This window comes from Lissotriton vulgaris, chromosome 4_1, assembly GCF_964263255.1.
Source record: "Lissotriton vulgaris chromosome 4_1, aLisVul1.2, whole genome shotgun sequence".
Lineage (NCBI taxonomy): Eukaryota > Metazoa > Chordata > Amphibia > Caudata > Salamandridae > Lissotriton > Lissotriton vulgaris.
Window position 1 is genome coordinate 964,859,287 of NC_141691.1, and position 288,358 is coordinate 965,147,644.

A 288,358-nucleotide genomic window follows, 5' to 3' on the forward strand; every position below is an offset into this window, starting at 1 on the left:
GGTTGCCCATTACTCCATGTTCTGTGTGCTGCTGTTGTGAATTCAGGAATTATTTTGTGCATTATGTTTTTTTCTTTTGTCAGTTTCCTTAAAGGGCACATTCCATCTTTGTGTTCCCACCACTGGCTGGCAAGGTGGTCTCCAGAGACAATCGTCCAAGCCCCATATCCAGAACCTCCAGACTCGGGCAGATTTTCTTACATCTAGCTCTTGAGAGACTGCAATTCCAATGTTAAAGACTGTTAAAGATGGATCTGCACAAGCTTTACAGAATACCATACAACAACAGACTATAGAACTGCCATCTTAGTGCAACACAAATGCAATATTCCGCCAAGCCTTGTCAGCCAGGGTGCCCCTCCAAGTTACCTTCCAGTCCCTGCAGGGGCCCAGCATTTTTAAGGATAAGATACTAATTAGTCAAAAGAGTTCCTGGACTGTTTAACTGTCCACTTTGGTTTTCAACCTACCCGACTCTCCTAAAGATAGGATTAAGTTGGATTATTTAATTAGATGTTAAACAGGAGCAGTTTTGGCCTGGGCTATATACCTTTTGCTAACCCCAGTTTTTAGGTCTCGCAGAGAGACTTATTGCCGCCGATCCACAAAGCTGACTTTTATGATCCGGATTTGTAGAAGTGCACGTGCTCGTGACCGCGCTTCTATCCCCCTGCCTTGCTCTTCAAAGGCTTGCTTGATTGGTATCGGCGGCCAGGCGCTGCAATGGTTCCGCTCCTTCCTAGACAACCGCTCCTTCTGTGTTGCCGTCCCTCCCTTCAAGTCCAGGTTCCAGCCTCTGGCCATGGGGGTTCCGCAGGGATCCTCGCTGAGTCCCACGCTGTTCAATCTCTACGTGAGACCGCTGGCTGATGTCGCAAGGCAGTGGGGCCTAACCATGGTCTCATACGCCGACGACACACAGCTGGCGGTTACTCTCAGCGGGGATGCGGAACAGGATGCCCCCAGGTTTCAGTCTGGACTGAAGGCGGTGGCCAGCTGGTTTACAGGTAACTGTCTCCAGCTTAATGCCACAAAAACAGAGGTTATGGTTGTCGGGAAGGGAGTGGAGCTCTGGGGCGATCAGTGGTGGCCTTCGGAGTTGGGCCCCACTCCGACCCCAGTGTCGGAGGTGAAGAACCTTGGGGTCTGGTTAGACGCTGGTCTTACATTTATAGGGCACACCAAAAAAATCGCAGCCTGTTGCTTCGGTCTCCTAAGAGGGTTAAGGCCGGTGCTTAAGTTCTTCGATTGCCCTACCAGACAGCTTGTGGTCCAGGCAACCATCATCTCTCGTCTGGACTACGCCAGCTCTTTGCTGGCGGGGGCTAACCAGGCTGAGCTAACCCGTCTGCAGCGGGTGCAGAACGCCGCGGCGAGAGCCATTGTTGGACTTCCTAAGTTCTGGCCGGTGTCTCATGTCATCCGCTCCCTGCACTGGCTCCCGGTTAGGAAGCGTATTCTCTTCAAGGTCTTGTGTCTGACCTTCAAAATCCTAAGAGGCATAGGCCCTGAGATCTTGGCCAACTCCATTTCCTTCTATGTCCCTACCCGCAATCTTCGATCTCAAGGTCAGGCCCTTGCTGTTGTCCCCAGATTCAGGCTCAGCAGGATGGGGGGCCGTTCCTTCAGGGTGAGAGCCGCGTCAATCTGGAACACCCTCCCAGTTGAAATTCGGCTGATAGAGGACTTGCTGTCTTTTCGTAGAGCCATAAAAACCTTCCTATTTTAGCTTTCCCTATTTTATGACTTTTCTGTGGCATTATCTCCATGTTGTGTTATGACTGCTCCGTGTCTCTGCGCCGGGATGCTCCTTCGCTGGAGTCGCTGTGCGCATAATAAATTGTTATAATATAACATAACATAACATTGCCATGACTCACAGCCCTCCCCCTCCCCAGCCAGCTTCCCCCAGGCAGTGTTCCCTCCCACCTTTCCTCCTCTGTCAAACACGCAAACACATCTCAGCAGGGACACTCACCAACTGCCTGCTTGCTTGATTGCCATGACTCACAGCCCTCCCCCTCCCCAGCCAGCTTCCCCCAGGCCGTGTTCCCTCCCACCTTTCCTCCTCTGTCAAACACGCAAACACGTCTCGGCAGGGACACTCACCAACTGCCTGGTGCTTATGAAAAGTGCTCTGATATATTCGGGTCGAGCTATTCCTGCCTATCACTCGCAGAAACACGCACACCAAATTCAAACAGCCCACAGACTCTCTCTCCCACCCCACCACACTCCCAGTCTCTCTCCATTCACGCACGTCAACACGCACACCATAGCTTCTCTCTCATTTATCTGCACGTTCTCACCCCCCCTCCCAGACTCTCTCCATTCACGCACACCATCTGCTTCTTCCTTCTACCCTCTCGAAGGTCCAGCGCACGCCTTTTGCTGAACCCACCCCTTCCTCTGTAGCACAAAAACATTCAGACGTGCACTCTTTCCAAGCATACGACTTCCTGCCTTTCAACTTGCGGCAACACGCACACGCACTTCTCTCACATTCATCTGCCCGTCCCCCCCTTCTCTAGCACGACAACATTTAGCTGTAGTAATTAAACATTTTACTACACAACCAACAGCCCCCAGATTCTTTTACATTCATGCACACCATCTGCTTCTTCCTTCTAGCCTCTCTAAGGTTCCGCGCGTGCCTTTTGCTGAGCCCACCCCTTCCTCTGTAGCACGACAACATTCAGACGTGCACTCTTTCCAAGCATACGACTTCCTGCCTTTCAACTTGCGGCAACACGCACACGCACTTATCTCATATTCATTTGCCCGTCCCCCCGCCCCTTCTCTAGCACGACAACATTTAGCTGTAGTAATTAAACATTTTACTACACTACCAACAGCCCCCAGACTCTTTTACATTCACGCACACCATCTGCTTCTTCCTTCTAGCCTCTCTAAGGTCCAGCGCTCGCCTTTTGCTGAACCCACCCCTTCCTCTGTAGCACGACAACATTCAGACGTACACTCTTTCCAAGCATACGACTTCCTGCCTTTCAACTCGCGGCAACACGCACACGCACTTATCTCACATTCATTTGACCCCCCCCCCTTCTCTAGCACGACAACATTTAGCTGTAGTAATTAAGAACGGCGAACAAACTTTTCATGTCATACAAGTTACAACATAAGTACAAAGTATGGCGCACGAATTGGATTTGGCTGTATCCGTCATTGCATCACAAGTCACAACATCAGTAAAAGTGTGGCACAATTTGAACAGGCATACACACCACCGCCAGTCAGTGCACATTCACACCATGCACACACACACACCAACAGACATCAGTGCACCCATTCACCAGGCATAGACACCACCGGACGTCATTGCATACTTTCGGCAGACACAGACACCATCAGTGATCTGTGCATGCATTCAACGGACATACACATCACCGGACTTGGGTGCACACTTCACTGTCTCTCCCTTAGTTTGTTTGTCTACTACCTTAGACATTCTTCTACATGCCCCCTACCTCCCAGGTTACTCCATTTTCAGATGCCCTCTTCTACTCGCCTTGCTTCACCGGAAAAAAAACTTTGTAGCCAAACCCAGGGTATCTTTCACTTTGTTTGCGTGGCTCATGTGTGCGAGAGCCTCAGAGAAAGGCCACAAAAGTTCTTCCTTATACTTTTCAGATCATAAGTACAAAGTGTGTCGCATGACTTGGATTTTGCTGTATACGTTATTACATGTAAAGATGAGACAAGTTTGATGCTTTTGTTAATTTACATACTTTATCTTTACTGCGCGCAAACACGCCGGCTACAGCCTCTCTGTCACTCTGCTGCGCGTTCTTTATTCCACACCCCACCTCACTCTCATGCACGTTCTTCATACTATTCTGTGGACCAGCTTTTTTTTTCAGACGGAATGGGGGCGCCGTCTGGTGAGGATACCACACCAGGATACTGGAGTGCTTCAAGCACAGCCATAAAGATTCTTATCTGTTGGTGGACATCCCCTGTGAAATGCAAATCGGAGCTAAAGGAAACGAAAACAACGGCCCATCCACAGTCACATCATAAGTAGCAAGTGTGGCGCACGGCTGGTAGTTTGCTCTTTTCGGTATTGCATCTCGATATATGATACAAGCTACATGCTTTTGAGATTTTTATTTTACTAAAAGCTAACACGCAGACGACAACCTATCTCACTTCTTCGTTCATTCCAACACCCCCTCCTCCCTCTCATGCACGGTCTCCGCTCTCAAAACACAATACGCAGGCCACATACTACTTGGTCTTTTTTTTTTCTTATTTAACACTAAAAATATTAATTTGGCCACAGATTCCTCAATAAATTTTAGGGAGAAACATGCTAACATGCACACCACAGCCTACCGATCACTCAGCTGCAAGTTCGTCCAGTCCACCTCACCCCCTCATACTCAGGCACGGTCTTTGTTCGCCAACCACAAGACTCAGGCCACAGACTTCATTACTTGCGTGCAATTCTTTTCGGTGATACAAGTCGACATTTAATACAACACTCACACCCTGACACGCTCCCTCCCTCACACATACTCTGCCTCCTCCCTCACACGCTGCCTCACTCACACGCACATGCTCCCACCCTCACATGTTCTCTCCCTCACACATACTCTGCCTCCTCCCTCACACGCTCCCTCCCTCACACACTCCCTCACTCACAGGCTCCCTCCCTCACACATACTCTGCCTCCGACCTCACATGCTCCCTCCCTTACACGCTCCCTCCCTCACACATACTCTGCCTCCTCCCTCACATGCTCCCTCCCTTACACGCTCCCTCCCTCACACATACTCTGCCTCCTCCCTCAAACGCTCCCTCCCTGACATACTCCCTCCCTCACACGCTCCCTCAGACACTCCCTCCCTCACACATACTCTGCACCCTCCCTCACACATACTCTGCATCCTCATTCATCCGCTCCCTCACTCACACGCTCCTTCCCTCACATGCTCCCTTCACTCACACGCTCCATCCCTCACACGCTCCCTCCCTCACACATACTCTGCCTCCTCCCTCACACGCTCCCTCCCTCACACGCTGCCTCATTCACACGCATATGCTCCCTCCCTCACATGTTCCCTCCCTCACACATACTCTGCCTCCTCCCTCACACGCTCCCTCCCTCACACGCTCCCTCACTCACAGGCTCCCTCCTTCACACATACTCTGCCTCCTCCCTCACATGCTCCCTCCCTTACACGCTCCCTCCCTCACACATACTCTGCCTCCTCCCTCAAACGCTCCCTCCCTGACATGCTCCCTTCCTCACACGCTCCCTCACACGCTCCCTCCCTCACACATACTCTGCACCGTCCCTCACACATACTCTGCACCCTCACTCACACGCTCCCTCACTCACACGCTCCTTCCCTCACACGCTCCCTTCACTCACACGCTCCCTCCCTCACACGCTGCCTCACTCACATGCACATGCTCCCTCCCTCACATGTTCCCTCCCTCACACATACTCTGCCTCCTCCCTCACACGCTCCCTCCCTCACACGCTCCCTCACTCACACGCTCCCTCCCTCACAGGCTCCCTCCCTCACACATACTCTGCCTCCTCCCTCACATGCTCCCTCCCTTGCACGCTCCCTCCCTCACACATACTCTGCCTCCTCCCTCACATGCTCCCTCCCTTACACGCTCCCTCCCTCACACATACTCTGCCTCCTCCCTCACATGCTCCCTCCCTCACACATACTCTGCCTCCTTCCTCACACGCTCCCTCCCTTACATGCTCCCTACCTCACACGCTCCCTCACATGCTACCTCCCTCACACATACTCTGCACCCTCCCTCACACATACTCTGCACCCTCACTCACACGCTCCCTCCCTCACACGATCCCTCCCTCACACATACTCTGCCTTCTCCCTCACACGCTCCCTCACTCACACATTCTTACTCCCTCACACATGCTTCCTCCCTCACACATGCTCCCTCCCTCTCACATACTCTGCCTCCTCCCTCACACGCTCCCTCCCTCACATGCTCCCTCCCTCACACATACTCTGCCTCCTCCTTCACACACTCCCTCCCTCACACGCTCCCTCCCTCACACGCTACCTCCCTCACATGCTACCTCCCTCACACGCTACCTCACTCACACATACTCTGCCTCCTCCCTCACACGCTCCCTCCCTGACATGCTCCCTCCCTCACACATGCTCCCTCCATCACATGCTCCCTCCCTCACACGCTCCCTCCCTCCCTCACACATTCTCTGCCTCCTCCCTCACACGCTCCCTCCCTCACATGCTCCCTTCCTCACACATACTCCGCCTACTCCCTCACATGCTCACTCCCTCACATGCTCCCTCCCTCACAAATACTCTGCCTACTCCCTCACATGCTCCCTCCCTCACATGCTCCCTCCCTCACACATACTCTGCCTCCTCCCTCACACGCTACCTCACTCACAGATACTCTGCCTCCTCTCTCACACGCTCCCTCCCTGACATGCTCCCTCCCTCACATGCTCCCTCACACGCTCCCTCCCTCACACATACTCTGCACCCTCCCTCACACATACTCTGCACCCTCACTCACACGGTCCCTCACTCACACGCTCCCTCCCTCACACGCTCCCTTCACTTACACGCTTTATCACTCACACGCTCCCTCCCTCACACATACTCTGCCTCCTCCCTCACACGCTCCCTCCCTCACACGCTCCCTCCCTCGCACGCTCCCTCCCTCGCATGCTCCCTCCCTCACACGCTCCCTCCCTCACACATGCTCCCTCCCTCACACATGCTCCCTCCCTCACACATGCTCCCTCCCTCACACATGCTCCCTCCCTCACACATGCTCCCTGTCTCACACATGCACTCTCCCTCACACATGCACTCTCCCTCAGACACCACCAGCCATCAGTGCACGCTTGCAACAGGCACACACATACACATCACCAGCCATCAGTGCACAATTCCACCCGACACACACAGATACACCACCAGCCATCATTGCACTATTTAAACAGCCATACACACCACCACCAGTCACTGCACATTCACACCATGCACACACACACACCAACAGACATCAGTGCACGCTTTCACCAGGCATACACAACACCGGCCGTCAATGCACGCTTTTATCAGGCGCACACACACACACACACACACATGCACACTTGCAACAGCCACAGACACAGAACCATCACCAGCCATCAGTGCACTATTTCACCCGGCACACACAGAAAACACCACCAGGCATCACGGCAAGATTTAAACAGGCATACACACCACCGCCGTCAGTCCACAGTTTCACCATGAACACACACACAACATCAGACATCAGTGCACGCTTTCACCAGGCATACACAACACCGGCCGTCAAGGCACGCTTTCATCATGCGCACGCACACACACGTGCACCCATGCAACAGGCACACAGACACACACATAACCAGCCATCAGTGCAGAATTTCACCCGACACACACTGATACACCACCATCCATCACTGCACGATTTGAACAGGCATACACACCACCGCCAGTCAGTGCACACACACACACACCAACAGACATCAGTGCACCCATTCACCAGGCATAGACACCACCGGACGTCATTGCATGCTTTCGGCAGACACAGACACCATCAGTGATCTGTGCATGCATTCAACGGACATACACATCACCGGACTTGGGTGCACACTGCACTGTCTCTCCCTCACTTTGTTTGTCTACTACCTTAGACATTCCTCTACATACCCCCTACCTCCCAGGTTACTCCATTTTCAGATGCCCTCTTCTATTCGCCTTGCTTCACCGGAAAAAAACCTTGAAGCCAAACCCAGGGTATCTTTCACTTTGTTTCCGTGGCTCATGTGTGCAAGAGCCTCAGAGAAAGGCCACAAAAGTTCTTCCTTATACTTTTCAGATCATAAGTACAAAGTGTTTCGCATGGCTAGGATTTTGCTGTATACGTTATTACATGTAAAGATGAGACAAGTTTGATGCTTTTGTTAATTTACATACTTTATCTTTACTGCGCGCAAACACGCCGGATACAGCCTCTCTGTCACTCTGCTGCGCGTTCTTTATTCCACCCCCCACCTCACTCTCATGCACGTTCTTCACACTATTCTGTGGACCAGCTTTTTTTTTTTAAGACGGAATGGGGGCGCCGTCTGGTGAGGATACCACACCAGGATACTGGAGTGCTTTAAGCACAGCCATAAAGATTCTTATCTGTTGGCGGACATCCCCTGTGAAATGCAAATCGGAGCTGAAGGAAACGAAAACAACGGCCCATCCACAGTCACATCATAAGTAGCAAGTGTGGCGCCCGGCTGGTACTTTGCTCTTTTCGGTATTGCATCTCGATATATGATACAAGTTACATGCTTTTGGGAGTTTTATTTTACTAAAAGCTAACACGCAGACGACAACCTATCTCACTTATTCGTCCATTCCAACACCCCCCCTCCCTCTCATGCACGGTCTTCGGTCTCCAAACACAATACGCAGGCCACATACTCCAAGGTCTCATTTTATTTTCTTATTTAACACTAAAAATATTCATTTGGCCACAGATTCCTAAATAAATTTTAGGGAGAAACATGCTAACACGCACACCACAGCCTACCGATCACTCAGCTGCACGTTCGTCCAGTCCACCTCACCCCCTCCCTCTCAGGCACGGTCTTTGTTCACCAACCACAAGACTCAGGCTACAGACTTCAATATTTCCGTGCAATTCTTTTCGGTGATACAATTCGACATTTAATACAACACTCACACCCTGACACGCTCTCTCCCTCACACATACTCTGCCTCCTCCCTCACACGCTCCCTCCCTCACACGCTGCCTCACTCACACGCACATGCTCCCTCCCTCACATGTTCCCTCCCTCACACATACTCTGCCTCCTCCCTCACACGCTCCCTAACTCACCCGCTCCTTAGGCCAGCAGAAAAGCATCATTAACAAACACCACAAGAACACTCAACACCACTACTGAAACACTACACATCAGGGAGCCTCCGCCACAACACAACTGTACAACACCACAGCATCCAAAAAGACAACACATGCATCACTAAGCGTAAATACAGCAGCATTCATCCCAACACCTGCAACACTCATCACAACACATACAACACTCAACGCAACGCAGCAAAAAAAAACACCACACTTGCATCACTACACGCAACACTCGTAGTTTTTTTGTTTTTAAATCATTGGTATATAGTCAGGTTTTGGAGTTTCTGTTGTGGCTTAAAACACTAAATCATGTATCACAATGTCCAACAGTGATAGGTCACATTTAAAACCAATCACGTGTTTTTACTTACTCAAAATTTGGCCCATCTTCCCGAATATTCACAGTAAAGAACAGCTTTTCAGAGTGCTTTAGCAACAAAAAAAGAAAAACTTTCGCTAATGCACCCTGGAAATGCCTACAGCAGTCTGCGCATGCTCAAGTGACTTCAGCATACAGGCGATCTACTTAAGTGTTCTTTAAACAAGCTCCACATCACTCATAAAATGCTTCAGACATCTCTTCGTTCGTTCGGATGTCAAACGTCCCCAGAGTCAAAGAGGACTTTTGTCCCATTATAATGCACCAGACTAGCGTGGAATAACTTACAGTACATCTAAAGCACACTGGTCATTCTAGTATCCTTCTCTCTGTCAAAGTAGCACAGTGGCTGAATTCTTTAACAAGACTCAATTACTAGTCGTGTGGCAAGGGCTTTAAGTGGGATAAAAAGAAGTGGAATCTCTCAAAGGACATGGACAATGTAAATAGGGATGTGGATAAAAAATGCACGATCTACAATATGTCCTCAGCATAGTGTGCCGCATGACTTGTACTTGGCTGTTTCTGGCATTGCATCCAGATATATGATACAACAAGTACATCATAAGAACAAGTCACAACTATTGACGTTGTTAGCTGCCTGTGTTTGTAATTTACTAAAAGATTGCTTGGAGATTGTGTCTAGCTGCTCTATTGAGGTCTGCTCTCCACCCAAGACATCAGAAGAAGTTTAATGCAGATTGGTGTCTGGCAAAAAAAAGGTCAAACTGGGGACAAGTGATCGGATTACAGCGCACATGTACAACATAGCGGGGAAAAGCCATTGTTTCAATGTAGCTCAATACACAATCTACCCCTGCTCCACAGTCTATCGTCCATCCTCCTATGCTCCCCCGTAACGCACACACAGCGCACACCACTTCGCAACACTTGCACAGCTCACACACACAGCTTCAGCAGCCAACCGACGCACGCCACGACCGCAGCAACGCCACCCACCACCACCCTCCGCGCCTGGACCCCGGTCAGCACCGAAGACACGGTCCGCATGATGAACTCCGTCCACTCCGGATCTCCGACCGACCCCTGCCCTCACCACGTCTTCAACAAAGCCGACGCTATCATCGCACCCCACCTACGGGACATCATCAACACCTCCTTCGACTCCGCCACCTTCCCTGAGAGCTGGAAGAACGCCGAACTCAGCGCGCTACTCAAGAAACCCACAGCGGACCCCACCGAACTCAAAAACTACCGCCCCATCTCGCTCCTCCCGTTTCCTGCAAAAGTCATCGAGAAGACCGTCAACAAACAGCTGGCCGCCTTCCTCGAGACGAATGGATCCCTCGACCCCTCACAGTCTGGCTTCCGAGCCAACCACAGCACCGAGACCGCCCTCATCGCCGCCACCGACGACATCCGAGCCCTGATGGACAATGGAGACACAGCGGCCCTCATCCTCCTAGACCTCTCCGCGGCATTCGACACGGTCTTCCACCGCACCCTAGTGCATCGCCTCAGCAACGTCGGAATCCAGGAGAAGGCACTGGATTGGATCATCTCCTTCCTCAACGGAAGAACGCAGAGAGTCCGCCTACCACCGTACAAGTGAGAGGCCACCGAAGTCATCTGCGGCGTCCCCCAAGGATCCTCTCTGAGCCCCACCCTCTTCAACGTCTACATGAGCCCCCTCGCGGCCATCGCACGCCAACACAACCTCAACATAATCTCCTACGCCGACGACACCCAGCTGATCCTGTCCCTGACCAACGACCCCGCCGCCGCCAGAGCCAACCTGCACGAAGGGATGAAAGAGGTAGCCGAGTGGATGACGACCAGCCGCCTGAAACTGAACTCAGACAAGACGAAGGTCCTCATCCTGGGCTCCTCGCCCTCCGCCTGGGACGACTCCTGGTGGCCCCCCGCCCTGGGCACCGCACCCAAACCGACAGACCACGCACGCAACCTGGGCTTCATCCTGGACTCCTCGCTCTCCATGACCAGACAAGTCAACGCCGTCTCCTCGTCGTGCTTCAACATCCTGCGCATGCTACGGAAGATCTTCTGGTGGATCCCCACCGAGACCAGGAAGACCGTCACCCAGGCCCTCGTCACCAGCCGACTAGACTACGGCAACTCCCTCTACGCCGGAACCACCGCCAAGCTCCAGAAGAGACTCCAGCGGATCCAGAACGCCTCAGCCAGACTCATCCTCGACATCCCACGCAACAGCCACATCTCCGGACATCTGAGAGACCTGCACTGGCTCCCCGTCAACAAGAGAATCACCTTCCGTCTCCTCACCCACGCACACAAAGCCTTACACGATCAAGGCCCGAGCTACCTCAACAACCGAATCAACTTCTACGCTCCGAAACGCCACCTCCGATCAGCCAGCCACGCCCTCGCCGCCGTCCCCCGCATCCGAAGAGCGACAACAGGAGGAAGGCCCTTCTCCTACCTGGCCGCCAAGACCTGGAACTCCCTCCCGACCGACCTGCGCCTGACCCAAGACCACCTCTCCTTCAGGAAGAAGCTGAAGACCTGGCTATTCGAGCAGTAACGGCACCCCCCCCCCCCCCCCCCCCAAGCGCCTTGAGACCCTACGGGTAAGTAGTGCGCTCTGTAAATGTCTTTGATTGATTGATTGACACCACTTCACCACACCTCACAGAACACCTTCCCTGCAGCTCAACACACAATCTGACCCTGCTTTACTTTCTACGTACTTTTAGGAAAGGCTATTTACTCTTTAATACATACTAGCAGTCAACAAAGCAATCAAGGGCACAAGCACATCACTCAGGGACACCACATCACTCACTGAGGCACACCATCAAAACAAAAAAACTCCAGTACACAACCAACCCAATAATGCACACACAGCTCTTAATACTTCGCAACACATCACAAACACACTACCATCCAGCTCAACACACAATCTGCCCATGCACAAAAAAAACTCATCCCTCCTCCGCTACTACACGCTAACGCACCCACAAGTCACACCACTTCGACACACCTCACAGAACACCTTCCCTCCAGACAAAATAAATAAAGTCTAAACAGGTAGGTAATCACAAGAGCACTAAAATTCACAGCCCTCACTCAGTGCACACAGCCATCACTCAGTGCACACAGCCATCACTCAGTGCACACAACCATCACTCAAAGTGCACACGGCCCGCAATCAGTGCACACAGCCCTCAATCACACTGCACACAAGCCTCACTCGCAGGGCACATAGCCATCACTCACACTACACACAGGCCTCACTCAGTGCATACAGCCCACACTCAGAGCACAAAAACCACACTAAGTGCACACAGACCTAACTCACAGTGAACACAGCCCTCAATAACACTACAAACATGCCTCACTCAGTGCATAAAGCCAACACTTAATGCACACAGCCCTCACTCAGTGCACACAGCCCTCACTCAGTGCACACAGCCCTCACTCAGTGCACATAGCCCTCACTCAGTGCACACAGCCCTCACTCAGTCCACACAGCCCTCACTCAGTCCACACAGCCCTCACTCAGTGCACACAGCCCTCACTCGGTGCACACAGCCCTCACTCAGTGCACTTCCCTGTCGAACGATGCACGGAACGGACAACGGAGCCGACACTCCTTACACGGGACGTGCTTTCACCAATATCGGGATTTCCAATTAAACGCAAGTAAATTGTTACGCAACGTGAGAGGATTTTGAAATATCATTGGCTGACAGGGACGTCAATCAAAATAGTACGCGATTCAAAAAAAAAAACTAGAACGCAACACTTAAATAAGTAAATATAGTTATGGGACAGTCACACATCTGCTATTTAACATTTCCCAAAATTATAAAACAATACAACAACATAAATACACAAACAACTACACACACAATAAAAACAACACATACACACACACACACACACACACAGGCACACACACCACAAACACAACTACACAACACACAAAGACACTCACACACCCACCCCCACCCCCACCCTCCCTCACACACCTTCACACCCTCACCCTCACACATCCTCACTCACCCTCACACCCTCACCCACACTCACACACACTCACACACCCTCACTCACCCTCATGTCCTCAACCTCACACCCTCAACCTTACACACCCTCACCCCCACACACCCTCACTTACCATCACCCCTCACCCTCACTACCCTCACACCCTCACCCTCACACACACTCACCCTCACATACCCTCACCCTCACACACCCTCACACACCCTCACTAATGCTTACACCCTCGCCCTCACTCACCCTCACACAACCCCACCCTCACACACCCTCACCCTCACAGACCCTCACTCACACCCACCCTCACCCCCCACCCTTACAACCCTCTCACCCTCACACACACACCCTCACACACCCTCACACTCACACAGCCTCACCCACCCCCAACCTTCCTCACACACCTTCACACCCTCACCCTCACACACCCTCACTCACCCTCACACCCTCACCCAGCCTCACACACCCTCACACCTCCTCACTAACCCTCACACCCTCACGCTCACCCACCCTCACCCACCCTCACTCACCCTCACACCCTCACCCTCACCCTCACACACCCTCACCCCCTCACCCTCACACACCCTCACCCCATCACTTACCCTCACCCCTCACCCTCACAACCCTCACACCCTCACCCTCACACACCCTCACACACCCCCACCCTCACACACCCTCACCCTCACACACCCTCACACACCCCCACCCTCACCCCCTACCCTTACAACTCTCGCACCCTCACCCTCACACCCTCACACACCCTCACACTCACACACCCTCAACCACCCCCACACTCCCTCACACACCTTCACAGCCTCACCCTCACTCACCCTCACACCCTCACCCACCCTCACACACCCTCACTCACCCTCATGCCCTCAGCCTCACACCCTCACACCCTCACCCCCCTCACCCTCACACACCCTCACTCACCCTCAGACCCCTCACCCACACAACCCTCTCACCCTCACACACCCTCACTCACCCTCACACCCCCTCACCCTCACTCACCCTCACACCCCCTCAACCTCACACCCTCACCCCCCTCATCCTCACCCCCTCACCCTCACACAGCCTCACACAGCCTCACACACCCTCACACCCCCTGACCCTCCTCCCCTCACCCTCACACACCCTCCCCCCTCACTCTCACACACCCTCACACTCACACACACTCACCCCCACCCTCACTCACCCTCACACCCTCACTCTCACACCCCTTCACCCTCACACCCTCACCCTCACACCCCTCACCCTCACACACCCTCACTGACCCTCACACCCTCACCCTCACTCACCCTCACAAAACTCTCACCCTCACACACCCTCACCCTCACAACCCTCTCACCCTCACACACCCTCACCCTCACACACCCTCACCCTCAAACACCCTCACACCACCTCACACCACCCTCGCACACCCTCACACACCCTCACTCACCCTCCCACACTCTCACACACCCTCACCAGCATAAAATAGAAAAAAATAGCATAGCATAACAAAACAAAGCATAGGATAGCAAAACAAAACATAGCACAACAGAACAAAACATAGCAAAACACAACAAAGCATAGCATAGCATAACAAAAGACAACAAAACATAGTATAGCATGACAAAACATAGCATAAGAAAACAAAGCATCTCATAACATAACAAAGCATAGCAAAATAAAACATAGCATAGTATAACAAAACATAGCATAGTATAACAAAACATAGCATAGCATAACAAAGCACAACAAAACATAGCAGAACAAAACATAGCATAACATAACAAAAAATAGCATAATAAAGCAGCATAACAAAACAGCAAAACACAACAAAACATAGCATAGCATAACAGAACACAACAAAACATAACATACATAACAAAACATAGCAAAGCATAGTAAGACATAACACAGAATAACAAAACACAACAAAACATAGCATAGCATAACAAAAATAGCATAGCATAACAAAAGAAAGCTTAGCATAGCATAGCATAACAAAACATAGCATAACAAGGCATAGCATAGCATAACAAAACATAGCATAGCAAAACATAGCATAGCATAGCATAATAAAACACACACAAAAACATAGCATAGCATAATAAAACACAACAAAGCATAGCATAGCATAACAAAACATAACAAAGGATAACAAAGCATAGCATAGCAAAACACAAGAAAACATAGCATAATATAACAAAACAACGCATAGGATAGCAACAGTAAACGTAGCATAGCATAACAAAAAAAGAATAGGATAGCAAAACAAAACATAGCATAGCATAACAAAACATAGCATAACATAACAAAACATAGCATATAAAACACAACAACACATAGCATAACAAAACATAGCAAAACACAAAAAAACATAGCATAGCTTAACAAAGCACAACAAAAAATAGCATACCAAAAAAAAACACATAATAGCATAGCAGAACATAGCATAGCATACCAAACACAACAAAACATAACATAGCATAGCATAACAAAACTTAGCATAGCAAAACAAAGCATAGCATAATAAAACACAAAACATAGCATACCATAACAAAACATAGCATAGCATAACAAAACATAGCATAGCAAAACATAGCATAGCATAACAAAACATAGCATAACAAAACACAGCAAAGCATAGCATAACAAATCTAAACATAGGATATCAAAAAATAGCATAGCATAACAAAACCAAACATAGGATAGCAAAAAAAACATAGCATAGAATACAGCATCAATCAGCAGCACCACAGCATCACTCAGGGGCACCACAATATCACTATGCTCTACCACGGCATCACTGAACGCCACAGCATCACTCGTTCGCCATCACATCATTCAGCGCCACCACAGCATCAATCTGTGCAACCATTCAACAACAACTAGTTCAAATATGTCTTCTCAATGTTTCAAGCTTTATTACAAATGTAACAAAAAAGATGTTAATATTTCACTTCTGTTCTTGGATTTTCGTCACAATAAAATACACTGAACATAATCTTCACAAAAGTTATTTACAAAACTTTAAGCTATTTCCATTATGAATTACAATAACATTTCTTTAAGTATTAATGATTAAAAAAATTAGAAGCCATTGTTATTTGTATTATCAATACATGTAAGTCACATAAATACAACACATATTGCATTACAAATGCAATAGGTGTCACATTTGCGAAACTTATAACTATTGACATTGTAAATGAAAAAGCTATTAATTTCGCTATTTTCAAAACAAAAACATAAATACAAAATTTGTCATTTGCAATACCAAAAGCTCAAACTTTCCTAATGCGAGACCTATTGCATTGCAAATGCTTGTTATGATAGTTCTTACTTCGTGTTAGCTTTCTGCCAAATGTTCAAAAGACCTGACTAAGGGAGTTTCACATAGGAGGCTTTTGGAAATTCAACAAGGTTCTCTGGATGTGTTGTCCTAAGTGACACATCTTAAGCGTTTGGCTGCAGAAACATCATGGTGGAGCAAACGTTGTTAATCTTGTTTTGAAGAGGATTGAGGGAAAGAATCATGGACTAACCTATTTACACTCCTCATCCAAATTCTCTAAATGAAGAGAGTTAGTCAGCTATATATATCAAACACTGACTGAATGAAGGAAGAATGGAAAAGGAGTTTGCAAATCATTCCTCTTTCTCTACCCCAAGAATTTCTCCACTCCAAAAAAGCCCAACTCCAATGTCAGCTTCTGAAGAACCACTGCGAATAGGGATCACCAGACGTCCTATATCTGAAGTAGTGAGACACAGACATTGAGCAATGGGGTGCTGCATTTAATGTAGTGAGTGTGCACATCTTCTACGTCAATGTCCATTGAGGCCTGTAAAGACTTCGGGAAACAAGTGAGCTCATTTGTGGGAGTTAGGTAGGTTTGGGTAACGAGTCACTTCCTCAGGTAATGTCTTCTGATCTCTCAGGAAATACTGAACATATTAATTTGTTTCTGCCTCTAATTTCCATAGTAAACATGTCTTGCTTAATCTCTACCTTGACTTTACTGGATTTAGGGTATACTGTCACATTTATGGATAAGGATTGGGCTTTCAAGAATCATTTCCCAATTCCAGCCAAAGCAAAAACAAATATTGTCAAAACGTAGATGGTGCTTTAATAGTTTTCGGTCCAGAAACCCAGTGCACCGAGCCACTTCATGTAGAGTTGTTTAATTCTCTGGAACTTCTGGAATTTGATTTAATTCCATCACCAAAACATTTGGTGATATTTGGTGTACCATGGTTGGTTCGTCACAATCCATTTTTGAGTTTTGTAACCTGGGTTTTATCCTTCAGTTCTGAATTTTGTACCCAGAATTGCCTACATTTTAGAAAAAGCGAAGATAGTAGAATGCTAACAGCCTATGAAACAATGGTGGCTAATTTGTCTTCATTTATTGAACATTATTGTTTATTTGGTGATGTATTTGAGAAAGCAAAGACTAAGTCCTTACCTCTGCAAAGCAATTGCGACTGCACTATACATTTTGTACCAGGATCTGAAATACCTCATGGTAGGATGTACCTGCTCTCCGAATTCGAGAAGACAATATTATGCTATGGTTTGGATAATAATCTAGAGAATGGCCAGATAGTTCAAGTCTCCTGTTGGGCGCCTCTTTTCTATGTGCCAAAAAAATCTATGGAATTGAGACCCTATATAGACAACAGAGAGCTGAAAGAGGTCACTACTAAAGTGCTGTAGCCTCTTCAATTTATTATGGATATCTTGGAGTCAGTAAGAGAAGCTCAAGTGTACTCAAAGTTGGATCTCAGAGGGACATATCATTTACTAAGGACAAAGCTTGGAAATGAATGGGAAATGGCATACTAGACACCGTATGGACATTTTTAATATCAGTTGATGCCCTTCGGCATGTGCAATGCCACATCCATTTTTTCAATCTTTCATGGATAATATTTTTTCAGGCCTGTTGAATCTAAAAGTGTGCTCTATCTACATCATATCTTGATAGTTTACAGGTCCTTGGAAAAACATCGACTTTATGTCCGAAATGTTCAGCAATGATTAAGAGGCCATTCTTTAACATGCAAACTGGAGAAATGCTTGCTTGAACAAACAGAAGAGGGGTACCTGAAATTAACTTGTTCTCCCAGTGGGCTTTCTATGGGTCTTAAAAAGAATCAAGCACTATTACACTTGCTTTCTCCTTCATCTGTGAAGGAAAACCAAAGTTTCCTTGGAATAGACAATGTTTATAGGCATTTAATTCAACTTTTGAGATTATTCTTGCAAGATCTCTTGATTACTAAAGAAGGAAAGCCTAAATACAGGCTTTCATTGGGATCATCAAACTGAAATGGCTTTCAGGCTTTGAAAAAAGTTTTTACATTGGCGATTGACCTTAGACCAACAGAGCCTATGAAGACATTCATAGTAGAAACTGATGTGCCTGAAAGAGCTTGGGGCTGTTTTATTGACACCTCAGGAAGATGATGGATTAGAATATCCAATCTTTTACCATTTGAGATCTTTGTCACCTTCAGGATAGAGCTATTCTGTGATAGAAAAAGAACTGTTAGCTATGATAGAGGACTGCAGGGGATGGAGACACTTTCTTCAATTTAGCTATCATCCTTTTGAGAGCTAGATAGATCATTGTAACCTCCAGTTATCATAAGCATTTAAGTGTCAGAACAGTTGACAAGCTTGTTGGGCATATTTTGTCTCCCAGTTTGATTTTGTGGGTACCTATAGTCCTTGATGCAGTAATGTTCCTGTTGATTCCCTATCCTGTCAAGTTTCCTCTCTTAAGGAAACACAACCTCAAACCCTTTTGGCTCCTAAACAAATAATATCTTTAGAAGTCTCCCTTTTAGAGGAACTCAAACAAGTGTATCTTTCACAGGGGATAGAAGAACTGAAGGAGGTTTTCTGAGCATTTCAAACTCAAGAAGCAAGGTGACCTATATTTCTTCAAGAAAGCTCTGTTTTTATAGTTTCAGACTTACAAAGATCTATATGAATTTATGTCATGACATCTTGAGTGCAGATTATCGCAACAAGAAAAATTCCCTGGATTTTATCCTGTGAAGTTTTTGGTGGATATTGAAAAAATATGTATCCTCTTACTAAGACGTATGGTCTTCTACGCCCATTGCCAGTAGCTCCCAGACCTTGGAATACCATAACAATAAATGTTTGTGAGGACTTGCCCAAATCTGAGAGTTTTACAGTAAGCATGTTAACTGTTGACCTATTTTCCAAGATTGTCCATTTTTGAACATACCAGAATATTCTGACAACATTGGTTTAAATGATTTAATATGCTGGAACGTGCACAATATAACTAAATGGGAAAGGTATGGATTTTCAAGAAGTTTTTGTGTTCTGCTAAGTTCTTCAGAAACTGCTCATATGGAACAGAAATGAGTGCGCCAAGCTATTTCTTTTGAAATTGTATGTTCTGATGGATTTTTGTATAGGCACAGACGAGTCTCAGAAATTATGTGAAATGCTCCATTCTCAGAATAACGGAATGGTGGTTGCAACTTGCCACGATTTCCTTTATTGAACTGCTAACATAGCTATAAATAGAAGATGGGAGCACACTGCTAGCCTCTCCGCCGTATCGCCCCTCTGCATTATGGGCAATGCAGTGGAAGTGTTTCAAAAAACGAGTCCAAAGTTCAAAAGTGTTTCACCACAATCGGTGCAAGTAAGTGCTTGAAGTGTAGTTATCTCTAGACACGAGACATGGCTCGTGTTTCGGGATTGTTTCCCTCATCAGAAGAGACAGTTCTGGGGTAGCAGAGCAGGCCGCCTAACATCCGTCAAAGGCCTCGTTGCCCCTCCGGCGCCAGGTGCGTCTCCAAAAGCTTGTCAGCTTGGATGGCTCACGGGAGCCACTGTAGTAGAAAGAGAAGATGGGAGCACACTGCTAGCCTCCCCGCCGTATCGCCCCTCTGCATTATGGTCAATGCAGTGCAAGTGTTTCAAAAAATGAGTCCAAAGTTCAAAAGTGTTTCACCACAATCGGTGCAAGTAAGTACTTGAAGTGTAGTTATCTCTAGACACGAGATATGGCTCATGTTTCGGGATTGTTTCCCTCATCAGTAGACACAGTTCTGGGGTAGCAGAGCAGGCCACAAAACATCCATCAAAGGCCTCGTTGCCCCTCCGGCGCGCAGGTGCATCTCCAAAAGCTTGTCAGCTTGGATGGCTCACGGGAGCCACTGTAGTAGAAATAGAAGACGGGAGCACACTGCTAGCCTCTCCGCCCTATCGCCCCTCTGCATTATGGTCAATGCAGTGCAAGTGTTTCAAAAAACGAGTCCAAAGTTCAAAAGTGTTTCACCACAAGAGAGGCTAGCAGTGTGCTCCCATCGTTGATTCCTGCTAACATGGCTATGTCTGGTTTCGAAATGACTGGTATCCTCCGATGTATTGTAATGGCAAGACTTTTTTTTATATAAGCCTGCGTGAAAGATGAGCAGCTAGAGTACATTTGGGAACTGCCCATTCAATGTCTCTTAGCCCAAGCATTAATAAATTCTCTCCATGACTGTACCCTGATTCTGTGTTTATTACAATTACAAAAATTTAGCTTTATCAACAGAACGTACTAAGCAAACTTTGGAACAATTTCTGTGATGTCTCTGTAATGCTGTATATGATAACTGGTCTTCTTCATTGCTCTATGCAACAGCACACATAGTGCAACTGGAGTACTCTTTTTTTTGTTTTTAAGGTCTTCATCCTAGAATGAGCCCTGAAGTGGTCCCTACTGGTACCAGGAGCCTCAGAATGTTTGAACCTCTAGTTTCAGAGATACTGTTAGGAGAAGGCTGTCTATAGCCAAGGACAGGTTAAAGATTCAAGGTGATGAGACCAATAGTCCTACCCCAAATTACTCAGTAGGAAATAAAGTCTTGTTATCCTGCCGTTTTTGCCACTTCATTGAAGACACCCTAAACTTGGTCCATGTTTCCCTGGTCCCTTTTCTATTGTCAAGCTCAATAATGATGTTGATGTTCTTATCTAACTTCCACATTCCTGGAGAGTTAATCCTGTGTTCCATGTCTCACAGTAAAAATCTTATATCCCTGATCGCTTTTCTCATATTAGGTTGCCTCCTCCTCCAGTGTTAGTTCAAGGGGTCCCCAAGTTTGAGGTCTCAGCAGACATTTGCAATTCTCACATTTATTGTGGGAAATTGCAGATTTTGGTGCATTGGAAGGGCTATCCAACCAGTGATAAATCTTGGAAACCAGCTACAGCTGTCCACACCGCCAACAATTTTTTCACTTGTGTTGGACTTGACCCTTTTTGCAGGGTCATTACTGAAATTTTTTACCTTCCTCCTGTATTTTGTCTGATCTGTTTTTGTTGGTTTTATGCCTCTGGGCACTTTACCACTGCTGATCAGTGCTGAAGTGCATATGCTCTCCCTAAATTGATGTATGGATTTGTGACTCCATGATTGGCTAGTTTGGTTTACTTATCAGACCCTAGCACAGTGCACTGCATGTGCCCAGGGCTTGTAAATCATATGCTGCTGGTGGGCTTGCAGCACCAGTTGTGCCACCCACAAGAGAATCCTGTCAAATGTGTATCAAGTCTGCAATTGCAGAGCCTGGGTGCAGTCTGGTACTGCCTTGTTGACTGGGCAAGTGCACCCACTTGACAGTCCCTACACCATCCCTTTTCTGCATATTAGTCACCCCTGTGGTAGGCCCTAGGGCAGGGTGCATTGTAGGTAACAGGTAGGACATGCCCTGGGGTCTGTGGCATGTCCTAAAAGTGAATTACTGCCATTTTCGTTTTTCACTGTTGCACGGCTACCCGTTCCCCATAGGCCAGAATGGGCAGTTTGAATATAACATTTTATAATCCTAACGAACTGAGGGAACCAGCTAGATATTCAAGTTTAATATGCCTGAATGATAAAATACATCTTTTAGTGAAGGTGGTTTTAACATTCTGTGTTTTTAAATACCACTTTTAGAAAGTAGGTATTTTATTGCCTAACTATCCAAACCTGCCTCTGCTAGGTTGTGTATTCCTTGTCTGGAGTTTGAGTGACAGGGGCTGGGGGATTCCAGGAAACAGGTTGAGTCAGCACAGGGCTGAATAGAGCTATCTGCATGTAGATGGGTGGGAGGAGTTGCACCTGGGACCTGAATAGGGCTGTGCCTTCCCTCCACAATGCTGGCTTCACCTCCTGTGGTGCGTCTGATGTCCCTGGCCTACACTGTCAAAGGTCATCCACTCAATCCCTTCTCACAGTCCCGCGGTTCCGGAGGAAGACATGGCGAGGTTCGAAGTTTGCGACCCTTGCTCCACTCTTTTGGAATTCCCTGCCTCCAGAGCTTAGAGCCTTAACTCTCTATCCGCAATTCCGAAAACAGCTCAAGGCTCATTTGTTTACTAAATTTTTTACTTAGTTTACCTGCAGTCTTGATTCCTTTTAACTTAGTTTCTGCCACTCCCGTCCTGATATCTGTCAGTTGTTAGCGCCATGAAACCGCTGGTGAACGTGCGCTATATAAATAATGTTAAATTCAAATTAAAATTCAAAGAAGGAGTCTTGTCAACAAAGTTCTCCAGGACTGCACAGAACTGGTTTGCACTGGGTACAGGACCCTCTGCCTTCAGAGGACAAAGAATTTGCTAGTATAAATATGGGGACCCAGACCCCAGAACTTTAGATCACTTTTGGGAAACAAGAAGAACTTTTGCTGAGGAGAGGAACCAGAGAAACTGAGGAGGAGACTATCCCTAAGCTGAGTGCTGGTTGGGGGGTTGGCCTGCAGTGGTTGCCTGACTGCCAAATAAAGGAGAAAGGACTTTGTGCTACTTTCAAATCAACTTGTAAAGGATCTCTATGAGCTCGAGATAGAGCTTGACTCCTGCTGAAGTCTCAGGGACAACAGACTTCACCAACCAGCACCCCTGCCTTCCCTTGGTGGGAATTGAAGTGCCTGCTGTTGAGCTGGGCCTTCTGAGAGAGTGCGTGTTGCTGGGAGCTGGAAGCGCGACTCAAGACGAAGAAACGTGTTGCAGCCATTGTCGTTGCGTCACCGGAGAAGAGTGTTGCCGTCGCAGCAGACGCCATCACATCACCGGAGAAGCGTGCCGTGGCTGCCGCTGTCGCCATCGCATCACCCGAAGCGCCTTGCATCACTGGAGAAGAGTGTCGCTGTCGCAGCTGACACTGTCGCATCACCAGAGAAGCGCGCTGCCACTGCTGCCGTGGCCATCTCATCACCCGAAGCGCCTCGCATTACCGGAGAAGAGTGTAGCGTCGCAGCAGATGGCGTCACATCACCGGGGAAGTAGTAAAATATTACAGGAGTGTGACCCGTAAACCATGTCGGGATCGGGGTAGAAAGATAGAACAAACAAACAGTATCCCAACAGGTATTATTTTGGAGACGATTAAACATTTATGCTGAAAGGTACAGAAATAAGGAGACTTGAATCAAACTCAGTTTTAGTTGTAATTCATCATATACTTTTTACAAGAGACACGTGGAGGCAAAATATACAGTTAAAGCAGCACTGTACGAGAGTAATCAATAACAACCCAATTGCACTTGGTGCTTAAGTATGTGCAAGTGGCATAAGTGGCGACGCAAGTGACAAAAGTGGACAGCGTGGACAGCGTGAACAGCGCAGTGTGAACAATTGTGTAAATTATATACAGTGAGTGGGATAATGTGGCTCAAGGCTAGTTTCAATTATATAAGTGACTGATTTGGGTAATTAACAATTCATAATGAGCCATTGTAGAGTATGCACCATGTTTTGCGCTGTGTTGTCGACGACGTTTCGATCCTCACCAATTGGGATCATCTTCAGGACGGGGTTGTATGGTTTTGGATGGTGCTGAAGAGATGGAAGGTATGCAGAAAATAATTTGTGCAGCCACACGGGGTGGAGGATGAGGGCGTCTTCCAGTCAATTTGGTTTATGGAGTAAACACGTGGTCGGTGAATCGAGCACCGTCAAGGGACGTTTCCTGCATCAGCGTTTGAGGCGTCCGGGGGCGGGGGTAACAGATCCTGAATGAATCGTAGCTCTGCTGGGAATTAAATCATGCGGCCGTGTGGGGTTAGTCACCGGGGAAGCGTGTCGTGGCTCAGAAGAATCGTTGAGTCGCCGCAGGCCGTCCGGCAATCATGCATCGTTGTCGCATCAAGAAGAAGGTGCCATTTTGTTTCATTGCACCGGATCTTCATCGAATCACGGCGCTGCTGTTCGCATCGCCACGGAAACGCAGTAAGAAACTGACGCATCGACTCCTCACACGGAGAAGAACAAACGCATCCCTTATCCTGCAGTAGGGACACGACGCATCACCGTTCTTGCAAGTAAGGAACCTTCCCTGCAACACTTTTGTTGTAAAGCGTTGCGCATCCAAAGGTACATTGAGCTTAAAGTGTCTCATTTCACATCTAAAGAGAACCACGCTATTTCTACCATTTTTGAAATACAGTATTGTGGATTTTTGTTGTTTGTGGTCTAGTGTTAAGTCTATACAAAAATACTTATTTTTATACTACAACTTGTGTGGTGTCCATCTGTAGTGTTGTCACTCGGTTACTGTATGTCTTTACACACTACAGCTGAGATAAGCCTGTCTGATCGTGCCAAGCTATCAAGGGGGTGAGCAGGGGTTATTTTAGGAGTGTACCCCCTTACCCTGACTAGATGCAAGGGTCCCTATTTTGTCAAAGCTACCTACCTCTGCCATCTAGAGACCCCCAAATCTAACATTGGTGGTCAGCGGTGAGGATTCTGGACTTGCATTTGTGACTCATATACAGTGATTGGTGAACACTACTAGTGAGTGCAGACCAAACGCGACCACATACATTTTGGTAGATTGTTTTTCTTGGGATTTTCTATTTTTGCCAAGAACTGCCAAGTTTAACCACCATGGATAAAGCAGCATCCATAGCATCTGTTGATTTTGATTGAGAAGAGGAGAAACTAGAATGCTACAATGTGAAACAGCTGAAGCACTTCTGTGGGAGATTTAAAGTTGCTATGACTGGTCTCTCCAAGAAGGAGGAGTTCCAAAAGGCACTGAGGACCTGGGTTGAAGCAAGGAATAGCCCTGAGAGTGAGGAGGGGGATGAAAATGAAAAGGAGCAGCTGGAAGGGCCATTGGGTCCAGGGGGGAGGAGAGCACATTCCCCAGCAGGTAGCAGTGTTTCTGCCAAGGGCCTGTCCCCAGAAGAGGACAAGGAGAAGAGTAGGATGCATGAGATAAAGCTGACCAAGCTCAAGTTGAGTGGGCAGTTAGAATTGAATTTGCAAACTAGGAAATTGGCCCTAGAGGAAAAGAGGATGCAGTTTGAGCACAAGTTGAGAATGAGGGTGCTTGATTTGGAGATCGAGAGGTTTGAGGCCATGAGTGTCTCAGCCCAGAAAAAAGAAATGTGTGTAGATCAGGAAGTGAGCTTTGCTGAGTTGGAGGTGGAAATTCATTGCGCATGGAAAATGGGAGGAGCCGGGAGCCGAGCGGACGTGGATCGTCTCGGCTCCCGGGTCACGAGCTGCTCAATCCCGGCTCTGGGCTGCTACGGCCCTTCGTTGGTGCTCACCTTTTCCCCACGTGAAGCGGAGCGAGTGGGGCTTCTGTGGAGCATCGGAGATTGCCCCGAGATAGGCGGACAGGTCCGTTGTCCGGATGAGGGTGAGGAGAGGACGGTGGCGCTCAAGATGGCGGGCGGCACCTCGCCTTCGAATCCGGCCGCCGCTGGGAGGTAGGATTGAGACCTGAGCTCCCCCGGCCTGGCCAGACTCTCGCTGACTATAGCGGCGGCTGCTGATGGGAGTTGGCGCCATCTAGCCCTGCCGGGACGGCGACACTCACCGGGGAATCATCCCAGCGCCTGCCTGACTTCAAGATGGCGGCCGGCGGCGACTTTAGAATGCCGATCGCCGCTTCCTCTGGCTCACTGCGTCCTCTGGCTCGCCCCTGCCTCTGGTCTAGCCCCGATCTGATTCCAGGCTGTCCCCCAGGGTGGGGTCCTTGCTCCATCAACTTTGCCGACTGGGCCCAGCAATACCTGCCTCCAGCCCCGAACAGCGTTCGGCAAAGCAACCTCCGAGGGGGGGGGGGCCTTGCTCGAGGGGACCCTGGCCCTCGCACCCCGCAGCGCCATCGACTACTTCTGTTGGGCACAGGTCTCCCGAACCAATCCTCCACCTTCTGCTACCTGTGGCTGTGTCCGGTACGCTGTGAGGATAGTGCCTCTGGTGAACTCTGATGGTCGCAAGCTCTCCAAGATGGCGATGCGCCTGCAGCTGGCCTCCATCTCAATCCCGGGCTCCCACCTTCTCTCCTGGACTTCTCTCCTGGACATCTCGACTTGCTTACTATCCTGAATGACACTTTGCTGCTGTTTTTCGGACCGTTTTTCGTTGGACTAGCCCTTCCCTCCATACCTTGTATCCCACCCACCCTTCCTCTATACTGTGAATGCTGCGGTTTTCGGACAGTTTTCGTTGGACTCTAGCCCTTCCCTCCATACCTTACATCCCACACACCCTTCCTCTATGCTGTGACTGCATCTTTGACCGATTGCAATAATGCTAAGCTTTGGTACTCGCTGAAGTCCTTACACCATATACCACCCCTATGCGTCTCCTAGAGCTTAACCAGTCATATCCCTTCCTATGTGTATGTAGTTGACTCTTATCACTAGTGTTTGCAGTGGACCTTTGTACTCTCTACCACCCCTATGTGACCCTTAGAGTGTTTCCAGTCATATCCCTCCCGTGTAGATAGAAGATAACTCTAACGACTAGTATCCTCTGTATTCTTAGATTGTATCCATGTGTATCCCCTCCCTGTGTTTAGAGTTATAGCTGTAACGACTAGTCGCCTGTGTGACTGTTGGAATATAGCCAGGTGTATCCCTTCCCCCGTGTGAAGAGATAACCCTATTCACTAGAACAAAAGAAATGTGCTCCTGAAATGTGTAACGTAACTGATTCTATGTAAAGTGCTTGGATAACATGTAACGGAACTGGTGCTATGTAAAGCGCTTTGATAACCTAATCGGTTCAAGTTCCTGAAATGTGTAACGTAACTGATTCTTTGGAAACTGCTGTGATAACTTGTAACGGAACTGGTGCTATGTAAAGCGCTCTGATAACCTAATCGGTTCAAGTTCGCGCTATAGAGAACTCTAAAAAAAAAAAAATAAAAAAAAAAATAAATCCCGCTCAGATGGTGGCAGTAAAATTGGGTTATCTAGTGCTGAGGGAGCAGTACATACACCCAGAGATGTGGCGCCTGACTTGAAGGAGGGGGTTAACATACACCAGGAGGTTCAAGGAAATGAGTAGCTCCAGTAGTGAGCAGTGTCCTTGAGGAAAATGGGAAAACTGACCCAGGGGTACATGGTCCTAGTGGTGGGAGGGGCACTCTACTGACTCTAGATTAGAGGTGCAGGGAGAGGGGTACCCCCCAAGGTTGAAGTCCTGGTGTGTGAGGGTGGAGACCGCCCAGAAGAGTGTGGGTTGAGTGACAGAGACAGTCAGATACTGTCTTGACAATCTCAAGAGAGTGGTGTGGAGTACATGTCCGAGGCACTGGATGGAGAGGTGAAGGATAATTTGGTTAACCCTTGGAGGGGGCTGTGTAATCCAATGGTGGGAGAGCATATTGTAAGTCCCTGTTTTCCAGAGCTATGCCAACACCTGTTGGAGAGTGAGTTCTCTGACCACAGGGAACTCACATTGAAGGTAGACCCTTTGGTGGATTCCAGAGGGTCTGGAGAGGCATTAGGGAGGGATCCTAAAAGGAGTGGCTCAGGTATCTTCCAGACCTGGGTGGTGGAAGAGGTTCAGAGTATCCCAGCAAGGTCCCGGAGTAGTGGGAGGGGTGTAGGGGCTCATATCCTGTCTCAGTGAAGACAGAGTGAGAGTGGGGCTGCGTGTCCCAAGGTGCCCGAAACCCAATCTCAGGGCCTGGATGGTTCTTTAAGGAAACACCAGGTAGGGAGTCTAGTCTGTCCTGATGGGCCACCCGTTGAGGGGGATCCCCTAGAGTCTGGTGAACTGGGAGTGGCTGTAAGCAGACCTCCATCAGTTCTGGTGTCTGGCAGTGCCACTCCTAAGTGGAAGGTGCAGATGTCCAGATTGAGGGGTGAGAGGGGGAAGGAGTGCCCAGTGGAAGAACCAGTGGATCAGGGGCCAGCCAGATGGCTGTGTCAAAGGTGAATGACCATGGTGACCCCACTTCTGTCCTAGGGGATCTCCACCCGCTGTGAGATGGACAGGGGTCGGGAGATCTGCGCCAGGCAGACTGTCACACGACACATGAGTTATGTGTCACCCTCAGAGGGGGTGGGGCATATGTGCTACCAAGGAAGTCCTGGTGCGCTAGGCAAGTGTTCAACGGCAGGGGTTGGTCCCTGCGTTAGGAAGCCAGGTTCAGGTGCTGTCTGAACTAGAGGGTTGGACCACTGTAAACAGTGTCCTGACCGGTTGGACTTTTAGGGGTACCACTCCTGATGGGAGGGTGCAGTACTCTGAAAGGGGGTGCAGAGGGAGTGAGTCATTGCCTCTGACCCCGGTTCAACCAAAGGGTTTAGACTTTAGGTTGGAGGGCCAGGTTCAGGGTGTCCCCCCTGACCCAGAAGCCCAGTTGCAGGATAGAACCCCTGAACTGGTGGGAGAATTGTGCAGGGCACCTGCTAAAGGCCCCCTGACGATTCTGGAAGGGGGTACCACTCCTAAGTGGCAGGTGCAGAAGTCCAGAGTGGGGGGTGAGGGGGGGAAGAGTTCCCAGTGGAAGAACCAGTGGGTCAGGGGCCAGCCAGAACGGCTGATTCACCAAGGAGTGACCATGGTTACACCACTTCTGTCCTGGGGGATCTTTACGCACTGTCAGATGGACAGGCGTCAGGAGATCTGCACCAAGCAGACTGTCACACAACACATGAGTTATGTTTCACCCCTGGGGAGGGCATATGTGCTCCCAATGAAGTTCTGCTGTGCCAGGCAAGTATTCATCTGCAGGGGTTTGTCCCTGGAGGGTGGGACAACTGTAAACAGTGTCCTGACTGGTTGGTCTTGTAGGGGTACAACCCCTGATGAGAGGGTGCAGTACTCTGGAAGGGGCTGCAGAGGGAGGGAGTCCTCGCCTCTGACCCTGGTTCAACTGGAGGGTTTAGACCCTAGGTTGGGGGGCCAAGTTCAGGGTGTCCCCTCTGACCTGAAAGCCCAGTTGCAGGATAGAACCCCTGAACTGGGGGCAAATTGTGCAGGACACCTGCTACAGGCCCCGTGATAATTCTGGAAGGGGGTGTGTGAGAAAGTGCCATCTTTCTTGCATTGGTATGCCCCAACTGTTTTCTGAACTGCTGATGTGCTTTGACTGAGTGTGCCCTGGGCTCTGGCCAACCAGGTACCCAGGGCCTGTGTTCCTTCCCTAAAACGGTGTTGAAACTAAAACCCAATTGGCATCTCTGGCCACCTGTCAGCCCCTAGTAAATGGTACCCTAGGTACCCAGGGCATGGTGACCAGAGAAGACCCCTGAGGGCGGCAGCACTTATTGTGCCACCCTCAGGGGCCCTGTACCCTGACACCCACACACTGCCTTTGCAGGCTGAGTGTCTAAGTACAGAACTAAACAAAGAGTCGACATGGCACACATCCCTGTGTGCCATGCCCACAGAACCCACTGCCCTGGCATACTTCAGTCACCCCTCTAGTTGGGTGTCCTATGCCAGAGGTGTGGGCACAGGTGCATGGCCCTGTGCCCCTACAGTACCCAGGGCCATTCCTGGGCACTGTAAGTGCAGTGATGCCATTAAGAGTATATGGTGCTGGGAGGTTGTGATTACGAACTCCACAGCACTATAATGGCTACACTGAAGACTGACAAGTTTGGTACCAAACTCCTCAGCACATTAAACCCGCCCTGATGCCAGTGTGGGGTTTTAATGTAAAATGCACCAGAGGGCATCTTAGAGATGCCCCTGAAAACCTAACCTACAATCCACGTCTGGGCTGAGTGGCTGCAGAGGCTGCCACACAGCAGACACGTTGCTGGACCCCTGGGTGGAGAGCCCCCGCTCTCCTGGGCCAGCAACAATGCACATCCTGGGCGAGGTGCTAGGTCTCCTCCCCCAGGATGGCCAGGGGGAAGCTTCAAAGGCATGCCACCTCTGTGAGCTTCTCCAGACCATTTGCTGTTCTCAGCAACTGGCTCCCACCGGTTCTAACGCCCACTCTGGCGGGTAGACTGGTGGGAAACCCTACGTCAGAAAGGGGGGTGTGCCAGCCTGTGCCAACCCCACCCCTCAGGTGGGAGAGGCGAGGTAAAGCACGACCCGGGCTCCGGCCATCTACAAGATGGGGAGCCCTGCCCAATCACAGCTAGGCTCCTACCCCCCTCCCACAGGAGAGGAGCTGGCTAGGGGGTGTACCCACCCCAGGACAGGGACCTATTGATCCCTGCCCTTGCCCTACCTGTAACGCCCCTAAATTTAGTATTTAGGGGCACCCTGATCCTTCCTTCCTCAGATTCCGATACGAAAACAAGAAGAAGAAGATCAATAAGAAGAAGACCCGCCGTGCAGCTGCTAACAACAGGACAACAACAACTGACTTGGCCCCAGCCCTACTGGCCTGTCGATCCTGGAACCTGCTCCTGCCTAATCCCGGCGGCTCCTGGGGACAGCCACATGGGACACCCAGAGGACCTGTCTGCCTTGACCCTCTTAAAGACTGGGACTCCAATCAGCAGAGGCTCTGCTGCAACAACACCGCTGGTGCCAGCCAGGAAGCTCCGGACCAGCCAACTCTGCACCCGCCGAGCCCGGCCCGTGCTTGAGTGATCCAAGACCACGAGGACGTCCCCCCGGCGACTGGGACCCGAAGTCCAGTGCCCAAAGACCACCCCTCCTCGATGAACCAGACGACGCCTGCAGACTCAGAACCAGGGGCCCCTACAACCGCAACCAGCAGAGAGTAAGCTTTCCAGACACCCAAAGACAGCCCTGCACCCGGCGCCCTACAGCCCCCTGTGCCTTCCTTTGGGGTACCTACCTGTGCTCCAAGATCCCAACTTACCTCTCGAAGTGGTGGCCACCCCTGAAGAGTCTCTGTTCCCGAGCCTGCAGCCTTCGTTCATTTTTGACCTTTCCCATTGAATAATATTGAGCGCCCGACGGCTCAAAAGCACCCTGCACCCAGCCGCCCGAGTTCCGCTGGCCGTGCCAATATTGCCCTATCCTACTTCCCCATTTGCCCTGAGCAAGTGACCAGGAGCCCAGCTCCCACAGCTGTGTGGCCTGCTAGCCAGCAGCCACCAACCGGAGGCCTCCTTCCCCTCATTGGATAACATTGAGCCTAACTACATCTGCACCCGGCCGCCCCTGTGCCGCTGAGGGTGAACCAACTGTACCTACCTGACCCTGGGAGACCCCTGAGTCTATGCCCAGAACCTTAACTTCACCAGCCGAGAACTCACCTGGAAACCGGTATCTCACTTATCTGCCATTGGATAACATTGTCTGGTTTGACTCAAAAAGTCTTCTAAGTGTGAAGTTTTAGAAATGTATTAAATCAACCGAATTCCGAAGTACTCACCTGTGATCAGGAGAGAAGCCAGTACTGTACCTTGTGGCCCAGTACTGAACCGCAAAAGTAATCCTCACCGGGTTTACTAGTAACCTGTATTTTCTCCATAGGAATCCATTGTCTGCTTTTCTATGAAATTTCTTGTGTGTCTACTTTTGAAAACTTGAAATATTCTTCAAAAATCATATGAAATACTGAAACGTAATGACTTACCTGTTTTAAGTTGAAACCCCAGCGCTGGACCTAGGAGCCCAGTACTGGATTACAAGAGTAACAAGATCGTACTTTACCTGCAACCTGTATTTTCCCCCATTGGATAACTTTGCCAGATTTCTGTTGAAAGGTTTCTAAGTGTGAACTTTTAAAATAGCTTTACATTCCTGAAAAATCACTGCAATAAGTAAAACGTTTTTACTAAATTGTTTTCAGCTTAGACCTCAAGACTGAATCTAGGATCCAGTCCTGGAACTGCCAAAGTAATCTACAAAGTAATCAACTGTGTTTATATAGGAAGCCCCTTTGAGCTCAATGCTAAATTGTGTGTAGAATTGTGTTACCTACCGCAACACCTGTACCTATTGTGTTTACAAAGTTTATTGCCTTTCTGCAAAGTACTAATCTGAGACCTCTCATATTGAGAACAGTATAGTTTGATACCTGTTGGTTCTAAAAATAAAACAACTGTATCTTTGATATAAAAACAATTGGGCTGGAGTTCAGTCTTTGAGTGTGTGAAACCCTGTGCTGACCGAGTGTGTACAACAAATGCTTTACACTGTCCTCTGGTACTGCCGTACTGCTAGACCAAGCTACCATTTTAGAGAGTAAGGTCACACCTGGCTTTAACCTCTGTTATACCTCTGGGGTTTGTGGATTCTATACACACTGAACCTTATTCTGGTCCAGTATATATAGAGCCACTTTGTCACAGGGTGCCACTCCAAGTGGGAGGGTGCAGAGCCCCAAGGAGGAGGACCGGGTGTGGGAGAGCCCACCCCAGTCTCTAGCCCAGCCGCCAGGTACAGGCTGGTGAATCAGTGTCAGGATATCATACCTGACCTGACAGGAGGGAGAGGGGACAAAGGGTGCCGAGCAGAGGCATAGCTAGAGCTTGTGGCGCACGGGGCTATCCTTCAGATTGACGCCCCCTGGGGGGGGTGCTGGGGAAAAAGTCAGCAAGCACCTGAAAGAGGTCCGAGAGACACGTAGTATCACCGCTAATAGTTATCTGGATCATGCAAGTTACATGCACATACATGACTCGGTCCAGGGCTAGACAGACCCCGTGCACAAGCCTACCCTGTTTGTGACATCTCACTCATAACATCACAGTTTGTGCAGGACCCTAGTCCCCTGTCCCCCATCTGCCCCGTCCATGACCTCAGCAATGGAGAAGCACCAGTGCATGAGTTTTATCCGCGTGAGCCGTAAATTAATTACAAACGACCTCCAACAGAGTGCGTTGGAGCCAAGAGTCTACAGTGAGTTCCATGGCTTTAGGAGAAGAAAAGGAAATGGCTTTTGGCCTTTACCTGGCTAGCAAGCATTAGAGAATACAATGTGGTGTCCGGGATCAAGGCGCAGTGACCTGAAGTGGCTGCTGTGTTGCTTCAGGCCCGGGCAGTGAGTCCCGAATTGATCAGGTGCTGCATGCCAAGATTTCATTTTTTTAAATAATTCCTGTGGTGTGAGGCGCACTCATTGCCCCTGGAGCCTCCCCAACTTAATTCTCACAGAGGGTACTGGCAGATAGAGATTACAAAGTCAGGTTTATGTTCAAGTAGGGAGATAGAAAAAAAAGGCAGATAGAAAGACAAAAGAAGCACAAAAATATGTTTGTAGGAGATAATCTTATAAACATCCATCAATTACCTCCATGGTCTTCGGCTTCATCTTTGCTCCCTTGTTGCTAGCCTTATCGACCAATCCAGCTTGCCTACTGCCCTTGTGCTCCTTTCACATGCTCCTGAAAAAGGGTACACTTTCAGGCCATTTGGAATAATTGATGGTCCCTAAGGATGCAGCCTCGCCTCGCCTTATGCAAGCAGAATCCAATCCACAGTCCGAGTGTGCTCCCAGCTTCAAGCAGGGGCGCAGCTATCAATGGTGCAGCTGATGCATTTGCACCGGGGCCCAGATATATGAGGGTCCCACTGAACCCTGATTATTGCTGTATTTTAGTTCCCAAACACCAGTCAGGAAGCCCATTTTCTTTGCTTGCCCTCAGGCCCATGGCACCCTTGCTGCTCACTGCCTACAACTGCAGGGTCACATTAATTGTGCATCACAACTCCATATAATGCCTCAGTTGTAAACTCCTTGCAAGGGATGGAGAGTGGACAGATGAAGGAGTGATTCTCTTGTTGAGTGTGTATTGTGAGTTTGTGAACCACCGCGATCTTGCACGTTTGTAGACAATTACAAAACCCCTCTCTGACCGTTTACCACCCTGCACATTTTTGGGCATATGCTCAAAGAAAGGGCTGGGCAACATCTTCTCCCAGGATGGGGCAGGGAATATAACGCACTCACACTTCGTGATGGTGTAATGAAAACAGGTTCTGCCTTGGAAAAAAAAGATTTCCCCTAAGAGAAAACAAGGAAGAAAGAATCGTGCAGTTGCACAATTATGCAGAATCTCCCTGCCGTGCAATTCTGTACTGACGAAACCGCAACAGTAGTAAGCCTGAAAATATGTGACTAGTGCAGCTTCCTATGTGTATGACTCCCAATATTGTGAAAGCATAGAGGTGGGCTGGCACACAGAGAAGTATGGATAAACAGAAAGGGAAGGAAAGCAAGAAAGATAGGTGATGACTTTTGTCCTGTAAGGCCTACTAATTCCATGCCGGCTGTCAGTTGTATTGTACCAGTGTTTTAAATATCGCAGCACAAAAATAGTTTTGTAGGAGATAATCTTATAACATCAATTTACCTCCATGGTCTTCCGCTTCATCATTGCTCCCTTTTTGTAGCCTTATCGAACATTCCAGCTTGCCCCTGCCCTCGCGCTCCTTTCACACACACCCTAAATGGTCCCCAGCTTTGACCTCGCGGTTTCTGCTTCCTGCAGTGATCCCACCCCCTCAGGGCAATGATTCAGACAGAAGGTAGGCATGCGCATCCACGTGACGTGCGTTGCTGCTGCGCAGCTCTTGTACCTAAAACGGCGGCCGCGATGCAGTGGCCTGCTGCGGCGGCCTTTATAATTTATTTGGGTACACTGACAGACAGTAGTGTCAGTCAGTGTCCTCAAATAAATTATGGAGGCCGCTGCAACAGGACAGTGCAGCGCCGCCGCCGCCCTCACAATAGTGCCGCCTGGGGCGGACCGCCCCCACCGCACCCCCCTAGCTACGCCGGTGGTGCCGAGCACCTGGGGCTACTGCCCCCCACTCTATGACGCCACAGAGGTTTGAGAGCCCTGAGTGGCATAAGGCCTGGGTCTCATCACTGACTACTGTCAGTGGCCACTGTGGCTTGCTGTCTGTCTGTTGGGACACACCTGTGCGCATGCTAAAGTTAGGTGCTGCACAGATGGTGTCCACGGGTGGGGAGAAGGGTTCCCCATGGGTTAGCATGGTGGGCCCTGAGAGTATGGAGAGGGATCAAAAAAGGTTCAGATTGGCGTAAAGCTGGAGTATGCCCCTGCTGTTGCGGGCCAGGGTCCATGTTCTATCACCCAAAGCAGGGAATCCAATCAAGGAAGTGATTGGTCTACCTTGCGTTTTGGCTGAAAGGGGGTTGTGTTGGACTTGGCCCTTTTTGCAGGGTTATTCCTGAAACTTTTTGCCTTCCTCCTGTATTTTGTCTGACCTGTTTTTGCTGGTTTTATGACTCTGGGCATTTTACCACTGCTGATCAGTACTAAAGTGCATATGCTCTCCCTATTGTAAATTGATGTATGGATTAGTGACTCCATGATTGGCTGGTTTGGTTTACTTATCAGACCCTAGTACAGTGCACTGCATGTGCCCAGGGCTTGTAAATCAAATGCTGCTGGTGGGCTGGCAGCACAGGTTGTGCCACCCACAGAAGCAGCCTGTAAAATGTGTCTCAGGTCTGCCATTGCAGAGCCTGGGTGCAGTCTGGTACTGCAATGTTGACTGGGCAAGTGCACCCACTTGCCAGTTCCTACACCATCCCTTTTCTGCATATTAGTCACCCCTATGGTAGGCCCAAGGGCAGGGTGCATTGTAGGTAAACGGTAGGACATGCCCTGGTGTGTGTGGCATGTCTTAATAGTGAATTACAGCCATTTTCGTTTTTCACTATTGCAAGGCTGCCCGTTCCCCTTATGCCAGAATGAGCAGTTTGATTATATCATCTTATAATCTTAACTGACTCAGGGAACCAGGTAGAAATTTGAGTTTAGTATGTCTGAACCCAGAATGATAAAATACATCTTTTAGTGTCGGTGATTTTATTATTCTGTGTTTGAAAATACCACTTTTAGAAAGTAGGTATTTTATTGCCTAACTATCCAAGCCTGCCTCTGCTAGGTTGTGTATTCCTTGTCTGGAGTTTGAGTGACAGGGGCTGGGGGATTCCAGGAGACAGGGTGAGTCAGCACAGGGCTGAATAGAGCTATCTGCATGTAGATGATTGGGAGGAGTTGCACCTGGGACCTGAATAGGGCTGTGCCTTCCCTCCACAATTCTGGCTCCACCTCCTGTGATGCTTCTGTTGTCCCTGGCCCACACTGTCAAAGGAAAGAAGGAGTCTTGTCAACAAAGCGCTCCAGGACTCCACTGAACTGGTTTGGACTGAGTACAGAACCCTCTGCATTCAGAGTACAAAAGTTTTGCTAGTATAAATATGGGACCCAGACCCCAGAACTTTAGATCACTATTGGAAAACAAGAAGAACCTTTGCTGAGAAGAGGAACCAGCGAAACTGAGGAGGAGACTATCCCTAAGCTGAGTGCTGTTTGGGGGATTGACCTGCAGTGGTTGCCTGGCTGCCATAGAAAGGAGAAAGGACTTTGTGCTACTTTCAAATCAACTTGTAAAGGATCTCCAAGGGCTTGAGATAGAGCTTGACTCCTGCTGAAGTCTCAGGGACAACAGACTTCACCAACCAGCTCTCCTGCCTTCCCTTGCTGGGAATTAAAGTGCCTACTGTTGAGCTGGGCTTTCTGAGACTGTGTGTCGCTGGGAGCTGGAAGCGCGACTCAAGCCGAAGAAACGTGTCGCTGCCGCAGCCGTTGTCATCGCATCACCGGAGAAGAGTGTCGCCATCGCAGCAGACGCCATCGCATAACTGGAGAAGCGTTCCGCTACTGCCGCGGTCGCATCACCCGAAGCGCCTCACATCATCGGAGAAGAGTGTCGCCGTCGCAGCAGATGTCGTCGCATCACTGGAGAAGCGTGTCGTAGGGCCTGTTGCGGCTCAGAAGAATCGTTGAGCCGCCACACGGCCGTTGGGCGTCCACACATCGTTGTTGCACCAAGAAGAAGACGCCATTTTGTTTCATTGCACCGGATATTCATCTCATCACGGCGCTGCGGGTTGCATCGCCATGGACACAGAGTAAGAAACGGACGCATCCCCTCCCCATGCGGAGAAGAACCGACGCATCCCCTATGCAGCAGTAGGGACCTGACGCATCACTGTTCTTGGGTGTAAGGAACCGACGCATCACCTTTCCTGCAACACTTTCATTGTATAGCGTTACGTATCCAAAGGTACATTGAACTTAAAGTGTCACATTTTACATCTAAAGAGAACTAAGCTATTTCTACCATTTTTGAAGTACAGTATTGTGGATTTTTGTTGTTTGTGGTCTTGTGTTAAGTCTATATAAAAATACTTTTTTTTATACTACAACTTTAGTGGTGTCCATCTGTAGTGTTGTCACTGGGTTACTGTATGTGGTCAAAAAGGCTTAACACACTGCCTCTGCGATAAGCCTGTCTGCTCGTACCAAGCTACCACAGGGGTGATCAGGGGTTATTTTAGTAGTGTACCCCCTTACCCTGACTAGATGCAAGGGTCCCTATTTGGTCAAAGATACCTACCTCTGCCAACTAAAGACCCCTATATCTAACAGCTTGCATCTGGATAAACCTAAAGCTTCGGAAGGGGGGTATACTGTTGGCCGCACTTGTGGGACGTGCCCTCATCAGGGACTCGGATACCCGTGCTGAGCGCGTTCCATTGGCAGGATTGGGCATGTCTATTGGACGTGCCTGAACTTCCACTCACCAGCAGCTGCTGGTCCTAGTGCAGGGTACTCCTCTTCAGTGACCATTTGGCGTGTGAATTGGGTTCCTAGGAACTCCATGCCTTCCACAAGAGGGCACATTAGTCAGAAAGTGACTAAGATGCTGGGAATAACTTCCTTGACTTTTGATTCCTTCTAGATCATTTTTCCCCCATATATTCACTCTCTGAAGTTGTCATGTGGTGCCTTGCAGTGCTCCCGGATGTTCCTGTTCCAGTTTCTTGGTTGGCCATTCCTCCGTGATCTGTATGCTGTTATTGTAGTGTTTATTTCAGGTCGTTTTTTTGTGCTTCATGGTTTTTCCTTTTGCGGTTTCCTCAGAGGGCACAGTCAAGCTTCATCTTCCTACCACTAGCTGGCAAGGTGGCTTCCGGAGATGATCGTCCATGCTTCATATCCAGAAACTCCAGACCCAGGCGGTTTTCCTTGTGTCTAGTTTGTGAGAAGGGAGGTTTGAAAGCGTGCTTTGTGACTTCCAGTTGAAACATCATCTGGAAAGTGCACATCTTCTGCCTAAGGACCTTCCGGCACAAGTGAAAACCACACATCAATCTGACTGTTCCTGTTCTCAAGGTCAATTGTCTTTCTTCATAGATTCCAAAGTTCCTGTCCCAGGATGGGGTCCTATGTCATCTGGTCAATATAGTCCTTATATACTGCTATTCTCCAGTTTGTTGGTTGTAGTCGGGCTTTAAAGATTGCCAAGTCTGTCAGTGGCGATTTCACCTTGGCTGCCATCTTTGCAGTATCCTTTGGAACTGACTGTATAGTCTTTATTAATGAGAACTCTTTTTACAGGTTCTATAGGGTGACCTCTAGCACTCTGTCAGAGCAACCGTGTTCGATTTCCCTACAGTTGCCTCCACAAAGAGGAGCCGATTGGACTGCTCGGGCTTTTAGATTTAGTAAAAAGTGCTACAGGAATGGAGATATAGTACTTCCGGTAGAGGGAACATGATCACTAACAGTACACAGGGGTAGACTCCATGGTCCTATGCTGGCTCCATGATCGCAGCAAGCTACCCTCACAGCAAGAATGGTCAGCGAACAAACCAAAAACAAATAGGCAATACAATAAATACACCCTCTGGTTGTCTAGAACAGAGTTATTGTAGCTGATGATGATTGCATTACACTCCGTGAGTGTCTGAAGGCACTGAAGATTGATGATTCTTTGCTTTCAAAATTAAATGTTCACCAAAAAATGCAAGTAGGAAAAAAAAGCATTTAGCAAACTTTTTTAATTGTACTTTTTTTTAATTGTATCATTTGATTGCTTTTTATTATGTACTGTATTGAATTATGATAAATTGAGTGGATATATGTAATAATGCCGTTTTGAAAAAATCTATATGATTTTGTTTTTAATAAATTGTTATACTGAGTATGATGAAAAACCTTTTTTAAGAAAAAATAAAAAAACATTTAGATACACCAAATGTTATGTTTTGACTCAAATGCAATGTATGGTGGGCTGTGGATATAATTGACTAAAGCAAATGTCATTGTTTACTCAAACTTGAAACACACAGAAAGGAATTTTCTTTTTTGGTTAATACAATAAATACACCCTCTGGTTGTCTAGAACAGAGTTATTGTAGCTGATGATGATTGCATTACACTCGTGAGTGTCTGAAGGCACTGAAGATTGATGATTCTTTGCTTTCAAAATTAAATGTTCACCAAAAAATGCAAGTAGGAAAAAAAACATTTAGCAAAAGTACTGTAAATTTTAGGTACCATTTCTTTGCAGCATCATTTAGTAAAATGTGTAGCTGAATGCTAATATTTCCCAAAAACATTCATAATGGAAAATCAGTGTAACGAGTTTCAATAAGGTTATGGAAATAAAAATAAACAAGCATTGGCAAAGCCAATAGGTCTAAAAATGGTAGTCAGTTTTTTGGTTTAGTCACTGCGTGACTTTTTTTGGCATGGTTTTTGTAAAACCTTACTGGTGTGGGAGCTCACTTTTATAATGAACATTGGCAAAAGAAAAACATGTTTTTGGTCTCAAAAAGCATATATTGCCACAGTAGTTCCTGGCGCTGAACAAAACTAGGTGTTTAAGGTGTTTAAATGCAAAAAATGTTGTAATATAGAACAACCTCGCTGATCGATCGTCACAAGTATATGAGAATACTCATAAATAAGGATACTTTATACCTGTTGGGGTTCCTAATTAATAATTCTTCCCCACGAAAAAACACCTTTAAAACATTGGTTTCGATATTACTTCTACCAAGACACACAGGACTACATTACCCATGATTCTATTACGTCGCATCAGGTACATTCCTAATGTGGGCGGCCACACGCTATGACACGCCGAAATGGGCGTGCCAGAGGTCTGTTTTCCAGTGAAAGTACTGGCAATCTAAAAGGAGAAACACCAGTGGTGCTGTGAGGAGTTGTATGGTAAGCTCACAACTTGTGTTTTGAAAATTCCTCCACATGAAAACCACCAGACAGAGCAGTTTGAACCCCCTCCTTTAAAAATGTGTTGATTCGTTCTACCAGGCCATTGGAAGAAGGGGAATATTACACAACAGTAAGGCGTTTAATTCCAAAATCTTGAACAAATGTCAACATCTGGTGAGATTTAAATTGTGTGCCATTGTCAGTCACCAGTTTTCTGGGTGAACCTTAAATTTCAAAAATACCTTTCAAAAATGTAATTACAGCATTAGTATCAGGTGACGAAACAAAATCAAAGTACACCCACTTAGACATGTAATCAATCAAAACTAAAAGGTGTCTTTTGTTACTGGGAAGGAGTTCGAAAGGCCCCGCAAAGTCAAGAGCAACTTTGTCCCACTGAGAATCAGGTATGGGAACCATGTGTAGATCGGGTTCAGATAATTTCCAAAGCTTATCGGAAATTAAACATAAGCTGCAATCAGAATTTTTTTTTTTTACTTGGGAATCAAGACCAGACCACCAGTAGAACTGTTTTAAATTGCGAATGGTAGCAGAAACACCCATGTGACCTTCATGATTCTTCTTGATTAACAATTCCCTAAGATTAGTGGGAGGAATTAATGAGTTATGATGAAGCAAAAACCCATTCACAGCTGATAAATCAACTGAAACTTGTGCAAAAGGTTTAACATCAAGAGAAAGATTTCTCTCATGAGGGCAACTTTGCTTGATGTGAGTAATAACTTGCAGGAGGAGGACATCCTTACCAAGTGCGGATAACCATGACTCTCTGGAAAAGGAAGAGTTCTTATCAACAGTATCCTCAATGAGTGCCACAACACACTCTAATTCATCTGCTTCAGGCAGAGAAGAATCTTTGATGGGCATTCTGGAAAGGCAATCAGCACGTCCATTTTTTCCACCAGGTGAATATTGAATAAAAAATTGTACTCCTGCCGTCTAGAAAGAATGCGCACTAGTCTGGCCGAGGCTTTACCAGTGCCATTTCCACTAAGCATGTAAATAAGAGGCTTATGATCAGTAAAAACTTTGAACTGGGTACCCCATAGATAGGTTTTGAATTTTTCAACTGCCCAGGCACAGGCAAGTGCCTCTTTTTCAATGGTACTGTAATTTACTTTTGAGGACGATAGGGAACGTGAGGCATAAGCAATGGATGTTCATAACTACCAACATATTGCGACAGAACAGCACCTAAGCCCAATTGACCAGCATCAACGGTTAAGCAACACAATTGACCAGCAGTAAAGGGTGACAAAATGGGTGCAGAAAAGATTAAAGTTTTGATCTCAGAAAAAGATTTCTGCACTTCATCAGACCAAACAAATTTTTTGCCCTTACGTAATAGGTCCCTTAAAGGCTGAACAATTAAAGCATACCCATGACTGAAACGAGAGTAGTACTCTCACAATCCAGGAAATGAATGAAGAGTGTCTTGGTTTGTGGACGGTGTGGTGTCTTTAATGGCAGAGATGAGGGACATCTTGGGACTAATACCTTGCTTGGAAATGCAATGACCAAGATAATCTAATTGATCCACCATAAACTTACATTTCTCCTTTCAGCGTGTAATGCCCACCTTCTCACAGACAGATAACACTCTTTCCAGATTAAGATTGTGTTATCATGCACACTCCTCAAATATAAGAACATCATCTTGGAGAGCTTGCACACCCGATATGTCTTCAAGAATGGTGTACATACATTTTTGGAACACACTTGCTGCAGAGGCAAGACCAAAAGGCATACGCAAGAACTTGAACGCACCAAAAGGTGTTATGAAGGTGGTGAGGTCTTGACTCTCTGCAGCAAGTGGTATCTGATGGTAAGCGGATCTAAGATCCAGCAAAGAAAAAAGTTTTGCTTTCCCCAAATTGGCTAAAAGGTCCTGTACATTAGGTAAAGGGTGACAGTCGATAATTATATTTTTATTAAGGGTGCGTAAGTCCACACAGATGCAGATCTCGCCTGTCTTTTTTTTAACTATGACAACCGGACTGACCCATTCTGGGGAGTCTGCCGCTTTAATGACGCCTTCTTTGCAAAGTTTGTCCAGGAAAAGTTTGAGATCATGTCTGACACTAAGCGGAACCGACCTCACTTTATGGACAACTGGAGAGGCATTTTCTTTAAGCTTGATCAAATGTTCAAATTGACAAATGTTACCAATGTTTTCTGAAAAAATATTTTGGAATTTGTTAACAACATTAAGTAAATTCATTTCCACATCACTTTCAATAAAGTTAATTGAATGTTCAGCCAGAACAATGGGATTCTCTGCACCAGAACTAGAATGATGCCCAACCTTGCTAAATCTTTCCAGCCTATGATATTTTTTCCCTTAATGGCCACATGGATCTTGGTTGTAATTTGTCTACCCAAACAGGACAGAACATCAATGAAATACCCTAACATAATAATATCCTGATCACCAAAAGCTTTCGGGTAAATATCTGTTTCAGACAATTGTCTCTCTTTCCACTTGTCTGCAAATAGCCAATCAGCGATATTAGTAATTGGTGCACCTGAGTCCGCCATCATTTCTATGGGGACATGAGCCACCATAGCTTGATAGAACGGGCTTTGATACTAATCTGATCAGGATTATCATCAGAAATTGTAAGTACTACTTTAGCTTAATCACGTGCACACTTATCAGGAGTGGCCTCTACTGAGCTAATTCTGAAAGTGTTTCTTGAGCTTTTACAAACTGACATGAAATGCCCCATCTTACCACCTTTGGTGCATCGCTTGAAAGAAGCAGGACAATTAGGACTATTGCCCAAATGGTTGCGAGAAACACACCTGTAACAAAATGTGTTTGGTTTTTTAAATGGCACTCTACTTTGTTTATTCCTCGCATCAATTGTGGATATATGATTGCCTTCATCTGAGATGACAATACCAAAGTATTGCTAAAAGAAGAATCATTAGACATTGCTTCAAATGAAATCATAGATCTCTCTATGCTTTTAGCCATTTCTATTGTTTCACTTAATGTGGGATCCTTACATCCCAATAATATTTCCTGTATTTTTTTGATGAACAACTGTAAACAAACTGATCTCTTAAACATGTATCTAAAACAGCACCAACATTGTAAGTTGGGACTAAATGTCTTAAAGCAGAAATGTAATCCTCCACAGACTCATCCACATTTTGCTTTCTTTTCACAAAGTTAAAACGTTCTAAAAGAACACTAGGTTCCTCTGCAAATTTTCTAGTAAGTTTAGCTAATCCTTCTGAATAAACGTTCCATCCTTCCTATGCACCTGGTGGAGTTTGAATCTGCGGTAAATTATCAAAGACTTGCTGTCCTTCAAACCCTAAATGGCCATATTGTAATGCAAACTTTCTTTTGGCATCATATTCAATAGCATCATTGGCAACAAGATATTTCTGGAACATCTTGAGCCAATGTTTCCATGGTATGACTGGTTTCCCTGGAGCAGCAAGGAAATTAGGTATAGTGAGTAAGTGATTGTTAGAAGCCATGAGGATGGAAAGCAACAAGTGTAAAAGATGCCAAGTAAAAAGTGAGCCAAATAGAATAATTAAAATAAAGTCAAATTGGTAGTGTGCCTGTCACTGAATGTGCAGGCAAGTTTGAAAGTACTGAGGAAACAGTATTAAATGCAGAATAGTGAGCCTGTCACTGAGTAGGCAGGAAATTGTAGAAAAGAAGTGTAATAAAAGGTGTGCCTGTCACTGAAACGCAGGCAATGCTTACCAGCCTGTAAATGAAACTCAGCGTAGAAGAAAGCAGAAGAAACAGTGCTTTTGATTGAAGAAACGGCAAGGTAAACTCAGGTTGCTAGGCAACCAAATTCCCCGGCAAACGTAGGAGAGTGAGGTATTCAAATCGCCCTGAATCTTCCTAAAGGCCCTCCTGAGCATTCCCGATGCGTCATCACATCAACGGAGGCACAGCCTACAGCAGGAGGTCCGTTGGACATCGACTGAGGTGCAGCTTTCAGCGGGAGGTCCGAAGAGGAGCAGGAATAATGAAGACAGCCGTGTCAATTCAGAAAAACGTCTTCAAATCATCTGAGACGGTCGGTGGGTTGTTTGGAGATCGTCCCCAAATGTTGAAGTGAAGAAATCCAGGAAGAATTCCACTTTTTAAAGTGTTTATTTATGTAATGAGCGTGGGAGAAGAAACAACCCACAACCACTCATTCTGGTGCTCTGGTCGTAACTGCCAAAGTAAACAGTTTGAGCAGGGCAGACGAGAACGCCAGAATGCGGAGTGGACATTGAATGGAAAAAGCACCCAAGGAGAGGCGCACGGGGATGACAAGTTGTTCTTAAAGAGACAAGAACAAATTGTCATTACAACACCGGGACAATGGAAGCTACTTCTTTGAAATTAAATAGATCTCATATTTACGTGACTTTGAGCTATTGGCATTGTACATGACGATGCCTTTTATTTATGCGTTAATGATAAAAATAGATAAATAAAAAGCATTGTTAGTAATCAATGAGAACTAGCTCTGGTTTAAATTGTTTGTATGTCTGCGGGTGGAGGATAACCATTAGGTTTTATGAAGGCTCTCACCCACCAACCTAGTTGGTGGCATGCTTCATCATCGGGCCCCACCCGAGGTACCGAGTGTACCTCAGGTGTGCTTTGACGCCAGATTACTGCAGAGCGGGTTTTTTGGTTCGTGAGGGTGCTGTGAATGTGCTCTGAGTGAGGTTTAAAATACTGTCCTGGGTGTCCCAAAGACTGTTTTAATGGTGGGCACCAGGCAGTCAATAAAAACAAAAGCTTTCGGACGTGCACGGTAGGCTTATGGCCTCCGACGTCCTGTGCGGTCAACTAGTTTCAGCCAGGCCTCTTCTTCTACTGGCTTTCGTCAGGACCTTATATGTGTAGGGTGTTACAGGGGTTAGTATGAGTTTGTCAGTGCCCTGTGTGTAAAGCTCACGCTACAGTGCTTATATCTGCCCTCTATCCAGTCACTTCCTCTCAGGCTTGAATGCGCTTTGGCAAGGGTTGGTCCAAAACAAGTTCAGCAAAGCTAAAGAGAGGTATGGACTGCAGAGGCTCTGAAGCCGGAGAGGGGAATTCAATATTTTGGGATTAGTAGGTAACTGGGGGTCCTAGTGGATTACAAAAAACCTGGGTCACAGAATTTAGGTAGCGTATGTGATTTTATTTTTATATATAATATCTGCACATGAAAGCGAATGCAATTAACAGCCACGTGGTCTTGGATGTACAATAACAATGTATGTGTGCTCTGGTAACACAGGCGGCAGCTCACACTTTTTTTAGGTGAACATGTTGGGTCACTAAAGCTTTTCATGTTGGTCTGCCTCCCCTGAATTCTAACTAGCGCGAAAAGCATATCAAAGTGCAGGTAGCCACAACTCTCTTTGCCTTAAATGCCTACCTCTCTGGGTGTTCCTAGAGGTGGTGTGTTTACAGAGACAGTGGCACCCCCACGCCAATGACCACTCCCCCTTGAAAAATTCTGCCCAGCAGTCACGATCCCACCCCACAGGTAGCGGGTTGTACAAAACAAAAAAAATAGACAGAGCAGAAGTGATCGCTTGGCAAAGGGCACCCTGCAATGTTTACACTGGAAGTCCCACTGTCCTATGCTAAAATGTGAGTCACCACAGGACTGCGGTTTGCACTTATTTCCACGTGTGATGCACTTGCACGAGTTCGCTTGTGCAACACAAGTATTCACTAGCATCCATAGCTGGGAAATAAACTTTGAACTCTAAATACGTTATTAGGAAACAAAAACAATAAATATAATATTAGAAATGATAACAATAAAATAGGCACTACCCAGAGCAGGTGTTAGCGTTACCCACAGTTGCCCTCAGGGGCATATTTCTGCTGTCCGAGGCAGTGGGCCCGGCTGGTCCGCCTGGGTGACCAGGGCATGGGGCTGACTGCCCCAGCTACACTGCCAGCAATCTCCTTTGTCAAGATAAGTGCCTCTCGGAGCCCCAGTCCTGATACCCGAGGCAGGGAGTGATTTTCCGCCTCTGCAGGAAGTTCGAGACATAATTAGCACTTAAGAGTGAATGTGTACTGCCAGTCTCCCATTTTCTCCTGGATGGACACACGCGCGCACTGGGCTGGGATCCGTCGCACCTTGATGATCTCCCCAGGTGAATTCTCATTTTACCTCACCAGAAACTTCTCACCTGCAGCAGGGCCACACATGTGCAGTGCTGCCGGGGACTGCGGCTCTGGTAAAGTGAGTGCACTGCCCGGCAAGTATGGAGCGCTTAGAGAAGAACGACTGTGCAGACAGCACTAGGGGACCTGCAAATATTCTTCCTATGGTCTTCTCTCTGCTCCTTTCTCTCAGTCCCATTCTCTTCCTGCCCGTTTGCATCTTATCCTCGGGCCTCTGCTCTTCCTTCACAGCTCCCCACACTTCACCTCAACTTAGTGCTCCCCTTTGCCAGTCCCCCTCCACTGTCCTCCCATGCTCGCTCCTCTGTCCTTATCTTTCTACCGCCCCCTTCCCATGCCTCCTTCTGTGCAGCACATTTGACTGTTTTTTCATATATGGGATTTGTACCTACATTTCTGTGGGTTTTCGTACATTTTTATGTTTTGTGAATACATTTGATAACTTTTTTAGCACATATGACGTCATATACTGTCTGCACAACATTGCTGCGTGCTTCAGACACGTTTGGTGTTTTATATCGGGGTTTGCTGAAGGAAAACATAACCATGGCAGGTTTATATATTATAACTTTACAATATGCTGCACAACAGCCACACTACTCTACAAAATAACTTAAATACAGTGGCAAAGCCAATAGCTCTGACTACACACTGATAAGAACTCAAAGGCGAGACCTATTGGCTATGACATGCTTGTTTTTCAAATTTTGGCAGGTAAGCTACTCTCACGTGTTGTGCAGACAGCTGGTCAGCTGTCTGTTTTTATCACGACTCGTCTGGCAATGTAGAGAGAGAGACGCAAATGCGCCTGACGGGCTAGAAACCCATTGGTGCACGTGACGAGCTATAGAAAATCGCATTAAATAAAAAATTAAAAAATTAAAAAACTTGGGCGTGCATGAAACACAGCTTTGAGCTCAGCAGGATGGGACTCGACTGAGGCAGCCTCCTCAATCAGGGTCATCCAGTTTCAGTCACTGGCTGCTGTCACGTGACTAGCCATCAGGTGACCTCTCAAGAACCCTTCGGTAAAGAAGAGCTTCATTGGTGATGTCAACGTGCGGGGTCAGCTTGCGTGACTGGGCGGAGCCGAAGGAGGAAGCAGTCTGAGCCTAAACATGCGAGCTCAGCAGCAGCGCCTTTAAAGCTCGGAGGACGGTCCTCACCGGCACTTGTTTGATTCACGGGACCCAGACTGCCGGCTGCGCTTGAGAAATGGCTTCCTGTGCACTCCCCGAGCTCTTCAAGTACGTGGACGAGCACCAGGACCTGTATGTTAAGGTGAGTGGCAGCGTGGACGCCGCGCGCTGCTTCCGTTCTCTTCTGGTTGGACGGGATTCCCAGCCGCCCTCCGCGAGCCCACTTGTTCTCGGCTATGACAAATGAACGTATCTCTGTTTGTTTGCAATTTAATAAAGTCATAACACCCCCCGATCAATGTGGGTGTGTAAAAGTGTAGTCTTTGCAGTGGGCACGCTCTCCTGCATCTTAGTAAAGCAATGCACTGGGCTATAAATTCGGATACTGGTAGCAACCGAAATTGCCATATGTCTGTTTTCCACGCTGCAAAAGCCTTATTACACCTTCTATAGTTTTAGGTATATGCACGATGATCATTTATAAGCACAATATTTTCTTTCGGAGTTGAAGGATAAAAATGTTAATTACAGATAATCAGTAGATCAGATCGCACGTTGTAGTACCTTATACGGCGTGAGTTGGTTATGCACCATCCTGTTTTAACTGTTTAGTTCACCCAAGAACCCCTACCGATGTTATCGACCTGTTGAAGAATGAAAGGCTGAGTCGGCTTTGAAACGAAGTAAACATTTGTAGGCCCTTTAGTCCTCCCACGGATGTTTGTAGCTTTGTACTAAGCTAGCTATCTATGAGTTCATGCTTTCATCTTTCGAAATGCAGTGGACTGATGTTACATTCTTCAAACGAGTGCGATTGTCTTGTAAAACTTGTAACTAGGTAAGCCAGGTTCAAGGTGGTGATGCTTAACTACTACCTGTCGACAGAGGACATTTTTTATGGTGCACCTTTGTGGAAAGGTGACGGGCCGCCCTGGACAAGTTAGAGTAATCTAGCACTTTTCTAGTGTAGAGAAGGGCTGTTGTATATGACCGGCCAGATGTTACAAAAACATAGCGTGCCCAAACTTGTCTCACATAGCTAGCCTAGGAGTGTACCGTGAATTGAGTCTACCAACTGTACAGCCTTTTTATCCTGAAAAAATACCCAACTTGCCAATCCTTTTCAGAAACTAGCCTAGCCAGCAATAAACAACCCTGTCAACGACATTCCTGCATCGTAGTGAAAGCTTCCATGGCCCCCGCCCCTCACATTTTAATTTTACAATAGTGTGTTAAAACACTCACACAACTCTGTAGGGGAACTTGTTTGCTTTAAATGAACAATCTACTCAACCCACCCCGAGCAACGCCATCACCGGGGACTGGATCCCAATAGTCAGAAATACATTAACCGTTTCTTCTTCCGGTCACCCCTTGTCTGTTGCTCCCAGGCTTCTTGCCCACCTATGAATTAGTACAGTTCACATTATTTCAGCCTCCCGGCCACGACTCCTTGTCTTTCTTTACTTAAAATAAATTCCTCGCAGCAGGGACACATCTAAGTTTCGTAACGCATCGTCTCATTCATCAATATTAGGCAAGCCTGAGATGCTTCTGCCATTCTAAATTTAAGTCGACAACAATTGCAGGCCTGTTTTATGTGTTTTTTTGTTTGCATTTTTGATACCCAGACCATTGTATGTTTCTTGAGGCAGGGTGGGGTAAGTGAAAGCTGTCTGTAATAAGACAACCGACTTATCTTCAGTAGGCACTTGTCACCTTGTATACCTTACCTATCGTCCACTCCCTAAACCCTTCAACTACTCATGTTTTCCATTCGTCCCCCAACCTAAACCATTTCACCCCAAACTCCAGATCCATCTTCCTGACACATTTCTTTAAAGCTGCATGAACCTGTTAACTCATTATCTTCCCTCGAGGGTGCCTAAATAGCTTCTTAGCCATTGGCCGTCTTATTAATATGTACTCTTTGCATTTTTTCTCAGATACAACTCCCACCACCCCCTTAATCTCAACAACTTACTGACCATTGCTTCAGATTGATCTGTCTTGTCTTCCTCCAATAAGTTAAACAGCCCTTTGCTATCCATTTATTTTACTTTCCAGTGGGGTACCCCAACCCAGCCCTACCCCTCTAAAGAACATCTAAATGAGTCATAATGTGCCAAGTTTGCCAGCCCTGTTGCACCTGCACCCCAACCAACGAGTAGACACTCAGGTGCGATTTTGATGTATTGGACGGTAACAAAGCAGTGTACTTGCAAAACACCCTTCTGCTATTAAAAACAATTTTCTTTGTGTACAGGAGTTTTCAAGGATGCCCTCTGAGTGATCTGGAATAATAACATATATTATAGATAAATGAAGATTGTTACAATATTACAAAATCACGTATACATATCCAAGAGAATAACATTCGCCCAAAACCTCTGTGGCTTTCTGTCCTGTTGTGCTGTGCTTGCCTTTACAATAGGAACTAAAAGGTTAGTCAAGCCCTCTTACTAAAATCATTTACATCTGATTGCTAAAGTATAGAGAAAGTAAAACTGTGTGCCCTGTAGCAACCAATCAGAAGCCTCTGGTTTTCCAGTCAGCGTCTGTTGTTGACTCGTCTGGGCTGATAGTAGATACGGCAGCCAAACCCTTCAGTGCTTATCCCACTGGAAGCCCTACCACCTTTACGTGAGACTGGACAGTGACTACATCTCCCATTCAGAAGACTCACCTATTTACCCTGTCATCTGGATAATCATATTGTATCCATGTTGGGCCTCTCCAGGTGGATCATAAGTCGTACCTGGTCAGGTACCTTTCATTAAAACCAAAACGAATACAACACCTGGTTTCTCATTAAGACTCTTGGGACTTTTGGTCTTCCAAGGCTTTGTCATCTTTTACAACACATAAGGTGGTGAATCCTCTCCAGCTATTGTCCCACACTGCTGATCAACTAGTTTCCCACCTCCGGTTTTGGTAAATGCACTGGAATACAATCCACCATTTCCCTGTCGCATGTTCCCATACCCCAACGTGCTATGAAACTAATGCTGGGCTGTTAGGGTGCTATACAAAAACCCCAAGTAAACTAAAAAAAAAAAAAAAAATCCAACACTGATTTTCCTACAAATGCTTATTCTATTGAAGCTTAGAGCCCTCCTGCTTTCTGTCATAATCGCAGTTCTATTGATCTCCCCATATTTCTACTCTCAGCCAACTCGGTCTTCATACCAGTCTGCTGCCTGCTTCGACATGCTAATTGCTCAGGGATTCCTGTTTCCACAGCATTCACGGAGGCATACCTTTCCAGGCGGCACTTTCCCTTGTGAATTCGCCCACACCTCGCCGCACCCGCTCCGCGGGTGCCGCAGCGCACAGGAGTGCGTGGGGCTTGGACCTTCAGGCAGCAAGGCGGTCTGGGCGTGAGGCTCGGCGGGGCTGCGAGTGTGCAGGGGACTCCAACTACCAGGAGCCCCTGCTAGACCGGGAACCACCATCCGGTCCGCTCTCCCTGCTGGCCCGCCCCCCGCCAAACACGCCCCTCTATATTACATCCTCAGACTCCCGCAGCGCGGGACGCAGCTCGGGGCGAAGACCGGGCAAAGAGCGGGCCGTTTGAGGCCGTTAGAGGCAGGTAGAGACTGGACTGGGCCGGACCATTTGATCCTACCGCTCTCCCCCACAGCCAACATCTCGTTGATTGCCTTGCATACCCATCATGGCAACCCGCGAGTTTAGAGACAGAGCGGCCAAATCCAAATTGAAAAATGGCACCTTAGACGATTTTATCACTAGGACCCACACTGCAATTGACTATGAAATAACTAAAATGCAGCATAGGGTCTCTATCGAACTAGAAGCCACCAGAAGACTGTCTGAAGAGCTAACTGCTGCCAAAAAATCCTCCTTAGGGCCCATTGCGTGGGCTAAAACACCTGAGCGCCCACATGGCACTGCTCCCACCCTGATTGTCACACACGTTGACATCCATCAGCCACAAACGGCTAGTATACCTTCATTGCAGGGGGGATCCACACCAAAATCCACCCACTCCCCACAACTTCATCTGGGTGAAACTGCTGAGCAAAAGAAGGAAGCCGAGGTAGGCCTATCCTCTACAGCGATAATCAACAACGCAATGCCACCAAAAGGAGGTAATTCCCCCACGCCACAAAATGGACTATATAACAAAAGGAAGCGCAAAAACACCTCGGCATATTCAAGGAAAAAGGCCAAAATAGCAAAGGCCCAGCTTCTAACTAAGGCACCACCTCAGGCTCCCTCAGTTCCCTCCCCAGTGTCCACTACTCACTCCTCTGAAACGAGCCCAGAAAATATTCCCCCATACTCGGTAGTCATCCAAGAAAATAATGATCTCACAATAGAAAGTGACACCACCGGAGCTCCGCTCTGTACCATCAGAGGGAAGGACGTTGAGTTCCTAACAATTGTCTGGGAAACACTTAAAAAACTTCTCTCCCCCCTTGAAGTGAGATTCACACATATAGAAACACTGCTCCTGGAAATCGAAAAAAGCATTTTAAATTTGGCATCTATTACCATGCAGAACAATAAATCCACTTGCCCGCACGGAACTTCGCCCCTCACAGCACCACCCATTCCTGCAATCCCAGCTGTTAACGCGCTGGCCCCCGCGAAGGCTAAGTCTCTGGGATCTACCAATGCTATCCCACTTCCCTCCCCTACTGTACCTTCATCTGCCACCTCTACTGCTATTTTAAAGGCCAAACCAATTCCAAAACCTCGGCGCAAGGCAAATACTAATGTTCCAACTATTAGGGTAACGATGACCACCAATCAACCGGCGGCTGAAAATCCACCGCCATCCCCATCAGCCACGCCAGGTCAAATGGTATCATCCTCGATAGGTCAGCTAAATTCGAGGCAAAATGGCCATAATTCTAACCATCTCTCATCTCAGAGAGCCAGTACTAACTACATACGCTCCAGGGGCTATGTAGATCTTCCCCCAGAGGTTAGTTCCTATGTTGTAGTGCTGACAGGGGTTACAGAATTGACGTATAACCAGCAGGAAAACTTTGCTTCCTTAAAGAACAAGGTGATCCACTGGTTCAACGTCAATAAGTCAATACCCAACCACCTAAGGAGTAAAATCCTCATGGTGCGTAGGGTACCATGGGTAGGCACCACGCAAAAGTCCAGCAGTGGCGATTGCGTGATTGTCTCCTTTGAGGATCCAAATACTGCGCATGCCATCTACTCCTGGAATAACTATAGCACAAATTCAACAATAGCAGCCAGACCCCTCACCTATTTTTTCTCACCCCGTCCCCATTCAAACCAGGGGGGGAACTGGAGAAGGATTCCGGAGAGGAACGGCACATGGGGTGGGCAAAGTCACCACTGGGCGGACGCACTTGGCGGCTGGAATGGGGTACCGATTTCCAATAGATACGGGTGTCTTGAGGAAGTGGATTGACGTCCACATCTGCCAATCATCGCACCCTCAACACCCGTCCCAACAAGCTGCCAGTTCCATTCAACGGGTCAATCATTAACTCTCACTACACTAAATGTACACATGGGTTGTTTAACTCCTCCTCCACCACCAAACCAGTCGGAGGCTCACAAACTTACAGTAGGGCCAGGTAGGCGTGACACCACGCCACCAAAGTTAGCAAAAACTGAATCCCATACGATTGACAAAGATAGCCCTCCTATATTGTATAGCCCAAAACTGAATAGCGTCCTATCGGACACTCCTCCACCTAAACAACAAGGCATACTCTCCCTACATGAATGTTCTCAGACACCAGCTACCAATAACACACCAGAGGCTCCGGGAGTAATTTCCATTCTCTCCTGGAATGTCGCAGGGTCAGCCAACAAAGTAGACATGCCTGATTGGGGGGAACTCATTGAAGGGTACGATATATGCCTTTTTCAAGAGACATGGGCAAGAGAAAAATATTCTCGGACGGGTTTTGCTACCTTTGACATCCAAGCAAAATGGGGAGGAAAGGGCCGCCCATCAGGAGGACTTTCGACCTGGGTTGGGTCCCACTTGGGTTGCAGGGCCACACACCTGGAAACCAACTCTTTGGACTTCCAGTGTGTTTCTCTTGAATGGCCAGGCAGAGGAAAAGTAACACTGATCAATATATACTCAAGACCACTGGGGGTTGCAGCCACCTCGGGACCAGTCGAGGACCTAGCGCAGTTTCTCGACTCACTTAATCTCTGCTCCCCACTAATTGTAGGTGGAGACTTTAATCATCAGTATGAACCGCTTCCCGAGCACCTGGTGGGTATATATAGTGAAGAGGACGAATTGTGGAACATCCCCACCCTGACAGACCCATTGGTCAGGGCTTGGACTCCACTTGCCACCCAAATAATGTCCCTCACGCTTAGTCACTCGCTGAGGGCTTGCAACGGCCGGATTAAAGGTGACATCCCGCCTAAACATACTTTTAATAGATTGGGCTATGAGTCACGAATTGACTACATAATGGTCTCAACCAGGGACTGGGGGAAAGTGAAAGATTTTGGTGTAATTCCCAGACTCGATAGTGACCACAATTTGCTTTCACTAAAATTTGAGCTACAGGGGCCACAAATAGTCAAGGTTGACGACAATTCCGCACTACAGGTGGACCTTGCACTATCTAGCAAGAGGCGCAGAATTAAATGGGCTAAACTGCTGGAAAACCAAAGTAACATCGGGAGACTTTATGCACTAGTCGTCCCCGCCTTGGAAAAAGTTGAGCGCTGTATGCACCACCCAGTCAGTGAATCAGAATTCGATCCCACAGGTAATCCTGGGGTATCCAATCCCCCCTTATATAAGCCGGCACAAATGATCGAACTTGGTACCATTCACTCCGAGTTATGCACTAACCTTGCAGAGGTGCTGAACCCAGTGGCCAGGTCAAATAAGTCCAAGCAGAAAAGAGCCACCTGGTTCAACGCTTCCTGCGGGCCAGCAAAAGCTGCACTACTGAAATCACTTAAAGCGCGAGACACTACAAGTGTAATCAGGGAGAAACGATTAGCCTATAAATTTGCCCTCCGTGCTGCCAAAGTAGATTGGGATGAGGGGTATTGGACTAAAATGACAGCTGCTCTTGCATGTCGAGACGCACGGACTTTCTGGCAGATCGTCAAGCACGGCTCAGCTGAACCACTTGCAGCAGTGGAGGCCAATATAGCACCCTCTGTATGGGAGGAACATTTTAAAAATCTATATAAATCACATAGTAGCGATCAGGCGATGACCCTACCCGTAGAAGTGTCGTACTCCTCCAATGATAGTGTAACCGACATGGATGGATTTAGCGTGGAGGAGATCACCATGGCAATTACGTCCCTGGCTGCTGGAAAGGCGCCGGGCCTGGACAGGCTCCCAGGCGACCTTTATAAACACGAACCAAAGATATGGGCTCCTTATCTTAGGGTGCTATTCAACTCGATCCTGAAAGGCATGCCAATCCCCCCGACCTGGCCGGGGGCAGAGATAGTCCCAATTTTTAAGAAGGGATCTCCTCTGCTCCCGGCCAACTACAGGCCAATAAGCTTGATTGACGTGTCCCAAAAACTCTTTGCAAAGCTATTGTTAAATCACCTACACGAGTGGATCAGGGATTTTAATATCCTGAGCCCTTTCCAGGCAGGTTTCAGGGAGAAGGTCTCTACCATTGACCAGGTCTTTCGGCTTGTCCTCCTCTATTGGAAAACTGTGCATTTGGAGGGTGGCAGCCTCTATACTGTATTCGTGGACCTGAGGGTGGCGTTCGACCTGGTCCCCCGGACCAAGCTATGGGAGGTCCTGGCCAAACTGGGGGTTCCTGAAGGCTTGTTGAAAATGCTAGTTCGCCTTCACAGCGCCAATTTCGCGCAGGTGAGATGTGGCAGGATGGGTGCACTGTCCGAGAGGTTCCCCGTTGGCAGGGGGGTAAGACAGGGTTGTGTGCTTGCACCGACCCTGTTTTGCCTCTATGTCAACGGGGTTATCTCTCACTTAGAGGGGTTATCTCTCACTTAGAGGGGGTACCCAACTCTGATGCCCCAAAACTGGCCGCCGAAAGGGTGCCGGCCATCATGTTTGCTGACGATACTCTGTTGCTATCAAAGTCGGCAACGGGTATCCAGCGCATCCTTGAAGGCTTCGCAGATTTCTGTGAGGCCCATGGATTGGAAATTAACTCCATCAAAACTAAATTCATGGTCCTCAATCCCCCACAGAAATTCCATTTTAGCCCCAGCATTGCACACAACAGGCTTGAGAGAGTGAAAACCTTCGAATATCTGGGCATTATGTTAAATGATAAACTAACCTGGAACACGCACCTGGAGAAGGTCCTACTTAAACTGACCCAACATTCGGGGGGCATCATGAAGCTTTTGGCGAACAATAAATCCACAATCTGGCCCATTGGTCCTCCGATGCAGATCTACAAATCACAGGCCAAGGGGGCTGCCATCTACGGGTCTGAACTTTGGGGCCACGTTAGAACATCAGACCTCTTGAAAGTGGAAAATAAATTCATCCGAAATCTTGTGGATTACCACCTAGCACTCCCCTTGTCTCCCTCAGGATGGATCTAGGTTTATGCCCGCTAGATGATGACTTGGCTTTCCGCCCGCTGGCCTTCTGGCGCAGACTATGGACAACCCCAGAATTGGCCAGTTACAGACAGGGACTCCAGGAGGTCCTTGCTATGCCGGGTGCTGGAAAAATCAAATGGCTCAATTTCATTAAATTGGAACTGGAGGGTTTGGGACTTTCTAAAATGTGGTCCGATCCCTTGTCTACTTGCCAACTCATTTCCAAAAAAGAGCTGGCCAAGACATACCGTGACAGTAAATTATCCCTGCTCTTCAATCAATCTAAACCTGGGACTCTGACAGACTCTTTCATGTCCTTTAAGGCCATTTACAACTTTGAACCGATTCTGGATAAAGTTTACCCTCCTCTACTTAGGAAATTATACCTACAGTGGAGACATGGCTCCCTCCCTATCAGATCATTCACAACTAAATGGAGTGATGACGCAAACAGTACCTGCCCAGCATGTAGAACCTCGGATGAAACTGAACTTCACATTCTCTTTCTTTGTCCCGCCTACCGAGAGATCCGCAAGTACTGGATCGTTCCTCTATGCAGGAATCTGGGCTTTGTGAAGTGCATGGCCGCTTTTAGAGTCCTGAAAACTGATTTGACCGATTACATTGTGTTTGCGGTGGCTAAGTACCTGGGCGCTCTCTGGCCCATCAGAAGGAAATGCCTTAGGGCTGGTAACTGACCTTTCTGTACACAGGTCATCCCTGTGCAACATGGGATCGTGTAAAAGCTTGATTTTATAAATTTTATATTTCATTGTAGAACTCTTTATCAAATATCAGTTTTAAAATGTATGTTTTAAACGTCTTTTATGGTAAAATCTTACCGAAATAAAGATATTTAAAAAAAAATTGCTCATTTACTTAGCATTGCAACTTTTCTGCGCCTACATAATGCATTACTAAATCCTTTGGCTCCACGCTCACTGTTGACACACGCAAGTTATTAATGGGCCATATTAAGACTTGGGTGTCCATCAGCGCCTCAGTTACAGGTTCCTCCTCTAGACTCTGGCTATACCTTTGCCAGTCTCAAAATCTCAGCAGGATTGAAAGAATTAACTCTAAAAACCTACCTTTTACAAAAATACTTTTAGCAAAGTCATGTTGCCTGCTGTAGTCCTATTCTTATCAATGCCCCCACTTTTCTGTTAACTGGTTTGCCATGAATAAAAAGTGATCAAACACACAAAAGGAATGCTTTCAATAAGTCTAACCAGTGGTGATCTTTCGGAATAACATTCAAATCCCTCTTGTTTTTTGGTTACCATGCCACTTGAGATTGACCCAGTCGTATACAACTCCGTCTTGGCCCTGCTCCAGTTGGAGCAGTTCATTTTGAAATGCCAGGTCTGGCTCACCATGAACTTGAACACAAGCATACCGATACCAGTTTTGCCCTGTCTGGGGTTAGTAAGTTAGGTGTAGCTTGGTTCAAGTGGCATAGTGAGCACGGTACCCACATCTGGGCATACCCTAGCCACTTCGAATGGTGAATCAAATACACAAAAGGTAAGATTAGTTCAAGCATTCCATCCCTCATCTGTTTGCAGATTTGCGTTCTAAGTGTGATGGGTATGCCCAGACATGGGTCCCATGCTCGCTTTGCCAAAGGATTCAGGCTACACCCTGCTGACGAGTCCTAAGTGGGACAAAACCGGTCTGGGGTTGCTTGTGGTCCCTTCTTGATGGGGCCTCGCATGGCAGTTCGGGATGGACTGTTCCCAAGGGGAGCAGGATTGGTATTGAATTATATAAGGTGGTTCTTTGTTTAGATTGGCATGGTGGGTGGAAAGCAATGGCTTGGATGCAGCCTGAGCAATTGCCAGTGGCTAAGATTAATTTAAGCATTTCATCCCTCACCTTGTTGCATGGCAAAAGTGGGCATTACGTATGTACACTTTCCATGTGCATCGCCAATACCATTTTAGTCATCTTTGACATACCTTACTGGCTCAAATCCTGATTCCTTACCTCAAACTTGTCTTCCATCCCAGCTTCCGGTTCCTTATTTTACCAGCGGCAAGCCAGTTTGTAGGAAATTCACCTGTGTTCTCTTCATTGCAGCTGAATTTATGTTCCTTGTCCCCTTATGTAACCATTTATAAACTCCCACCAATTCATGTTCCGCACTTCCCTTTCTTGGGCAACTTCAACTGGTCTCTAAGCTGTTTGGTTATGCCATGCCTTATTCCACCCTGCAGGTCTCAAATAATTACATACCCCGAGCACCAACATCCTATTATGCCAAATGATGTTTATAATACAGTGGATCATATCAAATCTCCCTAATTGACAATCGTATAAATCATGTTCGAGATGCAGTCTTTGAGGACCCATCTGATTTCCAATTCTCCAGGCCTTTCACAGCCCTCTTCAGAAATGGGATTGGGAACATTAAATAAAACTTACCAACACTATAAAGGGACATGCAGAGTTAACCAGTTCTAGCAAACTACAAAAAGTGCATGTCTACATCTCGCCCGTTCCCCCCCCCCCCTTATTAATCACATCGCCAATCGATGAATCCAAGACTGTTAAGTAGTCATCACTTACAACATGGAAACGCTTCCCACATAGGCTCAAAACAAAGGCACTATACTTCCCACCACGTAAACACACTGTAGCATGCTATCAGTGTGGATAAATGCTATACAATTACTAAAGTACAATACAAATAACCACATTATAGCAACTGGACAGACATACAAAAGGTAGGCGTCCAATAGAAAGATCTGTCAAACATTGCTGGTCAACAGAAGGCTCTAACTTGGTCTGACACTTGTCCCACAAGCTGTATACTCTGGTCTTCGTTTATTTCTGCACTATGAGTATCTCTGTCCATCTGGACACATCTCGAACACACTCTTCCCTCTGTAATATCTGTCCAGCCTAATGGCACTGTAGCATGGCCCACCATAATGCAGCAACCCATGCTGAACCGGTGCTGGAATGCCCTATAACTACATATACACCAACTGACCTGCAGACCTAACTAATGGTGCCAGCATATCTCAAAATGCACGTCCCACATTTAGCCCTCGCGCTCCTTTCATTCACCTCACTGCTAAGCGCTGTCTTCCATAACACAACAACTGCTCCTTGGTGGTAAAATTCCCACATAGGGTCAGCACTTAGACAGCATTCTTTCAACCACACACCCTCCACAGTGCTGCATGCTACTCGTGTTGGCAAGGGCTTCAGCACCTTACTGAGGGGGTAACTGTTAAAAAATGCTGCAGTACATTGCGAGGTGACTGACTCTCTAGGCATATTAAGTGCTTTTAGTCAGGGCCATCACACCTTATACATAACAGGCTGGGTTAGGATGTTGTTGTTCTGAAGTGTTCAGCTTGCCTTAGGCTTCAAAGGTCACTCCTAATGATGAGCTATAATCCCGACACACTGTGTTTTTCCACCTCTTCCCGTCAGCAGGCCAGCGTTGTCGCAATCCTAAAACCGCATGCTCAGCTTGAAAAAGCTATAGATTAGCTTGCAGTGTTGCCTAATCGCCAAGACTAAATTAAACATTTAACTTCCTCATTCGGTCATCTTTGTTGCTGACATAAAGAACTCTAAGCTTTCTTCTGGTACTTGATCAAACAGAACCCCCTCAAGTTCATCCTCCCACACCCTAGTTTATGTGCATGCAGTGTTTGTTTCCCCTAGTGTTGTAAATATTACTTTACAAATCCGGCCTGTTCCCTGTCGGGTAGTATGGTGCCTGGATGCCTTAAAACACAGCTTCTTTCTGCTAAAGCCTCAAAGAGCTATATGTTAGAGCACCCTGGTCTTTTATTTTAAGGAAGAGGCCTTAAGGTCTGAAACGTTTCTATTTCTTTTCTTGTATTTTCACATCACAAAGTGCCTATCTTTGTGGATCAGATGGATGCAGGTCTGTAATAGTGAGCAGCAGTGAGCAGTACTCTACAAATTGAAGGTGCATAAGTAGTTTAAAAGGAAGGATAGCAATGTTTAAAGCCTATAAATGTGTTCTAATATTTGGAGGTTCTGTGGAGAGTTTTGCATGCCTGTATAGTTACCAATTACATTAATAGATTTTTAAAGACCAACAACAAGGGTTCAGCTTTGCTCTGCAGATGTTTCCAGCCGCAAGCAGTGCGCTTGTGTTCAAAATATAATTTTTGTCAGTACTGTTGTGAATTTGTTTTTTGTTTACCCCAGCGTTTGGCAGAATGGGTGGCAATTCAGAGCGTGTCTGCGTGGCCGGAAAAAAGAAACGAAACCAAGCGGATGATGGAAGTCGCTGCCAAGGAGATTGAGCGCCTGGGTGGCACCTGTGAATTGGTAGACGTCGGTAAACAGAAGGTGAGAAGAGACTCCAGTGGTTCAGGAAGTATGGTGAATCTTCTGTTTTGTTACTTAGCTTTAAAATTTCAAAGGGTGTCTGAAACCTTGTGGAGCCATTATTAGGCCTGGTCGGTAAATTCCGTTCCACTCGTGGAATTTGGGTAATTTCGCGTTCCATGGAGAACGCTTAATTGCCAAAAATTCTGCGATCCACAGCTTCGCGTAAATTTTTGCTTGTTCACACTTTCAAAATATGTTTGCAAGATATTTCTCTCCAATCACGCAAACGGCGTTTGCGAACAGGAAAAAAGTATCGCGGGTGGAACAAACAATTCCGCGTGTTATCAGAACTCTGCGCGTGCCCCGTAGATTTTTACCGTTTCGCAGAGCTTTGCGTAGCTCGACTAGGTAAATTCCGATCATCCCTAGCCATTACCCGTCATGAGCCTTATGCAGAGAGAAGAGTAAAATGCGTGGCATAGCCGGAAACAGACAAAAATATGCATTTTCTTTTAAATATGATCCATTGACCTAACACCTGTGTGTCTATTTATGGTTTGGCAAGCTGCCTTGATGCATGTGATTTGACTGGATACAAGGCTTATGCCCTATGTCACGCAAGTTTTTCTGCAAAAAAATCTGTTTTGTTTTTAGTCGCCTACTGTTGCATTTATACTTGTACAACATGTTTTGAGTCTGGCTTCCACATGCTCTCGTAATAAGGCAGTCTTCCTGGTGGACCAGGCCTTTCTTAAATTATTCTAAAGGAGCTTCATCTTTTCATCATTTAGAATTTCAAACTTGAAACATTAGACTGCTAGTACTCTTTGGATCAGGCTGCGGATAGCAGCAGTGATTACTTAATTGTCCAACCTGAGTAACCAGAACCATACTGGGTAAAATGCACAACTAGGCACCTTGTCCAGCAGCAGTTTATTTGAATATCTTCCCCAGTCACACTTTGGGAAACACAAATTCAGTGCTGCCTTCTCCACTACTAATTGAGGCCCCTCAAAAGCATTATTGATTTGTATAAAAATACATTTTTGGTTTTAGTCCAATAATCGAGATGCTAACTTTAAAGTGCAGCTCAGCACTGGCTATACGATTTTTTTTCTGGAGTTCTAAAAGTTGGTAAACAATGAAAAAAAGAAATTGACATGTTGATTGTTTTGACTTTAAGCTCCCTGATGGCACTGAAATCCCACTTCCACCAGTTATTCTGGGCAGACTGGGCTCAGACCCCGGCAAGAAAACAGTCTGTGTTTACGGACATCTGGATGTCCAGCCTGCAGCCTTGGATGATGGTTGGGACAGCGAGCCTTTTGTCCTAGAGGAAAGAGATGGTAAGTGCCTTGTGTCGAAATTGTTTATTAGATCTTGGTTTTTGTATTTGTCAATGCAGAAATCCTCAGATAATATATGTCCTGTGGTCGTAGATGCAGTCTTTCTTACTTGACTGACTCCTAGCTGATTTTGTTCCTCTCCTTCACTCTGTCTGCTAAACCTAATACGAGGCCAAATAAGGGCTTGGGGAAATAACGTTTTTGTGAGGACAAGGTTCTCGCCCATTGGCTCCGATATGGTGCAACTTGATGCAGGAGGGAATTTTCTTCAACAGATTGTGTGAGCTGTTAGGTGCTATCTTGATTCACATGCTTACCCAGACTGAACCCAAAGCCAACTGCTAATTTCACTAATAATCTATGACCTGCTTGGTTCAATTGACTAGGTAACATTTATTGCATTTTTTTGTATGATCTAATTGGTAGTGTAATATTTGCTTTCCTAGCTCCTGACAGGAGTGCTGAAATATATGTATTTAGGAGAACAGTCCATCCCAGTTAGGAACTTAAGTAGCAGACCTATTACCCCCATCATTCTCTTATTTTGACCTATATGAAAACCTATTTTCTTTTTGGGCACTACCTTTTCACTTTTCTGCCTACGGTATCCTATCCTCTTTTCTGTTTCTGTTATGTATACAAGCTCTGCTGCATAAAGGTGATACAACACAGAGGTTGCCCATTCCTATGTCTTATCATTTGTGAAAATTGGTGCCATGCCTCTCCTTGTCTTGTGACTACATTTTGTAAAATTGCCAGTTGCGATCAGATCAAATTCTTCGCATGTTTCAAGATGAATTCGGAACAATACTAATGACCCAGTAGCCTTCCGTTAAAAAAAATAAATATATATATATATCTCATGTGATCAAGCCTCTTCCTGAGGCGAAACGCGTCATGGCGGACGCGCTGGCACAAAATTAAATAAAAAAGCACTTTTGCACCAGCAACTTACGGGTCTACTTTTCGTCCTTTTTTAATTATCGGCAGCGGCAGCTGTAAGTGTGGCGATTTTTCAAATATATATGTCTACACAAGACTTGCAAGCCTACTTTGCAATCCGCATACTGTGATCAGTTGGGTAAGGAATTGACAGGCATAGGTGATGGACAACTCTCGTAAATTGATTTTTTTTCTGAGGAAAGTGAGATGCTGCCATGCTTGGTTCTTGATCGGCGATCTTAAATGCAATAATGAGTGCAATTTTTTTACACTCCGGTATACAAAATTGAAAAATAAAATTATTACAGTTGTCCTGCAGAGGTGGCAGCTGAGCTTCAGTGCAGGCACATGTATATTTGCACATTTTCGAAACTACTGAAGACAGTTGATAGCTAGAGGATTTTAAAAGCACCAAATGCTGAGCAGTGAAGGGCAGAAAAAAAGGAGGTGGAGGGGGCTGAGATGTTTATTAAAACCTGCGATGAACATGTTCATATTTGTTTGAATGGAATGAGTCTTACTTGTTTTCTGACATGTGTTTTGTTTCAGATGATATTTCCAGCAACGGTGGGCCGAATTCAGTCCCGTGCACTTTTCATTTAGTTCCCTTCCTTTGTATGCTTTTAGAAGTTGTAGCATATGCTGTTTAGAATGGAGGTTTCCCCATTTTGCTACTTGTGAAGCTTATTTGCTATTCAAGTGTTTATTGGTTCAGGCAGGACTTGGACAAATTCAACAGGAAGACACTAGTGTGCCAGTACTGTGCCTCTTTTCAACGGTTTCATTTTCGTAGAGTAATTTTTCCAGTTTGTCCACTACGAAAGATGCGAAAGTATTTGCAGCTTAATTTTTTATTCCTTTCTAGATCACCTAGAAGCTTTTAGACTTACATTGTTTGTCTGCATTCTTGTTTTGTGGTTTGTCTAGCCCAGTTTTCAAAGCATGCACAATATTTCTACTAACCCAAGACAACGTAGACTAATCTCAGTACTCGCCTACTACCTCAATACTGCACAGCACACTTGGACTTCCGAACCAATATGTATAACAAGATAACAGGCTCTATCTTATGACTCTTACGAAAAACTGCTGTAAAGCTCTCCGATGCCCCCGGGTCCGTCCAGCGCTATATAAAACTACTTAAATAAAAATGTCTTTGTACAAAACTAAAACCAGTCTTGCCACCCTGGAGGACTAGATGCAGTGTTGTAAGATGCCTTCAACGCTGTTATCAGAGCTTCCTGCTCTGCATCTGTTTAAGTGGAACACTGTGATGGGGTTTTGCTCCACTGAGCGTATCTTCTTCTTTTCCGTACTTTGTTAACGTAGTGTGCAGACTTGGTTAAGGCTAGAGTAATCTCTGCTAATCTAAGCTCTAAAGAGAATGAAATGTTAGTCTGGGGTTGCTTTTATTTATTCAATTTTGGCTTGTTTTATTTCTGCAGCTGAAACCATAGAAATATAAAAGCACATCTGTGTGAATAAAAGCACATCAGGCTGTTGCGCCTTCTCGATTACTAAACCACCAAATAGTATGAGATGCCTTGGTTTGCAAAATGCATTGAGTATTGTAAGGACAAGACCTGATGACTTGCTTGCATAATTACACTGTAAACATCTTACAGGAAGAGATTACCCACTTTGTTCAGATGTAATCAAAGTTTGCAAAAGCAATATCTGAAATTAATGTTTACATTTATACAACATTGCAAGAGCAATCCTTATTGGACACGAGCTTCCTTGTGATCTAACACAGGTAGATTATTTCTAATTTCCAAAGCATCCACTGTACTTTGTGTCTGAATGTAGAAACCTCCATTTACCTGAAGATTCCTCTGGGAACATTGACTTAATTTGGATTTTAATATCCTCAAACTTATTAATCTTTCTGGATCTGAAAGAGTGTGACCTGCTAGAAAACATTAGAGACCTGTCTAGCTTTCATTCTTCCTTAAAACCATCACATCCGTAAGAACCTTCTAATACACATCCTCCAGGTTAGGAAGCACTCACCAGAAAAGGTTCTGCTTGAGGGGAATTGCATCCCAAAGTGTATGTAATTGCAAATATTCCTTTCATTAGGCCTTGCTTGGTGCTCTATCGGAGTGTTGGTAAAGATCTTACAAAATTATTTTCTGGGATCTGTCATACATTTACAGAGTAATATTTTAGTAGACCGCTGTTACTCTTAAGGAGTGGAAGAATAAAGGATAGATACTGTCTTTCAAACCATTATACATTAATTTCTGAGTTGGGAATCTTGAACAGGAAATACCAGTGTGGCTTAGGACAATAAGAGTATCTGAGCACAAAACAAACCTATTGTACTTTGATAGAATAGGTACTGTGTGTTGTGTATACTAAACCGGAGGTTTTATACCCTACTTGGAGTCCATTTCTGACCTGGATGATATTTTGTTGAACCAGTGCTTAAAGACTTTCTCAAAATACTTCCACTTTAACTGGCAAAATTGGTGGTGCTTGAATATATACTCTCTGCTAAATGTAGGACCTCCCAGTATAGAGTTCCTTTATTCATTTTTGTTGCCCTCGATGGCACACTGCCATTGTTTTGGCAAACTTCACCAGAAAGCCCCTGACTTACAGGGGGTCCTAGTTAAAAGGCAGGCCTCTTCGGTCTATCTGGATTTGAACACGCTAAGATGTTGCTGCGTGGGTGGTTTTTTTTTTTTTTTTTTTTTTTTTTTTTTTACATGAATTCAGAAACATTGGTACAGTGCTGTGAAGGAGTACTCAGTCATGTAGCTCTGAAAGTATCCTCTGCCTGAATGTTTGTTTCTTCAGCCGCCAGTCATTCTCTCATTCCTCCCCCACCATGCAGACATCCATTGGCCTAATGACCTCTTATTTGCTTAAGCTTTCAAGAATGGAAAATGTACTTCACTTTCTGTGGGTGAGACCCGAGCTTGTCTTGTGACTGGGTGTAGTAGACCTATATAGGGGTTCTCGCTTATCTCTCTCCTTTGATTAACCCACTGCCAATAACGAAAAGCTGACTCAGACAATTGCTCACGGTCTTGTGACTTTCTTCAAAAAAATTGCATCAGATCTTTGGAAAAAAAAGAACTGAAAGTAGCAGCTACCACTAGTGTCTATTCCTGTTGACAATCTGATATGGGATATATTACCTGCATCTAACTGTATAGCTTGGGGGATTATAACTGTCCCATTTCACTACTTCCGTTGTAGCCCGTAGGTTTGTTTAGTGTTCTGGTTCTTGTTTTTTGTAAAAAAGTATACCTGTTAACTCCATTCTTGAAATATGCACATTTGCCAGTTGTCAGTAGATCCAATTTGTGAGCTTTGTCCTTCCTTCTAACTATACAGGGGGTTTTGCCAATCGGGGCTGTCGGTGAGTCGTCCTCACTGTTTTAAAAAAAGGATAATTCAGTTCTGTCTGCCCTATCAACAAGAAGCTGCCTTGTCCTCTAGATCCCGAGCAACAGAACCCAGCTTTCTGATAACATTTAACAAGCGCAAAGTTCATTTGATCCTGCTCTGAAGCTATGACACCTGTAATCCAGTTTTTCTGCTGAGTCTTTTGAATAGATTAAGAGAGGTTTTTAACCGATTGATTTGAAAGCAATCTTATCAAAGTTGTGATAACTAGTTGTGTACGCAATTTGTGCCCATGAATGATTGCAGTATTGAGGTTAGAGTGCACTAGCGGAAGGCTGGAACTTTGAAGTACATTTGCATGTTCTTTGGATTGCAGTTTCAGTGTATAACCCTAAAGCATGTAGACTGTTTGCACCATGTCTGTTCAATGCCGTATTTGATGGTTTGTTCGTGTACTTAGCTATTACTTGACCTCTGAGACAGAAGACCATACGTTATTTATTTTTAATTTATTCTGCCATTTTGTACAAAATCAAGTTGGGTAATACCCTGGAGGGAGGCTATTGATGAAATCGAGGAGCATTCACAGGTCTTTCTTTGGTTTCTTGAACACTGGGGCAAGATTTGTAAGTGCTCTTCATGAAATGTTTGAAGTACTCTTTATTTATTTTCCAGGCATATTTGGTCATCTCCGCTAGGGTTCCCTTGCCCGTTGACTAGCGCTTGGCCTTGTGTTCTGTTTACCTTGTTCATAGAATTGGGGCAGTGATCCATGGCTGACTCCTTTGTAGAACTTTGGGAATGGAGCCTAAACAGTTGACATTTATGACCGCTGCAGTAGCTTTAAAAGCAGCACTCTAGTTTGTCACTAGAACTAAATATATTCCATCTGACAGACTGTCGATAGCCATTTTCTCATTGCTGGTTCCCAAAAAGCTGGCTAGTACTTGCATTAGTGGTGCCAACCTGTTCAGTTTTAATTAAATACATTGGACAAACTGAGTGGAAAGCAAACATTAGCATCCAGTTGCTCAGCCGATTCTTGGCACAGTTACGTAGATAAAGCACTTCTTGTTTATCAGAGTAAAAGAGGTCGAGGTGATAACTGCTAAAGTGTTCATATGGGCCCTAAGATGCAGTGCTACAACGGATAGTTTTCAAGGATATCACATTTCCGCACATTGTGACAAATGTATATTGTGCATCTCTTTCCATGAGAATTGTACCGTTTGACATTGCATATCCAAAGTTGGGGCTCCCCTCGTCACCACTGGTCTGTTCAAGTGTTCTACACGATTTGCTTCCACTGACTACAACCTGCAGCATTGCATTCTCCTACTTCGGCCACTGACTGTCTTGTACTGTGACTGATGGCGTTTTGCCTGATCACCTGTGCATGTCCACTTAAAAAGAAGTGCACTTCATTCAGTGCCAGTGCTTCTCGGGAAATACTTTACTAAGCCAATGTGTTTTTCTTTCTATTCTTCAGCCTTTCTATTTGTGTCTTAGTTTTCCCTAATGTTGAAACTGTATCTCCAAGGTAAGGTAAATGAAAGTCAACAGTATCTTTTTCTTTGCACCACTAAGATTTTTTTCCTTTTTTGTGTGTTTAAAATGAAAACTGGTTTGTACGCTTGCGTTTTATGAATGCCCTGTGCTGTGCTATTTAAAATTATGTCTGGTTACATTTTTTAATATAAAATTGTAGTGCAAGCATATTACCCTGTTAATCTGCATGTATTTGTGGTATATAATTGCAGTTAGAAAAAGCAGCCATTGCACCTACTTGCCAAGACCAGACATATTAGCTGTGCAGATGCTCGTTTGTTTGCTGGTAACCTGCAAGAAAATTGAATGACTGCCAGTGTTTTCCTGGCTCCATCGTTTAATTCTGCTGCTGACTTTTCCGACTGTAAGGTGCCTAGTCCGGGATTTTCAATTCCGATCTACCACTTATGTACATTCATAACTGAAAGTTATATGCTAAAGTTTGTTTCATTGTGGCTTTGATGTGCTGTCTTAAACTAAATATTGGACATCGGAATGATACTTGCAATAGTTTGTTGAAGTTGCAAGTAAAAACTTTTGAACTTGTAGCGCCTCCTTTTAATCAATTTTTTTTGGGCAGTAATCTTTTGTGCTGTGACTGCCGAGAGCATGGTGGCCAGGAGTTCAGTGGAATTTTATTCTCTTTTCTTAGGAGGTCTCGCAGAAGCTTACGATGGGATCCTTTGATTTCATGCAAATGTTCTTCGAGCATTAGCCAATTTAGGCATGCTTTCCCACAGTCTGTCACTTTATAATCTAGGATTTGGATTTACAGTGAAAGCAGATAATTAATTATGGACAGTTGTTCATTACTAAACTTAAATAGGTACCAATCAGCTCTGTTCTAAAATGTAAATCTTGGTTGAATGTGTTTCTGTAATGAAAAGCCGAGGCTTACGTTTTAGTGCCCATCGTTTCTTGATCTCTTAGTAGGTGTGTTGAAGGATTGTTGTTCTGCCACTTGACCTTTGATAGACTCTTAAGTTCTAGGTAGAAGTTTGTGGTATGAGAGACTTGCATAGCTTAAAGTAGATAGAAAATTAGACCGTTGAGCCAGATTTCAACATCCGCTGTTAATGTATAAACCAACGAGTTCCTTGAACTCCATTGTAAGCTTCTTAACAGTAGGCGAGTTCTTTTGAATGGTTTTTGGAATCCATTACCCTGAACTCTGGAGCATTGACTACCCTTTACAGAAACTGGTGCGTGACTGTGTCAACATGATTTGCTTCTCCTATCAAGCCTTGCTCTCCATATGGCTACGCTCCAAACAATGGGTGAATGAGGACATTGTTTAGTCAGTGAGTATTGGAGCCAGTCGGTGCCCCATTTGAAGTTTGATTTTTAAGTTTTTCAAATTATTTCATACATTGATGACCGTGTGTAATGAGGAAATCATTGCATGATTTGTGTATTCTCCATTGTACTTTTGCTAAATACAAACATTTCTGTAGTTGAATGAATATTTTTAATGTTGCATCACTTAATTTGGCAACTGTTTAAATGTAATTGAATGCCTTGGAAATACTTCTCGAGCTAGTATTGTACTTTGGTGAGGGCGTAGTAAACCATTCGTGCAAGAGGTGGAGTCGCCTGGGGCCAAAGTATGAGAGGTAAACTGCACCCACGTTCTGGTTGTTTTTTGCAACTGTTGTGGTGGGGGCGTTCTCCTTGCTAGCATTGGTGCACAAGACATCCTTACTAAGCCACTGCGTTTTTTTTGTGCAGTGTATATTTGAGGGCGGAATCTTCAGTCAGTTTCATTAATGTGGCTGTATATTGTGCTTAACTATAGGAAAGACCAAAATAATATTGTTAATTGCGCTCAGAATATTGTCTCAATGCTGTATTCATAACCAGTTTTGCAATCTTTGGTGTAACTTTCTGTTGGAAAAATGGGGGTTATGGTTTGAACTTCCAAATCCTGATAATAAGAATTGGGACTTGCAGATTTTACCAACTATAAATAGCCATTTTGACAGTGGAAAACATGCCTGGTCTCAATGCTGTATTCATAACAAGTTTTGCAATCTTTGGTGTAACTTTCTGTTGGAAAAATGGGGGTTATGGTTTGAACTTCCAAATCCCGATAATAAGAATTGGGACTTGCAGATTTTGCCAACTATAAATAGCCATTTTGACAGTGGAAAACATGCCTGGTGGGTAGGTTCTCCACTCTATGCTTTATAGGAAATTAATAGGCATATGGGTGTTCCTCGAAACATCCAAGTATTGGATTGACTTTTGATACTCCATGACAACTCACAAAATAAACCTTTGATTTTTAACAAACTCTTATCAGTGCACAGGTACATATAGTTTCAACAAATTAATTTTAAATGTCTTTCTATTACGATGTATCCCAGACTCACTCCTATTTGCAGTGGGTGTCGCGGCACATGTGTAAACATAGAAAAAGTTGCACTTGCACATTTCCCTTTACCCTAAAACAGCTGGTGAGTTGGTACAGGATTTTGCAGTAGCGAGGTGAAATTGGCCTATGCTGGCAAGCCTACTCTACATAGATTTCCAAGCGTACTTTTGTTAATTTTAGTGAATGATGTAAGTGAAAATCTTAGCATTGAGCCTATGATCTGTAAATGTACTTGTTTGAAAATCTGTCCATACTTCAGCACTAAATGCTCTGCAAAGTTGGCTACATTCTCATGCAAAGGAATCTTACTCTTGCAGGCAAGCTCTATGGGCGTGGTTCCACAGATGACAAAGGTCCAGTACTTGCATGGCTGAACTGTATAGAGGCTTATCAACAACTCAAACAGGTGCGTCGTAATCAACTAGATATGGTGTATTCTGCTTGGTCAGTATTAATAATGTTCAAAGGTTTAAAATAAACTATGTAGATTGTTAAAGGATCATTAATGTCCGTCTCATATCCTGCAGTATCAGCCATGATGGGACAAAGTAAGCATTTTACTCTTATCCAAGTATAATTTTCCAAGTGTGCTGCTCCTTGGAATGTTGTTCAAGGCTGAATGCCTACGGTGGAGAGAGTGCTGATGCTGAGATAAAACGTTGTACTTCACACCCTTCTTATGTTCTACCACTTAGTACAGCCACCTAAAAAGAACAGTTGTGGAAACCTGTTTTTGCCCACTCACACAAAATGTACTTTCCTTTAGCAACATAAATACATGTTTGATGTTGCATTTGCCCAACCTGTTGAAAGTACCTTGCTGTAAATCGTGATCTGTCAGCCAGTACCCCATGAATCCATAGTTTTTGTTTCTATAGCATGACTTGTGCCACATTTGTCAAGCTATTCTGTACTTAAAAGACACTTTGATTTGAAACCAAATACACAAAGGAACGCTTCAATATCCCAAGGCACTCCGATTAGGTCGAATATGCATACAAATGCTGAGTTTAATTATCATGTGGCGCTGAGTATACCATTTTTTTTTTTGGGATATGTAGGTACTATAGTGTTAGCATGGGAAAGGTGTAATGCCTTGTCCTGTTGATTTCTGGCTCCTGAATTTCTTTCCTTCTGTGGACTTGACAATTTACATGTCCACTGTGTTTGCTGAACATTTTAACAGGCGTTTGAGTGTGTTGCATTGGCTGTCCCAAGTGCATATGGAACCTGTGGTACAAGTATTTGATTTGAGTCTGCAAAACAGCCTTGATCAACCAATACAGCATGACTTCTAGCTTACCCGGAAAAGAGGGTGAAGACTAAAAATGCAGTTCATTATAAGTGGAAAGCAAGCATGGTGGGTGGCAGAATATAAGCCCCCCCCTTCCCAACATTTGGGTCATTAAGGAGAGAACATCTTATCAATGGCTCGCAGATTACTCCTCCGGTTTGGCATTTGAGAGCTAGGGCAGATAATTTCAGGTGGGTAATGAGGAATAACAGACACTTTTGTCACGTGGGGTTATGAGTGACGTAATATACAAGTAGAGCAAGCTTTAGTTTTCTATTTGATGTTTGTGTGAATCCTGTTGTGAAAAAAATGTTATTCACTATTACCCATCAACCTTTCTATGTGTGGCCTGTCTCTTAATTCTGGAACTTTGAACAATCTTTCCAAAACTTATGATTCTTGAGAAGTCTCACTGAAATTGTTAGGTACTAGTCATTGGGAGGCCTAGGTTCAATCAACAAACCTCGGTGTATTTTTTTTTCCCCCAAGGACCCTTGGGCACCCCGTCCATTGACCAATTTAGTTTCCTGCTCTCATGCAAGCATTGCTGGTGGCACCACGCACATGCGCAAGGCCTCTGTCTATTTGAGAGGGTCTGCTCTACCAAATAGCAGCTGCTTCCCTCAGGGTCTTTATACAGCACATGTTTGGCGTGATCGTGTCCCCAGCGGTGATTGTGTCCCCAGCGGGCTACTCTGGCTCGCACAGTGCCTACCCTCTGGGCTGCTCTACTCACGCTGGAGTGGCCCCTTGCGCTCACCTTTTTTAATGCCCTACTGGGGGTCTGGTGCAGCGGTGAGCAGGCAAACACAGCAGCCATGACCACCTTAGACGCCCTCTCTGCCAGGTAGCCTTCTGGCATCCCAATGCCTGTCGCCAGGAGGTCGAGGCGCCCCACCTCTTTAAGCAGCCTCATGGCCTCAGCAACTTTATCGTCAGCCGACATAATGCAGAAGTGAAAACACAACTACTAGCACTACCACTAATATACCAAACTGCTACCAAAAAGACACTAAATACCTGGATCCAGCTACTGTGTCACCAAGACAAAATTTTGGCTGTAAACTTAAAATGTCCCTTATATATACCTTTAGCTAGCCACTAGCACTCTGCAGACTTCTCCATTCCTCAAACCCTAGGGGGGGGAGGTTGCAGACCTCCCTGTTGTCAGTTGTCCCCAAAAACACCACTGTAGGTGAAAAATGCCAGAGCCGTGGTGGTGCCGGTTCTTGTGAGACGAAGAAATGGCCGGCACAGAGCGAAGCAGGAAGTGAAGTAAGGACCTATACATGCCAACATTTTAGAAGGGTGTCGTGTCTTCCCTGCAATAAGGACACAGAGCTCAATGACTTGGTTACACAGCCTTTATTACCTTGACCCTTCCCTATCAGTCCCTACTCTAATCTTACCCCTTATCCTGTTTCCCTGCTCTTCCTTTTCTTGTCCCTCCCACGTCTCCACCCTTTAACGACTAGACTGCTGCTGACCCCATTACAAAGGGGAGAGTGAGACATTAAAATAAATATACATAAGTAATCATGAGAATGTATTCCTCCCATTGACTTTTATTCAAGCAGAGGCAATTTCAGGCGATAGACAAAATAAAGCAATTTCTTTGCTTACAAAATCGAGTCTCCCGGCTGAATCTGGTCTATTCGGTACCAAACCACAGGAGGATACCCATCAACCCAGTTGAGACCTCGGTGAATAATATGTAACATACAACAATGTCTCAAAAGGTAGTATTTAGTTGCCAGTTACAAAGAATCATGCATATACCCTGTTGCAAGGGAGGGGAAAGAAAAAGGGGAGGGAGACCAGATACCAAAGAAAAATAAATGCAAAATTCCTTTTTGTATGTTTGGGAGGAAAGTCAAATCAACCGCACTCGGTTACATTGAATGTTTTGTAACCTGTACAAAACTGTGCACAAGTGTTCGTGAAAAAGGTGAAGTGCGCAAGTGACAAGGTATGTATATGTATGTATATATCTATATATATATATATCAAAAGCTTTTCCAAGAAATGATTTAAGTAACAAACAAAGGAATGTCCGGGCCAGCTTCTGCAGATTAACGAGCTTTAATTATAGCTCCACTCGACGCGTTTCGAGGAGGTTTCCTCTTGTTCACGAGCGTGAGTGTAAGTGAACAGGTGAGTTAAATACAGTCACATGACGGATGTAAATGGTAAACAGACTCACAGGTTTCAAACATATCGAGCTACATTGCACGATTCACTTCATAAATTAAAAAGTATGTCAAATAAACATTTAAAGAAATAATGAACACCTTGACAAGCAACTGTGGTGCACTCTTGGAAATGACCTGGCAGAAAAAAGTTTAAAGATGAAGCGCATCTCGCGCAACCAAATAAACAAACATTGTCTACGAATGGAATACTTAATGAACAGTGTTTGAACCACAAAGTATCTCTTGCCCGAGTGGGCATTGTCTTTCACCATATGCCTGAAAATAAATGATCACAGCCGCAAAACAGATACTCGATCGAGTTACTGAACACACTTCATGCGAGGTCAGTGTAGGTCAACACTGGGTTGAAAATGAAAGGCATGCTGCCACAATGAAGCCCAAGTGGGCAAAAAATACCAAGTTCATAAAAGATCATAGTGTTGCCCCAGTGGGCAAACAGCAGCGTGCTAACTCAGGCATCATGAAACAGTGGAGGAAAAACGCCAGTTCTCCAATTCATTCGTGCTCAACTGCCATACGTGAAGTGAAGTCAGATGACCGTGCAGTGAAATCTCTTGTTCATCCTATCGGAGATCTATTAAAGTAAAAAAATCAGAACATGGTGACTTAGTGTGCGGAAGTGAAATAAGTGAATATACACAATAAAAACACGAACATCTCACAGACCATAAAAATTGTGGCGAGCTGAACTGGCACAACATAACATCACAATAAAATTATGAAACGTGGGGACAGCTACCCTAGATGTACTTCTAGTTCCTCATCATAATTGTGTCCTTCTGGTTGCATCGTGTGGTACTTGATGATGAGTTTTGATTCGAGCCTGTGTAATTCCTGAAGTCTGTCACCACCTCTTTCTCTGAGGGGGACCGACACCAGGACACAGAAAGACAGAAGGTTAGCATTGCTCTTGTGATGGGACTCAAAATGTCTAGCTATAGGATAACTCCGATCTCTTTTCGTGATGCCCTCATGTGCTGCAATACTCTGTCTTTGGCTTGAAGTTTGGTGCTGCCGATGTAGTTCAATTTACATGGGCAAGTGAGGGTGTAGACAGCATGATCCGTGTGCCATGATGTGTGCATCCGAATTTTAAAGGCGTCTAGATCTTTTGACAGTTTGATCATCTTAGTGCTCCCACTGTGTTTGCAGGCCTTACATTTCCCACATACAAAAAATCCCATCACTGGATTAGTTTTAGTTTTCTTTGGAATAAGTGTGGTACAAACAATAGCTTTCAGAGATTTGGCTCTTCTAAAGGTGATCTGGGGATAGGAACTGATTCCTGCAGCAAGGTCTTTGTCCAATTTAAGGACATTCCAGTATTTGTCAAAGGCTTTCCTAACCTCTCTAGCTTGACCATGGTAGTCGGTGATGAATCTGGTTGTGGTGGTAACTGAATCACCTGTGTCTTTGTTCTTTTCTTTGAGGAGGTTTCCCCTGTCTAGTGTGTTAACTTTAGCAATAGCAGTACTTATGCATTTGTTGCTGTATCCCCTGAGTTTGAACCTTTCAGTCATGACCTTGACCTCTTTGGTGTAATCTCCTTCATTAGAGCAATTACGTTTTGCTCGAAGGAATTCACCCACCGGTATTGAATTGACAAGGTTCATGGGATGGCAGCTGCGGGCATGGAGGAGACTGTTGCCTGCAGTCTCCTTCCTTAAAAAAGAACTGTGGTGAGAGCATTGTTGACCACCTTCACCTTCAGGTCAAGAAAGTCAACCTCTTGACTGTCACAATGGCAGGTAAAGGAAAGGTTGAGTTCATTGTTGAGGGTTTCAACGAAATCCATGGCTTCATCACTGGTGCCATTCCAGATGACGAAAATGTTGTCAATATATCTAAGCCATGTAATGACTTTAGATTTGAACTCCTGGGACTGTCGGACTACCTGCTCCTCCCACCAGCCTAAATACAATCCAGCAAAGCTGGGAGCGAAGCAAGATCCTATTGCAGTCCCGAGGAGTTGATGGAAGATCTCCCCATTAAAGCTGACTTTTTTTTGGGTAAGGCACGATAGGGCCATGTCCAAAATCATTTCCGTATGCATCAGGTATGATATTGATGGAGAAGTGTGGCTCACGGTGTAGAGCAGGCAGACCCGGAAGCTGAGGTCCGACCCGGGACCAGGGTTCAATTCCCGACGCGGCAGGGTCTTGAGCTCAAATGTCCACGGACTCTAATTCTCACTTCAGTGCCTGCTCTAATCATGGGTTCCCACTCTTCAACTCTGGGCATTAAGCTTGCTTAATTTCCACAACGGCCCCCCTGCGGGGGGATGCCTGGCTTTCACCTTGGGGATGCCCTGTAGGGGCTATCTCACAGGGAAAAGTCAGGACGGGTTCCCAAGGCAAGCGCCGGGAAACCTCCGGGTAGCTGTGCGCTCAATAAATGTAGTAATAATAATAATAATTGATCTGGCTTCTAAGAAGTGTCTGCACGCCTATATCCCCAGGTGGTGTGGGATACAGGTGTATAGGCTGTTAACGTCAAGGGTTACAAGTTGCCACCCTGGCGTCCATTCTATGTCCTCAATCCTTCTCAGGAAATCTCCCGAGTCTTTTAAGTACGAAGGGAGATTTTGCACAAGTGGTTGCAGGAAGAAATCGACATACCGTGAAGTGTTCTCCCAGCAACTCCCCCTGGAAGACACAATCGGTCTGCCTGGGGGTTTAGTAAGACACTTGTGCACCTTGGGTAAAAGGTAAAGGGCAGGCAATTTTGGATTCTTGCATTGGTGAAAGTTGAATTCATCTTTTTCAATCAAACCCCTGTCTTTTCATATACATAATTGATCCTGATATTTGCTACAGCTCCCTTTGTAGGACACTATTGCTCTTTTCATACTTCTGTCTATCACTAAGTTGGGAGAGACCTTCATCAATATACATTTGAAGTGGCATGATCACTATATTCCCACCCTTATCGGATTTCTTGATCTTGTCTTTACTCAGCCTATCAATAGCTTCAAATTGTTCTTTTGTAAGATTCTTTCTGCCATATTTGATTTTTCTAGATATTTATATATAGCGATAAAAGAGCTGTAATATATACCATGAACTTTTATTGGTTACCGTAGATTGATACATTAATGAGTACAATTAGTTTGTGGTAACCATGAGGATTTCACCCTACGTTGCGCCGCAATGTTGACGGCGTTTCGACCTGTTTTATAATTTCAGGCCATCTTCAGGACCAGGATAAGTGCTTGCTAGAGGGCGTGGCATAATTATGAACCACAATCTGGGTGTAGGTAGCACTAACGTAGTGCTAGAGCAATTAAAGACCCATGGAAGCAATAGACTGAATATGATTTAATGGAGGAAATCAAGTCTTTGTCTTCCAATTTTGATGGCAGGCCGGTGATATTCTATTTGACTAATCTGCCCTGCTCCCTTTCATTGAGCAGAGCGTTTGTCCTATGTGGAAGATTTTGGAATAGACTCTGGGGCTCCCTGCAAGACTGATGGCAGCCATTGACAGTTTAGAATTCAGCTGGGGGGGCTCAGTTAGTTGCAAGGTAGTGCTAGTAGGTGCTCAATGACGTAGAACTTGAAGGGGCCAGGCCAAAAGTCGCTCTAGGTTTAGTGCAGGCCGAAAAGAAAACTGGAAAACTGAAACCATATTCAACATATGAAACTCGGCCATGATTCAGGTGTCATGAATCTCTATTCAATGTTTATATACCACCAGGAAGCCCAAGAGATCACACAACAATACTAAATCTGTTTAGCTTCCACATTGAAAAACGCACAAAGAGGGATTTGGTCACAGACCTCTACTTTAAGGATACAGACCAGTCCTCGCATAATGTTATGATGCGGGGATTTTAACCCCAAGCCAGAAAAATCTATGGTAGACCAATTAAAGATAGAATCCAGGAAAGGCCTCCCCCAAACCCTGGTTCCTGACTCTAGGATCTACCCGGCGAGGGCTGGAGGTAAAAGCTTTCAGTTTGCTAAATGATCTGAATGGTTGCACCCACCCTGGATCATCCTGCACAGTCCATTGACATTTGATCCAGGACCCTGGCGAGTTTAATAGATTACATACTTATCAACGCCGAGTCGTAGTGCTTACCCCTTACCCACTGATTCCTACACTCGAGACACTTTCCCCATCGCCATGATCAATGCAAGATTTTCATGTACAACTGCTCAATGAAACCTGCTAGTAAAATCCAGCTGGAAAAATATCCCTTTGCAACCGAACTGCCATAATAATCCACAAAGCCCGGCAGTCTGTAATTATTGGCCTGAAGTACAAAAGGCAAAGAACAATCCAGATTGGTTATTTGCAGCAATCTCATATACTAATGAGATCGGCACTACTTCATGGTAGCGGCCTAGCCAAGGCTAACTCCAACTCCTGGCTTTTGCCCACGAGTTTCGAAATAGGAAGCTTTGAATTTGAATACAAAAAGCTGAAACTGGCACCAACAACTGCGTTAAGAACCAGACACCGCAGACTTTGCCGAATCCCGCCTGAAGTTACTGAGACAGGAATACGCCTTAAGTTATTGAGATAGGAATACAGACTCCTTAATAAATTTTTAAAAAGCCATGTAAATCTTACAGCTAGAGCTATTCTCAAAGGCATTAAGACTGTTTCTGCAACATGATTAACTGGGTACGTGAAGGCACTGCCAGAAACCGAGATACAGTAATTACATATGATGCATGGGCCAAACGCTTTACAGACCTGTGCAAAACCACAGCCTATAACAGCGAAATCCCTTCCTCTTCTAGCAAGAGAGAATGTCATTCAGAAAGCTCTGCAGACATGCGGTCAAATGAATAAGCCCTCAGGAGATTTGTCCATGAGCGTATTATAGATGAAACCTCTGCTGCAATTTTTAGCCAACAATTAAACGAGTACCCTGGGCCAGACAAAGTGCCCAGCAATGTTTAGTGTAATGATCGGCCCACATGGGCACCCACCCTAACAGTTTCCAACTTGGCCTGGGAAGCCGAAGTAGTGCTGACTTCATAGAAATTTGCAGCTATAGTCCCTTGCCACAATAAGGGTTCACAAAACAACCTAGCAAATTATTGCCAGATTGCGCTCATAGATGGTACTTTCGAAATCTTCTAAAAAGTATTAGTTACCCAAATGGAAACGTGGGTTGAGGAGAAAAGGATATTCTTTCTGTTTCAGGCAGGCTTTAGAAAAATTCACAGCACGGTCAACCAAGCGTAGAGGGTGTATAATGTATGCCTCAAATACTCTCATGTAAAGAAGATTACCTTTTATCGACCTTTAAAACTGCCTTTGATTCAGTCATATCTATCCTTTAGCAGACCCTGCCGTGCAACAACCTAATACAGCTGCTTATGGTCCAAGAAGAGAACTGAGGGCCAGCTTCGATCTAAAGAGGGAGTAAGACAGAGCTGCGTACTCTCACCTCTTATTCTACCTTTTTATTAGCGATGTTGAAGACCGATTTACTGAAGTTTAATTTGGACATCCCACACTTTGTAGGAGACATTCCAATACTGTTTTTCACAGGGTATGCAGTTCTCCTGTGAGGCACAGAGTTATTGATGCATAAACTGCACAGTGGATAAGAGAACTACTGCACCGACTGGAACCTTCAGCTAAATATGGCAAAAAGCACAATGGTTTTTTTTTTGTGTTTTTTTTTTGTAAATCTTCAGAAATTCTTGAAGTCTACTTTCACAATTTTATGGCCAGCCCCTCAGCAGAATTCAATATTATGATTATTTGGGGGTCGGATGTGATGAGAAGCTCTCTTGGGCCGTACAACTATCCAAAAGCAAAGCAACTCTTTCCCAATCTAGCAATGCTGCTCTCAGATTCTCTCAAGATTGGCTGTAGGCTTGCCTCGCCAATGCTTTGTGCCTACCAAATTAAAGGTTTGGCAGCAAGCTCCCATGGTGCTCAACTATGGGTCTTCAAAAACTTGATGGGCTGTGGCCAGGTAAAACAGATTATTTTGGGTGTTTCTTTGTTGCGCAGCTTTTTTTTTTCATGGACCCTAATGGCTGCGCTAAGGATGGACCTGGGTATGATGCCGTTTATATTGCTCCTAGTCCTCAATCCGGTGTTATACTGGGTGCGTATATGGACAACCATGATCTGGCCATCTATTTAAAAGTTGTGTGCGAATTCCGGCCAAGGTGCTGATTGAGAACCTCATTTGAACACCCTCTTGGCACTAGGCTATGCGGTCTTTTGGAACAAATCCAAATTGGTGACCTCCCCACCTCTGCTACTTCTAACGGGCAGGTTCTGGGTCTTCGTGAGAGTTGAAGAGGGAGACCCATTGATGACCCTGTTCCTGGTGATTACATCCAATACAATGTTTGATGTCAGTCAGGAAAAAGTTATTAAAACCTTTATTTATCAGCCACAATATAAGGTACTGCAGTGGAGCTCTGTCCTTTTGCCTTCGACTCGACTGTTGAGTTGATTTGTAAGCCAGTAATCCTACATTTACGCTGCATGGAAGCAACAATCAGTACTGCCCAGATCGCCCCCCCCCCCCCCCCTTCTGTTTGGCACAGTTGGATTGTCACATCTGCGATTTTGCACATACATTTAAGAAGTTTATACTTACTACATACTGTCCTGTAACTATACAGCCACTAAAAGTCTTCGATCTAGCAGCCCCATTACTTATACTTTCTAGAATGTAAAAGATGTTCTATTCAGGACACATTTTAGTGCAGGGGTCTCCAATAGGCCGTTTTTATGAGCTAGCAGTAGCTCTATGCCTCGCTCTGAGTAGCTCACACTTCATTGCCTGTTAGATGGTTTGAAAATGTTAAGCTGTCCTTTTTGCAATTTGCACCTCCTACTGTGAGGCCTGGGAAACTCTCAGTGCAGAGTGAGCACTTCTGAAAATTTTCTTTTATTCCTTTTTATGTCGAGTAAGGGCTTTTGAAATCTCACCTCACGCGCGCACACTCTTGTGCGTGTGCTTTTTGTTTTGTCCCAGACTATTGGCCTTTGCTTGCACCTTTTAACAAAGACAGCACGCAATTGGGCAAAGGCAGGCGCATTGCTCTGCCCCTGGCCTATTGGTTGCGATTACCCGCGCGGGCGCCATGTGTTTTGAATTATCGCGCACTGTTGCATGCTCGATAATTTAGAACACATGTCTCTGTGTGGCGCCGGGCGCACGCACACCAGCAGCTCCTGCATCTCGTTTCGTCCCCGTGTCCACCACTTCTCCCCTTTCTAGTCATTGCTTGTTGAATTCCTTTTAGCGCACACGCGCCACTCCCGGGCTTGTTTCCTCGGACTCTGTTCTTCTCTACCCTGCATTCCTCTCTCGCCAGTTGTCTGTGTTGTTCCTCTATCCCTCTAAAGCGGTCTTTCTTCGTCTCCCTAAAGCTGTCTCTTTGTTATTCTGTCACCACGCACATGAAACCTCAAACAATTGATCCGGTACAGTACAGTAACCTCCCCATGGTCCACCTGGTTTGCGTTTTTATGTCTCTCTCGGTCCCTCTCTCGACAGCCCTGCAGCAGAGTGGAAGGAAATCTCCCGTTATATGCAGCGCCTCATGGCTTAAAGCGTGCCTCACTACGCGCTACAGTAGTAGTATTTGTTAACAATGGAATTGAGTGCCTGTCCATCGAAGTCGCCTGTTAAGCTTAGGAGTGTTATCATATGTTGATACTCATCGAAGCCTCGGCGAGAGAGGACCACAGGCTAGATTTAGCTCTCCACGTTGGTTGTGGCAGCTCACTCCCAGAGGGCCTTCTCATTTGTCAAGATATGCACACTTACCCCTACCTGTTTCGACAGCGATGAATTGTAAACATTATTACAGAGGGTGTGAATAGAGAGCAACAAACATGAGGTAACTATACAAAACGGTAGAGGGGAAGAGAAAGGAAGGGTGTGTTTACTTATTTATTTTTTGGTGTTTTGTAAAGTGCTGCAATGTGACCTCGTGCTCATCTTCAGGCCGCTAAGTTGTTTCATGGATCGTGATCTGCTGAAAGCTAGCTGTGCTCTTCTGTTCCCAACTCAAAGCATGAAACACTTTTCCGATATTTTTTTTCGGAGAAAGATTGCGGTCCTGCCTGCCTGATGCAGTTTCGGTTTCACAATCAGATGGCACTAGCTTGAAGAGAAACCTGCCCACAGCAGCCAGGGCGCTTTGGTGGAGAGGCATGTTGATCCTGAGCCCCCGGCCGAAGCCAGCCCTGCTGCTGCCACCCCCTCAAGCTGCATGAGACGCGGGCAGCGCGTGGCTGCGGGTAGGGATGTTACTGCTTTTACTGCTCCACCCAAGACCAATATTCAACTGGTAGTACATAGATAATGACGATGCAAGAAATTGTCTTTAGAGTTTGTCCAGTTCAGTTTTTATCCTTAGCGGTATCTTGTCCGTGTGGGAGACGTAGGGCGGAGAGGTGTTTAGTGTTGCGAAATATCCCTCTGTTACTTCAGTAGTACAATTGAGGTACATGCAGAGCAGAGCAACATTATAGGTACAGTGGCATGCCACCAACAGCTGACCCGCCTCAGGTTACACAGGATTTACCATGGCACAGCACCGCTATCCCTCAGGTTAGAGAAGATATACATCAAAGGGTAGCAGGAGCGGCTTGTACTACTGTACCTCAGCCACTGCCCTAGATACTCCTAATGTCTTGTCCTTAAGAAAGAACCAGGACTGGAAAATCAGAAAGGTTCTAAGAACCAGGTTTGCTTTCTCTTGTTCCTACACTTTGTCCTGCACCTAGCTTCATAGCAACTAATAGAACGCTGCTTCGAAGATCCGGTCTTGTTGCCTTAAGTTAAGGACACGAATATATGTTTTGTACCGGTGGAAATGGGCGAACGTTTCTCCGTAAAGTTCTCTAGCGCATCCACAGCCCTCCTTGGAACTACACTGCTGCTGATTGTCTGATCAGTCACACAGGCATCCTCTTTTAGGTTGGAGCAGTGGCAGCCTTGGACCTTCTACCCGGAAATGGGGATTAACAATGCTGTTCTCATGTATTTCGATCTCCTTTCACGAGTCTAAACCAGTGGTCAAAGTGGGGGAAAAAAGTAGGGGAACTGTGGGTGGAGAATCAGGGTGCGGAAATAACCGAAGATTGAATCAGTGGGCGGAGTCAGGGGTGTGGCTAGAAATAGCAAAACATGCCAATTTTTAGTATGTTTAGCATTCCACTGACCAGTTACAGCTTATAACATTATTTAATTAAAACAATGGATAAACATGTTTTATTTGAGTTTTAATTCAGGAAATAGCAAACACTCATAGGAAATACAGGATTATGTAAAGCGTGTGAAATATAAACCGGAGCAACATGTTACCTTAATGCTTTTACTCTCATTGTTCAGAAATCCATGATTATTTTTTGTCTCAAACATTGAGGTCATCAATACAGGGCTCCTCCTGTACACATGTGTTAAGCAGGGTTTAGAAGAGGAAGGGACTCTTCAGGTGAATCTAGACTCACGGAAACCCACAAAGGCTCCTTCATATTCATGTCAGCCAGCTAGCTGCTCAATCATAATATAGCAAAAAAAACCTGGTGGACTGAATGCAGAACAATATCATACATTCACCCCAGTACAGAGATCTGGGCCTAAATCCATTGTTTCTTTGCTCACCATGTCATTCCAGTTTGGACCCAGCCATATGCAAATCAATCTTGATCCTGTACCCAATGGGAACAGTCCAGCCAGAACTGCCAGGCCAGGTCCTCCCTGGACTGGAAACAAGCATCCTACGATCGGTTTCGGGCTTTCAGCCCTCATCAGCCAGGATAGCTTGATTCAAGTGGCAGTGAGAGCACTGGACTCATGTCTGAGCATACCTGTCCCACACGGGCGACCAATGCAAGAAGAACAATTGATGGACAGAATGCAGAACAATGTCATCCATTCACCCCAGCTCAGAGATCCGGGCTTAAATCATCATTTTTTGCTCGCCATTCCAGTTTGGACCCAGCCATATGCAAATCAGTCTAGATTCTGCACCCCTAATGGGATCAGTCCAGCCCGAACTGCCAGGCCATATGTATTCAAGTGTCCTTTAATTCGGGAAGTGAACACAAAGCAGTACCCACTACACTATGCACATAACATATTCCTTTTTGATATGCGTGGTACATGTTCTTTGCAGCAGGCATATTGCACCTTTGCACTACCGTAGATGAGTAAAACAGCCACTAGACAAAACATGCTCCCCTCTCTCTCCAGCAGGTACATTGATCACCAAAGTTATCTTGGCACTTGTATTGTTGACAGAAACCTGCTGAATATACAAAGAACTTTGCAGTGTTTTTAAAACTCCTGCACTTGTATAAAACCGGTCCCCCCCCCCCCCCCCAAACTAAACTGGCCCCCTACCCTTCAAGTCGACCTGGAAAACGCCGGCTCCTGCCCTTTCACTGCACCTGCCCAGTCACTGCTACTGCCCAGTCACTGCTACTGCCCAGTCAGTACTCCTGCTCAGTCAGTACTCCTGCTGGATCGCTTCTCCTGTCCCGTCACCTATGCTTCTCCTGTCCCGTCACCTATGCTTCTCCTGTCCCGTCACCTATGCTTCTCCTGCCCCGTCACCTCGCTTTTCCTACCCCTTCGCCGCTCCTGCCCTTTAACTGCCCCTGCCGGTTACCGCTCCTGCCTATGCCTAATCACCGCCCCTGTCACCTCTCCTATCCGTTACTTCCCCTGCCCGGTCACCTCTCCTATCTGTTACTTCCTCTGCCCGGTCACTTCTCCTGCCCTAGTAACTTTTCTCTCCTGCCGCCTCTTCTGTCCGGTCACTGCTCCTGCCTGTCCGGTCACTGCTCCTGCCCAATTCACTCTGTGTACAACATTAACAAATTTCCCATGGTGTCAAGTTCCCCAGGTTCTCTGTCTGGGGAAAGCTCCTCTGTAATCCCCAACTCCAATCTCACTGGCACTTGGTATGCTAAAGGCAGAGGGCGGGCGCATTGTCATTCCAAAGTGGGCAATCCGCCTCAATCGAAATGACAATGGGCCTGCCCTCGGTATGTGCGAGCTCAGGGGGGGCTGAGGCTGCTGCAGCCTCTGGAGTTCACAGAGAAGTGCGAGCAGCCCTTGGAATCTAATGAAAAAATTTGTCGTTTTAAGTCTGACTATTCTTGCCGTCCCGGGATTCTTTTTCAAAAGTAAGAAGTAGGGAAACGGACTGAAGTAGGGAAACGGACTGAAGTAGGGAAACGGCATTACCTTCCGTTCCGGCCCACTTCTACCACTGGTCTAAACTCAAGTGAAATAAATACATTCTACCTCCTTGCTCATGTCTTTTTAAAAATGTTATATATAGCGTGAACTCAAATGTATCTGGGCCCAGTACATGAGCACCAGTTGTATTACGGACAGACTTATTCTGTGTTTTTTTGTTTTTTTTGTTGGGAGGGTGCGGACACGAGAGATTAGTGATTTGCCTAGAATCCCAGGATGTTGAGCCTCCCAGTTTTCCAGCTTCAAGTACAACTGTTCAAGCCCCTACGCCACAATCTCCAGCCTTCCATTTCTTCTACACAAAAATGTATTCAGCAGCAAGAGGGCGAGGAGGCATGCCTTCACCTGCAGCTAAATGTCTTGATTAGTGAAAGGGAGTCGCTGTGGCAGGCAGCCTGTTCCTGCAGTCCTTCGGAGCACAGATTTTAGTTCAGACAAGCACCGGTTTAAGAACAGACTGGCACAGATTTTAGTTCAGACAAGCACTGGTTTAGGAACAGACTGGCACTTGTCGGGGGCAGTAGCCCACATTTTTACCTGCCACCAAGAGCCACGCTGTCTCTTGCTCACCTGACTTATTCTTCAGTTCAGACCGCACAACTTTCTCTTACGTGTTGTGAGAAACAGAGTTACTCATCACTTGCAGCACTCTGCAGGGCTACCCCTCACTTGCTCAAAACACTTCCCTATTGGCCGGCCGATGTCTTGCTCTGCTGGCTGATATCACACATCACAGATAGCAAAACTACCTCCGCCTGTTTCTGACAGCAGAGCTACCGCTCACCTTTCGTAAACACTGGTGCGATCCCACAAAAGGTTACAGACCAAAGAGCCATGCCCGGCTTCTTTGCGTTCAAGCATTGGCATAGCCAATAGGTCTCGACATTGGAACTTTTTATAAGTGTTGTAGCCATGTGACAGTTGATGTTGTTGCACCAAGGATATTGTGCAGCATAACTAAATACTTATAAAGTCCCAAAAGCGAGACCTATTGGCTATGCCAATGCTTGTTCTACTTCTTTCTCATTATGCACTCTTTCTCAACTCTCCTTCCTTGGGTCATTTTCTTTCTCTAAGTTTCCCTCCCCACCCCCCATGTTTGTTTTTTACCCTCTTTCTTTTTTCTCTTTTGTTCCTTACTACTTTCTTCTGCCTTTGCCTTTCTTTTTCTTTCCTGTCTTTGTAGCTGTTTCTCTCTTCTCATTTCCTGTAAATTTCTCAGTTTGCTTTATTTCTCATTTCAGTTTTTCTGCTTCCTTTTTCTTCAATTTTTTTGTTTATTTTATTCTTCATCTGTCATTCACTCAAAGTTATTTATTTCTTTTTGTTTTCACTTCTTTTCTTTCTTTTTCTGCTGCTTTCTTTTGGGTTGTTTCTTTTTCTGCTTCCCTTAATTTCTCCGCTGCTTGCTTAATTTTTCTATCTTCACTGCTTTCTATTACTTTCCTTTTTCTTTTATCTGCCCCTTTCCTTTTCTTCTTAAGTTTTTTGCTCTCGTCTCTCCTTTTTATGTTATAGCTACTGCATCAATTCTGTAATGCTCACTGAAGCACTACTGGGGTTACTCGAGCCACAGTGTTTAAGATGTGTAGACTTTCGGAATCCTCATGTTCGGTGGCTCAGGAAAAGTATCCAGGATCTAAAGTAGATCTCACTATAGAAAGGGTTGCAGACTTCTGTTTTAGTGGGTCTTTGGCTGTGTCCTTGCACACACACTACTTAATCATTCATTTTATAGTTGGGGAGGGCCCAACATATATCCCGGAGTCCGAGTTTTTAAACTTCTGGGATTAAGGTGTTTTATTGTATGTATGCTTGAATGTGAAAAGCCGAAACATTAACAGTATTCCGTAAGAATGTCTAAGCATTGTGTGTCATTTGACCATGCCCTGATTATCAGACAAGCCTCAACTGTTGTGCATAGCAGGAATAGTGGCCCTTTTGAGCAACAACATAGTAATTAGTTTTCTGTAATTGAAATTGAACACATTTTAAAGGATAATGTACACTGGCACAACATGAAAAAACATTAAAGGTTTGGAGGAATGGGACATTCATTTCTCTTGCCTAAAAACGAACACTGGGCGTAGTTCACGAAGTAGTGCTACGCGAAGTGCACTTCACGAGCTTGGTGTAGTGCTACGCGAACTGCGTAGTGTGCTGTTGTAAATGTATAAATTTATTGTAGAAAAATCAAATATCATAACAAGCAATGTCAGTCAATCACAATGCATGAACTATGTTATTTAGTAAATAAATAAAAAGTGCCCCGAAGAGGGAGGGAAAGTGGGATAGCGTGATGCTGTGAGGGAAAGGACAGTGAAGGAATAGAGTTGGTGACAAATCATCTATTGCAAATTTATTTCTAAATGCAAAATGGTTTTGTGGCTTCAGATCTCTGAGCCAAAAAATCTAAAGGGATTATAACATATCCCAAAGAAATTAAACTGTTTCTGTTGACGCTGAGATATTCAGACTCATGGGGGAGTGCCAACAGAACAAAATTTGAAAGTAGCCGTCGACGTTTCGACCCCACGCTAAACTTGTAGGCGTAATTATAGCCTTACATCTGGGTCTTCATCAGGACAGGGTAGTCAATAAAGGGACACTACAATCTCTGCTCATGTAGAGCAAATTTCATGGTCTTGGCCAAAATATTCATACTGGACGATCCGGCTGCATCTATCAAAAAACCACTTGGTTGCGAATATCCTGCTCTTTGATATCGCTACACGGCGTAGGGATTACCAGTCCTCTCAAAAGTGCCGCATCTGAGTTATGGAGTTACAAATAGAAGCCTCACTGCAGAGGAAGCTCGTCGCTCATTAACGAAGTTGATCACGTTGCTTTTACACCCCGGACCTATATAGCCCGAGAGGGTTAGATGTATGTGGCTTCACAAAAATATCCTTGCCTCGGCGGAGCGTCCATTAAGATCGCCTCGCGTTTACCGCATCTTGTGTAAGCGAGCACGGAGTCCAAAACTTCCGTCTTTCCGCGTTTGATAGCTGAAAGCGCGGAAAGACGGAAGTTTTGGACTCCGTGCTCGCTTACACAAGATGCGGTAAACGCGAGGCGATCTTAATGGACGCTCCGCCGAGGCAAGGATATTTTTGTGAAGCCACATACATCTAACCCTCTCGGGCTATATAGGTCCGGGGTGTAAAAGCAACGTGATCAACTTCGTTAATGAGCGACGAGCTTCCTCTGCAGTGAGGCTTCTATTTGTAACTCCATAACTCAGATGCAGCACTTTTGAGAGGACTGGTAATCCCTACGCCGTGTAGCGATATCAAAGAGCAGGATATTCGCAACCAAGTGGTTTTTTGATAGATGCAGCCGGATCGTCCAGTATGAATATTTTGGCCAAGACCATGAAATTTGCTCTACATGAGCAGAGATTGTAGTGTCCCTTTATTGACTACCCTGTCCTGATGAAGACCCAGATGTAAGGCTATAATTACGCCTACAAGTTTAGCGTGGGGTCGAAACGTCGACGGCTACTTTCAAATTTTGTTCTGTTGGCACTCCCCCATGAGTCTGAATATCTCAGCGTCAACAGAAACAGTTTAATTTCTTTGGGATATGTTATAATCCCTTTAGATTTTTTGGCTCCGAGATCTGAAGCCACAAAACCATTTTGCATTTAGAAATAAATTTGCAATAGATGATTTGTCACCAACTCTATTCCTTCACTGTCCTTTCCCTCGCAGCATCACGCTATCCCACTTTCCCTCCCTCTTCGGGGCACTTTTTATTTATTTACTAAATAACATAGTTCATGCATTGTGATTGACTGACATTGCTTGTTATGATATTTGATTTTTCTACAATAAATTTAAGCAAATGTATCAATTTCTACTGGGACCCTTCTTTTCTATACCAATTTGCACCCAGGTCCCATGTGGATTTCTTGGGTAGAACCCCCCCCCCCCTTAAAATAGTTGTAAATGTATAGGCATTTTTATAGCGCACTACTTACCCGGAGGCGCTTCGACCGCTGCGAAACCCTTCCTGGCTTCCCTGAGAGATGGTCCCTTAATGGGTATCTCCAGGGTGAGACCAGGCATCCCCGGTGGTCTGGTGGGGCCGTTAGTGAAGAAGAGGCAAGCTAATGCCCAGAGTTGCCGAGTGTGAACGCTGATCAGAGTGGGCACCGAGGCGAGAGAATTATAGAGTCCGCTGACCCTGGTTCAGAAACCTGCCGTGCCGGGAATCGAACCCTGGTCCCGGGCCGCCCTCTGCTCTCGGGTCTGCCGCCTCTAACCAGTGAGCCACAGTACTTCACCTGTTCACGATTGCACAATGCCAGATGCCTGTCCGCACTGTGCAATCACTGAAAACGGCGTCTTGCACAGTGCGAGCTGTCGTTTTCTGCCGCTTGAGTAGATTTTTACTCAAGCGGCAGCTTTCTCAACGGGGACTGGTAGTTTCTCGGCGCGAGCGTACGCGACCACTCACAATGAGAAACCTGACCTCCCAGCGTTGAATCTCGCTGGGAGGTTTATTTTCCACGCTCTCGATCGCCAACTTGATGATGTTGATCGCGAATGAGAGTCTCGCTGGGGTGTCATTTTGCTCGGTTGCCAGGTTGAGGACTGCGAGCAAGCAAAAAATGACCGCTTTGCGTGTTCGCACTGTGCTACGTGCAATTTGCGAAGTAGCGCAAACTACGTGAGCGCAGCGTAGTTGTCCGCCCAGGGTTACTAAACAGTAAATGCCTTAAATCTGGGGATCCCGAGCCCAGTGAGCCTCTTATAAAAAAAAAAAAAAAAAACTTGAAGTTTTCAGTAGAAACCACTTGTTGTGTGGACCAGTAAATGCTTGAAGGAACTTTGATGTGTAATTGAAAACCAGTATGAAAAGGGTTGCCATGTGTTTTGACTAGTGGCAAAAAGAATGAAGAAAATGGGGTCTTACAAATTTGACCAAAGTAAATGTAGAGCTTTGGGATGATGTAATATTACTAGTATATATTTCCCGTATAATTGGATAGCGATGGAAGTTTGAGTTCAATATTTGATGTTGATTTGTTTACCTCTAACAAACATGTAAGAATTCACGGAAATGCTTGATGGGCAAGATAAATTCCACATATCTTAGTAAATCTGGATGTGTTGCCAAATTGATAGACTTTATGAGCTGAATTGAATGTCCATAATTTAAGAATGGTTCTTTTTACCATCTGCTAGACTTTTGAATTGATCTTTGCTGTCCGTAGGAAGCAAATTGTGTCAATATGGGGGACTGAAGGATCGTTATTAACCGCTATTCTGAATCTGCAGTGAAAAACAAAAGCTGTTTAGTTATTGTGGTTGCTTGAGTCACCACAGTGCCAAGTGAAGCCATTGAATATTGCATTGAATAGCAAATTAGTGTCGTTTCATATGCCTTGTCTTGCCTCTTGTCTCTGCAGATCAAAGAGTAATGGGAGACTGTGGTTTCTCGTGTTCTGCTAACCCCTGTGTTCCCTTTTGTACGAAAGTGGATTTTTAGTTGGTGTGGTTGTGAACGCTCTCCATGTAAATATCACCCTCTTTATCCGGTCTAAAACCCTTCGCTCAAACCTGGGAAGCTGTTGCACAGGGCAGTTGTGCCTAATCAAAGAAATGAATGTAAAAGCATTTAGGGGTACCAAAACCACACGTAAGACACTACACAATAAAAAACTAACACTACTTACACAAATGGTGTATTTTTAGCCTTAAATAGACTCTAAAGCAAGAATAACCAGTTTGATGCTGATGACGGAACCGCTCCGTCATCAGCTGCGGTTGGGCTGTGCTTATGACGAGCGGTTCCGTCATGGCCCTGCCGCCGTGCCTGCGCGCCGCTGATTTCGCGCCTGCGTGGCGCGTTCCATTGAGCGGGCGGGGCCATGACGGAACCGCTCTGTCACCAGCACAGCCCAACCGCGGCTGGTGACGGAGTGGTTCTGTCACCAGCATGCGGCCGCCCCGCCCACTTAGCGCTGCGGCGGAATAGCCGCTCGCCCACTTAGCGCTGCGGCGGAATAGCCGCCGCAGCGATGTGGTTAATCTATCAAGGGGGAAGTTAGCGATTCGGATTTTTCAAATGTAAATAAAGTACTTTAACTTTAAACTGTCATATGCTATAAATCATTGCAAGCAGTTAGTAGCCAACAGGCTAAAACTCCTGTTAGAATCCTCTTGATTTAGCCACAACAGATGGGGGTCAGTCACAGGGACCACTAGGGTCAACGGGGATAGGTTACCTGTCAGTCAGCAGTCTTGGGGTCATGAAGTTACTCTTCTTAAAGCTTCCAGCCAAGAAGTGGTACTGATGCTGGGAATGAAGGATGCTGAAGAGATGCAATAACATTTCCTGGGGTCCATGACTTGAGGGATCGTCTCCTGCCAAAAGACTCTGTCCTATTGCAGCAGGACAGTCAGCTGCAGGTCCAGTTGCCGCTGGTCTCCAAGTTACAGCAGGTTCAGCTGTTGCTAACAAAGCTATGGGTCCCACAGAGTTTGGGACACCCCAGGGAGGTCATGACTCAGTTGCAGAGTAGGCTCTGTCGTACTGTTGTACACCGGATTCCTGGGCAGCTGGGCTTTTGACAGGTGTCGGTTCCTTAAGCTATTGGTAGCCCTGACTCTTCTCTCTCTCTCCCCCCTCCCCCCTACCCCAATTAAGATAATGTAAGCCTTGTTCCCCTGTGAGGAACCCTGGGCACACCTCTGGGGTGTGCCCAGCATAATGAGCCACTCTTCTTGGAAAACTGGTTCTGCACCCACCCCTTCATACTCCCCTGGAGGAGATGCAAGCCAGTCCATCTACACAAAAGAGCAGGCATGCTAAGGTGTTATTGTCATTTGCTTCACTAATGGCTACCCCATGGTGTCATCCTGCTGGAGAAGGTCGCATTTCTTCCTCCTCAGCATTTCTCGTTGCTCCCTGTGCCTGGGAACACTTATCACTTCCTAGCGAGGGAGGCAGCCTGTTATCTCGGGTGGCAACTTCTACAGACAGTCGGGAAAGGCTACTGGAGGTTTATGCAACAAGTTGTGATTTTCTATATAGTCACTTTTCATTGAAAAATGACCTTCAATCCAAATCCAGCAATGAGTCGGGCGCAAGGTAATAATTAATTTGATAGTTTAGAGTAATCTCTCCGGTGGTCCCTCCTTGTCCGTGTGTCAGGTTTTTTATAAATCTACTTGTCCTGTAAAACCTTCTCCTTCTCCCTCTGGTGCCATGTAGCGCAGTGACAAAATATGGCAGCACTCTCATTATGTAAGAGTTCTGGTAATAGCCTCTCTGATTACACCAGGGCTAATACTATAGTAGGGCTTGAATAATAGCAATTCCCTTATTTCACCACCTTTCCGCAGATCTACATACTGGGGCGAGGTAGCGGTAAGCAATAGATCCAGGGTTAAAATGCCATTTTGAGTCTGTGCAAACCTATCATCTTGAATGTTTTAAGGGGTTTCACCTGCTCTTTAATCTTCTTCCCATACTGAGAAAGGTTGGAAAAGTAAAAAACTAAAAATTCTTCCAGGGTTGTTAAAAAGTGGTTAGAGGGAAAGTGAACATGTAAACACTCAACAGCTTCTCGCAGGAGCAAATCTACACACGCATATTTTCTCGTGCTGAATTGCAGTTCACATTTTTCTAGAAGTACAATTTCCTGGTCTACTTTTGTGAATTCATGAAATATGTAAACCTGCACTAATGCAAAGACATACGAGGGTTGCACTTTTGTCGACTTTCTTTAAGAATTGGGCCCCTATTTAGGTCCTTTTGATTTTATTCAAATTCTATCTTTCTAGGCATCTGTCGGCTGGCTTCACTGCGAGTGATTAGCAATCTGCTCTTTCACAAGGAGTATGTCGGCACACAAAGTTGTTTTGTTTAGTGCCAGGAACTACTGTGGCAATGTGTGCTTTTTGAGACTTAAAACTATTTTAGCTTTTTGTCAGTTTGTTACAGTGGGGAGGGCCTGAAGCTCCCACAATAAAGTTTTACAAAAGCTGTCTCCCAACAGTACAAGCATTGATAACACTGCCCACCAATGTCAGAACTATTGGCTTTGCCAATGCTTGTGTATTCATGTTTCCCATAATCCTGTTGAAACTCGTTACACTTTTTTTTTCTTTTTTTTTCCACCTTTATAAATAATTTTGGGAACTACTAGCATGCACAACACATTAGACTAAATGATGCTTTAAAGAAATGGTACCTAAAATTTCAGTCATTTAGCAAAACATTTTTCCAAGTTGCGTTTTTCTTATTAATTTTATTTTGAAAGCAAAGAATTTCCAATCTTGTTTTCGAGCTTATGCAAATATTTGTATTTCATCAGAGCGCGTTCTGGGAACATTATACGCAGCCTCCTATTAAACTTTGCAAACGTGTGCCCACTTTTTTTTTTTTTTTTTTCCTGGAACCACTGTCAGTAGTGCAGTCTGCACCTACAACCTTTATTTAGAGCGTTCATCCTAATAAAGGCTTTCCATTAATGAACCATAAATACAAGTTCAGACCGTATTAATGTATGGACACAATTATTACCTCCACTGCAGACCATTCTCTTCCCTGCTCCATAATGTTGTACTGTAAACTGCCAGCCAACTGGTTTGTGCTGCAGGGGATTTGGGCTTACTTGTTCCATGGACAAAATAAACAAACTTATTGTCCTTGACCCCCCACCCCAAACAATATGTCCTTTGCACAACTATAGAAATTCCACACCTCTGGTATGGTATGCGCAGGGTAGATGGCTGCTTCTTAGAATACTCATCCCTTTGGCTAATAATGGTCAAGTCACATTATTGTGAAAATCCTGATACTTTCTACATTTGCTGTAAATGTAAAATAAGAAACCTGGAGGTGTGATATAAAGTATTGATGGAGTAAAATTACAAAATACTCATAAGCCCTTAGGGCCAAAAAATATTATTTCTTGATTTATATGTATTTGTGTGTACACTTTTATCTAGGAATAATTATATAAACTGTATAATCGTTTTGCTCTTTTTTTTCAGGAAGTTCCAGTCAACCTTAAATTCTGCTTTGAAGGCATGGAAGAATCTGGCTCAGAAGGCTTGGATGACCTAATCTTTGCTCGGAAGGATACTTTTTTCAAGGATGTTGACTATGTTTGCATTTCTGATAATTACTGGTTGGGAAAAAACAAACCCTGCATTACATATGGTCTCCGTGGTATCTGCTACTTCTTCATTGAGGTAATTTTTAGATTTATTTATTTATTTATTTTTTTCCCAGTTTGAGCATTGAAAGGTGAATTAGTTTGTAAGAGTCCTCAACCACAAACTGCTATCCTTCTTTTGCAAAACATTTGCAGGGACAAAATATTCAGAAAATATTGAAGTATTTAAAATCATAATGTTTATTTTAACAATTTTATTTTGCAATTTTCTCTAAATAATTTTTAGTGGTCCTGGTTGAATAATGCCACTATCCTTACCATCTCCAATTGATCATTGCTCTGGTCTCTACGAAGTGAGTTCACAGTATATAAAAGTTTGAAAAAAGGGTACAAAACTGCTCATACTTGGGTAGACGGTCCTCATTCACAGCTAAGTGTCTCCATTGGATTCACACACCACATCTTCATTTACCACGGTTATAGTTGAGTAGGTTGTAGAGATTTGCATGCCTAAGCTGTAATAGGCTGGACTACAAGCAGCATACATGTTTACTTGGTGACTGTTATTACATCAGAAGATATTCCCCATTGTCTTCATTATAGTTGAATAATAACATAAGGGTGTCCAGTGCAATTTTTATACTGGTAATCTTGAATAAGCTTATTTTGCCTAAAAGTCTTAGTCCCTTGTTATGAGTGGGCCAGTGTGCGTTATGATAATTCTTGCCCCCGAAAAAAAAAAATGTACTCATTTGTTTGAAAAGTGATAATTAATTCCCATTACGAGTTTTCCTCCATAATGTGGAATAACATGTGGCTGTTGGTCCTCAACGCACCAAAATCTGCATGTGCCGGTATTTACTTGCCATTTTCTCCTGATAAGTATCCACTGGTGTTACCTGCATATATTTTATCCAGGGAATGCAGTAAAACTCCGAATTCTAATATGTGCGGTATCGCACATATTGTAATTCATCGTCCCCTTGTTAAAAGGGCACTAATGTTAGGACAAGGTTACTATCTGTCTTCAAGGGTGCCCTTCTAAACTGACCTATTCAGTTCATCGATCTGAACTGCCCTGCGGAGCGTTCAGAGAATCGACGGTCATACTGTCACATTTATATACTGTAATAATTTTCTTTAAATCTCATGCTTATAGATGCTTCTGTAGCTCTCATCCATACGGTGGACCAGGTGTCCTTGGTATGGAGAAGCCTTATTTCTCCTTCCACCTATCTATAGTCATGAGATCAGGAGGAATCTGTTGAACTAACCCAAATCATTCCCATACTATAAGGAAACACCCCTGCTTGATGGCCTTCAAATAGCTCCTGTAGAAATGTCACGTCTTTTCTACATCCCTCTTTGATAATGCACATCTTTGTCCAATATGTATGCATGAATAGGTGGATATCCTCTCTGTTAAATGAAAGGAACAGATACAAATGTATACTCTTATCTTGCCTCTATCCTACATATCTGTCAACTAGACTCAGTTTCATCTCAACATATTAAAACTATTGGTCAGCACATCTGAATGAAAATCTTAATTCTAGCTGTAGGACGTCAAATGTGACTAGTCTAGTAGGGTCTTTGTGGTTCACAAGTGGTTACCCCTTTGTTTTATAGAGACCACACCAAAGCAGAGCTAATCTCTGCTTCCCATGTAATGTACGCTGTGAGGAAAGTCATCTGATATAATTAGTCTGTTAATCTTCAGCCTATTACCATTCCACAGGATTGATTCAAACTTCTGTTTTACAATTTTAAAAATGCAATTCAGGATGCATGTGTTGGGAGGGTAAGGACGGGGGGCTGAGTTGTTTGTGTAACCGACCAAAAGGTAGAGCATGTTAATCTTTAGGCCTCACCTAAAACCGCATGCAAGTGCTGTCTCTTGTAAGAGATTGTTTACTACATGGGCTTTGGAGCCCCTTATTTGCTTTTTCCGAATTGACCAGCGCATGCCACTTTCACTTCCTCTTCTTCCTGGTGGAGCATTGACCAAATACCGATTGCTTCATTTTGATTAGTGCCCTTCCAATGCTGGTCATGTGGTTCAGGAACTATTTTGCCTTCCTCCTCGTACGTATTTCTTTTTGTGTGTTTCCTCCTAAATTTCCCAACCTCCCATGTCTGTGTTGCTGCTTACCTTCCAACCCCCCTTGCCTCCCCCAGTTGTCTGTTACACCACCCAATGCCATAACCGCTGGCCGCCTCATTGCGAACTGTGTGCCTTCCCATTGTCTGTGTTGCTTGTGCCCTCCCGTTGTCTTTGTTTCCCATTCACAAGTAATCAAAGAAAGAGTGTCCGTAGAGGAGGGGATACAAAGTGGTTGTTGCACGTGAAGTCTGAGGCCAGTTGTAAGTGGTCAGATAGTAGGACCAATTTCATGGAAAAATGCAATGCTTTTTCAGGAAACCCTCACTCACCCTAGTGGTGACATGCTTCATCATCGGGTCCACCGGGAGAGATAGAGTACCTCCCCGGTGTGCTGCGACGCCAGGAGACTGCGGAGCAGGTTTCTTGTGAGGATGAAGAGTGAAAAATTATAGTAGGGTTAAAAATGTCAAAGGTTGTACCAAAAAAACTTTTATTGGTTGGTCAACCTGACATGTTAAAAACTTATTATGTGTAGGGAAACTAGCCAAATACAATATACTGGTGTTACCCTAAGAAGAAGGTCAACATGTTTCTGCCCGTGATATGTGTTACTTTACAGGGCTTTCATCAGGACCAGTTAGCGAGTGTCCCAATGACAGGAGGGGCGCGCTAAGGCCCGCCCTGCCACTGGTCGTGAAAGTTAAAAATAGCACTATGTGTAAAATGGTGCAAAAAAGGAAGAAAAAACAAACTTGTAAGTTTGGGGTTTTACCTCTATTGCGAGGAACCTAGAAGTCTGTGAGAGAAAAGTGACAGACAGACAAACAAATACATAGACACAAAAACATAAAATCAATGGTTTGTAATCATATGCAGTGGCCATAAAGAGTGGCTTTGTGGCGTGACACGTGCTTGCATACCTATCAAAGGCCGTGGCCGGTATGCATGAGATGCGTAGTTGAGGTAGTGCCATAATCCAGGGTGGAAGGGCCTCAACTAGCACTGAAAGATTTAATTCAGCGTGGTCTGTTGTGTGTGAAAGGTACAACAACAGCAGGGTAAATGGAGACTTTATAGTGTTTAAGTCTATACGTGCGGTAGGCCAGGTATGGTTACCCGTATATACAAAGCTACCTGCAGTGGGGTGGCGGGGAATCTTCCCCGAGGTGAAAAAACGTTAAAGCAGGGTTCCGGTACAAATCGCCGTAACACTGCTGGCCGTGGCATGTAAATTGATCAGGCACACAACACTACAATCGTGATATAGGAAATTATCCTCACTTGTAAAAAGAATGAGCCACGCCCCATAGAACTCAGGAGGGGGGTGGGAGCGACAATGGCACACCCTATTCGGGAAAGGGAGAAACAAACACAAACAGAGGAGGTTTAAGGAACCAGCATGAACCCATTCACACGACTTATCTGATGTCAAGATGTCCCATAGTAAGTTTCTTACGCCTGCAACGCTCAGCACCCGCTCGGCACCTAGCTGCTCCCTCGCTGGATCTCGTGGATCCTGAACGAAGGGCAAGCCCGGCGTTATGAGAGCGGTCGCTGAGCGTGGGCCAATCAGGGACCGGGGATTAAAGCGAGGCTTGGAATACAAGTCGCGTGATCCCGCGAGAGGTGGGAAAAACGAGATTGTATCTCGGGATGAAGCCGAGGCTTGAAGCGCAAGTCGTGTGAATGGGTTCATGCTGGTTCCTTAAACCTCCTCTGTTTGTGTTTGTTTTTCCCTTTCCCGAATAGGGTGTGCCATTGTCGCTCCCACCCCCCTCCTGAGTTCTATGGGGCGCGGCTCATTCTTTTTACAAGTGAGGATAATTTCCTATATCACGATTGTAGTGTTGTGTGCCTGATCAATTTACATGCCACGACCAGCAGTGTTACGGCGATTTGTACCGGAACCCTGCTTTAACGTTTTTTCACCTCGGGGAAGATTCCCCGCCACCCCACTGCAGGTAGCTTTGTATATACGGGTAACCATACCTGGCCTACCGCACGTATAGACTTAAACACTATAAAGTCTCCATTTACCCTGCTGTTGTTGTACCTTTCACACACAACAGACCGCGCTGAATTAAATCTTTCAGTGCTAGTTGAGGCCCTTCCACCCCGAATTATGGCACTACCTCAACTACGCATCTCATGCATACCGGCCACGGCCTTTGATAGGTATGCAAGCACGTGTCACGCCACAAAGTCACTCTTTATGGCCACTGCATATGATTACAAACCATTGATTTTATGTTTTTGTGTCTATGTATTTGTTTGTCTGTCTGTCACTTTTCTCTCACAGACTTCTAGGTTCCTCGCAATAGAGGTAAAACCCCAAACTTAGAAGTTTGTTTTTTCTTCCTTTTTTGCACCATTTTACACATAGTGCTATTTTTAACTTTCAGGACCAGTGGCAGGGCGGGCCTTAGCGCGCCCCTCCTGTCATTGGGACACTCGCTAAATGGTCCTGATGAAAGCCCTGTAAAGTAACACATCACGGGCAGAAACATGTTGACCTTCTTCTTAGGGTAACACCAGTATATTGTATTTGGCTAGTTTCCCTACACATAATAAGTTTTTAACATGTCAGGTTGACCAACCAATAAAAGTTTTTTTGGTACAACCTTTGACATTTTTAACCCTACTATAATTTTTCACTCTTCATCCTCACAAGAAACCTGCTCCGCAGTCTCCTGGCGTCGCAGCACACCGGGGAGGTACTCGATCTCTCCCGGTGGACCCGATGATGAAGCATGTCACCACTAGGGTGAGTGAGGGTTTCCTGAAAAAGCATTGCATTTTTCCATGAAATTGGTCCTACTATCTGACCACTTACAACTGGCCTCAGACTTCACGTGCGACAACCACTTTGTATCCCCTCCTGTACGGACACTCTTTCTTTGATTAATTGTGATATTAACTGGGGACCAAGAGTGCCCTTCAACCCTTTCTCTCTTTTTGTTGATACTTTGTTTCCCATTCCCCAGCATTGGCCGCTTCATATCGCTTTTTTCTAACTTTTAGTCATGCTACACAGCAGCCATGCTACTCTGCAACATTGCTGAAAGACGGTACTAAAGCCAATAGCTCGCCTATAGGGATACCTATTAGCTTAACCAGTGCTGGTTAAGCAAGCTGGCCTTCAATACCTAGCAATCTGTGATTCTGGGGTCTACAAAGGGTAGATTGTTAGTTACAAGTAGCTCTCCAGGTACTAGACTGTTACTTTTACGATACAGAGCCATACCGAATGCGTGATTCAAAGGATGTGGAACTTACCTTTATGCATATCACAGGACGGAGGAATAATGCGTTTCAGACCCATGAAGTAGAAGCCAGCCTAACCAACAGCAAAGTTGCCTGCTCCCACACACCCACCAATCGACCTGACTGCATGAACCTTCAAAATAGCCATGCACCAGTGCCACCTACTGCAGTGGGCTGGCTCTGGCATTGCCATCCACACTGTGATTGTGTAGGCTCTGGGCAGAGAGGAAAGAGTTGAGTAGCTAAAGTGAGGCTGAATGAGTTGGGAGTCAAAGTGTGCAAACTTAAACATTTAAAAAAAAATCTGATGACCACGTATAATTCGGTGTTTACTGCTAGTTATGTGGTTAGTAGTGTGGGATGATTTTGATTGATGGAAAGTAGCTCTCATTGAAGAAAGGGTTGGATACCTCTGGTCTGTTCAACCCCTCCCTTGAAGCATATTTAATTGGCCTATTAGATTTGTATATATTATTGGTTCTTCTGAGTATATTACTACCTAAATATTTAATTGGATCTGGATTCCAAGCCTTGGCACTGTAATAAATGGCACCAAGTGAAAGGCTTATCCAAGTACATTTTGTGTAATGTATATTTAAATCCTCCTATGCTGGAAATATCTTCTACTACTGAGGGGTCATAGAATTAGTTAAACCATGAATATCTTTAACAGGACTACCTTGTGATGTCTGAATCTTTTTTCGATGCGTAAAACACTTTATTTTGGAGTAATGTTTTGAAATGTATGACTTAGAGAGACTAAGTGCGGCCAAACTGCATCCAGTATGGCACTAAAATCTTAGTGAAAAGTTTAACCAACTCTCGAGGATTCTTATCTGGTTTTACTGTGAGGAGCAGTGTCATGGAGGTAATAACGGAGTAACAATTAAGAAACAATAGGAAACGTTTGGAAGTAGCTCAGCTTGGACGTTTTAGATTAGGCCTTGATGAAGGAGGCAGAAAAGCCACCCACACCAGGAATCTTTCCCCTCTGTAATGTTCCAGTTGCCTTTTTGAGCTCCGCGCAAGTAACTTAGTTGCTCTAATGCCTCCGCTAACTGGTTCAAATTAAGGAGTCAAACTAAAGATGGAAGCATCCTGTTTTTGAAGACAACTACTCCCTCCTTTACAGTTCACAGGAATGTATGTGTAAACCAATTGGCTATATTCTCATCACAGTGTGATGTATCACTTGCATGTTTGATTTGTTGTATGTGATATATGTAGTCCAGCCCTACATATTTTGTATGCAATCTGCTTACTCTCCTCTTAATATTATGTATAGAGCAGTTTATGTCCGTTTCCCTTTCCTCAAATGCTCCATATTGCCTCTAGCCTTTCTGACCTCACTAAATGTTTTGTGTGAACAGTCATTTTTGTGCTTCATCATTAACTGTAGCACCTGTCTGTTTTTTTTCTTTGTATTATCCTGATACCGTGAGGGAAATGAGTTATGAGTTTGCATAGTAGTACTGTCTTTGCAGTGTCCCATATCATATCTCACACCACCTCTGACTATCTGTGTTCATTAAGACCATGTTGAATAGCGCCTGTAAATGGCTCGCTCCTACAGTATCTCTGAAAATTATTTCATCCAATTTCAACCCTTTGGATAAGGTCGGAAACAGCATTGTACAGTCCTATTCTAGGCCAACCCAATCTGAATCAGTTGATTACCATCCCTCTTTAACACGTGAAACAGCCGCATTCTTGCTCAACGGGTTATACAGTGATTCCTAGAATATCTATTTTCTGCCTCTTGTTTTGTTTGGCAGTCGACAAGTCTGTAGGTTCTGCATCCATCTCTGGAAGTTTCGGCCCTGTGTTCTTTGAATCTTCAGTCCTGGATTTCACGGTGTGTTGTAATAATCCTGAAAAGGAAAGCAATATGAAAGGGAAGCTTCCCTATGGGGAATATTTTCTGATTCTAGGTAGGTGGTACCTTCTTTTATATCTTTGTTTAGCTAGAACAGTTTCTGACGCATCTTGGAAAATAGCAGGTGTGCCCGTCTTAAAACTGAATCTACACTGGACTCGTGAGCTGCCTCCAAGATGTTTTTTTGATTTGAAAGTAATAAACTCCTGTAATCGCATAAGGGGTACGATGTTTCTGGATGTGCAACTCTATGGGTCCTATCCAAGATGATTTCTCAATCGCTGGAAGCACTGAGCAGCTGATGAAACGTGGGCTAGCACATGACTCCTTCCTCCACCTCTGACACCTGCCTGTGCACTGCTAAGGTGTAAGAAAGTGCCCTCTTTTTGCATGGTTGCCCCCACTTTTTGTCCAACTGTTCATGTACTTTGACTGAGTGTGCATTGGTTTCCTGCCAACCAGATACCCAGGGGCTTTATTCTTTCCCTAAAACTGCATTATGACAAAACCCAATTGACACTTTGGCCGCTTGTCATTCGCTTGTAAATGGTATCCTAGGCACAAAGGGCACTGTGGCCAGGTAAGGCCTCTAAGGGCTGCAGCACTTATTGTGCCACCCTTGGAGGCCCTGTACCTTTACGCGTATGCACAAACTGCCATTGCAGACTGTGTGTTGTAGTGCAGAACAAAGTGAACAGTCGATATGGCACACTGTGTGCCATGCCGACAAATCACTGCCCTGGCATAGGTAAGCCACCACTCTAGCAGGGTGCACTACACCAGTGGCGAGGGTACAGGTGTATCAGTCCAGGTCCCCTACAGCACAGTTCTTCAAACTGTGGGGCGCGCAGCCCGGGGGGGCTGACACCATCTCAGGGAGGGCGCGCACTCCGCCCTAGCATCTCATTGTTCCCCAATTTCCTTATCAATGGGGCACAACCTGCCCATAATTTTGTCATTTTGAAAGCTAACCGTGAAAGCAGTCGCTTTCGGTTTCACAGCACAGGAGACTCCCTCCTCCCACCACAGATGAAGCTTTTCAGCTCTCTGAATGAATCGTCCCGGGTAGGTTAGTTCTTCACAAGTAGGAGGCAAATAAATTTCTCTTTAAATTACATTAGTATGGGCTTGTCAATTCTTCATAAATTGTAGAAGGCGCACCTAATTGACTGTTAAAAAGTTTCAGCTGGCTTTCCCTGCAGTTTCAATTATGCAACGATTTCATTAAGATAGTGTGGACATTTACTGAGTTGGCAACATTTAGACACATTGTACACTGACAAATTTATTATTAGTTTGAGTTTTAAAGCAATTTTGTTTGTGTCCATGTTTTTGAAACAAAACATTTGGTGAGGAGAAATGTTTGCATGTTTAAATTTTTTATGGGTTTGAGAAAGGGCATGTAATGCAGTATCGTTTTTTGTTTAGTTTCCTGTCACGTAGGATGATTTAAATACTCTGGGGACACTCACGGTCGTTTAATAGTACATTAGAAGTTCTGTGTTTGGCAAGATGGGGCGCGGATACGGTTCAAGCAGTGCCAGTGGTTTCCGGTACTCAGCACCGGCACTTATTTAACAGGGCTGTGGCTATGGTTTCTGACTCTGCAGGTGGTGGTCTCAATATTAATTGCACAACTTCAAAATAAATAGAACAACATACCTTGCATGGTGACTGGCTGGTGGATTTCATACGCAGGCGTAGGTCTGTCCAGGCAGGCATGATTGTGTATCACCATGTTAGTGACGATGTCATCACGCCTGTCATGAATCCAAGAAGTCATCATCAATGAATGGCTTTCATTCTATTATTCGTGTCTGATGCACCCTGCCTCTGCCTGAGCCTGAGCCTAAGCCTCCCATTGGATAATTGTAGCTGGGGGCTGGCTTATGACCGAGTTAAGGCAAGGAAGCTGAAAGAGTGCATTTCGAACTTGGGAGTGCGGGCTTGTGAGGAAGAAGAAACAAAAGTAACAAAAATAAATGTAAACTTTCCACGTGCTGCATAGCCAGAGTAGTATTGCCTGCAGCCATGCAATGCCACTATCCTCAATGTGCTCGTTGCAGCTGGAGCCACCGCAATTTTTTGTGCGCTACGGAGCCACCTCCGTATCGGTGCACTGCCTCCCAGCATGCTAATTTCTGTGTGCATGAGCTCAGTAGTCGCAACAGCCATACTCACATCTCAGAGGCATTGGCAGCATTACGGCTCAGGACAGTGCTTGTGCTGTAGCAGGCAGGGTGACAGAAATTCCCAGATATGGTCTGGGATCTGCGGATGGCGGTCATTTATGTAGTGTACCAGATTCCAGTAATTTATGTCTGTGGTAGGGGGGCCCGACATCTAAAAAGATTGAGCTGGGGGGGCTCAACCTAAAAAAGTTTGAAGACCTCTGCCCTACAGTGTCTAAGCCAATTTTTAGACATTGTAAGTACAGTAATGCCATTAAGAGTATCTGGTGCTGGGAGTTTGCCATTACGAACTCCACAGCTCCATAACTGCCTAACGGAAAACTAGGACGTTTGGTATCAAATGTCTATGCACATTAAACCCACACTAATCCCAGTGTGGGATTTAATGAAAAATGCACTCCTAGGGCATCTTGGAGATGCCATCTGATAAACGACCTAATCCTAGTGTCATGGCTAAGTGGCTGCTCGCCAGCTGCCACCATCAGACATGGATCTCTGTGTCGCGAGGCTGCTTCTCTCCGGAAGGGGGGGGAGGATGAGAAGGAGGTCTGAAACTATGCATATCCTGGGACGGGGTACCAAGCCCCCTCCCCCAGGATGGGCAGGGTCCATGAAGGGGAAGCTTTAAAGACCTTTGTGAGCTACCCCAGGCCTTTGCTGCTTCTAGCAACTGGTCCCCACAGGTTCTGACCCCCACTTTGGGTGGGAGAATTAGCGGGAAAACCAAGTGAGGAAGGGAGGTATGCCCACCTTTACCAACCCCACCCCTCAGGTGGGGGAGGCGAGCTGATGCACAACTCAGTCCCCACCATCTTGCAGATGGGGGAAGGGGAGGGGGGGGGGGGGGGACTGACGGCCACAGAGGCACATGCCTCCCTCCCACTGGTGAATGGCATAATAGGGTTTGTACCCACCCCAAGGAAGGGACCCATTAGTCCCAACCTTTACTTACCTGTAACGCCCATAAATGTAGTATTTAGGGGCAACCCTGAACCTTACCTCCTCAGACCAGAACCGACCAGAAGAAGGACCGAAGAAGCAGTGCTGAACAAAGAGGAGGACGCCCACAGACTTGGCTCCATCCCTACCCGCCTGTCCGCACCATGAACCTGCTCCAGCGAAATCCAGGTGTGTCCTCCAGCCATCAGCCCTCAAGAACCCAAAGGACCTGCCCTGCCTTCCGTAACCAAGACTTGTCTCCCGTGATCACCGGATTTGCTCACCCACAGACTCTGGCTGCGGCCAAATCTGCGAGTCTGCACCTGATGCCCACTGCCTGAGTTTGAGTGGCCCAACACTACAAGGTCTTCCCGGCGGTCCTCACCTGAGATCTGGTGATTTGACCTGCCTCTAATCTCCAATCGACGCCTTCAGCCCCTTTCAGGAGGATCCTCCGAAAGGAGCTGGTAAGAAAACCTGAAGCCTAAAGTCATCCCTGCACCCGACGTCCCTTGGTCTTGGGTGGCCCAGCCAACGTGTCCCGGCATCCCAACTTACCTCTGCAAACGGTGGTCACCTCCAGAAGATTTCGTCCCCAAGCCTGCAGTCTTTGTTGTAACTAGAGAATTCCCATTGAAAACTGGTCACCCAACGCCAACACAGCACCCAGCCACCCGTGCCCCGCTGTGATTGTACTTTGGGTGCGAAGTCTGATCCCCTCCTTTGCCCTGAGCCTAACACCAGGAGCTTTGCTTGCTCCCACAACCCTATTGCCTGCTCGCGAGCAGCCACCAACCACAGGCCCCCTATGTCAAGTCAAGTCATAAAATTTGTATAGCGCACTACATACCCAGAGGGTTTCAAGGCGCTTAGGAGGGGGGGGGAGGATTATTTGTCAAATATCCACGTTTTAAGCTGCTTTCTGAACGCTAGGTGGTTCTGGGTGAGGCGAAGGTAAGCGGGGAGTGAGTTCCATGTTTTAGCAGCCAGGTATGAAAAGGATCTGCCTCCCATGGTGGTCTTGTTGATGCGAGGTACAGTGGCGAAGGCTTGACTGGAAGAACGTAGTTGGCGGGAGGGGGTGTAGAAGGACAGTCGAGAGTTGAGGCAATCTGGTCCGATGTCGTAGAGTGATTTGTGTGCGTGGGTAAGCAGTCGGAAAGTGATCCTCTTATTGACGGGTAGCCAGTGGAGGTCTTTAAGGTGACCAGAGATGTGTTCGTTGCGTGGGATGTCTAATATGAGCCTGGCTGAGGCGTTTTGGATTCGTTGGAGTTTCTTCTGGAGTTTAGCGGCGGTACCTGCGTAGAGGGTGTTTCCGTAGTCCAGACGGCTCGTGACCAGAGCGTGGGTGACTGTTTTCCTTGTTTCGGAGGGGATCCAGCGAAATGTTTTTCTGAGCATGCGAAGAATGTTGAAGCAGGAAGAGGATACGGCGCTGACTTGTCTGTTCATTGAGAGTGAAGAATCCAGGATGACGCCAAGGTTCCGTGCGTGGTCTGTCGGGATGGGTGCTTTTCCGAGGGCTTCCGGCCACCAGGAGTCGTCCCAGGCAGAGGGGGATGTACCTAAGATGAGGACTTCTGTTTTGTCTGAGTTCAGTTTCAGACGGCTTTGTTTCATCCATTCGGCGACTTCTTTCATTCCTTCGTGTAGGTTAGTTTTGGCGGAGCTGGGGTCCTTGGTGAGGGAAAGGATCAGTTTAGTGTCATCCGCGTAAGAGATGATGTTGAGGTTGTGTTGGCGGGCGATGGCCGCGAGGGGGCTCATGTATACGTTGAAGAGGGTGGGACTGAGTGAGGATCCTTGAGGTACGCCGCAGATGACTTCAGAGGCCTCGGACTTGAATGGAGGAAGGCGGACTCTCTGGGTTCTTCCGGTGAGGAACGAGGTGATCCATTCAAGTGCTTTTCCTTGGATTCCGATGTTATTGAGGCGTTGTAGAAGGGTGCTGTGGCAGACTGTGTCGAATGCTGCAGAGAGGTCGAGGAGGATGAGGGCGACTGTGTCTCCATTGTCCAGTAGAGTTCGAATGTCGTCTGTTGCTGCGATGAGGGCGGTCTCAGTGCTGTGTTTTGCTCGGAAGCCAGATTGTGAGGGGTCGAGGGATTTGTTGGCTTCGAGGAAGGCGGCGAGCTGGTTGTTGACGGCTTTCTCGATGACTTTGGCCGGGAAAGGAAGAAGCGAGATGGGGCGGTAGTTTTTGAGTTCGGTGGGGGTCCGCTGTTGGTTTTTTCAGAAGGGCGGTGAGTTCAGCGTGTTTCCAGTCTTCTGGGAAGGTAGCGGAGTTGAAGGAGCGGTTGATGACGTCTCGGAGGTGCGGTGCTATGGCGGAGTCTGCTTTGTTAAAGATGTGGTGAGGGCATGGGTCTGTGGGGGATCCAGAATGGATGGAATTCATCAGGCGGATGGTTTCCTCAGTGGAGATTGGGTTCCAGGCGTTAAGGGAGTTTACGGGGGGAAGATGGTCAGCAGATGGTAGGGTGGGTTGGTTTCCGGGTTGGTTGTCAAAGCTGTTGTGGATGTCTGCAATCTTGTTGTGGAAAAAAGAGGCTAGGGAGTCGCAGAGGGTTTGAGAGGGGGTGATGTCGTTGGAGTTGGCCGAGGGATTGGAAAATTCCTTGACGATGTTGAAAAGTTCCTTGCTGTTGTGGGCGTTGTTGTCAAGTCGATCCTTGAATGCTATTTTCTTGGCTTTTCGGATCAGTTGGTGGTGAGTGCGGGTGGCGCTTTTGAAGGCGTCCTTGGTGCTGGTGGATGGGTCTTTTTTCCAGGCCTTTTCAAGGGAGCGGCAGAGTTTCTTGGATTTCCTAAGATCATCGTTGAACCATGAGGTCTTCTTGCTGCCAGGTTTGCTTTGACGTTTTTTCAGTGGTGCTTAGGTGTCGGCGGTGTTGGATAACCATAGGGTGAGGTTGGCGGCGGCTTCGTTGGCGTTAGAAGAGAGGGCTGGGGAGTTTCGAAGGAGCGATGCGGAGATTTGGTCCGTGGTGATTTTGTTCCAGTTTCTTTGCAGGGTAGGTTGGAGGTGGATGTTGGGTTTTGGTTTGTTGTAGGTGAAGTGAACGCAGCTGTGGTCAGTCCAGAGGAGGTCCGTGGTGTGGGTGAAGGAGACATGATTGCTGGATGTGAAAATGGGGTCGAGTGTGTGAACTGCGATGTGGGTGGGGGAAGTGACTAGTTGTTTAAGTCCGAGGTTGCCGAGGTTGTCCACGAGGGTGGCGGTGTTGCGGTCGTTGATCCTTTCAAGGTGAAAGTTGAGGTCTCCCAGAAGGACGTATTCTTTGGAGGGGCGCGCGTGAGGAGTGATGAAGTTCGTGATGTCTTCACTGAATTTTGTGCGGGGTCCTGGTGGTCTGTAGAGGAGAGTGCCTCTGAGTGTGGTCTTGGGGTCGATGTGGATCTGGAAGTGAAGGTGTTCGGAGTTGACGAGGTTGGCGTCAGAGCTGGTTGAGATGCGGATTGATTTCTTATGGACGATAGCGAGTCCTCCTCCTGTGTGGCTGGTACGGTCTTTGCGAGTAATCTTATAGTCTTCAGGGATGGCAATGGTGATGTCTGGTGCGGAGGAAGCGTTCATCCATGTTTCCGTAAGGAAGGCGATGTCCGGAGAAATGGTGTCTAGTAGATTCCATAGGTCAATGGCGTGTCTGTGGACCGAGCGGGTGTTGAGAAGGATGCATTGTAGGTGGTTGGGGTCGGGAATCTGTGGTGTGGTCGTAGCGGAGATGTTGTCGGTGCCGCTGAATTTGCAGGAGAAGCAGGAGAAAGGTCCATGGGTGCGTCCAGGAGCGGCTTGGACGCAGTTGGGGGCGCGACCGGTGTTAAGGGCTAGGAGGGTGGCGGCATTGTAGGTAATGCGGGAAGGCTGGGTGCCGTGAGGGGCAGGGGGTCTGGTGCTGGGCGCGGTCCAGGCGCGGACGGGCGTAGACGGGCTTACCTTTGGCGCACCTTCGGCGTGTCCGAAGCGCGTGGACGCTGCGCGTGGAGGCATTGGCCATAAATGGAGAGGGGATGGGGCGGAGCGTGGGAGGGGCAGCAGCTGGGAGGCGGTAGCAGGGAGGAGGGGCGGGCCAGGGAACACACAACAAGATGGAGGGTCAAAGTGCACCGGGGGCTAAAGGCAGAATTAAATAAATAAACGCAGCGCGAGGCAGAATTAAATAAATAAACACAGCGCGAGGCAGAATTAATTAAATAAATGCAGCGCGAGGCAGAATTAATTAAATAAATGCAGCGCGAGGCCGAATTAAATAAACAAACAGTTACAGCTCTGTAGTCTCGAAGCGGTACCACCAGCCGGCCAGATCGTCAACAGGAGCTGGGATCAGGGAGCATGGGGGGAGCGACCGTGCTGGATGAGGTCCAGGTGATCCATGGGATAACATTGGGCCTCAGCACTTTGCACCCGTCTGCCCTAGTGCTGCTGAGGATGTTCTGAAAGTGCACCTTTGACCCTGGAGGAACCCTGGTTCTAACCTCAGAATACCAACTTCCACATATAAAGTGCTTACCTGCAAACTGTTAATTTAATTTCCTTCCATTGGATTGCACTGACTGTTTGTGTGTTTTTTTCCCTTAAAAATTATTCGAAGTGTGGAGTTGGTTTGTATAAACCATTTAAAAACTGCAAATGTACAAAAATTGAATTGCTTACCTTTTTGTCTAAGAAATGTCTCAGTGTGATATCTAGGCATATTACACTGATTACAAAAAGTAATTTAAGTGCTCTAAAAATTAATGTGCACAGTAATCTACAAAGTAACTAAAGTAATTTCGAACTGTTGACTTACCCGTAATTCAACCAACTGCATTTGAACCTGCAATCCACTGTAAATCACTGCATTAGATGTTCTAAGTATGATTTCACTTACCTGCAACAGGCTTGGCTTAGTTCTAGAAATGAAATAACTAACATTTTTGATAAAACAAATTTGTATGAGTTCAGTCTTTTACTGTGTGACATCGTTTCTTACCCGAGTGTGTACAACAAAATGCTTAGCATACCCTCTGATAAAGCCTTACTGCTCGCCCACGCGGCCACAAATTAACTGTGGGTGGAGAGCTCCGCTCCACCCACGGAGTTGTGCATACTCTGCGTTCCTTGAAGTAGGCACAACTCTCCACACTCCGGAGCTCAGTTGCTCAGGCCCTCCTCCACACTCCCCACCCCCCTAGGAAGAATTACTTTAAATATACTCTTAAGGTTAAAAAAAATCAGCACTTACCTTCACTGCGGAGTCCCCGGGCTGCTGTCCTCCTTTCCTTGGTTTCACTCTCTGCACATGCACTCGCACATTCCTTGCAAGAAATGCGCATGCGCAGATCATCGTCCAACCGAGGAAGAAGAGTGCGGCAGCCCAGGGACGCCGCAGTTCAGGTAAGTGTCGTTTTTTTTTAACCTTTAAAATATATTTACTGTAATTCTTCCTAAGGGGGTTGAGGCAGAGCGGAGTTTCCACGGAGTTTGTCCCCCACTCTGTGGACCTCAGCGTAGTACTGCTCCGCCCAGGCTTACCACGAACAGAGAGAGTAAGGTGCTATCAACTATTATCTTTGCCTACCTTTGGGGCTCCACTGGACTCTGTGCACACTATACTTCATTTTGGTATAGTATATACAGAGTCAACTTCCTAGAATAGGTGTCCTTCCCCTGCGAGGAATGCTTGTGGGTAGAGGCGGGGGTGGAAGGAGTGGTGTTCGGCTCTCTTCATTGAAACTCCGCTCCAACTGGATCTAGTCTCATCTGAGCAGGTCACCAGGTCCAGAATCACTTCCTCTACAAAAAGACCAGATTAATTTTTTCTCATGTTGGGATATCATTGAGAAGGTTAAGGCCATAAGAGTAATCCCCACAGCGTAAGAAGCTGCATGTTGGGTCTCGACAAGACTGTGCCCCAAAATATTTAAATGATTTTTCATAAATCTCATAATTTAGTACTTGGAATCTACCATTTATCACTTGGCTATCTGTATAAATTGCCTTTCACCTTGCAAATTACTTCCATAGTATTTATATTTCAGAGCAAGGCATAGAGGATAAACAAGGTAGTGATCTGCCTTTCAATATTTTGTACACTGCATACGTATGTGATTTGATATAGTGCAATATACCTACAAAGCAGTGGAGTGCTGTACGTACTATAGTAGGAGTTTGGAAATCGACCTTTTAACTCCTCAAACCTCTGTCAGCCATTCTATCTCTTCCCATAAGCAAAATTTTTGTGATGTGGCTAAAAGTTGCATTTACTGCGCTCCCACTCTAAATATACATGAAAGTGTTGTAAATGGATAGTATTCGTTCCTATTATTCCAGGGTCATTATGTAATTATTCCAGGGTCATTAGGTAATTGCCAAATGACCAATATATAAGTGGACACCTACTAAATGTATGATCAATCCCCTTAATGATACACTTTCCTATGTCTCAGTGCTTACATCGTATAACTTCATAGTAAAACCAATTTCATGTACTAAAAATATAATTCTATTCTACAGTTTGTAGCTGGCTTGTATGTGAGGATTTCAGTAAAATTTTTAAATACATCACCCAAGCTTAAAAGCTGAATTCCACATGCAAGTCAGTATTTGAGAAACCTGATTAAATACATTTCCTCCCTCAACATCAACAAATGTGCACAAATATTGTTACACACATTTCAGCAATGTGATTGTCTTGCTATTCCCACCAACATGTAGATTTGCGAGTGAATGACAACACTTTATGCCAAATATTTAAACATTTTAGAAGGACTGTCTGTGGTGTGAATGCATTGGCATTGATCGGCTACTAGAAAACACACCCTCAAACACTTTAGTAGCACAGATCCTCCAACATTCTTTCCCAAAAAATGAAGAGGGCTCACTGAAATCCCTAATAAGCAAGTATATTACACATACTTTTAGTAAAATCAAAAGGTCTTGGCTAAGGCATGCAAAGCTAAGACCATATTCTTTATAACCCTCCCTTTACCTGGCATACTGAAGGAGTGTAAGAGGAGGATCATTTATTTTTCCAGTAAGCATGGTATTTGGAACTATAAGCAAGAAGTAACTTCTAGTCAGGAGAGAGCCAACCACATAGGAATGAATGAACCATTGTATGTAAACGTCAATAGATACTTAAGTGGTGAAGGTTGTTTCTTCAAAATATCTTTTCCGTGACCCTGCACAAAGAATTTGTGTAGGAGGATTCCTCCTAGGCGTATGACGGAAAAAGCTTTGGGCAACATGAGATTAAGATAGTTTCAGACCGTTCTCACTTTCGTATTCTTAATCATTCAGACCTCTTTCCTTCACTTGATCTGAACCTTGTCATTTCCTGGTGAAGTATATTCATGCATTTAATGGTGATAGAGAAAAGGTGGAGAATATGGGATGGCCATGCAACACTTGTCCATGTGCTGAAGATAGCATTTCTATCTTTAGTCATTAAGCATTTGGAACTGGAACCAAGTGGGCCCCTCCTTTATGTACTTTTTGCATACAGAAGATGTGGATCACATGTTTCAGAAAATGGTTGAGTTAGTTCTTTTTTAAATGTCATTTCTGGGTGGCTATTAAGACCCCTCCTTTGTGCAAAGTCTTGATTCTCATTACATTAAATGATGGGACCATCTTCAAGCAGGAATAATAAAAACCTGGGCACAGTGAAGTGTGAAGTCTTTTCACCTGGGCTGCCATTACCTTTTCTGAAAAAGTAATCAGACTGGCAAAAATACAAAAACATACTCACCTTGAACAAAAAACTGCGGTTGCACCTTTCACCCCTATACACTACCAAATTGCAGTGTACAGTAATAACAAATTGGCAATCATGTACTAACAAGGTCTTCGTGAAATTGTTAAAGGGAACCCTGTCACCATCCTCTTCATTTCAGTGTCTGAATCTCCACCCCAACACCAAGGGAATGCAGGCAATACTCTGCTGCTGTCTGGGGAAGCTATCCTTATTGTGTACCTTGTGTCCTGCTAAGCTAGGAGCATGCAAAATAATTTGCATTGACCCCAGTCATGCCTACACCTTTGTGCACATGCTGGGGTAGTGTGACACTGGGGGGCGCAAGCTAAAGTACGGATACCAGCCTTGCATGCAGCCTGGGACTCTGGGCAGGGGTAGGCACCCATTTACCATGTGCGGGGACAATCCCATCACATAATATTGAATTAAAAAGTCTTGCAGTGGCAAGTATCAGTAGTCTTAAGCTGGCCACCCTTTGAGATTCACTGAATGGCTTTCTGGTCTATAAATGATGGGCCCTTCTAACCTTTTGGGATTTAGAATCCCAATAACCTTGTCTTAAGATGTATCATCTTGTATAACCAATGTATGTTAAGTATGTGAGTGTAGTCTTGGATGGCATACATTATTGGAGGCCTAGTTGCCTAATACCGCTTTAAATTATGCTTTGTGCCCTTTTCTAAATCAAATAACCTATGGTCCATGTTCATCTTTCCAGTGCTCCTCAATCACTCGGTTATTCTTGCCATTGGGGGTTTGTACTAAATTTGAATGTTTACTTGTAAGCACTGAGACGTTACTGTTTAGTGTGGTCTTTTCACACCTTCTCTCATTGCTGTGCTTACACTCAGTATCAATGTAGGCTTACTGTGCGCCATTCCCTACTATGTGGTATTCAACATTTGCATTTCCAGTAGATAGTCTCTAAAATCATAGTTTTAAATAAATCATTAATAAACGGTAAATAGTTTATATTTCTTTAAAATTAGGTTGAGTGCTGTGCCAAAGACCTTCATTCGGGCGTTTATGGGGGTTCTGTACACGAGGCAATGACAGATCTCATTGCTTTAATGGGTAAGAGACACCATTTTCTTTACTTTATATATGTTTTTATGTTCTGTTTTTGAAATATGTTACCAAATAAGCTGATTGATATGTCAGTAACTAACATCTAGAAAATAAATGACTGATTATGCGGCCATATAGTAAAGCCCTGTGTAGTTTACATGATGTCAACACATTTGCAAACTTTCCACTGACTCCATTGCATGTAAATTGACTATCTACATATTGTTTGTGGAGATCTTGAAAATGCAATTGTACGATTTGATGGCTCAGCAAAACCGACCCTAAACAAGTTTATTTAAATCCTTTTCCTTCCAGTTCATTTTTTTCATTCCAGCTCTTTATTTTCAGACAGTCACCCTGCAAACCATCCTTCCCATGCAAATCTCTACAACCCCCTTTTAAAAGTGGACCTATATTCCTTTTCAACAATATTCACTGAAAGTACCAGCAAATTACTGCTCGGTGTACAGGCCTCCGGCAGGAATACTGCCGGAATATGGTGGATGAAGTCTCTCCCTATAAAAACACTATGGCCAAAATAATGAGTACCAAAATATTGTGAAGGTAAATGGATGCTGGAATTTATAGCTTTACGATAAACTCCATGTGTCTACTAACTGAAGGGGAAAAAAACACAAAGGTTAAAGTGACACTATGGTTTGGGAATGTAATAAGATCTTAGCTTGCAGTAAAAACACTACAAGCAATTCGCTGAGAAATAAGGAAAAAACTAGCATTTAGAAAAACACTAAAATAATTGAAATTGGCTGTAGTTTAGTGAGCTAACTCTACCATATGCCCCTGCCATGCACTGCTTATGACCTCACATATTACATCAATAATCACACTGATGACATCGCTGAAGATATCCATTCATAGTGACCGTGCCCTGTAGGTCTTGGGTCTTGTGGATTTGAAGTCTTTCAACATGCTACACTTGTGTCCAATTTTCTATTCACCTTAATAGGTGACCCTCTCAAAGACTTCAAATGACCCACAGTTTTAAAGTCAAGAGGTTGACTGGTGCAGGTTATAGTTAGCTCAGTAAACCATAACTGGTACATTTGTATAGATTATTATTTTTTTAATTGTTTTATTTTTATGGTCTTACTTAAGCACCTGACTGTAGCCATTGGTTTATCATTTGTGTGTGTGTATGTGTATATATGCATATATAATATATATATATTCACTGAAATAACCATAGGTTTCACACCAGTTATAGTTAGGAATTTGCATTTAAAAAACCTATTAAATTCACTGAAAAAACCATAGGTTTGACACCAGTTATAGTTAGATGGAAACTTTACTGACATAAAACCATTGAAATTCCCCCTACAAGCCAAAGGAGCACATTGTCTGGGAGTTTTTTAAAATCCCAAAGGGCCTCAAGAAAGTGAATGCGCCATTGGTTACTTGTCTGATCTGTGGCACTGTACTTTCCAGTGGGAACCCTGCCAAAAAAAATATTCTTTTGGCAACACCATGATTCGCCGCATGCAACGCCGGCACCCTAACAACTATGCTGCGGCAGAGGTCAGAGACATGACCAGAAACCCTCACCAATCTTCTCCCAGCACCTCCCAAAGTACCCAACCCACTCAATCGGGACCAGAGGCAAGGGAGATGGTCCCAAACATCCAAACCCAGTTTGGAAATTTCAAAATAGTGTGCATATTTTGTGGGCGTACAATTTGCTATGGTGAGCAAAGTGTTAAACTCATCACCCGTGCTGGTGACCACCACAAGTGCCCAAAGAAACCGTAGTTTTTTTCCTGATTTTTTTTTTTTTTTTTTTTTTTTTTTGCTCGTTGAGCCGTTTACAATTTCCTGTTTTTTGTTTGTCCCCATAAAAACTCCCCAAAAATTATAAAATTGTTCATAAAATGTTCCTAAAAAATAAAACAAAAAGAATAAAAAAACAGTTCTTTTTAGAACTACCTCCAATTTATAAAAAAAATGCTACATGTTTTAAAAATCTGTCCTTTTTTCCCCATGGTAGGCTCCCCGGTGCGCGTACCAGGCGCTCCCACTGCGCAAATCGAAAAAAAAAAAGTTTTTATTTTGCCCATCAAACCTAGGGGGTGGGGGGGGGAATCTACCCTGCCCCCTTTTGATCATTTCCCCCTTTGTTTTTGCCACCTCTTGTGTCTTGATCCTACAGAGACACAAGATGGCGGCCGCTCCGGACTGTTTGGAATGTAGACAGACACCCGAGAGCCAATCCGCTTTCCGCGCGCGAACTCTCGTAGCGCGCTAGAGCGCGTCCCGGTGCGCGCTTAGATATACCTTTGAACCTAAATCACTCAAAATCCACTGGAGCACATATCTTGAGACATAGCAAAGGCAGTCCCTACAATTTTGCCAAGTTTGGAGGAAATCCATTCAGCCGTTCGGGCTAAAAGGGAGTCCAACCACCCTATGGAAATTAACATGGGGAAAACACGTTTTGGGACCCCCCTTTTATCTTGGCCCAGCTTGACGAATCCCCCCAACTTTCAGGGAAGGAGCGCAGCGAGGCAAATGTCAGAATTTTCAGGCAGATTCCTCATCCGGCGCCAAAGTTATTCCCAATAGAATGTTGCGGTTTCCCTATATTAAATAATCCTAACTATAACTGCCTACTGGCGACCGCCAGTAGTGTGTGTGTATATATATATATATATATATATATATATATATATATTCACAGAAAAAACCATAGGTTATAGTGGATATATAGTTAGGAATTTGCATTTACAAAACCTTAAATTCAATGAAAAAACCATTGGTTTTAGGCCATATATAGTTAGGAATTAGCATTTACAAAACCTTATTTTACTCGCATAAAACCATTGAAATTCCATATATAGTTAGAAGCGCTAACTATATATCGCGCACCCGCAATCCACTGCTGATGATGTCACATATTACATCATTCATGACATGGTCAGTGACATCACTGATGACATCACTGATGACATCTCAAATGACATCACTGATGACATCACTGATCACAACATCCAGTGATTGTATGTGTCTGTAAAGTTTAAATATGTTTTACATATTGAAGAATGAGTGGATGTATAAGTGTCTGGATGAAGAATTTAGTAGGTGCATGACTGACTGTATGAAAGAGTGATTAAATGTGTCTCACTGAGTGCATGGGTTAGTGACTAAACTGTCTTAATTTGTGCATCAGTATGTTTGTTGTTGTGTAAGCTGCTGCATGTGTTGATCAGTAGCTATGAGAGTGGCCATATGGGTTATTGATTGGTTGCCCAAGTATTTGAATGGGAGGCTGAGTGTGTGTGTGGGTGGCTGGGAGGTGCGTGACTCTGTGCATAGATGTGTAAGCAGTTGATTCACTAGGAGTATGAGTTCAAGAGTGCATGTGGAAACCGCTATATGGGCGGTTGACTGTGCATGGGTGTGTTGGTGAGTGAATGGATTTCTCAGTGCTACATGTGCAAGTAAGTACGTATGTAAAACACAATACATGTGAGAGTTGAAATATATAAATAACTGAACAGAAGAGCCAGTGAATGTGTGAGTGGCTGTATCGATCACTGTGAGCTTGTATCAGGGATTATATAAGAGAGTAAATATGTGTTATTATATGTTTGAATAAGTAAGATGTGTATAACTGTATAGTTGAGGAAATGGAGGTGTGATTGATTCTTTGCATGACTGACTAGGTGTGTGAGTAACTCCATGGATGAGTGACAGTCTGTGAGTGTCTGTTTATACTGAGTGTATGTAAGGTTATATTAGAGTCTGAAGAGGTTCATTGTATTATCACATGAGTGATGTGATCAGTGATGACAAATGAGATGTCATCAGTGATGTCATTTGAGTTGTCATCAGTGATGTCATCAATGATGTCATTTGAGATGTCATCAGTGATGTCATTTGAGTTGTCATCAGTGATGTCATCAGTGATGTCACTGACCATGTCATGAATGATGTAATATGTGACATCATCAGCAGTGGATTGCGGGTGCGCGATATATAGTTAGCGCTTCTAACTATATATGGAATTTCGATGGTTTTATGCGAGTAAAATAAGGTTTTGTAAATGCTAATTCCTAACTATATATGGCCTAAAACCAATGGTTTTTTCATTGAATTTTCAAGGTTTTGTAAATGCAAATTCCTAACTATATATCCACTATAACCTATGGTTTTTTTCTGTGAATTTCATTGGTTTTTTAATAGCAAATATGAAAAGCTTTAAAATGTCAAGTACGTGATAGATAAAAACATTTTCGTATTTATGCACGCTGATGTGCTTTGAACGCTGCACCGCCCCCCCTCCCCTCTTTTGTCTTAGTAGTACTCTCTCTTTGCAGATACTGAAGGGTAGTTAACGCAGGCCTTTACCCCCGTTGTAATCCGTCGTGCCTACTTGTCTCTCCATTTGATTGATTGTTGTCCAAGCATTTACTGTTTTAGAATTGGTTCTCTTTGGATCATTCTCTATTTACAAACAAGCACAAAGTCGCAATACTCTGTTTAGTCTTTGCAGATAGTGAAAAATCGTGTAAAAAAATAAAAGTAATCTAGCAAAATCAGTAGGCCACTAATTGGATCTCTTTTTGACCTCGCTAAAATAGAAATATTAGGAACAACCCTTCATGAGAAATACGAAAATAGTGAGATGAACTGAGCTCCACACCATGAGGGCTGCAAGACAGCTCGGCTCCATCACCCATCCCGCACAAAATAACGACAAACCCTATGCAAATATTAAAAATATAGACAACACACCAGCAAAGAAACAGGGTAAAACATTTTATTAAAAAACTATTTACATAACGTTGGTTTATAAGATGATGTCAGTAGTGGACCGATGTGTGAATAGATCGAAAGCAGCACAAGGCTCCAAGATCCGGATGGCAAGCTCCTGGATGTTGGGTGCCATAGTTTAGAGTTCTGAATTTGAGCCTTTTTCAATGCCTGTGCTTTGTTGAATCAAAATGGCGGCTTGACACAAAGCTGACTCAAGCGTTGCTACTGATGCTATGCAGACCAAAACTGGTTTTCAGTTTGTACATTTTTCTAGATTTTTCAATCCAAGTTTGGTTGACTTTGTAGAACGATGGCTTCAGATTTTCAACATACGGTGTGGTGGCGCTGACTGGGAGGGGGCGCTTCGCTCCTGCCCCCTCCCCAAGTAAGATTTTCATACGTGAAAGTACGTTAATGGTTTTGGTCCCTGAGATGCTTCGATGTCACTGCCATTCTCAAATAGCATACGTTCTGGATGTTGGGTGCCATAGTTAAGAGTTCTGAGCAGTGCTTGTAACACTGTCTGAAGCTTATTTCCACCTACTGCAGCTTCACTATCTCAAAGTAAGTGAGTGTCGTTTGTGGACCTGACTGCATTAGAAAACAATGTGATATGTTAGCTTCCTAAACAGCTTGACGGAGGCCCCTGAGGGGCGGTGTGATGGCCATGGACTCGGAGAAGACGCTTGGCTCCGACACCCTCCCCAAGTCTTATAGCACTGGTGTAGCCTGAGATCGCCCCCGACATAGGCGGCCGGCTCCCGGGGTCCGGCGGAACTTTTTGCCTTTTGATGACTCTTCAATTCTGGACCTTGTCCCACAATCCGTTTGACCTGAAGACAAGCTGTAGTGGGGCGCCCCTTTACCGTTTTAGTTGCCATTCCGCCCGCTTTTGCTACACTGTGCCTCTTCCGCCATTCAGCTGTTTACCGCCCGCTCTTGCGACTACAGCGTCTCGCTCACCATCTAGTTGAGTTGCTCCCGCTCTTGCGGTGCAGCGATAGGCGGCTGCCACAGGACTCTCAAAATGGCGGCCGGCTCTTCGGTTTTGGGCCTGGTCCACTAAAATGGCCCTGGGACACCTTGGAACTCGGACGCTTCCCTGATAGGGCTTGGGTCCCATTCTCGAAAAGCGTCCCCTCAGCCGTGAAGATTCTACAAAAGTCTTGGGGGCCTCCGACTCCCGCAGGCTTCTGGTGGGGAGCGGCTGCCATGATTGCTCGTGGAATGGCCACGACGGAGCTACGAGATGGTGGTGGTCTCATGCTGACGCCAGCTTTAGTCTGAAACATCCAGAAACACTATAGACTACCAATTCGATCAGTTCCGGTAGCGCCCCAACGTGACCCGGAAGAGAAGAACTTGCCCTCCCCTCTTTGACTGATGGTTCTTGTTGCCTGTCCCCTCTGTTGTCATTTAACAGAACTTTTTGGACTGCTGAAAGGGGTTGTGTTCTGAACGCTGGTTGGTGGAGACATTTAGACTATATTCTTGACCTACGTTGTCGCGTAATGCGTTGTATGACACGCCGCGTTAGCGCACCCGGAAGTGATCCGAGGCGCGGCGCGCAGCGCGTAACGTAAGCATAACAGGTCATGTGACTTGTTAATAAAACTTTTCATTGGTTCATTTTACTTTTGTTAATTTAATGATGAAAAGCTTGGTCATATGACCTAAAAATTACGCTTTTTATTATTTTCGAACAATATTTTTTTTTCAAACATATGTTATAATATTCCAGGCTAATGTACTTTCCCGGAAAATTTACAACTGTCTTGCAAGTAAAATATATTCCTTTTTCGAGAAAAAGGGCGTTTCTTCCTTCCATGACGGAGCCGTTGAGTAAAAGAGATTCGGCCTGCTGTCTTAGTCGCCGATACGCCTGATTATCAGATTCTTATCGATCACTTTATGTTGCAGACATGAAAAACACAACTGCCCTTGACCATTTATCTTTACTGCGTTCCTACATATTATACCTTTTATCCGTCATGTAATTGGACTGCTTTATTTCACTTGCCTTTTACTGATTCGAAAACAGTGACTAAAAGTAAAAACTTTACCAATGTAAATACTACTACCGTGTTTTGTTTTAAAAACCTTTATTGTGAAAATGTCAGTATACAAATACGGGCCTATAACCACGTGGGCCGGCCACGGAGCAAACTGAAATCGTATATGATGAGGAGACATTTACACTGTAGAGGAACGTAACGAGCGGGCCATTAGGTTGCAAGAACTAAGGTGTCTAACAGTTGCGGAATCGGTGGACATACATTTTGTAATTAAAATAGAGCAGGGCCACTTACAATAACATTTTCTAGATATACATTTGCGGGCAAGGAGTTACGAGTCCCATTTATACCGGCGCCATTTTGGGCGAGGCCGGGCAGGTCCAAGATATAGTCAAAATGTCTCCACCAACCATCGGCCAGACCAGAACCCCTTTCGGCCCTTTATGCTACAAGATGGTGTCTTCCATTCAGAAAATATTGTTGGCAGCATTTTGAAAGGAAACAGAAACAGCCGTTCTCCTAGTGAGTTTCACATTGTTACATTTAGGAAGAATGTTGAAGAGTAGTATGTGCAAAATCTGAAGCCATTTTTCTACAAACTCTCAATCAGACTTGGATGGAAAAAAAAAACCTGAAGAATGTACAAACTGAAAACCAATTTTTGTCTGTATAGCATCAACAGTAACGCTTGAGTCAGCTTTGTGTCAAGCCGCCATTTTCATTCGATCAATAGCGTCCCCCTGCACACATTCAGGGACCTGGTCGTGTCTTCAGATGAAACGCATTGTAGGAAAAGAAGCAGAAAGGAAAAGGCAAAAAGTTCCGCCGGACCTAGTGAAGCTGCAGCAGGTGCAAATAAGCTTCAGACAGTCTTACAAGCACTGCTCAGAACTCTCAACTGAGGCACTCAACTTCCAGGACTTGCCATTCGGATCTTGGCGCCTTGTGCTGGTTCCGACCTATTCACACATCGGTCCACTACTGACATCACCTCATAAGCCAACGGGGCACCCCACGCCGACTTTCGGCGCAGCATTGTAGGATGGCCACACCAGTGCGGCAACTTGCTGGACACAACATCGGGGCCATCCAGATCTCGGCGCGTTCGACTCACTGTACCGCAACAGTGACCGCAACTCAGCTGGACACGCCGTCTTTCGGCGCAGCATTGTAGGATGGCCACACCAGTGCGGCAATTTGCTGGACACCACCTCGGTGCCATCCGGATCTCGGCGCGTTCGAGTCACTGTACCGCAACAGTGACCGCAATTCAGCTGGACACGCCGTCTTTCGGCGCAGCATTGTAGGATGGCCACACCAGTGCGGCAATTTGCTGGACACCACCTCGGTGCCATCCGGATCTCGGCGCGTTCGAGTCACTGTACCGCAACAGTGACCGCAACTCAGCGGGACACGCCGTCTTTCGGCGCAGCATTGTAGGATGGCCACACCAGTGCGGCAATTTGCTGGACACCACCTCGGTGCCATCCGGATCTCGGCGCGTTCGAGTCACTGTACCGCAACAGTGACCGCAACTCAGCTGGACACGCCGTCTTTCGGCGCAGCATTGTAGGATGGCCACACCAGTGCGGCAATTTGCTGGACACCACCTCGGTACCATCCGGATCTCGGCCCGTTGTGCTGCCTTCGGCCTATTCGTACATCGGTCCGCTACTGACGCCGCCTCACGTGCCAACGGATTTTCTACGCTTTTTGTAGCCCTATGCCGCATAACAGGTCATGTGACTTGTTTATAAAACTTTTCATTGGTTCATTTTACTTTTGGTTTCCTAAAGATGGAAGGCTTGGTCATATGACCTAAAAATAACACTTTTCATTGGTTTAGAACATTTTTTTTTCCCAAACGATGAAAGCCCCACCTTGTTTCTGGATCATTCAGACTGAAGCTGGCGTCAGCATGAGAGCACCACCATCTCGTGGCTCCGTCGTGGTCATTCCGCGAGCAATCATGGCAGCCGCTCCCCACCGGAAGCCTGCGGGAGTCGGGGGCCCCCAAGACTTTTGTACAATCTTCACGGCTGAGGGGACGCTTTTCGAGAATGGAGCCCAAGCCCTAGCAGGCAAGCGTCCGAGTTCCAAAGTGTCCCAGGGCCATTTCAGTGGACCAGGCCCAAAACCGAGGAGCCGTCCGCCATTTTAAGAGCCATGTGGCAGCCGCCTATCGCTGCACTGCAAGAGTGGGAGCAACTCAACAACATGGTGAGCGAGACGCTGTAGCCGCAAGAGCGGGCGCAACTCAGCTAGATGGCCGCCACCTGGGGAGGCCCGTTCACGCCGCCTCCCCCACCCCCGGGCCGCCGCACGCCAATTTTCGGAGCAGCATTGTAGGATACCAAAACCAGTGCGGCAGTTTACTGGACATCACCTGGGTGCCTGTCGTACATGTTGTGTCAGCCATGTGACACTGGACACAGACCGCTACTGACGAGGCCTCCCCCCGCACCACCCGGGACGCCCCACGCTGTTTTTCTGTGCTGCATTGTAGGATCCCTAAACCAGTGCGGCACCCAGGCGACATCACCTGGGTGCCGTCCAGAACTCTGCACGTTGTGCTGCCTTGGGACTATTCGCACAAAAGACAGCTTCTAACCATTGTTGCTTTTTGTGTTGAAAAATGTTTAAATTGTTTTTAGTTTTTGTTCCGTTCGTTAAAGTTAATAGTTAATAAAGTTTTATAATCTTACTTTGTTGGAGTGTTATCTATTTTTTTTAAAACGGGTGAATGGGGCCTTGAATCGGGTTATTGTCATGTGTGGGCTTTGGAAGTGTGCTGCTGCAGGATCGGACATTTCAAACTCAAATGCACGTTCTTTTTCTTACCTTTCCGAAGCATGGAGCGCAATAGCAGGCAGAGAAAGGGTGATGCACGTGTTGAACACTACCTGACCTGGCAAGTTGCTGGCAGTGCCCCCCCCGCCCGCTCCTGAAAGAGGGCACACACACACCGCCGCTCCGAGTACTTCACAAATCTTTAAAAGACCATGTGCTTGTTCATGAGGCTTAAATGGTTTATCACCTCTTCTAGAACCCCTGCATCGACCCTCTGACGTTTCCTGGAAAAATTACCATGTAACACAATACCAAGCCCTGTCAGCTGAAACCCCCAAGGAATCGTGGGGCATATTATCAAGGGGGTTTATCTCCGCTTTTTTGGCTTTAAAAGCCATGAAAGCGGAGATAAAATTATCTCCCTATTACCAAGCTGTCGCTAACACCAGTTAGTGACAGCTAAAAGGAGATAGCGACCATCTTGGGCCCCGCTTTGCATGTCAGTGATACTTATCACTAATGACATGCAAAGTGCCGTGCCAAGATGTTAGCGACTGGAAACAGTCCCTAACATCGCTATCTTCTATTACCAACTTTTGGACATATTCGCGCTAAGCGCGAATATCTCCAAAATCTAACACCTGCCCTGAGCAGTTCTTAGCCATGTTATCCAATGGGAGGTGGATAACATGGCTAAGAGCATTTGCTCGATAATACATGAATATCGCGGACTTTTCTGCGATAATAGCAAGGTTTATCTGCAATAAAAATCGCCGATGTGCGGCGATAATTTTTGTCTCTAAACAAGTTAGAGACAAAAATTATCGCTAGTTGTTCGTAATATGCCCCCGGGTTTTTGCTTGCAGAAATCGGGAGGCGGGAGACTAGCACTGAAATCAGTAGTCACACGCCTGAATCGGGAGGGTTGGCATGTCTGAATTCTCTACAGCTGGGGCCATAAACTACATCCGCAGGGGTAGGTGATAGCCTGGGACCAGCCTGGCATCTAAAATGGCTGCCGTGCACGACAAAATTGTGGCATTGGAAAAAAGGCAAGATGGCGCAGCCGCTGGAAGAGATGTATCAACATATATCAGCCTCCTCAGCCACCCTCAGGAAACATAGGGGATTAGGATACGTCTCCCGCACCCCCTTATACCTAGTACTTTAATTAACGAAGCACAAAATGGCGAATTCCCGTTTCGCTACCAGTTTGCGGCCCAGTTCGCGGCCCGTGAAGCGCTTCTACCGTGAAAAATCATTTTTTTTTCTTTTCCCCACGGGACCCTTTAATAACCCCAACAACATTCCTAGGGGGTCAAGAGGGGGATACCTTGCCCCCTTTCATTAAATTCCCCCTTAGTTTTTCACCTCTTCTTCTCTCTCGATCCTACCGAGAGACAAGATGGCGGCCGCTCCGGACTGTCACGCAGCCAAAAAAAAAAAAAGCTCACGCACAGCCGCTGGAAGAGATGTATCAACATATATCAGCCTCCTCAGCGACCCTCAGGAAACATAGGGGATTAGGATACATCTCCCGCACCCCCTTATACCTAGTAATTTAATTAACGAAGCACAAAATGGCGAATTCCCGTTTCGCTACCAGTTTGCGGCCCAGTTCGCGGCCCGTGAAGCGCTTCTACCGTGAAAAATCATTTTTTTTTTCATTTCCCCACGGGACCCTTTAATAACCACAACAACATTCCTAGGGGGTCAAGAGGGGGATACCTTGCCCCCTTTCATTAAATTCCCCTTTCGTTTTTCACCTCTTCTTCTCTCTCGATCCTACCGAGAGACAAGATGGCGGCCGCTCCGGACTGTTTAGAATGTTGACAGACACCGGAGAGCCAATCAGCTTTCTGCACGCAAAGTTCCGAAACGCGAAAAGTAAGCGGACCGGATCGCTGCCCGGAGCGCTGTTACAGATATATATCTTGATTTAAACGTTAATTTCTCAAAATCCACTGAAGCACATATATTGAGACCTAGCAAAGGCACATCGGGCTAACAGTCCCTACAATTTTGCCAAGTTTCGTGCAAATCCATTCAGCCGTTCGAGCTAAAAGTAAGTCCAACCGCCCTATGGAAAACTCAATGCAAAAAACGCGTTTTGGGACCCCCCTTTTTTCTCAGCCCCCCCCCCTTGACGAAACCCCACCAAATTTTCAGGGGCTGCTCAGAAACAAAATGTGCCATTTTCCTGAAAATTTCAGCCGATTCCGTCTACAAACGCCAAAGTTATTAGACATAGAATTTTCAGAAATCCCATAGGGAATTAATCCTAACTATATATACCTACTGGCGATAGCCAGTAGGTAATATATATATATATATATATATATATATATATATATATATATATATATATATATATATATATATATATATATATATATATATATATATATATATATATATATATATATATATATATCTATATATCTATATCTCCTACTGGCGGTCGCCAGTAGGTAGTTATAGTTAGGATTTTTTTCAATGTTAAATCTCAAAATTCTATTTGGAATAACTTTGGCGCCGGTTGACGAATCTGCCTCAAAATTTCCTGAAAATGGCCTCGCGTCGTTCCGGTCCTTCCCTGAAAGTTTGGGGGGGGGATTCGTCAAGCGGGGGCTGAGATAAAAGGGGGGTCCCAAAACTCGTTTTCCCCATGTTAATTTCCATAGGGCGGTCGATTTCACTTTTAGCCCGAACGGCTGAATGGATTTCCACCAAACTTGGCAAAATTGTAGGGACTGGTAGCCCGATGTGCCTTTGCTATGTCTCAAGATATGTCCTCCAGTGGATTTTGAGTAATTAAGGTTCAAAAAAATATATATATCTATAGCCGCGCTCCGGTACGCCCACCGGGCGCTTACCGCGACTTGCACGCAGAAAGCTGATTGGTTCTTGGGTGTCTGTAAACATTCTAAACAGTCCGGAGCGGCCGCCATCTTGTGTCTCGGTAGGATCGAGACACGAGAGGTGGCCAAAACAAAGAGGGAAATGACCATAAGGGGGCAGAGTAGACCCCCCTTGACCCCCTAGGTTTGATGTGGGGGCCATAAAAGGGCCCCGCGGGGCAAAAAAAAATATTTTTATTTTTTATTTTCGCGGGGTGAGCGCCCGGTACGCGCACCGGTGCGCGTACCGGGGAGCTTACCATGGGGAAAAAGAATGACAGTTTTAAAAGAAGCTGTTTAAAAAAAAATGTTTTGTTGTTTTTTTATACATACACATACATATATATAAATGCATATGCATATATATATGCGTATATGTGTGCGTGTAGAGAGAGGTAGAGAGGTAGAGGTGTAGAGGTAGAGAGGTAGCGGTAGAGAGGTAGAGATTAGTAGAGAGAGAAGAAGAGAGAGGTAGAGAGAAGTACAGAGCAGTAGAGAGAGTAGCAGAGAGTGAGTAGTAGAGATTAGTACAGTGAATAGTAGAGTGAGTACTAGAGAGTAGTAGAGAGTGAGTAGTAGAGAGTGAGAAGTAGAGAGTAGTAGTAGAGTGAGTAGTAGAGTGAGTAGTAGAGAGCAGTAGAAAGTGAGTAGTAGAGTGAGTAGTAGAGAGTGAGTAGTAGAGAGTGAGTAGTAGAGAGTGAGTAGTAGAGAGTAGTAGAGAATGAGTAGCAGAGAGAATAGTAGTGAGTAGTAGAGAGTGAGTAGTAGAGAGTGAGTAGTAGAGAGTAGTAGAGAGCAGTAGAGAGAGTAGCAGAGAGTGAGTAGTAGAGAGTAGTACAGAGAGTAGTACAGAGAGTAGTACAGAGAGTAGTACAGAGAGTAGTACAGAGAGTAGTACAGAGAGTAGTACAGAGAGTAGTAGAGAGTGAGTAGTAGAGGGTGAGTAGTAGAGAGTGAGTAGTAGAGAGTGAGTAGTAGAGAGTGAGTAGTAGAGAGTGAGTAGTAGAGAGTGAGTAGTAGAGAGTGAGTAGTAGAGAGTGAGTAGTAGAGAGTGAGTAGTAGAGAGTGAGTAGTAGAGAGTGAGTAGTAGAGAGTAAGTAGTAGAGTGAGTAGTAGAGAGCAGTAGAAAGTGAGTAGTAGAGAGTAGTAAAGAGTGAGTAGTAAAGAGTGAGTAGTAAAGAGTGAGTAGTAAAGAGTGAGTAGTAGAGAGTGAGTAGTAGAGAATGAGTAGCAGAGAGAATAGTAGTGAGTAGTAGAGTGAGTAGTAGAGAGAGAGTAGTAGAGAGAGAGTAGTAGAGACTAGTAGAGAGAGAGTAGTAGAGAGAGTAGTAGAGAGAGTAGTAGAGTGAGTAGTAGAGTGAGTAGTAGAGAGTAGTAGAGTGAGTAGTAGAGAGTAGTAGAGTGAGTAGTAGAGTGAGTAGTAGAGTGAGTAGTAGAGTGAGTAGTAGAGTGTAGTAGAGTAGTAGAGAGTAGTAGAGAGTAGTAGAGAGTAGTAGAGAGTAGTAGAGAGTAGTAGAGAGTAGTAGAGAGTAGTAGAGAGTAGTAGAGAGTAGTAGAGAGAGTAGTAGAGTGAGTAGTAGAGTGAGTAGTAGAGGTTGAGTAGTAGAGTGAGTAGTAGAGGTTGAGTAGTAGAGTGAGTAGTAGAGGTTGAGTAGTAGAGAGCAGTAGAAAGTGAGTAGTAGAGAGTAGTAAAGAGTGAGTAGTAAAGAGTGAGTAGTAAAGAGTGAGTAGTAAAGAGTGAGTAGTAAAGAGTGAGTAGTAGAGAGTGAGTAGTAGAGAATGAGTAGCAGAGAGAATAGTAGTGAGTAGTAGAGTGAGTAGTAGAGTGAGTAGTAGAGAGTAGTAGAGTGAGTAGTAGAGTGAGTAGTAGAGTGAGTAGTAGAGTGAGTAGTAGAGTGAGTAGTAGAGTGAGTAGTAGAGTGAGTAGTAGAGTGTAGTAGAGAGTAGTAGAGAGTAGTAGAGAGTAGTAGAGAGTAGTAGAGAGTAGTAGAGAGTAGTAGAGAGTAGTAGAGAGAGTAGTAGAGTGAGTAGTAGAGGTTGAGTAGTAGAGGTTGAGTAGTAGAGTGAGTAGTAGAGGTTGAGTAGTAGAGTGAGTAGTAGAGGTTGAGTAGTAGAGAGTGAGTAGTAGAGAGTGAGTAGTAGAGAGTGAGTAGTAGAGAGTGAGTAGTAGAGTGAGTAGTAGAGAGCAGTAGAAAGTGAGTAGTAGAGAGTAGTAAAGAGTGAGTAGTAAAGAGTGAGTAGTAAAGAGTGAGTAGTAAAGAGTGAGTAGTAGAGAGTGAGTAGTAGAGAATGAGTAGCAGAGAGTAAGTAGTAGAGTGAGTAGTAGAGAGCAGTAGAAAGTGAGTAGTAGAGAGTAGTAAAGAGTGAGTAGTAAAGAGTGAGTAGTAAAGAGTGAGTAGTAAAGAGTGAGTAGTAGAGAGTGAGTAGTAGAGAGTGAGTAGTAAAGAGTGAGTAGTAAAGAGTGAGTAGTAGAGAGTGAGTAGTAGAGAATGAGTAGCAGAGAGTAAGTAGTAGAGTGAGTAGTAGAGAGCAGTAGAAAGTGAGTAGTAGAGAGTAGTAAAGAGTGAGTAGTAAAGAGTGAGTAGTAAAGAGTGAGTAGTAAAGAGTGAGTAGTAAAGAGTGAGTAGTAGAGAGTGAGTAGTAGAGAATGAGTAGCAGAGAGAATAGTAGTGAGTAGTAGAGTGAGTAGTAGAGAGAGAGTAGTAGAGAGAGTAGTAGAGTGAGTAGTAGAGGTTGAGTAGTAGAGTGAGTAGTAGAGGTTGAGTAGTAGAGAGAGAGTAGTAGAGAGAGAGTAGTAGAGAGAGAGTAGTAGAGAGAGAGTAGTAGAGAGAGAGTAGTAGAGAGAGAGTAGTAGAGAGAGAGTAGTAGAGAGAGAGTAGTAGAGAGAGAGAGTAGTAGAGAGTGAGTAGTAGAGAGTGAGTAGTAGAGAGTGAGTAGTAGAGAGTGAGTAGTAGAGAGTGAGTAGTAGAGAGTAGTAGAGAGTAGTAGAGAGTAGTAGAGAGTAGTAGAGAGTAGTAGAGAGAGTAGTAGAGTGAGTAGTAGAGGTTGAGTAGTAGAGGTTGAGTAGTAGAGGTTGAGTAGTAGAGAGAGAGTAGTAGAGAGTGAGTAGTAGAGAGTGAGTAGTAGAGAGTGAGTAGTAGAGAGTGAGTAGTAGAGAGTGAGTAGTAGAGAGTGAGTAGTAGAGAGTGAGTAGTAGAGAGTGAGTAGTAGAGAGTGAGTAGTAGAGAGTGAGTAGTAGAGAGTAAGTAGTAGAGTGAGTAGTAGAGAGCAGTAGAAAGTGAGTAGTAGAGAGTAGTAAAGAGTGAGTAGTAAAGAGTGAGTAGTAAAGAGTGAGTAGTAAAGAGTGAGTAGTAGAGAGTGAGTAGTAGAGAATGAGTAGCAGAGAGTAAGTAGTAGAGTGAGTAGTAGAGAGCAGTAGAAAGTGAGTAGTAGAGAGTAGTAAAGAGTGAGTAGTAAAGAGTGAGTAGTAAAGAGTGAGTAGTAAAGAGTGAGTAGTAGAGAGTGAGTAGTAGAGAGTGAGTAGTAAAGAGTGAGTAGTAAAGAGTGAGTAGTAGAGAGTGAGTAGTAGAGAATGAGTAGCAGAGAGTAAGTAGTAGAGTGAGTAGTAGAGAGCAGTAGAAAGTGAGTAGTAGAGAGTAGTAAAGAGTGAGTAGTAAAGAGTGAGTAAAGAGTGAGTAGTAAAGAGTGAGTAGTAAAGAGTGAGTAGTAAAGAGTGAGTAGTAGAGAGTGAGTAGTAGAGAATGAGTAGCAGAGAGAATAGTAGTGAGTAGTAGAGTGAGTAGTAGAGAGAGAGTAGTAGAGAGAGTAGTAGAGTGAGTAGTAGAGGTTGAGTAGTAGAGTGAGTAGTAGAGGTTGAGTAGTAGAGAGAGAGTAGTAGAGAGAGAGTAGTAGAGAGAGAGTAGTAGAGAGAGAGTAGTAGAGAGAGAGTAGTAGAGAGAGAGTAGTAGAGAGAGAGTAGTAGAGAGAGAGTAGTAGAGAGAGAGTAGTAGAGAGAGAGTAGTAGAGAGAGAGAGTAGTAGAGAGAGAGTAGTAGAGAGAGAGTAGTAGAGAGTGAGTAGTAGAGAGTAGTAGATAGTGAGTAGTAGGGAGTAGTGAGTAGCGAGTAGTAGGGAGTGAGTAGTAGAGAGTAGTAGAGTAGTAGAGAATGAGTAGTAGACAGTGAGTATTTGAGAGTAGTGGAGTAGGAGAGAGTAAGTAGTAGAGAGTAGTGGAGAATATTCCAAAGTTTGGCACAGCACCACTTTCACAATGAGTCCAATCAAATCATATCACTTAGAGTCCTTATTGAAGCGCTGAATCTTGGGGTATATTAAAATGCTTTTATTTTCCTTACGTTTATGGACCACAGCCAGCCGAAACGTTTCGTTCTGTACAACAGAACTTCTTCAGGGCGTTCTTATTTCTTTCAAGTTATGTCGGTATCCAGTTGTCATATAACTAGATATTTCTTCCAAATGTTAGACGAGACATAAGTATATTCTTATTCAAAGTGACTAGGTATCAATTTTACCCACACAATTCGGGCAGACGAGTAATTTATAGCATCCTCAAAGTCTGTCTTTCAAAAATTCAAAAGTATAGGGCATGATAATCCAAATCCAAATGTTTCTCAAGAAAAGTCATTTACAATCGTTCGGAATATCGGTGTTTGGGCAGATATGATCCAGGGACCCCCAGTATGCAAGGGGAATTAGTCCCCCCTCTGCAAACGCGCCAGTGGCCTGCATTGCAGAGAGGTGTAACAAGGGTGTGGCCTCATTACACTTCTCTGCAATGCAGCTCCCTCGCGCATACTGGAGGCTCCTGGTGGACTAGTTGACCCCAGGGACCCCCAGTATGCAAGGGGAATTAGTTCCCCCTCTGCAAACGCGGCAGTGGGCTGCGTTGCAGAGAGGTGTAACAAGTGGCATAGTCTCATTACACCTCTGCAATGCAGCCCCTGGCGCATACTGGAGGTTGCAGGTGGGCTAATTGGCCCTCATGGGCCCCCAGTATGAAAGGGGAATTAGTTCCCCCTCTTCAAACATGCACGGGGCTGCGTTGCAGAGAGGTGTAAAAAGGGTTGTGGCTTCATTACACCTCTCTGCAATGCAGTCCCCTGGCGCATACTGGAGATTCCTGGTGGGCTTTCAGGTCTTATATAGTTAGGAATTAGCATTAAAAAAACCTTTGAAATTCACTGAAAAAACCATAGGTTTCACACCAGTTATAGTTAGGAATTAGCATTTAAAAAACCTTTGAAATTCACTGAAAAAACCATAGGTTTCACACCAGTTATAGTTAGGAATTAGCATTTAAAAAACCTATTAAATTCACTGAAAAAACCATAGGTTTCACACCAGTTATAGTTAGCTGGAAATTTTACTGACATAAAACCATTGAAATTCCCACGTTATAGTTAGTTGGACTCACTATAACTTGCGCGCCTGCAATGCACTGCTGATGACGTCACATATTACATCACTTATGACATGGTCCGTGACATCACTCATGACATCACTGATGACACCATCCTTGTGACAGAGTGACAGACCTAATTTCAGTGTAATGTAACGCTTGAAACACATATTCAAAAATAGAAACAAACATTTTCAAAAAAATGGAGATACCCAAACCAGTAACAACAACCAATTCAGTAATTCCACCATCTATATACACATCCACTCATTCACCAACAGTTCTATATAGTCACTCATATATATACTCACTCATCATATGTAGTGATACACCTATACATCCTGTTACACATCAGCAGTCATCCAAAAGTTACTCACACACATACTCACACATGCAAATAAACTATTGAACATCCATTTATTTGCATATACATTTATACACACACTACCACCTTACTTCTAAGGAAACTTACACATACTTACTCTCTAAAACAATCACTTATAGAAACACATACTTATTTAAACAGGAACTCCTACAATCCCTCACTATATATACTATACTCACTTATATACATCAATACTCACATATACTAGATTAAAACACATGTCGTTACTAATGAAGACACTAGTGAGACAGTCATTCACTCACTAACACACACATATACACACTCATCCACCCATACAGTCCTGCACATATGCTGTCTTCAAAACACATACAAACAGTGAGTCAGTCACCAACCCCTGCAGCCACTTATACACAAAGAGAAACACTGATACAAACATTTAAATATTTAAACAATACTCGCTAATATATGTATTCACTAAGATACACTTAATAAGCCAGTTAACCAACCAATTTTTTTTTTAAAAAACATCCATTTACACACTTATTTAAACATTTATTCTTCCATCGACCTTTACAAATACATATACAAAACAAATTTATTTTTCAGAAAGACACACATTCACTGGATGGTGTCATCAGTGATGTCATGAGTGATGTCACTGACCATGTCATGAGTGATGTAATATGTGACGTCATCAGCAGTGCATTGCAGGCGCGCAAGTTATAGTGAGTCCAACTAACTATAACGTGGGAATTTCAATGGTTTTATGTCAGTAAAATTTCCAGCTAACTATAACTGGTGTGAAACCTATGGTTTTGTCAGTTAATTTAATAGGTTTTTTAAATGCTAATTCCTAACTATAACTGGTGTGAAACCTATGTTTTTTTCAGTGAATATATATATATATATATATATATATACAGCACAGGTCACTCCTGAATCACCAATGTCTCGGCAATCTCACGAGGAAAAGACCAACGAATCCCAAGAATGCTGGCAAAAGGTACTTTATTTCATGAAGGTTACAGCATCGTTAGCAGATGAAGCGTTTCGGGCGATTGCCCTTGATCACATCAAAAATATTTCCCATCATGCCCTCTTTTTAACCACATTTGTATACACCATGTGACACAAACAATAAACATAAAGAAAATACTAGTAGGTCTATGTCACCATGTAATTCACAATATGTTTAACATGAATTTGGAGTGGCATATTGTGTTTGAAGTTGGTATAAAATATATATATATATATATATATATATATATATATATATATATATATCTTTTATTGGTGTCACCCATTCATTTGATGTCTGCATAAATGCTTTGTTTATATATATTGATCCACGAAAACAACAATAAAGTGTGTTGTGCTTGCGCTGTTACGCATGTGCAAAGAGTGCCAATAAATATATTGCAATATCAAAATTATATCCTATTCACAATATAAATAGATATAAAACAAATTTCAATAAAGTATGCTTATACAAATATCTATACATACTAATTCATGGTTTAAAAGTAAAACTGTACACACTTAAAAACCCTTTTCTGTTGGATATACATGTATTATACAATTTTATCATTTTGATATATTTTTTCATTTTAAAGTGCAATAGTGATGTTGTAAACTTGACACTCTAATGTGCAATATAACGCAGAGTATTAAAGTGCCATATCGGATCCTTTGTCTATATTGAACCAACTACCCGAACAATTGGGGACATCTTGGATAGATGGCAACCCCTGTTATGGTGATCATCGTGACCTACATTAAAATAATATTTGATAATGTGACTGGATTTCCACAGTGGGATCCATTATCCATCCCTGCTTTAAACAGTTGAAAGAAAAAGAGAGAATGTAAAAAGATCTTTTCTGGGTGTCGGACTGAAACATAATAATTATAATAAGTCAATGGACATTATTGGGTTGGAGCAAAGCCAACAATTTTTCTGCTATCATGAATGATGTAATATGTGACATCATCAGCAGTGGATTGCGGGTGCGCGAAATATAGTTAGTACAACTAACTATTGAGGAGCAATTTCAATGGTTTTGTATGAGTGAAATGTCCAGCTAACTAGAACACCCCTAAAACTTATAGTTTTTTCAGTGAATTTGCACGGTTTTTAAATGCTAATTCCTAACTATATAAGACCTGAAAGCCCACCAGGAATCTCCAGTATGCGCCAGGGTGCTGCATTGCAGAGGTGTAATGAGGCTAGGCCCCTTGTTACACCTCTCTGCAACGCTGCCCCCGTGCATGTTTGAAGAGGGGGAACTAATTCCCCTTGCATACTGGGGGTCCCTGGGGGCCAACTAGCCCACCTGTAACCTCCAGTATGCGCCAGGGGGCTGCATTGCACAGAGGTGTAATGAGGCTATGCCCCTTTTTACACCTCTCTGCAACGCAGGCCACTGGCGCGTTTGCAGAGGGGGGACTAATTCCCCTTGCATATTGGGGGTCCCTGGGTCATATCTGCCCAAACACCGAAATGCCGAACGATTGAAAATGACTTTTCTTGAGAAACATTTGGATTATCATGTCCTATACTTTGGAATTTTTGAAAGATTGACTTTGAGGATGCTATAAATTACTCCAGTCTGCCCGAATTGTGTGGGTAAAATTGATACCTAGTCACTTTGAATAAGAATGTACTTGCGTCTTGTCTAACATTTGGAAGAAATATCTAGTTATATGACAACAGGATACCGACATAACTTGATGGAAATAAGAACGCACTGAAGAAGTTCTGTTGTACAGAACGAAACTTGTCGGCTGGCTGTTGTACATAAACTTAAGGAAAATAAAAGCATTTGAATATACACCAAGATTCAGAGCTTCAATAAGGACTCTAAGTGATATGATTTGATTGGACTTATTGTGCAAGTGGTGCTGTGCCAAACTTTGGAATAGTCTCCACTACTCTCTACTACTTACTCTCTACTTCTCTACTTCTCTACTACTCATTCTCTACTACTCTACTACTCACTCCCTTCTACTCGCTATCTGCTACTCACTCTCTGCTACTCACTCTCTGCTACTCACTCTCTGCTACTCACTCTCTGCTACTCTCTCTCTGCTACTCTCTCTCTGCTACTCTCTCTCTGCTACTCTCTCTCTGCTACTCTCTCTCTGCTACTCTCTCTCTGCTACTCTCTCTCTGCTACTCTCTCTCTGCTACTCTCTCTCTGCTACTCTCTCTCTGCTACTCTCTATTACTCACTCTCTACTTGTCTCTACCTAGATGTGTGGTTAGGCTCCGCCCAGATATATGTGCTTTTGAAGTTATTTTTCATAAAAACCACGAGCAATTTATTTTCACCAAATATAGAAAAGGCACTTCTGCGTACCAGTTCCTGCAATTTTGCAAAGTTTGGTGTAATTCCATTCAGCAGTTCGGCTGTAGCCTTGTCTATTCGTCCAATGGAAATTAACATGGGGAAAACACGTTTTGGGACCCCCTTTTTTTCTTGCCCCCTGCATGACGAAGCCCCCCGAAACTTCCAGGGAAGAAGCGGAGCGGAGCTGGCCTAAATTTTGGATAATTACACGCAAATTCCTCAGTTATTCCCAATAGAATGTTAGATTTCCTATGGTAGCTAGGTCCTAACTATATATACCTACTGGTTATCGCCAGTAGGAAATATATATGTGTGTATGTGTGTGTGTGTGTGTGTGTGTGTGTGTGTGTATATATATATATATATATATATATATATATATATATATATATATATATATATATATATATATATATATATATATATACGAAAGTGGTCTAAGCTGCAGTCACCTGGCTAACAGCACGAATTTGCAGGAAGGTCGTTATGCAGGTTTTTACTCACAGCGCAGACAAGAGTGGAACAATGTCCGGACCCACTGGGGTTTTATTTTGTGTTGAGAAATTACATTCTGGAGCAGCTCACTGCAGCATTATCAAAATGAACTACAAACACCATCAGGCCCCGGGGGCGCCAACGCCCACTGGAGCAGGTGTTAATGTTTGAAAATTCCAGTGCTCCTCACAGAGTTCAAGAAGCCTCTGAGAAAATGCTCGGGTGAGCATGAAACGCGTCAGGCTATTAATCTGCATAGGACTTTGCTCTTACCTTATCACGCTGCTAACTTGCAAATTAAAACTAAAATGCTTTTACCTACCTGAATGCTGGCTCTTTCAAAAGGGGATGACTCTTACGTTGGAGAGATATATATATATATATATATATATATATATATCTCTCCATCGCCAGTAGGTAGTTATAGTTGGGACCTGTTTTCCATAGGAAATGCGCAACATTCTGTGTGCAATAACTTTGGCGCCGGTTGTATAATCTTCGCGAAATTTTCAAAACTTGTGGGGTGCTCCGGTCCGCTCCTATCCTGAAAGTTTGGGGATGATTTGTCAAGCAGGGGCTGAGAAAAATGGGAGGTCCCAAAATGTGTTTTCCCATGCAATTTCACATCGGAACCTTTAGTCGCAGCTACAGCCGGAACTGCTGAACGGAATGACACCAGATTTGGCAAAGAGGTAGTCCTTGGTTCAGACTCGCGCCTTTTTGTTAAATGGTGTAAATCTGTTCAGTAGTTTTTGATGTTAAAGGAAAAAACAAATATATATATATATATATATATATATATATATATATATATATATATATATACATATATATATTCGCTCCAAGGTTGTCCACCTTTGGAAAATGGAGAAGTGAGTTAGCGGTTGCGCACACCACTTCCGTTAAAGCCCCTGAGGAGAAGTAGATGGAGCTTCGAAACGCGTCGGGCAGATCTGTTACGTAGTGGCATCTACAAGCGGATCCCTGTCTTCACCTACACATAAATCAAACTGCTGCTTGTGTGCTACTCAAAGGTGGACAACCTGGAGCGACAATTTACACGTGGCAGTCCAGCCGTGGAGTATGCACCGCCCCGTTACCCTTGGGGGTCACGGAAGTTAAACAGCAGCCGTACATGGGATTGAGGACGGGCCCACTTACGGGGTCCATACAGGACTTGATTTGTGCTTTCCGCACCACACTTCCCATAATACAGTATCATTTGAGCCTCCCATCGGTGAGTGTGTCCTATGGAAAATGGAGAAGTGGGCTAGCGGTTGCGCATACCGCTGCCGTTAAAGCCCCTGAAGAGAAGCAGATGGAGCTTCGAAACGCGTCTGGCAGATCCATTACGGAGCGGCATCTACAAGCGGATCCCCATCCTCACCTTCACATAAATCAAGCTGCTGCTCGGGTGCTACTCAAAGGTGGACAACCTGGAGCGGAGATATATATATATATATCTCCGTCTGTCTGTGTCAGGGTGTGTAGATGGACATAGGCTATATAAATTTTTAAAAAAGTAAATTAAAAAAATTAAGTTTGCAAACAAAGTAGTCCCCTGAAAGTAGCGCCGGCCGGGACCTAGCGCTGGCCGCGACGTGCGTGAAGACTAAGGAGGAGCGGCAGTGCAGTGACTAGCGGCTGTGCAGTGAGGAGCGGCGGCACAGGTAAGGAAAGGGAAAGTTCAGTGCGAGACTGTGATATGCAGGGGGAGACAAGTAGGAGGCAGCAGTAAAGGAAAATGTCGGAGCGCGGGTGAGTCGGGGCGGAAGGGGGGGGGGCGAGTGAGTCGGGCGGGAGGGGGTCGGGGCGGGAGCGGGTGTACTGCCCCTTTCTGCCCTAGGCAACGCTGGGGCGGGCTGCTAGTATGTATATGTGTGTGTGTATGTATATATATATATATATATATATATATATATATATATATATATATATATATATATATATATGTATGTTTGCTTCTCACGGCTCTTCCACGGTGAAACCTCCCATAGTCCGGTGGCGCGTTCACGGCTGGCAGAGCCCCGCCAGCCAATTATTTTCCATACAATCCAAAATTAGACGCGCACTCAGAGGTAGAGTGATACAGTGTCGCTTTATTTGCTGTAACGCGTTTCGGAAGCCAAAACTCCCTTGCTCACACAGCAAGTCATTAGCTCTCCACCAGTTACATACACATGGCGAGATAGCCATAGAAACAGGACTGCACACACTTCATTTCATTTTGGCTGACATTTTGGAGTGTACTTTCTGAAACTTCTATTGTGAATAGTGTCTCATGTTTACACAACCACTTGTTTATGAAAGTGATTAAGGACATTAAATCATTACTTCTTTATACACATTTCATTCGCCACAGTGGCTGTTTGTACAGTCATTATATCTAAACCCCTCTTCTTTCGCCTAGTGGCTTAATAAGGGTTCAATGTCTCTGGTTAAAGCTTTATCTTTAAAAACAAAATAAAGTGCAAAAAACGTGAACTATAAGTGAAGAATTTTCTACTTAGTGAAGAAGTCTTCTACTCTATTTTCGTGAATCTTCAGGGTGACAGGCTCAATTCCTCGTGAAGTGCACGTGATCCCTAATATTTCATCTCGATTTCGCCTGTTAGAGTAAAACAAAATTTAAAATTACATTCTTATTCTCATTAAAACATTTTTACCAGCTTAGATGCTTAAACCAACATTCCTACATTGTGACCACCTTTATACTTATACATTTCATTTTTTACAGGATTCTTATTCCACTTTCATGAGTCATATAGATGAACTATCAGTTCCTCATGGTCATTGTGCCCATTCGGCTGTCTTGATTCTAGTTCTAGAATCCATTTGGACTCTTTTTTCCTCAGCTGTATCTCTCTGTTACCCCCTCTTTGGTTGTATCTCACCTGTTCAATAGCAAAGTATGTTAGCAGATTGCAGTTTGATCTGTGATACTGCGCAAAATGTCTTGCGACTGGGTATTGGGGGTCCTGATTGGTGATCGCCCTAAGGTGTTGCATCACCCTATTTTTGGCCATTACTGTTGTGCTGCCCACATATCTTTTTTTGCATGGACATTCAAGCACGTACACCACATGGGTGGTGCTGCATGTCAGGAATTGTGTTATCTTTCTTTTGGTCTTACCCTGGGGGAGTTCAAAGTCTTTTCTCATAGGGCTATGTTTACAGGCCTTACAGTGCCCACACGGAAAGAAACCTACCAGATTATGTTGGTTCCTATCTTTGTAGTTTGTAATGTCTCCCTTCGTAAGTATATCCCTCAAGCTATGACTCTTCCTGTAGGTGATGGCTGGTTTATCACTTAGTTCAGGGCCAATGATAGGGTCGCTTTTAAGGATATTCCAGTTTTTTGTAATTATTTTTCTTACTTTGTGAGACCCCCTATTGAATGTAAGAATTACCCTAGTGGTCTCATTTCCTTGCATTTCCTTCTCTTTAGTTATTAAAGTGCTTTAATAACTAAAGAGAAGGAAATGCAAGGAAATGAGACCACTAGGGTAATTCTTACATTCAATAGGGGGTCTCACAAAGTAAGAAAAATAATTACAAAAAACTGGAATATCCTTAAAAGCGACCCTATCATTGGCCCTGAACTAAGTGATAAACCAGCCATCACCTACAGGAAGAGTCATAGCTTGAGGGATATACTTACGAAGGGAGACATTACAAACTACAAAGATAGGAACCAACATAATCTGGTAGGTTTCTTTCCGTGTGGGCACTGTAAGGCCTGTAAACATAGCCCTATGAGAAAAGACTTTGAACTCCCCCAGGGTAAGACCAAAAGAAAGATAACACAATTCCTGACATGCAGCACCACCCATGTGGTGTACGTGCTTGAATGTCCATGCAAAAAAAGATATGTGGGCAGCACAACAGTAATGGCCAAAAATAGGGTGATGCAACACCTTAGGGCGATCACCAATCAGGACCCCCAATACCCAGTCGCAAGACATTTTGCGCAGTATCACAGATCAAACTGCAATCTGCTAACATACTTTGCTATTGAACAGGTGAGATACAACCAAAGAGGGGGTAACAGAGAGATACAGCTGAGGAAAAAAGAGTCCAAATGGATTCTAGAACTAGAATCAAGACAGCCGAATGGGCACAATGACCATGAGGAACTGATAGTTCATCTATATGACTCATGAAAGTGGAATAAGAATCCTGTAAAAAATGAAATGTATAAGTATAAAGGTGGTCACAATGTAGGAATGTTGGTTTAAGCATCTAAGCTGGTAAAAATGTTTTAATGAGAATAAGAATGTAATTTTAAATTTTGTTTTACTCTAACAGGCGAAATCGAGATGAAATATTAGGGATCACGTGCACTTCACGAGGAATTGAGCCTGTCACCCTGAAGATTCACGAAAATAGAGTAGAAGACTTCTTCACTAAGTAGAAAATTCTTCACTTATAGTTCACGTTTTTTGCACTTTATTTTGTTTTTAAAGATAAAGCTTTAACCAGAGACATTGAACCCTTATTAAGCCACTAGGCGAAAGAAGAGGGGTTTAGATATAATGACTGTACAAACAGCCACTGTGGCGAATGAAATGTGTATAAAGAAGTAATGATTTAATGTCCTTAATCACTTTCATAAACAAGTGGTTGTGTAAACATGAGACACTATGCACAATAGAAGTTTCAGAAAGTACACTCCAAAATGTCAGCCAAAATGAAATGAAGTGTGTGCAGTCCTGTTTCTATGGCTATCTCGCCATGTGTATGTAACTGGTGGAGAGCTAATGACTTGCTGTGTGAGCAAGGGAGTTTTGGCTTCCGAAACGCGTTACAGCAAATAAAGCGACACTGTATCACTCTACCTCTGAGTGCGCGTCTAATTTTGGATTGTATGGAGAATATATATATATATATATATATATATATATATATATATATAAAACAATATTTTAGTTTGATTTTTATTTGTGCAATTTTCAGAATTTGTATTTAATGAATAAAATATATACAAAATAAAGTTAAACTGTGGAAAATCAGTACAAATAATAGGTACAACTATTGCAATTAAAAATTAGCATTTAAAAAAGCTCTGACACCTATGGTTTTTTCAGCGAATTTCAGACGTTCTAATTAGAAATCCGCATCAGTGAGTGGGTATGTAGTAACGAATTGGTGTCAGTGGTTTCAAATATGGTACTCTGTATTTTACAGTGAGTGATGAAAGGTTATACTAGTGTATGAGGAGGTGTATCAGATTGTCACAGGGAAGATGTCATCAGTGATGTCACTGACCATGTCATTAATGATGTAATATGTGCCATCATCTGCAGTGCATTGCGGTCACGCAAATTATAGTTGGCAGAACTAACTATAACGGTGGAATTTCTATGGTTTTGTACGAGTGAAATGTCCAGCTAACTATAACACCCCTGAAACCTATTTTTTTTTTTCTGTGAAAATATATATCCCCAGACAATGTCCATGCATTTGGAGACGCAACCCTCCAGCCGGTGATTTGTCAAAGTCTTTTAATACATGACTGTGCAGCTGGTTCATAATTGTGGGGAACAGGATGTGTACTCTGAAGCCCTCTGGAGGGCAGTTATTAGTCCTGGAAAAAGGTTTGAAATGCACACATAAACCACTGGAGGCTAAAAAGTCAACTGAATTGAACTGCAAGTTCCGACGTGCATTTGAAATACGATCTATCTAGAGAGGCACACCTGAGGCCTAATTAAATGTTTAAAGCATGTAGGGAACTGTGGTGAGCAGAGTGAAACTTAATGCAATCAAACTGCCTCTGAGGAAAGCGCTCGAAAGCTCTGAAATGTGTCTGGCATCAGGACAGAAATGAACAGATTTACAATGCCTATTCCCTTTGAATTAAAGGATTTTGACAAATCACCGGCTGGAGGAGTGCGTATCCAAATGCATGGACTTTGTCTGGGGATATAGATATATTGTAAGCTAAGATCTTATCACCTTATCTAGCTAGAACGCCACTTACCTTTTGTGGGCTGTTTGTGTACTTCTGAGGTGTTTTGCCATATTTATTCAACTGCCCTGCTGTGCACCTATTGAATGCCCTTTCTGTTCAGATTATGGTCCATGTTTTCCAGTGGTTAGCGTAATACAATATTCCATTAACTCGGTCTAGAGAGTAAGGCTGGCTGTCCAGGATCTGATCCTGGAGCAGGGATTCTGCTCCTACACAGAACTGTGCACAGAGACGTGGGACCCCAGCGAATTAGGGTGTGCCAAAACTCACCTTAGTATCAAGCATCCATTACCAGACTAGCATCAGTGTCTCATTGGCTCTTCCATAACACCAATGATTAGACAACCCAGAACATGGAACTTTGAATACCTCCGGCAATGTGGAACACATGAACACTCGCATTATACTCTCATACAAGTCCAAAATAGGGAGTAAAAGAGGACCCGTGCAAGTTTGAAATATTTATTTCTAACACCATGTTCTCATGCGCAGTATCTTAGCTAATACAAGCAGTCGTATTATAAGCAACAAGATTATGAGCATAGTTGCTATTCCATAAAAAACAAAGGGAGAAAGCATGTTACAATGCTAAATGGAAACCGGTTTAAAATATACCTTTATTTCACCCTCCCTTGCTAGTAGGTTATTTTATATCTACAGAAGGTCTCTTGGGATTAAAACGGCGGCCCCATACCTCTAGGACTAGCAGAAATGGATCACGTCAGATTCTGCACCAGCTCTCAGCATGTGAATGTGCTCAAAGTGTGTGTGATCATGCCTACGCAGTGCATTATTAAACGCGCCAAAATCAGAGGTGACCACAGCTGCATATATGTTATGTCTAGAACGTACGCTGATCTGTCTGAACAACTACTGTATTGAAATCACCTTGAAGGCCTCTGCATTCACTGTGCAGGCAAAGCTTACCAAGCAAGGCTGCTAATATAGAAAAACATATTCTCTTGTGAAGCAAAACACTCTGCACACACTATAATAAATGTTTAGAGTTTAGCAGTGTGCAAAAGGCAGCAGAAAGGAAAAATGTTGTTTAAACTTCTAAGAAGCTCATGTCAACTTGGCAAGGAGACCAATGAAGACTTTCTGTGTTTCACTTTGCGTGCAGCCTGCGTGCATGAATAAAGGACGATTACCTACCTGCAGCGGCTCTTTCCTTGTGAGGTGACTCTCTTGATTTATGATGTTCGCGGCCTGCCTCGGTCACAGAGAACCCCGCCACGATAATGGCGTTCACCGTGATATGCTACCAAGCGTTATCAAGCATGGTGAGGTAGCCTATGGCACGCAGACTGTTATTAACAGCAAGTTGAAGCAAGGACTGTGCCTCGACCCACTTGGGATGTTATAGAAAGTATTTAGCACCCTGTTCAGACCGGGCTCACTGGAGTGTTATGAAGTGCAACTACGAAGACCAGGATGCTTCAGATAGACCACGGCCAGCAAAGGGATGTCCTGTTCATTAAATAGCTGCACTTTCCGGTTTGAACTCTGATTAATTTGCTGCCACTGAAGAAGAATCGAAAGGATTTGAAACTCGTTTTGCAAGGAGATTAATGAAGACTTTGTGTTTCACTTTGCGTGCATCCTGCGTGAATGATTAATGGACGATTACCTACCTGCAGCGGCTCTTTCCTTGTGAAGTGACTCTTTTGATTTATGATATATACACACACATTACTATACATGTGAAATTGCTGGCCGCATTTTAAGTGGGTTTCTTTCACATAGCTAGATTTGAAACCTTTAAGTTCATGGGTTTCACAGATTGGCCCAATTGTGCTTTCACCAACTTTGCCAAATTACAGAGGACATTTAATTTGTGTTATGTGAATCTGCGCTGTCCATCAGTTGTTTTTCCTTTCACCTTAAAGAGTTTGGCACAGCCATTGGTTTCCCTGGTCCTTTATGAAACAACCAATCTTATGATCACTGGTATCTGCCCGTAGGAAAATTAGAGGTTTTCCCCTATAGGCTTGAGCGGGATGGGAAAGAATCGGTTACATGCAACCCTCCAAAACCCATTGTGTCTCCTTGGATAAATATTGTGTGCTAATTTAGTCTGATCCGTAAAGTTTACTCTCACATTTCCCATCCAAACTGAGTGTTTAGTGATGGAGTAATGTTTCCAGCAATGATGATAGCACCGAGCCCAATGGCAAGGTTGTTTTCAGATGTATGAAAGTCCCACTTCCAGAAGCTGGATTATGTAAAATGTGCATTGCTTCAGTTTAATTAGTGTTTCTGTGGACTCATTCCCACACGCCTAAGTAAACCATGGACTTGGCACCATCCTGAGAGTTCTTTGTTTCTGTCATTTAGGATCTTTTTGTGCCTTTTTGGGAAGTTTTTGTTGTTGCAGGTGTTTGGATGTGTTCTGTGCTGCTTTCTTTTATAGCTTTCTCAATTCAAGAACAGAATTCAAAAATAATTCACCTTTGGATGCCCAAACCAATCCCGAGCCAATCACAGCACCGAGACCGCCCTCATCGCCGCCACCGATGACATCCGAGCCCTGATGGACAATGGAGAAACAGCGGCCCTCATCCTCCTAGACCTCTCCGCGGCATTCGACGCGGTCTGCCACCGCACCCTAGTACGGTGCCTCAGCAACATCGGAATCCAGGACAAGGCGCTGGAATGGATCATCTCCTTCCTCGACGGAAGAACACAGAGTCCGCCTACCACCGTACAAGTCAGAGGCCTCCGAAGTCATCTGCGGCGTCCTTCAAGGATCATCTCTGAGCCCCACCCTCTTCAACGTCTACATGAGCCCCCTCGCGGCCATCGTACGCAAACACAACCTCAGCATAATCTCCTACGCCGACGACACCCAGCTGATCCTCTCCCTGACCAACGACCCCGCCTCCGCCAGAGCCAACCTGCACGAAGGGATGAAAGGGGTAGCCGAGTGGATGACGACCAGCCGCCTGAAACTGAACTCTGACAAGACTGAGGTCCTCATCCTTGGCTCTTCACCCTCCGCCTGGGACGACTCCTGGTGGCCTCCCACCCTGGGCACCGCACCCAAACCGACAGACCATGCACGCAACCTGGGCTTCATCCTGGACTCCTCCCTCTCCATGACCAGGCAAGTCAACAACGTCTCCTCGGCATGCTTCAACATCCTACGCATGCTACGGAAGATCTTCTGGTGGATCCCCACCGAGACCAGGAAGACCGTCACCCAGGCCCTCGTCACCAGCCGACTGGACTACGGCAACGCCCTCTACGCCGGTACCACCGCCAAGATCCAGAAGAGACTCCAACGGATCCAGAACGCCTCAGCCAGACTCATCCTCGACATCCCACGAACCAGCCACATCACCGGACATCTGAGAGACCTTCACTGGCTCCCCGTCAACAAAAGAATCACCTTCCGCCTCCTCACCCACGCACACAAAGCCCTACACGACCAAGGCCCGAGCTACCTCAACAGCCGGATCAACTTCTACGCTCCCAAACGCCACCTCCGATCAGCCAACCACGCCCTCGCCGCCGTCCCCCGCATCCGAAGAGCGACTACAGGAGGAAGGTCCTTCTCCTACCTGGCCGCCAAGACCTGGAACTCCCTCCCGACCGACCTGCGCCTGACCCAAGACCACCTCTCCTTCAGGAAGAAGCTGAAGACCTGGCTGTTCGAGCAGTAGCGGCACCCCCCCCCCCCCCCCCCACTCAGCGCCTTGAGACCCTACGGGTATGTAGCGCGCTTTATAAGTGTCACTGATTGATTGATAGAGGGTATCTGTTTGTTAAAATATTCCAGGTTTTCGAGTTTATTGTGCAATTGTTTGCAAGGAACGATGGTACCAGGCATCGATGGCTAATCTGCTTGCTGAGGACAGTTGACTGGGCTGTGTGAGAAAAGCGTAACAAATTAATGTACGGATACATTTGCCGTGACCTTCTATACACATGCACAGTGTCACAACCCCATCTCATTAATTAATGCATTATGTAATTTTTGGCAGGATTTAGAGCGTAGCTTCCTGGAAGGATTTCAGCATCTGTCTTCTGCTTAATCATTGATGTGTGGAAAAATAAAAAATGTTGCAAAAGATTCCTTCCTATCCTTAGCACAAAGGCCAAGTGTTTACCAAAGCATTTTATGTCACGGAGTTTTCCACTAACTTTTTCCGGGGCAAGCAAAAAGCCGAATTTGGTGTTTGAATGAGGGACTCGTTGATACAGCCGACCCTCACCCCAAATTATAGACCGCAGTTGGAGAAATGTTGAGTCAGACCTATAGCTTCAGGGTGCAACACACCTTCTGGTTGGTACACAGAAGTTAAAGACTTTCTCTTTGCAGCATGTTCATCATCGTGGCCCTGGCGGAGCACAGTGCGAATTAGCACTATAATAGCCAACGTCTTCATTAACACTATATTTAACTGTTCTTAAAATTTTTTTTGACTGAAGTGGCTTGTTTTTTGTAATCTTTTCAATGATACACCATCCAACACGTTTCTAAGTTTACAATCGTTTAGCACTTATGCCAATCTTGTATATGTTAAAGGAGTCCTTGTGATAAATGAAAACGAAGGCATGACTAAAATGATCTATCTGCTGCTTTTGACACTGTCCCACACTGCTCATGCTTCGGCTGTGTGTGTGGGGGGGGTATTGTTTGGGTGTCCCACACTTGATCCTCATACTTCGGCTGTCCGCTGTCGGTGTGGGGGGCGGGGGGGGGGGGGTATTGTGTGGGACTGGTGTAAGTACTTTGAAGTCTAGTGGCCAACAGGTCAGGCTCCCCTTTTTTTTTTTTTCCCCTTCTGAGTTTAAGGCAGTCAGCCAGGGGTCCAGCGGGGCTTTTCATAAAGCCTACCCTTTTTAATGTTTTGCTGTCCCCTCTGGCCTCTTCAGTCGAGACTTTTGGTTGTAAAATGTATTTCTTACCCCCATTTGCTTTTTTCCTTGGATGGTTCCCATGCCTCAATTGCAGCATCCTTTACGGATTGCATGGCTGCCATTTTTTAACGGATGCAGGATAGCCAAAACAAATGTAATGTGGAGAAGATGAAAATGATCCCGTTTGGAGCAGATGTGCAAAACTGGGGAAGATTTTTGCCCCCTGCTTTGCTGCTGCCACCCGCCCTCCCCTCACCACCACCCCCTATCTTCGGTGGCTAGAAACTTAAGGGGGAAGCTGGACCACGGCCTATCTATGCTGCCACAGATATCTTTGGTGTTGGGCCAAAGCTTCGCTATGGTCTGCACACTAAAGATATTTCTTCCTCTAGAGTCTAGGAGAGTTGTGATCCATTTGCTGATTACTTTGCACTTTGATTATGCAAATACGCTCTACCTAGGCTTGGCGGAGGCTTTAGTGAACCACCTGCAGGTGGTCAAAGATGCTGCAGCTAGACTTCTTCTGCGTGTGCCTAGGCGTTGCTCCATTTTGCTGATTTTGAAAGACCTCCATTGGCTACCCATCAGGAAACTGATTCTCTTGAAACCCCTGGTCTTGGTCCATAAGGAAGTTTTTCTTTACTGGCTATCTGGCGAAGAACTTTGTCTTCCGTCAGCCCCCTCCAGAATGCTGCGTTCAGCTACTGCTTCGCTGCTGACGTTTCCTCACTTTAAGCGTGACTGAAGGGGCGGCAAAGCCTTCTCTTTTCGTGCGCCAAAGCCTGGAATGAGCTCACATATGAATCCCGTCTGATTCCACCTTGGGGCCACATCCGTAGAAAATGAAAGACTTTTCTTTTCTCTGTTGGGCAGTAAGTTCCTGGTTTCTGAGTGCGTACCATATGTTCCCTTCTCTAGACCAGGACATTCTTCGGAGTAGCCGCATGCCCTACAAATCCCTCATTCATTTTCAATTAATTCATTCCATTCCATTTAATTAATTCTTTTCATTCATTCCCAATCAAAACAGTTCACATGCTTTAGGGCTTTCGTGAACATGCAGCTCTGTTGTCCCTAATTTTTTTAAAGCGTATATTGAGGGGTCTTTGCTGCACTTCAGGCCGTTTTGGTTTACCATTCTGCCCTCTAGGAAGTGTTTCGGTTGGACTGATCAACATCTGAAAAGTATACTCAATCGTCACTCTATCACATTACGTTGAATTCCTATATGTATTCTGTACTGAAGCGCTCTTTTTTTGTCACTTAGTTTTTCTCCACATTTACAAAGCCAAATTATGGCTTTAATATACATGTGTACATGCCTGTGTTTAAATGTGCTGGCACATTGAAGCCAGACCTTTGCCAGTGCTTGCTTAAAAAGGGGAAATCTTTTGCCCAATCATCAATCTGCTGAAGCAATCCTTTAGGGCTGACATGAAGGACTTAAAACTCAAATGGGGAAACAAAAGTACAAAAACTGTAGTTGCTGTTTTTGGTGCATCCTCCCATATCTTGCATTCATGCTAAACCCTTCACTGCCAGCCCATTGCCTATTCAAAATAGTTTGAAACCATAACTAAAAGAAGGGGGTGGTGGAAGTAGAGGAGACTGAGAAGACCGATGAAGGTTTCATCAGTCACCTGGGAAGGTCCATGAGATTGCAGTGGAATCTGAAGTGTGATATGCTCTCCTTTTTCCTTTATAACCATAGTTTTGCTTATTTCATTTAGAATTCCACATGTTTCATGTGTGTTAATTTCCTGTGTCAACCACAAATGAGTATGGTAGCTATAAATTCTTGTAACAGTGTAATGTGAGAATGCTATTTCTTGTATTAGTAATTCTTTTTATGCAGTGCTTCTCTTACTCGTAGAGGTTGATGGGGCAATTTGCAAGTATCGCATAATGAAATCCAGCAACTCAAACATTACAGAGAACATAGGTAACAAAAGAGGAAGGGAAGTGATCAATCTAGGGCTAGTAATAAATATACAGCAACTGCTGCAGAAGTCTTACAGATTTGACATGTATATAAAGAGCAGGGGACGGGGAAAAATATGAGTGGATGGGAGTGCTGATCAGTTGTATAGTGTGTGGACCAGTGTTTCCAACACCAATTCGATTTTACGACATGTCAAAATAAGGCAACCACCCTGAGGCAGATGCAAGGTGTGGGGAACTTCAAAGTACTCCATGTTGGTGATGGCTTGAGTTTGGGAGGGAAGCAAGACATTTCAAGGATGAGTTTCAGTAGCTGTGGGTGGGTTGACCCCGTGACAGTCTTGGTGCAGGTTAGCACCGGTTTATTCAATAGCTATAGTGTGCTTGTAAATCTATGATCTTAGTGAAGCCTTAGGGCTGCGGTGACGGTTCCCCATAAAGCATGGTTGGATCTGGGCATGATTCTTTAGGCTAATATCAGCTGCTGGATTTCATTTATTTATTTAGGGTTTTTCTCGTCCTGGAAGTATCAGATAAACGTCGAATACATTGCCAGATTGCTTGGAGCTGACCCTCCATGCAGTCATGACTAGGGACTCCTATATTGTTTGAAAGTGAAGGAATTGCTAAGAGTTTGTGCAGCTCTCTTGTTCCCTATCCCTGTTACTACAGCTCTATCCATGCCTTTCTTGCGCTTTTCAGCGAGAAGTGGAAATTGTTCTCCTTAATTACTTTCAGTGAAAATGATCCATTTGTGTGCTTTGTCTGTATTTAAAGATTCACTGGTTGACAGGAAAGGAAAAATCCTGGTTCCGGGCATCTATGAGGCTGTGGCACCCCTCCTCAAGGACGAAGAGAAAATTTATCAGGCAATAGATTTTGACCTGCAAGACTACGCTTCTGACATTGGTACAAAACGACTGCTTCACAATACAAAGGTACTGTCATTGAACTTAGAAAACCTGAATGTTCCAACGAGCGCCAATATTTGCGTAAGAGCTATGTTTATTTATTTATTTTATTTTTTGACACATATCCACTTGTGTTCCGGATTTTAGTAGAGCGTGTTGCTTCAGATTTATTGTGCTGAGAGTAATGATTTACAAGGCTAATGGTATACATTAAATTCCCCTGGAAGTTGTATTCGATTTTTCTTTGTGAACAAGTTTTGGAAAACCAAAGCCATTGCGTTTGGCCACAATTCATGTAAGCATAGGGCTGTTGAAACTTCCATGTTCTTATCAAACCGACTTGCACATATTATTTGAAATTGTGAAAACCGTTTGATATGTAATATAGTTTTTATTCTAAATATTACATGGAGAGGGTAATCTAACAAATACGGAGTACAGACTTGAAGCTGCTGATTTTGCACTATGCAGTAAGGAGGCATATGGATCACCAGTGACAGGGCTAGCAAACCAATTAGCACAATTTGGCCCACAATCTGCTTTGACAGATGACTTGTTTTCTAGAACGGAATGTTCGGCATAGCCAGTTATTTAGGCGGAAATGATTAAAAAGGGTATGGTACTGCCACAACCATACTTTAGACTCAACCTGCCAAGAATGAGTTTCAACACTAACTGGCACGAGGTAGTGTGAAAGCTGCAATAATACAGCAGTGTTTGGGGTTCCAAAAGAATCTGCTCTTTCAGGAAGGACGAGCAGAGAAGCCATTTGTGTAAGGGGGCTGTAGAATAAACCTTTCAGAGGGTTCTGGAAAGGGCTCCTCAACCTCCAAGCAGTGGCGTATCCTGCATTCACCCCAATCACATAAGCCATTTCAGGAGGTGAATTAGTTTATTCCTTCCACAGTAGGAGGAAATAACCTTAGACAAGTGTTTTATCTATTGTTGAGCAATAGTTCTGCACTAACCAAACTTTCTGCTACACCACCACACAATCAATCCAATATTGACTGTTAGAAGAGGAAATACAAGAACTTCCCAGCAAAGATGCCATTGATTTGGTACCCCCTTACCCCACCCAGCGGGACAAAAAGGTTTTAATTAATTTGTAAAAGAATGTCTGTGCCTAATGTTTTCCTGTGGAGCCACCACCAGCGCTTCAGGATGTCATGGTTTCCAGAAGCCAAGACACTAAAGTCTTGATTCCACTGCATGCCTCCTTCATTCATCACGGTACACTCACTCTACCGTTATCTCACTCTTGCAGGTTGTTCTTCGTCCATGCCTTCTCCCATTGCCACTGGTTTCCCCATCTTTGTCTTCCACCATTTCCCCTCCTTGTAGGCCTTTCTCTCTTGTTCTTGATCAAAGCTGGGTGATTAGAAAAGTTCCAGTCCCCAAAAAAGAGTGGCTGTGGGCCCCGTCCATCGCCTCAAATTAAGTACTGGGGGCCAGATGTACGCCCAGTTTTTACGTGACCCGTTTGCGCATGCAAAAACCTACATTGCCAATGTACTAACACTATTTGCGAGTCGCAAAAAATTGTGACAAGCAAAATAGTGTTTTGCAACTTGCTATTAGGAAGGGGCACGCCCTTCCTAATAGCGACTCACGAGCCATGTATGAATGTTTTGCAACCGCAATTGCTGTCTCAAAACACTTTTCAATTTACCACCCTCTTCATGAGGGTGGTAATGGAGTTGCAAATGGGAAGGCGACCCCGTCCCCTTTGTGACTAGGATGCATTCATCTGGCACACAATTACTAGCTCAGGTTTGCGGTAAGTGGACAATACTACAGTTCAGAGTTCTAGTGTTTGGTGTTTGGTGTCACAACAGCCCCAAGTGACTTTACAAACCAAGTGCCTGTCGGTAGTCACAATACAATGGCTCCACAGCATCATTCATGTTTTTCCATATCTGGATTATTGGCTGCTAAAGAGCTGTCCGAAATGCCTAGAGCACACTCCTGCAGCTGTGTTTCTCCTGAATATGCTTGTCCATACCAAAATGTCTCCTCTCTGCTCTAAATAGATTCAGGTCATTTTGGGAGCAGTTTTAAACTATCACAGACAAAACTTGTCTCAATCAAGAGGGTGATGGTTGCTGCCTCTTTCAGACATTGCCTCCTTGAACAGTGTGAATGATCATGAAACTGTTGGGGTATCGTGGCCTCTTGAATTGCCATAGTGCTGAATGCTTTGTTTCATATGCGTCCACCGCAGGAGTGTCTGTCATGCAATAGTCACAAGCAATGTGTCAGTGGGAAGATCTTATTGGTAGAGCCAGAGTTAAACAGTCTCACATGGTGGAACACCAACACCAACAACAAGAACATGTTCACCAGCCCATTTGTGAGCCCTTAGGCACAGGTGACCATTACCACAGATGCCATAATCCGGGGGACCTGGAGCTCATCTGAACAACAGGACTGTTCACGGTACCTGGATACAAGAGCATCAATTGGTGTATTGACTTCATAGAGCTGATGTTTCATTTGGCGCTAAGCTTTTTGCGCTAATCCAAAAGAAAACCATTTTAGTGAGGACAGACCACATGACCTCAATCCTCTGCTATGGCCCAGTCGATTTAGGACTGGGCTATTCATTCTGTTACAGCACATAGTGGAGCATCTGCGGGGGTGGACAACGACTTTGCAGATCTACTAAGCAGGATGCATCAAAAAGTACACAACTGCAAGATTAATCCCCCCTCCTCCAAGTATTCCTTTCACAGATGGAGTACACATTGTCAATCTGTTAGCTGCTGCAAAAAATATTATGAAATTCTCAATGTTTACATTCAGGTACACAAACCCAGTCGATGGGCAGTGGGCATTGTGCTGTGGGTGAACTTGCTAGGGGGAATTTCCTGCGCCTTTGCACCACTATCTTTGACCCGTTCTGTAGTGAGGTAGCTCAAGCAGATGTCCAGATGCTCCTTTCCATTACACCTATGTGATCTAGCCAGCCTTGGTACTCCGTTCTTCTGGAGGTGTCTGTCCACACAAATAAGAAGCTGCCCATCAGAGCACATCTTCTAACTCAGCATTGGAGTTAAATGAGGCATCCAAGGAAGTGAATTAAGGTATTTACTGAAGTCCTAGGTTTTCGGTACCTCAAACTTCAGATGAGTATGCTAATCCTGCGTGAGCCATGCTAACCTACCATGCAAGCTTGTTATGAGGCAAAGTGGCAATTTTTTTCATTATTGCATAAACAGACATCTTTTTTTAGGTATTGGTGCAAGAAATGTATTTGTATCACTTTCATAAGGCAAAGTTGACGTTTACATCCATTAGGCTAATTTTCGCTGCAGAATCTCCTTATATGCGCAACAGACAGCCTACATCTTTATTATAAAAACAATCCAGTCTTCAAAGCATTCGTGGATTGTTTTAAAAGACCTGTTCTGCCAAAGACACTGCCAGTCCCTACATAGGACCTCAGTGGTGTCCTCTCTAGAATCCTTGGACACTGAGCAATTAGTCATGTGAAATGCAATATCTCTTGGAAGGCAGCATTCCTACTGAGAATCACTTCTTGTGAAGGGTTAATGAGTTGCAGAACGTAACAGTGGAGGTGCCTTTCATCCAGATTCACAGGGGTGAATTGCCCAGTTTCCTGCCAAAGGTGGTTTCTTATTTTCACTTCAGTGAAACCATTAAGTTGTCAATTTTTTTTTCTTTTTTTTTGTTTCTAAACCTAAGATTTGCAAGACACAGCAACTCTTTGTTGCTGATGACTGTGTCATAGCGCAAACGTGTTGGACCTCAAGTTATTTAAGTGATCTCAACTTATATCACAGAATAACCTCCGCTACCACACTAATCTCAATAGGTCCTCCGATGGCTCTTGTTCTGTACTGAAAAGGACCAGAATACTTGTCATGAACAATTATCAAATGAGGACCTGGAGTAAGATAATTGTTAGCTTTCCTTCATTACTGAATAGCTTTTCTCAGATCAACTCTATTCTTTAGGTCAGTAACATTTGAAATAAGTAAATTAGCCACAACAGATAATTAAACAAAATCAACAGGTTACTTGATCTCAGAATAGATCTTCAGGGCTCGACAAATGTACTCGCCCGCTCGCAAATGCGAGTGAATTTTGTGAAGGTCGAGTCAGTTTCAAGGCCTACTTGACCGGCCTGGCGAGTGCTATCTGGCAGTGGTGCAGTAGCATGTGAAGCCTCTAGGGGGCAGCATGATACGAGTGCAGGTGGTGCGGTGCGCGGTAAAAGGCTCTAGGGGGCAGCATGCATGCACCACCTAACTTAGTGGTGGTGGTGTTGTGGTGCGCTGCCTATTTGGGTGCCAGAGCCGTCAATCTTGTAGCGCGCGAAAGCGCTACCAATGACGGCCCTGGCCTGCCCCCACGCTGTGCTGCTTAAAGTGCAGCAGTGACGTAGCACGCCACCACGCGCTCTCCTCGGTGGAGTCGGGACTCGGGACAGAGTGCAGGGCGATTTGGCCTGTAGAGGTGAGTCAGTTTCGACAACTGCTGAGCTGACTGATCCGTCATGTAATCCGTCAATAAAAAAATAAAATAAATCATGTGTCACCCTTTCCCCGGCCTTGCGCCGGCTCCCTTCCTCCTGTAATTACCACTCCCCAAGGCCTACGAGAATGGTCTGCTCCTCGACGCTGTGAATAATTTGAGGTTGGTCGCTGTATGGGCATCCTGCCCATTAATAATGCCATGACTTCCCTCCACAAACAGAGCCCCTACCAATTAGAGAGCCGCCCCCGCCGACGGATGCGCACCTCTCAACACCTCTCCAACAGACCTCACTCCCTCCGTGTCCGGCATGCCCCAAACTGGCCAGCAAACTTCCACCACCTGGCCCGCATCCCCGCCCACCCCCTTATTGTCCATGAGCCTCTACCCCAGCCAGCCCAGTGCAGAGCACACCCCTTCTCCTGGACCCCCTGCCTCAAACCCTCCGCGCAGTTATCCATTTTCTTCCCCTTATTTTTTAGGGCAACTGTCTGCGTGGCACCCCCGCTCCCATCACCCTACTGTCGGCAGTTCCACTTAGGCCACCACCAGCACCCCCACCGAACACCCCTCCCCATTGTCCTGCTGAGCCACCCTTGCGCTCCCGACCCCAACCAAGCATCCGCGAACTTCCCCTGAGCCCCCATCAATCTCCAAACAACCAGCCAACCCTTCCCGACACCCCTCCCTGTGCACAAGTCCTCCCGGGCTGAGGTTGCGGGCTGTGTGTGGTCTTCTCCGTGCGCTGTAACATGAGAAAGGTGAAAGGGACGAGACTGGCAGCAGGGACGGGGCAGTGTTTGAAGAGAGATAGTGGGTTGCAATGTGGAGCTCTATGAGTGCAGTGTCGGGGTAATTCTAGGGGTAACTAATAACACCAAGAATGCTGGGACTTGTAGTCTTTGGTATACACCATGGTCAATTGACAACAATCCCATTCCGACGCGCGTCACTTACCGCAAGACACCGCCTCGTCCTTCCCTGTATACAATAACTTTCACAATTACTTGCCACTCCGCGATGTCAGTTCCTGCGTGCGGCACAAGACCTCTTGCCCCTAATCCGCCCAGAAACCAACCTCCAAACTAGCCCAGGCCCGACCCCCACGGTCCCGAGCCAGTGAAGCCAGCACCAAGAACCCCAGGTACTCCCCCTATCCTCTGACACCCCTTGCCATGATCGGCTGAAATGGGGGGTGGGGGGGGTGACGAATACTTTCCTATACCTTCCTCTGCCATAGATCCTTGCTGTCCCACCCACTTCTACATCTACTTGCATTGCACCATCTACGGGCGTTCCTTCCCTCTACTCTTTCATCCCCACCGTCGCCAAACAGGACCCCTGCTTATTCAGGAGGGCGACCCCCCCCCCCCCTCTCCACGCTCCCCAGCCCCCACCACCTTCCCCCTTCCGCCCCGTGTCCCTCGCCCTTGGTCCATATCAGGTTACACGTAGAATCAAAAAAGAGGCATAAATACACGAATGTACACAAACATATTTGGTTTTATAGATTCTCTTTTCGAAGACGTGGACACCTTAGCTTGAGAGTGAGAACCGAATAGAAAATAATAAAAGCTGACATGTTGTTTGTGCAACCCTTTCAAAATGCTTTGTTCGCTGTTTTCCTCTGGGTATTCATTTAGCACCAAGTGAGGCTGCACTTGGCGCCGCCTTAAAAGGGGACCGGTGCGCGGTTTTTCTGTTTAGTTGGTTCGTTTCGTTGTCTTTATTAGATGTACCAACCTCTCTGGTTTTGGGTTATGCTTAAACCGAGGCATTGCCTCTTCCACATTTGATTTGGTAATCTTAGCTTAGTACGCTGCAACTGAATTTTATCCCCTTTGGTCTTAATAAGATTCGATATTGTGCATTGTTACAGTTGAAAATGAATAACTGAATGTTGTATGACAATGTAAAGCGTTGCGTGCAAATTAGCATGGGAATGAATTGTATGCATTATTGTGGAAGCAAAGAATTAGAATGACATTGGTGTAGTAAGGTCAAATGACAGTTGCACTGTGAAGCAAGTCCTAAACTGTGCCCTTGAAAATGCAATCTCAGGCTGCGCTGCTGCATAAGAAAACAAAATGATCACCTCTGTAGAGCAAAAGCACTTTTTTGTGGATGCACACACATGTTATACCTAATGGAAACATGTACTCATGGCTCCCAACATGTGGGCAGAGCCAAAGCCCCTCTCTAGTAATGCTCCCTTCATTTGCCTGGTGACAGCTACGTTGTCAAGCCAGACCATGTGCAATTTGTTTACAGTCCGTGCTGTGCCCATATAAACTGTTTAAAAAAGGTTTGCTTTTCCCGGATGAAGCGCATGAGGAGAGTTTGATTTGGCTGTTTGTGTTGCACCGTAGGGTTTCTATACTTGCACTTATAAACGTCCTAACTTCTGTCAGTTATCTGAAGGTACAAAGGAAATTAAATGTCTTCCCAGAGTTTATAATACTGCTATGCAAGTTGCATTAGAACATTGTGTGGTGAATGTACTATGCTGTAGTTTGTGAATATTTGTATGTTTCCTCACCTTCATTGGGTTGTTGGCGCTGCAAATGTTTTGAAAAAAGTCCATAATGAGATCAATTTGTGGGTCGAGTGCATTGCTGTTAGGTCGAGTAGAAAAGTCTACTCACTCGACCTGCAGGTCAAGTAAGATTTTTTAGATTTGTCGAGCCCTGATCTTTATCGAATTCAAAATAATTTGCACACCAATCAAATTTATTAAATGAAAGGATTTATTAAGCATTGACAACTGAGAAATTCAATCTGGAAGGAGTAATCTTCCTCAGCAGAGGGAGAGTGAGTCCTAAAATGTCTAGAAAGCAATTGGCTCTCATACAAACCCAATGGAGGAAAGTTCAGTAAATCCCCAAATGACCAGTTCCTGGCAAGGGTTGTCTGCCCCTGTTACTGCAGTGTCAATGGACAGCTGTTGTCGAATCTTACAGCTGTAAAGATTTCACTATGCAAGCATACTAGCCGGCAGCAAACGCTGTATTTTGTCACAGTTCATGTTTGTTTCTGGAAGTGCAAATCGTCAGTCTCTGTACCGCTAGATGTTTGAGAAGGTGGACAACGTAGGAACGCCTCTGTCCGTATTTTGGGCAATTATACTCCATTGCTTCCAGGTTACTCACCTTGACATCAGCAATTTGTCAGACCACTCTGTCCCATTGGTCAGTTTCAGTAGGATGAGATGATTTAGTAGGTAAAAAGTATACAAATCCGGAAGAATGAAGTAATCAGTTATTTTGCTTTTTCCTTAAGACCACTGTACTTTAGTCTTACAATTGGTTAGGTCATTTTTAGGAAGTAAGCAAGTTCATGTTCTCATCGTTTGTCAGTTCTTTCCCAAGCATGTGCTCTAGGAAGTAAGTTTTGTTGCACGTCCAGTCGAGTGAGCTACAAACGTGAAAGGAATCATCAAGTGTTAGAGCACAGGTAGAACCTTTACGAAAGGTTCCCATAGGCTTCAGGCTATTCGGTTCATAAATTTATACTAGGAAAGAAAAGCAAGTTTTTTAGGCCTTCGTGAAACAGCTTGTGCATGATGAATTTATGCAACAATGTGAATTTCACATTATTAAATACAATGCATTAGTTCTTCAATTAGGGAAATAAATGATTTGCATCTACACTATGTAAGTATAAAGTACCCTACAAAAAATAAGTAACACTTCATTATAATTTTGCCTACTAATTTGTAATTCGCTTTTCGCTTTATGGGTTAATATATCATTCAAGATTGAAAAAAACATTTTTAATTAAACTTTTCCCTATCACAAATTATTATTATTATGGCATCTGTTTTTATTTACTGTCAGTGCTTATATTACACGTTCTAATGTTAATGACCACTTTTCTTAGCACATAAATGCAATCTTTTATAGAGTTTTCTATGTTATTGTTTATTACGTTCATTTAGGCATAAAGAAAAACATGTCCATATATTTGTTACAGTTTACATTAGCTTATTTGTTGTTAAATGTCAATACACAAACCTATGTAACATTCTGCATGCTTTTACGATGCAGTATCAAAGTCCAATTTCATTTGTGCGTTTTTTATAAACGTGGTAACCTAACACACATTTGTCATGTTCGTTAATAAAAATCACAAATCGTTTTTCCAGGGTGAGTTCATAGAGCTAGACGAAAGATAACATCCATGCTCCATTAACTACTTGCGAAAATCCCATTATACAATATCTGGCCTTGTGAGATTAATGGTTAAATGCATCAAAGTATTTTATGCTAAGGCAAAATGAACTCTGCCTATAGGGCATTCTACTACAAAAGTAGGTGCTGCAATGTCTTTCCTACTTGGCATAGCACTGGCAGTAATTTGAAAGTGCGCTCTTCGGTCAACACCTGATACATTCACTTGCCATTGTGTGTATGTTCATGCCTGTGAGGAGACCCGAGTCAGTTACTGTACTTGGAACAATATTTCAAACCTTCACTTATTTTCCCTAGCCACCGCTTGGGTGGGGGGGGGGGGGGGGGCTGGGTACTACTACTTTATCATCTAGGTAGGCCATGTGATCTACAGCAGCACATGTAACAGATTGAAAATATATTAGTTTGTACTTTGCAGTGCACTATGTACATGTACCCTTCCCGAATGCAAGCACATGCTTCAGATGTTTGTGTGAGGAGAAATTTAAGGTGCTGTCTTTCTCCTGGTGTAATGTGGGTTTGGGGAGGGATCAGGAGGTATCTCAAAAGTAAAACTTATGCTTCGTAGAAAAACAACTTGCATTGTCTGTGCCCTAAAATAGAAGGCAAAAGTTTGCAGAGCATACGAGTCTACGGCACTACATAGTACAAACAATAGTTGCAGGGTAACATTTTTCATTTGTTTGTTTTAATATATGGTTTGTTTTCAGTTGTGCTTATAAGTGTTACTTATTGGTATAAATATTGTGATGTGAAGCCTTGTATTTGGATTGTTGTGTGAATTCTGATTTGCATGATGTTATGGATTGTGGAAATAACCATAGCGGGCCAATTTTTCCTTTTGAGTGTTAGCCCGTTGATATTTCTTTATTACACTTAAGATATTTAAGCATAACTGTTGCTTGCCATTTTTAAGCTAAATGTATGACTATTGGAGTTGCATTTTCCTGGAGTAATCTGCAGTGTTAATGTTAAAAGCTCCATATTATATACGTTTCAGGAGACCTGTTTTGCCTTGCGTAAAAACAACTTGCAGCCACGTGTTCATGGGCTTTCTTTTCGTTCTTTTTCTGTCGTATTAAAGTAAAGCTAGTATTGGCTCTATTTTTGTCCATGGTATTCAATATAAATCTATGCTTTCACCCTCTTATTCTTATTTTAGGAAAATATACTGATGCACAGGTGGAGATACCCATCCCTTTCTCTGCACGGAATTGAGGGAGCCTTCTCTGCTTCAGGAGCCAAAACTGTGATTCCCAAAAAAGTCACTGGGAAGTTCTCAATACGTTTGGTCCCAGACATGGATCCAAAAGAAGTTGAAAAGCAGGTAGGTGCATCACTGTAGGGTGACTACTACCCAACTATTTTGATTGGGAAGGTTTCTATTGCACCACAGGATTTATGGCACACTCCTGAACCGATTTAGTAATAATTACTCACAAATTACACTAACCACAGTAGCCCCCCGTTCACAGTGAGAACCAAAATGTGATCAATACTGTGGGCTTTGGTAACTCTGGGGGCCAAGATTATCCCTTACTGTAGTATTTTGTGGAATGCATGCAGGGATCAGTGTCTGTTGATGCCTGCATGTTTTTGGTCAATACATCACCAGGACATGTTGTGCTTTTGCATTTTTCGACTAAAAAGGTTTCTTGAAAATGTCTCCGCATCGGATTGTGTTCACGGCTCTACGGGAGACATGAGGATTAGGTTCCTGGCAGCAAAAACATTTTGTCATTTATTCTCAGTGAAATATCTGCATAAACTTTTAAAATAAAATTGACAGCATTTAAGGTATGTGTTTTTCATCTGATTTGTGTGTTACCATAGTAATACCTACCTATATATGTAAATACTGGTACCCTCCAAATTATTTTTTTGGGGGGGGTGTGTGTGTCACCAACATGGATCAAACATGCATGGTTCTCACTGAATGAATATTCCTATTAGATCCCATTAAAAGGTGATGTCACACCACAGTATACAGACATTAAACCAAGGCCCAGTTAGCCACCCAGATCTAAATGAGTTTGATTGACTCCTGTGGTCTTAGAATTTAGATATCTCAAACATAGATGTGCAGATTTTGCGAGAGACTGGAAGAAATACCAAAAGTAATATTTGCCAAAGTACAAACTACTTGCGTCTTGCGATAGGCAAATAGGCCACTCCCAACTGCCGCTGTACAGAAGTTAGGCTTCAGCAAAACTCTCTTCAATTTTCAAATACTAGTGATCAGCAAGTTTTCAGAAGGCTTGTGAAGAATCATTTCCCCTCTAGGCCCTCTGCTTACGCAGTAAGAGCGAAATACTGTACCAGGCTAATTAACAAATGTATGAATCTGTAAGATTTAACACTTACAATATTCTTCTTGGTGGTTCACTCATCCCTGCGTTGTGTGAGCAGGCTTGAAAGGTTGAAACGTGCAACTCTTTTACAAATACATATGGGTAGGATAGTATTGGCCTCCTAAATGTATACAGCAAGGTATGTCTGGTTTGTGTCAGTCACGCTATGAATGTGCCTAGATTCTGTCCTAATAGCCATTTGCCGGCAGAAGATGTATTCAATGCATATAAGAGCTTTTATGTGCTATATTGATGAGATAAAGGAGTTTATAAAGACTGCCTAGCAGCTTGTAACGTTTGCTTCACGGCACAAGCTCCCTTCACAAACACCGGAGTTTCAAGATGTATTGTTAACGGTATTCAAAGATGTTACATGCCAGAAGAAAGACCATGAGCTAATCCTACAGAACAAATATCTGCAACGTTCATTTTTACTGCAAACATCCCTGAGAGATAATGTCAAGAGAAGTGGTGGTTCGCAGTACAAACATTCACTACACATTAATGTTTACACAGTTAAACAGACGAGAAGCTGCAATAAGGCAATCTGCATTTAGAAACCCGTTTGTTACTACTTCAGCTTCTCACCCCCCTCCAAAAATGAAGAAATCCTGTTTTGTAAACCAGCTGCGACCAATTTACCCTGTAAATGTTTTCCTCTGTGTGGCAATATGAAATGAAATGAAAACAAATTTATAACGCGCAGAACTCAGCCCAATGGGCATCAAGGCGCCTAACCAAAATATTTGGAAGTCCAGAGAACTAGTTAATGGTAGGCTTTCTTGAAGTACCATGTTTTAAGGGCCTTTTTAAAGAGGGGCAATGAGGATAAAGATTTAAGCTCCAAGGGAAGTGCGTTCCAGAGACGAGGGGCAACAGAAGAGAAAGCTCTTCCTCCCCATCTGGTCTTTTTGGTCTGAGGCGTTACCAAGAGATGCTGTTGTGATGAGCGTAAACTTCTGCTGGGAACATATCCAGAGAGAAGTGATCCCAACCCATCAGAAATTCCTGCTTTCAAAGCCCTATGTGCTAGACAGATGACTTTGAAAGAGATACGATGCTCTACAGGAAGCCAGTGAAGACTCTTTCTGGCCAGAGTTGCAGAGGAAGTGCGGGGAATGTCTAGTACAAATCTTGCTGCCGCATTTTGTACTATTTTGAGACGCTGGATCAATCCCTTATTGACCTCTGCGTACAGTGAGTTGCAATAGTCTAGTCTAGAACCGACCAACGCAACCACTGTCTGTTTCCTAGCTTCCGGGGAGAGGTAATGAGCTATTCTTCGGAGAATAAAGAATAAAGGAGCTCTGTGCCCTGCGGTCAAGTGTGCACTGAAGACAGCTACAACTTTTAATATACAACTATGTCCAGTCTGAAAACCATCCAAATCAGTGGTGTGGTAGGAGTGAGGAGGGTCATAGGGCAAACAAAAAGAAACTGACCCACTCTCCTCTGAGTTATTAAGACACCTATTACAAGGAAGTACTGGGCTCCTTTCACCCCAGGGGACATATGCTACTGCTTCTTGTGCCTTAATCGTTCTACCAATCCTCTACCATTGCTCTCTCCTGCCTCTCTTCACCTCTTTGCACCTTTTCTCACCCCTATCCACTTAAAGTTCAAGTTTAAAATTTGTATAGCGCACTACTCACCCAGAGGGTCTCAAGGCACTTGAGGGAAAGAGGTATATTATTTGTTGAAGATCCAAGCTTTTAGTTGTTTTCTGAAGGAGAGGTGGTTCTGTGTGAGGCGGAGGTGGGTGGGGAGAGAATTCCAGGATGTGGCCGCTAAGTAGGCGAAGGATCTCCCCTCCCCCCCCCCCCTCCCCCCCCCCCCCCCCCCCCCTGGACGATCGTAGTTGGCGGGTGGGGGTGTAAAAGGACAGGCGCGTGTTGAGGCATTCGGGTCCTAAGTCGTAGAGGGCTTTGTGTGCGTGGGTGAGGAGACGGAACGTTATTCTCTTATTGACGGGTAGCCAGTGGAGGTCTTTCAGGTGACCGGAAATGTGAGCTTGGCGGGGGATGTCTAGTGTGAGTCTGGCTGAGGCGTTTTGGATGCGTTGGAGTTTTTTCTGTAGTTTGGCTGTGGTTCCGGCGTAAAGGGTGTTTCCATAGTACAGTCGGCTTGTGACTAGTGCATGAGTGACCGTCTTTCTTGTTTCGATAGGGATCCAACGGAAGGTTTTTTTTTAACATACGTAGGATGTTGAAGCATGATGATGAGACGGCGTTGACTTGTCTGGTCATCGAGAAGGAGGAGTCCAGGATGAAGCCCAGGTTGCGTGCGTGGTCCGTAGGCGTGGGTGTGGTTCCGAGGGCCGGTGGCCACCATGAGTCGTCCCAGGCGGAGGGGAAGATCCTAAGATGAGGACCTCTGTTTTGTCTGAGTTTAGTTTTAGACGGCTGTTCTTCATCCACTCAGCTACTTCTTTCATCCCTTCGTGTAGGTTGGTTTTGGCGGTGTTTGGGTCTATGGTGAGGGAGAGGATCAGCTGGGTGTCGTCTGCGTAGGAGATTATGTTGAGGTTGTGTTGGCATGCGATGGGACTCATGTATACGTTGAAGATGGTGGGACTGAGTGATGATCCTTGTGGTACGCCGCAGATGACTTCGGTGGCCTCTGATCTAAAAGGGGGGCGGCAGACTCTCTGGGTTCTTCCGGCGAGGAACGAGATGATCCAGTCCAATGCTTTTCCTTGTATTCAGATGTTGCTGAGGCGGTGTATAAGGGTGCTGTGACAGACTGTATCGAAGGCTGCGGAGCGGTCTAGTAGGATGAGAGCAGCTGTTTCTCCGTTCAGTAGTGTTCGAATGTCGTCTGTTGCTGCGATGAGGGCGGTCTTGGTGCTGTGTTTGGCTCTGAAGCCGGACTGTGAAGGGTCGAGGGAATTGGATTCGAGGAAGGCGGCGAGCTGACTGTTGACTGCTTTCTCAATGCATTTGGCAGGGAATGGGAGGAGCGAGATGGGGCAGTAGTTCTTAAGTTCAGTGGGGTCTGCTGTGGGTTTCTTCAGAACGGCGCTGAGTTCGGCATGTTTCCAGCTTTCTGGGAAGGTAGCAGAGTTGAGGGAGCAGTTGATGACGTCTCGGAGATGGGGTGCGATAATGGACTCTGCTTTGTTGAAAATGTGATGTGGACATGGGTCGGTTGGCGAACCTGAGTGGATGGAGTTCAACAGGCGGATGGTGTCTTCAGTGGTGATTTTGTTCCAGGCGCAAAGGTTGCTGGAGGGGGGGTTTTAGTTTGGAGGTGGGTGGGGTGGACTGGTCTCCGGACTGGTTTTTAAAGCTGTTATGTATGTCAGCGATTTTGTTGTGGAAGAATGAGGCTAGGGAGTCGCAGAGGTCTTGGGATGGAGTGATGTCGTTGGTGTCCGCGGTGGGGTTGGTAAATTCTTTGACGATGTTGAATAGTTCCTTGCTGTTGTGGGCGTTGTCGAGTCGATTCTTGAATGCTGATTTCTTGGTGGATCGTATCAGTTGGTGGTGTTTGCGGGTGGCGTTCTTGAAGTTGGCCAGATTGTCAGTGGTTGGGTTTTTTCTCCAGGCTTTCTCGAGGGTGCGACAGAACTTCTTGGATTTCTTGAGGTCATCGTTGAACCAGGGGTCTTTTTTGCTACCTTGCTTGATTTGATGTTTTTTCAAGGGTGCTATGGCCCTACCGTTCCCTCTCACCAACCTCCCTATACTCTCCCTCTTCTTTCCACCCTTACTGTATCACATCTATATCTTGCCTATGCTTTAACTTGTCTTGTTCCTGTCCTTGTCTACACCTCCTTGTATATCACCTCTGTCTTCCTACCCCCTTTTGTTTATCGTCGTTGCCTTCCTTCTTTCCCTCCTTTTGCCTCATTGCTACATTTCACTCCGACTTTATTTATTTTTTCTTCCCCATGGCTTGCTTATTCAGTTTTCTTTTTCTGTCTCACTTCTATAGCTCATCGTCTCCCCACATGACCCTTTTTCTCTCTTGCCTCAAATGCCCCCACCGTTTCTGCCAATAAAAGCCCTCATTCACCCCTCCCACTTGTGATGGCTATAGCAGAGGAACACTGATACGATTGTTTGTATCTCTTGTATTTACGATTTGCTTGGCAAACTTGTAATGCATTCTGACTTGCATTGTGAGTCAGAGCAGTCTTTTTGACTACGTGGTTGAATAGGATGTCGATTGAACTGTCTGATATTGAAGGTGAAGGTGTAGTGCATGAAGTTCAAAAACATTATTCAAACATGGTGCTGTGAATATCGCTGCTCATAGGGTGAGATGCTGCATCGCATGTGAAAACTGACTTATCATTTAGATAACAACAGTAATGTGCAATTAGGTGAAAAGCAATAGCTGTATTTTCAGTCACCTCTGAAATTTTAGGTGTTTGCATAATTTTAAGATGATACAAGAACCATAAATGAAAGCTGCTAGTGAGGCTTTAAAACCTTTAAAAATGTGTTTCTCTTATGCTTTAGGGGCCCCTTCTATACGGCTTCATATGCGCATTATTGTTTTACACAGTACAGCATTTGCTCTGCATTTGTCACTTGGTAACCTTCCATTAACTCGCAGTAAGAACACCAATCGACCTAATAAGATTGACATTCTGTCTCAGATCTACCAACGCTGCAATGGGTTTGCGCCCAAAAATGGGACACAAACCCTGCTTAAAGTTTTCTGGTGGAATTGATGTTCTAATGCAAATTGGGATTTAGATGGGAAAGTTGCCTAAACTAATGCACACTAGAGATATGCCCTACTTTATTCCATGGGGAACGTACCATGGGTGGTACATTGACGTTGCTGTCTAACCACCAATGGGTTAGAGCAAATTCCTGATCTACTGGCATCTGTAGACCGGGAATTGAGGTAAATTACACTTCTTCTAGTCACGCATAACAGTGGAGCAACTTGTTAAAGTCTCCTCATTTTTTAAACGTTGTCTATGTGTTGCACTGTAAAGTACACATCTAAAGTGGGAAAAATAGTGAATAGATTTTGAAATGGAAGGGCCACCTTCCAGTACAGAACCGGAGCCTAAAGTACGTCCGCTTTGGGGAAAGAGAAAAACAGCACAGTATCTTAGAAGATATAGTGTGGTTTTTCTCTCACCCTATAATACAGCAACTTGGTTGATCTGCTGCTTGGTGTCAATTTAATAAATCAGCCACTGTATCTCAATCCAAATAGCAGATAGTAACTGTGTGGTTGGCTCTGCTATGCAGAAAGCAGCTCCTACAGTTCAATTACGTTTTGCTACTAAAATTCCTTTATACTCCATACAAACTAGCCTCCACAGTGTAGGGGTAATGTGTTTTACAAATGGGATTTCCCTTAAGGGTCAGAACATCAGTAAATATAACTATGACTCGGACTGCATGTGCACAGTCGTTCCTGGCTTGAAAATCCGCACAGGCACGCAAATAAGTGTCCCCATGAATGAATTAGATAGATATCAAGCTTTGGCACAGCCATTGGGTTCTGCCTATGCCAGATCTATTGGCTTTGTTAATGTGTCAAAACGGACAGCTGTGGGGTGTCGGGGTAATTAAACTAACAGTGGGAGGATCGATGGGGATGAAACTAATATCAATAGGAGTGTGGGGTTGGAGGGAAACCAAACAAAGAGCGAGTGGACAGCTGGAGAGGTATAACAAGCTGTTGGGGAGGGAGAAGCAACAACTGTAGCTGAAGGTGGGTAGGGTGGGGAGACCATATAGTGCCATGAACTCAATAGGAGTGCATCACAAACATTTAAGAAAAGTACCTGGAGTAGCTTGCAGCAAGTGGAAGGACACTGGCTGCAAACAGGAAGCTGTGCTAAGTCCATTCTCCACAGCTTGGACTGCAATCCCATGAAGAATGCAGGAGGAGATGAAAAGCCGGCAAGAAGCAGGTGGCATGGCCAGTTAGAACCCAAGAATGATGGGGAAGCCAGCCAATGGTAACTATTAGTGAGTAAAGGGCTAAGCCTGTTTTGAAGCTTCTTTTTATTTACCATACCTTTCGTTGGCAAAGCCTACGTGCTGTAGGTAAAACCTAAAAGTGGCCCGTGTGTACAGATTGTTGCACTTTTGAGTGTGTAAAGACCTGCTTTCTAGTTTTTTGCAAGGTATTGAAGGCTACCTGGATTTGAGCTTGTTGCAGGCAAGATTTGTTTTAATATCTGGGAAACTCAACTTTAAAAACACGGCGCAATAGACCAAACAACTGGCCACAAACAGCAGGATCCGTGAGCGTAGGGACTGGCATCAAAGGTGCGATCAAAAAAACTATTTTGTTGGTATTTCACCCTCCAGTAACTTCATATAGAATGCCACACAACTTAAATAAAATATAAATACAAGTTAAACAAATTTTTGAGATTTGCACTATTTTACATTGTGAAACCTTTTATTGGTTACTGTAATCACTGCAGATATCTGTGTATGTGTAACCAGAGAGCTACTTACTTGAAGTCTGGTTGGTGCAGTGGGAAATAGTGAGTTGTGTTTTTAGCCTGATGAGGTCCCAGAATGTGACAGAAAGCTCTGTAAATCATTATTTTAAACTTGCATTACCGCAGTAGTAAGTAGTACATTTATTTCAATCAATAACATAATATACATACAAAATATATCTCAAAACATACACATTTCATATTAAAACATAGCAATAGGTTCAAAAGTAAATCACTTTATACTCCTTTACGTGCATAATTCAATTTGAACTTGGAGCATACATTTTAAGGAATAGTCATCATTTTCATACTCCTTAACAGCGTTCTAATATCAAAAAATGAAATTAAAACTTGATCGATTCTTTAAAGTTCTGTGACCCTAAAATTGGATAAAAGGAAGAAAAGGGGAAAAAAAGACCAGAGCTATCGGGTTGAATCAAAATCCTCAATTCACATTACTGGCCGTCAGTGAGTTCTTCGTACTTGCTTCTCCAGTGGTAGGCAAACTCTTACGTCAAGGGCTTATTTCGGTTTCAGGTCTTTTCCACCATGCATAAAGCAAGTATCTTGATAATGTAAAAACAAGCCACCTTGTTGTGTCTGATCTAAAAATACACAAGGCATCTGTGTGCTGTGATAAAGACCACACCAGACAGGCCGGAATAATCCTGTTTTTCCTCAAATTAGCATTGGACGGGCAAAAGAATATAAAGTGCTCTAGTGTTTGATGGCTAGCGTTACATAAGGGGCACAGTAAGGTTACAGACACATTACTCCAGTTGCATTTCATGGCAGAACCCCAGTTCTAAACTGAATGTAAAGTGCATGTGCTTGAGGGGGTTCAACATCATCCATATTGGGATCAAACTTAAAGCAGCTTTTAATATCTTTTATTAAAAAAAACGGTGTTTTGAGGTACTAAGTTTCCTAACTTAAGTGCAAGAATAAGCCATAAAATCCCAATACCTCTTCTCTTTTTTTTTTTTTTTTAGCTGGGAACCCATGCTTTTAGTAATGGATTTCAGGTCGTCTCACATGAATCTCAATTTGTAGAACCATTGCTGTAATTTTTTAAACCAAACCAAGCTGTTTGTCTTCGGAGCGTTCATAATTCCTCCACTGCCTCCTTTACCGGAGTGTTATTGGTCCAAAGTCTAATCCAAATCATAAGCACCTTTTAAGACGGCTTAAATGTACAATAGACCGTAGACCAATGTCTAGGCGAAGTGGTTTTAGTGGTGTGTTCCTTGGGAGGTATAACATTGCTCGTAAAAATGTGTTTTCTACTACTTCTAGCTGCTTCAGGTGTTCCAGCCCCCACAGTTCAGCCCCATATAAGGATGCGCCCCACCCTTTGACCAGATGTATTACTAAAATTGGTGAAATTGGGCGAAAAAGAGAACTTTTGACTTTCTTTGCTATAGCATAGTCCACGTGCTGCAATGAAAGCACATTCTTCTGGATTTAGGGAGTCCATGCCAAATTCTCACTAATTCTGACTCCCAAGTTGTCCAAAACCTTAACCTGATCTAGGTATTGTGCATCAAGCCTCAATTTCCTTTTAGTGGACTTGTATAGATTGAAGACCATAAACTATGTTTTTAAGCAGTTGATTTCTAAACCCCAGTGTATTACTGCAGTATAGATAGGCTGCCACAAGTGCACATTAAGATTTCGGTTCAAGATAAATTACTTCCAAAATGTAAGCCTGACAAATATGCAGGGCAACGCACTTAATAATCTACTTAACAAACTAGATTTGATCTCAGCCATGTCTACGGTAGCCGATTCCAGTAAACTGCCTGTCCCCTCATTCAAAGGCCATAATTGGGGCTCCTTTCCAGATCACGTTCTCATCTCGGGGCGGGGGGGGGGTCTACATTCCCTCCTCCTAGAATTTAAAATCAGAAGCTGTATCTTTAGTGACCACAATCCGTATGTTTACGCTCCGGTGGAGATCTTTTCAATCCCCAGGGGAAGAAGGTGCTTCTGGTGTGCTGGCACTTAAGGATGATAGACGTCGACTTAAGTGGTCCCAGGTGAACCCCGAGGTTGTTTATCATAATATTCAGGAATCCTGCACTGTCGAGCTGACATCATGTATGTCTCTTGATTCCTCCCCCGGGAACGTACTTAAGGCCTTTGAGGATATTGTCATTAAGGTGGGGACCATGTTATCTACTACTGCCCAAAAATCATTAGCTAGAGACCCTAAGTGGTTTGACTCTTTATACTCGAAAGCCGCAAGAGAGCTAAAGGAGGGCCTAAAATCCATCCCCAGAGACCAACCATGGATTAGGCTGCTCCGCCTTAATTACAAAAGGGCCATGTCAACTAGGAAAGCTGAAATAAAGGACGCCATATGGAAAGATCTCCTAGATCCCAGCACATTGGGAAATAGTTCGAAATTCTGGGGTCTAATAAATAAAGCTTTTATTTGAGAGGGAAAGGGCAGATACTATCGGCACTAACATTTTAGAAGATGATTGGATCTAACATTTTGGCATATTCAAAACAAATTGGAGGTACCCCTGTTACGTATAGCAGGGAGGGGGATAGTAATATCAGAAAACTTGGAAGTCCCTGTTTATCCCAATAATTGGCAAAGCATTCCTGTGGCTTTCACTATAGAGGAGGTCTGGCTAAGGGAATAGTTTTTCTATATATTTCTAGACATTATACAAATGCGTCGCATAGGTAAAGATAGATACTAAATTTCAAATCAACAGTTAAATGTGACGGACAAACACTTGTTGTGACGTTAAAAAAAATATAGAATTTATTGCTTTCCTCCCAAATGGGTTACAATCTAAAACAATGTCACAAATTCATTAAAAGACCACAAAACGTGGTGTTCCACATAGTATAATACGCTCAAAACAATGGTTAAAAAGACAGTCAAAACAGTCGACGCAGCGTTTCGGTGCTTTCTTTCTTTTAACACCTTCTTCAGGACATTAGGACTTTTGACGCCATGTTATTCTAAAAGTAAATAAAAAGTTTTAGTGTTAATCCTTAATTATCTAAGTTCCTCTTGTTCTCCTCATGTTTAATATGCTCCCTGTTATTATATACATTTTCAATCGTGCCAGACCACTCTCTAAAAACAACCAAGATCTTTATCTGTGTTGGTTGCGCCAGGGATCTCATTTGGAGAACACCTGTGATTTTTCGTTACCTGTCCATCAATGTACATTGATTGGCTTAATACACCACTTTAAACATTAAACACAATATTTTGTACATATTGTATACAGGTTGTATACCATACCTGTGTCATGAAACAGATGAGTTTCAATGGGTTTTCTCGCGGGTTGCTAGCTGCTCAGGTTATTCAATTTCCTAGAGCTATATTAATTGTAAATAAAAACCCGATTTATTATTTCTTCTACATTTGTTCAGAGTGACATATTCCTACAAGGAAGACAGGTTTACCTTTACAAAGCAACCGTGAGTTTCTATTCACACGGAGGAGCCACCGTCAATGAGTGGGAATTCATGTGGTCTTTGGACCTGCGTGATTGCATAAACAGACGTATGATAACCTTACTCTCCATGATGTATTTTATATAATTGGTTACTTTCAATAAGGCAATATAGCGCTACCGAAATATTATTGGCATTGCATACTGACCTGTGGATATATCTGTGCTTTTCTGAAAATACGTTCCGAACGCTTTAAATTGCTCGGGTTCTTTTGGTTATGTTCTTTGTGCACGAGCCTACAATTCGTGAGATAAAAAGATAGTTTTGCCTAGGGGCCAACAGGTACTCTAGTGCATTTTTGGCTAGTTTTATCTGTTTGGAGCTATTTTAATAAGCTCACAATATCGCTTCTCTACTGGCACTCTCTGTAGGAGAGGTGGTAGAGTGCTTATTAATATTTATATGTTAAAAGACGGATTTTTTACCCCGAGTTATTCTAATTTAACCAAGGTAGATATCCCTCTAGAATTACATAAAATGCAGTTTTATGGAAAAACGGCTCTGGAGCGGTTTGCATTGCCCAAGATAAATCTCTACTTTCAAGTTAAATGCAACGCAGTATTTATAAGGGGTACTCTTTAACAAAAACTATTCCTGGTCGGGATTTTGCGCCCGCAGTTAAAGTCTAGGTCCTATTTCCTAGTCTCACCTTATAATTGTAGTGCGGCCTCCCTGCTCCTCCGTGTTGTCGTCTTCTGGTTAGTGGAAGAGTGACACGGGTGTACTTGCACCGCAAATTTAAGTTCCGGGAACCACAATTAACCCGGAAGTACTGCCGGTCAATTTTTTCGGCTTGTTTGTGTATCTAGCTACTGCCGATGAAATAGAACGCCTAAAGCTGTTCGGATCAGAATGTCTGTAGGTCGGGCAATGGTTTTATTTATATAAAAAAAGAAATGCCGAAAAGCGGGCATTTCGATTAAACTCCGATTTCTAATGACCCGGAAGTGTTCCTACGGGAACCGAACCAGTTTCATTAAGATTTATTAAACAAATTTATATGCCTGTGGTGACTGTTTTGCATTCGCGCAGACATGAAGCTTGTTAAGTCTGCAAAACAATTTAAAATGTATTTACCAAAAATTATTTTTGGTTAAGGGAATATTTGTGAAAACGGCGGCCATCTTTGTACAGGCAAAATCTAATGGGGTGTTGTATAGAATAAGGGTAAAAACGACATTGCTATCTGAGTTTTGATAGTTATTCAATTACAATCTAAACATTATCTTTGTGATACACAGTTAGAGGTGTTGGGGATATTTTCATATTTATATAGCTTACATTTATACATGAAGCAATGTACCAACATTTATCTATATGCTAACAACTTTTACTGTTAACGGTCTCATTGTCTTTTGTCTGTCGCTTTTACGGTAGTGTGAGCTGTATAAGTAGTTCACTATTCTGATAGCATATATCTCTAGCTACATAAACAAGAGTACAAGCATATGTTGGCGTAGCATAAATGGAAACAACCTTATATACGTACATGACAAGATTTGGCATTGTCGATACCTATCACAGACAGATGTAATTCAGAATCTATTACATTTGCAGAGGGGTTTGATAACATATATGCAAATCAGCTAATTTACATTTCAACCGGTCATAATAGCAAGAGGACAGTACCATTGTCTGCATTATGCACATGTTAATCTCTGTGAATTAGACACGGCAATTGTTGCCTTAACACAAGATATATACTGACATATGTCTATATTGTTATTATTATGCTCTTACATATTAATGAACAAGATTTTTACAGATTGTTGCAGTTTGTTTCAAAGTTACAGAAAACCGCACCAATCTGTGGTTAAGAATGGGGTCAAAAAACAGGTATATGAAACTAGTTAGATACCACCTATACTAGCTACATATCCCATTTGTTGTTAAGTCCTGTACGGAAAGTGTTGAAGAGGGACATGTAGAATTGCTCTCTTTTCTTTCTTTTGTGGTCTATGTTGCCGCCTCTAATGTTGTGTGAGAACTTCTATCGCGCACCATTTGAGGTCGTCTATCTTATGTTTCTGTGTTATCCAATGGTCCACTAATGGAGCGGATTTCTTTGATGTTCTAATAGCAGATTTGTGTTCTGTAATCCTTGTTTTTATTTCTCTCGCAGTTTCACCGATGTAGGCTTTGTCGCACGGACATTTAATCATATAGATTACGTTTCTGGTTTTACAATTCTCGAAATTTGTGATCTTATGTTCCACTCCATTATATGTCACTGACTTGCCTTTGATTAATGCTGTGCAATTTAAACACATATTGCATGCAAAATTGCCAACTGGGAGAGGTAGATTGTTAATGGTACTTTGATTCGTCAGCGTTTTTCCTTTAAAGGTGTGTACAAGACAGTTCCTGATAGTTCTGTTTCTCCGGAAACTAAACATCGGTTTTGGGATCTTTTCACCGGGTCTGTCGTTCAGTAGTGACCAGTTACGGTTTATAATGTTTTTGATTTTGTTACTGGCTGTGCTAAAATTTGTTACAAAGATTAATCTATCTTTCTTGGTGTCAACTTTCATTTCATCATTATTTTTCTCAAACAGTGCCTCTCTATTATAGTATTTTGCACATTTATATGCACGTTTGATCAAGTTTTTTGGATAGCCTCTCTGTGTAAGTTTGTCCGATAGCACATCTGCGTGTTTGTTAAAATCTTGCATGTTAGTGCAATTTCTTCTAATGCGCAGATATTGTCCGAACGGTATATTGTTCTTCTGACTATTAGGATGGTTACTCTTGTAATGCAACAAAGTGTTGCGATCAGTGGGCTTGGTGTACAGGTCAACACCTAACATACCGTTCTCCACTCTAATTTTGATATCTAGAAATTCTATATTTTCCTTATTAAATTTACACGTGAATTTTAGATTTTTATCTCCAAGGTTCAACCAAAGAATAAATTTGTTAAGTAAATCAAGGGTACCGGACCAAATAAAGAAAATATCGTCGATGTATCTCGACCAATGTGTGATATTTTCACTGAAGGGAGCCAAGTTGTTGAAGATATGTACTTCTTCAAATGCTGCAACGTACAGACATGCCAGGCTAGGGGCGCAAGTCGCCCCCATACTGGTCCCCTTTGTCTGCTTAAAAAATTGGTTGTTAAACAGAAAAATATTATTTTTTAAAATAATTTCTGCACAGTCTTTGATGAAGGTTGCATGTTGATTTAAATCTTCCGTACCTACTCTTAGGAGGCCCTCTAACATCATGATGGTATCATCCTGCGGGATGTTGGTGTAGAGGGCCTCTATGTCCATTGTGACCAACCATTGTGAAGCAATATCGTATGGAAGGCCTTCAAAAGCATGACGGATCCACCAATGCGGCCTATAGTGTCATCCATCGATTCTGTAACAGAACCTCTAAGTAAATATATTGACAAATTCCTCCAACCGATAGTATGTAAGCAGAAGGCATATATAAAAGATACGACCAGTATGATCAACAAAGTGGAAGGCCTTCCATACGATATTGCTTCACAATGGTTGGTCACAATGGACATAGAGGCCCTCTACACCAACATCCCGCAGGATGATACCATCATGATGTTAGAGGGCCTCCTAAGAGTCGGTACGGAAGATTTAAATCAACATGCAACCTTCATCAAAGACTGTGCAGAAATTATTTTAAAAAATAATATTTTTCTGTTTAACAACCAATTTTTTAAGCAGACAAAGGGGACCAGTATGGGGGCGACTTGCGCCCCTAGCCTGGCATGTCTGTACGTAGCAGCATTTGAAGAAGTACATATCTTCAACAACTTGGCTCCCTTCAGTGAAAATATCACACATTGGTCGAGATACATCGACGATATTTTCTTTATTTGGTCCGGTACCCTTGATTTACTTAACAAATTTATTCTTTGGTTGAACCTTGGAGATAAAAATCTAAAATTCACGTGCAATTTTAATAAGGAAAATATAGAATTTCTAGATATCAAAATTAGAGTGGAGAACGGTATGTTAGGTGTTGACCTGTACACCAAGCCCACTGATCGCAACACTTTGTTGCATTACAAGAGTAACCATCCTAATAGTCAGAAGAACAATATACCGTTCAGACAATATCTGCGCATTAGAAGAAATTGCACTATCGGACAAACTTACACAGAGAGGCTATCCAAAAAACTTGATCAAACGTGCATATAAACGTGCAAAATACTATAATAGAGAGGCACTGTTTGAGAAAAATAATGATGAAATGAAAGTTGACACCAAGAAAGATAGATTAATCTTTGTAACAAATTTTAGCACAGCCAGTAACAAAATCAAAAACATTATAAACCGTAACTGGTCACTACTGAACGACAGACCCGGTGAAAAGATCCCAAAACCGATGTTTAGTTTCCGGAGAAACAGAACTATCAGGAACTGTCTTGTACACACCTTTAAAGAAAAAACGCGGACGAATCAAAGTACCATTAACAATCTACCTCTCACAGTTGGCAATTTTGCATGCAATATGTGTTTAAATTGCACAGCATTAATCAAAGGCAAGTCAGTGACATATAATGGAGTGGAACATAAGATCACAAATTACTTGAATTGTAAAACCAGAAACGTAATCTATATGATTAAATGTCCGTGCGACAAAGCCTACATCGGTGAAACTGCGAGAGAAATAAAAACAAGGATTACAGAACACAAATCTGCGATTAGAACATCAAAGAAATCCGCTCCATTAGTGGACCATTGGATAACACAGAAACATAAGATAGACGACCTCAAATGGTGCGTGATAGAAGTTATCTCACACAACATTAGAGGCGGCAACATAGACAACAAAAGAAAGAAAAGAGAGCAATTCTATATGTCCCTCTTCAACACTTTCCGTACAGGACTTAACAACAGGGAAGAATGGGAGAGATTAATCCTATAACACAACACAACCAATGGGATATGTAGCTAGTATAGGTGGTATCTAACTAGTTTCATATACCTGTTTTTTGACCCCATTCTTAACCACAGATTGGTGCGGTTTTCTGTAACTTTGAAACAAACTGCAACAATCTGTAAAAATCTTGTTCATTAATATGTAAGAGCATAATAATAACAATATAGACATATGTCAGTATATATCTTGTGTTAAGGCAACAATTGCCGTGTCTAATTCACAGAGATTAACATGTGCATAATGCAGACAATGGTACTGTCCTCTTGCTATTATGACCGGTTGAAATGTAAATTAGCCGATTTGCATATATGTTATCAAACCCCTCTGCAAATGTAATAGATTCTAAATTACATCTGTCTGTGATAGGTATCGACAATGCCAAATCTTGTCATGTACGTATATAAGGTTGTTTCCATTTATGCTACGCCAACATATGCTTGTACTCTTGTTTATGTAGCTAGAGATATATGCTATCAGAATAGTGAACTATTTATACAGCTCACACTACTGTAAAAGCGACAGACAAAAGACAATGAGCCCGTTAACAGTAAAAGTTGTTAGCATATAGATAAATGTTGGTACATTGCTTCATGTATAAATGTAAGCTATATAAATATGAAAATATCCCCAACACCTCTAACTGTGTATCACAAAGATAATGTTTAGATTGTAATTGAATAACTATCAAAACTCAGATAGCAATGTCGTTTTTACCCTTATTCTATATAACACCCCATTAGATTTTGCCTGTCCAAAGATGGCCGCCGTTTTCACAAATATTCCCTTAACCAAAAATAATTTTTGGTAAATACATTTTAAATTGTTTTGCAGACTTAACAAGCTTCATGTCTGCGCGAATGCAAAACAGTCACCACAGGCATATAAATTTGTTTAATAAATCTTAATGAAACTGGTTCGGTTCCCGTAGCAACACTTCCGGGTCATTAGAAATCGGAGTTTAATCGAAATGCCCGCTTTTCGGCATATTTCTTTTTTTATATAAATAAAACCATTGCCCGACCTACAGACATTCTGATCCGAACAGCTTTAGGCGTTCTATTTCATCGGCAGTAGCTAGATACACAAACGAGCCGAAAAAATTGACCGGCAGTACTTCCGGGTTAATTGTGGTTCCCGGTACTTAAATTTGCGGTGCAAGTACACCCGTGTCACTCTTCCACTAACCAGAAGACGACAACACGGAGGAGCAGGGAGGCCACACTACAATTATAAGGTGAGACTCGGAAATAGGACCTAGACTTTAACTGCGGGCGCAAAATCCCGACCAGGAATAGTTTTTGTTAAAGAGTACCCCTTATAAATACTGCGTTGCATTTAACTTGAAAGTAGAGATTTATCTTGGGCAATGCAAACCGCTCCAGAGCCGTTTTTCCATAAAACTGCATTTTTATGTAATTCTAGAGGGATATCTACCTTGGTTAAATTAGAATAACTCGGGGTAAAAAATCCGTCTTTTAACATATAAATATTAATAAGCACTCTACCACCTCTCCTAAAGAGAGTGCCAGTAGAGAAGCGATATTGTGAGCTTATTAAAATAGCTCCAAACAGATAAAACTAGCCAAAAATGCACTAGAGTACCTGTTGGCCCCTAGGCAAAACTATCTTTTTATCTCACAAATTGTAGGCTCGTGCACAAAGAACATAACCAAAAGAACCCGAGCAATTTAAAGCGTTCGGAACGTATTTTCAGAAAAGCACAGATATATCCACAGGTCAGTATGCAATGCCAATAATATTTCGGTAGCGCTATATTGCCTTATTGAAAGTAACCAATTATATAAAATACATCATGGAGAGTAAGGTTATCATACGTCTGTTTATGCAATCACGCAGGTCCAAAGACCACATGAATTCCCACTCATTGACGGTGGCTCCTCCGTGTGAATAGAAGCTCACGGTTGCTTTGTAAAGGTAAACCTGTCTTCCTTGTAGGAATATGTCACTCTGAACAAATGTAGAAGAAATAATAAATCGGGTTTTTATTTACAATTAATATAGCTCTAGGAAATTAAATAACCTGAGCAGCTAGCAACCCGCGAGAAAACCCATTGAAACTCATCTGTTTCATGACACAGGTATGGTATACAACCTGTATACAATATGTACAAAATATTGTGTTTAATGTTTAAAGTGGTGTATTAAGCCAATCAATGTACATTGATTGACAGGTAACGAAAAATCTCACAGGTGTTCTCCAAATGAGATCCCTGGCGCAACCAACACAGATAAAGATCTTGGTTGTTTTTAGAGAGTGGTCTGGCAAGATTGAAAATGTATATAATAACAGGGAGCATATTAAACATGAGGAGAACAAGAGGAACTTAGATAATTAAGGATAAACACTAAAACTTTTTATTTACTTTTAGAATAACATGGCGTCAAAAGTCCTAATGTCCTGAAGAAGGTGTTAAAAGAAAGAAAGCACCGAAACGCTGTGTCGACTGTTTTGACTGTTTTGACTGTCTTTTTAACCATTGTTTTGAGCGTATTATACTATGTGGAACACCACGTTTTGTGGTCTTTTAATGAATTTGTGACATTGTTTTAGATTGTAACCCATTTGGGAGGAAAGCAATAAATTCTATATTTTTTTTAACGTCACAACAAGTGTTTGTCCGTCACATTTAACTGTTGATTTGAAATTTAGTATCTCCCTTTACCTATGCGACGCATTTGTATAATGTCTAGGAATATATAGAAAAACTATTCCCTTAGCCAGACCTCCTCTATAGTGAAAGCCACAGGAATGCTTTGCCAATTATTGGGATAAACAGGGACTTCCAAGTTTTCTGATCTAACATTTTGGCTCCATTTTTAAGAGCAACTCTCCTGAGTTATGTCCCCAGGTGGGAGGTAGTGATGAAATCCTGTCCCCGTTCACGCTGTGTGAGGTCGAGAAAGGTATCTTCGGCCTAACCAGTAACAAGGCTCCAGGCCCGGATGGTATGCCACCAGACCTCTTTAAATCAAATCAGTCCCTCTGGACCCCGGTTCTTACGGCTGTGCTTAACGCAGCGGTGGTGGAAGGGTGCCCAGCGTCTTGGGGCACCTCTATGATCGTCCCAGTTTTCAAGAAGGGAGATCGTAACCGCACTAGTTGTTACAGACCGATCTCCCTTATTGATTCTGTGGTCAAGGTCGTAGGTGGAGTAGTGCTAAATAGACTATCATCCTGGGCAAAAGAAAACCGGGTTATCTGACATTCAGTATGGTTTTCGCCCGGTGCACTCCACACTTGCACAATGCCTCAACCTATACATGATCCTCTGGAAGTACACCATCGCCCGTAAGGCAATGGTGTACTTCTACATGGCGTTCATGGATCTTTCCTCCGCATTTGACTGTGTCAATCGGGGGGAAATTGTGGCAGTCCATGGGTGCCATGGGGTGGACGTCCCTTTGGTCAACTTCCTGAGGGATCTGCTTATGGACACCAGGGCAAATATTAGATTCTCCCAGGATCTCTGAGTATCTAGGGACTTCACTGTTGACCGGGGAGTAAGACAAGGGTGCATTTTAGCCCCCTCCCTATTCAATCTGTACATTAATGAGCTTGACAAAACCTTGACCAAAACTGGGGTGGATTTTCCATACGTAGGGCGTAGGCGTCTCCCCGTTCTTCTTTACGCGGACGACGCAGTCCTCCTGGCTAGAACGGCAAGAGGCCTGCAGTCTTTATTGGCCGCTCTCCATGGTTTCATGGCTGACTGTGATTTATGTATAAATAATTCTAAATCCTACATAGTACAGGTTGGGACCCGCCCGAGGTGTAATTACCCTTTTATGGTAAACAGCGAAAAAGTACCAATAACCACAACCTTCTCCTACTTGGGTGTCCTATTTGATGACCACCTAAACTGGGGAGCCCTAGTCGAGAGAAAGAGGATAGATTTTACGGGTGAATGCGGCTATCTTCAGCTTTGCGAACAAAATGGGCAAGCGCCAGATTGCTGCAATGCTGAAGATAGATCAGGCAAAAAGCGTTGCTATTGGCAGTTATGGCTGTGAGCTATGGGGCTATGTAACGGTCAAGGGCATTCAGGTGGCGGAGAATAACTTTTTAAAGCAGCTACTGGGAGTACCCATTGGAACTTCTAACTTAATGACTCATGAAGAAACTGGGCTCCCATTCATTGGTGACACTATAGCCTCGCACCCTTTGCTCTTTTGGCTTAAGTGTTGGCTATATGAAGATCTTGTGCTTAATCACCAGCTGCTCAAAGAGGCCTTGTTCATGGACAAAATGCTTAACATCCCCTGGTTAAAATATCTAAAAACCTGCTTTAATGATTTGGGGAGTTCAGACCTTCTTAAATCCTGAAAAGATTACCCCTGGGGATGTGGATTACGTAAAAAATACATTTTCCCTACGGAAAAATTTAAATGGAGATGGGGCAGATATGGTAAAAACCAGCGTATGCAAATTCATCTTACTCAAAACCGTTCCATCGCTGGAACCATAGCTTACGTGGCCCCTCTTCTCATGAGCGGCTTTTACTAACAAGGTGTAGGCTTGATTATCATCATCTCATATTGGCTGCTCCTAAGGGATGCCATAGGGGCCAGTTGCTGTCTCCCTGTGGCTGCGATGATTCATCTCCACAGGATATAACGCACTTTGGTTTTTTTTGCCGTTACTATGATGCCCCCAGGAGATTCTTCTTAAAGCCCCTTTTAAAAAAGATGAATTTTACTCCGGTTCGGCCAGCCCTCTGCTCTTTGCAAATATTAAAACCAGAAAGTACCTTATTTGTGGTTGGATTTTTAAAATCGGCTTTGAGACTGAGGAAGAGCTATTTAAATTAATGGTTTTACACACCGTGGCCTCTGTTTTAATAGGCAAAATTCTATCCCAGTTTTGTTTTTACATAAATTGTATAGGTACCAGGCTTTTATTAATCTTATGCCAATATTTTTATGATTCTTTTAAAGTACAGGTTTACCATTAATGTACCTTGGTTTTAAATTTGTCTTTTTACTACTGTAATGTTGCTTTTATTGTTTGCTCTTGGTAAAACCAAATAAAGTATTTTTGATTGATTGACTAATATGCAGACTGAAACTAAGGCAAACGTCTTTATACCTGTCCCTTAAAAGCATGCACTCCACAGCTCATCAGATTAATTTACAATACCTCGCCAAGAGAACATTCTTCAATTGTCCTCATCGAGTAAAGCCAATAATGGTTTCTAAGCCGCCTTTACACTTGCAGATTAAACAAATACGTATATTTACATTTCTTTCAGGCAGCACACTCCCTGGCAATAAAACTTGTTTCTTTTTCAGCTGTTTGTCCTTTTCCCGGCTTCATAGCACTGGAGATGCCCTTCCCCAAACACCCCGAACCTTTCCAATACAGCTGAGTTGCTGAAAATGTTGGAACTAAACAGTCTCCTGCAGCACACACAAAGAAAAAGAGGATCTTTCACACCTGCCATCGTACCTTTTGAAAACAAGGGGTTGGCGATATCAAAACATCTCTTATGTCATTTGATTTTGTCCTGGAAGCAGGAGCCCTCGTGTATAGGGAACCTGGGCACTGGTAGCAGTAATACTGCTCAGTTTAAAGGGAACATATGCTGCGACTGAAATCCTATGTACTGGTCACAGTTTTGTACCATCAAACCTCGGTGGAACAAAATGACAGACAAAGATATTGTCCTGTCTGTACACTCTTTAACTTACTTGTAGATGTCGGGAAAACCAATCTTAAACTAGCCTCTAATGTTTGGGGCATGGCCCCTGTAGGAGAGTATGGTCTGCTTCTTATGGTTACCCCAACTTTTTGATGTGATTCTCTGGTTTTTCGACTTTAGTGTGGCTGTGGACCTGCTTATCAGGCCCACAGCCCAGCTGTTCTCTCTAAATTGATGCCATGTACTTTAGGTACATACCAGATTGGTTACTGGGTCACCCTTGCGAGTCCCTGTATAGTGTACCATAGGTACCCAGGGCATGGGTGCACCCTAGGCCTACCAGGGACCGCAGCATGTATTGTGCCACTCCTGGTTTGCCTTCCAAACTGACACCACAGGTCTGTTCACACAGCCTGGGTAAGGTGGTGTAATCACCCCTTACTTAGATATAGTATCCCTATATCTGTATATACATATAGACACATATACACCTATAAGTCACTCCTATGGCAGGCCTTAACAATCCTGGAGGCAGAGTGCTTGGTTTTATGTGAGAGGGTGCCCTAGCATGAGCTGAGCCCCTCTGCACCTTTCGGAAACCATCTCCTTATAGCTGTTCTATGATATGGCCATACCATATACTCTGAAGTGCTTTATAATCCTCACGGTTAATGCTAACTTTGGTTTTGCTTTATCAAAACATGTTGTGTAAGGTGTCAAACACTTTAAAATACTACCCCCCCCCCCCCCCACCAGTTCTGGCGGCGGGGGGTAGCATTTCACCCTTCTATAGGGAGAAGACGTGTAGTTACTGGTAAACCTGGTTAAAATTAAATAGAGCCTCAGCATCACAAAATGGGTGCTGCTGCCACAGACATGAGTCTGCCCTCCTGCTGCTGGCCGAAACTCCGGCAGGGGAGGCCTGGACAATAGGTTTCCTGTCCAGGGAGTTGCTGGCACCTCCCCAGACAGGCTTTAGTGTATTAGGGCTGGGAGGGCTGCATTCAGTGAATGCTTTCCAGACACTCCCTGAGGCACACAAGGTGCTCCATGCATTTCCCAGTTCAAACCGGTTGCTGGGGCACTCTGCCCCAGCTCTGGCGCGAAACTGGACAAAGGGAAAGGGGTGTAACCACCCCCCTTCCTAGGTCCACCCATACAAGGGTCCTTAAAGGTAGTCCAGCCCCTAAACTTAGTATAAGTATATGAACCCAGTCCCTAAGACTTTAGATTACCCTGGACGAAACTCTGAAACCTATATCCTGGACCTTCGACATTCCATTTCAACTGGAAGACTGAAGATATCTCCCTTGTGGTCAAGGAGTGACCACCCTGTTTAAACCGGCACCAACAGCAACTTTGCCGGTCTGCATTTTCGAGGCACCTGCCATATCCCGAAGAATCTGCGACACAGGACATGGACTTCCAGACATCTGACCCCGAACTTCGCTCACAATAAAGCTGAGACCCGTGGCAGAAACGAGAGACGTGGGACCGGAACTCCTGGACATCATGCATTTTGCAAGCTGCACCTACTTCACGAGGTATCTCAAAGTTGTGCATTGGGGTGCTTGAAGCCCCAGTCCCGAGCACCACTTGCACCGAAGCTCAGAGGCTCCCACTCCACAAGTGTCCCATGGGCCCCGCTTTTGCCAGTCAGTCAAATTTGCTTTATTAGAGGTAAAAAAAACTCATAAAAGCATAAAACATTTCAAACCGTTACATCCACAATTAGCAAATTTTTAAAACCTATTTACATCCTCAAGAGAAGAAAAAAAATGTAAATGATAAAGCATCGTGACATCAATAATGTTGGCATCTTCGCGGTTCCTTGCCCTTTGGCTAGGGAGCCCCCCGAAGACTTTTCTTTTAATCTTACTTGCTTTCCTGGTTGCTTCAGGCTTGCTCCAACTTCCCTGCAAAGGAGAAGTTCCTCAGACCTTGCTGGTCTGCACCGAAGCCTAACTCTACTTCCTGCGGGGGTTGCGTTTGACAAGGCTTGTTTGGTCCAATCTGGATACCGACGCCGCAGTCATCTAGATCCTTCGTGGGACAGCTCGAATCCAGCTCCTGGTCGTCGACGCCTCCTGGTCCTCGTGGCTGAAGAGAAAAGCTTCACCTTCTCGCCTGAATTCACCCGACATCTGGTGGCAACTTCTAGCCCCGCCCTGGTCACTGGCAAGTGACCCGGACTCTGTCCCTTCTGCTTTCAGGTTCTACAGATCTTCGATTCACCCTTGGATCCACCTGACACTTTTCCTCTGGTCGCCTGCAGCACTTCTTTGCAGATCTCCATTGAAATCTAAGACAAAACCAGATACCAAAAGAGACCTATGCACCCTGCTTCCGTGGGTGAGGTTACAGGAATACTCTGGTAGGCTCGAGGTTGTTGGACCTCCTAGTGTCTAGTCCAACAGGGTTCCATCATAGTTTTAGAAGTGTCCTTAAATGGTAAATTTGTAACTTGTTTGTTTCCCATAGAAAGTCAATGGTAACCCGCTGCAGTGTTTAGTCACTGCACGCGGCTCCCGTGGGCCTCCTACATCCTAACCTTTGGTTGTTTAGAGTAGAGTAACCCCAGCGATTCTACAGCCCCAAGCCTGCTTTCTAATTCCCACGTGGTTCTTACACCACTCTTTTAGTATATGGTTTGTGAGGCCCCTAGGGCAAAACGTATACTGTGCAACTGATCGTATGCTAATTAAGTAACTTGTATTGTACTTTTACCTCTGACCTCATACAGAGTGCAGAGGGGTTGTCTTTAGAATAAATACATAAATATTTGTTATATACCTTGTGTGGTGTGCTTTCATTTGGTACTCAAGGGATTAAAATTGGTAAAACAACTCTTAATTCGCTCTCTGTAGCCTTAGCCTGAAGACTGCGCATCACTGCTACCCCTAGGATAGCTTTCTATAAGGTTCACTTTACAACCACCATCAATAAGGGACAATTAGAAGGGTACAGGTTGCCCACTAAAACTAGTGGACATCCTATACCAGGCTAACTTATCGCAGCCCCTTTCTCTTCTTTGACATAGTTGTAGGAAGACGGGTCTTTATATAGTATACCAAAAAGAGGTACGCTGTGCAGAGTCCAGGTATCCCTTTGAAGTGGACTGTGGCTTGCTCCAGCAATTCCAAGGTGCTCTCTTAGGGGGCAGTGTGGTCGACCGGCCTTAGGCTTATCAGAGAGGAGTGTCATCTGCTGCATTCACACAGTCAATCTCATCATGGTAAGTATGTTTCCGGTCGGAAAAAATGTTTCAGTTTTTAAAAGTCAACACTTCGTGCAATTTCTGGAGCAGTAATGTTATCATATGGATGAAAGACCTATACTGCATACAGGTACTCTACAGTGACTTACAAGACCAATTTTCCAGGGTAGGGTCCTAGGCAGCACCCACGGATCCCCTCTGGCAGCACTGGGGCGTCTGGGTGCAGAGGTGCAATACAACGTTGGTGCCCTGTTTAAGTCCATGGTATCGGTCCGGTCAATAATAGGCAGCAGAATGGGATGGGGTGTCTGGCTGAACCAACAAGGGAACTCCCGTACCGCAATGCAGACGTGGTGAGACCTTTAGTCCTCTTCTCCTCTGGCCATCTCTTCTGGCCAGGGTGACTGGGTGCAGAGGTATCCTGAGGTATCCGGTTTCTGTCACTGGAGAAACTCGCGGTAGAGGGAGCTGCAGGTGTGGTCAGGAAGTCCGTAGTTGGTAAACCCCAGGTGTGCTTTGGAGCTGAATGGTCTGGGGACCATGCTGGCACTGTTGGCCCACTTCAACTGTGGCTAGGGGGCCTGGGTGCAGTGGTGCTTTTCATTGTCTGGTATTTGGTGGTCTGGAGTCCTCGCAGCTCTACTGAGATACCTGCAGGGGAGCATCTCCGCTACTCCAGAGGAGTTCTGGATCTTTGGTGAAGGCTGGAAGTCCTCCCAGGCTTTTGAGGCACAGCCTGCTGCAGGACAAGTCCTCTCTGGTGCAATTGTCAAGGTCATTAAACAGGCTGGTGTGGTTGGCGCCAAGTCTGTTGCGGCCTACTGTTCTTACTACTTGCTACTCTTCAGCATCCGTCTTCTTCTTTCATGTCGGCAGGATCTGATTTCCTGGTGCCTGGGGTTCCCCTAAATACTAGCTTTCACGGTGTTGGAAGTGTAGTAGCCTGCTGGCAACTTGTTCCTGGAGTCACTACACCCCTATATGACCACTTCCTGGGGCAAGTGAACATAACCCTGTCAGACCGGTCATCCAGCACACTAGTAGTTGGTAGGTTTTCAGGGGGCACCTCTAAAGAGGTGCCCTCTGGGTGCATGTATTGAAAATCCATCTGGACTCTGTGTGGGTTTATTAATACAAGATGCTTGATACCAAACCTCTTTGGATTCAGTGAAGCAATCCTGTAGCTGGGGAACTTGTTTTACAGCAGTGTTCAGCGCATGTATTTAGAATGGTGGCCCTGGTCTCTTGCACTGGCAGTGATTGGACTGGCCAGCAGGGGGCATATTTGCCCACACAGATATGTCCACACATGCAGTATAGTGCACCCTGCGTACAGCCTGCTGTAGGGGTCACTTAACTATACTGCATTCAGTGTCTGAAGGCACAGCACACCAGAATGTGGGCCATGTCGTATTTTCACTTTTGTCTGCACCAAGACGCACAGCCTGCAAAGGCAGTCTGTGTGAGTTGGGGGGAGGGTTCCCTTAGTGTGGCACAATACATTCTTCAGCTCTTGGGGATCCTTTTTAGTACCCTTGCTCTAGGTACCTTGGGTACAATTTACTAGGGACGTACATTGGTGCTAAAGGCCTTACCAATTGGGGGAATAATTGTACAGTTTTCCGGAGGAGATCGGACACTGGGGACCTGGATAGTCGGAACCTAGTGCACGGTCTGTCAAAATTTCACCGACTAAGACGCAAAAAAGTGGGGGTGACAATGTCTAAACGGCAACTTTCCTACAATAATGAATCTAAAATTGGACTGCACAGCTATTGGGAAATAAGTTTGGTTGTTTTTAACTATGTATTTTGTGCTTGAGATTTAGATTTTTGTGATCCTTTGAATGTATATTTGTACTCTAGGAACTTAGTTTTTTCCAATGCTGGCCAATCTGGTTATTAAACTAACTCTGTATCCACTTTCATTGTTTTTAGGTTCAAGATCACTTGACAAAACGATTTGCTCAGCAAGAAAGTCCCAACAAGCTTAATGTGTACTTGGGTCATGGAGGTAGACCGTGGGTGGCCGATTTCAACCATCCTCACTTCATGGCTGGAAGAAAAGCCATGAAAACAGGTAAATTGAGAAAGGACGATTGAGTCTCTACCACCCAACAATATTTTTTGACCAACCCAAAAAAATTAAAATAGCCATGCATTGGGTTGCCAGTATGACTTCAATTATTGGTCATTGTGGCATTACAAATGTCAACTCTATATGTGATCCTTTTGTTTATTATTAATTCATACCTACTTGATTATTTTATTAATTTCAATAGCTTTGATTTTTCAAACATTTATTAAATTATAATTGATGTTGGGAATCCATTTTAAGGTTTTGTGGAGACATAATGAAGGAAAATTGTCTTTTTTCTCTACTAGGATCATCAATCTTAACATTTCCCAGAAACTAATATTTGTCATCCAGATATTCACACTGACTACTTGCCTATTGGGATAACTTTGGACAGAGAGTGCAGAATTACTATATTTTATAGATTTAACCCTATAGTTTCCCAGAGAAATGAGGAATTACCAGGGAATCTTATCATCCTCGTTCCAATTTGTTTTCTGGTAATTTCTGATCATGCCACTCCATTCGACTCAGACACTCTGCTCTACGACACTGCTGCACTCTATGCCCCTCTACTCCAGTTTACTCGATGCCATTTCACTCTACATCAATGCACTCTATGCAACTCAGACATTCTACACCCCTCACTGTACACCTCTCCACCCTACTGCACTTCTCAACGCTACTTTATGCCACTCACGACTTGTACTACACTCTACGTCACACCACAACATTCTATGCTACTCTACACCCCTCTACTCCATTTTATTTCACTCTTCATCCCTCTGCTCTACTGCACTCACGTTTAGCCATGCTGATCAGCAGCATCGCTGGTACACAACATGGCTAAAACATTTTGGCAAAGCCAATGGCTCTTGCAGAGGCTAGACCTATTAGCTTTGTCGGTCCTGTTTAGGTCTCGCCTACGCAGCGCACATGCACTGCATAGTAGACCTGTAGCCTTTGGGTCCCTTTTCTCCCAAACACGTGCATGCTTTCCATTGCCTTTAATGGCAACGCGTGCACGTGTGGTGATTGCCTTACGGGAGCGAGCGGCAATGCCATGTGGTAAGTTATCGCTGCTGGTCCCGCCACCCCCATCCCCCCCCTCCCCCGCGCGTGCTTTTGCTTGTTTATTTTACTCCGGTCACCCTAGCACTTTGCATAGTACGTGTTATACCCAACTAAGCTATACAATGTTGAAGGCAAAATTAAATGCGCCACTACTGTTCATTTGAAAGCTACAACTAGGAAAGTAGGCCAATTTGCCGAATAGATCGCACGATTCCAATTACTGTTCTCCTGATTTAGTAAAGCCAATGTCCTCACTGGCCATAGTCACTCTCTCTTTAGTGACTCCAGAATACCATACAAAGATGAACCACTTCCAAAGGGAAGGGTCGTTTATCATCAAATTCACAATAGGAACATTCTATGCAGAGGACAAGATCAGTAACACCTCTGCAGAATGTTCCCTAGCAAACTGCTAAAAGCAGAAATTTGCTGTTTGTCGGGAGTACTTCACTGCCAGTGACATTCTATATAGGCAAAGATTTTACAATAATCATACGACTAACCCAAATCTTCTTGTGTCACCCACCACGGTTACATCCAATCCTGTACGAGTAAACATTCTGTTAGTGTCTGGAACCTGTACAAATCATGGATTGGTTAGAGATTGCTTCTGGCAGTGTAGTTCCTATATTCCCAATAGGCTCTGCGCATTAGAATAACATACTATAGATTAGATGTAGGACTGAGGTCGACTAGGTCTCTATCGTACATATTAAACTTAATTGTGAGGGCCAGCTAGCTCAGAGGTCACTAGAAACTTTATCGAATAAACAATAAGGGATTAGTTTGACAACCGCATAAACATGACAACTTTGTTACCCAAGAATAAGAAATCCATCTCTAGAGTCGCGGAAACAATAGATAACTATTTTACTCAGTCAATCGTGCATGCTTCGTTTCATCAGAGGTGCTGAGAAAATAGAGACAGGCGTATTCAATAAAAGGTATTTATTGAACAGTCTTCTTTCTTAAGCATAAGTAATGTACTGCTACAATCGTAATACTGGTTATAAAGTACAGGGCATATAATACGAAAAGTATTATAACGTAGTACTGTAAAAGCATGATATGGTTTCTAAGCCGTAAGTTGCCTAAAACTTATAAAATACATACAGTAATAAAATAATGACTATCAAAAAAAAGTTGATGGCTCTTAAGATTTGGAAAATATCCAACGTTGGCTGACGTACCAGCCTGAAAACATCCGGGATCCATTGCCTGTCGGCTCTGTGATTATATCAGAGACATCATTCATATTTGCCATTGTACAAAGTTGAAACCGGAGCGAATGCTTCTTTTAAAGAATTATTTTATTAAGGGATTACGTACCTGCAGGTCAGCTATTATAGGTTGCTTGGACTCTACGGACTCACAAATTAACTGTAAGATTGTAAAGTTTCTGCTTGCTTTTGAAAAACGTTTGAAAATTAACTAATCCCTCTAAAACTGTACTGTTTTTTCTGAAACTTTATTTTCATTGTCCTTTTAAACGAGTACTTGAATTTGACCTAGATGCAAATATTGAATATGTGTTTAAATTAATTTAAATGTAAACATTGTTTCACAAGTGCAAAGGAAATTTGTTGTGGTTTTAATTAACTAAACAATAGTCTAGTTCTAGTTAATGACTAAAAGTACTCAACTGGTGCTACTAAAATGCGCCTACCCCAGTGTACCTAACCTAAATCTAGTACCAGGGAAGAAGTAAGTGAGGAGTAGCTTAGGTTTAGTATTTCTCTGCCAAGGATCTATCCAAGAATTCTCTAAGGGTCTAATCAGCTCTGAGTACCTTGGTTTTAGAATGAAGGAGGTATTTGATCTCTCTCTCTCAGGACTCTATTTCCCAGCAACCTGCAAGGGTAGCCTGGAAATACTGGAGCTGGATTTCTCGGCAAGAGAAAAGACGGCGTCTCTCAGTGCGTCAGCTGGAGGGTCGGCTTCCTTGGGCACTTGCTGCTGCAGGGCGTCTGGAAAGTAGTTAGTCGATCTGCTCCAAACCACCATGTGTTTGTCTGGGCAAATGTAGGCATTTTTATACTTTGAAGGTGTCGAGTTTGACGTATGATTGGACTTAATAACGTCACTCAAAGACTCAGTTCTTTGAAAACTCCATAATTTCCTAGATAAATTAGTATTCAGGCGAGGGGAAGTCCCTAGCTGCTGAAGGCGGGATTCTCTAAGAAATCGTTGTTGATTCTCGGAACTTAGTGGAAGTAGCCATGCCGTGTTTGGGCTGCATAGGCTCAGTCTAAATATGGTAATGATGTCTATGCCTATATAAGGATCGGGTAATTTATACCTATAAGGCCATGAATCGGGAAAATTACACTAGGGTCCTAGATTCATTTACAACAGCCGGATTGGACAAATGTTTTTGGTTGCGTTATTCATTGGTTGGAGTGGCTCAGAGACTGTACTCTAGTTTTGGATTGGATGGGAAAATCCTAACTGTTTATCAAGAATGCTTCTTGAGTGTACGTGATCACGCACGTCACAGCACCGGATAAAATTGCAGTGTGTTCGAGCTCTTGGCCTCCTCCAACTCTGCTAACTCTAAGCCAGGTAGGAAGGCACAGGGAAGAATGTATGTGGTTTCCAGGAATCTTAGGCTCTTGTTTTTATTTTGAGTAATTAAAATGTTGACGTGCAGGAATGGTAGCTTTCTTAGTCCACCTGCCCTAAACTCCGTTGTTTTCTGTGCCCCCCTCCCTCCATCATTGCAGGAGTTGTACTTAAAACGGAAGACGCATATTTTTATTGCACCCTTACCGTGGATGCAGTAACGGGTGACTAGTTTAGTTTTGTCACTGCCTTCCCTTTCTTTGAAATGGACAGTATTCTAATTATTTTTGTGTATGCTTACGTTTTGTTCCTTGTGATCCTTTCATTTGCTTCGAGCACAGTAAACCGCATTACGGAGGCCCTCTGAATAATTTGTTACAGCTAATGTGCCGTGTTTGCAGTACAGTCTGTACAGGAGATGAAACTGTGTGCTAAAATAGTTTTTCTAAAAACACACAAGGGCCTTGACTCATAACTCAGCCCGGCTGAGCCAAACTTAACAGTATATCAAAACAAATGCCAATGCTGAGAAAATAGTTTTTAATTCTACACGTTACATGAGTAGCTGTTTGGAATCAAGCGCAAACAACTTGCTTTAAGAAATAGCAACATATACATTTTTATTCTTTTTCTTTTTTGAATTCTTCACTTATTATAACCATATTTTTTGGTGCATGGAAATTCAAACAGTTTTATATATACAATATATACAGTGGTAATAGAAAGATAATGCAAAAAACCATTTACACAGGAAGTAACCGCCGCGGTTGTTCCAGTGAGCGAAGGTGAACTCTCCCGCACGCTCGTCCGAAGTGCAGAAGCATCCCCACCGGGGTAAACCGTCCCTAGCGAAAAACAGAGACAGGGAAGCCATGGCGATCCAGACGCCATCGTCTTAACGGCCCCCGCGCGCACTTCTCTTTGGAAATACTTGCACTTGGATCCAATCACTTTACGTTTGGACTATTGGCCAAGCTTTTAAGAACCCATTTTGGTCCTGAGGAGAACCCCGCCAGTAATAGGGGTTCGAAACGCGTCGACCAGCTCAGTCCTGTATCTGGCCTACATTTATTTCATAACGGTGTCTCAAATATTAGAAAGAGATGTGGACACTCTTTGAGATTAGCCTGCTTTAAAGACATCAAAATTGTTAAAGCGCAAAGGGATTCTTTCCATCAGTTTATTACAACAGTCCATTTGATACGGAGACCTATTTTTTGTTTAGTCATGTTGTATGATTGTGTTGTATGACTGAATGGCCAAGATTGTTTGTAGTGTGTAAATGGTTTTTTGCATTATCTTTCTATTACCACTGTATATATTGTATATATAAAACTGTTTGTATTTCCATGCACCAAAAAATATGGTTATAAGTGAAGAATTCAAAAAATAAAAAATAAAAATGTATATGTTGCTATTTCTTAAAGCAAGTTGTTTGCGCTTGATTCCAAACAGCTACTCATGTAATGTGTAGAGTTAAAAACTATTTTCTCAGCATTGGCATTTGTTTTGATATACTGGTAAATATTTTTTCTGGCATAGCGGAGCGCCCTGCAAAATGTATAACTGTTTCCAATGGAGTGAGATCAGTGACCTAGAGTTACCCTAGTTACCTGTTTGCTACTTACAATTCCTGCCGCTATTCTATTAAATGTATTGCGCAATTGCGGAGTGGTGCAGGTACGCTAAGTTAGGAAATAAATGAGTGCAGATACTCAGTACATCTGCGTTAAAAGCGCAGAGTGTTCTAGTGCAGCTCTGCCCAGGTACTGCAACGGCAGACTAGGTCGAAGCGACGATGGTCCAGGATCACTGGCTTCTCTGACTGTCCCAAAGGTTGCTGTGTACCCGACCGGCTCGTGAACTGATTAGATAAGCCCCAGGTCAAAAGCAGCACCAATAAATCTATACCTGTGCTCAGGGCTTTAACTGGGATTTAAAAACTGGGGGGGGACTCTGATAAGGGTGTGGGTGCTGTAAATGAAGGGCGTAGCTTAAAACACAAAAGCTAAAGATCTGTGCTGAGTATAGTGTGCCGCCCAATTGGTATTTTGGTGTTTCTGTCCATTTATCCAGATATATAACACAACAAGTATCATTACACCTACAACAAGCCAGGGCTATTGGCTTTGTCAATTGTTAGTTGCATAAGTTAAATAAGCAACAACTATCACTTTGTGGTTTTTTTTTTGTTTTTTTTTAAATCCTCATTTGCCGTCTTGCCGCCCATTCTTCTTTCTAATCCACCACTGGGCTGTTATTATCTCTTAGGCTGGATTTAGAGTAATGGGGCGTAGACAACACATATTTTTGGGCCTGGCCTTCCTCTAAACTATCCTTCTTCACCCCCTGACCCAACATGTGTGTCTTCCACCAACTCTTTTTATCGTCCTGGGATGGTTCATATACCAGCGAGACAGGCACGGGCTTAATCATTGGACTTTAACATAAACTTAACTTTAACCAAAATTTAGCAGGAAGGGTATCCAAAATCCTCTATTTCTTTTAGATCGGTCTAACATATCAAGCTTAGCCATGTACCTCATAGCCCCACTTTATTAGATTGGGTTTTAGCTAAGTGGTGAGACCCAAAGTTTACATATCTCTCGACGTGCTAACAACATAGCATAAAAAATAAGTCTGACATTATTATTCAAAAATCTATTTTGTAAATCAATTCTCCCAGTAATAATTAATTCAGGGCTTACCTCAATGGGTTGGTTCAAAGATTTGGAGAGAGAATTACTCACGTCAAACCAGAATTTCTTGATAATTGGGCAAGACACAAACATGTGTAGGTCATCAACATTTGGAGCTTTACATTTTGGACATCCAACAATCCCTCCATCTTTAAATTTAGAGAGCCTATACGGAGACCAGTATGCCCTGTGGATAGTAAACAAAAGATTTTGCCTAAGGTTTGCCGGTTTAACAATTCTATATAGCATGCACATAGTTACTTGCCATTGGTCTTCTGTCTCGATCCTTGGCAAGCTTTCCTTCCACAGGGTCTCTGGTAGATCAAATGTTCCATCCTCCATATCTAGTATTCGCCAATACCAGAAAGCTACTTCTTTCTCGAATGCCCCTGTCTCCAACTTTGACTCAAACTCATTTTCCACTCCAATCTCTGCTTCCAAATGGCTTGCCCAGCTTTGAATCTGTAAGTATTTATATTTTGAAAAAACTGGGCCCCACTTTTGCTGGCAAATACCCCAAGGAATTAAATTGCCGTCTGGAAACAAGTCCTTCCACCTTTGCAAATCAGGTTCCTTTTTCAAATTTAAAGCAAGCGCATCTCTTGTCCAAGAAGGGGCTCCAGGAGAATCCCATATTGGGGCACTATAGCTGAAATACGAAAGTTTAGATAATTTCCTGATCTTATACCATATCTCAGCCAAGTCTCTCAAAGTCTTGAGTTTCACCTTTTTGAAAAACTTAGGGTCTCCAAACTTATACAAAAAACCAAACTCATGATGACCTGATCTCTTCAGCATTATCTCAAAAAGTCCTCCGATCTGAGAACTAGCAGGGGTACCCAACAACATCCTGCAGTTTTTTAAACAAAAAGCCCATGCATATATTCGTATGTCCGAAGCCGCCAACCCTCCTTTTTCCACTTTCCTCCTTATTTTCTTCCATGAGATTCGAGAGGTCTTTGACGCCCAGATAAACGATGTTATCATGCTTTGTAGCTTCGCCAGCCATTCCTTTTTAAAGCCCAGCGGAATAGTCTCAAACAAAAAAGTAATCTTAGGTACAATCACCATCTTTACAAGATTGGATCTTCCATATATTGACAGGGGTAGATTCATCCAGCCTTTTAACGTGTCACTAACCTCTTTCTTCACCCTATCAAAATTAGTTTTTGCCAAATCCTCAATTTTCTGAGTAATCCTAACTCCCAGATACCTCATTTCTTTTGTTATTTTTACACCTTCAGTGTTAAGATTCCAAGTCATTATTTCAGTTTTATCTTGATTTAACTGATATCCAGAAATCTTACCAAACTCCTTTGTCGTATTCACTAAATTTTCCAAAGATCCAACTAAATTAGTAGAATAAACAATAATATCGTCCGCATATAACCCAAGTTTCTTGGACCAATCCATCACAACAAAGGGGGGTATCTCTACTGAAGCTCTAATTTTGCATGCAAGAGGCTCTATATATATATTGAAGAGCAGCGGTGATAAGGGGCATCCTTGTCGGGTGCCCCGCATTACTCTAATAGGAAGCGTAAGGGTTCCGTTTACAAGTACTCTTGATGTTGGTGCACAGTACAAAGAAAAGATAGATTGTGTGAACTTATCTCCTAAATTAAGATGGTGCAAAAGAGTTTTTAAATATACAAAATTGACTCGATCAAAAGCCTTGGCAGCATCTAACGCAATCACTGCCAAGGGGTATTCATATTTAGAGGCTAAATCTATCATACCTATCAATGCAAAAGTAAGATCTTTTAAGTATCTCTTCTTAATAAAACCTCTTTGATCTTCATGAATCAGTTTATGAATGATTTTACCAAGCCTATCAGCTAGGATTTTGGAAAAGAATTTGTAATCACAATTTAAAAGTGAAATCGGCCTGTACGCATCCATACTTTTTGGAGATTTCCCTGGTTTAAGTATTAAAACAATAGTTGCTTCATTCCATGAGCTTGGGATTGCCACTTCCCCTCTAAAAATTTTGTTATACCAATGACACAAAGTGGGGACCACCGTATTTCCTAAAGCTTTGTATACTTCTACAGGTAGACCGTCTGGCCCAGGGGCTTTCCCTCTTTTCCCTTCCTTGATAACTTTCATCAGCTCTTCTTGAGTTATTTCCTTATTTAATTCCAACATATCCTCATCTGCGAGCGGTTGTATTAGAGGCAACCAGGACTCAATCTCAACCTTATCTGGACAAAGGTCCTCTGTATAAACATCTGCGAAGTATTGCTGAAACGCTTCTACAATCTGTTTATTTTCTGTAATAACTTGATCTGTCCCTGGTTTCTTAATCTCCTTAATTTGATTCCGTGTGACATCTTTCTTGGCTTTCCACGCTAGTAGCTTACCACATCCCTCTCCATATGAAAAGTGTGCCAACTGACTCGCTTCCCATCTCTCTTTAACTCTTTGGGTAAGTGTTGCAGTGAGTTGAACCTTTAAATCTAAGAGTTTTCTCTCGCATGGGCCATCTGAGATAGTAGATCCCTGAGATATTCGAATGAATTCAGACTCTCGGATCTCTTTTTCTAGATTAGAGACTTGACTGTAATATAATCTACGTTTTTTTGCTCCTAGAGCTCCCATTCTACCTCTCATAAATGCTTTGCATGTTTCCCACACTATGTCTTCTCTAGCTGATCCCAGATTTATCTCCAGAAAAATTTGTATTTCTTCTTTAAGACTTTCTAAGACTTCTGCATCAGCTAAAATTGTGCGATCTAATCTCCAAACCGGGGTCGTCTCTTCTGGTTCCAAACTTAAGTTTAAACACACGGCAGAATGATCTGATAGATGTGCCCCTATATGGTCTACATTGATTACTCGCTCTTTCAACCTAGTGTCTATCAGAAAAAAATCTATCCTTGAATTATGTTTGTATTTTTTATTATCAAACGTATATCCTAGCTGCTGTGCTGCTTTAAGTCGCCAAATATCACACAACCCTAGCTGAACCATCACTGACTTAACCTTAGCAGTCATTTTACTATTCACTATTGCCCTAGGATTACCAGTTCTATCCAGCTTGCCATCTAATACTGTGTTGAAATCTCCTGCCATAACAATTTTACCGGAGAATTCCAATAGCTCCACTTCAATTATCTCTAAAATTGTAGGATCGTCTGTATTCGGACCATAATATCCAACTACTACTAGCGATTCACCCGGCAATCGTAGCTTACAAATCACCCATCTCCCTCTACTGTCTACTAGACTATTTTCAACTACTATATCAGATCCTCTTCTAATCAGAATAGCCACTCCCTTTGTAACCAAGTCTTGGGATGTGTAAATAGCATTTCCAATCCATTTTTGAGTAGTGAATATGTCCTTACATTCCTTTTGTGTTAAGTGTGTTTCTTGCAAGATAATAACCTGTGCTGGCGAGTCCTCTAAATATTTCAAAATTAGTAATCTTCTTGATTTGACTCTGAGCCCATTAACATTCCAAGTGAGGAACCTTAGCTCCTTTTTATTAACCCTGCTCATCATACTTATCATATAGTGCCCAGATTTCCTTTCTAATTAGAACACAGCAAGATAGCTCATGAGGAATATTTTTTTTTTCTCCCTGGACCCTCTCCCTCGCTCTCAATTCCCTCCCCGGAAAACCCAACCATTACTCCCATGGCCCAGGCCAGTGGACGTCTCAGTGGTGATGTCACTTATTTATTTTTTACATATACATTGGTCAGTTTTCTATTTCTATGCTACTTTCTATGCTACTTGAGTAACATCCAAAAAGGCATCTACTTCATCAACTGTGCGAAAAGTATACATCTTGTTATGCCACATAACTTTAAGAAGGCGGGAAATTTTAGCTGGGCCGTAGCTCCTATCTCCCTTAAGGGTGTCAATCGTTTTCCCATCTCCCATTGCCTATTCGCTGTAGCTGGAGACAGATCCGACCTAATGTCCACTGATACCCCATCTATCAAAATAGACTTTTTCTTTAGAGCAAGTTGCAAAATGTTCTCCTTCAGTGAGTATGTTGCAGAGTTGATCAGAATTTTTCTTGGCTTTACCCGGTCTGAATTCAGTCTAAAGGGGTCGCGATGTACTCGTTGAATGTCTCGGGCCAACATCTCCTCAGTTTCATCTAGTGATAGCTCTTTTTTTAGCATTTGCACAACAAAAGTCTTTATATCTGTCCCCTCTTTCCCTTCTGGAAGTTTAAGAATTTTGAGGTTGTTGCGCCTTTGCATGTTTTCCAATCTTTCTACCCTTTCATCTAATTCTCTATCCTGAGAATATAATGTGTCTATCTCTTTGCGGTTATCCAAAAATCTTCCCTGCACCATTTTCATCTCAGATTCCATCTGTCCTGCACGTATACGGTAGTTAATTTATCGATCTTGTCCTCTAACAAAGTGCATGTGGCACTTATACGCTCTTGATTCTTTTTAGAGGCTTCAAAACCTAGATGAATATCTTGCTCCAGTTTCCTTAAGAGTTCCATAACGGACAGATCCGCTGAAGCATGTCTCTTGCTGTGTAGGACTAGTTTCTTCTGAGGAAGTTTTTTTCCCTTTAACTGAAGTTTCATCTTTCCTTGTAAATATATCCTCTCCCGCATTCTCTCCCAATTCAGTAGAGACCACAGTTGAACTTTCCGCTAATAAATCTGATGTGTTAGATTGGAGTATCTGATTGGTAGATGGCTCTGCTAGGTCTGCGTCAAGGCTAACAGCATTTTCTACCTCCATTTCTGTGTCCAGAACCTGTTAGGGGTTAAGAGGGTTGACCAATCCTGTTCGGCTTTCTCTACTACCTCTTCAGCCCTAAGATGGAGCTGGGAAGTGGAACCAGGTTTCAAGACCAAAACTTTAGGGACAGGCTTAAAGTATGAACTGAGTGAAGGAGTTATTGGAGTCTTAAATCCAGCTTTTTCTTTTTCTTTTTTTTGTCTCTTTTTTTCTCTTTCTTTGAGGGAGAAAAAGTAGGTTTAGAAAATGTTTCTCCTTTTATCCCCTCATTTTTATCACCCTTCTTACACTCTACTGAAAGAGAGGATGAACCCCCTTGTAAATTGTCAAGATTATTCACTTCCAACAAACGACCCTGTCTCTCTGGTCTATTGCTCCTCAGCTGATATCTTGTTATTTTTCCGCCCTCTTTCACCCCCTTGCTTACTTGCTCCTCGCCGAGATTTGCTCCTCCAGTCTGGACACTGCTACAATGCTGCGGGGGGCTGATCGTAAGGGTCTCCACTCCTCGACCCCTGCCGCCACTAGTCGGTGTTCCAATCTTTGCCAGCACTCTTCGCCCTCTGCTTACTCCTAGCGCCGCTCTCCCCCAGCTCCCGGCCGGCAAATGGCGTGACTCCGCCCCCTCACTCTCGGCGGATTGCAGAGCCGAGCTCTCCGCCATCCGCTGTCGGTTCCCTGAATCCTGCCGACAAACGGCTTCCAAGATTAGCCGGTAACTCGCCGTGATGCCCGCAGCGTCTCCGCTCTCCTTCAGGTATGTGAAATCCGCTAAACAACTGACCGCTCCTCGCAGGCCGACATCACCACTCTCAGACGTCCGCGACCCGCTTCCTAGCCGGCCGCCATGTTTTCCCTCTATTGCCCTCTACCTATTGACAGCACCAACAACTATCACTTTGTTGAATATAATATTGAAAATGCTACTTGAGGGCAAGGTTGTGGTGTAAGGCTAAAGGAGCTGACCTGCGAGCTGAGAAAGCAGGTTCAAGCCTCATGTTGGCTCAATCAACATCCTACAATTCAAAAAATGAATATGCCTTTGTATAATGTAACCAGTGCTCATGAAAAGCGCGCTAAGTTTGTGCTATGAAAAACGAGTCTTTGAAGTTACATCAAAGACAGTGGCAGGTTCTACTATTGCAGAGTTAAGGTTTTTTATATTTTTTACCCTGAGGGTAAAAATGGAGAGCCTGATAGGGACCCTTCTTAGCACTGGCAGGACCCAGCCCACTCAAAGCCCTGTCTGTACATAAACCAAAGTATTGACCATACAGATAGCTAGGTTTCTGGAACACATTAAGTACGCCTGCGGGCCGCTTGCGGCCCTCAACATTTACATGCGGTCCCCCTGGTGAATAGCAGCACAAGCTTCTGTTTTGTTGCTGTGCCCTAATATTCACAACAGGTCAAACCTTTATTAACCTGCAAATAATTGCTTTCCCATTTATTTAATATATATTTTGTCTTAATTACTCAATCCCAGCCCACCTACCTCCACCCTGCTGGCATCAGTGCGGCCCTTGGTCACACCATATACTGTACTTTGTGACCCCATGGCAAATATCTGTGAGTACCTATGTGGTTAACTCTAAGAATATAACACTCGATGCCACTGTCATTCATGCCCTAGTGGCAGGTGCTGGGATACCTGCTCACCAGTCAGTCTGCAAGCTTTAGCACGGTCACTCACCTTCTGCAGTGAGCAAATAGACATACTGGTAGAATGGGCGAACGTCCTATGACTATCACCGGTACCCAGTATTTTGGTAAATGCTATCTTTCTTGTTAAAGAGTTGTGGCACATTTCTACCTTTTTTTAGTACCACTTCAAAGGCAGCTCTTGTCCCTTTAAGAGTGAAGGGCACCCACATCTAACCTATCCTCGCCCTTCTGCGTGGATGACCCTGTAGTTTGATCCCTTTGAATGTTGCTGATGGACTTCTTAAGTGAGTGTGGAAATCCTCGTTCAGACTGCTTGTCACGATCTCCAGCCATGTGTTAATTTATAGAAGGTACAGTGCCAGGGATATAGTGAGCAATGTGCTTGCTTGTGGGTATTGCAAGCTTGGTGCTATCCTTTCCAGCACCAATATGGCCAAGTCTCATGGCCCACTTCCCTGGCAAAGCTGTCCACTTTCTGTCACCCAGTTCTTGCGCTGCTCTTTTGAAGGCTAACACTAAGACACCACCCACTCACCACATGTTCTCAAACAACCTTTCCCACGCATCCTGTTCTCTGCAGCCACATAACACTTCACTAACCTGCAGTCAGTGACACGCAAGGCAGATCCCACCTGTCACAAAGCAACGACTATGCCCCTTTCCCTATCAATGCACTAACTGTAGCACCACGTGAAAGTCGTGCATTGGACCACATTAATGTCAGGCCAATCGTGAGACTTTCTGTCCAGTCACACTTGGACCTTTATGGCAGAGGATCCTACATGCTTGCTTTCTCTTTATCATATCTTTCTTGCTAGTCCCTTTCGCCTGCCCATTTCGCTCATACTTAAACTGTTTCATCTCACCCTTCACATAATTCGCTCCCTATCTCTTTGATCCAGCCATACCTATTCCTCTCACTTTGCATTTAGAGAAGTAAAGTCAATTTGAGGCAGTTTTGTTGGGGTACAGGGAGTGTGAAAGGAATTGCTGTAGGATGCCATTTTTGTAACTCGACAAAATGTAAATACCTTTACATTAACTGTGCACATTCAGCAATTACAAAAGCAAACGTTGAGCATGTTTTTTGCAATTCTGAATTGAAATGGAAACCGATTTTAATAGGATCAAAACAAATCAAGTCACTTTGAGTGATGGACAAATGGTAAATATTTACTTGGACCTGATTTCCTCACACCATTTGTGTGCAATATAATTTTATCAGAAAAATTAATTTTGCAAATGTAGTGCCCATTTCAGTGGAAAATGCGGTGTCTGTAAATGAGTGCCTCAGCACACGATGCATTAGTTACATTAAAAAATTGCCCACTTTATGTCCGTTCAAGTTAGATGGGTCACAAAAGTTTGTCATTCTAAAATTTGGGCTGTGGTTCTACAAAGTTTAGGAAGTACTACCTTAGAGGGTAATTAAATGCCTCTGGGGTTACTCGATTGTGTGAGACAATAGTAAAGTTGCTTTGTGGCCTAGTTAAACTGCCTTCTGTTGATGAGGAAGAGACCAGCAACAGAAAGGGTGGTTGGACCCTTGAGTGGAGACTGACATTTGGGGCTTCTAGAAAATAGTTACTGCTGATCACAGATCTTGGTGGGAGTTGTCCTTTTCTTCTCGTTTAGATCTTCAGTAAACTCCTATACCATTTTTAGGTCTCGCCTGAGCCAGCGCATAGCCAATAGGTTTCGCCTTTGGGACCTTGCAAGTAAAAAAATAAAAAAAGTATGTTTAAGACTTTACGTTTACATTTACTGCATCCTAAATACGAAGTAATTGTAAACATGAAGTATTATACTTGCTTACACGGTCCCAAAAGCGAGACCTATTGGCTATGCCAATGCTTGTTTAGTGTATTATGTAATACTGCAATTGCCGGTGTAATAACTGAACTTATCAACATCTACATAATAATAATAATAATAATAATAATAATTTGTATCAGAAATGATGTGGTAACAGTGGGCAACTGACTTCAGTTAGAATTTCGAGAACTGAAAATCCACCAATCACTTTACTTTAAGAAAGTTTGCATCTTGACTAGAAAGCACTAGCAGAAGTTCCTCCATGTTATCCCTATAATGGAGGTAGTTCACCGGTGAGGTCTACTCCATATTTAGAGTTTCCTACAGAATAATGAGGATTTTCAGTTCCCTACAAATGAGGGCCTTACTTCTGTGGCTTGGGAACCTGTTTTCTATGGCAGGAAACAGATTAATGCCACACACACCACTGTACTCTCCCCCACCCTCTGGGTATTCCATTATCTGTAATTGTCCCATATTCTTGTTTGACTTGAGAGAACCGCACAGCATTGGTGTCTGGCTGCCATAGGTTATTGTAGAGAACACCCATCATTTCATTCAGTCACGGTCTCCCAAATCATTTTTTTTTTAACCAATTTGCTTAAATTGCATCAGAATCAAATTCGTATTGACCTAGTTAGTAAAACAAACCAGCCTCTTACCACTAAAGTAACAATGTAACAGCACTGTAATATTTTAAAGGGAAAGACAACCTCCCAGATGGCAATTTCAGCTGTTTGTGTCCTAATTTAATGTAACGAAGTAGAGTAATCATTTATGTAGTAATTGTAAAACCTTCATAAATGTCTCCTATAATACTGTTTTCTGTGATGCTAAATGCTGCCTGCCTTGACGTTGCCACCACTATCCAATGTCTTAATTTTCCTTTGCTTTAACACAATGCATTTACCTACTATGTTATGAACCATATCTGTGTTTAGAGAGTTGGTTAATTATCCAATGGCCTGACTCCCTCACATTTCAATGCAGTTAAGTGGAGCTTGGTTATGCATCTTGTCATTTGCACAAAGTGACACACTCTGACACACAGAATCAACCTCCTGCGTATTAAAGACCTAGACGGCACTGACCGTTATGGAAATCTAAAAGCCGAACAGATTGTCTGCAATCGTAAATGTCAACATGCGATCTGAATGTGTCCCATGGTAGGGTCAGAAGGATGGGTATTAGGAAGGGCATTCCCCCACCAGAAGCTGAGTATATAAAAAACATTCCATGGTCTTCTCCCACCCTAAAGGTACACCGAATTTAAGTTGTAAGAAAGGATGGGGTAAGTGTTCAGTGAGGATTGAGAAGTGCTACAGCTCCACTATGTGTTTCGGGCAAATAGGAAGCTGGCTCGGTGTACGGTATGCCATGAGGTGGTTATACTGTGCACATAATCCATAGATACTCCAGAAGTGTACACAGCGAAATGTATACTCCAAGTGCTCCATTAGTGGTGGTGTGGGCGAGCAGCCTTAGGGCTAACACGGCGTGTAAGCCATATATTGCAGTGGCACTCTGCATGGCCTAGCTGAGGGGTTTCTAGTTGATCCTTTTCAGTCCTAATGCCCTAGGTACCATTTACGAGTAACTTACAGGAGCCCGGCCCGAAGGGCCAGTTGTAGAAAATGTTTAGGGAAGAAGCACTGGCACAGGGGACCTGGTTGGCAGGGATCCTGTGCACTACAATCAAAACCACATCAAATACCACGCAAAAAGTTGGGGCTAACCATGCCAAGAGGTACTGTCTCACATGGCATGTACGAGAAGGGATCTCTCTCCATCTTCTGTCCTCCCGACCCCCCCCCCCCCCTTCCCCCCAAATATGACTAAACATTTAGAATGTGGAGGATCTAAACAGTGAATGTGTTATTTCCACTAATCCGTGGATGGTCTGCCTAGCAACAGTCAGCATGGGTATTCTTTGAAATGTGCAATGCTTGCTTTTTTTTGTTTATTTTTCAAACTTATTCCCTGGAATTTTAAAAATCTCTCAAAATGAGTAAATGTATGCAAGTTATGTGTGTACATCTCCAAAAAATGTTGAACGTGTCTATAAATACTCTATCCTACACACTTGTTTTCGTGACGAATAGAGAAACTACCTTAGAAACTGCCTACAAGCACTGTATACCTGAATGTGCTGAAATTTCCCCCCTCTGGATAAATTAATCATGTGCAGTTCAGCCTGTTTTTGTAAACTCTTCTGTTAATTTATACAGCATTCTTAACTGTATCTTTAGCTAGGATCACATAAGTATGTTTCTTGAAAAGATTGGTGCCAGACAAATTATTTAAATCCTACTGGTGTTGTATTATGAAATATTAGAACATCGGAATGTTGGGAGCTCCATTGCAGACAATGCTCCCTGCTTCTACGGGCTGGTAAAGGCCCGCAGAGCAACATTCCAATGTTCTACAAAAGCTTCTCGAAGCTCGAGGGAATTTATATCCCCTCGAGCTTCGAGAACCCTTTGTTTAATTTGTTAGAACATTCTGCCCTCTAGTGGCAGAATGTTCTAATAGCCTTCTAGCCGTTCGTAGCAGGGCTATACCGGCTATTAAAGTCCAGCTGTCACGTTAACCCCTTCGATGCGGCCGCGATTTTTCCCGTGTGCGGCCGCCGGCCGAACACGGGCGGGCCATGACGAACCCCAGCCGTCATCAGCACACGAGCACCGTAGTGCATGACTGCTGGGGTTCGTCACCAGCATGGAAGGGGTTAAAGTCCCTCGCCTTCGGCTCGGGCCTTTAATAGCCGGTATAGCCGGCTACGGCGGGCTATAAGGCTATAGTATAACACTTATCTTTAACATTATTGAAAGAAGCACTATGCTGTGTAATGCTGCATCATCCTCTCCTCTTCTTTGTAAGCATGGGATGCCCTTCCTCAATAATGACTAGAGGTATCCTGTAACCCGGAGGACTTTAACGGACCTGTCGTTTGCAGCAGAAGGAGGGAGCCGAGGGTGCTTGTTGCTGCCTGCCTCACCTGTCGCCTGTTGCCTGCTCCCGCCGCTGCACCTTGCCGGACCCGCTTCGCGGGTCCCGCTTCGCGGCCAGGAGCGTGTCTAAGGCTTTAGGGGTTTGCTGATTGTTCGACCACCGACCGGCAGGGCTGCGAGCCTAGGCGGGGGACTCCAAGTTCCAGGAGCCCCCGCGCGCCCGTGGTCATCTGGGCTGCTCTCCCTGCCGGCTCCGCCCCCACCTGGACAGTGAAAGCGGCGTCCCTCGACGCTTTCAGCGGATCCTGTAACCCGGAGGACTTTAACGGACCTGTCGTTTGCAGCAGAAGGAGGGAGCCGAGGGTGCTTGTTGCTGCCTGCCTCACCTGTCGCCTGTTGCCTGCTCCCGCCGCTGCACCTTGCCGGACCCGCTTCGCGGGTCCCGCTTCGCGGCCAGGAGCGTGTCTAAGGCTTTAGGGGTTTGCTGATTGTTCGACCACCGACCGGCAGGGCTGCGAGCCTAGGCGGGGGACTCCAAGTTCCAGGAGCCCCCGCGCGCCCGTGGTCATCTGGGCTGCTCTCCCTGCCGGCTCCGCCCCCACCTGGACAGTGAAAGCGGCGTCCCTCGACGCTTTCAGCGGATCCTGTAACCCGGAGGACTTTAACGGACCTGTCGTTTGCAGCAGAAGGAGGGAGCCGAGGGTGCTTGTTGCTGCCTGCCTCACCTGTCGCCTGTTGCCTGCTCCCGCCGCTGCACCTTGCCGGACCCGCTTCGCGGGTCCCGCTTCGCGGCCAGGAGCGTGTCTAAGGCTTTAGGGGTTTGCTGATTGTTCGACCACCGACCGGCAGGGCTGCGAGCCTAGGCGGGGGACTCCAAGTTCCAGGAGCCCCCGCGCGCCCGTGGTCATCTGGGCTGCTCTCCCTGCCGGCTCCGCCCCTATAGCCCAATTAACCAACCATAAAAGAGGAGTATCATCCCCGCTGCGCGGGAGCGCGCGGGAGGGCGCCGGGAGAAGCCCGGGACAAGGGCGGGGCCGTTTGTGGCCGTTCGTGACCCGGAGAGACCGGACCGGGCCACCCCTCTAACCTGTGAGAGCCCCCATCCTTAAGGACTATGGCCAGCAGAGACAATAGGATTAAATCCTCCCTAACTGGTAGCCTGTCAACCGCCGGAGGTATGGAGAAATTCCTCATTAGGGCTAATAACATTATAGACAAGGAGATCGTCATACTGGAAAAGCGTCTATCTACTGAACTTATTTCCTTGAAACGATCATCCATAGGACCCCTTGCCAATGTCAAAACACCGACTAGAGATAGCAATCAGTCTCCTATTGTGGATAAAACATGCCTGCCCATAGAAGACCCTATCCACCTTGCCCCCGCGGGTATATCAACTGACATTGTGGCGGACCCTATTCGTGTACTTACAAGTGAAAATGTTTCCATTTTATCTAATCCTGATGTAAGTACTACTGAGTCTAAGAGCTATGGGGAAAAAGAGGGTGCCGTGAGGAAACGAAAAAGAGTGTACAATAAAAAAGAAGTTAAAATGGGAAGGGCTACAAAAACAGCTAAAGTACGGGAGGAACCACTACCCCAGACCACATTTACACCCTGTGAGGCCCAATCCCCGAATAGGGAAATATCTATGGAATGGGCCGTGGCACTACTTAAATCAATGATATCCCCATTAGAGGCTAAACTGGACAGGCTTTGCTCCAGAATTTTAAATGTAGAGAAAACATCTGCCTCCATTCTAGCTGCCCTTGGTAACCTCCAGAAGCAACACACTCCAACCACTACCTTAACCCCTGCTATTCCTGCTCCTCCTAATCCGGTCATGAACCAACCTAATATCCCCCCACCAAATATCTGTATACCACCTCCTCCCCAATCCCAGCCCAATAATTTAATAACTGATAATGGGGAGAGTCAACTACTAAGCCAAACTAACCCGCCAGACCATATGGCTGGGGGGAACCAGGGAGTAACAAGTGAGGCACTTAATACCCCTAGAGTTAGGCGGCCCGATTTGCCACCGGAGGCTAACCGGTTCACTGTCATCTTGGCCGGTGTACCACCATTGGAAACAGGGGAATCTGAAACCTTTAGCTCCCTGAAGAGCAAAGTAATAAAATGGCTTAATTGGAATAGACCACTCCCGGGCCACTTGCACAATGAAATAATCATGGTAAGGAGGGTCCCTTGGGTAGGCAAGACCCCTAAAAACATCATTGGGGATTGCCTAACTGTTAGTTTTAGAGACCCTCGTACAGTATCCCATATTTGTGCAGGCTTTAACAGGTCTTTTGACTCAACGATCCAAACCCTCCCCGTTTCCTATTTTTTTCCACCAATAAACTTTCGTCACCAACAAAGAAGAGGGGATTGGTCCGTTGTGGAACGGAGGGGCAGACAAAGAGCATATGATCCTAGACCTCCAAGACAATCTCAATATGCACCCCAATTCCACTCCTTTATGGATCCCAACCGTTATAGCTGCTTAGATGGCTTAGAGGGAATAGACTGACTACACCCCGTCCTTTGCCCTCCGAAGCTGACTAACATTCAGGTTACACCTGATGTTTTGCCTACGGCCTATTTAACCACCCCTAATGAAGCTATTCCCACTAATTCACCTCTGATTATACCCGTCAAAACCCCCACTATTCAATGTGCCGAATCCACCCCCATTACCCCTGCCCCAGCTACTATCGTTGTACCGGATTTGATTTCGTTAGATATGACCCCCGTCACACTTCCTGTCTCAACTATTTACATCAATACAGTCAAGGATCAAAGGGTTAAGGGTTATTCATTGATGAGCTGGAACATCGCTGGGTGGCGGCAGAAGGTTTCAGCACTGGGCTGGAAGGAGCTTACCTTGGTTTATGATATCCTATGTTTGCAGGAAACGTGGTCAGTGGAAGATATTGCCTATGATGGTTTTGTTGCCTATAATTGTAATGCGGTGGAATCTCCAATGGGGAGGGCCAAAGGGGGTTTGTTGATTTTACTCTCTGTACATTTACCTTTACGAGTAAGAAAAAGCCATACTGTGGGGTCCCACTCGCAAATTTTGGAAATTCTGATAGGCAGGGACCGTAATCTATTGTTGATTAACCACTACAATAATACCTTCGACCCCTCCAGCACCACTGTAGTAGACGAACTTGAATCGGCTCTGGATTCTATTCTCTGTAAAACAGCTGTACCTTACGATATTGTTTGGGGAGGAGATTTTAATATTAGAACCTGCCCCCTCTCATATTCTACTACTTGTGGTTATGATGGGGAAAATGGGGAAAATTTACTGCATTTTCTACACTCTCCATATGGCACTTCCCTTAACAATTTGATGTTAAAATTTGATATATCAATCCATCAACATGCACCAGATAATGAGGGCAACCTGGCGCCTACCTTCACGGGGAGAAACACCACCTCCATTATTGATTTCCTGATCATCTCTAATCGGGTAGCTCCCCATTGTTCGGTTACCCAGATCATAGATCACGACCTGAGTGACCACAATGCACTTACCATGGTTTTATATTGTGAGCTCCATAGGGATGTATTTTCAGGTAGGGTTGTAGATGACATCAGGCCATGCAGACCTAATGGGATCCGCATAAAATGGAGTGGGGAAAAAGCAGAGAATTTGCATCAGAGGGTGGTGAAAGCTGGCCTTAATATGATACTCAGTGGTCTTGATATGGAAGCCTCCGCCGCACAATGCATAAACAACTTCGAGAATCTGGGTGTCATAATCAAGAATACACTCACTACAAAGAAGGTTAAATCAGGGCCGGCTACACAGGGCTGGTTCAACCAAGCATGTACAAAGGCATTAAAATCCCTCAAACTCGCCCTTTCCAGTATTCCGAGAGACAGGGAGGCGGTTAAATCCCTAAGGGCCATTTATAAAAATGCGCTCAAAACCAGGAAACAAGAACTTAGAGAAACAGCCTGGGAAGATCTGAGTAAAGCCGCAGCACTCCGGGATAGTAAACTATTCTGGAGCACAATCAATAGCCCATTCCTGCAAAAAGAGGAATTCCCTGTCCTCACCGCCCAGGTTAGTGAAGAGGGATGGGTGGCCCATTTCTCAGGGATCTTTGATCCAACTGGAGAGCCCCTGTCCAATGATAACATCATCTGCACCACCCGAGTTGATTCCCCGAGAATAACGACCGATGAGGTGGATTTGGCTTTAAGGAATAGCAAAGGGGGAAAAGCCCCCGGCCCAGACGGGGTGCCGATCGACCTATACAAATATGATCCGGCACTCTGGAGCCCACTATTGACCATAGCCTTTAATGCTGCTATGGATAACAGGACCCCTTCCACGTGGGGCGAATCCATCATCATTCCAATCTATAAAAAGGGGGATAGAGGAGAGGCTAAGAACTACCGCCCTATCTCCCTTTTGGATTCCTCGCTTAAAATCCTGAGTAGGGTCCTGTTAGCACGCTTGGAAGATTGGGCTGTAGATAATAACATTCTTGCCCCATCCCAATACGGCTTTAGAAAGGGCCTTGGTACGATCGAACAATGTATTAACTTGAACCTTTTAATAGGGAAGTATACCAAGGCCAAGCCGGGATCATTATTTCTGTGCTTTGCAGATCTTTCAAGTGCATTTGATTTGGTCGACCATGCCCTGTTATGGACAACTCTGCTGGGCATGGGAGCCCCCCCCGATATTATCTATTTCCTGGCCACACTTTATTCTAAGTTATCCGCCCAAATTCGTTATGGCCCGGAGGGTGAGTGCACTCGGAAGATCAGAGTAAGATCTGGCATTAGACAGGGCTGTGTATTAGCCCCGTTGCTTTTTTCCCTCTTTATTAACTCGGTTGAACAAGAACTAAAACAAATTCATGCTGATGCCCCCCATGTTGGAGGTTCCCCTATACCGGTATTATTGTATGCCGATGATACAGTTCTTCTTTCTAGGACTCCTATAGGCTTACAAAAATTGATGGATGGGTTCCATGATTTTATACTGAAACGGAAACTCAAAATTAATAATTCTAAAACGTTCGTCATGGTGTGTGGGAAAAAGCCGAAACTTTTTAAACCTTTCTCTTTTAAGGAAAACCATATTGCAATTGTCACAAATTTTTGCTATCTGGGGGTCACATTTAACGATAGAGGATCTTGGGCCCCTGAGGAAACAAACGTTAAAGCGAGAATGGGGAAAGCTTCCTCGGGCGTCTTCCGCTTTGCTACCAAAGTAGGAAGCCGCCGCATTGTTGATATGTTGACTATATACAAGCACAGATGTACCTCGATAGCTTTGTATGGCTCGGGGGTATGGGGACATTGCAATGCTAAGGCCCTGCAAAATGAAGAAAACAAATTCATTAAGCGGCTGCTTTGTCTCCCCACCTCGGCATCTACTGTCTTAACCCATTCGGAACTGGATCTGGATTACCTGTCCGACCTTACAGGGTTAAGGCCATTGATGGTATGGAAATCCATTTTCTCCAAGCCGGAAACAGCATTCACCAGAAATATCATCAATGACTGTTTGCTCTTGGATAAAGTTCTAAGTATTCCATGGCTAAAATACGTAGTTATGATTGTTAAAGATCTGTTCGACATGGACCTAGGAAATGACCCTACTAGTATGAATACCTTAGACAAGCTGGAAGTAAAAAATGCTTATCTTAGGGCAAGATCGGATGTGCGAAGTCATGCCACTAGGGAATACTCCACACATATTTTCCACCTGTCCTTGAATGAAGATTGCCGGGGTATTCCAATGTACCTCAAAGTTATCCATAGACAGTCCCATCAGTTCGTTCTTTCAAGGCTAAGACTAGGTATTGTGCATAACCTGGTCGCTTTCCCGACTATGAAATTACATCCAGTAATCCCATGTCCATGTGATGACTCTACCAAACAAAGCACAATGCACTTTCTATTATTCTGTCCTCTGTATAAAGCACTACGTATCTGTTACCTCAAGCCTATGTTCCTCAAATATAATATGTACACCACCGATAGCGCTCTGAGACTTCTTTTTTCACTTTCAAGTCCAGATATTTGTTTTTATACTGCTACTTTTATTCTGAAATCAATTAGAGCTAGACTTAGCATGGTTTTCCCGTAATTTTATGTGTAGCTATTCCCACAACATGTGACTATGTTATTTTTTGTTTCTGTATTTTGAGTATCATGTGTATGTAATGTTTTAAACTGTATACTTTTATGATGTTTTTTAAACATTCGAATAAAGTTATAAACTGAACTGACTAGAGGTACCTATCATAGCAGTAAAACATTTAGGAATTTCCACAATTGATTGTGCACATCTTTAGAAAACCAGGCAAAACCCCTCTTGGGTGCTCGGCTTCTAAACTGGCCCTGTCTATTGCTGTTTCCCACCCAGGCAAAACAACAAATTCCTGTTTTATGATGAGGATTGCAAAATATGCTTAATATATATTTGTTTAATTTTGGTAACGTACCTAATATCTAGCTTCCCTGATTCTTGTTGGGGCTCAACCTTAGTATAAATGGTTTAAATTTTTCACTATCTTGGTTATCATAACAAAAGTTCTTCCATGTTCTTTCAATTTATCTAAAGACCTATTAACAGACTATATTTGCTTCTGCTGGGCAGTCCAAATTGGGCACATTTAAAGTCTCTTGTAGTTCTCCCTCCCCACATATTGCCCTTGGTTTCCTATGCTAGTAGCAGTCGAGCTTCTACAAGCTGATGGTTCCCCTTTTCTGCTAGGTATCCTCTGCAATTGTAGGAACTCCACAAATGTTACAACAGGCTGGAACGATCATGATTTGGGTCGGTGCAACGTTTCTCTGGTTCTTGATGTTGCTACTTTGTCATCTTGTTTCAAAGTGAGACCTTTTAGTGCATTGTGTTTGTTTAAATACACCTGTACAGCCGGACCTGCCAGATTCTTTCTCCGCTTATTTGCATAGACTGGAGATTATAGTGGTGTTTGCAGACACATTTGAGTGTTAGCTGTATAGAAAACATATGCATATTGGTTAATTCCAGTGTAACCTTTTATTCTGAATTGAGGAGTTTTCTTCGTAAAATGCTCTTTTCCACCTTTGTATCCTCTTGTTGAAATCCTCTAAAAGGAAATAAGAATACCACTCAAACTAAGTTATACATAAAATCAAAAAAACAAAATATAATTGGAACATATTTGTAGCACACACATCTCTCGACTTTCAGTGTAAAACTTATAATGCCTAGTATAAACAATGCAGTTAATGTTAGCTGTTAAGCTATTTCTCTTTTTGCGTCACTTTTTCAGATGTTGCATGTCCATGCTTAATCTTTTTGCTTGGTCAGAGGATGTCAGTGAGTCCACCCATTCTCATCTGATTGTGTTATATATAACTTCCACCCCATTTTACTTCCCTTCAACAGTGTTCGGAGGGGTATATCATTGTTGCCATCTAGCAATGGGAATTTGATATTTGATCATAAACTTGGTTCATTTTATCCTTTTGTTAACAACATTTTTCTGTTCTGACTCCCTAATATCCTCCCAACAGATCCAACATCTATTCCTTCCTTGTTTGCCTATAATGTGAGACAAATCAAATCACTTTCTGACTTTTGTGCTTCATTTTGTTTGTGCAGTTTTTGGCGTGGAGCCTGATTTGACACGAGAAGGTGGAAGCATTCCTGTAACTTTAACATTCCAGGAGGCAACGGGTAAAAATGTCATGCTGCTGCCTGTAGGTTCGTCAGATGACGGTGCTCATTCACAAAATGAAAAGCTGAATAGGTGAGCTGTTAATGTAACTACTAAAGATTAGTTGCAACCTATTGGGGGAGGAGGGATTAATAGAGAAGCTGCATGTGCTAAAGGTCCTGTATTTGTTTTGAATTGACTGCACAATGCTGCCATGGGAATAACATTTAACCGTTCACTAGGTTTCCTGTTGTGATCCTACTTATATGATAGTGAGCTCAGACGAGAACCATCTCAAGGCAGTATGATATGATTTTACTTTGAAATATGGACTTGGGATGCTGGAAAGTATACACCAACCACAGTTTCCTGTTCACCTCCACAGGGGTAGCTTCAAGGTGTTTTTTGAGGTATTGCACTTCAGAAATAAATGCTCTTTGCTATTTGGTCTGGGGGCCCTTAAATCGGGTCTGCTGTGTTTGTGTTGGATTTTCTTGTTGTCCTGGTATTTGCTTGGTTATTTGTTTTGGAGAAAGAAGGAACTTCTATAGTGAATGGTTTGCCTAAAAAGTAGCATCCATACAAATGGACACACATGTACTACTTTTGGAAATCACAAATGTTGTCAGTAGTAGGCTTGGAAAGCTGTGCTAGTTTAGGTTTCCAGGCATACTACGGCAATCAGACTCTCAAACGTTGATGGAACAAATGCTTGAGTGACTGCCAGGTGGTCTGACTATACGCAGAGTTGTGCTCAGGACTGTCATTTTTTTTTTTTGCCCACTGTTCCATACTGGACAGAGTGTCTGAATTAAGGTTTGGCAGAAAGAGGAAAGCCAGACGGACTAGAAGACTTTGTCTACCACCATTCATTTTAAATTGCCTGCCAAATTTAGAGGGAGCCCCCCCCCCCCCCCCCCCCCCCCCCGCCACACACACAAACATCCTTAAACATTGGTAGGAACCATCATCCTGGGGGAGGTCCTGTCAATGTAGGAAACGTTAGTCAAACATGCTGGCCACCTGTCTAACATTTCCAAATCTGTGCTTTAAAAAAAATATATATTTCCTTTTCCACAGCAGAAGGTTTGCTCCGAAAAAAAAAATTATGATCTCCCCACCAAGTGTACAGGGTCATTTTTTTTTTTTCTGTTTCCTCACTTAAAGGATATACCTGGCAGTGATGGATAGTGAAGAAGAAAAAAAAGCCATTCAACTTTCCACTCTAAATAGGGAAGATGGTCAAATGACTTGCCTCCAATGGTCCCTACTCTGCTGGGCCATCGGAGAAATGCACTGACAGAGTGCTTTTTACTTGGTCATTGTAAAACGTTGTCATATTTGGCTTAGCGGACCTTGAGTTTGGCAAACTGGGTGTCTTGCAATAGAGTGCTTGCCTGCTGAACTCTAAATGAGCCCCGTTACCAACCTAATGCCAATCGATACCGACTGTCTTCCTCATGGGAACAGTAAACCCGAACCTCTGTCCTCTAACTCATTCACCCTGCGGCCCATTACTTTTTTTTAGTTGGGAAATTTGAGTCACGCCCATGAATCTTACTGACTAAGCTTTGCCCCTTTTCACCACTGTTAGCAGCATGGTGTGCCACTTAGTAAGGATGATGCAATTGCAATAATTAAATGACTTTCACCTAAGTTGGTATCTTTTAAAATACTATCTGCTAACTAGCTGCTTATCACGTGCAACCTCTTAATCCAGCCTGAATTTCTAGCCAGTGCATGGGTGTCATAGGAAGTGCAAATCCACTTTTGACATTGTAAGCATCAAAAGATAAATACCAGCATGTAAGGTGCTGCTGGTTTCAAATGCTTGAGTGGCTAAAGATGTCGCGCATAACATGAAAACATTTGGCAGCTTTGTTTGAAAATTATTTTAAAGCTTTGATTGCAATTTCAAAGTACTGGAGAGCTTTGGGACACACAGTTGAGCAAGTCCAGTTTTGGATGCGGCTATACAGATTCTGCATTAACAGACCGACTACTGATACCTGTGTGCATGTGCCAGTGGTCCATCCTCTCTCGGGTCATGTAGGTTGACTCGCGTGGCATAACCCCAATACCACAACAGCAGGTTCCTACGCTGGTTGTTTAGTTGAAAAACAAACTGTCCTTAATGTCGTGATTAAATGCAATAGCTAAGACAGGGCACCATGCCTACCCTTGCTATGAGTGGGCCCATCCCTTTCTGCACTTCCTCAAAAAATGCATAGATTCACACAATACTAACATCCAGCATTGATCACGCTAATGAAATAAATAGTGGCATTCCAAGCAGATCAAGGTGTAAGCTCAATAAGCTGTAGTCATTCTGCTGGTCTCTTATATGGCCTGAGATACAAAGCAGATGTGCTTTATTACCTAAAAGTTACAGAAATGCTGCGATTCAAGACTTTGCATACTTCACAAAGTTCTCTGTTAGGCTCGACTTGACTGCACGTCTGTTTTATCTTCAAGTTTTATATAGCATTCCAAATGGCTGAATTCTCCCTTCAAGCGACAAACAACGTGAAGGCCGATCTCTTAATTCACATGACTTTAATCTGTGGAGTGGCACTGTTTGTGCTTGCAGGAATTTCTAAAGGCTAAGAGTGACCCAAACACACTGCCTGATATTTGTGGTATGGCCTGGAAAGGTTGGGCCAAGCTGAAGGGTTGGTAGTACACTCTTGTCTTCCATCAAGTCTGATTCCCTGGTACTTTCTTCTTCCACCAATCTACTCCCCACATACAACTTGCTGGTAGGGTACTGAACACCCACTCTCTGCACCTAATAAACATAACGTCAGCACCAGGATCTTTTGCCACTAACAAGTACTTCGCCCCATATTCCACAACAAGATTTTTATTTTCATGAAGGTCCACTAAGGAATTGGGATGCAACTAATTTATAGAAGCATGAAACCATTCATTCAATTCCTCAACAATCATTTGAAGGATATTCTCAAACGTAGCTGTAGTCTAGTCTGAGAAAGAGAACCTACATATGGTGTTTGTGTGTGATCTTCCAGAATGCCTCCTATTGGTTATGATCCTGCTTTGCCAATGTCACTCCTTGTCCTGGAGATGCGTTGGAGGAAGGCACACTTACTTAATAATAATTGGACCAATAAATGTCTTGTTGTTGGCAGAACCTGGCAACCTGTCTAGATCCTCAATTGACAGCAGTGTTTTAAGTAGTTGAAGTCTCGTTTGTTATGCAAGAGGAGATTTTCTTTTTTGGTAATGTTGGTCACCTTGTCATTGTGTTTTTTTGTTGTTGTTGTCGGCAATGTCATAAATGTTTCTCATGAATGGAATAGGTTTTTATGGGTAAGACACTAATGGTCTAATGCCCTTACACCAACCCAGAGGAGGGCAAAATCACCATATGTTTTTAGGACAGCAGTTTAAACCTATTGATCATCCACAGGGACCCAAACGACATGGCCACTGTCCACAGCTTCAAATATAAGATTATGAGGTCCTCTACGCGTTTTTTTTCTTTCAGAGGTCAAAATATTATACCATTAGAGGCCTGTTAGCAACTGCTTTGCTGACTAGGATTCACCATTATTTTATTGGGTCTGAGGTTGTTAGGTCTATTTTATTTTCGAAATTCTCACACACAGCCCCGATTACATCTGAGAAGGATTTGGGAGTCTGCTGGTGGCTGCGCAGCAGATCAAAGGCTAGGTGAGCGCCCTGGCCCAGAGGCCATGGAAATGACAGGGGAGCGAGTCTTCCAATGAATATGACCCCCCCCCCCCCCCCCCCCCCCTCCAAATTTCACTGACAAAAAAAATTCTAGGCAACGGCAGGCAGACTGAGAGCTCCCCATTCAGGGTTCAGAAACAGTGACATCACAGGGCAAGCGCGGAGACACAAACATGCTGTCAGACACACGTACATGCAATCACACCAAGGCACACGCAAGTAGAAACGCCTGCACAACCGCAGGTAGGGGCAAAACTACACCAAAGTCAACAGCACGAAAACACGACCATATCTAAACACACCTAACGGCACTCCCACAGATTACACAAACACACAAATGCACACATGTACGTATCCAAACTTAGGCGCACAACCACACGCGGGCGCACAATTGCAAAGACGTCTTTGCCACTTTCACCTAGCAGCCCAGCAATGGATGATGGAAGAATACGTTACCGTGAGGCGCCGACTTACCTAGGGGGGAAGCTCCCCTGTGGAGATGAGCTCCGATTACATCTGAGAGAAGGATTTGGGAGTCTGCGGGCGGCTGCGCCGCAGACCAAAGGCTAGGTGAGCGCCCCGGCCCAGAGGCCATGGAAATGACAGAGGAAAGAATTGTTTGTGAGCGTGAGCTGTACTTGGAGGCGGAATGCGGTAGTGAGGAAAAGATTAACTAAACGAGGCCCGTCCTGGCCAAGGTAATCTGTGACCCCCAACATCCCCTCACCCTGCACCCCTGAGAATGGTACTTTTGGGCACACCCAATACCCAACAGAGAAGACACTGGGTGTTGAGAGGGCGCCACACACCCTGCTCACGCCTCTGCCACCTCAAAGAATCATTTCCCCGCTGCCAACCACGGGAGAGTAGGGGTGTTAACGACCCTCCGCTTATTATTTTGCACCTTAAACTTATTGTCGTAGTCTGACCCTACAGAAAAACAGTAGGGTGAAGATTCCGCAGACGCACCTCTCTGGTGTTGGGTGGAGGAGTGGGGAGTGAATTAAAGCCCCAAGTAAGAGAAAGGGACAGCGGGCGGGCTGGATATCTCTCCGTTCCTATTTCGCCCGACGAAGTGATGAAGGCAGTTTTTGTGGTGGGGCCTGATTCCCCCGCCCGCTTCTACCCTATTATATCACGACTGATCGTTGGGAACTAAGCGCAGGGCTGCTGACGGACGGGTCTGTGGCCTGCCACCAAAACACAGCCTCACTCGATCTGTAAGGTGCTTCGGTTTTTTTTCTCCATATCTTTGAGGGGAGACTCGTTTCTATTGCACCCGCTAGGCTTTTTTTTTAATTGTGGGTTACAAGTTCTTGGTTCGCAAAGCGTGGAGCCTGAAGACGCTGTACTGGGGGCGGAAAAGTAGAATTCAACGGGAAAACAATTTGACAACAGCAGTATAAACAATATTGATTGAATGATATCTATTATTAATAATAATACTCTATATAGCTTGTGAATACACAGCTAGTGTAGCCCTACCTTGTGACTGTAAATTTCGTGCACGAATATTCCAGTCCGGGACCTCCGGGTCGGAAGCGCGTTTTGCTGACCAATCCTGAGGCCCGGGCTGTCCACCTTCAAAGAGGAGCACCCGTCGCGCTGGACTGCCCAGGTCTTTTGACATCCGCCACGGATTGCTCTTATATATTCACGGTGTTACTTTTTAACTCGTATTCTTGTTGATAGCTAATTTGCAGCAATTCGAACCAACAACGTTGCATATAATTTGTGCTTGGATTTCCGATTTTTAAAAGTTTTAGAAATAAAGCAGTGGTTGTCCAGCGAAACCAACACCACCTTGACTTAAAAGAAAAGAATGTAACAGACCAGTACATTTTGTATCAACACCACTGTTTAAACCATACGCAGCATGTGTAATCAGGGCTGGACATGGGAACCGGTCCAACCAGCCCCGCTCCCTTAGATTCTTCGCGTAATCTCTCTTTCCAACAACCCATCCTCTCTCTCTCTTCTTCTCTTCTCCGTTTCTGAGCGCTTTCTCTCCACCTTCACTCTCCCGCCCTCGCCATTGAAGCCTCCCTGTGCCTGTTGCAATTCTCCTCGGTAAAAGTGAGAGCCGCTTCAGAGGTGCTCCCGGGATTCAAAGCAGCCCCATGGCTCCCGCCAACGGGGAAATAATATTTAGACTGACGCAAGTGCAAGACTTCGTATACACCAACCAACTCCTTGCAAAACAGGAGCACCCACATACCTCACAGAAAGATCCGTTACAATTAAAATAAAATAATGTGTAAAAAATTATGTGAAGTAATCTTCCTTGAGTTTTTCTAGCTCCCGATTCTCTCCCTTCCTAACATACTGTTCAATGGCCCCTTCCGACAAACACCCTTTCTTTTTTTTCTCAGTCACCCATTTGTTTACTCTCTGAAGACCACAGCCTGCTCGAGCTCCCAGCCCGTCTAAATGGCCTGCAGCAGCAGCGAGCACGCTATTTAGTAATGTTTTCTTTAGAAACTTATGCTCCTACCGACACTTTGCGATCGTGTTTCTGGCAGCTTAAATCATACCGTCTGAAACATGTCTCCGTGGTTCGCAGGGACAGTGGCCAGGGGGCAGTGGCGTGGGAGGTTGCAGCATAGCGTGGGCAGCACACGGACAGCAGGAGGGGTGGTGGGAACGGGCAAACGGACAGCGAGAGGGGGGGCGAGAACGGGCAAACTGACAGCGTAAGGGGGGGCGGGGACGGGCACAAGAAGGTAAGAAAAATAAAACAGCACTCACCTGGACATCTTCCGGCGGCAAATGATCAAAACATGGCGTAAAAAAAAAAATATATCTGCCCACCGCCGCATGAAAATGGGCGGGATGAGAAAAAAATCGCTGGAACGCCCACGAATCGCCTCGGTGAACGACGGACAGATCTCTCTTCCAATGGCTAGCCTCCATTTATGGAGCTAGCTAATGGAAGAGAGGCGGAACTAAGGCCATACTGTTCTAACAAAAGATTTCGCCTGCGTGAAACGCTGCTGCGCAGCTGTTCGCCAAGCGAAACCTAAAAAGGGTAGCTACCTTATTTGCTTAAGGCTTAAACCCTTGACAAAGCTCATGATTGTCAAGAGGGTGATTGCTGCTCAGCCTATGCCTTTTATATCCCACATGCCTTGCAGCTTACAGAACACACTCATAGGTTTTATGTTAATTCAGAGGAAATATGAAGAGTACATTATTGCACCCCAATATAAATAAAGCCCTGTATGGTGGCGCTGTTCCAGGCTAGTAGAGTATTGGGCTTCAACCCAGCAATCCTAAGAAAATGTCATTTTTAAAACCGTAGATGAAACTGGTGAACGTTTTCCTTTAATATAAACTCACATGGTTCCTTGGAAAAAAATGATTTAGAGAACTCCGACTCCCTTACCCATGATGTGCTGCAAAGAATCTGAAGGTGACCACCAGTGTCATAATTTGTCATTGTCGGAGTTAAAACAGTGCTGCTATCTGTAATGTATCTAGTATTCCAAGCCTTTGAATCTATTAAACACGAACATTGGAAGACTTGACTTGGAGATAAGAATTTTCTTTATTTTCACTTACTCATGTAGTGATGTCATAGGCTTACTCACATTGAACTCTGTGTTGGTAATATAAAGTCACCAGTTAATCTAAAAATTGTTGTATTATGTTTATCTCTGCAGGTTCAACTACATTCAGGGTGTAAAACTTTTGGGAGCGTACCTGTATGAAGTGTCTCAGCTAGCGGATTGATGTTGCTTCAGTCATCCCTTCGTCATCAACAGCACTTTAGCTGCTCTAACTTACGCATTCATTGAATGTAATAAAGGAGCATTTTTAGCACACAATTCATAACATTTTATATGTACAGTGAATGCTTTCATACAAATTAAAACTTGGTTGTGCAGCTCGTCTTTGTGTCCCACTGTTTGAGTTACAGTTGCATATAGAAATTGAGCAACACACTACAAGGGGTGAATGTACAAGTTGACTGAATGATGAGGAATATGTGGCAACCCTGAGACTTGCTCATCCATTCCAGGATAACTAGAGAGCTACTGTGTTGACTGCCATTTCCCAAATCTTAATCTTTTATATCAACTCACACTGGCAGTAAGTTACATTTTTGCAGAGGAATAGAAACCTCTAACTAGGGTTCTTACTGGGAGCCAAGTCAAATGATGTGTGGAATCTGGCATTTCTATAAATACCCAGGCTGCACAAGGAGTAGAGTGCAGGGAATTCTTTATGCATAAAGGATGCTGATTTTATTGTGCCTCTGAAAATGGATTTAAAGAAGGAAGGCAAAAACTTTTAAGACTACTGGCATGATGACAGCAATGTTGCTATCTTTGGAAAAGGCCACCTCTCCTGTATCTGTGAAATCCAAATTTGATGCCTGTATCTTTATGTTTCATGAAAAAACTGGGGTTAACCCGGTGTCCCTCAGAACCTGGGTATATTATGATTAAAAGGAAAATTGGGTTCGAGGCATGTGGGCTGCTGAATTCATATCTGTGCATAGATCGCCGCCTAGTGTTGGGTCCGGATGATTGCACATTGTTGTCCTGGAAGAGTCTTCGAAGTATCACGAGATAGGTGGCTCCTCCCCTGGACTACATTGCGCATGGGCATCGCCTCCATCCCCAGATTGTTTTTTTCCGCCATTGGGTTCGGATGTGTTTCGGTTCCCTCTGTCGGAACCGATAGTTGTTCAACTTTTCTACTCGAGACCAAAAGGTCTTTAGGCTGAGCGTCGGTATAGTTTCGTTCGGGTTTCTTGTCTGACTCTCAGCTCCGAACTCTTGCTGCCCTTCCGCGTGCTCTCGGCGCGGACGGGCCTACACTACACTTCTGCTATGGAGCGGACTCCGTTCAAGAAATGTCCGGTGTGTAACTCCAAATATCCACACCTCGACGTGCACCCCGTGTGCAACAAATGTTTGTCACCGGACCATGACGAAGACAGCTGCATGGTGTGTTCGAAATTCCGGTGCAAAAAAACTCTGAAGAGTCGTCGGGCCGCTAGACTCCAGGCCCAGTTATCGGCTACCCCGGCGCCCCCACCAGACAACATATTCGAGGAATCTGTTGGAGAAGACGACGCCGTACAAGTTTCGGACTCTAGTCCCGCATCCGAAGGGGATGCCTACGACGCGGGTGAGGAGGACTTTGACGAAGTCGGCGACGAGGTAGGGGACGACGATCGGGCTCTTGCCACCGTGGGGGATGGCTCGGAAGAGGAGCATCCCCAAACAGACTCAGGGGTCAATCCCCTTCATGCGGCCCAGGTCGAGGGATCGCCTTCGGGCCTTACCCAAAACCTTGTTATAAGTCCAGCAGCCCCGCCTCCGGGCCCGGTCACGGACATTTCTACAGCGACACTTCCGTCCAAGAAACCGAAAGTGAAGCCATCGGGTCACGCTCTTTCGGTTTCGAAACCGAAAGTGAAAGTTGCGCTGGTGCAGAAACTTCTGGAGGCGTCAACTTCCAAAAAATCCAAGATGGCCGACCTGAAGAGCCATGCCAAAATGGCCGACCTGAAGAGCCATGCCAAAATGGCCGACCTGAAGCCCTCGGGGTCGACGGCGAAGTCGACCGACGCGGCTGCGTCGGTGCCGAAGATGGTCGGGGTCGAGGACCCGACGACGGCTCCGAAGAAGCGTCAGGGCGAAGACGCGACCCGGGCTCAGCCGGCGCCGGCCCTTGGGGACAAGACGCGTGAGGGGTCGGCCCCGAAGAAGGTGCCTGTCATCGAATCGACTCCCGACTTGGGGAGATCGCTCGAGCCGATCAAGCCCTCTCCAGCCTTCACGAAGAAGGTAGCGGAATCCCTGCAGCGGATACGGAAGGACGATGTGGTTCCCGATTCGGGCACTGTGGCGCCTAAGCACACGCCGAAGGCGCCAACGCCTATCCGCTTTACCCTGCCGCCAAAGTCGACGCCGAAGGCTTTCGCGCCGAAGCATGGCGGGACCTCGAAGGAGGTCTTGACACCGAAAGCAGCCTTGGTTGTGTCGAAGCTTCAGCCACTTGATGAAGAGGAGCGTCGAGAGGTCATCATAGACGCCAATACTGGTAAACTGTCTCTCCTCAAAAGAAAAATCACCACGGAGCCGGTGTTGGAACATTTTCGGATCCCGCTCAAAAATAAGAGGGACTCTGCGGGGACTTCGGCCCCGATAGACTATGTCTCCACAAGCCCTAGAACACTCGCCAACGCGTTCAACCGCAGGCGATGCTGACGATGAGGACGTCTAGTACAACTATCCAGCGTACTCTGATCCGGAGGAGGAACATGAACCTTGGTAGGCCGGAGGCGACCCAGGGGACCCGCAGTCGGGCCAGGACACGCAGCTTTTTGCGGCCAAGACATCACCGACGGAGGACTCGGCGGCCTTCAACGCTCTAATCGAGAGAGCTGCGGCTAACCACGATGTCGAGCTGCACTCAGACCCTGTGGATGTGGACTTTTTATTTGACACTTTCTCAGTAGCCGAAAAGTCAGTCAAAACGCTGCCAATGCTTAAGGGGGTGCTGAAACACGCAACGGATGTCTTCAAAGAGCCCACCCGGGCGCGTGTCATCAACCCTCGCATTGACAAAAAATATAAGGCAGCGCCCTCGGATCCAACATACATCAAGGGACACTTGCCACTGGACTCGTTGGTTATATCCAACGCTCGGAAGAGGGCGAACTCGCAGACCACTGGTGACGCTCCTCCCCCAGACAAAGAGTCCAAAATCTTCGAGGCCTCAGGGAAACGAATTGCTGCACAGGCAGCTAATATTTGGAGAATCTCTAACACACAAGCCCTACTTGCACGCTATGATAGGGCTCATTATGACACCTTAGAATCCCTACTGCAACACTTGCCTGACCAGTACAAGGAGGCAGGAGAGATGCTGATTCAGGAAGGAAAGCTCATCACAAATGCATCCATAAAATGTGCGCTGGATGTGGCCGATACAGCCTCCAGGGCAATCAACACCAGTGTGTTGCTTAGACGGCATGCTTGGCTTAGGATTTCAGGGTTCAAGCCCGATATTCAAACAACAATACTGAATCAAACGGTTAATCCTGACCACCTGTTTGGCCCTGAGGTGGATGCGACGCTGGAAAAAATGAAAAAAGATACAGACACTGCCAAGTCTATGGGGGCCCTCCAATCTCAGCAGTTTCGGAGTGGTTCCTTTCGCCGCTCCAATTCCAGAGGCACCTCAAGGGGTCAGGCATCGCAGTCCACACAGTATTATAAAAGTAACAACCAAACCTCATACACCAACAAGGGTAGAGGTGGCTACAGAGGCAATAACGTCAAGGGCAGGGGACGTGGAAACAACAGCTCCAGGTCCACCACCGCCAGCAAGCAGTGACGTCTTGTCACTGCCCCCCGACCATGCAACACCGGTCGGGGGGAGACTCCAGCAGTTCCTGCCCGCGTGGAAATCCATCACCACGGACAGGTGGGTCAAGTCTCTTATCCAGTACGGTTACTGTCTGGAACTTACTTCCATTCCACCAAACATACCCCCAAGGAGCCGTCCTATGTCCGGCGAGCACTTGACCTTGTTGCAGCAGGAAGTTCTAGTCATGCTGCAAAAAGGGGCAATAGAGCTCGTTCCATTGCAAGAAAGGGGAACAGGGGTTTACTCCCTGTATTTTCTCATCCCCAAAAAGGACGGATCCCTCAGGCCCATCCTGGACCTCAGGCCCCTCAACTGGTACATTCTCTCGGAGCACTTCCATATGCTCACGTTACAGCAAGTACTCCCTCTACTTCAGCAGGGGGACCTCCTGGCTACGCTGGATCTGAAAGATGCATATTTTCATATCCCCCTGCATCCTTCCCACAGGAAGTATCTCAGATTCACTATTCAAGACCAGCATTACCAGTTCAGGGTTCTGCCGTTCGGGGTCACCACGGCGCCAAGGGTATTTACAAAGTGCCTAGCGACTGTGGCGGCGCATCTCCGTCGCCAGAACGTCCACGTCTACCCCTACCTGGACGACTGGCTCATTCAAGCAAAGACAGAAAAGCAGTGCGTCGACCATGTGTCACGCACCATTCATCTCCTGCATGATCTGGGATTCTCTCTGAACTACCCAAAGTCCCATCTCCAGCCCGCCCACGTGCGACAGTATCTGGGCGCAACAATCAACACTCTGGCAGCCACTGCGCAGCCAAATTCAGTGAGAATCGCCAGTATCCAGACGCTGATCCAACGATTCAGACCTCAGCACTCGCTTCCAGCGAAGGTGTTCATGCAGTTGATGGGCATGATGGCCTCCTGCATCTCCATTGTCCCGCACGCGAGACTACATATGCGTCCGCTTCAGGAGTGCCTAGCACGTCAGTGGACTCAGGCTCATGGGCAACTGACAGACCTAGTGTTGGTGAGCGGTCGGGCATACAACTCTCTGCATTGGTGGAATCCACAAAACCTTTGCAAGGGCCGACCATTCCAAGAGCCTGTGCCACAGATCATCCTGACAACGGACGCCTCTCTCCAGGGATGGGGAGCGCATGTACTCCAGTACACAGTGCAGGGACTATGGACTCTACAGCAAAGGAAGATGCACATCAATGTGTTGGAACTGATGGCAATCTTCATGGCCTTAAAGGCATTCAAAGTACATCTGTGCAACAAAGTCGTGTTGATCCGGACGGACAACATGACGGCCATGTACTACATTCAGAAGCAGGGAGGCACACACTCTCCGCAGCTGTCTCATCTGGCTCAGAGCATGTGGAAGTGGGCCATTCAGAGGAACATCTTCCTCATGGCAGAGCATCTCCCGGGCAAGGACAATCAGATGGCGGATCTGCTCAGCAGGCACAGCCATCAAATGCACGAGTGGGAGATACATCCATCAGTACTCCAACCGTACTTCCAAAAGTGGGGTCATCCAGAGATAGACCTGTTTGCCACAAAGGAGAACCCAAAATGCCAAAGCTTCGCCGCCAGGTCCCACACCCGCAATCACAGGGCAATGCGATGTGGATGAACTGGTCAGGCAGATTTGCGTACGCTTTTCCCCCAGCACCTCTGATACCGCTGGTGGCGCGCAAGCTCAGGCAGCACTCGATGACTCTCATCCTGGTTGCTCCAACGTGGGCTCGCCAACCATGGTACACCACGTTTCTGGAACTCTCCGTGGTACCGCATCAAAGGCTTCATCTCACTCCCAGCCTTCTGACGCAGAGCCATGGCGACATTCAGCACCCAGACCCGCAACAGCTCAACCTGGCGATCTGGCTCCTGAAGTCCTAGAGTTTGGCTACCTCAATCTTCCTCCCGATTGCATGGACATCATTCGGGAGGCAAGGAAGCCCACTACTAGAGCTTGTTATGCAGCTAAATGGAAGAGGTTTGTCGTCTACTGTGTTAACCACAATATTGACCCGCTAGATGCTTCCATTCAAAACATCATTTGTTACCTGTTCCACCTGTATCAATGCAATTTAGCGTACTCTTCCATCCGCATTCACCTGTCTGCTATGGCAGCATACCTCCAGAATAGGCAACACCTGTCGCTCTTTAAGGTCCCTGCTATCAAGGCCTTTTTGGAAGGACTCAAGAGAGTCATCCCACCAAGGACACCACCAGCTCCAGAATGGAACCTCAATGTGGTTCTTACAAGACTGATGGGTCCTCCCTTCGAGCCACTGCACTCTTGTGAGCTTCAGTTTCTAACTTGGAAGGTTGCGTTCTTAGTAGCAATTACATCGCTACGAAGGGTAAGCGAGCTGCAGGCGCTCACCATTCAAGAACCTTTCTTCCAGGTACATGCTAACAGGGTTGTGCTCCGCACTAACCCTAAATTCTTACCCAAGGTTGTATCTCAATTCCATATAAACCAGACAATTGAGTTGCCAGTGTTTTTCCAAAACCCAGAGACGCTGGCGGAGCGGATGCTCCACACCCTTGACGTTAAGAGAGCCTTGATGTACTATGTAGACAGGACAAAAGATTTTCGCAAAACCAAGCAGCTTTTTGTTGCTTTGGCCACACACCACAAGGGAAACGCTATCTCCAAAGCTGGGATCGCTAGGTGGATCGTGAAATGCATTCAAATCTGTTACGCTAAAGCTAAGCGCACTATCCCACCGAGGGCCCACTCCACCAGGAAGTTGGGGGCCTCTATGGCTTTCCTAGGTAACATTCCCTTAGAAGATATCTGTAGAGCAGCCACATGGTCTACCACACATACTTTCACTAAACACTACTGTGTAGACGTGCACTCCAAACAGCAGGCAGCTGTTGGTCAGGCTGTTCTCAAGACACTTTTTCAGACTGCTGCAGCTGGCACGGGCAACCGCCGCTAATGGAGGGACTGCTATGTATTCTATGCACATATATGAATTCAGCAGCCCACATGCCTCGAACTGCAAATGCTACTTACCAGTATGCATCTGTTCTTGGCATGTAGGGCTGCTGACATTCATATCGCCCACCCTCCTCCCCGGCGCCTGTAGCAGCTGCAGTATTCATTCATATGTATATATATATGCTCATAGCATGGTCATCACTCACATACTTCACTCCATCTCTGCCAATGGCTAAATACAATCTGGGGATGGAGGCGATGCCCATGCGCACTGTAGTCCAGGGGAGGAGCCACCTATCTCGTGATACTTCGAAGACTCTTCCAGGACAACAATGTGCAATCATCCGGACCCAACACTAGGCGGCGATCTATGCACAGATATGAATGTCAGCAGCCCTACATGCCAAGAACAGATGCATACTGGTAAGTAGCATTTGCATTCTGTATGGTAGTGAAACAACTAATTTGTAGATTCTATCTTCATTTGATATTAACACCTCTCTCTGACAGGAATTCACAACAGGTTCTTGCAATAAATGAAAAGAAAAGCCTGTATAGAACTATTTATATCTTTATATTTTTCAAAATGCGTTCAAAGTAATTCATAAATGACTGTAAATATCATAGTAAAAAAGTGCAACATGTGACAATAGTGAATAGTGCTTATGGGACACATACAATATGTACAGAAATGATTTCCAATATAGACAGTTTATACACATATATACAAGTTCAACTTTCAAAAGAGGCCATCCATTAATCCAAATTTACAGAATCCCATTTGTTGCTTGGTTAATTCTATTGGGTTTCTGGTGTATTGGGGCCAATTGGAAAAAATGTCGACGTTTCGACCCTTAGCGTGCCAAGATGAATGAGGTCGCAGCGGGTCTTTCTCAAGACAGATGTAACGAGCACGACAGTCCTGGATTTCAGGTGCCGTTGAGTCACCTGGACTAGATTGGATTGAGGTCCTTAATTCCGTAACGAAAGGGAAAACATCCAAACAATTCACGGCTCGGGAACGCTGCAGTTAGTCAAGCTTTTCTTTTCTTGCAAGAACCTGTTGTGAATTCCTGTCCGAGGGAGGTGTTAATATCAAATGCAGATAGAATCTACAAATTAGTTGTTTCACTACCCGACAGAACCAATTTTCCTTTTAATCATAATGTATCCTTATCTGGGTACAACCTCCCTGTGCCCGATCAAGACCATCTTCAGAAGCACTGGAGCTTAAGGGTCAGATCTAGCATTTGGCAGGTGGCCTGACCGGTCCCCAGAGGCTTTGGGCTCCCTTCTCCTACGGTGGAAGACTACTGATCATAGTCAGTTCACCCCTCTCCCCCCCCCCTCCCTCCATAGTTGGATTTCTCTCCCCACCTTCCAAGCAAGTGAATCTCTATAACCTTTTTTCCCCAACTGTTGGTGCACCTGTTTCAGTGAAGGCTGAACTTTGCCTGCCAGCAGGTGACAAGATATGGTTGTTGGTGTCAGCCCAGCAAATGACCTTGCGTTTCAGACACCAACTGCCAAAGCAGGTGTTTATTGCAGAAAACAAAAACCTAATGGCATTAGCCTTTACACATTGGAGGGGGGGTTAATTAATTGATTTTCCTAGTTTTTATATTTCTGCTGCTTGGGACAACCATGAATAGCAGTTCTGTGTATGGAAATGTTGCGATTGATTTGGAGTGATCCCAAATTGGGTGGGTGACTGTGACCTTATGGCCCCTTGGTCGACCAGATGCTAGTTCATAGTTTTGTGACCGTGGAGCCAGCAAAGGATCTGCACCCAAAAACCTGGCAGTCTCCCACCTTTTATAGGGATACTGCCGGTTTTGTGAAGCATGAGTGCTTCAGGTCTGCTAAACCCTAAATAAGCCTCTTTGTAACCTCTCGTGGATTTAGACTAGGAGCATCAGTAGTCGTTGCAGAAAAAAGCGTTGTTTGTGTCACTTAAACCGACTCTTGGACCTGTATTTAGGAAAAATATACTGGAGAAGGATTTATCAAAATTCCCAGGTTCCTACACCACAATGCAGAAGCTACAGTTTGTTTTAGTGACTAACTGGGTTAGAACGAGAACATTTAATGGGGGCCAAGAAAAGATACACTCTGTCCTAACGATAGATCTGGTGCTCTTTTCATTGCATTAAAGGTGGTGGAGACCTAGGAATTCACCACTTTTCCAACAGATTAATGGAGAATAGTCATTTGTGCGGATAACCTGCTGATTCTAATGGTGGGTATAGGTAAATCCCTCATGAAGGTTAAATATTTTTTCCAGTATCAAGATGGAAACAAAATACAGGAAAGACTGGGACATTAAGGTACTAAACAGCATACCTTAGCTTGGCATAAGCTTTGCACAAACCTAGCCAAAAGGCAGTGTAGCATTGTACATAGTCCAAGACCAGCAGAAAGTCAATGATTAGTAGAAGATGATGCTAGGTTGTGGACTGTTAAGGTGAGTTTTCAACTCTTTCCTAAATTGGTGAAGCGTTATTGATGGATACTTGGTATGTTGTTCCAGATTCTTGGTGCATAGATGGAAGAGGTCTATAATTTTTTGCTTTTGCTTTTTTACTCTTCTCAGTCTGATTGTGCCCTGGTGTTGGGGGTATGTTGCCCCTCTGGAGTCAAGCTAGCCTGGCTGATGAGGTATGATACCCGGAAACTGGTCCCAGGATGCTTCTTTCCGGTCCAGGGAGGCAGTTTGTGGCTGGACTGTTCCCATGGGGAGCAGGGTTAAGACTGATTTGCATACAGCTGGGTCCAAGCCGGGGTGACATGGCAAATAAAATAACATTGGATTAAACTTAAATATGTGACTTGGGATGAGTTGTTTGAAAAGTTTCAACACACCATCTATAATTTAATTTTTTACTGAGAGCCACCAGAGATGATGAGGTTGTATTCAATATAAGCAGGGCTACTCATCGTGGTGGCTTAGTAAATGATGCCGCTGGTCCTTAGGTTTCTCCTGCACAGTGCTTGTGCTTTTGAAATCTTTACTAAAAAAAAAAAAAAAAAAAAAATCTCAAACTGCTTGGAACGTGCCCATTACTTACCATTGGGTAGCTCCCACGTGTGTCTTCCTAGCCTCCTATCAGATTCTGGCTGTCTCCTATTGCTTTTTTTTTTTTTCTTCTTCCTTCTTTGAGCCATGTTACAAAGAAGATGAACTGCTGTGCAACATGTAAAAAAAACATTGATTCAGCCAATCGATTTTGCATAGGCTATACTTATTGACTTTGCCACTGCTTGTTTACATCACCAAGGTGGAAAAAACCTGAAGAGACCGTCGGCATTGGCATGATCTGACCCAGAGTGGTGTTCCACCTCGAAGTCTATTCCCTGAAAGGATATTGACTACCTCAACGATTTGGGATTCTCACTCTTCATCTGCAGCCACCATCTGAGAGGTGCTGGTGGTCTGTGAACCCGGATGTGAATATCAAACAATTATGATCTGTGCCTCTTCAGTGCCCCAACTACAGCAAAAGCTTCACTCTTGATAGAACTCTACCTCTGTTTCCGGCGAAGTAGTCTCCTACTGATGAAGGCTATAGGCTTGTCTATGCCCTCATCATTCAACTGTGATAATACTGCCCTTTGTCATGCTCTGAGTCATCAGTTTACACAATAAACTTCTGGGAAAGTCAGGGACCTTTAATACAGGAGCAGTAAACATGGCCTGTTTGAGGGAGTCAACGCAGTCTGTCAGGTTTCTGTCCTGATCTGATCTCTGCCCAAGTCAACTCCTTGACTTCTTCATCGCAGTCCGCTCAGGAGGGCAATGGGGCTATACCCCTTGACAAAACTCCTGTAGAAGCCATGGAGGCCCAGGAAGGCCTTCATCTCTGTCTGCTTTTTTGTTGTAGGCCAGCAAGGTGAGCTAGTGGAGTTCAATCTGTAAGTGTGTAATGTGAGCTGTTAGACCTGGCACTTTTTGTGTGGGTCTCACTTCCTTTTGCTGTTGCCTCTTGTTATTCGGGTTATAGATGCTTTGGGCACTGTGCCAGTGCTATTCAGTGCCACAGTGCAAGTGCTCCCTGTAGTAAATTGATGTATGGATTCTTGATTCCATGATTGGCTGGTTTGGTTTACTTGTCAGACCCTAGTACAGTGCACTGAATGTTGCAAGGGCTTGTAAACCACCCAATTGGCAGTCCCTAAACCATCTCTTTTCTGCATTTTAGTCACCCCTATGGTAGGCCCAAGGGCAGGGTGCGTTTTAGGTAAAAGGTAGACAGGCCCTGGAGTGTGTGACATGTCCTAAAAGTGAATTACAGCTATTTTGTTTTTCACTATTGCAAGGCTAACTGTTCCCCATTTGATTATTACATCTTATAATCCTAACTGACTCTGGAACTAGGTAAAAATTCGAGTTTATTATGCCTAAACTCAGAAGAATAAAATACATCTTTTAGTGAAGGTGGTTTTAACATTTTGTGTTTGAAAATACCACTTCTAGAAAGTAGGTTTTTTCTTGCCGAACTGCTATGTTGTGAATTCCTTGTCTGGAGTTAGAGTGACAGGGGCTGCGGGATTCCAGGAGACGGGGTGAGACAGCACAGGGCTGAATGGAGCTATCTGCATGTAGATGGGCGGGAGGATTCCACCTGGGACCTGAATAGGGCTGTGCCTGCCTTCCACAATGCTGGCTCCACCTCCTGTGGTGCGTCTGATGTTCCCAGCACACACTTTCAAAGGAAAAAAGGAGTCTTGTCAACAAAGTGCTCCGGGAATGCGCAGAACTGGTTTGGACTGGGTACAGGACCCTCTGCCTTAACCCCTTCCACGCTGATGACGAGCTGGGCTAGTCATGGCGTAGCCTCCTCGCACGCTGATGACGAGCCCAGCTCGTCGCGTAACATGCGTTTTAAAAAATCTCAGCGCAGGAGCGAAATTCCGCTAGCGCGCATGAGGTTAAGAGGACAAAGGATTTGCTAGTATAAATATGGGGACCCTGACCCCAGAACTTAAGAGCACTTTGGGGAAACTAGAAGAACCTTTAATGAGGAGAGGAACCAGAGAAACTGAGGAGGAGCCTATTGCTAAGCGGAGTACTGTTTGGGGTATTGGCCTCCAGTGGTTGCCTGACTGCCAAAGAAAGGAGAAAGGACTTTGTGCTACTTTCAAATCAACTTGTAAAGGATCGCCAAGGGCTTGAAAGAGAGGTTGCCTCCTGCTGAATTCTCAGGGACAACAGACTTCACCAACCAGCTACCCTGCCTTCCCTTGCTGGGAGTTAAAGTGCTTGCTGTTTAGCTGGGCCTTCTGAGAGACTGCGTGTTGCTGGGAGCTGGTAACTCAACTCTAGACAAAGAAGCGCGCTGCAGCAGTTGTCGTCGCATCGCCGGAGGAGAGCGTCGCAGCAGACTGTCGCATCACCGGAGTAGCATGCCGCCGCCTCTGCTGTACTCTCCATAGCATCACCCGAAGCTCCTCGCATCACCGGAGAAGAGTGTCGCCGTCGCATCACCGGAGAAGCGTGTCGCAGGGCCTGTTTCTGAAGAATTGGTGAGTCTCTGCACGGCCGTCTGGTGTGCACACATCGTTGTTGCAACAAGAAGACGCCATTTTGTTTCATTGCACCAGAGCGTCACCTCATCACCTCACTGCTGGTCGCCTCGCCATGGAAGCGCAGTAAGAAAGACGCATCCCCTCTCCACATTGATAAGAACCAACGCATCCCCTACGCAGCAGTAGAGATCCGACGCATCACCGTTCTTGCGTGTAAGGAACCGACGTATCACCTTCCCTGCAACACTTTCGTTGTGTAGCATTACGCATCCAAAAGTACATTGAACTCAGTGTCTCCTTTTCCATCTAAAGAGAACTAAGTTACTTCTACCATTTTTAAAGTACAGTATTGTGAATTATTGTCGTTTGTGGTCTTGTGTGAAGTCTATATAAAAATACTACTTTTCATAAGACCACTTGTGTGGTGTTCATCTGAAGTGTTGTCACTGGATTAATGTATGTGTTCACAAATGCTTTACACACTACCTCTGAGAAAAGCCTGTCTGCTCCTGCCAAGCTACCAAGGAGGTGAGCATGGGTTATTTTAGGAGTGTACCCCCCTTGCCCTGATTTGACGCAAGGGTCCCTATTTGGTCAAAGGTACCTACCTTTGCCAACTAGAGACCCCCAAATCTAACATGAGCATATTTCCTCGTACCCTGGATTAGATGTGATGTGCTTTGTAGTATGCCCATAAGGTTTGTCAGTGTGGAGTCTCAACTATGGAGATGGGCATTATCACTATCCAAATGTAAGAGTACAGTTTTGAAGTTTCAGGGAGAAACAGTTTGACTTTCTTTAGAAGAGAGATGGTACTAGGCCATCTTTGTTTTCTTTTTTGGCAATTTGTTCCTTGAGGGTAAGGTTGGTGTCCAAGGTGAATCCAAGTGTCTTGGTTTTTGTGAAAGTTGGGGTTTGAAACTGTCAAGGATCATATGATTGACTGGGTGTGCCTTGTACATTGTTTTTTGTTAGCAAAGAGATATTTTGTCTTGGTTTGGCTTCAGGTAGGAGCTGAACATCCAGCTTTTGGATGGTTTGCAAAAAATCACATCCTGTTTTTTTTATTTATTATGTTACTTGTTAGAAGCAAGGGGTATTTGTACTTTCTTTACATGGGTACCTTGAGCATAATTAATCCTACAAGCAATTTGCCTTTCTACATTGTATCCTTCATCAAATGCACTTCATGCCATTCAAGCGTGCAAGATGTGGAAAACAAAGTCATTGTCCGTATTGAAATGAACACCATGTCTTTTAAAACTTGGATTGATGTGCAACTCGTATGTAAAATATTTCCTTTGGCATTGTGGTTCTCCTCATCTTGTACACACATAATGATACCGTAGCTCAGCGTGAGCTATTAAACATCTTTCAGCCAGGGACCAAAAAATATCAGTTACTTCCTATGATCAATTAGATCCAAATCTCTGGTCCTCGACAGTGACAGACATGGGCCCGAAGCCAGTTGTGTTGCTAAGGCCTGTTTCAAATAGCTGTATACCTTAGTCCAATGAATTGTTTATTTATGTCATTTCTAAATGATGTTTAACCTAGTGCCAATAGTACCCCAACATCTATTGAATATATTTGTAATGTCCATGAGCATTTTATGATGTCTCTTGAGTGAAACGTAGTCTGTACGCTGAAAAGTACTGAATATGAAGAGGAATTGAGTTGCTAGAAGATGGTGCGGTACCAAATTCCTATTAACCCAACCCTGCTCGGTCAACTTGAAATGCCTCTCCTACTGCCCTAGCTTTTTACCATTTGTGTGATTGAGCATGATAGTTCCCATTAATAAACACCCATGTGATGAATCCCTACTGGGAAATATATTAAAATGCCTCATCAGAGGTTCCATAATTGTTTTTTGTAACCTTAAAAAAAAAAAAAAAAATGGGTGATCTTTGGAGCAGCTGCTTTACTATCCTATGTTGTACTGCTCTTATAGCTCCATTATATCAAAAACAGTAGTTCTATTTTCTTAATCCAGTGCTAGGTAGAATGCACTATGTATCGCCTGGCTATTACAACAACGTTATAGTCCCTACAATATTGGGTTTGACATGCACTCATTTGTGTGTGCTAATATATCTAAACATTTGCTCTATAAATAACCAGAACAAAAATGCACAAAACGTGATGGGAGGAATGCTTGCAATAAGTTTTAACTACTAGAATTACTTAGAAGCATTCAAACCCATTGTTAATTTTCCCACCAGGACACCTCAGTTTTGATCCAGCCGTAGGAAAATCAGTCTTCCTCCTGCTCCAGTAGGAGCAGTCAAGCCAGAACTGCCACACTGGTCCCCCGCTGAACCGGAACACAACCAATGCAAGACTGGTTTTTCTGTGATTGGGGCTCATCAGTCGAGTTTAGAGTGGTTCCAGTAGCACGTGGGCTGCACGTCTGGGCATAGCCTTGCCACTTTTTGTTCAGGATTTTTTTGTATTTGATGGAATACCCTTACTGTGCCACGTGAACCAAGCTACAAATGACAACAGCTTCAATCTGGGGTAAAGCTGGTCTTGGGTGGTTTCTGTTCTGGTTAAGGGAGGACCTGGCCTGGCAGTATGGCCTGGAATGTTCTCATTGGAGCAGAGTTGAGTTTTTTTTTCATATAGCTGGGTTCAAACTGAGGTGCCATGCTGGGCAAAAGAATGATGGGTTGGAATGCTACTGAGGAATTGCCCGGGGCTCAACATATTTCAAGCATTCCACATATCACTTTTTTAATGTTTAATAAAAACAAAAGGCAGAGAGGGACACTCCTGGCGTGCCATGCTCTATTTGCATTTTGCCTATTTCCTGTCTACCCAATCTAAAATCTGCTTTTGACATACAATGTAAGGTGCATAATCTGGTGAACTAGGTGAGGAACTTCATTCTAAGCGTAACTTTGTTCAAAAATTAAAAGTCCACTGGATCAAAAACATTCTCCGCATCCAGAAATCATAAAGCTTTGGGTATGTTGTCAATCTGTGCATAACAATCCTACATACACATTCACAAAGGACAAGGGTCTTACGGATAGTTTACAGACAAATACCTGATTTAATCCCCAAATTCAACTAAAATCAACTACTACAATAATCTGGTGGTCAAAAAGAAGGGAAAACACAACAACTCGCCATATTTCCCACTAACAGTGTATGGTATCTAAAAAAGAGATGTTTTACTCAATAGGTGAGACTACCATCGGAGAATATTTACTAAACAGTCCTAATTCCATCAACTGTCATAGATGGCCAGTGTTATCATTTGGACATCCTTCCTTCCACTCAACCTTTTGCACTCAAAAGGAAATCATGTGGATAGGATTTCGTATCATTCACTGCGATCTCCACAGAGCATGATAAATGAAAACGGATGGCCAACTTGGTAACCTATTTGAATGGTCTAAACGGAGGTTATCCATTTAGTGTAATGATGGAAAAAGTTTAGTGCAGTGCAAGTGAGTGTGTGTGTATATAAAAAGTTTATAACAGGTATGTAAAGAACTTAATTAGCAAACAGTTGAATATTTACTGCCCTAATCTGGTTAACATATCGTTTACATTTGAAACACATGGCATTCAAATAAAGCACATAATGAATAACATGGAAGTTTGATATGAAATGTATTTTTGTTAATTTTTATAGAGTAGAAAATTTATTATGTTATCCATTAGTTTTTTCCTTTTCTTATTTCATAAAAGATTTTTTTTTCAACATACATAAATATTACATAGACAGAAGAAATATACATAAAATGACATATACATAACGTAGTTTAGGTCGATGTTTTTAAAGATGTAGGCAATATGTTGTCAAACAACGCGGGTTTCGGCCTTTGGCCTTCATCAGGTGCCCGTTCTACATATATGACACAAACAATTACAGGACAAAAGATTGCACAAATATCTGAAAAGAAAACAACAAATACAAAAAAACATATATCAGTCATTTGATCACCTTAGTTTAAAGCAATAATTGCTGTTTCCAAATAAATGTAAACGTAAATAGGTAGGGTCAGTGCAAACTCATAATTATTGGTTTATAACAGCTTCTTACTGTTCTTTTATTTAAGTTTAAAGTATTTTATTCATGTAGTGACACACCAAAACCGGTATACAGCAGCAAGGAATCGGCAAATGGAAAAGGCAAGAATCGGCATGACACAACATATTAATGCAAACGCCCCTTCCCCCCCACCCCAACGGTCCAAAACCCCACCCAACTTCCGCCCCCACCCACTGTCCAGTGCGCATCAACCTAATAACCTATGCCCAGAAGCTCCAGGTGATCGGGGAAGAGTGCCTCACCCTACTCAATGGTTCGTCGCCAACGGGCCCGTGAGCCGCAGGAGACGCAGGTATCTCGGGCAGGTGAGCTCCTTGAACTCTGTAAGCAACAGTGAGTGAAATGGTTGCCATAGGTCATTAAATTGCGTTACATCCCCAGCCGCCACTAAAGACATTTTCTCCATACCCAGCACGTGCCACAGTCTATAGAGCCAGCCCATGACCGTGGGTGTCGTGTCAGTGCGCCAAAATATCAAGATGTTCTGTACGGCAGAGCCAAGGGCGATGGCGATCTGCCTACCTCTTCTAGATTTGAGGGGATACATTAGATCATTCGGAAGTCCTAGCAGGGTGTACGCCGGGAAGCGCGGGAGTTCTATGCCAAAATTAGAATCAATTTCATCCAGTACCTCCTTCCAGTAACCAATTAAAAGGGGACAATCCCAGAGAATGTGCGTAAGTGTACCCCGGTGTCCACACCCTCGCCAGCATGTATCAGTCTTGCTGTGGTCAAACTCGTGGATTCGCTCCGGCGTATAGTACCAGTAGGTGGACACTTTGGTGAAGGTATCAGTGAGGCCCATGTGATATCCAGAGTGGCGTGCCCTATACGATATGTGGTCCCATTCCTTAGGGCTCAATGTCCTCCCAAGTTCCCATTCCCATCTAGCCCTCCCGGGATTATGAAAGTGTGTCGAGGGGAATTTTAAGAACTTATACAAGTCTGAGATTAGTTTTGAATCAGATTTACGGGACAATAGCCATCTCTCACACAGCGAAAGCCACCTCCCTCACCTGGGGCTGGAGAGCCCAGTGCCTGGCTGCATATAGCGATGACGCTCCGTTTCAGGAAAAGAGAATTCCTGTCGGAATTGTGTGAACGGAAGACCCCTTCAGGGCCATACGGGTGACATAACGCCCTGCATCCCGCAGGTCGCCAATGGGTGAAGGCTCCCCTCTCCATTCCGGGAGTGAAGGCAGGGTTATCCACCAGTGGCGAGAGTGGCGAAGGGAAAGTAGTGAGGTCATACCGGAGGCAAGTCGCATCCCATACCCGCAAAGGCACCCTGATAATAAAGGAGGCGTAGAGATTCTTGGGCCGGTGGGTTCGGTGCAAGAACGGTATCTCCTGCAGGGGCTGCCCCGCCACCGCCTGGTCCTGGAATAGCCAGTGCTTGTCCGACTCCCACCTGCACCACTCGACCAAATACCTCAATTGCGCTGCCTGAAAGTATTTACGGAAGTCTGGAATGCCCAGACCTCCGGCCTCAGGGGACAAGAGGGAGAGAGACCTGCGTAATCCAGGTTTTTTCCCCTGCCAAATAAAGCTGGCCACATCCGACTGCAGCTGCTGAATCCAGCCCTTTGGTGGTTGAAGCGGCAGGGCTCTGAACAAGTAGAGCACCTGCGGCAAAATAGTCATCTTGACGGCAGCAATCCTACCCAGCCAGGAGAGAATGCCGCGGCTCCAGCGGTCCAGTTCGTGCTTGATCTTAGCCCCCAAGGCTAGGTAGTTAGCCGTGACCATAGCAGGCAGCGTAGGGGCTATCTGAATCCCCAAATATGGTATCGCTTCCGAGGACAAAAGCAATGGGAATCTATTCTGCAAATACGTTTTGGTGTCAGGTGCCAGGGAGATGTCCAAGGCTACCGACTTCCCCATATTCACCTTGAAACCCGAGACCGCGCCGAATGATTCCAGTTCTTTCATACAGGCTGGGAGAGCTATCCAGGGTTTGGTTAACGTAAGATGACATCATCAGCGTAAAGACCGATTGTATGAGTAAATCCACCCATCCTAATCCCCTCCACCGCCGGTCGTGCCCGCACCCTTTGAGCGAACGGTTCCATATATAACGCGAAGAGCAAGGGCGAGAGTGGGCAGCCCTGCCTGGTACCCCTCTCAATGGTGAAGGCCGCGGAGGTGTGGCCGTTCACCCATACTGCCGCTGAAGGGTCTTTATAGCAATTGAGAATCATAGTGCGAAACTTTTCCCCAATACCCGCTTTCACTAGCACCTGTTCCAGGAAAGGCCAATGCACGCGGTCAAATGCCTTCTCTGCGTCAACCGCGAGGAACATCCTTTCACCTGGGATCTGGGAGGCCTTTTCCAGCAAATGGACTACCCGCTTCGTGTTATCCACCGTCTGCCGACCCGGAACAAACCCTGCCTGATCCGGATCGATAAGTGCGGGCAGGTAAAGCGCTAGAGGAGCGGCCAAAATCCCGGTATAGAGCTTAAAATCGACAATCAAGAGGGAGATCTGTCTATAGGACCCACAATGTTTAGGATCCTTCCCCGGTTTGGGGATGACTGTGATAGAGGCCCTCAGGAGGTCCAGCGGGATGGCTCCTGGTTCTGCGAAAGAGTTGAAAAGGCGGGTGATAATCGGGGCCAACGATTCGCAAAAAGTCTTATAAAAGAGGGCAGAGTAGCCGTCCGGGCCCGGAGCTTTGCCGTGCTTGAGTCTGGCAATGGTCGACACCACCTCCTCTATGCTAATGTCCCTGTTCAGGTGGTCCGCCTGCAAAGGCTCCAAAGAGGGCAAATCGACTGAGTCCAAATAGGAGGTCATGGCCGACACATCCGACGGGTCACCAGCGTACAGGTTGCCATAAAACCTTCGGAAAACGGCCGAGATACAGGCGTCGTCCGTTACTGCCGTGCCCGCAGGGTCTGAGAGCTCTTTCACCAACTGACTCTGCCGAGCGGCTCAAAGTCTATTGGCCAAAAGTTTGCCACAGCGATCCCCCCCAGTATAATAGGCATGGCGCAGGAGGAGGGCTGCATACTCCGCTCGGTCCATATCCAAGGCAGCAAGAAGTTTCCTTGCTTCTTTAAGCTGTCGCCAGATCCTAGGGGCTCCAGTCCTACGGTGGATTAACTCCAACTCCCGGACTCTGTCAGTAAGTTCCCCTGAGGACCGCCTTTAAAGCCGCCCACTGCGTGGCCCGCGTGGTATCTGCGTTATCATTGTGAGCCAATTAGTCACGGAGCACCAGCTCAATATGGTCCGTCACTGTTTTCCTATGCAGCAAAGTGTCCCTGAGGCGCCAGGTCCTCGCCGGGCTCGCCGTGGGCGGCATGCAGAAAGAAGCCTCAACTGGAGCGTGATCGGACAAGGAGATCACCCCCATGTCCACGGTTGACGCCAAAGCCCGCACCGGAGAGGTGACCAAAAGATGATCAAGCCTCGCGTAGGTCTTATGTGCGTGGGAGTAGTAGGAATAGGCCCTGTCTACTGGATGCATGTGGCGCCAAAGGTCTAGGAGGTCCACATCCGCCAGCCTAGCTTTACAACTCGCAGATAATGCCCCGACCTGCGGGGAGCGCTGCGCCGATCTATCCACTGCAGAGTCAAAGACTATATTAAAATCGCCCCCGAGGATAATATGCCTGTCCGGCGAGGCAGTGATCTCCTCCATCGCGGACTGCAAGAACCGCTCCTGTTTATCGTTCGGGCTATAAAGGGAACCTATCGTGAATGTAGTGCCCCCTACCTTAAACCCGTGTGCCAACAATCTCCCCTTCAGTTCTGCGATTTTGTGAATGTGGTCTCCTCTAAATTGTCGAGCTACCAGAATCGCCACCCCTGCCGTCTTGGTAGTACTAGAGGAAAAGAATTGCATCGGGAATTTACAGGAGCGCAGCCTATGCGTGTCTTGTGGTAACAAGTGTGTCTCCTGGAGAAGGCATATGTCCGCCTGGGTGTTTTCTAACAAGGACAGCACTGACCGCCGCTTAACGGGATTGTTCAGACCCCGGACATTCAGGGTCACAACCTTAAATATACGTGGAGGCATACTGGTTAAAGTAAATAAAGGCGGTAGCGTTCTGCATGGCGGTCACAGTGGGCGAGCAAACCCCCCACACCCTGAACAACAGAACATCCTGCCAAAAAATCACAAGCAAAGCCGGTCCCCCTTGCGCCGTGCAGCCCAGCAGCCGCCCGGGCCTCTGATGCCACCCCTTCCCCCCTCTACCCCCACCATCCCCCAGCTCCCCTGCCACCCCCGCCTCCCCTCCCCCACTAGGCAGAACTAGGCGAAGAAAAACAACCAAAGCAAAAAATCGTAGCCTAGCGCACTGGACAACCCCTACTCCCACTCCCAACTCCCTCGACCCCACCCGGTTCCCAAACACCCCAACATAACCCCCTTCAATCCCAGAACTCTGTCCCTGACCCCCGGAAAATGGAGTTGAAGGAACCATTGTCCAAGTCTAGCCCAATCAGGCGAGTCCATGGAAAGTCTCAAAAGTGGACGTCCAGCCACCACACAACCCCCGCTCCCCCCCACCCCCCCGGGCCCCCAAACCTGCAGCTCAGAAGAAAGCGATGATCTCCCCCCCCCCCCCCCCCGGAGAACATTTAGGCTGTCAAAGCGACCTCTTCAGCCGCCGTCTCTCTGGCGACATCTCTCACAGCGTAGTCCATTTCCGCCCGGATAGTAGGTGAGTCAGGTCGCACTGAAGAGGCCGAGCTCCTGCGGCCAGGGACCGATTGCCAGCCATCCCTGGTGAGCTGCCAGCGGCGCGGCGTCGGGGCATCCTCGTCGGTCGCTGTAATGCCCAGCACAACACAGGTATCCTGGAGGGAACGCAGCTGGTGCAATGTACCATTCCAGCGGAAAATAATACGAAACGGGTGCCCCCACGAGTATTGAGTATCGTGTTCCCGCAGAAAGTCAGTCACTATTTTAAAGGACTTCCGCTTCTGTAGAGTGACCACTAAAAGATCTTGATAGAGGGCCACTCTGTGACCTCTGAATTCCAAAGAAGGTTTGGTGCGGGCCACTCGTAGAATTCTCTCCTTCAGAGGAAAGTCTGGCAGATAGGCTAGAAGGTCGGGAGGGGGAGCCGGAGCCCTACGGCGCGGGCCCACCCTGTGTGCCCTGTCGACCCTGAGAGGAAAATCGGTCGGTTCGTCCAGGACATGCCGGAACAAGTCTTGCAAGTAACCCGCTGCGTCTTCCCCTTCTTCTCCGAGAGGGACACCCCGGACCCTGACGTTGTTCCTCCGGGAACGGTTCTCAAGGTCCTCCACGTGGGATTGGAGATCAATCTGCTGGTCCCGGAGTCTGATCACTTCTTGCTGGAGCTGCGTGATTTCTTCATCGCGGGTGTGGCCCGCCTCCTCCACCGAGGAGACCCTCTCTCCCAGGCCATCAACCTCTCTCCGAACCTCTCTTACTTCCCCGCCACCTCCTGCTTGAGCGTCTGGAAGTCCTCTCGCAGGGAGCTGAAAAGCGACTCTAGGAATGATCTAGTGACCGGTGGCTCCCCTCCGCTCGCCTCCTGTGAGCTGCTTGACTGACCCGGAGAGTTTGGACCGCGGTTCTGCCGTGCAGCGCCTCTGTTCAGCATTTCCGGCAGGGTACGGTCCCCCTTCTTGCCTCCTTTCTGGCCAGCCATATCGGGCAGCGGACAAGGATCCAGCCACCACCAGCGCCAGCAGCGTATACTCCATCTCTGAACTGCCCAGTGGTCGACCAGCTCCAGTGATCTGGGCCCGTTGCGTGATCGCTCCGTTAGCTGCCAGCCGAGGCTCGCAAATCCAAGCGAACGTAGAGGACCAGTCACTCGTGGCAGTCCCAGCTTCCGCACAATAAAGGTAGGACCAGATTTCCGTGATGGAGCCCCCGGACTCAAAGCTCCCAGCCGCTCCCAGCCTCCTCCAGGCCCCAGCAGGGCCGAGTGCCAAACCCCTCCAGGCACGACCAGGCAAGGTTCAGGGTAAGACGGCGTCCGCTACGTAGGCTCCGAGAGACAAGGAGTGGAACCCCAGTCATGAGGCTCCACGTGTTGTCCCCCCCTTTCCAAGGTCTTTTCAATGGGGGAGAGGGAGAGGCAGCCCCACCGCCAGGCACCGCTGAAGCAACAATCACTCAGGGCTCCTCAACTACAATCAGCGTGCCTCCGTGAGTTCTCGGCCTGTAGAGCACCCGCAGTCAACGCTGCCTCTTCCCGCACCACTAGGGGACCGGACCGTACAACTCTACTGTAGTGGCACCCCACCAGCCATCATGTTCATAGGCTCCTTGCCACACCGGGCACCAGGGGGCACACCGGCCCTCGACCCCCTCAGGTTCCCAACTGCCGGCCCCCGGCAACACCAGGTCATGTGAGGATTCCAACCTCGGGGCGGCACCTCCGGATAGGAGCAGGCCGATTCACACAGGCTCCAGGCTCCCCCCTCCCGGCTCCAAGCCTCGGTGCCCGCAGATCAACAGGGCCAGCCTCACCAGTAGCGTCCTTGTATAGCGCCAAGCCGGGCTCAATCGCCCCGCTGGGGACCAGCTACCAACGCTGTAGTCCAAGGGGACCGGGCGGCTTCCGCTCCTTGCGGCACGCCAGGCAGGCTCCCAATCTCTACCGCGCCACCGCCGTCCCACCTGAGGTCGCGGCTCGGCCTTCCTCCGCGGCGGTGCCCCAGCTTCCTCACTGCTCTGCACGCCCCAAGGTCCCGGCGTAGTCCACTGACCTGCGCTACAGTGATAACGGGCCGATCACAGCCCCGTCTCCTCCACCGTAGTGACCGCGGCCTCCACCACACGCCCCGGGCCGAAGTAGCGGAGGAGGGCGGGACAGATAGCACTTCCGGCCGGGGTCGCTGCGTCCTCGACTCCCGGCGTCGCCTCCAGGAATCGTCCAAAATGCCCCCCGGCACTGCAAAAGACCTCCAAGCGGCGCCTACAGGTACCCCACCTCCTCCTCCTCCGCCAAGGACCAGCAGCGGTGGGGGGAGATCGGCGCTGGAAATGCAGTCGAAGGGCCCAGGTCGGAGGAGGTCGCCGAAGTCGCGTCCACCTACTCCGCCATCTTGGCCATGCCCCCTGTTCTTTTATTTAGGTGATTACAGGAACTATTTTCTTTCACATGTGGACATTATTGGATAAGAATGTCTACTAAGTTTACAACATACATTTATATATGTGGTTATTAAAAATATCCCTCTCTCATTTGGGTTTCCTTTTATTAGTTTTATTCAAAAACATAATTTAAATTGCATGGCCTGATATGCATATTTCTTACAATTCATTATATTTATTGGTTTGTTACAAAAGCAAACAGGCTGACTCGATTACTGAACTTATTGCTCAATGCACAATAATTGATTGAGAAGGTGTGAAATAACATTCCCTTCACAAGACCAGAAAACAAAAGGGTATAGATGGTGAGAATTCAGGGAAGGAAAAAGGAAAAACAATGGAAAAACAAAGAAGAGGAAGAAAGAAGTTGATATAGTGATTCATCTTATCTTAGTACCAAGGAAAAGATAACAGATTAATAAGTAGATTTGAATTTATTTTAATTTAAAAACATTTGTACAGCGCTCGCATACCCAGCGGTTTCATGGCGCTAGTGGTGATCAGTGGATTGCAGCAGCGGAGAGATTTAGGGGTAGGCTTGGGTGAACAAAAAAGTTTTAAGGTTTTTCCGGAACAGGGGGTAGGAGGGTGAGGTGCGCAGAGCAATCGGGAGGGAGTTCCAAAACGTTGGAGCCAGGACAGCGAATCTCGCTCCGCCCGCCCTCTGCTTTTTGAAGCGGGGGAAGGTAAGGAGGGCCAAATGGGCCGAGCGGAGTTCTCTGCCTGGGCAGTATGGTTTGATGAGGGAGCAGATGAACTCGGGAGCAGTGCCCGCTCTGGCTTGATAGGTAAGACAGCCGAGTTTAAACAGGGCACGCTCTCTTATGGGGAGCCAATGCAGAGTTTTGAGTAAAGGGGTGACCCGATGATATCTGGGAAGGCCATGGATCAGGCGGGCCGCCTGATTCTGCACCAGTTGTAAACGATGAATCATGTATGCAGGGGCTCCGTTATAGACTATGTTGCCATAGTCTATACGGGACAGTACCATGGCCAGCATGATGATTTTTAGAGCTGGGGGGGAAAAGAAGCGGGAAACTTTCCTAATCACTCTGAGGGAAAAAAAAGATGAAGAGACCACAGAATTAACTTGTGGGAGAACAGTAAGCTGGGGATTGAGAAAGATACCCAGGGTTTTCACTTTGGGAACCGGGAGTGGGGGGGCACCAAGGGAAGGGGGCCAAAAGGAGGAAGACCAGGGACTGCAGCCACCTCCGGTCAGGACCATTTCTGTCTTGTCCGGGTTGAGTTTGAGGTGGCTGCAGTTCATCCAGTCTTGAATGAGGGTCATGATGGTTTGAACGTTCAGGGCAGATGAAGGTGAGTGGGACAGGTTGAAGATTAACTGGAGATCGTCCGCGTAGTTGAACAGGGTGACCTCCAGTTGCTGTAACATAAAAATGAGGGGGAAGATGTAAAGGTTAAACAAAAGAGGGGAAAGTGATGAACCCTGGGGGACCCCGCATTCTACCTTACGAGAGGCCGCCGCAAAACCAGCCAGGTGGACTCCCTGTGTTCTCCCAGCAAGAAAGGACTTTAGCCAGCAAAAGGCTAGGCCCTCTACACCCGCCGCCTTGACACGGCTGAGGAGGATGGTATGGTCCACCGTGTCAAAAGCGGCGGATAAGTCAAGGAGAATCAGGGCTTGCGGAAGGTTGATGTCGATTCCTTCACGCAGCTTGTCCATGACTGAAATGACCACTTTTTTGGTAGAATGCAGGGGGCGAAAACCAGCTTGACAAGGGGAGAGGCAATGATTTGCCTCGATGTGAGTGCTCAGCGTGGAAGTGATGTGAGTTTCGAGAACCTTTGCAAGGTAGGGAAGGAGTGAAATGGGGCGGTAATTAGAAGCAGAGGAGGGATCGGCGTCCAATTTTTTTAAAATTGGGATGACAGTCGCCGATTTGTGTGAAGTGGGAACATGACCATGAATAAGTGAATCGTTGAGGAGGGTCAGAGGGGGGATGGGGCAGGCTAAGTAGATTTCCCTGAGTATGCTGGCAGGGGCAAAGTCCTGGGGTGAGCCTGATTTGACCCGTTGAAGCAGAGGGCGAAGGGTGTCAGTGGTAAGCAGTGGGAAGTTGGTCAGTTTAGCAGTGGAGGGGGGGGGGGAGGGGTCCACAAAGGTAGGGGAAGGTTGGGGGATGTTATGTTAAATTTTTACAACTTTATCTATAAAGAACTCGTTAAGCGAGTCACAGAGGGATTGGGACGGGGGAATGGTTGATGTGGCTCTAGTGGATGAGGCAAGCTCATGAACGGTGGAGAAGATTTCTTTCGATTGTGACTCCGCAACCAATATCCTGTGGGTGTAATATTCAGCTTTAGCTTCCAGGATGCTCTTTTTATAGGTATGCAGAGTGGCCAGGTAAGTTGTTTTTAAGGCAGGGTCGTAAGTTCTTCGCCAAGCTCTTTCAGCCCTTCTTGCAGCGAGTTTTTTCTCTTTAAGGTCGGAGGTAAACCAACGGTTGGCTGCATGGGCCCGTTTTACTGAGAGGCGCCTGAGGGGGGCGAATTTGTCGCCTGCCCTCGTGAGCCAGTTGTTAATTGCGGCCAGTTGAGGGGCAGCTGTCAGACCAGTAAGGTCCGGGCAGGTCGTGGCCAGGGCCGAACAGAAGGAGGGCATGTTTACCTTACACCATTTCCGAACCCAGGTGTTTTTGGGAAGGGGGGGTTTGACCGGGGGTGCTAGGGCAAGGGAAAACGTGATGGTGGAGTGATCTGACCTTGGGCAGGGGGAAATGATAGGAGGAGTGGATGAAACATTTAGTGTCCAGATTTGGTCCAGCGTGTGGCCATGTAGGTGGGTTGGACTGTGGATGAGCGGTACAAAATTCAAATTTTTCATGAGGCTGGTGAATTCCTTGGATTGGGGGCTTTCAGCCGGGTCATTGGGCCAGAAATTAAGGTCCCCTAGTACTAGTACAGAAGAATGATTAACTGCCAAAGTGGCCAAAAGGGTCTGGATCTCAGGGAGGAATGAAGGAGTGGACTGGGGAGGACGGTAGATAAGAACAAAAGTAAGGGGGACTTGATGGGAGGTAGAACGGGCTACAAGAAGGTCAACATCGGTGATAAGTGGGGAGGGGAGATGATTATTGTGGGGAGTCATCACTTACTTATAAAAAGATCTCAAGTGATGAATCAATCGCAAGCTATTATTTCTTTTTGCGTGCCTTCTCTGTTGATTCTTAACGAAGAACTAGAGGTTCTGATAATAATCTGCAAAAACAGAGATTAAAAAAAGCCTATCTATAAAGATGTTTACATCCTTTAATTAAAGGGGCAAAACGTTGGTTATTCACTCTGTATCCTAGATATATTCAAATGGGACTGATGTTATGCCCTCCTTATTGCTATATTAGGGTAGGAGTTATAAATTGACATGCATATATTATCGTCAATATAAAGTGGGAGTAAGGTTTGGTATGAGTGAATAAACACAAGGGTAAAGTTGAATAAGTGGGACCTTCTCACAGCGAGGTAGAACAAATAAGGCAAGAGAATAATACCTTATGTGTGTCTTAGACCATCTTTAATATCTTCTCATTTTGATATATTAGTTTCTTGAGATGTTACCAGAGAATAAAACCTAGATATAATAAATGGTCCAAATCAATATATTGCTGTATGGCCGAGACTAAAGGTAAATACATAGTTATAACTACAGTTGTTTAATTACCTTAGTATTATTCAATACCGTGGTAGCATGGGGTTCTATTTAGGGGCGACTGTAGCTACAGCGAACTTATAGTGCATTCAGCGTTTCTTCTTTGAGATGTCTTCTTAAAGGTAAGGACACAGACAAAAGCTTAGTTTAGCCATTGTGATAACAAGGAAAATATTAGAAACACAGGTTAAATGGTATAACTCAAATTATCTGGTTACCTTGATTAAGATCGAAAATGCTATGGCTAGGGGTTCTGTTTCAAACGGGCTCGAAATGATGTTTTCAGCTGTGGATTGTAAAGAGCTCATATCCTATTTTTTGCATCCATTAGTGCAGTGCTGGATTGCTTTTCTATCTAAGAGAGAAGAGCACACATAAAGAATTACTAAGATAAAGGAGCGCTTAGTGTGCGACGGAAAGCAATCTCCTCGAGGCGATAACGATCGCTATGCTCGTACCTGTATTGTCTGTAGACTTGATGCAATGGGGGGGTTTTCTTCGCTGGCTGGTTGCGCAATTCTGACGGTATGACGAACGTTGGTGCGTGATGCATTCTTTATATACTAGTGTTAACTAGCTAGAAACGTCTAAAGTGGGTTCAGCTGGACAAACAAAACATGGCGCTTGGATATATACGTCATGTAAAAGGGACTTGTGTGGTCAAATAAAAGATGGACTAGGACGGACACCAGAGGCAGAAACTAGCCATTCTGCTTGTTGTATTTGGATACCTGACACTGAAAACGGACCAGCCATTTTAGTTGTTGTCTTGAAATATCTGACACTGAAAACGGACTTGTTTGTTCTTTATAGTTATTGTTGATCACGAATACGTAATGTTAAAACGACTTTATATTCCCCATTTAATGAAAAAGAAACAATGGACTCAAATCGGCACTGAAGATACGAACATGTCATTCTTTCATTGTTGTTATGGATCCAGACATAAGAAACGAACATAGTCTGTTCATCGAGATGTTTTCTACTGATAATATGTATAAGGACGCTAAACATATTTATGTATTGTATAGATAGAGGGAGTTACAAAATATAGTCGCATTAATTTAGAATTTTTATCCAGAACTTTGGTGGTAACAATAATAATAAATTATATTAAGTTCTATTTCATTTGGAATTCTTAAGTGTTGTTCAACATTTTACCCACATTCAAGAAGACTAGTAGTATATATTTCCCAAATATTGTGGCGCAACATATGGTGCGTCAATTTTTGGTTCGAATGGGAATTCAGAACATTACTTAGATCCTTAATCTGTTAAATATAATGTAGAAATACCCCTTGAAATGAGGTATATTTATAGATCTATCCATTATGATATAACAGTGATATCTAAACTTTACTCCGTATATATAATTTGTAGAAAGAAACCTTCCATAGTTACTGTCTCAAGGGCTATATGATGGCTTGTTCCCACAGGATTTCTAAATTGAGTCCCGATATTGTTGTCTCTAACGAAAAGATCCAAAAGACTTCTCGTTTACGTCGGATCTTATCTGAACATAGACCTGCTCTAGGAACAATTTTTTCCAGAATAATCCACTGGATATCTTCTGGTTTATGGTCCGCTTCAACACAATGGGCCACTATTGGTGCATGTATTTTTCTTGTTCTGATGGCCGATTTGTGTTCAGTTAATTTAGTATACATAGATCTGGAAGATTCTCCTACATATCCTTTGTTGCAGGGGCATAACAATAGGTATATGATATTTTTAGTTTATGGAAGAGAAAATCTTTTTATTATAATATCACTTCCAAAACCTAATAAAAACAGTGCAGAAGAACATTTTTCACATATGCAGTAGCTTTTTCTAAGCATAGGTCCTGAAGAAAGCCTGGGCAAGTGTCCTATGGGGCTGAACCTAGTTGACCATTTATTACGATCAGCGGCTTATTTGGTACATGCCGCTTCTTCTGTTTTTATGAGGTTTGGAAGTGATGTTATAATAAAGTTTTTCTCTTCCATATCCTTTTTATATCCACACTCGCTTGCACTGAACTAAACTTTTTCCATCATTACACTCAACAGATATCCTCTGTTTAGACCATTCAAATAGTTGACCAAGTTGGCCATCCGTTTTCATTTATCAAGTTCTGCGGAGATGGCAGTGACTGACACGAAATCCTATCCACATGATTTCCTTTTGAGTGCAAAAGGTTGAGTGGGAAGAAGGAAGGATGTCCAAATGATGACACTAGCCATCTATGGCAGTTTATGGAAATCTGACTGTTTCGTAAATAGTCTCAGTCTCTGATGGTAGTCTCACCTATTGAGTAAAACATCTCTTTTTTGGATACCATACACTGTTCGTGGGATATATGGCGAGTTGTTTTCCATTCTTTTTTTCTATTTTTGGCCACCAGATTATTGTAGTATTTTATCTGTGCATAACCACAGCTACCTAGAGATAATACACATTTGTGGTCTGAAATCTAGCCGGAATGAATCCGGTCTGATTTTGATACACCAACCAGTGATCATATCTGGCAGCTGTCTTAAGTATATTTTATATTCAACGTTTAATAGCATGATGACTGGTTTGATCTAGAAACATCTGCCAAATTTTACGAATATGGCCAGTTTCCCCTCTCTAAATGGAGGTGTATCTCCTATTCTAATGACAATAAGTAGTATTTCTGCAGGGATACCATCTTGTCTGAGTTCTGTGGCAGGGGGTTTATAGCACTGGTCTCGTCATCTTCAGCAATTGGAGCTATCAATAATTTTGAAGGCTTGAGTACTTTTTTCAGAGTGTAAATTGCATACAAAACGTATACCAAATATTATCAATCTCTACCAATTCTTGCTCTACCTGCCCGGGCTCTGCACCCTGAACTTGTTTATTCTGATTTAATATGTTCGTAGTCTTGTTTGGCATATCTTTGGCCTGGAACACTTTATTTTATTCCACAAATGTACAACGAAATATCCTCTATTTAAAAGTTCTTGCTTAACTATGATTTTCTTAATTTCTTTTGGTGGTAATCTACAAATGTTTTCTTCAGGATGTTTATTTCCAACGACAGTCTGCATACTGGTGAAGCCCTGCGCTTTTCAAGTACATTTCTGACTTTTATTTTACCTGCTTTTATGATGTATTGCGGCTTGTAAGTAAGGTTTTAAGGATTGCCTCTCTAGCCATAATGCTATTTAAAAAAAATAACCCCTCCCCCAAAAAAAAGGTTGCTCCTCCATCTGACTATCTTTCTCAGTTATCTATTATAACTCTGTTGTCCAGAGTTTTGGATAACTTGTCTTTTGATACTATAGTTCCAAAAAGTACCCTGTCATGCAGGACCTACGATGATTACGGATAACATATACTGTGGCTCTGGTGGTAGACTGACTCTGTGTACACCCCGCCGCATATATCAGCCTATTGGTTCGCATTGGCTAGCTCGCAGTGCCACTAGAATCTCCTGTTATCAGAGAGATTCGTTTGTGCAACTTTAGAACACAATAACCGCAGGCTCGTGGAAACAATATATTACTTTTCACCCAGTCACTCGTGCGCGCTGTGAGAAATACAAAGAAGAAACAGTTGAACGTGTTTACAATAAGAATTTATTGTACAATAGTTCGCATGTAGAATAAATGCGCTGTTATGACTGTAACACAATAACAGATATAGAGCCCGCAGTACAGTGAATAAGAAGGAATAGTATTGTTCTACCATTTCGCAACAATCATGAACCTATACATGAATATAGAATGCATTATTAAAATAAAGTGCGTACTCCTAAGATGCCTGACTAGATGTACCTAGCATGTGAGAAGGTGCGCAAGAGCTAATGAGCCTAATAGCCTAGAATGTAAAAGCCAAGAATCCTGCTAGGATTTAGTCCAACCCCCATACCTGAATAGTGAGTGTATGGGACTCCGTCATGGTCTCGAGTTGGACACCTTGCAAAGGATCGTTGTACCACTGTCAGCTGGAGCGATGTCATGCGGGAGCCTCAGCGTCTCTGGTCAGTGTGTCGGCGTTAAAGTCTTGGTTCCCTCCTGCTTACTGATAGCAAGAGGTGCTGTATTTATACAGGCTATGTACGTGTGTTACCCATTGTTCAGTATGAGGATGATGTTTGGGGATTAAACCTTGGGCATCGATTGGAGAGTTACACCTGGAGAAGTGTATTCATTAATTATTCATATGTGCTAAGGATGATGTCTTAGCAGTATTGATCTTGCAGAACCCACCCTCGTCATGAACAAGGTGAAAGGTTTAGTCTATAAAAGGCTGCAGACCTTACAAGGCGTTATGTCCATACAAGGCAGTCTTTCCTTACTTGAAGTTATGTTCTTATAATGGCCGTTCGTATGAAATGTCGGTAGCTGATGTAGGACCGATATTAGGGTACCGATATCTAATATAACAATACCTTTGCTCAAAAATCTATTCAGTGTATATGAGGGTGTAGACTACAGTACAGGCAAAATAAATAATCCTGGTTTGTTTACAAATGGGAGAGGCTAATTATAATAAATAGTCTATATGTGCTTGACTTTTATATTTCTCACTGAAATATGTATAATCCTGTTCTAGGCGCAACTGCCTCAACATAACTTGTAAAAAACACAGTTGATATAGCCATATAGCCAGTGTCTAACTCAGGGTGGTGTGGAGTGCAAAAAACGATGGATTTAGGCCCAGATCCTTGTACTGGGGTGAATGTATGACATTGTTCTACATTCTGTCCATCAACTGTGTTTTTTGCAATTTCTACCCTGAGTGTGCTGGGTATACTCAGACGTGAGTCCCAGGCTCGCCACACCACTGGAGTCAAGCTATCCAGGCTGATGAAGGCTGATAGCCAGAAACCGGTCCTTGGATGCTTGATTCCGGTCTGGGAAAGACCTGGCTTGGTAGTTCGGACTGGACTGTTCCCATGAGGCACAGGGTCAGAGCTGATTTGCATATAGCCAGTGTCTAACCCAGGGTGGTGTGGAGTGCAAAAAAACGATGGATTTAGGCCCAGATCCTTGTACTGGGGTGAATGTATGACATTGTTCTACATTCTGTCCATCAACTGTGTTTTTTTCAACATAACTTGTAGCGTGGAAGCTGTTGCCCTCATTCTGTTTCCCCTTCTAAGTGTACTGTTTTTGCCTAGGGGTTTTCTATCCTGTTCTTGCAGTGTCCCATAAAAGCCTCCTTACATTCTGAGAGGGTGATAAACTTGGCTCTATTATTATCGCCTCCAGCTGTTAGATTTTCCATAATTGCACCATAATAATTATCTATGGTGAGAGAGTCTTAATCCTGGTGCGGCAAAAGTAAGAACCATCTTTCCAATGTTTCTGCCCCCTCATTTTTAATAGTTCATCTCTGGATTTTCTTGACAATGGTCTTACCTTTGACTTCTATGATGGCACTATAGTATCTTACCTCTTATATATGAATGTTTGTCAGTAATAATCTGATGCCCAGTAACCATGTGTCAACACTGACTCCTCTTTTGTTTGTTTCAAATTTAGCATGAACACACTTTATTTTGTATTAATTCCCACACTGATTATTTTCATGGAGAATTAATTTTACCTGCTTTGTTTTGTTATCTTATAGAATACTTATCTTTGATTGGCGTAACTAATCTCCTTCTGTTTCAACTGCCTCCCCCTCACAATCTCCTGCCTTCAGTCCCCACTCCCCATATACACAAGACCCCCCCCCTTTCTAGGAAGCAGTAGCTAGTGCCCAACCAACCTGTTTAAGGAGCTTGTTTTAGGTGATTTAATAGGGGACTGTTGTAGTTGGATGGGATTCGATTATACACCATTCATATCCAAGCAGATTACCTCCTCTCTTCAAATGATTTGGTCGCTCCAGTAGTTTCAATGTTCTGACTAATCCTAAAAAATTATTAATGGTTGCAGAACTATTCAGAATTTTGTGATGTACTATCAAACAACCATGAAATATTCAGTAATATAGCACAATTGTTTCAGTTTCAGCCTTACCCAATTCTGCCCTTTCCAAAGGTGCTTGTTCAACCCAAATCTGCACATTACAAAAATGCTTGCATCTCGTAGACCTTTTCAAATATCAAGAAATCTTAGTTCCATAAATTCTCCATTTTACATTGCTGTAGCCTCCAGCTTCTCACAAGTATGTAATGGGATTTCTCTTCCCATCCATTAGATGAATCTTGCAGCCACTTGCTCTGATTTATTTTTCTGTCCTTTAACATTTGTTCTTCTATTAGTCTTAAAAATATGCTATAATGGTGTGAGCAGGAGCTTCTTTCCTCTATCTCTAAAAAAGAGTTCTATGTATTTTTTAACAGTTGGATCCACCTTCTCTGAATTTGTTGCGACTAGTAGTATTTCTTTTATTTGCTTAAAGACATTCTTTCACCAAGGACCCTGATCCTGACTCTTCTGGAATAGTCATAATAAAGATTGGACACCTGAAGCAATTTTCCAGGTCTTCTACCTCCCACATTACATACACTGAGGACGGTGTGGAGAGTTCTGTAGCTCTATTCAACAAAGATTATACTTGGGGCTGAATTCACTGATATGCAGGGCATGAATTGTAATGTTACACTGCACCATCCTCTCCAGATTTGGTGACACTGTGAATGTCAAGGGAGCACATATTTGCCTGCAGCCTTTACTATAATGAGGTGAAACAGAAAGGTTATGAGCCAGCCCCCACTTCTCCTGCCTAAGAAAACGGTGACAAAGGTCACAAAACTGGTCTCCTCACTCGAGGATAGAGCCACCCTGACCAGGAGAGCACACGGATGGGTAGTGCTCTAAGGGTACGGAGCCATCAAGCCACAAGAATATCTATCAAGGGGCCTTACACAAAAAATAAAAAGCAAGCTCTTAAACATGCGCTTAGGCAACATACCCATAGCACATCACCTGGAACCTTGGAAAAGGCCCGATCCGTCTGATACATGTCGCCTTTGCCAATCTGCAACGGAGGACCTTATACATATTATATGCATCTGTAAAGCTTTTGATGATATAAGGCGGTCAATGCTCCGGCCCCTGTGGAACCAGAAGGGTGTAAGATCATGTAGGCAAGCAGTAATGCTCTGCTTCGACCCCAACGAAACCCAGTTAAACTGTAGAACAGTTAAATATTTCGAAATAGTGGCCAAAAAATTAAATGAAACAGAACAAGGACGCGAAAAACCAACCGCACTGGGACAAAGGTAACCTTCTCAAACGACCCTTAATCAAACTATTAAGACTGCTGAGCGAAAATTAATTAAATCAGGGGAACATAGATCCTGCAATTACCTTATAACTACAAGAACTACAACTAACAATAGCAGCGATCAACAGGAAGATCTACTTAACCGATCACACTCTTCGAGACTTTATTTATGTGCAACATCCGTTTCGTTAGGAAAAGTTTTACATAGTCTAAAGACTTTTAAATTTATTTTAATCTTTGTGTAAAATTGTGAGTTTTTATTAACTGTGCAATAAACAAATTCAATTCACTTCTCCTGCCCCTTCCCCCATTACCAGGCCTGGTTGCAGCAAGTGCAATTTATGGTGCTTTCTCCTCTAATTATCGGTCCTCTTTCTAGCAAAACGTGGAACACTCCTCTGGCTTTTTATTGTCTTTTTGTACCCGTTTTGACTTTGAAGACCTACTTTCCACCGCTTTTCCTCAGGATTGATGGTAATGGCAAAACCGATGCCCTGCTCCCCGTCACAAAAATTCAGAGCGGCTGGCACTGATCTCAGACACTGGTCAATTAAGCTGACATTCTCTGAAAGGGTAGTGGCACGGAGTGTTTTAGCTGACTTGGCCTTGAGAGATCATACTACTGCAGCCCCTTTGGAGTGAGAAGGTTGTCAGTCACTGCAACTTCCCCAAGCATTGTCTGATGACCTATCCTCCCCCTACCCACCCCATGGCCAGGTTGCTGGGAAAAGGGCATTTGTTTTGCTGGATAAGTAGTGGTAACTGCTAGCTTCAAGGAAGTCTCAGGACACGATGGATATTTCTCAGAGATCATAATACCATATTAATATTCTTTGGGTCAAGATAGCATTGCAGCTTCTGCTGAGGGTTTACTAAATGAATAGGGCCCAGTCCCGAACACTGCATTGAACTAAAGCTGGTACCTGATGTGCCCCTTGGCTGTCATTTTTTAATGCCACATTCTGGCTTCCGAGCAAAACACAGCACTGAGACCGCCCTCATCGCAGCAACAGACGACATTCGAACTCTACTGGACAATGGAGAAACAGTCGCCCTCATCCTCCTCGACCTCTCTGCAGCATTCGACACAGTCTGCCACAGCACCCTTCTACAACGCCTCAATAACATCGGAATCCAAGGAAAAGCACTTGAATGGATCACCTCGTTCCTCACCGGAAGAACCCAGAGAGTCCGCCTCCCACCATTCAAGTCCGAGGCCACTGAAGTCATCTGTGGCGTACCACAAGGATCCTCACTCAGCCCCACCCTCTTCAACGTATACATGAGCCCCCTCGCGACCATCGCCCGCCAACACAACCTCAACATCATCTCTTACGCGGATGACACTCAACTAATCCTTTCTCTCACCAATGACCCCAGCACCGCCAAAACTAACCTACACGAAGGAATGAAAGAAGTTGCCGAATGGATGAAACAAAGCCGTCTGAAACTGAACTCAGACAAAACAGAAGTCCTCATCTTAGGGACATCCCCCTCTGCATGGGACGACTCCTGGTGGCCGGAAGCCCTTGGAAAAGCACCCATCCCGACAGACCACGCACGGAACCTAGGCGTCATCCTGGATTCTTCACTCTCAATGAACAGACAAGTCAGCGCCGTATCCTCTTCTTGCTTCAACATTCTTCGCATGCTCAGAAAAACATTTCGCTGGATCCCCACCGAAACAAGGAAAACAGTCACCCATGCTCTGGTCACGAGCCGACTGGACTACGGAAACACCCTCTACGCAGGCACTACCGCTAAACTCCAGAAGAAACTCCAACGAATCCAAAATGCCTCAGCCAGGATCATACTAGACATTCCACGCAACGAACACATCTCTGGTCACCTTAAAGACCTCCACTGGCTACCCGTCAAGAAGAGGATCACTTTCCGACTGCTAACCCACGCACACAAATCACTCTACGACATCGGACCAGAATGCCTCAACTCTCGACTGTCCTTCTACACCCCCTCCCGCCAACTACGTTCTTCCAACCAAGCCCTCGCCACTGTACCTCGCATCAACAAGACCACCATGGGAGGCAGATCCTTCTCATACCTGGCTGCTAAAACATGGAACTCACTCCCTGCTTACCTTCGCCTTACCCAGAACCACCTAGCATTCAGAAAGTAACTTAAAACGTGGATATTTGACAAGTAATTCCCCACCCCTTTCTAAGCGCCTTGAGACCCTCTGGGTATGTAGTGCGCTATATAAATTCTCTGACTTGACTTGACTTGGTTGTTTTCCATCACCAGCAAAGGGAATCTAGCTGAGATTAGACTGTTGAAGTGAGACCAAAGATCAATGTCAGCCATGAAGGACCTGAACATCAAGTTAATTATCCTGAGCGTCAGGATTGGGTATGATGTAGTGTTTGACAACATGGAGAATGGCTACCTGATCCAAGTATAATGGAAACATCCTTCTATTTGGAACCTGAGGAAAAATGGCTGAAAGGGGAAAGACACCAGAGACATTAGTTAGGAATCAGACAACAGGAAACTCATCCTTTCTAACGTTCTCACCCCCCATTTTCTGACTGTTGCTGGTGGTTACTGACTCTGAAAGTGCCCCTGGGCTCTGCCAACCAGGCCCAAGGCTCTGTCCTCTGAAGGTATATGGCAATTGGTATAGTTCTAAATGGCCACGATAACCTACCTATGGCAGCTGGTAAGGGCAATCAAGAAGACTTGGAGCCTGAAAGAGTTGCCTGCCAGAAAGAAGAGGCAGGGGGTGTGGGAAACCGGCCCTCTAAGTTAACCCGGTCAAGGAGGAGGCAAGCCTTGAGGTGGATGCCCTGGAGCCTACAGGGGAGCAAGTGGCCGAACTGAGGGACCTGCCTGAGCTGACACATTGGCAGCAGTAAAAGGGCGCCTACGGGGTGGAATTCTGCAAGGAGCAGCAGGAATGACCTTCTCGTTGGTTTGCGGCAGCGGGCTTCAAACCAGGCAGCAGGTGATCATTCCTGGTCACATTTGATCTATTGGAGAATGGTCTCCTATATAGTGAGCCTAAGGTTGCTGAGCCTGGATCAGCCCATGTGCTGATGGTACCCCAGCGCTTTAGAGCCTTCCTACTGGGTCTGCTCATAATGTGCTTTTGGCAAAGCATTTTGGGAAAGAGAGGAACTTTGAACGGCTTGTCACACACTTTTACTGGCCCCGAATGCACAAGAATTTTGACACACATTGTAGGGCTTGCCAGGCAAGTGATAAGAGTGGGAGGAAGTGCTAGACTCCTCTCCAACAGTTCCTTGTAGTCTGCACCCCCTTTGAGAGGGTGGATATTGACATTGTGGAGCCTCTGGATCCCAAGACAACCATGGGCAACAGGTTCATACTAGTCTTGGTGAACCATACCACCTGGTACCCCGAGGCCATCCCGCTCTGGACTTTGATGGCCCTGTGGTGGGTCAGCCTTTGATGGGGATCTTCTCCCGTGTGAGATTCCCCAGAGAGGTGAAGTCTGACCAGGATATGACTTCATATCAATGTATATGAAGTCCCTGAGGCGGGAGTGCGGTGTTGCCTATTAATTCACCACTACTTACCACCTCCAAGGTAATGGGCTGATTGTGAGATTCAACATGACCATGAAGGACATGATTATGGGTCTTGGTGAGCCCATGAGGTGTAGGTGAGATGCCCGCTTACCATTACTGTTGTATGCTTACAGGTACGTACTGCAGAAGTCCTTGGGGTTCTGTCCATTTGTACTCCTGTATGGGCATCCTGTAAGAGAATGTCCGAGTCTGCTCAGCGTAGGGTGGGAGAAAGCTCCCAGTAAACCTCACCAGGATGTATATAGCTACATGCTGACCTTCAGGAATCGGACTAAGTACTTCAGACAACTCGCTCAGGTGAATCTGGAAGCCAGCCATGAAGAGATAAGACAGTGGTATGATCAGAATGCCACTCAGATTGAGTTTCAGCCTGGCCAGAAAGTGTGGGTCATGGCCCCAATGGAGTCTTGTGCGCTCCAGGACAAGTGGACTCTGCCATTTGAGGTGGTAGCGTGTAAGAGTAAAGTCACTTAACTGGTGAACTAGCAGTCTCCAAGGAACGCTTTGCAGGTCTTGCATGTGAACCATTTTAAGCCCCACTTGGAGAGGTCTGAAGTGGGCATGCTCCTAGCAACAGATGCTGGAGTGGAGGAGGAGACTGAGCCTCTTCCTGACCTCCTGTCTGCTAAGGAGCATGATGGGTCAATGGATGGTGTAACCCTCTCCCCTGACTCCTGAACAGCAGAGTGACTGTCGCAGCGGTTTGCTACTCTGTTCTCCCTGACCCCTGGTGGCACTCAGTGATTGTCCAGATTTTTCCATCTTAGTGAAGAGAACTCCCAAGAGGGTGGGTAGTTCTCCCCACATTTCAGCTTGAAGGGACACGTGTTAGACCTGGCATCATTGGTGTGGGTTTCCCCTGTATGTTTGCCTTATCCTCCTGTTATTTTGCTGTGTGTTTGACTTTGTTTTTGCTGGTCTAGATGCTTTGGGCACTTTGCTACTGCTGTTCAGTGCCAAAGTGCAAGTGCTCCCTGTGAATTGTTGATATGGATCGGTGATACCATGATTGGCATATTTGATTCACTAGTCAGTCCCTGGTACAGTGCACAGTGTGTGCCCAGGGCCTGTAAATCAAATGTTCTTAGTGGTCTTGCAGCACAGATTGTGCCACCCATATTAGCAGCCATTAAATGGTAACTCAGACCTGCCAATGCAGAGTTGACTTGGCAAGTGCACCACCATGCCAGGCCCCAACCTATCCTTTTCTTACATGTGCGTCGCCCCTAAGGAAGGCCCATGGTAGCCCCCATGGGTAGGGTGCAGTGTATGTGAAATGTAGGACATGCTCTAATGTGTGCGGCACGTCCTGATAGTGAAGTACAATGTATTTTGCTTTTCACGATTGAAAGGATATCTGTCCCATAGGATAGAATGGGAGTTTATTTATAACATCTTATAAATATAACTTTCCATTGGGACAAAATAGAAAGTTGGAGTTTAGTATGCATGAACTCGGAATATAAAAATGCATCTTTTAGTCAAAATTATTTTTATATTGTGTGTTTGAAAATACCACTTATAGAAAATGGGTATTTTCTTGCTTAGCCATCCTGTGTGCCTCTGCTAGATTTGAGGATTGACTGTCTGGCTTTGGAGTGACAGGGCTGGGGGTGTGCATTCTGTTCAGACTGCCACTTGAGGGGATTGAGGTGTGTCCTGCCTTTCCAGTGTGAGTCAAGGTTGGGCTGAATAGTGCTGGGCTGCATTCTGAGGACGGGGGAGGAGATTTCTTTCACAACTGAATGGGCTTGTCATGCCTTTAACAAGGCTATCTCCACCTCCTGCCAGGAAGCTGCACCAAAGAGAACAGAACTGGTTTTGGCTGGGCAAAGAGCTTCTCTGCCACCAGAGATCAAAGGATTTTGTGCTATGAAAACTGGGGCCCAGACCCCTGAACTTTAGATCATTTCTGAATTCAAGAGGAACCTTTGCTAAGGAGAAGAGTTGGAGAAACTGAGGAAAAGTACTGCCCCTTTGCTGTGTGCTGACTGGGTTTGGCCTGCAGTGGCTGTTTCTGCCAAAGAAAGGACAAGGACTTTGTGGTGTTCCCTGCTTGAGGAAGATCCCCAAGGGTTTGAAGTAGAGCTTGCCTCCTGTTTTGAAGTCTAATTGATACAAAGACTTCACCGCCTGCTCCGCTGAACTTACTTGCTGGGAGTTCTGACCTGCCAGGTGGTGCCTGCTGCTGGTCTGGGCCTCTGGAGGTTGTTCCTGCTGTTGGGAGCTGGGAAAGTAACGCAACTAAGAGAAGTTCGACGCATCTGCACTTGTTTCTGATACATCGCCGAAGAAACTGAAGCAGCGCCTGCCCGTGGCTTGAGAAATTGCCATACGCTGCATCGAGTGGACCATTCTACGAAGGCCGAGATCACCCCACCAATTCTGGCGCAGGCCCTGGTGCGGGGCTGCATGAACCATCGCAACTTCCTGAAACCGTCGCACATCGCATTGAGGTGCCAGGTCTGGTGAATTGCTGGGGACGTAGTAAGAAACCGATGCATCACCTCCACAAAACAGTAAGAAACCAATGCATCACCTCTCCTGTGCAGCAGTAAGAAAATGATGCTTCTGTAGTAGGGGATCTCTATGTATAGTCATAATCTAGTGAATAGTCCCGCCCATGTGCGTGGACCCCGGAGCAAATGCAGACCTGCACAGACACTTAAGAGAGAATTTAAAGACCGATAAAGCAGCCTATATCCACAGGCTACACTGTCCAGTACTTCAACTAGAAATTCCACTAAAAACCCACAAACAGCACATCCTGTCCTGTGTTCTCCACAGAGAAAAACCTTCCCATACCAGCAAAAGCCTCTAGAATTATAGAGAGAAAGGAGTGGACAGACAAGCCCCATAGGCTGCCATTATGTGGCTCAGAACAGGATACTGTGCCTTTAAGAGAACTTTCCAGAACTCTCTCAGTATCCCAGAATGCACAGCAGGTCTCTTTTACTTTCAGTTCTTTTTTCCGGCTCCTGCAAACAGGACCCTGGAGCATTGAGCTCTCCCTTTCTAGGGTTTCTTTGCAGATTTTTTCACTTTTCAAGTGTTTGAGTGCTTTCCTTTGAAGTACTTTGGTGCTGTCTTCCTTGTGTGTGTATTTCAGCACTCTTTTATTTGTCACAATGCCTGCTTTGTTTGACAATTGCCCAGAGTGCTCGAGGAAGAAGGCCAATTCGGACCCACACGAGGTGGCATCTGCCTTCCCTCATCTCATGTCCTGGAGGAGTGTGACATTTGCCATACCTTCTCCAGCAGGACACTGAGAGAGAGGATGAAGATCAGGCTCCAAGGCCTGGAAGATAGAAGACTGAAGGCACAAGGTGGGTCTGGGCATACTCCATCTGCCCATGCTGAGGCCTCTGGGGGGTTCCCCAGGGGCAGAAAGACTAGCAAACTTCCCTGTTCTCTGCCGGTGTCGATAGCACCGACGACGGCGTCGAGAGGGATGACAGCAGTCTGTTCCCCATCTCTCCAGGGCTCTGGGTCGAAGCGGCGTCGACGTTCGGCGTCGAGGGAACTGACTAGGCCGCTGTCAAGATCGGCGTTGATGGTATCCTCATCGGCGGCGGCGAGTCATCGACGTCGAGAGGCGGTCCGGCGTCGGCGCTCGCCGTTGAGGCGACACTGCCATTCGCCGTTGGCGAAGAAAAGGAGGTCGGGGTCTAGGGGGTCCTTGACGTCGAGGTCTCGCAGGCGTTCGGCGTCGAGAAGGTGCTCGTCGTCCAGGAGACGTTCGCCGTCGAGAAGGAGGCGTTCGCCGTCAAGAAGGATGCGTTCGCCGTCGAGAAGGAGGCGTTCGCCGTCGAGAGAACGACGGTCGCTGTGGAGGCGACGTTCTTCGACGCCAAAGAAGCGCAGAATGAGATCTGGCGCCAGAAGTCATTCTGGGTCCACTGGGGCGTGCCAGCGACATTCGCTGATAGTAGACTCAATCTTCTTCCTAGGCGGAGGCGATGGAGAGACAAAGTCACCGGGCTCGGTGTACTCTGAGGTATATACACCTCCTAAGCCGAGGTCACCTCCTCCTCCTCCCTTACCCACGCGGACTCCCACTCCGCCTCCGCTTCCACCGCCGCCTCCTCCTCATTCTCATCCTCTGCTTCCGCCTAGTGGACTGCCTGCGGTTCCTCCGAGGGCGGCTTCACTACCACGATACCCGACGCCGCCTAAGGGGACTCCTCAGCCGAGGTCCCCGGTCAGGCCACAGTCTCCTCCTTTGAGGCCTGTGGAACGTCCGAAGCCGAGGAGATCGCGCTCTCGCTCTGGCCAGAGGGGGAGAACGCAGAGTCGTCACCGGTCGTCGACGAGATCAAGGCGACTCCACAGGAGGCGCAGATCAAGGACCCACATGGACTCTTCTGGGGTCAGGGACTATTTGCCGACTTTGTCGGAATCCCCTGGGACGAGGGTGTCGCCTGTAGACGACATCTTCTCATTCCAAGATGTACTGCTGAGGGTTGCAGCTGTGTTAGGCATCACGGTGACGGTGCCTACGCCCACCACGTCTGTGATTTTCGAGACGCTACATAAAAAGCACCTGTCTCGACCATTGCTGCCTCTAGTACCAGGATTGGTGGAGCTCACCGAGGAGTTGTTTCTCACTCCGATGGTGACTAAGGCGGCCCCCTCCAGGCTCCTCAAGAAGTACCGGGCTCCGGATTCTGACCCGGCTTTTCTTAGAATGGATCCGACACCGGACTCGGTCAAAGTGATGGCGGCTAGGAAGCAGCATGTCACCACCCCGTCGTCTACAGTGCCTCCTGATAAGGAGAGCCGCTGGATAGACTCAGCAGGCAGGAAGGTCTGTGGGACGGCGTCGACTGCAATGAAGGCGGCAAGTGCCACGGCTTTGCTAGTGCGATACGATCGAGCCCCTATGGGAGTCCCTCCAGCAATTAGCTGAGCTCCTTCCTCAAGAGAAGTAAGAGGACTTTCTGGAGATTCTGAGTGAGGGGATGCAGGTGTTAAACCAACTCATCAGCGCGGCGGCTGTGTCTCTTCTGGCGGCACATGGGTACTGCCATGGTGTCAACCAACGGCGCCACGCTTGGCTTCAACTTATATCTCCCAAGCCAGAGACTCAACAACGGGTGGCCAACCTGCCTTTCTCGGGGGTAACCCTGTTTGGCAAGCATGCGGATGACGAGATGGCCCGCTTGAAAGCGGAGACTGAGACCCTGACGGCTGTCGGGTTGGAGAAGCCCAAGGAGAAGAAGACCTACCGCCCATTCCAGAGATGGTTCGGGGCGCAGGGCAGAGGGCGAGGGCAGGCTTCGGGACCGCAGAAACAACAGCAGCAGTTCCCTTCCAGAAGCGCCAGAAGGGCAGAGGCGGCCAGCAGTCCGCAGCGGCGAACAAAGGCCCGGCTGGGTCTAGGCCCTGAGCGGTTAGTTCCCCTGCATCCGTTACCCACTCCGGTGGGGGGAAGCGTTCAATTTTTTCTGGCTGAGTGGAGAAAAATTACTCGGGACAAGTGGGTGCTGAATATTGTTTGCAATGGATACAGTCTTCGGTTCTCCAGCCCGCCTCCTGCAATTCCACCGGTCAGCTCGCAGTTTCAGCTACGCGAGCTTCAGGCGCAGGCCGATACCCAAAAGGGCGATAGAAGACGTACCTCTGTCTCAAAGGGGAAGAAGTCTGTACTTGCGGTTCTTCTGGTTCGCAAGAAGGACATGAACGCGTTCAGGCCCATTCTGGATTTGCGACAAGCAAACAAGTGGATTCGCAGAGAGAAATTTCGTATGCTGTTGGTGCATCAGATTTATCCTCAGCTGCAACAGGGAGACTGGCTATGTGCTATAGACCTACAGGATGCGTACTTCCATGTGCCAAATGCAGGAAGTTCCTGCGATTCCAAGTCGGCGCCAATCATTATCAGTACACAGTACTGCCATTCGGGCTGAAGTCTGCGCCCAGAACATTCTCGAAGTGCATGGCAGTGGTAGCTGCACACCTGAGTAAGAACAAGGTGTTCGTCTACAGGTACCTGGACGATTGGTTGATCAAGGCCTCCTCCTACTCAGAATCTCAAGCGCACTTCCAGAAGGCGTGCTATCTCTTGACAAAGCTGGGGTTGCACATCAACATGTCCAAGTCTTTGACGACTCCGGTCCAGTGCATACAGTACTTGGCAGCCTCCATCAATAAGCGTGTCTCCTTCGGAGGCTCAGGCTCTTATGACCGCTCCATCTACAACAGTGAGGACGGTGTCTTCTCTACTGGGGGTCTATGGCCTCTTGTATCTTCCTCAAGCCACATGCACGGCTGCACATGAGGCCATTGCAGGAGTGCTTGGAGGATCAGTGGGATCAGAGGAAGGGGTCTTGGGACGACAAGATACGACTGTCTCTGCATGCTCTTCAGTCTCTGAAGTGCTGGTGTTCAGCAGAGAATCTCCTCAGAGGGGTTCCCTTCCACAAGGACATTCCCACACAGACTATCATGACGGATGCGTCTCTCCACGGCTGGGGGGCACACTCCGGAGACTTACAGATACAAGGAACGGGGCCCGACTGAGTCCACGTATCACATCAATTTCCTGGAACTCAGAGCTGTTCACTTGGCACTGAAGGCCTTTCATCCGTCCTTCCAGACCAACTCTCTGCTTGTACAGACGGACAATACGATCACAATGTATTACCTCAACAAGCAGGGGGGCTCGAGATCATGTACTCTGTCGCAGGAGGCGCAAGCGATCTGGCGCTGGCTTCTGGCCAGAGGACTGACGATAGCGGCTACCCATCTGCCAGGTGTGCAGAATGTTCAGGCGGACGCACTGAGCAGACTGATTCAGGGAAAACCATGAATGGGTCATAAACGACAAAGTACTAGGAGAAGTCTTCTCAAGGTGGGGGATTCCAGACGTAGATCTGTTTGCAACCGCCAAAAACAGCAAATGCCGAGACTTCGCCTCCAGGTACTACCAGCAGGGGACGCTGGGGAATGCGCTATGGATCAACTGGTCGAACAGCTTTCTGCAGGCTTCTCCACCCAGTCCCCTGATTCCGGCGGTGCTCATCAAGCTGTCCCAGTCCTGGGCGCGGATGATCCTGATTGCCCCGGAATGGCCCAGGCAGTGGTGGTTCACGGACCTGCTTCACCGGTCTCTCCTTCCTCACATATGGCTGCCGTGCTGGCCGGACCTTCTCACGAAGTTCGGGGGCAGATGGTGCACCCCAACCTCTCGTCTTTGAGTTTGGCGGCATGGCTCCTGAGATAGTGCAATATGGCCATTTGAATCTACCAGAAGATTGTATGGACATACTGAAGGAGGCTAAGTGACCTTCCACTAGGACTTCCTATGCTTACAAGTGGAAGATATTCTGCATATGGTGCAAATCCAAGAACTATGATCCAATGACATGTAAGGAGGATGTCATCCTTCCGTATCTTCTACATTTGGCGCAGTCTGGCCTTAATTTCCATTCCATTAAGGTTCATCTCGCTGCAGTGACTGCCTACAGGAAATGTCCTTCACAGACTTCCTTCTTCCAGATTCATGTGATCAAGGCCTTTTTGGAAGGCTTGAGGAAAGTGTTCCCTCCTGTCTGGCTTCCTTCGCCTTCATGGGAATTGAATGTGGTGCTGTCCAGATTGATGAAGGAGCCTTTTGAACCTATTCATAAGGCTTCGTTGCAGCACCTTTCATTGAAGGCGGCGTTCCTCGTGGCCATCACATCGGCCCGCAAATTGAGTGAAATTCAGGCATTGTGTTGCCAAGAACCTTATACTGTATTTCATGCTGCTAAGGTTGTTATGCCTACTCGCCCTAAATTTCTTCCAAAGGTTATCGCTGATTTCCATGTTAACCAGACCATAACTTTACCTAAGTTTTTTCAGAATCCTTCGTCTCCAGCAGAAAGGTCTCTGCATTCCCTGGATGTTAGGAGGGTGTTGAAATTTTATCTGGATAAAACCAAAGATTTTCGTAACTCAGACCAATTGTTTATCAAATATGGATCAGTCAGGACCGGTCTTGCTACCTCAAAACAGTCCATCTCGAGGTGGATTGTGTCCTGTATACAATTGTGTTACCAGAAGGCTAATAAGACCTTAGGGTGAAAACCTAAGGCTCATTCCACCAGAGGCAAAGCTGCCACGACTGCTTTGCTGCGTAATGTTCCAATTGCAGAAATCTGCAAGGCGGCAACTTGGAAGTCGCTCCATACCTTTGTAAGCATTACTGTCTGGACACTGATGCCAGGACAGACGCTCCGGTTGGGCAGGCTCGCTGTGAAATCTGTTTGCACAGTAGTGGTGTTATTTCTCTTCTCTCCACCGCCGCTTTGGTGTGGGGATGGGCTTGCCATTCTATTCACTAGATTATGACTATACACAGAGATCCCCTACTACAGAAGGAGTAGTTTCTTTTCTGTAACTCCAGTTCTGTAGTAGGGGTATCTCTGTTATAGTCATAAGCGCCCGCCCTCCTCCCCGGTGGAGAAAGATATTCATGTAAGGAATGCTACAGGTCTGGCGTGTTACGCCTTCAAAAAGAACTGAAAGTAAAAGGGACCTGCTGTGCATTCTGGGATACTGAGAGAGTACTGGAAAGTTCTCTTAAAGGCACAGTATCCTGTTCTGAGCCACATAATGGCAGCCTATGGGGCTTGTCTGTCCACTCCTTTCTCTCTATCATTCCTGAGGCTTTTGCTGGTAGGGGAAGGTTTTTCTCTGTGGAGAACACTAGACAGGCTGTGCTGTTTGTGGGATTTTGGTGGAATTTCTAGTTGAAGTACTGGACAGTGTAGCCTGTGGATATAGGCTGCATTATCTGTCTTTAAATTCTCTCTTAAGTGTCTCTGCAGGTCTGCATTTTTTGACGACTTAAGAGATTATTTTTGATTGCTCCGGGGTCCACGCACATGGGCGGGACTATTCACTAGATTATGACCATAACAGAGATCCCCTACTACAGAACTGGAGTTACAGAAAAGAAACTACTCCATCACCTCCCTCAGAGCAAGGAATTGACGCATCACCTTCCCTGTGACCCTTTTTCTTTGTGCGCATGACGCACCCAAGATGCTTTGTGTGAAAAGTGTTGCATCTGCAATTTCCTATGTCAGAACTGTTTCTACCTTTTGAAAATCATATTTTTATTACTGTATTGTGGATTTTTTTTGTTTTGGTCTTATTTACTTATTTTCTAAACTGGTGTGGTGTCCATTTGTAGTGTTTTCACTGTATTACTGTATGTGTTCACAAATGCTTTACACACTGACTCTGAGATGAGCCTGTCTGTTTGTGCCAAGCTACCAAGGTAGTGAGCAGGGGTTATTTTAGAAGTGCATCCCCTTTACCCTAACTAGGAAGAAGGGTCCCAATTTGGGCAAAGGTGCAAACCATTGCCAACTAGAGACCCCCATTTCTAGTATGAACAAACATGGAATACGATCTGATAGTTAGAAACTGTCTACAAAGTTTTGCTGAAAAGCTCCAGGAGGAGACTGGCTCGATGTCGAGAGTCAAGCTGTCGTCTCGCAAATTGGCCTGACCGTGCCTGTTTTTCCTGATATAATCTCCAGAGCTTCTTGCAGTTGAGGACAAAGACGTCAAGAGACTCACTGAGGCATCGCACTGCAGTAGGCCTCCCTCATCATCTCTGACCTCGCATCCGAGAAGCCAGAGTACAGGTCAACGAGAGAAAAGCTGTAAGAAAAAGATTAAGTCCAAAGGTAAACTTTTGGCCTGGACCTAGCACTCCACCTAGCTTACCCGCGCTCCATTGCGGTCAGCCTAAAACTTTCACTTTGTCCCAGTCCAGATCGATTAGCTGGCTGCTTGTAAGATCCTGTAACAGCTGAAAGGATCACGCAGGAGGCAGGTTGAAGTGCAGAAATTCAGGTTTTATTCTTAGTAGAAACCCATCCAGATCACAGTTAACAGCCACCAGTCCTTTGAACCATTACAATTCTATCACCTGGAAGACCAGGACATGTCCTGGAATCCCTAGGAGCAAAGCACCATGACATCAAACGGAACCAGGATGGGAATTGGGATGTGCAGATGCCAAACACCTTTACCCTGTTAACACAAAAACTTGAGAAAAACAAAGAAAAAAAGATAATATGAACACATAGTTTTAAGAAACAAAATCACTTAAATAGCTTGGCCTCCTAACAACCCTAAAGGACACACATGGTGAAGCAAAATTGGCAGTGCTAGAAATTTTTCTAGACACTAAAGGCTCAGAAAACTCTGCTCCTTTGTACATAGATATCCTATTCTAATTCCATACTCTATGATCTTGAGTTCTAACAGCATTTTCAAACAACTTTGACACATATAGGTTTTGGTGAACGTCACTTTGGGCTCAGGTTGTCTGATAATAACTAAGTACCCAACCTTGACCATAGTATATTTTTGTGGACTTCCTTGAATCAAAATGTAATTTTCTGGAAAGACACTTGGCCTCTTCTCTCTTACGCCAGTCAGGAGAAACTCTCTGCAAACCAGATGAAGAGACAGTTTCTTCTAAATGTCTCACCCAGGCAGGTTCAACCAACGTACAAGCAGTCCTGCCTCTGCACAGAATCAAAAGGTGACTACCCAGTCGTGCTATGTGGAGTCATCCTACAGCATTCCACTTTTTTAAGAACTTCCTCTTTCCAATTTAAACCAGCTGCCTTGCCCAAGAGATAGTTTCCTTCAACAACCTATTGAACCTCTCAACAACTCTATTTGTCTCTGGGTGGTAAAGATAACATTTATTGTGCCCAATACCTCGAACTTTAAGAAACGTCTCCATCTCACGTGAGACTAACTGCACCCCTTTATCTGTGAGAATGGTTTCAGAATACCCTTCCTTGGCCATAAGGGATTCTAGAATTGTTGACACCTACCGTCTCAATGTTAGAGGTGAACTGCACTTCAGGCCACCTGGAGAACAGATCTACTAGTACCAAGATAAAAACCTGATGACCTTGTGAGTGTAATGCACCTAGTATGTTGCGTGCCACCTCTTTCCTGGGCCCACTGGGAAAATCGCTGATAACCAGAGGCTGAACCCTTGTTATTTTAGACTTCTCACTTGTGGAGCTCACCATGCAATCTCTCACAACTCTCGTCACATGATGATCCTTACCTGGTCACCAATAAGAAGATCGAAGTCTCTTTAGTGTTTAACATTCCAGAATGTGATCTGTGGGCTAAATCAATTAAGGTTTGACTAAGTTTGCTTGCTGGAACAAGTCTTTTTCCACATAGTAGCACACCATCACAAGCAGAACTCTCATCCTTAAGACCCCAAAATTTGGCAGCCTCTTTACATGCTTGTTTCTTTGACTTCCAACCTTTATGAATTTGTGATACTTCTGAATGAACGGAATCAGAAGACAGCTCAAGTCTCCACTGATGCTCATCAACAATCCCTTCACTAACTTCACACACATGAATATCATTATCACAATCTTCATCAACACCATCCCTTTCTACTTTTTCCACAGGCCTAGACAAGGTATCCGAAATGTCATTCTCTACTCCAGGAATATATCGGATATCAAAATCATACTCCTGGAGAGCTATGACCCACTTTGTAATCCTACTAGAAACAAGATCAATTCCTTTCTTTTTTAAAGTTTCACAAAGAGGCTTGTGATCAGTTTTTACCAAAAACTTGGTTCCCCATAAAAATGTTTAACGTTTTTTTTATGGCCCAAAACACAGCTAAGGCTTTGCTTTCAATAACGGAGTAGCAAAACTCATCATCAATTTTGAGACCATGAGAAAGAAACATAATAGTCTTCATCCCTCCTTCCCCTTTTTGTTGCAGAACAGAACCCACACCTTTGAGACTGGCATCTGTTTTTATTATGGAAGTTTTTGACTGATTAAAACTTTTAAGCTTAGGGGCATCACCAAGCTTTTTCTTGAGGGAAAGGAATTCAAGATCACACTTCTCGCACCACTTGAATTCAGCCCCTTTCCTCAAGAGGGCTCTCATACAATTACTGTTCTCTGCAAAATTTTCAATGAACTTGTTATAATATTCAATCATCCCAAGAAACTTCACAAGTTTTTCCCTACTAGAGGGAGCAGACTTACAAGAAATTGTGTCAACCAAGTTAGTTTTAGGAGCAATACCTTCACCTGAAACTGTGTGCCCAAGATAATGAATGGAAGAGGTACCAAATCAACATTTTTCAGCTTTGATGGTAAGATTGACCTCAGACAACTTAAAACAAAACAAAATTAAGGTGGTTCTCATGCTCACCATGATCTTTTCCAAACACAAGAATATCATCTTGATACATACAAACTCCTTTACAGTCTTTGAGAAGTCTTTCCATTGCACACTGAAAAACGGAGGCCGCAGACACCAGGCCAAAGGGCATCCTGATCAATCTGAATGTTCCAAATGGTGTGACGAAGGCTGTATAGTCCCTTGAAGACTCTGCAAGTTCAATTTGGTGGTAGGCCGAAGCCAAGTCAATCGTGCTAAAAACTTTTGCAACCCTAAGAAAAACCAAGAGTTCCAAGATGTTTGGAAGGGGATAGCGGTCTACTACCACACCTTTATTTAGCTGTCTCAAATCTATACATAGATGAAGGGAACCATTGCCCTTGCAGGCTTCAGTCCCTTCAACTTCTTCAATAGTTCCAACTTGCTTGCGTTTGTCCAACTCTTTTCTTATCTCATCTCTCATAGACAAGGGAACACTTCTTGCTCTATAGCTAAACAGTTGTGAGTCAGTACATAGATGTATATCAAGCTTGAACCTTTTTAGGCAACCCAGTTCATCCCTAAAAACATTGGGGAATGACTGCTTGACCTTAGTTTCAATATCCATGGGACCCTCACGGATTAAGTTTACATCATCCTTTAATTATATGGGACAGTCACTACCAGGATCAAACATCACCCCCAAACCCCCCCCCCCCCCCCTCCACCCCCCACCCCCGGTGAAACCAGCTGATTATGCTATCACCTTTCTCAGACACATAAATCTTGCCAGAAGTGTAATGGGTCTTGTATTTAATGAGACCTACAAAGCCCTGGCACGGGACACCAGGATACTGCTCAGCGGAGGCATCATACAGTGTACTGCTCTCAGTCGCAAAGTTGTCCCTCATTTAATTCGACCGCCCTTTCTCTGACGCTCGCCAGGAACATCTCCCACTTTCGGTTTGGGGTGCACTCAGTTGGTTTTGTTTCACTGCAATGGTCGCTACCTCTGCTCCTCACCCCGCCTTCCCCTTCAGTCTCAAGCTTTCGTCATCTCGTGGGGGTGCTGAGGCTCCTCAGCGGGCGGTGGAACCTGCTGTTCTACAGCGTTCATCCCACCCACGAAACCCACATTTGGCGATCGGAACCTGAGGGGCATCTTATGGTGTTACGCCGATGCAGCGCTGGAGCCGGTTCCAGGGTGTAACGGAGCCGAGAAGACACTCCAGGCGCGGAGACAAGATGGCGGTCGCCAGCACCTCCACTTGAAACCCGGGGCCGAGACGTGAAGCCGCGGTGAGCCGCAACTCCGTGCTCGCAAAAAAAAACGGTTTTGGGCACCGGAACGCTTGGAGAAATATCTGGATGGATGCTGGCGTGCACAGATGCTGGCAGACCTGAGAACTTGCCGCCGCGATCGCTTGCCCGGAGTGCGCTCATGGTTGAGGCGAAAATGGCAGCGTAAGCTCCGATGCGGAGAGAGCTCTTGCAGACGCCCACTTGGATGGCTTGCTGCGGGGGCCCGAATGAGCGGAGCAGAGGCGGAATTGAGGTGAGCGGCGGCGTGGGGCTGATTGTGGCTGCTGCGAGGCTTTAATATTGAACTGTGCCTCGTTAGCCTCGCCCGCCTGACCATAAGATGGCGGCCGCACTGCCTTGAATAGCGGTGTTACCTGGCGCTCACGTCTACAGCTGCGGGGCCACCCACGTCCACTTCTTTCATTGCCGTGACTGGGGCTGCTGGCGGAGGATAGCCCTGGTGAGGGTGTCTTCTGAACCTCTGGGGTGCAGGTTCTCAACTACTGGGGTGCTGGAGTCATAACGCACCTCCCCTACTTCCCAGGCTTCACTGACAATGTGATCCTGCACTCCCAAGGCCCTTCGGGGAGCATCAACATCTGGGGATCACATATTGTCCTCTCCTTGCACACACAGCATAATCCACCTCTGCCCTCTGGAGAGACCACCACAGTACCTTTGCCTTCGGGTACACAGCTTCCCTCCTGACGACTCAGTGTCCAGTTGTTGACAATGTTCACTACCGAGCACCAGCCATCTGACCCAACATATCCCGGACGCGAGGCCTTCCATATTCACGTGCCGCGACGGTCTGCAGCCTTGAATTTAGAGCTAATCTACCATCGCAGTCCCAAACGCTCCTGGGGCTGATCCATATGCCGCCTAAGAAGGCGACGGGCTAGTCTTTAAACAAGGTCTCGGACCTCTTACCGAATTCTGGAAAACGATCTACACTTCGATGGGACACAGGCGCAGAAACAAGGACCCTCAAAAAGCGGATCGCCTGAAACATGCTCAAGGACTACAAAGCTGAACTACGCAGTAACATCAGTTGCGACATCAAATCCTCAATGGATCATCTACGTTCGGCCTGGTCGGAGCGTTGTCGTCCCTGCAGCAAGATGTGGATTCGGTGGGCACCAGGGTCCTTGACCTCGTTGCGCAACACCAGGACCGCGATCTTTAACCCACCAGAGCCATGGGATCTTCCTGCCGAACTACCTTTCTGCCTTCACCTGTCCTGGCCCTAGTCCCCACCCTGTTTATCGCCTCGCTCTAATCCTCTCCACTTTCCTGTTGCTGACCTCTGCCTTCACCTGTCCTGGCCCTTAGTCCCCACCCTGTCTATCTGTGAATTTGTCCCTCGTCATTTGAGATCTAGCTACTTTGTCTGATGTCCGATGGAGCTACCTGTTTTAGCTATAGGGGAGACAGGTCGGGGATTCCCTCCTTGGACGTCACCTACTCAGTCGGTCTTCAGCCAAACTTCCTTTCGTCTCTCCTGTAGTCTCTTCCCGCATCCTCCCTCTATTTTTGTCTCTCCGTCTCTCCTCTCCCAATGTATTGAGACTGAACTATTTTGTCGAATGCCCGATGGAGCTACCTGGTTTAGCTATAGGGGAGATGGACCGTGGAATCCCTCCTTGGTCGTCACCTACCCAGTCGGCCGTTAGACAGACCTCATTTCGTCTCTCCCTGTTGTCTCTTCCCCTATCCCCCCTTTCTCTCCTTCCATGCCCCCTCCCCTCTACGCTCCATTTATTTTGCCCCCCATGTTCCTTTAATTGCTTCTCCCATTGAGACCGAGCTATTTGGCCAATGCCCAGTGGAGCTACCTGGTAGCAATAGAGGAGATGGGTTTTAGGACTTCCCCTCAACCGTCACCTACCCAGACGGACTTTGGACGGACTTTCCTTTCGTCTCTCTGCCGTATCTCCCTCCTATCCCTTTACCCTTCCCCCCCTTCCCCTCTACACTTCAATTATCTCGTCTTCTATGTCTCTTGCAATTGGTTATCTAGCAACTGATGTAAATTGGAACTGATGTAATCTTGTAATTGTAATTTTTGTGGAACCTCATGTAAAGCGCTCTGATACCTCCGGGTCTAGCCAGCGCTATATAAAACTCTTGAATAAAGTAACCACGTTGTGGAATAGGTTAACCACCATAGGCCAAAGGACGTATATCTGGTTTTAACAGTGAGACCTTATGAGCCAATTTATTTTGATGAAATCATTTTGAAACTATGGTGATCTTGGCACCAGAGTAAAACAACACCTTTGTGGATTGACCTTCTACTTGAATGTCATCAAGAGGACATGACTTACATTGTATATTAGAATCAGCTTGGACAACTATTTGGCCCAGAAAAAAATTTCCTCTGGAATTTCAGCTTCAACCCATTTGACATTGGAAGACCGACTTGTTTTGCATAGAATTGAAAGATGCCACTTTTTCTTACATTTTGAACATACAACATTTAAGGCAGGGCATCTCTTGTCATTAGCCAAGTGACCTATTTTTTCACACCTGTAACTTTTGAATAAAACAGTTTTATTCTTTTTCTTACCAACCCCTTCAGATTTTGTGGTGGTTTTATTTTCCTCCTTAACAACTTGAACAGTAGCTTGCTTATCATTTTTAATTGGGTCAATACACTTGAGAGAGTGTTCGACCCACTGTTTACCGTACTGTCTCCTAAGTTAAGCCTGAGTTGAGCAAGTATTAATTTATTGAGACGTGATTGGACCTTTAGTGATTGTGGTATTATTATGAACTGGAGGTGAATAACCTTACCTACTATTAATCCACTATCCTACAGGGGCCAACAGCAACTAAGGTAGTCCTATAACCCCTGCTCTGTAATCTGCTTTTATTTTTTCAACCCTTTAATATTTATTAAGTATAGCAACACAGTAACTTACAGCAGATGTCACATCAAGTGTCCAAACAGGATCCTCAGGAATGACTGCATAGCGATCTTAATAGAGCATAGATCTATGTATACAAAAATATTATTGATTCTTCCACCACATATCCCATACCTTATGGTATTTATTCAGACATCCCCCTTGATACAGAAACATATTCTTCTGCTTTGGCACAGTAGCCCATACCATGAGTCCATTTCCTCAGCAAAGAGAAACCAGTGTTGGGCAAAGTTCCTTTTTATTACTAATAAACCCATTGCCATGAACACGCTGGGAGTACATCAGTCTCTCAATTTGTTCATAAGTGCCCAGGAGACCACTTTCGGAATCCGGAATAATCTTCCTGTACACCAGGCTGAACAATATGTTGTGTTTGCAGACCAGTATTGATGTATACCTGGGCATTCCCATATTGAGCGGTAGAACTAAGCATCACCCCCCCCCCCCACCCCCCACCAATAAAATCATCTCTGGCATCCGGATCCAATTCTGCTTAGCCTAGTTGGGCTATTGTACACTGTATAGAAATATTTCAGCTGGATGTGCCGCTGGTGCATGGACACCACAAGGATCCTAGGGTACATCTAGTGCAAAGTTCATAGCATCCAACTCTCCCATATCCTGAGATCATCTTTCTTGCAGGTGTAAAAGTGGATTCAGGTTTTGTTTACCAATGTATGGTCTATCTCTGAGATATTCCTCACACTCCATTGTAACTCTAGGCTCTAATGGGTTATGTTCAGGGAGCTCTAGGAGGTCGCTGGTGTGGGCTTCCACAGTGTAGTGTATTTGAAGATGGTGTTAAAATTGTGCATTTTGCATGATGTGCTTCTCAGATAGCTGTGTAAATGAGTGAATGTGGTCGCCTTTCCCAATGTGCCCCAACTTTGATATGTCATTTAACTTCCATGAGTGGAAGTCTGGCAATTTTACCATTGGTTTGAATGAAGCGCAATGCCACAATAGAGTCTGGGCATTCAAGTCACCATCCCACCTGATCCATCGCAAGGCAGTGTGATAACATGTAATGTAGTTACAGTGGCTGGAGAGAGATCCAGCCATCTATTTAGCCTGTAGAGTACTTGGACCACCCCAATGTTGTCAATGTAGTCCAGTTCCAAGCTGTTCAGGGGCCATTTGACTCCTCAGTGCTTGAAAATCTTAACAAACCGTTAGGATTTTGGCACTCCATGCATTAAAAGATAATGAAGAGCTGTATACAATAGGGAGAGTGAAAAATGGACAGCAGGATAAAGAATTGCTGTAGCACATAGTTGGGAGAGAAGCACAAATGATTTGGGTAAGGGTGTAAATTCATAAAACTAAGAAAGGAAAAAAATGACGGGCTGGGAAATGAACACAGAGTAAACCATGGGCAAAAAAATCACGAGGAAAGAAAATAAATGTGAAGATGTAGTAATAATTGACAACTTTCAGTGACAGCAAACAGAGCCGGAACCATTGGGAGCTGTTGCTAGGCATTTTGCTGATATAAAGATCTTTCTTATGTAATTGCTGAACCCCTTTATGCCCCAGAAGACTTGTCCCTTTACCCGGAAGTGAGGATGTAAAGTACTCATTCTAGCTTTAAGAGTCCTGTTGGTCACAGTTCCAGGCTTGGCCTCTTTGAATTCTTTACTGCGGGTGAATACCAAGGCCTTCACCTGTACGTAAGCATGAAAATTGGAGGTGACCAGAGGCATCCCTGGCTGGCATAAACCTGATCTGGAATGAATTTAGGAGTATGCCGCCACTATTTGTCTGTGACGGAGATGAATGGAGCCATTTCACTTTGGGGATCAATTCTGGGTCAAGAGTTGCTATATTCTGAGGGGTTTTCCCTTTCTAGATGAACAAAGTTTTCTCATTATTCAATTACCACATTAGTTGAGATCTGTGTCAGATTTTAGCGCTAAGGTTCATCAGGGAAATTAAAGGGGGGTGTGTGTAAAACGAGCAGCACCATGGATCCTTGCCTAGTTTGGCTATTTGGGAGATTGAGACGGTTGAATTCTGGAAGGATCAATCCCCTGGTTTAAGGGCCATTGTGCACTCTGCCTAGAAATGTGGACAATCTAGTCTTATCAGTCTTCTATGGCGCATGTGAAAACTGTGCTTCCAGGGGTCTTTCTCAGTGAGCTTAATATGTATAACCTTCAAGATGTTTGTAGTAAAGTATAAATGAAGATCCAAGCCGGTAGAGACTTGTTGAACACAAGTTTATTCGCAGCACAGAGTAATACAGCAGATCACCATCTGGCCAGGCACCAACTGACCCAGCTGGAATTCTTAGTTGGAATCATAACAATAAGAACATACTAAAGCTCAACGTAGGAAACAGTGAAAACAGACTAAACACAAAAGAGCTATTTACAACATATCTCCCTCCCTTAAACACATAAGGCAAAGTGAAAGTAAAAGAACAACTAATGAACATAATCACTAAGATAGACAGGCGGACAACGAGAACGAGCACTTGTGGAAGTACCACCATTAGTAGAGATTGCTATAGAGGAGGATGAAGGTGTAGAAGAGGAGACAGCATCACCAAAACAAGAAGGTGTGGGAATAGAAACATCACGCCCAGAGAAGAAAGAAGAAGACGAAGAAGAAGTATCACCACAACCCACCTTGCACTGGATTGGGAACAAGAATTGAGGTCACACTGAGCAGATAACATGTAATCATTACTGGAGGAAACAGAAGAAGGTAGAGAAGTCCTAACATCCACATCAGAATGTCACTTATACAAAGCTACCCTTCTGAAATTCCACCATTCCCCATTGTCAAGAAGAACACAATGAGAAAAGACACGCTTTACAGCAAAAGTACCTCTAAATTTCCAGAGACCCTTAGAGAACCTCCCAGGCTTTACCTTGACCAAATCCACCACAGAAATAGGTGAAAACGAGCCATCCAAAGAAGACTCCAGAGGAGAAACATTGTCCTGATTCCTTAGCCAAGAAGGTGTTAATTTAGTTACAGGAGGACGACCACGCATCAACTCAAAGGGGGATTTGCACTCATGTTTGTGGGGAGTTGAACGATAGGCCCAAACAAGTTCTTGAACCTTATCGTTAGAAAAGCAACCAAACTCAACAGACCTCTGTATGATCCCCTTTATTAGCCTGTTAACCCTCTCACACATACCATTACTTTGTGGGTTATATAGACTGGCCCGATGATGACGAATCCCACATTCTTTAAGAAAAGAAACCATTTTTCCAGAAATTAATTGTGTGCCATTGTCAGTTATTAACACAGAAGGAAAACCCTCATCCAAAAAGACACTTTTTAAAAAGGAGATTGTAGAGTCCGTAGTGATATCTTTGACAAAGTGAACAGTGAGCCACTTCGAAAAACAATCAAAGACTACAATAGCAAAACGCTGGTTGAAAGGCAACTCATTTATAGGCCCAATAAAATCTAGACAGGAAAGTTCTCAAAAGAAATATTACACTCACTCTGAGAACCAACAACCTTCGAACGTTTTTCGCCCTCCTTACAAAAACTACAACGTACAACACAATCCACAGCATCATAATCAATGGAAGGCCACCAGAAATTTTCTTTAACCCTACGTTGGGTGAGAGACTGGCCTAGATGTCCCTCATGGGCTAGATCAAGTATAACCTCGCATTGACACATTGTTATCAGAAACAGACAGCTCATCCAAGACCCTAATATAGGGCCTAACAGAGGGCTCAACAGTGCTCTCCCTTCCAGACCCTTTACAATAAGATCCACAACTTGTTTCAAAACAACATCAGTCTCCATACCTTTAGACCATTCATCAAATGAAAATGACTCCGCACCAAGAAACAAAACATCCTGGGTAAAAGCAACAGTAGATTCATCCTGAACCTCCGCCAAAGGATTCTTACCAGCTGTGGGCTGAATGGGCAAACGAGATAAACAGTCAGCTTGAATGTTTTTCCACCCTTGCACAAATTGCACATCAAACTGAAAATCGTGTAATCGTGATGCCAACCTTGCCAGTCTGGGTGAGCCTTTGCCTGTACCACCAGGAGCCAAAATATTTACTAAAGGCTTGTGATCAGAACGCAACACAAATCTAGTACCCCATAAGTACGTCCTGAAATAATAGACACCCCAGACAGCAGCAAGAGCTTCACGCTCAATTACAGAATAATTGCATTCCGACACAGTTAAAGGTCTGGAGGCAAAGGCAATGGTCTTTTCTTCGTTCCCATGCCGTTGAACAAGCACGATTCAGAAAAGGGGGTGGTGATGAACAGAGTGTCTGAATTAAGCAGACCACTCTTACCCAGTCCAAAGATCAGGGCTTGATCCATCACAGTTATTTAGCTCACTGCACCATCCCAGCTCAGAACCTGGCTTGTTTCCTTCCCAGTGTAAGAATTGGCTTGGTAGTTTGGTTTGCCCTGTTCCCATCATGCACTGGTCCAGGACAGACTAATTTGCATATAGGCCAGGTTCTGAGCTGGGATGGTGCAGTGAGCTAAAAAACGGTGTTGGATCTAGCCCTGATCTCTTGACTGGGTGAGAGTATTCTGCTTAATTCAGAAACTCGGTCCATCACCACCCCTTGTTGAACAAGCACAGCACCCAAACCAACTCCACTAGCGTCTACCATTAAAATTGACGAGCGTTTGATATCAAAGGGAGTAAGAACATTGGCAAAAGAAAGTTCGGCTTTAATTGAATTGAAACAAACTTCTTGTTCATTAGCCCATGAAAACTTAACTCCTTTTTTCAGTAAACCCCTCAACGAGGCAGTCTTACTAGAAAAATCTTTTACAAATTTAGAATAAAATTCAATTAAGCCCATAAAGGACCGTAACTGGTCTTTGTCAAGGGGAGAAGGAGCAAGTTCAATTGCTTCTAACAAATTCCTTTTAGGTTTAACACCTTCAGCTGAGAGAGAAAAACCCAAGTACTCAATCTCAGAAATTAAAAATGCACATTTCTCCTTCCTCAAGGTAAGACCAGCTTCAGCTATTCTATGCAAAACACTTTGAAGAACACTATTATGTTCTTCAATCGAATCCCCAAAGATTAAAATATCATCTTGAAAGTAGATGACCTTCTCCAACCCTTTAAATACTTCAGATACCATTCTCTGAAAAACACTCGCAGCTGAAATCAGACCGAAAGGTAACCTAGTAAACTGAAAGATACCTTCCCCAGTGATAAATGCAGTGAGATGTTTTGATTCTTCATCAAGTCGAATCTGGTGATAGGCATGTTTGAGGTCAAGTTTGCTGAAAATTGTAGCCCCTTTTAAGGTAGAGACCAGCTCCCCAATGTTAGGTAGTGGAAAAACATCTGCAACAACACACTTATTTAGTGACCTAAGGTCCACACAAAATCTGATTTTGTTGTCAGGTTTCTGGGAAATAACCATAGGAGAAATCCACGGAGATGCCTCTACAGGCTCAATAATCCCCCCTTGCAGCATTTCTTCCAGAACAGCCTTCACTTCATTTCTTACAGCAAAAGGAACTCTTCTTGCCTTATGCTGAATGGGGATACTACCTTCTTTTAACAAAATTCTATGAGAATAACCTTGTAATTCTCCCAATTGTTCTCTAAAGACGTTGTGAAACTTTAAGAGAATATCATCCACATCAGAATCATTCACAACCATCACGGGCTCCTATGCTCTGGGATCTATAACTATGTGAAGATCATATTGATGAATACGACCTAAAATGGCCGGTCCATCAACAGAGACATAAATGTTACCATGTGTAGATCTGTTCTTGAAAAGAATTTCAGTTTCAAAATATCCAAGAAGATCAATTTTTTCTCCCTGATAACCAGAAGGAAAAATATCACAATCTAGTAAAATTCTCTGACCCCATAGTTGTTTTAACAATGGCATCGGAATGATGGTCCATTTAGAACCAGTGTCTACCATAGCGCTGATAGGTTTCTTGTCAATTATAAATTCAGCCTTGAGAATTCTTTCTCTCCTGTCTTGACAAGAACATATAGAATCATGTAGAACACGTAATTTGTTGACATCCCGATTCAGTTCACAATAATCATTCACAACAGTCACTCTAGCATTGTTTCTATTTTTGCACATTTTAGCAAAGTGACCCTGTTTGCCACATTTTAAACACTCCTTATTATTGGCGAAACAAAATTTCGCATCTGAAGAATGTGTATTACTACCACATCTAGAACATACTTTAAATTGAGACTTAGAATACTGCTGACTGGTACTCTTTTTCTGAAAAGCATATCCTTTTTTTCTAACAAGAGCAACAGCAAAGCTTTCAGTATCACTATTATCACTAGAGACAATCGATTTGTTCGAATTCTTAGCAACTTTGAGATCAAGACCACTCTTTTGTAATTCTTTCATACATTTTTCACTTTCCTATACTATTTTTGCAAGTTCAATAGCAACCTTTAAAGTTGGGTTTTTTCTGCCCATAAGCGTTCCTGTATTTTCCCATTGTTGCATTGAACAATTAGTTGATCGCAAATTAGTTCATCTGTCATCTGGCCAAAGCTACACTTCACAGAGAGTTCTTGCAAACTTGCAACAAAGTCATCAATGGATTCATCTTCACACTGTTTGTTCTTATAAAATTTAAATCTTTGCATAACAAGATTCTCCTCTTTAACAAATCTAGTCTCAAGTCTAGCGACAGCTTCTTTAAATTCATCAAGAGGAGACTGAGATCCAGAAGGCAAAACTTGGGGTAAATACTTGAAGACTCGCTGACCTTCCTTACCTAACGTTGTCATTAAAAGTGTCTTTTTCCTTTTAGGAGAAACATTTTCACCATCCAATGCTTCAATATAATTGTAAAACATAACAATCCAATCCTCCCAAGAAGTAGAAGGATTACCTGGTTCACTAAGAAATTGGGGTGGAAGTGCCACATTAACTTGTTGTGACATAATTACTTTTAATCGAATAAAAATATTAAATAAATTGTATTAACACAGGGAGAAATGAATAAAATATTATTAGAGACTAACTGTGTTGTTAAAAATTTCGAGTAATGAACCTCCACAGTAACCAGGTTAAAGTTTTAAAAGCATTTGTCTTACTTAATACGCTTGCGATGAAAGTTTACAGGACCAAGCTTAAATGGCACAGTTATCAGTTAATGAGCTCGCACTGAAACCTGTTCCTCCGTGGTAATCGCAGCGCATTGCGAGCAGCGTCGAAACGAAACAGACAAATGACTTGAGTAGCGTCTATTGCGGGATGACGTAATGACGTGATTCTCGTCGTAGTCTGTGTCGGAAGGATCGCGCTGGAAGCAGCCTGCGCGAGGAGCGTTGCTGTGGTCACGAAGGAGAATGGAGGTCTCGGGGCACACAGAAGCAGTAACCAGGCAACAAAGGTAACTGATCCAAGGAAGTTTATAGCCCGGATAAAATCCTCCAAAAATCGTGAAAAGCGCTCACCTTGTTAAGATTTTAATACGACATCCAATTTTCGAAGAGTGACCATAGAGATGACTCATTTAATGCACACGGAGTTCTTTTGCGGTGAAAGCCGTATTTATTCTGTAGACTTCTGTCCCACTGCGCCGCTGATCTTCTGGCCAGATACTAGTCCTTATCGCCAAAATGTAGTAAAGTATAAATGAAGATCCAAGCAGGTAGAGACTTGTTGAACACAAGTTTATTCGCAGCACAGAGTAATACAGCAGATCACCATCTGGCCAGGCACCAACTGACCCAGCTGGAATTCTTGGGTGTAATCATAACAATAAGAACATACTAAAGCTCAACATAGGAAACAGTGAAAACAGACTAAACACAAAAGAGCTATTTACAACAATGTTCTCAGAAGTGATGTTGCCTTTAAGAGAATACCTTTCTTCCTGGGAAAGACATTTCAGAGTTACATAATCCTAGAAGCTGGTATTAGTCGCAAAGTTGGCTACAGGTTTGTAAGTGTACAAATGACTAATGAGGGTAACAGACTCTTTGGCAAGGACTAATGGATTTGTCAGTAGGCTTCCGGATGTCTATGAAGGACATATATACCTGTTGTTAAAGCTACCAATATTTCAGCTTTTTCACCATGTTTGTAGGGACGTCATGTAAAAGGTTATGCAGCATTTGTAGTAAGTAAAACATTTTTGTCAAATTACTTGTTTACAGGGCTTTCATATTGGTGGGTGATTGTTAAGTTGTCTTTTCTTAGATAGACTTAACATCTCTTTGAAACCAGACTTGGGCATCTGTTGTGTTTTTAACGGTTTGTGGAATCTTGTATTCTAGTTCCTACAGCTGACAAGATCTGGTAGGAGATGGCCGAGCCTTCATGCTCTGCAAAGTTTCTGCTGGTGTTGACCTGGAGGTTTTTCTCTTCATAAAGCTTATATCAGACACACCTGTCCTGTTGTATCTATCTATATACGATTTGTTGAGGAGGCATATACTAGTCACCACTGATCAATGGTTTGGTCTAACCAAAATTTTTGAGTGCAATCTTGGGTAGAGGAATTTAAAAACCTATATTGAACAGGGTCAGCTCGGATCTGGAGCAAGTTGATGGATAGTTTTTGGGAACATAACTCCAACTTCTTTGGTGTTCTTGGCAATTTGGTGCCCCATTGCCATAGATTTCCCTGACCCAATCTCTCTTTAGTTTTTCACATTCTACAGTTAATAGATAATTCGTTTGTTTCAATGCATTGTCTGAAGATTTTGAGGCCTGCTCAGTCAGAACCTTCTTCCACTTTATGAAATATGGCTGGCTAATAATATTCAGCGTATCAACAAAGCCTGAGGAATCTTTCTTCTAGCACCTTGTTCACCATGTGAATATCCCCAAGTGCTAGACTTCCACTGGAGACCTATTTCCCCGAAATAGCTGTCCAGCAGCATTAGGTAAATGTCCAGTATTTGTAAAGCACGAATAATTACCCAAAGGTGTCAAGGCACTGGGGGCCGTCGGGAAGATTTAGCGAGCTATTGCCCAGAGTCACATGGTGCTGGACTGATCTGTTGCCGGCACCGGGGATCAAACCCCGAGCTCACAGGTTCTGGAGTCAGTCACCCTACCGCTACGCCACATCTCTTCCAGGTGGCTTCAGGTATGTCCTCGGGTATGACTCCTCCTTCCCAAGATGTGATAATTATTGGAGTATATATGGCATCAACTGGTGCTCTGGTGCACACCTGCCATTGAGGCATACAGAGGGGATCCACGAGCATCAGCAAATAATGTTTGAATATCTTGAGATCTTATTAACATTGCATTAACTCATAGGAGGATTAACAGAGGTGAAGAGTCTGTGCGAATATATAGTATCCACCAGAAATGAATAATAATTCTTCCTTAAGATTCTTCACCTTTATGAATCCCAAAGCAATAGCATCTGAGAGTTGTGACTGAATAGTGCTGATTTATCAAGGAAGTCATGCTGCACTGTCCTGACAAAGTGTGGATTTTTCTTGGCCAGTCATAGTAATCCTAATGCAAAGCAGAGTCCAGAGTGTTATTGGCCCGCTTGACTCCAGTGACGCACAAAATAGTTGATCATATACTTAGTACTGCTGTGTTTCGGCAGTACAATAAGACACTGCATGCCTAGAGGCCTGCCTATGAAGACGCTCCTCCTCTTTGGTTCGAGGAGAAAAGAAGGATGGAAGAGTGATGGGTAGGTCCATGTGAAAGGCCGATAAAACACTCTGAAGAAATAAAGGACATATTTGAAAAACCCCTTTATCAGAGTAGAATACACTGAAATACTACACATAGAGAGGGCCTTGAAGTTCACAGACCCTAGGAGCTGAAGTTATAGCTTCAAAGAGAACAGTTTTCAGAGATACAAGTCGAACAGGGCAAATGGGCATCTGCTTGACTCAAGATGGCAAAAGTTGTTTTTTCTCTTTCTCCTATCAGGAACTCCTGACTCAATCTTTGGTCGTTGGCCACTTCTTGATTAATCTCACTTGTTTTGGGGATTTTTTGATGTAGATGACAGCGTTGCCATCAATGTATGTCATATATGACTTTTGCCATATATTTATTTATGTTATTATATGTTTATGTTTACAGCCTTGAAAAAGTCGTGGTACTGACTTATACAGACGAAACACATGTCGGCTGTTTCCTTTGATGATTTGTTTGAATAAATGGAATAATGGATACAAAAAGAACTTTGGCTTGATTCTCCTGTCTCACAAAAGAAAACTGGATGAGAAATAGGTTTCATGTCAATACCATCTTTTGATATGAAAATATTGTGATTAATAGGTCACAACTTTGTTACTAGACATAGGATAGTGCACACTTGACCCATTTTGCTGTATGTTTGTTTTTGCAAACTCTTTGGATTTGCATTTAGTCACCCCGGGGAGTGAGTGACAGGGGTCCTTGTAGCACTCCGTTTGGATTATTCATATTCCGTTTTACTGTTGTCCGGTGACCAATATCTATCTACCACATATGTGAAGGTGCGGTTACTCCCTTTAGGGAACACCACTACCAATTATTCTTATCACTTCTCATAACTTGTTTTTTTCTTGCAGCATAATGTAGTCAACCCTGCTGCGTAATTTGTTTCTTCCCTGCCATATAATTCTAGTGGCCCCGCAGATAGATGTGGCATTCAGGTTCCAACACCAGTAAAACCGCTTGGTTTGATAATGCATCAGCTACAAGATGTGTTCATGAAACACAAAGGCTGTAAATTCTAATCTATCTTCTTAATACACCTGTTGCAAGATATTGGCGTGAAATATGCAGGATAAACTTTCCTCGGCAGAAAGAAAGCAAGGGGATTTTTATGCCTGTTGAATTAATCCCAGAGAACATGAAGTTAATTTCCTGATGCATTGCGAGAAATGTGATAGTGTGTGTATGCCTAGTCATGGGTAGATCACACTTATTTTATTTCATATATTCACTGGGGAATAACGGTTTCAGAGGAGAAATATCACACTGTTTTATTAACCTATTGATCAAATTCATTCATCGACAAAGGGCAAGAAACAAATTGATGTGGGTCAGGCAAAGATCTTCTCTCTGCTGAAGAATGCCGTAGGTGCAGGTGGCGCCAGCTATACCCCTTTAACAGAATTGTTATGTTATGTTATTGACATTTATAAAGCGCACAGCTACTCTGAGGAGTGTCCCGACGCATTCCTAAGAGGTAGACTGACATCATCTGCTAGGAGTTATCTAAAGAGGAATGTCTTCAGTTACTCAGGGAGGGGAGGGGACAGCACGAAGCTCCACCGGAAGCGGATTCCAAGCCTTAACCCCTAGATGGCCAAGAGAGGAGCCACCACATTTCTGTAACAGGCCTTTCGGGACAATCGACAGAAATGTGTTAGAAGAGAGAAGCTGCCTGGCATGGGAATAGAAGCCAAATCTGGATTGAAGGAAGGCCGGGCCATGACCATATAATGCAGTGCACCCATTGCTTAATTTGTAAAATATGAAGTGCAGGTGCTCAAATGTTTGTCGGAGGCCACACCTACTTTTCTCAAGCCCCACCCACTTCGTCCAATGGCTCCACCCACTTACTCTATTAGCTAAACTCACATCTTCAACTGGCACTGCTGAAAGTCAGATATAATACCTGATCTGAATTTCAGCAAGGGAGCATTTTCATAGTAAGGTTTTGATTGGAGGTTCCCCTGCCCTGTGAACATTTTGAAAAAGATTAAATCAAAAGTGCATTTAAAGCACAATTTTGGAATAAATTAGCTAAAATCACTAATGCATTGAAAATGGACAATTTCAGTGATCTATGTGGTGATTTGGGGAAAGGACACTACTGGAGTGTGCCATTTTTTAACAGAGTCTGAGTTCAGAGATACAACTTTTACATAGCTTATATAAGTGTGCACTCACTGTGATGGTTCTTCTAGTTTAGAGGACAAACTTAATTTCAAGGGCCGCGCAGCGCTGTACATCAAACCAAAGAGGAACAGCAGGAACATTATTCAAATGCATAAAATGCTAGGCAAATATCACAAATGGTCATTTTCTGTTTTACTGTACTGAATAAGCTTATGCTTTTAAAGGCAGCTATTTTGTCCACCTCGTTAAAAAAATAAGCTTTTGTATGTTGGTGTTCACAGCCTATAAAATATACTGCTTTGTAAATTATAGTAATTAGAATAAATAAATCAGTGATATGCTAACAAGCATTGTGTGATCTGGCTTTTCTGTTGACAGGAGTAGTATTACAAGAAGTGACAAACAAAACAGTCATAGAAATGCCCAAAGGTGGACGCCATTATACTATTCTTTGATGCAAGCACAACCTGAAGGGTGTAGTTAAAGTCTTGCAAGGGGCGTGATGAGAGAGCTCCAAACAAGCTATGCAAAGAGAAAGGTGGGCTTTTGGAGAAACTGTTACCAGAAACATGCTGCACGTCGACATTTAGCTGTACGTTTTTTTCCTTGGAATCACGTTTTGGTTATAAAAACATGTTTCTTTATTTTGGCAAATTAAAACAGGCCTGTCAGGTTTTTGGATGGCATCTGTGTGTGCCTACACGGCCATAAAACAAAAAATGTGGAATTTTATCATTAGATACAGTAAGCATATATACCTAATCAGCAGTTCAGAAGAGCAGATTTCTAGGACAGCGAAGAGAAAGAACACAGCCATGATTGATATCTTCTGAAGATTAAAAAGACCTGAAACAACTAGAGCTTCGCTACGCATTTGTGGTAAAGTGAGGTAAACCATTTTTTATTCCACGGTCTGTAATTAAGCTCTCGTTCGGAAGAGAGTGGCGATAATTCCTCACACTGATATTTTAATGCAAACCTAAATATGGGGTCAGTGGATTTACATTACTGAAACTTGCAACTGCTCACTGCTCAAATGGCAGGCAATGGAGCCATGGGACGTTAGGCCGCCACCAGTCACCCACAGTTAGAGCCTAGGCTGAGGTTCGAATTTCCTGTCTGCGCTATCCCCTATAACAGGCATTCCAGGAGTGCGAGAGCAGCAAGAGCGAGACACAGAGGTCCATTTTTTGCCAGCCTGCACGGATTTTGCATTCAGAATTGGGAGGAATCGAGGATACTTCAAGGGCAGGGGCCGGTAAAGCGGAAAGGGCAGAACAGTTTAATTTTAACTCCAGCCACGCCATATCATATTCATCAGTATTGTGCAGTTCTGGTATCTTGATATATAAGTGTACAGCCGGTGGCAGCTACTACTGGGCGACCGCCAGCCAGACTGTGCATCATCATTCATCATCAAATCTTGTGTAGCCATAGGACCAGAGCTAGTAGCACACTGAAGTGACCTGCTGAAGTTTAGGTGCATTTTAAGGTCTGCGGTGCTGGTAAACAAGACACCTAGGGCTTGTCTACTTTATACACGCCGAGCTGCATTTTCAACAACCGGATGTGATTTTATGGAAAACTAGTAGCTCTTCACAGCGTCACTGTTTGGTCAATACATCTGATCTCCGACTGCTCTAGAAAGTCAATATTACTGTAGGCCTCGCTACATAAGTAAGATCCGGTCTGCGTCAGGAGTGTGCCTGCCTTTGAATGCAAACAATCATTTTATACCTGACCCGGAAATAGATTTGACATAAAAGCCTCCAATGCAATTAGAACGCTATAAACAATAAATGATTTTGCTGAGGTTGGCGCTACAATCATGTGCAAAGCACATTCGGGTACCCTCTGTCTGGTGCCCCTGGCAGTAAAGGGTAAAACTGACACTTGTCCAAGTTTACAAAGCCTGCCCAGCGGCCAGGAATCACATGTAAGGACGCTCCACAGTTCTCCAGCGCACCACAGCCCACACTGAGGAATGTACCACAGCTCTCCAGAGCAACACAGCCCACACTAGAGATTTCAACTACATCTCTCCAGGGCACCACAGACCACACAGGAGTCTGTACAACAGCTCTCAAGGGCACCACACCGCACACTAAAGACTGCACTACTGGTATCAAAACACAATCATAAGAGCATAAAGCGACCTTTTCACGTTCCCACATTAGACATATTGGATCTGCTCATTAGTCTAATGCGGCAGTTTGACCATGAGAGAAAACTTTAATACGAGATGTTTAACGATACTTGCATCGGGCCTGTGGTTTCCAGATACTGAGACGGTTTGTTACAGACACCATCAGCCATAAGAAAACGTCTCTGGATCGAGGCTTCTAGCACTTTCGCTGATGGATCTGTATACTACATAATGCTGACGACCATCACGCCACCACGCTCCAAAGAAAAAGCAGCGTTGGTTTGGCATGGGCCACTAGGTCCACAGCATTTTATTGACATGGCGAGTGCGACTAATTAGTACATAACTGCTTACCGTTCGTGGAGGGCCGAGCAGCCGCGACACGCACTGCAGGCCTTTAGCCTTAGTTATAACTGATTACTAGGCCTGCCTGGCTGCTGCCTGCCCGTCATCAACGTCCTCCTGAGGTCGGGCTGGCCTGGCACTCAGTTCAGTGTTGAGCCGTTGTACCGACGATAACTCGGGTGGTGGGGTGCGGCCGGGCGGGTATGCATTGCTGGGGCGTGGCAATGCAATCTGAGAAAGTCTGCGCATGCTGCCTGCTGCCTCACAGCCCCAGCCCCAGCCCCCACAGAACAAAATCACGCCCAATTCCGGCCCGCCTACTGGGCCGGCAAAACACTGAACTGAGATGTGCCGCGGCTGCCATCCACATATTCTAGTACTGAACATAGATTGGGATTCATTCATACGAATCTCCACTTCGTTCAGCCAGGGCAGGCTCAGTCTCACAGCTGTGCCTGCAACACATTTCATCGGTCCGGGACTGACTGACTCTGGAGAGGGACGAGAAGCAGAACACAGCACTCTGCAAAAAGTTCAATAGTGAGGTAAATCCAATATATCAATGAATGCCGATCCAAGATGCTTGTAGCCCTGGCCCGGATAATTATGTGCCGGTGCAAAGCACCGGAAAGCTCCGGCACAAATTAAGGTCCTGAGTGCACCTTGACAAGTGCCTTGAACTTCATCCTCATACCCACTGGGAGCCAGTGTAGAGCATCAAGATGAGATCTGGGCAGGCAGGCCGACATAGAGAGCGTTGGAATAATCTATGCGGGAGATTATCAGAGATTGGATAACTTTTTGAGAGATATTAGAATACTGAAAGAAGAGCCCAATACCTTCTGATCAGTGTACCAAGTGAGAGTTTAACTTCAAATCCAGATGCCCGGGTTTTTTACTGGACCGTCGTGGGGTGATGGTAGAGGGAACTCATCTAGCCAGAAGGAGCACCAGAACTGCGGGGAGCAGTTCCCAAAGACGAGAATCTCTGTTTTGTCTGCGTTGCATTTCAGTTGTGCACCAGCCAACCAATGGAACACAGCAGAGAGGCAGGTTATTATCTGAGAGCAGTTGGTCCAGCTGTGCTGGCCCCAAAAGAATAACAACTCGGTATTGTCAGCGTACGAAATCACTTTTGCCCCAAGATCTCCAGCCAACTGAATCAGGGGAGACATATGGATGTTAAATAAGAGAGGGCTCAATATGGACCCCCGAGGAACCCCCGTATTCAAGGATTGTGAAGAGGCTGCAAAAGGAGGGATCCAGACTTGCTGGGATCTATCCGCCAGATATGATTCAAACCACCTCCAGGTTAGACCTTCAACTCCGAGAGTCCGCAGACGGGCCAATAGCAGAGCATGGGGGACTGTATTGAATGCTGCAGAGAGGTCCAGCACCACCAAGGCAGCCACCTGTGTCAAGGGACTCCCGTATGGCTTTT

General features: G+C 44.9%; 1 protein-coding gene across 2 annotated transcripts; it reads left to right on the top strand.

The window, feature by feature from the left end:
• The first annotated feature begins 47,519 nt into the window (after positions 1–47,519).
• Positions 47,520–218,703, top strand: CNDP2 (carnosine dipeptidase 2). 2 transcript variants are annotated; one of them, XM_086965227.1, is made up of 11 exons: positions 47,520–48,014; positions 60,620–60,763; positions 61,929–62,091; positions 70,633–70,721; positions 94,046–94,246; positions 113,277–113,361; positions 148,977–149,137; positions 158,963–159,127; positions 185,790–185,931; positions 211,049–211,196; positions 218,480–218,703. In XM_086965227.1, exons 1-11 carry the CDS (start codon positions 47,949–47,951, stop codon positions 218,547–218,549), a joined length of 1,434 nt encoding a protein of 477 aa, XP_086821353.1. In that variant the 5' UTR covers positions 47,520–47,948; the 3' UTR covers positions 218,550–218,703. The 2 variants fall into 2 exon arrangements, with proteins under 2 accessions (XP_086821353.1, XP_086821354.1); XM_086965228.1 differs by lacking the exons at positions 47,520–48,014; positions 60,620–60,763; positions 61,929–62,091; ... (1 more) ...; positions 94,046–94,246; positions 113,277–113,361 and adding an exon at positions 148,343–148,725 and having other exon boundaries at positions 148,767–149,137.
• Positions 218,704–288,358: the final 69,655 nt, after the last annotated feature.

What these genes read in the sequence shown, in the direction of transcription:
- CNDP2 (XM_086965227.1), top strand. Translation starts at nt 47,949, where the DNA reads ATGGCTTCCTGTGCACTCCCCGAGCTCTTCAAGTACGTGGACGAGCAC. An exon ending in TAGACGTCGGTAAACAGAAG is followed by an intron (nt 60,764 to 61,928) that starts GTGAGAAGAGAC and finishes TTTGACTTTAAG; the next exon opens with CTCCCTGATGGCACTGAAAT. An exon ending in TCTGCTACTTCTTCATTGAG is followed by an intron (nt 94,247 to 113,276) that starts GTAATTTTTAGA and finishes CTTTAAAATTAG; the next exon opens with GTTGAGTGCTGTGCCAAAGA.